The following is a 288,358-nucleotide window of genomic DNA, read 5'->3' as shown; positions in this document are numbered from 1 at the left end:
AGATGGCTGAATTAACAGATGGGAAAGCAGAGCTGACTTCTTGCTATGGTTTCAACATGTTCCCGAAAAGTTCCAGCGATAACGGACTTCCTGGTTTCCAGATCCACGAGCGAAAGACACCCCTGTTATTTATAAATCCAGTTTGTGATATTCGGCTAAGGCCGCAGAAGCCTGGCTAAGACAGCATCCTCTCTTCTCTTCCTCTCCGCTTCCATCTCCCAGTCTTTTGGTTCAGAGACAGGAACACATTCTGTCTTAAAAGCGTTTGCCGAACTGCCACCCCCAAGGAAGGCCCTCTCCCTTGCCTGTCTCTGCATCAACTCCGAGAAGCCTGCCCATGCCAGCAACCTTTTAATCTCTGCTCCCAGGACTTCCTCACTTCCCTGCCATCAGACAGTAACTTTGTGTTAGTTCCTTGTATGGGTACCATACACTCTAACATGTGTGCTTTTTATCTAGTGCTTGCAGAAGAACACAAAGGAAATGCACAGCTCTTAAAACTGTAGCTGGATATGGCGGCGCGTGCCTGTGATCCCAGCACTTGGAAGTTAGAGACAGGGGTAGCAGGCGCTCAAGGCCATACTTGGCTACATAATCAGTTGAATGCCATTCTGGATCACAGGAGACTCCAAAGCAAACCAAGCCACCAACAAAAATACTATAGCTCTGTGAATGTTTAATAACATATGTGAATGCGTCTATATCATCACCATTCAGGTGATAGAAGAGGTCTAAGCAAGGGATGATGGAAAATATCAGCTGCTCCGAGAGACTGAGGCAGGAGGATCACAAGCTCCAAGCCAGCCTTAGCTATAACTATAGGCAGTTTAAGATCAATATATACAACTGGACCAGGCTTCCTTCTTTTGGAAAACCAACTAGCTCCCAAATCACGGCACGGAGACTTATTAGTTGTGAATGCTTGGCCAAGCTTAGGCTCATTTCTGGCTAGCTCTTTTAACTTAAATTAACCTGTTTCTATTTATCTACCTTTTGCCTCGGAGCTTTTTGCTTTTTTCCCTTCTGTATGTTTTACTTTCACTGTTTCTCGTGTGTGTCTGGCTGGCAGCTGCCTGGCTTCTTGCCCTGTGCACGTCTTTCTCTTTCTCCCTCATTCTCTCCCCTCTCCCTCCTAGTCTAGATTTCTCCTCCTGTTTATTCTTTCTGCCCATCAATCCTGCCTATCCTTCTCCTGCCTAGCTATTGGCTGGTTAGTTTTTTTTTTAATTAAACCAATCAGGTACCTTAGGCAGGCAAAGTGAAATAGGAACACATCTTTACATCATTAAATAAATGCAGCATAAACCAATGTGACACACCTCCACAGAGTCAAAGTGATATTCCACAGCATAAACAAATGTAACACGTCTTTGCCTAGTTAAAATAATATTCCACATCAGGCAACCTTTGGCAACTCTGTCTCAAAAGAAAACAAAATAAAAAAAAAGTTGGGGGCTAAGGGGGTAGGATTGGAGATATAATTTGGGACAAAGTGCTTGGCCAGCACAAGCAAAACCCTGTTCAGTTTTCTGTATTGGTAGAATAGGGGAGGTGAGCAGGCCCAGGATCCCTCCTTCCCAAACCTATCTGGTCTCCTAATGTCCATAGATTTAACTCCACCATAACTTTTTATGTTAATAATTTTTAAAAATTGAGACACGAGTCAGTGAGGTGACTCAGCAAGTAAAGGCACTGCCACCAAGCCTGACGACCTGAATTTAATTCCCAAGTCTCATATGGTGGAAGGAGAGAACTGAGTCCCTAAAGTCGCCCTTCTGCTTCCATGTGTAAGCCACAGCTCACACATACACACTCCATAGGCAGATGTTTAAAAATCTTCAGAATTAGCTATAATTTATAGTGAGTGACCACGGTTCTGAATTCTGATGAATTCCTGGATTAAGGCAGCCACAAACTCAGTGAGTATACAAAGTTGTCCCTTACCCATAAACCCCAGTGACCTCTGAAGTGAAGCCCCATTTTCAGTACTGGAAAACCTTCTTTTCCTATTCAGGGTCTATCAGAGCGGGTGGGCCTGAGTTCTTTCACTCTGTGTGACATGTATGACTACCTCCTGTGTGACATACATGAGCTACCTCCTGTGTGACATGTATGAGCTACCTCCTGTGTGACATGTATGAGCTACCTCCTGTGTGACATGTATGACTACCTCCTGTGTGACATGTATGAGCTACCTCCTGTGTGACATGTATGACTACCTCCTGTGTGACATGTATGACTACCTCCATGTGGTTGTATGCAGCAACAGTGTTCGTTCTCACCGGTGCGTGGAACTCATCTCTGAGTCGCCATAATTTATTTATAGGACTTGCTATGAATGTACCACTATATAATTATCCTTTCTATTGTTGGACATGCGTGTGTCCGTCCGGTTGGAGCTTTTTGTGAATAACAGTGCTAGACACTTTAAACATATTTATTTATTTCTATATTCTGTTTGGGTATTTTGCCTGCATATATGCCTGTGCATCCTGGGTGTGTGTGCCTGTAGAGGTCCGAAGAGGACTCGAGATCCCCTGGAATTGGAATTTCATGTGGTTGTAAGCACTTTCCGTAATGTCAATGCTGATAATCAAACCTGGGTCCTCTGATAGAGAAGTCAGTGTTCTTGACTGCCTTTTTAAAACGAACGGTTACCCGGAACTCACTGCCTAGGTCAAGCTTTGAACTGACAATAAACTCCTCAGCCGCCCGCTGGTCAGGACTGCAGAAGGGAGGCGTCACGGGCAGTTCAGAACATTCTTGCTTGTGCTTCGTCGTGCCCCAGTGTGTGCATCACCCAGCTGACCCTGAATACACATTTGTGTGTGATGATATCAAGCCGGTGAATCGACTATCCGTTTACATGATCTGGTGTGAAAAGCCAGTTGACTCAGCATTCTGAGTCCTTCCGGGTGCTCTTCAGCGCCACTTCTGACACAAACTGTCTCTACAAGTGAACTCCTTTCTGAATTTCCTTTTGGTTCTCTGGCCTGTTTGACTTACTCCTCATTTGGCTTCTTCTTTTTCAAAAAATTTCCCCCATCTGCTATATTCTTTTTTAATTTAATTGAAATTTTGAGACAGGGTTTTACTAGCTGGTCCGAAATTTACTGTGTAGATCAGATTGACCTCGAACTCACGGAGATTGGCCTGTTTCTGCTTTACCGTTACTGGCCCGGGCCTAAGAGCATTTCGAATGCATGCAGCCCGGCATCCCAGACACGGTGGGCACCGACGCACATGTGACGCTTGCTGGAGGGTCTTTAGTATACCTAGGAGACTAGGGGAAGGCGGCCTCCTGCTACGCTTGCTACCAGACATCCCCAGCAGCCTGGCCCTCCTGGAGGTGCACCCGTAAGGACAAGCCTCCGGGAGCCGGGCAGAGCTGCACGTCCACTTCAAGCAAGCCCTCGGTCTACGCCGCTGTCTCCGCCCTCTCCCCGCCCCTCCGGAAGGGTGACCCAGCCTCCTACACCCGGTTGTGGCTGCGGCGGGATGGCGGCGGCGACAGCGGCAGCGGCGACACCGACACCAGCTCCGGGAGTCACTGACTCGGGCATGGACGCGCGAATGGACCAGGAGACCGCGCAGTGGCTGCGCTGGGACCGGGTGAGGGCCGATCGCGGGCTCCTGGGTTCCCGGACGCCGCGGCTTGACCCGAGGGGCGCCGGGCCCAGCTTCCTTCCTCCCCTGCTAGGCGGCACCGAGTCTTTTCGGAAAAGGCTGTTGCGGGATGGAGGCAGCTATGTGGCCCGCTTGGCTGCTAAAACCAGATAGAGGAGCGAGCCCGGGCGGGGTGATCATAGCGGGACTAGGGCCGGGGTAGTCCGGGCATGAAAGGGTTTCTGAGGTTCTGTGCCGGGCTGAGCATCCTCATCCGTTCAGAATCCGCTCTGTCTAGCCTTTCCCGGGACCCGGACCCCTCCAGCGTCTAGAACACCCTTCCTGACCGCATGCTTGCTAACGGGTCTCTGGTGGACCAGGATGATCGGGAATTTCCTAGAGGACATTCACTTCCCTGGGAAGGTGACAGGTTACACTTTGTCCCAGCTGCACCTTTCTGCTGTAAACTATCTTATGACTGAAACAGTTAGGCCAGCTCTGGACATCACTTCCTCTGCCCTCTACAAGTTCTTTCCGACCTGTGATTTCGTATTTCCCCCTAATATTCCTCTTTCCTGTGTTCAGTGGACCTTGTTTCTTTTGTTGTTATTCCTGTGTGAACTTAACGAGGTCTTCCTCGTCTCTGAAGTGCAACTTATTTCTCTCCTACACTTTCTCTAAACAGCCCAGTCTTTCCCTTCCTGGCTCTTACTGGGATCGGAAGAAACAAAACCAGCAACCCCTTACAGGTTTGTCCTTTTCATGTCTGTCGGTGTCCAGGGTTGACTTCAGGAGTTGAGACCCGCGCAGGTATACTGAACCAATGCCCAGGGGAAGGGCCTAAGTCGTAGTTAAAAGCTCTGCTTTGAGATTCTCTGTTGTTAAACATGGAGCCCTTCCTTTTACTTTTCCACGGGCCCCTGAAAATTATGTGGCTTGTGCTGTGTGTTCCTGCCACCTCCCGTATCTACCGTACTGTATATAGCAGGTCCCTGATGCATTTGTTGACTGGACAGAGGGTGAGAGTCTCAGAGAGGCCATTCCACACTCACACCTGTGTCAGCCCATCCTATTTCCTGGGTGCCAGTGCCAACTCCTTGAGGGAGTTTTTCTTTTTCTCTTTTCCTGGAACATTAACCTCAGGATGCTTAAAGGAAGGAAACTGTTTCCATATCTGATAACTTAGTAACTTTATTTGTGTGATAACTTAGTAGCTTGATTTGTATAGATTCTCCCAGCGCTGGGGTTAGGGAAGTACTGTTCTGTGTACTGGGCTAGTGTACCACCTGGCTAAAGCCGAGGGGAAAGGACCACTTTGCTCACACATTGAGATGTGGAACAGAGCAGCTCAGGTCATGGTGCCTGGGAAGGAGAGAGGATGCAGGAGGAGGCCCCAGCAAACTATATTGCGATAAGCCCCAGTAACCTCTATCCTCCAACTAGCCCCCAGTTTTTACCTTCTGTCACCTCTCCATAATGCCACCACGTTTTGAACCCGTCAAAGGAGTGACCTTTTGATTCTGTCAGAGCCCATGGTCTAATTACCTTTGGAAGCTACTTCCCAGACACCCCAGAAGCAAGCAGCATTGCTTTCCTCTGCCCTTCTCAATCTCATCAAGTTGAGACTCAGACTTAGTCATCAACCTCTATAAAAGAAAACCAGAAAATGTAGTTACTCCAGAATATGGTGATGGAGGAGGGTTATCTGTCTATTGTGTTATTTTCATTGGTCAATAAAGAGACTGCCTTGGCCCCTTGATAGGACAGAAAATCAGGTAGACAGAGTAAACAGAACAGAATGCTGGGAAGAGGGCTATGAGCCAGACGCCATGGAGCCAGCCACCAGGTCAGACATGCTGAATCTCTTCCGGTAAGCCACTACCTCGTGGTGCTACCACAAGATTATTAGAAATGGGTTAATATCAAGATATGAGAGTTAGTCAGTAACTAACTCTCTAGAGATAATGGGCCAGACAGTATTTAAATGAATACAACTTGTGTGTTATTATTTCTGGGGCTAAGCTAGCTGTGCGGGAGCCGGGCAGGATGAAAAGCAGGCCTGCCCACAGCTCCTTTCTACAATATGGGATCTGTCTAGGATTGGTACCTCCATGGGTAGAACTGAAGGGAATCTGTCCTTTTCTCCATTGGAGATGTTTCAGTGTTCTTTTCCCAGTCAGAGGGTGTGTGTGTGTGTGTGTGTGTGTGTGTGTGTGTGTGTGTGTGTGTGTGTGTGGTGTATGAATGTGTCTGTGTGTATGTGTGCATATTCATGCAGAGGTCAGAGGTCGGCATCAAGTAGATTCCTCAGCCACTCCCCACCGTGGCTTAGCTGACTGAGCAGCCCACTCTGCGCATCCATTGCCTGCAGCATTAGTCTTCCAGGTGAACTCTGCTTGGCTAGGCTTGGTGCACGCTGGGGCTGTGAGCTTGGGCCTTAGAGACAGAGCTGACTTTAGTCCCTCTCCGTTTCTAAAACTGGAGACAGGTGCCTCTCTGGGAAGGACCCATTCATTTTTTTCAGAGACATACCCACCGGCCGAAAGCTGAAACTGCTGACCCACCCACGGTGACAAGGCACCAAGGCACCTGTCACTGTGTCCCCTGCCTTGTGCTTCCCTCCCTTGCCAGTTTCCAGCACTCCCAGGTCTGACCTTATCTCTGCTGCCCTCTCGACTTTTCATTATCTCCCTGATTTGTCCTCTCAGGCTGCTGAGTCTTTTCTAGATACCTAAGGTCAGTTAGGACTTTTGAAATCTACGATAGAAGCCCTGGATATTGGGTGTGGCCAGGAAACCTGTGTTTTCTCATCCACTCAGCCTGTGTTTGTTGAGCTCCTTTTGTGTACCAGCTCTGAGTTTTTCCTTGGGGGCACCTGGCAGTTTAATGGGTAAGATTGTTCTCTGTGATCGGGATCTACTGTTTTTAATCAAAAGGTTGGTTCAGGTTCCTGTTGAATCCGGAACAATTTGGAACCATAGGCTTGACTCCGGGAAGCCAAGGTTTTATTGCAACCAATTTCAAAGTTTAATTATGGGGCCTTATCTTGTCCGGTGTTCATTCTTAGAGTGGCTGACACCTGGAAGTACAGGACTGCTTACTCCGGCAGTCCTTAGCTTTCAATTAAGAAGTTTATGTGGAGTTAGGTAATCACTCTAGCTCTCCAATCTTAACATCTCCTGCAATTCTTGCGCAAAGAAAGCAAGGCAATGTATGGTGAATTTAAATGATTCATATTCCTGTCTATTTGCAATTAATGTAATAGAATAGGCACTAGGCTGATGTTTATCAGGCAGTTTAAGCATGCCACTCAATCTCTGTCGTATAAAATACTACTAAAATTCATCGACTATTATCGGCCTGACTTACAGAGTCATTGAAACTTGACTAAATACAAAGGAAATACTTTGTGTAAAAGCAACAACAACAACAGCAACTATAAAGCCCCACAAAAGTAAGGGTTTAGTTAAATTGACTGACATTGCAAATTGTGCAAGAGAGGTTCTAGCTGGTTCCCCTTTTACAGATGGCGAAACTAAGTACTCATTAGACTCCATAGTCTTCACAAGCACGGGTTTGTAAGTGATGGGTCTGGGATCTCCCTACTAATTTTTTTTTTGTTGTTGTTGTTGGTTTTTTGTTTGTTTGTTTTGTTTTTCAAGACAGAGTTTCTCTGTAGCTTTGGAACCTGTACTTGAACTAGCTCTTGTAGACCAGTCTGGCCTCGAACTCACAGAGCTCTGCCTGCCTCTGCCTCCCTAGTGCTGGGATTAAAGACATGCACCACCACCGCCCGGCTCTAAATGTCTATTCTAAAACAGCACCTTGTTTGTTTTCTCTAAAACTGCTTACCAAAGTAGGAAAGAAAATAATAAATCATACTATCAAAAACATCAGAAAACGCAAAAGCATGTATATATTCAGGTTTTGCCTAGAGGTTAGAATTACGTGTGTATGTGTGTGTGTGTGTGTGTGTGTTGGGGGGGGTGGCCGACTTTGCAGGTTTTCTGTCCTTCTTTTAACCAAGCTGTGCCTAATACACCCATGCCTGTCTTTCAGAATCCCTTGACTTTGGAGTCAGTGAAACAGCTCATCGCTGAGGGTGATAAAGAAGAGCTACAGAAATGCTTTGGTGCCCGGATGGAGTTTGGGACAGCCGGCCTTCGGGCTCCTATGGGAGCAGGGATTTCTCGAATGAATGACTTGACCATCATCCAGACCACACAGGTACCATGATTTTGTCGTTGCTGGTATCTCCTGATGCACCTGATAGATTTAATTTGTTTTAGTTATGGATATGTTTTTGGATCTGACAAAGTTGAGAAAGTTCCCACTATTTAATCTCTGAAATGAGGCTTGTGCAGTCCTTGTTTAAAAATTCATCAGTTTTCTATCCACCTTCTATCCACCCAGTCAGCCTTGCTACACGTTTATTGAACGTCTGCTGATTGTCAGGCAGGGTCAATTGATATGACTAACACAGATTCCCTTGTGGCTTCTTCCTGCCACGTTCTGTCTGTTAACAATGAAGGTTGGCATCACCTGGTGCTGTGTGTGTGTGTGTGTGTGTGTGTGTGTGTGTGTGTGTGTTGCCATAGCCATCACTGGAGAATCCAATCTGTCCAATCTGTCACACTAGCTGTGAGGCCTGGTTGTCATGACTTCCTCTGGATTGCAAGTTAACCTTGAGCCCTCTCTCCGGTATTCAACTCTAATTTCCAGAAATGAGGAAATGTGGCCTAAGGAAGTCCTTAGACCCCTTTGGCCTACCTTTTCTCTAGAAAAGTGGATCTCTTCTGAAACAGGGCTCAGAAGTTGAATCCTTTGAAACCACGATGGATAGACATTTTATACGTGATCCATCTCTACCAATCACCCACTGGAGTGGTCCTTAGAAGCTCTCTACGCGGCAGTGACCGGCTCATCTGTGCCGGAATGTTTCCCATGAAGCATAAGGATGCTTAGGGCTGAGAACACTTCGGGGGTTCATCTTTAACACCTTAGGAGTCACCTCAGCATTGAAGGAGAAAGGCCTTCCAGAATGGCCTGCTCTGGCTGCCACCCCAGCTGTGGGAGGCATTCCCTGACAGGACACTGGCATGCAACGTGATTGGCCACATTCTCACCTTCACTGTGGCATAGACACTTCCTGCTGCTCTTTTGGCTACAGGGCCAAGCCCAGTGATACCTTAAAATCGCCCTGGTTTGGTTAAGGAGCAGGTGCGTGTCAGTGAAGAGCGTGTCAGAGAAACAGGGCAGACTGTAACTGGAGGTTTCTCTCACCTGCCAGTTCCCGAATAACCACTCTGAGACTTAACATTAATTGCAAACTGTTTGGCCTATTAGCCTAGGCTTATTATTAACTAGCTCTTACAACTTAACCCGTTTCTACTATTCTATATTTTACCATGAGTTTCGTGACTTGTTACCTCACATCTTGCTTCTCCAACAGCTTCTGGTGTCTCCCTGACTCTGGCCTTTTTCTCCCTGTATCTTTGTTTGGATTTCCCACCTGGCTCCATTCTGCCTGGCTATTGGCTAAATCAATGTCTTTATTAACCAATGTCTTTATTAACAGAAGGATGTCCTATATCAGCAGAGACTGGAGGAAAACTCCCCTGCTGTTTGTCTCACTGGTAAAGGTTATGATTTCCTTATGAAAATTAATCCATGTCATTTTGATGCTCTGTTTGTGCTTACTTTAGAGTAGTTAATTTAACCTGGACACACTAGTGGCTAAGAACTCACTGCCATTCCAAAACAGCCCATTCTAAATTCGGACTAATCTCATTACAAAGATGGTTTTGGGGGTTGGAGAGATGGCTCACAGTTAAGAGCACATATTGTTCTTGTTAAGACCTGAGTTTGGTTCCTAACACCCATATCAGGTGACTCACAAATGCTTGTAACTCTAGCTCCAGAAGTTCTGACACCCTCTTCCAGCCTCCGTGAGTACCTGTACTCATACGCACGAACCCATACATACATATATATATATACATACATACATACATACATATATATATATATATATATATATATATATATATATACACATGCATAGTTTAAAATCATAAGGAAAAGGGCTGGGGAGACGGATGAGTGGTGAAGAATACTTGCTGCTCTTATAGAAGATTCAAATTTGGTTCTCAGCAACCATATCCAGTGGCTCAGACCCACCTGTAACTGCAGCTCCAGGGGATCATGCACCCTCTTCTGGCTACCACGGGCACCTACACACATGTGGCCTACAAGCATACAGAAACATATACAAATGATTAAGAAATAAAAATAAATCTTAAAAATTGCTATTTTTTAAAAGATGGCTTATTATTTTCAATCCAAATCCATCTTTTTTTAGCATTTATGGGCCATAGTTATATATTTTGAGGGCATACAAGCGTTTGTCTTATTTTTATAGTAACATTTCAATTCTGAAAACCTTCATCCTCACAGAATCATTTCTTCTTTTCCCTCAGCCATTCTCTGATCCTCATCCTCAACAGGACCCAGAGATTTCCAGTGAATTTAAGGATGTGAGGATCTGGACTCAGGCTTTTTAACCCCCAGACAGTCTGAGGTCACAGCACAAGGGCTGACCTGGAGAATCAGGAGTGATGTCACCATCGTAAACTGAAGAGTCAGGCATCTGGATTCTTTCTTGGGAACCCACAAAACCAACATGTACATGTTCTTATTTCTTAGTCATGTTCAGATGTGCTGAGTGCTATGTGTTTGCCAAGAAAAGAAACAAGGCTGTGATATATCCCTCTCCCCAAAATTACAGTTATAATTCTTAATTCATAAGACTTCCATTAATCAGAGTGAAGTAAGCATTAGAACACGTCATTGCTGCCCAGTCACCTAGAGTTCTCTGATGATGTCTGGCGTCAGTTGTTTGGATTCTTTTAGTTTACTATCCCTTGAATCTGAGGCTGCTATGATGCTGTTCCACTCCTGAGATACAGGAGTGAGATGTTCCATCAAGGGCATTATTGATAGCCCCAAACTGGGTGGGTTTGATTGTGTAGCCAGTTGTGCCCTGCAAATGGGCTGATTCCAGGGCCTCCTTTAGATCTTGAATACTCGGTATCAGAAACAAGCAGATCAATAGATTTTCATCAGTTAATTGACAAAATCATATAAAACATATTGGATTTCTCCAACTCAATGGGTTCTCAAAAAAAAAACCCCACATATTTCTGATGGTCTTAGGAACTAAAACACTCCCCAGTAGCAAAGTTACAGTAGCAATGAAAATAAACGTGTGGTTGGGAGTTCCTAGGACCATTCAAAATATGTGTTTTCCCATGGTCTCACCCCACAGGTTGAGAACCACCGCTCTAACTTACGTCACAGAGCGAAGAAGAATGTCTGAAATGCCTGCCAACTCTAGGCTGGCACTGTAGAGGAAGCAAGGAGTAAGCTCTTTGGAGGAAATGATGATTCATGTAATGCCCTAAGCAAAATGCTTATAGTACATCTGTAGCATGCAATGTATGCTACACTGTGTGTGTGTGTGTGTGTGTGTGTGTGTGTGTGTGTGTAGAGACTAGAAGAAAACCTTGCGTGTCATTTCCCAGACAATATCCACCTTTTCTTTTGAGATAATTTCTACCTGGCCTAGAGCTCTCCAAGGAGGCTAGGCTGACTGGCCAGGGAGCCCCGGGATCTAGGAGCTACCTCTGCCTTCCCAGTCAGTACTGGATTTGCAGGCATGTCCCACCATGCCGAACGTCTTCCTTTGTTAAACTTGGCCTCAGGGGATTGGACTCAGATCCTCAGGTTTACAAGGCTATTTCTGCTGCTCTTTAAGTCTGACTCTAGCCTTACTCCTGCTCACCTCTGTGTCTCCATCTAGACAATGGAGATTCCGAGTAAGCTGGTCTGAACCTGGAGGTAGTTGATTCTAACTGCTCAGCACAGGATCTGACTTAGACAGTAAAACAAACAAACAGCTTTTCATCTTACTGTTCAGTCTGCATAATCACTGCTTTGCCCCACATATGAATGATGTGGTCCCTGTGAAAGTGGTAAAAATATAATTTTGGAATAATTTTTTATCATATGTATGAAATATGTGCTTTTAACCCCTGGGCTATTTTCAGGGGTTTTGCAGGTACCTGGAAAAGCAGTTCGGTGACCTGAAGCAGAGGGGCGTGGTGATCAGCTTCGATGCCAGAGCTCACCCAGCCAGTGGAGGCAGCAGCAAAAGGTATTTAGGTTTTTGCAGCGCTTTGGGGATGGAGTCAGAGACATTTTTCAGAAAAGGATTTTTTTTCTTAGTTTCTTTTATATTTTTATTTTTAATCACCATTTTAATAATTTGACTTTTTAAAAAACGTTTTGATTAAATGGATATGTGTGTGCATATTGGTGCAGGTGCTCACAGAGCCCAGGGACATTAGACCCCTGGAGCTGGAGTTACAGGCAGCCACAAGCCTCTGTAAGACAGTAGGGATCACTGGACACGGTGGTCCACGCCTTTAATCCCAGCACTCGGAGGCAAAGGCAGATGGATCTCTGAGTTTAAGGCTAACCTGGTCTACAGAGCTAGTTCAAGGCTAGCTAGGACTGTTACACAGAGAAACCCTGTCTCAAAAAAAAAAACAAAACCAAAACAACAACAACACACACAAAAACCCAGTATAATTCTTAACCACTGAACCCTCTCTCCAATCCTTTGATTTTTCTTTTTAAATAACTTGACATTAATCCCATAATAATTGCTTAACTATTAAAAATGATGGTTTAGGCTGGGCCTTTAACCCCAGCATTCAGGAGGCAGAGGCAGGAGGATTTCTGTGAGTTTAAGGACAGCTTGGTCTGCATAGCAAGTTTTAAGACAGCCAGGGCTACATAGAGAGAGAACCTTGTCTCAAAAATCAAAAATGATGGGGTCAGATCTGCTAGTAGCTTTAAAAATTTTGCTTTTCTATAAATGAAGTTATTTAGGTGGAATATTTACCCAAAGGGGAATATTTACCCAAAGGAAAGAACCTGTCTAAATTGTCTCTAACTTGCTCGCATGTAATTCTTCCCTGCTGTTGATAAGCTTCAAGGCCTCTTCCTTTCTTGAACGGACACCCTTCCGGGCTGAAGCTTTGTGGTGGTCCCAGCCCAAAGGGACTCCTGTTCAGCTGTGGGCAGATGATGGCGAAGGTAGTGGGACAGTAATGGCTGCAGGCTTTTCAGTGTTGATTAGGTATTTAGGATTCGGATCCCCCAAATACCATAGAAAGCATTTAAAGTTGGCCCTCAATATTCACTAAGGCTGGTTCTAAGACAAGCTCAATTCCAAAACCCAAAGGTGCACAAATCACCTACACAACACGACACATGGTTTGGGAAAACCTGTGTACAATTTCTCATGCACTTTTTTTTTTTTATCTTTTCAATTGGGAGACTAGATCTCACTATATAGCTCTTACTGGTACTGAATTTGTGATTCCCTTGTCTCCTTCTCCTAGAACTGCAGGATTACAGTCACATACCATTTCCCACCCCCAGGCTTGGTGTCACAGCACCTGGACCATTCTTTGTTGTGGGGCCTGTCCCATGCATTGTAAGGTGTTTAGTGGCACCTCTGGCCTCTACCCATTAATTTCTATTAACTGTCGATAGCACAGGCCCTCTCCCAAGCATAACAACTGGCCATGCCTCTACATCAGAAACCTTGTGAGGAACGGATGAGCCCGAGTGAGAACCACTGAGCTAGGCTGAGACAGCCAGTGTTGGCAGACTTTAATGCAGGCCTGCGTACGTGCTCAGTGGCCTTGGACATGTGACAAGGTGACCTGTGAGGCCTTCATCCTAAACAGTAGGTGGCATGAGAAGACCCCAGCGGTCCTCAGCTTTGGGGTTCTGTACCAGTGTATACATTAGAAAAAAGCATCTTCCTTCTCTCCCTACCGTGTGCAATCTTAAGGTGTGGTGGCAGGGGCCAAGGCTGCAGCTGTGTTAGTAGGGTGCTTGCCTAGCACGCATGCGCACATGAAGCCCTGGCTTCCAGCCCAGCATGCTTGTTTCGCAGTCCTGACCCCGACTCTCCTGTTTCTGCATTTCTAGGTTTGCCCGACTGGCTGCGACTGCATTTATCAGCCAGGGGGTCCCTGTGCATCTCTTCTCTGATATAACCCCCACCCCATTTGTGGTAAGTAACCCTTTCAGCTTCTTGTCACAGGACCCAGGGTGGGCCTTGGTGCTGCTGGTCTTCGGCTGTTTTGGTGACAGACCATTCCCTGGTGCGTGTTGGGCCAACTCCTCTCTCTCTCTAGGGCAGTTTTACCCACATCCTTGTAATGTGTGTCTGGTGTGCAGCTTTTCGTTCTGAATTGGTTTTCTCAAAGTCTAATAAGGGTTGCGGCTGAAGCTCAGTGGTAGCACAGGCAGGGGCCTGGGTTCGAGCTCCAGCACCAAAGGAAAGATAAGATACCATTTTATTTTGTTAAACTTCTATCTTAGTTCTGATTTCTACTGCTGTGAAGAGACACTATGACCACGGCAACTCAGGGTTAGTTAGCGGTTAGGGTTAGGGAAACAGTTAACTGTGGTGGCTTGCTTACAGTTCAGAGGTTTAGTTTATTGTCATGGCACAAAGCAAGGCAGCGTTCAGGCAGACATGGTGCTGGAGGAAGAGCTGAAAGTTCTTGCATCTTGACTGATGAGCGACAGGAAGTGAACTGAGACACTGGGTGTCTCTTGAGCATATATGAGACCTCAAAACCCGCCTCCACACTTCCTCCAACAAGATCATACCTACTCCAACAAGGCCACACCTCCTAATAGTGCCACTCCCTTCAAGGGCCATTTTCTTTCAAACCACCACAGATTCTATGTATCTTTTGGCAAGTTTGCAAAATGCTTATATATTTTTTTTAACTGATAGGTAGTTTTTCACTGCAATTACCACAATTAGGGAATCTCTTGAGTCTAAATCTGAGTCTAAATTCCTCAAACATTGTATTACTATATCTTTGAACAAGTTGATGTACAGTGGTATATTATTTGTGTTTTAATAAATAAAACTTATCTGAAGATCAGAAGATACTAGTTAGCCATACAGGCCAGGCAGTGATGGCACACATCTTTAAGTAGGACTCAGGAGGCAGAGGTAGACAGATCTCTGTTAGTTCAAGGCAACCCTGGGACACACAAAACTAATCTGTCTAAAAGAGGAACAGAGCTCACACAGAGGTGATCCCAGCACTTGGGATCACATGCCTTTAATTCCAGCACCATGGAGGTGGAAACAGGGGCAATATGGCTGGACGGAGAGAGGCATATAAGAGGGAAGAGACAGGAATTCAGAAAGTATGGTAAATGGGGTGTGGAGTCTTCAGGAGTCATGGAGACAGGACTCTATTTTTGGTCTGAGGTAGAGGTAAGAGCCATTAACTGACTGCTTTGCTTTTCTGATCTTCAGGTTGAACCCCAATATCTGTCTCTGGGTTTTTATTATTTGTGCTACATTGATTTACCAGCTTTAGATATGAATGGTCCATTCCAAATGTTATTCCTGGCTAGACTGGTACTAAGTCCTTCATGAGCAGAAGTGAAGCAAAGGCCATTAGGGACTGTGACAGCCATTGCTTTTCAGCAGACCCAACTGTGAAGAGCTGGACCTCATGCTGAGAGTGTGTTTTTCTAACAACTGACTTAGTGTGGCTCCTTCCATCGGGTAGGAATGAGAGTGTGTTGATGAGCAGGCAGGTCCGCTGGCCCAGTGAACTGAGAACACAGCACCTCCATGGGTGTCTACAACCCAGTAGGCCCATAGTATCCCAGCTCTGTGTAGCTCAGGTTTCATCATTTGATGGAAATATTGCAGCACGTTCCAGAATCCTACTTGTATTCTTTATGATCTAAGTGTCGGTAACTAGCATACTGTAGGAGAACTGAATGACTGTCTCACGAATCCTAGAGTGATTCTAGCGCTTTCTTTGAAACAGGGTCATGCTATGTAGCTCTGGTTAACCCTGAATGTAGGATATGTTGACCTTGAATGTAGTGATTCTTCTGCCTCTGCCTTCCAGGTGCTGGAATTTCACACATAAGTTACCACACCTGGCTAGTTCTGCCCATTTCTCTGTAGCAGGACACACCCCCAAGGAGTATAACTCACCTCATGGAGAAAATGGTAGAAGATAGAGAGGATCGAATGGTTCATATTTCAGGTTTCCTATGTAGAAATCTCGTTGGTGGTAGCCAAGCATAGAATGAGCCAAGAGCCTTCTGCCATTTTGGCACGTTGTCTTGTCAGGGTGGGAACTGAGTTGAAATGTCAGGGCTAGGTGTCAACCCTGGAGTGAGAGATGAAGAATCTGAGGACACACTCCATTGTCTCAGCTTTTTCCTTAGTGAGTAAGAAAAAGGAGGGGAAGGGAGTGGGTGCAGAGACTGTGCCCCAGCTTCCTTCCTGAGCAAAAGCTTTGACTGAATGCAGAGTGGGGGCGTGGCCCATCTTTGTCTTCAAAGAATTTTCTAACTCTCAGAAGGAGAAGACAGAAGGAGGGGACCTAGGAAATAATTCCCCTGTTTTGTGAAGATGAACATTATGAACATTCTGGAACTTTGGGCCAGTTATAGTTATAAGACTTTAGCAGTCTCCTCTTAGCCACAGGCAGAGTAGTTCATGGCAGTGGAAGCCGCAGATAATATAAAAGTTTACGCAGCTTGAGGCCTACAGTTCGTCCCAATGAATGCTTAATTTATGGATTAAGGGTATAAGGGACTAACAGCAGTAACTAATAATAAAATAGAACGGTTGTAGCAGTATCCTGGCATGAGGTTATGTCGGTGTGGGCCCTGCTGAAAGAGTTAAGGCAAATACTCTTCTTCCTGGACCACGAGTGACTGAAATAGAACAGAGCAAAGCCACAGATGGGGGGGGGGGGTACCGCATGTTACTTGATGGCACACAGGATGCTGAATGCTGTGTTATGATATCGGGGTAATAAAAGGGGATGCGTGGGTCCAAACCATGTGTACTAGGCATTTCCCTTCTCTCTCATCTTTGCTGTCTCCTGCCCTGTCCAGCCCTACACAGTGTCACGTCTGAAGCTCTGTGCCGGGATCATGATCACTGCCTCACACAACCCGAAGCAGGACAACGGCTATAAGGTACCCTCCGCTCTCCCTTCACACGGTGCTCTTACAAGGCACCCCCGCCCCTTTTGCTGTTTGGAAGTGGGTACTCTGCACCCTGAACCTGCTAAATGCATTCCTGGCCTCTAGGTCTACTGGGACAATGGAGCCCAGATCATCTCTCCACACGATCGAGGCATTTCTCAAGCTATTGAAGAAAATCTAGAGCCCTGGCCACAGGCTTGGGACGACTCTTTGATTGACAGCAGCCCCCTGCTTCACAACCCCAGCACTTCCATCAGGGATGACTACTTTGAAGACCTTAAAAAATACTGTTTTCACAGGTAACTAGACCACGAGTTCACTTGAGCTAATGTGGTCCAGCCAGATTCTATGTTTGGTTTTTGATTTTGTCCCCCTTTCTTGTATACACAATAGCTACATATGCAAGGGCCAGCAGTAGGGGGTCCCTATTTCTTCAAGGAACTGATAACAATCCTCATGACCTCAAGACAGCTGCATGGAGCCTGTCTTCACCCCTCAGAATTGCTATTCTAGTATGCAAACAGCCTAGGTGACCAGTCAAAGAAGTGGCTCTGAGGTGGCTTTATTTACAAAAGGGTGGCCAGCCCATGAGCTACAGTTTGAAGGGCTGTAACCTTACATGTTTGTACCTGTGTCTGTATATGCTAGTATAGATACAACTCTGTGTGTGTGTGTGTGTGTGTGTGTGTGTGTGTGTGTGTGCAATAAATAATGCATATGCATTTGCAAAGTTGAAGGTGATCAGCGAACTGCCCTCTAAGAACAGTAGAGGAGTTGGCACCCACACCTGCAGCCCGTGGTAATAACATAGGACCCATGTTTGACCCAGCGCTCAGCCTTATCAATTTATCATTTCCCCCCATTATGAAAACCTTTTTCATGTTTATTTGATGTTTATTTGATGTTTGTCCTTTCTAAGGATTTGTTTGTCTGTTGTCGTCTTTATTGATTTAGAAAAAAGGTCTTGTTTATTCATGTATATACTTTTCTCTTGTTACTTTTGAAAGTTTTTTTTTGAAACCTTAACAATCTTGTTAATATTTGGTTGTCTTTTAATTTTTGGTTTCTGAGTTTTATTAATGCTTTAAAAGACTCTATACCCAGGTTTTTATAAGGGAAAAATTCTGCCATTTGAACTTTTGCATTTGCATTTTGTGATATTTAATCTTTCAAGTCATTGGTCCTTTTTGATTCTGTACAGAGGACATAGCTTAGGCCGCTCTGAAAGGTCACAACTGTGCCATCAGCATACGTGAGAGATTCCTTCTTACTGAGGCACCCAGCCCCTCCCCTCGAGAGCCTTGCTTATATCCCTTGTCGTTTTCCAATTTGTCCTACTCCAGGAGTGTGAACAAGGAGAGCAAAGTGAAGTTTGTGCACACCTCTGTCCATGGTGTGGGTCACGAGTTTGTGCAGCTGGCGTTCAAGGCCTTTGACCTTGCTCCTCCTGAAGCTGTCCCCCAGCAGAAAGATCCGGATCCTGAGTTTCCAACTGTCAAATACCCGAATCCTGAGGAGGGTAAAGGTGTCTTGGTAACCTACTTTTATTAAATAATGGGCTCTACCTTTTATATGCTAAGCCAGTGGTTCTCGACCTGTGGGTTGTGTCCCCTTTGGGGTCCAACTACCCTTTCACAGTTCCTACGAACATCAGGAACACAGATATTTGCATTATGATTCATATCAGTAGCAAAATCACAGTTATGAAGTAGCAATAAGAATAATTTTATAGTTGGGGGTTCGATAGCATGAGATACTGTATTCAAGAGTTACCACAGGTAAGGAAGGTTGAGAACCATTGTTCTAAAACATTGTTATCAAAGCCATTATGATTTTGTGAGTTTTTGATGGGCTGAAAAAATGAGCTATATCTCTGGAAATATGTATGTCGGATGGACATTAATTTCTTAAAGGAACTTTCAAACTTGACACCTTATAAGAGGATGTAAGATGTAAAATCTAAAGTATTCTTTAAATTTTAAAGAAATATTTATTTGTATTTTGTGTAAATTGGTGTTTTTCTACTTGTATGTCTATGTGAGGGTGTTGGATCCCTGAGGAGCTGGAGTTACAGACAGTTGTGAGCTGCCGTGTGGATGCTGAGATTTGATCCTGGGACCTCTGGAAGAGCAGCCAGTGCTCTTAATGGCACAGCCATCTTTCCAGCTCAAACTAAATTGAATTTTAATTGATAGTTTCTTTATTGCCAAGAATTCATAATAAGAGAACAGAGATGGGGTTTTAATTTTACTATTTATTGTTAGAGAACATTATTGGCAGTATGGCTCGCAGCCCATTCTGAAAGGTTAGATAAGATGACACAGAGAGAGTTGGTTTGGTCTGCTTTGTGCGACCAGACACACACAGTGCCTAGAAATTCCAGTCCAATCACAAGGCTGGCACAGTTCTGTGCAGTCACAAGGCAGGGATGGGCTGTACATTGGAACTCTCATCATCTGATCTCCAACTTAGGAAGATAAAATAAAATCTAACTAAGCAAAACCAGCTCCAGGAAAGAAAAAAAAAAGCAGAAAATAAAAAGGCAGAAAAGAGGAAAAAAATAGCAACAACAAAATCCTGCAGGCCTAATTTGGGGGCAAGCCCATTTTAGCTCATGAGACCATGCCCATTCTAAAGACTAAGGTGTGTTCTGTATTTCTTAAGTAATTTTTATTTTCTGCACTTATTTTCAGACTTTATCTTTCGCCTTGGCTGACAAAATCAAGGCCAAAATTATCTTAGCCAATGACCCAGATGCCGACAGACTTGCTGTGGCAGAAAAGCAAGACAGGTGAAACTACCTTTGTTTACATGTGTTATGAAAAATACACAGAGGCCGGGCAGTGGTGGCACATTCCTTTAATCCCAGCACTTGGGGGGCAGAGGCAGGTGGATCTCTGTAAGTTTGAGGCCAGCCTGGTCTGCAAGAGCTAGTTCCAGGACAGGCTCCAAAGCTACAGCGAAACCCTGTCTCGAAAAACAAAACAAAACCAGAAAAATACACTGAAAGCCATCTTTAGCAATAGTAATATGTTTCTGGGAAGGCTGAGTTTTCCAGGTAATTTTAGTCGTTTCTACGGCAAAACCTCTGGTGGATTCCTCTAGCAGGACGGTTTGCTGAGCCTACGGGCAGAGATCATGACATAGAGCAAAGCAGCGCACACTGGGAAGTGAAATGACTCTTGTGGCCCCCTCGTGTTGGAGTTGAATTTAGTATGTGAAAGTCTCCATGCCTGATAAGGCAAAAGTCCTTTTTAGGATGCAAGTTTTGCAGTTCATTTTCTGCCAGTGAATCTGATAAGGCACTGGACCCTCAAGGCAGTGTTGAATTTAGGGGGAACAGACAGATGTTGGCATGGTGTTTAAGACCAGTATAACAATGTGGTCTCTGCAGAGGATAATATGAGTGTCTGGTACATTTTCAAACTACAGCCTTTGTCAAAGATGGAAATCCAACCATCCTTGGCTAATACCATGGAAGCCACTCAGATGTTTGTGACGTGGCAGGTCCATTTCAGCCCAGTAACTTAAAGACCGGAACAGGGGCACAGAAAGTATGCCGAGCTTTGTTTGCCTAGCTCCAGGGACTTCTGGGCCTCCCTGGGGGTTGCTAAGACAAAGACCCTGTTTCCTCACAGTGGTGAGTGGAAAGTGTTCTCCGGCAATGAGCTGGGGGCCCTGCTGGGATGGTGGCTCTTTACGTCTTGGAGAGAAAAGAACCCAGATCGAAGCACCCTCAAAGACACATACATGTTGTCCAGCACCGTCTCTTCCAAGATCTTGCGGGCCATTGCCTTGAAGGAGGGCTTTCATTTCGAGGTAAGGTGACTTTGACTTTCATGTTTCCTAAAACAATGTTTTTTCTTTCTTTTCATTTTTTTCTTTTATATTTTGAGACAGGGTTTCATATAGCACAGGCTGGCCTTGAACTTCATATATAACCAAGGATGACCTTGAACCTCTGATCCACCCCCCCCCACTCCCCGCCTTCACCTGCCTATTGCTAGGATTATAGCACGCACTGTGACTCCCAGTGTCTGTGGAACTGGGGCAAGCACTCTGCCAATTGAGTTGCATCCCTAGCACCAAACGTTTCTTTTTTCTTTTGGGTTATCCCTTTAGGAAACACTAACTGGCTTCAAGTGGATGGGAAACAGAGCCAAACAGCTAATAGACCAGGGGAAGACGGTCCTATTTGCATTTGAAGAAGCTATCGGTAAGAAATAATAATGAGGTTCACACAGATTGCTCAGGACAATTGAGATCAAGACACTGGGCTAAATTGTTTTGCTTCTGTTTGTTTGGTTTTTTGAGACAGGAGCTTATGTAACCCAGACTGGCCTTAAACTCTGTAGCCGAGGATAACCTTGAACTCCTGACCTCCTGCCTCCATCTCCGTACATCACCGCTCTCAGTCCAGTGTCAGCTGATCACACTCTGATCCGCTGGGGGCTCAAACCCAGGACCTTCTGTGTGTGAAGCAGACACGATAGCCTTCCTATCTAAATTCTCCAATACCTAAATGAAAAACATGTGTGTGCCAGACTAGACCCTAACATGGACTAGCCAGCAGGCTTGCCCTCAGCGCGGCCCGTTCCGGTGCTGTCAGAGTCCACTCCAGAGTTGTGTGTCTACCGCTTCGTCCGCAGGATACATGTGCTGTCCCTTTGTTCTGGACAAGGATGGTGTCAGTGCAGCTGTCCTAAGCGCAGAGCTGGCAAGCTTTCTAGCCACCAAGAATTTGTCTATGTCTCAGCAGCTCAAGGCCATCTATGTAGAGTAAGTGTCTACGGCAGTGGTTCCCAACCTTCCCAGCACTGTCACCCCCATCGTAAAATCATTTCATTGCTACTTCATCACTGTAATTTTGCTACTGTTTTGAATCATAATGTAAATATCTGACGTGCAGGATATCTCGTAGGCGACCCCCAAAGGAGTCATGACCCACAGGTGAGAACCACTGGTCTAAGGACTGTTGAAGGAATGATGGTTGTATTTCAAGTGCTCAAGTGTTGGTGACATGTTCTGTTTCTTATGAAAATCAAAATCACCTTTTCCGTTTAATGTGTCACCACTAATTAGTAATGGCCGTTTGCAGTTGCGTGAGTTCTAACTCATGAGACCGTTGCACGAATGGCTTGATTGACGAGTGTGACTTTAAGTAGTCAACATCATAAAAAGATTAAACGCATCGATATTGTAGCCAGTACTGGGTGTGCCTGTGTGGCATAGAAGCTGCTCGGGCGGCACAAACAGTAACCCGTGCAGCGCAGCTGTGTTCTATAATAAAGTCGAAACTTACCTAAGCAGACCGGTCTAGAGTAGAGTACTGATTCAGTCTTACTGTGTGTGCCTGCCATTCAGGGAACAATCTCAGCTTTCGTTCCTCAGACCATGACCATCTGATTGATACTGTTCTGCCTTAGCCTAGAGTGTGACAAGCAGGCGTGGCTGGCTGGCCTCAGGTCCCAGGGATCTGTCTCTGCCTGTCTTTGTCTCCCGAGTGCCGGGACTACAAGCATGCACCTCCATGGCCATCTTTTTTTATTTGGATTCTGGGAATTACTCAGGTCCTCATGCTTGGGACTGAGTTAGCACCACGAACTGAGCTATCTCTTCTACCCTGGACCTCTTTGTCATTTTCCTTTTAAGTTTATTCACTTTGGTTTTATGTATGTGGGTGTTTTGACTGCCTGAGTCTATGCACCATGTATGTGCCTGGTGCCCACAGAGGCCAGCCAAAGGTCACCGGGTCCCCTGAGATTGGTGCTGCGAATGGGTAGGAACTGCCGTGAGGGTGCTGAGAGCTGAACCCCGGTCCTCTGGGGGAGCAGCTGATGCTCTTCATCACTGAGCTCTCTCCAGCCCCTTTTCTTTTACTTTTTTTTTTTTAACAGTTTTTTCTTGTGTATATGTATGTGGGTGGGCGCACACATGCTACCAAACACACGTGGAGGTCAGAGGACAACTGAGAGCAACAGTTTCTCTCCTTCTACCACGTGTGTCTGAGGGTCAGCTCAGGTCATCAGGCTTGGCCCCAAGTGCCTTTACCCACTGAACCATTTTGCCATTTTTGAACCTTTTTTAAAATGTTAGATTTTCTTTTGAAGTTGGTTAGGGCTACCTGTTTCACTTATTTTAGAATGTCCTAGCTGGTACATATCTTGCAAACAGTCTACAGAAATTTTTGTGGCTCGTTTTGCTTAAGTTTGTGGGGTTTTTTTTCTCTTACAGATATGGCTATCACATTACCAAAGCTTCATATTTTATTTGCCACGATCAAGGCACTATTCGAAAATTATTCGGAAACCTGAGAAACTACGATGGGAAGAATAATTATCCCCGAACATGTGGCAGGTTTGAAATCTCTGCTATCAGGGACCTTACAACGGGCTACGATGACAGCCAGCCTGACAAAAAAGCTGTGAGTCATGTTGTTTACGTTGATCAATTAATTTATTTTGTGTTTACCATTTTTACAGTTTGAACAGATTCATTTGTTCATGTGGCAGGCTGAAGCTGACTTGGGGCACTCAAGCGTTGTTGTAATAAACTATCTGGGGAAATTAGAGCTGGTGCTGGTAGCTCGAGGGTAGACTGCTCGCTTAGCATGCACAAGGCCCAGGTTAGACCCCTAGCCTTGAACAAAGAATAAATAAAATAAAATAAACTATGTGGGAAAACTAGGAAGCATGGACTAAAATTGCAAGTACCCTCACAAGTCATTTGGTGCTAAATGGCTTTCAAAGTCATTCTTTCACACTCAAGGAAATTGTGACCCAAAGGGGCAGTGATAACTGGGGAAGGTCCAGGTGACTTGAGACTTTGGACTCTGGATCAGCTTTCCCTCTAACTCACTCAGCACGTGCCACTCCAGACAGTGTCTGAGTCACATGGAGGGCGTGTGACTACTAGCTGGTATGATGGCACATACCAGTACATCTTTAAATCCCTACACGTGGCGGGTCAAGGCAGGAACATCAGAGGTCTGAGTCTGAGGCCAGCCTGGGCTAGGTCATGAACGGATGCTGAAGGCCACTCTGGAATTTTTCATTGAGTAGGCCTCAGATAAGGACAAAGAATTTGCACACCTAATGAGATTCAATGCCCTTCGACCAAGGAATGGATAAGGAAAATGTCCCTTCGACCAAGGAATGGATAAGGAAAATGTACACAATGGAGTACTACACAGCAGAAAAAAATAACAACAACTTGAATTTTGCAGGAAAATGGATATGCTAGAAAACATTATGTTGAGTGAGGTAACCCAGATACAGAAAGACAGTTATCACGTGTACTCACTCATAGGTGGTTTTTAAACATAAAACAAAGAAAACCAGCCTACAAACCACAATCCCAGAGAACTTAAACAACAATGAGTATGCTAAGAGGGACTTACATAGGTCTAAAAGACAAGATCTCCTGAGTAAATCGAGAGCATGGGGACCTTGGGAGAGGGTTGAAGGGAAAGGGAGAGGCAGGGAGGGGAGCAGAGAAAAATGTAGAACTCAATAAAAAGAAAAAAGAAAAAAATTAAAGACCTGACCACCCAAAATAAAAAAAAAATAAAAGATTCAAGGTGACTAGATACTGGTCCACTCTGGGAGAACCACTTGTTTTCTGAGAATCTGGCCTTCTCTGACTGCATGTGGCATGAGGAGGAGAGCTGGGATAGCCTGGCGAGCTATCAGGTGTCTTCCCTGGTGTTCACCTTTTTCTGTTTTGTTCTGAAATCTCCCTAGGAACACAGTATATTTATAAGAGATAGATTACGTTAGAAGGATTATGGTGAAGTAGGATAGTGTATTGCCATACTGAGACAACCAACCATCCTCCCTCTCAATTGTTTCTCCTGGTGTTTGCCACAGAACGTTTGTCTCTCTCATGGAGGTAAAGAATCCATGCCTACACTTCCGACATTCGGTAGCCCCTGCCTGTCCTCATGACCTACATCCGAGCCTTGACTGCAGTGGCTAGTCATTACCAAGACCTGTTCGGTATATTCTTCATGGGGCTTCCTACGGCCCATAAGAAGTTGCATTTCCTATAACTGGCCATTGCTTTCTTTGTCTAGATTCCTATGCCACTGTCACTAGTCCCCCCAAAAGTCTCCCCATACCATTTTCCAGGGCGCTCAAGTCTCAGCTACTGTGTGGGCTTCAGTCTGAGTCCATTGGCCGTGCCCCCCAGCCTTCCGTGTCGCCCGTGCCCGCTAACCTCTTGATTGTATACATAGCTGTCATCTCAGAGTGCCGTTTGCCAAGGCTGAGACCCTCACGCCTGACCTTCTGACATCTTCCTAGACCACATCCAATTGCTTCCTTGGGTGGTGGTAGTAATTTTAGGAAGGCTGTTCGGTCTGAACATGTTTGACGTTTTGCTCTCAGACTTCTGCAGGCTCAGAGTTTGAAAGCATTGCTCCGTTATTGCTCAGGGTCCAGGCACTGCTTTCAGCATCTGCTCATCTCTTTAGTGAAGAATGGAGTCAATGTGTGATGCCTTAAAGGACATTAACACCATATTCATCATTTCTTCACAACTGATTCCGTTCCCTCAATGAGAACATGTCATTTGAACTCCATGTTGGAAACTTTGCGTGTTAGTTAGCATTTCTGTCTATTTGAGGTTGGTGGTCACTTATTAGATCTGTCAGACTTTTTGGTACTGCGGCAAAATACCCAGGAGAAGCAATTTCAATGCTGAAAGGTTTGGGGACTCACTGTTTCTATCAGTGGTCATGTGGCTCCCCTGTTCTTAGGTCCGTGGCAGTGTGGAAATCTGACAGAGAGGGGCCCGGTAGAAAGAAGCTGTTCACTTTGCTTGTTACAGACAAGAAGCAGGAAGAGTACAGCAAGGAGTCGGGGCCAAGTTAAACCTTCAAAAGTGGGCTCCCAGAGACCCCCGTCCTCCAAGTGGTCCTTGTAATATAAAAATAAACTGGTGCCATTCCCCAAGGGGCCTGTGGGCCACGAGGGGCAGCAGGTCCCAGGCAGGGAGTTGCACAGAGCCTCAGCAGGTAAGAGACAGAGATAGGCATGCCATGCAGAGTGAGGCTGGATATTTATTTAGTAGGTTATGGAAGTGAAGGGGAAAGAGAAGAGCGAGGGAGAAGGGGGATGAGGAGAGAGAGGCAGAGAAAGAGAGTGAAAGAGAAACAGAGAGAGAGAGGGGTGGGGAGAGGAAAGGAAAAACTACCTCTTGGGAGAGAGGCAGAAAAGAGAGAGCTCTCAGGGAGGAAGATCCACTTGCCTCGGCAGACCAGGAGGGAGTGGGTGGGGCTTGTCTCTTAAAAGGACAGGACAGACCATTACAGTCCCCACCTGCCGCAGTTCCAGGCCTTCTCAGGACACTACTAAAATGCTGCATTATCAATGCATTAAACCATTGATTAGGTCAGAGTCCTTATAATCCAACTTTATCTGGAAATGTCCTGACAGACACACCCAGAGTGTGCTCTACAGCTTCCCTAGCCTCGTCTCAATCTAATCAAGTCCGCCATCACAGTGGGTCCTTTAGTCTGTGGGCATCATTTTTTTAGGTCTCAGTTTTCTTGGTGATATATCAAGGAAGGGCTGTGGTTGGCTGTTTTCTTAAAAGAGTTTCTAAGTAGATGCTGGCTTGCTGGGACTGCTACCCTTCCCTCTTTGTTTCTTCTTGTCCCACTCTACTTCTTTTTTGAGGGATTTTCTCAGCTTTTAGCTTTTAGTGTTCCTGTTAACTGTTACTTTCAGTTCTTATTCTAAGTTTTTTTCCATAATGGCATCCTATTATTGTTTTTGTTTATTGTACCTTTCTAAAGATTCTTTTTAAAAATTAAGTATTTTTCATCCATATAGCCTTTATTTCCTCCAATTTTTTGTTTTTTAAAACATTTTTTTAAAATATGGCTTTTGTTTAGTTTTTTTCTTTTTAGTTTTGGACTTATTTACCCACTGTCTTTCCCTAAGGGTCTCTCGGTATCCTTTACGTACTTAACTGGTTGTAAGTTTTGTGTGTGCATGACAAATGACCTAATGGGCTTTGGGGATCTTAAGTAGCAGGGCAACTATTCTAAGATTGACCTTCACTTTGGAGCTATTGGGCTGGTCCACAGCCTAACCCTATGGTTTTCGAAGGGATATAAATTGACTTGTCAAGGCCCTAGAGGTGTGGCTAGGGGTGGGTCTGGGATGTCTCACTCAGTCTCCCTTCAGACCGTACACTCCATGGTACCTGGTGGGCCTAGTTTCTGAGCTTTTTTTATTCAAATGCCAGCGGACTCATTCCTTGCAGGGAATATCTTTGAGCATCTGGTAGCTTCTCTTCAACCCTGTTTCTATGTCTCATTCCTGCCTCACACCAACCCTTGGCATATGTGGTACCTCTAATACTTCAGCCCAGCTGGACTTCTGCAGAGCACAGTCTCTGTTTCCTGTTTCTGTCTCCACCCTCAGGTCCTGGGACCCCACAGTCATGTGTTTCATCACACCATTTCTAAGTCATTGTCTGCTTCCTGTCTTCCATGGTTGAGTGACCTCCGCATCAAGTGTTGCCATCTTTGTTCCCCTTTGCCTTGTGTTTATACCTGTGAAAACACAAAGCTGTTAACTTTAGTGATGTTCTGACTTTAACAACTGGAAATACATCTGTCAGAGTTTTGTATAAAAAAAATCAAAACAAAAGCAAAAAAACCTCCTTATGAATCTTTTATTTTTGACAAAATTCCCATTTACAGCATTGAGTTATGATCTAATTTTCTATAGTACATTATTAAGTTGAAATAATGTGTTTCAATTTGAACAAAACCTTCATAACTGCTAATAAATTTATGGAAGAAGAAAGCCAGTCTGTGAAGTTACTTAATGTTCACATAGCACTAGAATTGCATTCTCTGACTTCCTAAGGAATGTCCTTATAGCCAATGTATTCATCTGGTATTAGTTTTCTTGCTTGTTTGGGACAGATTCACCGGGTCAGAGCAGCTGGTTACCGTCTAACTGTGTGACATGTACAAATTAATCTCTAGGTTCTTCCTACCAGTAAGAGCAGCCAAATGATCACCTTTACCTTTGCCAATGGAGGTGTGGCGACCATGCGGACCAGCGGGACAGAGCCCAAAATCAAGTACTACGCAGAGCTGTGCGCTCCCCCTGGCAACAGGTATGACATGGACGGCGGTGCCGTGCCTCTTAGTCCTGAGATGTCCTAGTTCTGTTCAAGTGTGCAGCTTAGTCAGAAACTAGCGATACTATGTTACTAAAGACTACCTTAAAAATTGAAAAAAAAAATAGCTGTCGTGGTGGCGCACACTCTCAATCCCAGCACTCAGAAGGCAGAGGTGGTAGACTATTGAGTTTGAGGCTATCCTGATCTACAGAGGAAGTTCCAGGACAGCCAGAGATACACAGAGAAAGTCTGTCTTAAAAATCAAAACTTGAAAAATAAAATCAATTTAAAAATTTTTAGAAAGAGGTGAGAGGTTTCACAGTGATTTTTCTTAAACGTGGCTACCCATTATTTGGGAAGCTTCCAAACCTCATACCCAGGTCTCACCAGTAAGTGCTGACTTTTAATTATAGTGGTGTATGACCTGGGAGTCAAGTTCTTTTTGTTTTGATTTTGTTTTAAGATTCTCTTTTCTTTTTTAAATTATGTATATGGTGGAAGGGGTAGGCTGTGCACTTGAATGCAGGTGCCCTTGGAGGCCAAAGACACTGAATCCCTGGAGCTGGCAGTACTGACAGTTATGAGCCGCCCTGTGGGTACTGGAAACTAAATTCTGATCCTATGCTAGAGCAGTGCACACTTCAAACAAGTTTTTTATTAAAACACGCATACCAAACCAAAAACCTCTTGAGGGGCTGGCGAGCTGGCTCAGTGGTCAAGAGCACTTGCTGCTCTTCCAGAAGATCTGAGTTTGGATTCCAGCACCCATGTCCACATCAAGCAGCTCCCAGCTGCTTTTAACTCTGGCTCCAGAGAATCCGATGTCCCCGTCTGGCCTCCATGGGCACCTACATTCATGTGACAGTAAACACACATACACATAAATTAAAAATGTGTAAATAGATCTTACAAAGAAGCCTAGCTGAGTCTCTACAGCTAAGCAGGCTCATAATTGGTCATTAATGCCAATGAATTTTCCTCGTTTATTCCTGGGATAAAATAAATTAGAATCCTTTCTGTGCGCACTCAGTAAATACCTGAGGATCTGAGCTGGGTCCCTGGGTAGAGAAGAAACCACATCAAAAATCGTGCTTGTTCTCTCTAAGTTGCCAATATTCCATGACTAGTATTCAGGTATCAGTGTTTCTGTGTAGCTAAGTACTAAGTGATTTGCACTACATTGAGGCAGGTTTTCTGTGATCACCTCTGTGATTTCATCCCCATTTCTCATATTTTATTGCATCATTTTTCCAAAAGCCCTTTCTTTTTAATAGCCTGGAAATGTATGTAAAGTTCCAGGATAGTTTTCTCAATAGTAATAATACTGCTTAACATGTAAAGTCCTTTCTCTTTAATAGCCTGGAAACGTATGTAAAGTTCCAGGGTAGTTTTCTCTATAGTAATGATGCTGCTTAACATGTAAAGTCCTTTCTCTTTAATAGCCTGGAAATGTATGTAAAGTTCCAGGGTATTTTTCTCCGTAGTAGTAATGCTGCTTAATATGTAAAGTCCTTTCTCTTTAATAGCCTGGAAATGTATGTAAAGTTTCAGGGTAGTTTTCTCTATAGTAATAATGCTGTTTAACATGTAAAGTGCTGTGCTACTTACACTTCCATGTCGCTTTTCAGAGTAGACTTCATTTCAGACCTTTATAAACTGGGAGCGGGGGGAAACTTTTATAAACTGCCCTTGTGTTACCGTCATTAAAAGGTGACTCCTCGTTATTAAAGGGACATTGGGATCTAGGCTGGGCTAATATCACAGCTTAAGGAAGCACCAGCCTGCTAACATGCAACAGCAAGAAAAATATGACTAAGATAAGCTTAAATATTAACAGACTTCATGCCATGCATTTCATTTATTAATTGAATTATCTAACCTATGACTTGGTTAGAATCAAAAGGACTTTCAAGTCTAGGTCCTGCTACTTAAGAGACCATTTTGTGCAGGACCGTGGTATTGCTCTTTAATCCCAGCACTCGGGAGGCAGAGACGGGTGGATCTCTGTGAGTCTGAGGCCAGCCTGGTCTTCAGAGCGAGTTCTAGGACAGGCTCCAAAGCTACAAAGAGAAACACTGTCTCGAAAAATCAAAAGAGAGAGAGAGATTTGTTGGAGAGGATGTTCTTCCCAGCTTCTTATTTCTAAAAACTTTCAGGCATAGAAACACTAAAATGGAAATTCACTGAACCCTCGTGTTCTTCACCGAGGCCAGAAGTTGGAAAGCAAGCACACATGGGACAAGCAGCAAATGTCCCAGTGCTGGCAGGCCCTATGGTTCTGCTGCAGCTACTCAGCTCTCCTGTTGACATGTAGAAACAGTCAAATATGTATCAGTGAATGATGCCCCATTAAAACTTTATTCACATAAACAGACCATAACACATAGTACAGATCCCGACATATCCTCCACCATTGCCGGTGTTTTGCAGTGTCTCATCTCAATGTGTTTTTTATTCTTCTCAATCCTTTTAAAACAAATTATAGACCTGTTGACACTTGCCTCCTAAATACTTAATTGTATACCACCCAAGAACAAGAGAACCCCAGTGTTATTAGTTCCTGGTTGTTTTCAAACAGTTACACCAGAGAAGCGGAGGTGGGGTGAGCTTGCATGACGGTGGGTAGGCAGGCTGGAGTTTGGGGGCATGGAGTCAAGTTGCAGATATGGATTAAATTCTTCAGGAAAAAATGCTCTCTTGTATCTTTTCCATCCAGATCACCAAGGATAATGGCCTTCGTGTAAAGTAAACTATTTGTAAGTGGCTGTCACATCTCCAAAATGTGACAATCACCTTTTACAGTAAGGCCAAAATTAGTATTTGAATAACTAGGGATTGTTTGTAAGCCAAGCCTGGTCAACATGAATTCAGACTTGCCCAGAAATCCTCAAAATAAGCCATTTTTTTCCCAATTCAGAATTTCATTGAAAAATCAGATTACTTCATTGTCATTTATCCTACATTGATTTTTGGCCTAGTTAGAGAGACACAACTGCCCCGTGAGAAGAGACACTTCTACACCCATCTCTGTAAAGTGACCCTCTGAATGTAAGCGGAGGAAATCAGGGTTCCTAGCCCAAGTTTACACAGCCAGGTGGTATGGTTTTGTTTTTAAAATATTATTCAGTGTCACACTTTAAGTGTCCAAATGGGTCATTTAGGATTAGGATGGGAACTAGGAATTATTACATCACTATAGAGTGGTTGGAGCCCTCCCCCCGCCCCCAGTAAGCACACTCTTCAGGAACATTAACTCGATGAACAAAGGAATCAATATATAGATATGTCATGTTTGGGAACTAAAAGATTGATAAGAAAGTTAGTAATTGGCAGGTTCACTGAGTTTAAGTTTTAGGCTTTGCTTTTAACTAATTATGGCCATATTTGCCTTCCTGAGAGTTATTTTCTTCAAAGCACATTTGTGGAGAACAAAGAGACCAGTGTAACTCACGAGTGTATTAGTTATAATTACTGTATATTTTGGTAATAGGAATATAAATAAGTATAATGATAGCTTTTATTGAGGCCTTTGGGCTGGGTTCTGGGCTAAGTCCTTTATACAGTATACCTCGCTATGTACAATAAGGTAAAGTTTTACAGATGAAGAATGTGGATCTTGCCTGAGGATACATAACTAATAGAGCCAGAATTAATGTCTGCAATGAAATCGTTTGCCTTATTATACTATGGCCAGTTGCAGCATCAAAATGATCTGAACCGATTGCAGTAACTGTCATTCCTTCTGGATGACCTGAGTATGTAAGTGTCGCAGGTGGTCAAGAATGAAGCAAGAGAAAGTGTGTGAAGGGTTCATTTCCACAGTCAGCTGTATGGTAACTCACACGGGACTCTATAAGCCGCTGGAAATCCGTTCCACTGGGAGCTCGGCTTTTGTGTTGTTTCCATCCATGGACCATGGACCTAGTCTATACAAATAAGTCAACTACAGGCTTGAAACCTTGGCTCTCTTAAAGGGATCCGTTTCCCTAGAGTTTTGTTTCCCCTGCAGCTGTAGTATTTTTGTTACTTTGTTTTGTCTCATTTTTTTGTTACTTTGTTTTGTTTTGGTAGTGGTAGTGATAGAGCAATAAAGATTCAACTCCCATTCCCTACCTGTTAGAAATAAGTTTGAACAAAGAAAAAGATCACCACCCCAACTAAAGAGACTGCCAGGGCAAATTTGACCCTGACCATGAGGGTGAATTCAGAAGAGCAAGCCGGGAAGTATGACTGTCTTCTTCCCCTCGGCTGGAGTCCGCTAGTTTTAAAGGAATGGACACAAAGGAGATGAAGGGAAGAGAAAGGACTCTCTGCTTAATTCACTAAGCAGGAAATGCTGTGGGTCTTTGTATAAGCAAGGGTTTTACTGTGTGAGGTGGGGCATTAAAATATTTGCAGAAAGGTTTTATAAGGTGATGGGGGTGAACAGATTTGAATTCCTTGTTAAACACAAGTTTTATAGTATTTGATAGAAAGACGCGCAGTTAATGTTTCTCGCACCGTGAAGAGGCTTCTGTCTACGCCCTTTCTGTGAAGGCAACTTGACTTCTGTGACCCGAGGACAAAACAGTATCAGGAACAGTCTTCCAGGAAGACTGAGGACTTCACAGAGATGTGGTCAAAGTTGACCAGGACTGAAGCATGAGGAAAATCAGGAATGTTTCCTCTGTGTTGTTAGATACAGACAGTATAGATCCCTGGGGATGCTAGGACAAAAATTGTGGTTCTTTAAAATTCTTAGAAGAAGAGCAAAGAGTAATTTTATTTATTGTGAAAACCTTGGATTCAGAAGCCTTCAGGGAAAAGAACACATAATCATATTGCCTCCTGGGATTTTCCCCCGCAAAGTCAACAAATGTGTTCCCACACACAAGTTCATGGAGTTCTGTTCTTTTCTGAATTCCACCCTCTTGAAGTTTAGTTTCAGTCTCCCTAGGTCCACGAAGAGAGCATTTTAAAATACAGTTTGCAGGGGCTAGAGAGACGGTTCCGTGATTAATATGTGAGCCCTAATTATTTCCTTGGCGACCCACACTCCGTGTCACTCCAGCTCGGCAGACAACTGCATTTACATGTACACTTGCGCATATTACAAATTAACCTGTAAAATACACTTACATGTGTTTTAAATGTCTAATTTTGCTTTGAAGCTGTGGCTCATACTTGCAGTCCTTAATCCCAGCACTCAGGAGGCTGAGGGAGGAGGATTGCTGGGATTTCAAACAGAGCCTGGGAGACGCAACAGGATTCTATCTCAAAACCGCATCAAGGCCAAGATGCGAATGCAGGCCTCTAAGCCTTTGGAAGGCAGAAGCAGATGGGTCTCTGTGAGTGTGAGGCCAGCCTGGTATACATGTTTACTTAGTGAGACTGGCTCAAAAAATATCAAATCTGTGCACTTGTTTCGCGTTGGAACTATCCACTAATCTGAATTCTCCCCATCTTCTATTTTTCAGTGATCTGGAGCAGCTGAAAGGGGAACTAGATGAGCTAGTCAGTGCCATTGAGGAGCATTTCTTCCAGCCACAGAAGTATAACCTGCAGCCAAGAGCAGAATAAATCATCCCGGCATTTACCTCCAATTAAGCGATTAAGCTGAACTTTTTCCTTTTTCTTTTCTTTTTTTTTTTTTTTTTTTTTTTTTTTTTTTGAGATAGGACTTCTCTGTGTAACAGCCCTGGCTGTCCTGGAACTCAACTTTGTGTAGTGAGTCTGGCTGGCCTTGAAAACAGAGACCCTCCTGCCTCTGCCTCCAGAGAACTGGAATTAAAGGTGTGGACCACCTTGCCAGGCTGAACTTGATTTTCAAAGCAATATTCATGAGGGCCAAGCCATCTGGATAATTACAAGTATTTACATCTTTCAACAGCACTGCCTTCCTCGGGGTTTTATACTTTTGGCCCAAAAAGTAAATAAGGAAAACATGACCAAACCCAACAGACTAACATCTTTATGAAAATGTTAAGTCTTGGCATTATCTGAATTTTTTAAATAAAGATTTTTTCCAAAATTCAAAAAGTAGATTGTAAATAATATACGTTAATTTGCATACACATGTGTTTTCTGTGTAATTCTTTGTATGTGTAGTTGAAATAGACAGAAAAGCGATGTAGTTCTTAAGTTCCAGGCTGTTGTCTAGGATAGCTGTTTTATAAAAATATTTAGACTTATGTTCCTGTCAGTTGCTTATAAAGTAAAATAACAAACCAAATGACTTTATTAAAGTTTTTTTACCTAAGACTTTTAATTTTTAATAATATTTAATCATATTACACATGCTAAGAAAAAACCAGCTCAACTACTATAGATTTAAATTTCCTGAAGGAAAGAAATGAACCCCACCTAACTGATAGAAATCTTATTTGTGGAGAGTTAGAAAGTTAGAAACACCGTATCAAATTATTCTTGCTCTCCACTAGACTGTTCACCCCACCACAGCACGACTGGGTCTCTACCACCTGAGAACTTCCAGAGACTCTGAAGTGGTTTGCTGCACACAGAGCAGATGGTAGGCAGGGTCACAATTATTCCCCAAAGGTTGCAGCAAACTGTGCTAGGGGAAAAGACAATAAACTATGTTTCTAGTTTAAAAGCCCAGTTGTTTGGTTTTCCTGATTAAAGAGACAACATGAATTTCCACATATACATACAGTAGAGGACTGTCACTCTGCTCTCCGTTGCTGTCATAGGGTTTTTTCAAAGCTGTGTAGAAGCCTGGGGAGGGCTTCTGTCTGCTCAGAGGCATGATACAGGCAGGAAATTCTTAGGAAAGGAGCAAAATCTGAAGACAGCATCTCCCAAACCTGGAGCTCAGCATCAGCAAGAATGTAGACAAGATTTGGGAATGTGAAAAACACTCAGAGGAAATTTCAGGGTGGGCACACAACCCCAACCCCCATTTCCACCACCTCCATAAATAAATGGCTCTCTCCTGGATTTCTTTCTGTTTTTCTTTTTTAAAAATTTATTTTTTTAAATTATCTTTTCTCATTTTACATACCAATCCCAATTCCCACTCTCTCCCCTCCTCCCATTCCCTCCATCTCTCCCCCTAGCCCTCCATCCACTCCTCAGAGAGGGTAAGGCTTCCCATGGGGAGTCAACAATGTCTAACACATTGCTTTGAGAAAGGACCAAGGCCCTTCACACTATATCTAGGCTGAGCAAGGTCTCCCTCCAAAGAGAATGAGTTCCCAAAAGCTAGTACAACCAGGATTTATTCCTACTGTTTGTACTGTCTTTTAATCACCTGGATTTCTAAGAAACAGCATGCCATGGTATTTCTTCCCCCTGTTACTACAGAATATACGGTAACACCACCACATGGAATAGACAGTTGCGCACAGCTTGAAACAAGGTTCCTGAGTTTCCACCTTGGTCTGCTATAAGCTAGCTCAGTGACTTTGGGCAGGTTGCTTAACCTCACAAAACTTTAGTTGTGTGTGTGCGTGTGTGTGTGTGTGTGTGTGTGTGTGTGTGTGTGTGTGTGAGAGAGAGAGAGAGAGAGAGAGAGAGAGAGAGAGAGAGAGAGAGAGAGAGAGAGAGGTCTTTTTAGGGCAGTTTTCATTTCCCAATAAAATTGAGAGTATACAGAGGTGCCTAGACTCCTTGCCCCTGTGCACACCTAGCTCCACACTTAATACCTTCTACTAGAGTGTGCATGTTTTATAACAGATGAACTTACAGTTGTTAGTACCCACACTGTGGAAACAGTGGAATGATGAGTGGTTGTTATACGTGGCATGGAGGGAGGGATGAACAGGCAGAGGTCAGAGGGCTTTTGGACAGTGAAAGTACTTTGCTGGATTCTATTATGATAGGCATATGTCACGCATTTGTCCAAACCACATTCTGTATTACATCAACAGTGAGCCTAATGTAATCTGTGAATATAGGAGATAAGTTGTTTTAAAAAAATTTTTTACACTGATGTATGTGTATAAGAGAAAGAAGTGGAAAGAGAAGAAGAAAGAAGAGGAGGAGGAGGAGGAGGAGGAGGAGGAGGAGGAGGAGAAGAAGAAGAAGAAGAAGAAGAAGAAGAAGAAGAAGAAGAAGAAGAAGAAGAAGAAGAAGAAGAAGAAGAAGAAGAAGAAGAAGAAATTTGTTGTATGATCTCAGAGGTCATTCCTTTGTTGCAGGAGAGACCCCATTTTGAACATGGCTCTAACAAAATTGTCAAGTTCAAATATGCAACATTTATACTTAAAACAAAATTACTCTGGGAAGCTATTTGCACTGATTTCTTTCCCTTTGCTTTTTGTAAACAGATGTTTGTGTCCTGCCTGATCCTACAACCATCCAGTCCCAAAGAAACACACAGAGGCTTATAGTAATTAAAAACTGTTTGACCTATTAGCTCAGGATTATTATTAACTAGATTTTACAACATAAATTAACCCATAATTCTTGTCTATGTTTAGCCACATGGCTTGGCACCTCTCCTCTTTCCTGAATTCTCCTAGTCTGGTCACCCTGCCTATACTTCCTGCCTGGCTACTGACCAATCAGTATTTTATTAAACCAATACAAGTGACAAATCTTTACAGGGTACAAAAGTATTCTCCCACAGCATTTTCCACTTTTTTCTTTTCAAAACAAGATCTCTGAATCTAATCTCCTTTGTTTAGATTTTCTAACCATTATCCATATGAACTTGTAGCCCACACTCCAAACAAAGACAAACATCCGTAATCCATCTTTGGGAATGTGGATGTGGTTTTCTAGGCGACTTCCTGCTCATTGGGGTGCTGGCAATCTTATGGGGACCCAAGGAAATTTTGGGATATGGTCAAGTCCTGACTGGAGTTTTCTGTGAGGCTGAGTCATCTCAGTCAGCAGTCTTGAAGCTGTTCTGGATGTAGAACTCAGAGGAAACTACAACAGAAGTGTTCTGAAATGTTGACTCATCTGGACCATCCATTGCCACTAGAGATTTTTCGGGAGGTCTTCCTTAATCAAACCTTATTTTTCATAACTCAGAATGAATCCGCAGTACCTCATTTCCTTTCCTCAATGAGGCATTCTCATCTTGCTTCCTCTATGTCTGGCTTGCGACTGTGTCTCTGCCTTTTCTCTTCCCCTGAATTTTCTTAGTCTGGTTGCTCTGCCTATACTTCCTGCCTGGCTACTGGCCAATCAGCATTTTATTAAACCAATATGAGTGACAAATCTTTACAGTGTACAGAAGCATTCTCCCACAGCAGCTCTTCCTTTGTTCTATTTTAAAAAGTATTTTACTAAATTTTATTTTATGTATATGAGTGCTTGCCTGCATGTATGTAGGTGCATCATATGTGCACAGTGCCTGTAGATACAAGAAAAGGGTATCATGTCCCCTGAAAATGGAGTTTCAGATGGTTATGAACTACGATGTAGATGCTGGGAACCAAACCTGGATCCTTTGCAAAAGCAGCAAGTGCTTGTGACTGGCAAGCTATCTCTATACCTCTTTGTTCTAGTCTTATGACCAGAATAAGCAGTAATTCAACCATTAAAGGAAAGATTCTAGGCCCAGGGATGTAGCTGTGTGTGTAGCGTGCTTTACTAGCACGGACAAGACCTTAGGTTCAATCCCCAACACCAAACCTCCATGGCAGGTGAATTTGTCTCCAATAGAAGGTCCAAGAATCCAGTAGCTATTGGGTCCACCAGGCTGGATGTCTCTGGTGATATTCAGTATACGTCAGGATCTCATAGAAGTAAACTATAATTCCAGTGAAAAAAATTGCCTCCACAGCAGGATGTGTGCATTTGCCTGTGAGAATGAAGGCAAGCAGGCAAAGGGCAAACCCTGCTTTCATCCTCGTCCTTCATACAGGTTGCCAGGAGAAGGCGTGGTCCAGATTTAGGGTGGGTCTTCTGACCTCGAGTGGTCGGGATTGAAGGTGGGTCTCCCCACCACAAATGATCCAACTAACTCAACGTTCCTAACAAGTGTGCCCAGATGCTTGGGGTTTTAGTGAATTCCCAGATGTAGCCAAGCTGACAACCACATACCCACCACAGCAAGTGAGAATCAACGTTGGGAAAAAACATCATGGCTGCAGACGTCGCCATGGAAGCAATGCATGATGACTGCCCACGTGAATCCATAGATAAAAACAAGCAAGCTAGAGGCATGACAAACCCCAACATGATCCAGGTGTGGTCAAGCGGGGGAGCATAGAATCAGGGAATGTGGGGCTTTCCACCTGCTCTCTTGGTCCTTGATAAAACCCGAGGCACAAAGCTGCCAGCACTCTCTCATGTGAGACCAGTGAAGCCTTTTTAGCATCTGGCCAAATGTCGCTGCAGAATGGAGTTGGGCACCCAACCCAAGAGCCAGCTGTGTAGGTCCTAACTAGCAGTTGAAACCATTTCAACATAGCATTGTGCAATCTCTAAAGGGAAGTTAGGGTTGAAAGTTACAGAGATGAGCAAGCCTGATTGTCCTTCGATGCACTGTCCTGTGCACTGTCCACCTTCCCTAGAAAAAGAACAACCACAAAAGAAATTCCTAGTTGTCACAAATGAGGCATAGAGCCTCTTCGGATATGGATTCCTGGGTTTACTATAACAACAGTCAACTGTGGACACAAGTTGAGGTTAGTCTGTGGGCTCGGGGCTCCAATGGCTTCCTCTCTTTCCCTTTCTGACTCTTCACTGCTCTCTGTCCTCTGAAAGCCTCTGGATGCTCCTGGCTATAGTTGTTCAAGGGTTCCAAACTCCTGATATTGGCGTCAGCATCTTCTTACTTGGACTTTCCACCAGACGTCAATTGAAACAAGCATATCCTGGCCATGAATTTGTTTTCCCCATGCAGCTCCCCACTGCATAATCCCCTCCAGATTATTCTATGCACAGACCCTGACCAGAACCATCAGTGACTTGAGTGTCTCAGCCCCACCTGTCTTTTCTTCCTTTAAGAATGCACATAATGTATTTATACAATGGGGAGTTAAAAACTAAAATAGTAGCATCCGTCCCCTGGCAATAGGCATATCTCAGTTCATGGCCAGTCTTGTAACCTCTACTGTTACCTTGTTCCCTATTTTACCACAGATCATTTCAGAAGCAAATCCCAGATCTGTCATTGTTCCTCCAAATACTTTCATGTGGGTCTGAAGAGACAAGGACTTGTGTGCATACACACACACACACACACACACACACACACACACACACACAATCATTGCCGCACCTGAAAATGCTGATACTTCTTGTGGTGGTTTGAATAGGTATGCCCCATATAGACTCATGTGTTTGAATGTTTGACCACAGGAAGAGGCACTGTTAGGAGATGTGGCCTTGTGGAATAAGTGTGGCCTTGTTGGAGGAACTGTGCCACTGTGGGGGTGGGCTTTGAGGTCTCACACGTTCAATCTATGCCCAGTGGGACACACAGTCTCCTTCTTTTGCCTGAGGATCAAGATGTAGAACTCTCAGCTCCTACTTCAGCACCATGTCTGCCGACATGCCGCCATGTCTTCTGCCAAGACAATAACGAACTAAACCTCTGAACTGTAAGCCAGGCCCAGTGAAATGTTCTTCTTTATAAGAGTTGCCATGCCCGTGGTGTCTCTTCACAGCAATAGGAACCCAAACAAAGACATTTGATATCAGCAGAATGACCCAGTCAGTGTGGGACTTCCCTGTTTGTCTTCCTGCTAAGTCAGGGTGTGGGCACTGTCCACTCACGGCAGTTGACTGCTCAGCCTCCTGAAGCTCATTCAGCAAAGAAATTCTTCATCCTTCTTACTTTGTTTTCTTGTAATTTGTTGTTTCGAACCTACTGTTTAGATTTCATTCGCTGCTTGTTCATGGTGTGCTTAGCTTGTTTCTCGTGTGCTGTGTTTCCTGCACCAGCAGATTTGACGTTCCGGCAAGAATGCTTGTAAATGGATGTTTCCTGTCCTGATCATTCAGTCCCAAATAACCAGCTCAAGGCTGAATATAAATTATAAATGCTCGTCAGATAGCTCAGGCTTGTTACTAACTAACTCTTACATTTAAATTAACCCATATTTCTCTTTATGCTTTGCCATGTGCCTCATGGCTTGTTACCTCATTTTCTACAAGCCCTGCTTCCATGGTGGCTGGCTGGCATTTCTCACTCTGCCTTCTTCTTCCCAGAATCCTCTGTTTCTGACTATCTTTCCTGCCTATACATCCTGACTGGCTACCAGCCCATGAGCTTCCTTATTAGCCAATGAGAGTAATATCTATTCACTGAGTATAGAAGGGCTATTCCACAGCAAACGCTCAACAGGGATGCAGGGCTAGAGGGTAAGAGAGGCTCATACCATTTCTAGTTGTTTTTACAGTTACAAGCTTGGGCCAGCATATTGGCTCAGTGTGTAAAAGTACTTACCACACAAGCCCGGAACCCAAAATTTGGTCTGCCAAAACCCATATAAAGGTAGAAAGAGAGAAATGACTTACAAAGTTGTCCTCTGACCTCTTACACACACACCATGGCTTGTGTGTCCATATAACTCATGCAAACATGCAACAGCAATGATAAATAAACATTTTAAAAAGGTGACTAGGTAAATGCCAACAGAATTCAGCTAAAAGGAAAGAATGACAGGCAGGGCAGATAGCTCAGTGGGTAAAACATTTGCTGTCCAAGTACGAGGACCAAAGTTCAGGTTCCGGCACCCACATAAAAGTTAGGCATGGCCCTGTTTCTGTAATCCCAGTGTTGGTGGGTAGAAATAGGAGGTTCTGGGAGCTCAGGGGTCAGCTAGTTCATCCAATTTGTGATCATTAAGAGACCTAGTCCCCCAAATAAGGTAGAGAGTGACTGAAGAAGAAGACTGATATCAACCTTTGGTTTCTATGGGCACACATGTACATACGTACCTATACACACACATGCATGCATGCATACAGATACCACACACACACTCACACACACGTGAATGAATCAACATGTCCAGGGCTCTATGCCACACAATGAATATAATAGACAGACTTCTATTGCATGTAAGTTGATGGAAGGAAGTTTCCTACAGAAGGAGCCGAAGGAGCCAGTGGACTGTCTCATACAGGCTTAGTAATTTACATCTACCTTGATGGCGTGCATTTAAAATCTCCCCTGGGTTTCAGGTCTTCAAAGAAGATGATTTGACATTCTCCTACAGTTTCTTTCTCTTGTTTTGTTTGTTTGTTTTGTTTTTAAGCTTTATCTACTTTTATTTTATGTGTATGGGGGTTTTTACCTCCACATATATCTGTGAACCACATGTGTGTATTGCCTGTGGAGGCAAGAAGAGGGCAATGGGTTCTCCCTGGAACTGGAGACACAGATGTTGTCAACTGGAAACTACCCCAGTTGCTCTACGCTGTCTCTCCAGGCCAGACATCCTCCTAGGTTCTTAGTGATTCCTTTTAACTGGTTGATTACATAAGTGTTCTAGAACAAAATTGGACGTGTTTGCTGTCTTAAGGATCAGCGAAAGAAATGTATTAACAAGATATGAAAATCCAGCAGAAAAATTTGGCAAAGGCTTGGCTTGAGGGATGGAGCTAGAAGTCAAGAAAGGTGAACCCTTCCTTCAGAGGGTTTCCTCTTTGCTGTGAAACCCACAGCTGTAACCTCAGTTTTTGTTAACTGAGCACCAAGAGATTTAAGTAAAGATGGGTTTGTCTCACTTTTGTACTTAAGAGTGTGTATGTGTGTGTGTGTGTGTGTGTGTGTGTGTGTGTGAATGGGCACACATGTGTTGAGTGTACTGATCTTGTAGATGAATCTGACTTGCCGAACTCACAGACAATATTTACATCTTATTTGGGACAAATCTTGGTTGCCCCAGGAATGAAAACTATAACTATGACACTATCTGAAAGTAAAACACGCAAAGGCATGAGGGCGCTGAACTATTATGCATTGACTCACAAAGGGCAGCACATAGTGAAACTATAGTAAACCTGTTCTGCAGCAGCTTTCCTTATCAAAAGACCCACTCCAGTTGCTGCCCATCTTTTGCTAATATAGTAATATCACAATGAATAATGTATGCAAGTAAACTTTTCCTCTTTATTTTTATCTGTGTCTCATAGGGTGCAAGGTTGATATGATGATTAATCTCCATCTTGTCAACTTGGTGAGCTCTAGAATCATCTGGAAATGTTGGAGCATTGACTCAGTGGTCAGAGCACTGACTGCTCTTGCAGAGGACCTGGATTCAATTCCCAACACCCACATGGCAACTCACACCTGTCTATAACTCCAGTTCAGAGATCCAATGCTCTCTTCTGGCCTCTTCAGCCACTGGCAGGCACATGGTGCACAGACGTACATGCTAGTTAAACACTCATACACATAAATAATAAATAAATAAAGTTTAAACTACCTGGGAGGTGGGCCTGTAGGTATGCTTGTGGAGGATCATCTTTGTTGCATTGAGGTAGAAAGACAGGCCCACTGTAGGTGTTACCATTCCCCTGGCTGGGATCCTGGAACCCCTGTAAAATGGAGAAGAGGAACTGAGTCACAGCGCGCATCCCTCTCCCTCTGCTCCTGACTGTGGGTGAAACATGACCAGCTGCTTCGAGCTCCTGCTGCCTTGACCTCCCCACCAGGATGGACTGTACCCTTAGCTGTGAGCCAGGGTGAATTCATTCTTCCCGAAGTTGCTTTTGTTGGAGGAAGTTATCACAGAAACAGGAAGAGAAACAAAGACAACTGGCGAGAGAGATCTGGTGGAAACACTTGGTAGACTGTCTGGTGTTAAATATCACTGTCGTTAGACAAATGGACAAACCCCATCCATAAGCCGTTTCACAGCATATTCACTTGGTGGGTACAGTATTTCAAAGAGTGGGGTGGGATGAGGTGTTGATGCTTCAGTTCTCAGTATTGTAATCTTTAAAAAAGTTAATGACATTTCTAATTCTAGTAAATGTGTGTTTATAAAGGGATTAATTGCCAAAATATAAGGGACTTATATAACTCAATAAAGAGGGAAAAATCAAAGAAATCAGGTTTTGATTCTGACTATGAGTAGATATATTTTCAAAGACATAAACGTGGAGAGAGAGTGTGTGTGTTCAGACTCATACATCATCAGAGAAATGCAAAACAAAACTACAGATATCTCTGGCATCCGTTAGAATAGTGATTATCAAACAGACAAGAGAGGAACTAGAGAGATGGGGCAGTGGTTAGGGGCACCGACTGTTCCTCCTGAGGACTCAGGTTTGACTGTCAGCCTCTACACAGCATCTCACAACTGTCTGTAACTCTACTTCCAGGTAATCAATCCCTCTTCTGGCCTGCTCAGGTATCAAGCATGAATGTGGTACCCAGACACATATACAGACAAAGCATACATATATTTAAAATAAAAACAATATTAAGCGGCTGTAAAAATAGCACAGCAGTTAGGAAAAGCATATTTCTTCTAAAAGTGTTGACCGGGGTTTTTGTTCTGCCCGGTTCTCACAGTCGTTAAGTACCAAAGAAATCACACAGAGGTCTACGTTAATTATAAACTGATTGGCCAGGTAGATCGGGCTTCTTATTAACTCTTAAAACTTATATTAGCCCATAATTCTTGTCTGTGTTAGCCACATGACTTGGTACCTTTTTCAGCGAGGCTTTCACATCTTCCTTGCTCTGTGTCTGGGTGACAACTGCAGACTGAAATTTCCACCTTCCCAGAATTCTCATTGCCCCATATCTACTTCCTGCCTGGTTGCCCCGCCTATACTTCCTGCCTGACTACTGGCCGATCAGCATTTATTTAAAATACAAGTGACAGGGTACAGACCTTTGTTCCACAGCACAGAAGGACCTAAGTTCCAATCTCAGCACACATGTCAGGTGACTCACAGCTACCTGTAACTACAGCTGCAGGGGATCTGCCACCTCGGGCCTCAGAGGTCACCCACATACATGACAAACACAAACGCATGATTAAAATTAAAATAAACCCAATGATGATGATGATGATGATAAAATACAGAAAGTATTGATGAGGGCGGGGAGAGAAGGGAATCTGACTCGTTGTGGGTGGGAATGTCAGTTAGCACAGCCATGATAGAAAACTGTACTGTGACCCAGCAATGCTGTTTCTAGGTGCATAGCTGAAAGAAGGGAAATCAGTATCTGGAACAGGTATCTGTACCCCAATGTTTGTTTGCTTTAGGTTTTTCAGAACAGGGGTTTTCTGTGTAGTCCTGGCTGTTCTGGAGCTTGCCCTGTAGATCAGGCTAGCCTCGAACTCTGCCACCTGCCTCTGCCTCCCAAATGCTGGGATTAAAGGCGTGTAGCACCACTGCCCATGCTTGCACCCATGTTTATTGCAACACGTTCATGATAGCCAAGGCAGGATGGAGGATGGAATCCAGTTAAAGAGCATTGTCTCATATGCTTAAGGACTTAAGAGCAAAGAAATTAAAGCCAAGATATAGAGGTAGCTGAAGCCCCCAAAGATGGGTGAGTGGACCAAGAAACTGAGATAGACTGGTAAATCCTGTGAAGCTCTATTCAGCTTTAAAATGAAGGAAATCACACCATTTGTGAGAGCACAGATGAGCCTAGAGAGGCCGTCATGCTAAGTGATACCAACCAGATGCTGACAAAAAATATATACTACATGACAACAGCCATGTGGAAAAGTATCAAACTTATATAAAAAGTTAGGAGTAGGGGAATTATGAAGATGGTCAAGGGTATAAACTTTCATGGAGGCTACAGTTAACAACCTTGGTTTTTATATAATTGAACATTACTAAAAAAAACAATAGACCTTGTATTTTGTTTTATTACCTTATTTCAAGAATGATGACCAGGTAACCTGATAGATGTCAAACTAACTTGGCTGTAGTGATCACTTCATAATACTTACATTTGTCAAATCATCCCACTGAAAATTATGCAACTTCTTTGAGTGGTGCAGACATGGTTTAAGACAAGGTCTCTTTGTGTAGCTCTGGCTGTCCTGGAACTCACTGTTTAGACCAGGCCAGCCTCAAATTCAGAAAGCCAGCTGTCTCTGCCTTCCTAGCACAGGATTAAAGGTATGCCATGCACAGCTTTTAAATTTATGACATTTAAATTTATGAAATTGTATTTGCCAATTATCTTAAATATGATGGCTATTCTTGGTTGTCAACTTGACTACATCTGGAATTAACTAAAACCCAAAATGGGGGCATATCTGTGAGCAACTTTTGCTTAATTTGAAGTGGGAAGATCCACTTCTAAACTGGGTCTTTGGGGTAAGAAGACACACCTTTAATCCCAATCTCCTGAGATGGGAAGACCTGCCTCTAATCTGGGCCACACCTTCTGCTGGCAGTCTGCACAAGGATGCGGGAGAAGGAAGCTTTCGCTGTTTTCCTGCCTGCCCTTGTCTTGCTCACAAGTCTATTCCTTCGCTGGCTTTAGAGTCTACTTCTTCAGGATTCCAGCATATTCTAAGAGCAGCTGAGACTTCCAGTCTCATGACTGAACAGCTACTGGATTCTTGAACCTTCTATTCGCAGGCAGCCATTGTTGGATTAGCTGGACCCCAGTCTGCAAGACTTTCTAATAAACCTCCTTTCCATATATAGAGATCCCATAAGTTCTGTTACTCTAGAGAATCCTGACTAATACACTTAATAAAGCTGGAAAAAAATACACACGAATTGTAGGTTGTACTAATCACACCTGTAGAAGCCAGGGTTGCGGGTGATACATTCAGACTGTCTGGATTTTGGTTGTGATTCCACTGCTAATGTGTGATACCAGACACATTTCTAGACCTCTCAAGATGCCAGTGTCCGCCTCTGTAATGGGATGTGGGATAAAATTGTGTTTTCAAAATCATCATTAAGGACATTTTCAAATTGCTTTGACTAGACAGGATACTAATCAATGATTTAAGAGAAATTGGATTTTCTGTGGAAATACAATACCTCTTGTAGAAATCACACGAGGCTTGCTGGCTGACATATGGATATGACCATTATTATTATTCCTGAACACATACAAATTTGCCTGGGAAAATCATATTCTTATAGGTCCTCCAGGAAGCACTCGGAGAAAGTACGTTGTAATTATCATGCAGTCTTGGTGTTGAAAAGGTCTCACATTATAACAAAAATAATTTGGAACTTGTGTCATGGGCAATGACTAATCACCCTAATATAAAAATGATCTCCTATATATAATGATTTAAAAAAATAACACTATGAGGATAAAGAGATGACTCGGTAGTTAAGAGCAGTGATAGCCCTTCCCGGAGTCCTGTGTTTGCTCCTAGCACCCACATAACAGTTTACAACTAGTTCCAGGTCTATGATACCCTCTTCTGGGCTCTATAGACACCAGGCATGCACATGGTGCCCAGACATGCATGCAGGAAATGCATCCATATACAAAAAATAAATAATACATGAAAATTAAATTAACAATGTAGTAGAAAAGGGAGCAAATTATATAGAAATATAGTTCACAAAATAGGCATGCTTTTAATTTGTCTATAAATTAGTTAAGTCACTTAAGAGACAAGAGGGTTATTGTGGTTCAAAGAGGCCATAGTTCGTCATGATGGGGAGGACTTGGCAGCAGGAGGGACACTTGTTTGGTGACAGAAACTTGTGGTTATAGCTTATTCACGTGCTTTCAGATCAGCAAATAGAGAAAACTGGGCCAGATTCAGGGCTGGCCTGTCACCTTTAAAGCCTGCTTCTAGAAACCTTCTTAGGCCATATGTCCAAAGGTTCCACAAACTTCCAAAAACAGTGCTACCAGATTAGACCCAGATATTCAAACACATGAACCTGCAGGGGACACACTACATCAAAGCATAATTATATATGTACATATACATACATATGTATACACACACAGATAGATATCCAGATAGATGCTCAAGAGAAATTTTTTACCTATCTTAGTTTCCTGCACCATTTTAATCACACATGGAAGTTCAATTCTTTTAGTAGTTACTTATTAAGTCTTTTGTCTCTATGAGAGTTTGTGCAGGATTATGTGTGTGCCTGCATTTGCACAAATGTGTGAGCGTGTTTGTAGAGACCAGAGTACAATCTCAGCTGTCAATCTTCGGGTGTCATTCAGCTTGTTTTTTTGGTGTTTTGTGGGGGGCCAGCCTTGACAAGATTGCCTTTCTTCCAGAGTGGAGGCCTGGGAATTTAGAAATATAGTAAAGAATACAAAGACGTGAACAAAAATAATAAAACACAGAAACACATAGGATAGTATCGGGAGGAAATTTCAGTGAGTACTGAAAATTCACCGGTGTTTAATTTTCCAACAAATATACCCCTGACACCCCTGATTTCAAAAGGTAGGAGTAGAACCAAAGGACTGCATTAACATACAAATTGAAGGTCATTGGGTACTTCACGCTCCTGCCCTTGACTCCTGCCCTTGACTCCTGCCCTAGACCAAACACTCCGTAGGGAAACCACTCCCTGGGTGAAATCCTAAGTTATCTGTAAAGGGAACTAGAACCTAGTTGGGTTCTTAGACTTTTGTTTTAGGTAGGAACCAACTACTTCCCAACTAGCCACACCTGTTGACATAACCTTGCGAGAGCAGAGCTCTGATTTACAACTAGGTGAGACTTTTGTTTGAGTTAGAAACACAATAATCTTGAACTAAAAACAAGCCCCAGACTCTCTGACCTTTGGCCTTTTTGGGCTTCCACAGAGTTTGTCAGGTAGGCTAGGTTGACTAGCTGTTGAGCCTCAAGGGTCTGTCTGTTTCTGCCCACACATTTTCTGCTGGAGTTACAGGCATAGATCATTTTTTACATGGGTTTTGGACCATCAAACTCAGGTCTTTATGTTCGCAAGGCAAACACTCTACGGATTGGGTTATCAGTCCAAAAGCTCTTTAAATCTTAACATCTATTCTTGCACAGTCATTGCAAAGTTATTATCTCCTGCCTCCACCTAAATAGCACTTGTCTCGTTTTAATGTTTATCTTCTGCAATATATTCAAATGGCCTACAACTCAAAGGATACAGGAGGCATACAGCAAAATATCTTTACCCTTTTCCACGGCCCATGCATTAGTGGGGCCATCTTTATCAGCTTCAAAGATATGCAGCAGTTAGGTGACGGATTCTCTCATCTGTATTTGGTTTTACACAACCGGTAGGAGTCATTCTCCACTGCGCCTTGTTTTACTATGCAATTGTGAAATCATGTTTCGTGTCCCTGCTTATTAACTGGCTCCTTCCCTGAGATGAACTGATGGAGCAATCCATGTTCATTGCCACAACGCACTGAGCTTGTGCAGTTGGTTCATGGTGAAAAGCTCTGCCTCCTACAGAAACACGGCCCCTTTGTGTCGTAGCTCAAATAAATTCCCTTACCGGCGAGTGCTGAGGTTCTTTCTCACTTGTGCTATTTCAAGCAGCAGCCGCAGACAGTAACATTGCCCTGTATCTTCGCATGTCTCTGTGTGTGCCTGCATGATGACCTACTTCAATTTTAAAGTGCCCCCAAAATCCCAATTTTCGGAAGTGAATGCTGTGTAGCCCGTCAGTCTAGCTGCTGCCCCAGAGTCAACAGCGCACACTTGCTGGAGCGCTTACTTCAGAGGTTTTCATCGTGGTCTGAAAATGTCTTTAACCACCTGCGTTCATTCATCCTACACTGCTGGGAAAGCCTGCTGACTTGATGCTTATTTTTCCTGGTACTTTGACGTCGCTATTTAATTTTATTCAGAGCTGTTTGTTTCTGACCAAAAAACAAACAAGTTGCTAATCCCTTCCTTCCCACTGACTACATTTTTCAAATATATATATATTTATCATATATATACAGGTATATATACACACATTTATACACATATATTTACTTTCTTAAAAGTACCTTGATATGTTATTGAAGGAGCACAGACTCTCAGGACAGCTTTCTTGTATATCCAAGATAGGGAACATTCCTGGCATACCTTCTGCCTCCTCCCACTTGGAACCCTCCCTTGTTTGCTAGAGGCAGCAACTGTTCTGGCAAAGTCGTTTTGTCTATTTCTGAATTCATATAAGCGAGGCTGGGTCATGCGCTCAAGCCTGACGGTTTCTAGCCTGCTCTACCTTTGGCCCTGTGCAGTTTCCCTGCACCCATGGCAGATGTTGGTCTCCATTTCTTCATCTCAGGCGGCTTTCTCACATTTCCTCATCATTGTCTTCATTTTCCTAAGTCTCAATTCTCTCTCTCTCTCTCTCTCTCTCTCTCTCTCTCTCTCTGTGTGTGTGTGTGTGTGTGTGTGTGTGTGTGTGTGTCTGTCTGTCTGTCTGTCTGTCTGTCTGTCTCTTTTTTTTCCTTATTTTCTATTTAACCTTTCTTTGGAGTTTCTAATTTCAATGTTGCTCTAGTTTCATCTCTGCTGTTATGATCACCACTCCGACCAAATATCACTTACGGGACGAAAGGGCTTATTTCAGCTTATAGTTCATGGTCCATCTCTGAGGGAAGTCAGGGCAGGAGTTCAACAGGTTCTATGGAGCAGAAACAATGGAGGAGCCTGGACATGGGGGTACATGTCTTTAATCCCAGCACTCAGGAGGCAGAGGTAGATGAATCTCTATGAGTTCAAGGTCTACTGGTCTACATAGTGAGTTCCAGGTCAGACAGAGCTATGGAGAGGGAGAGAGAGAGAGAGAGAGAGAGAGAGAGAGAGAGAGAGAGAGAGACTCAAAACAAAGCAACAATTTAAAAAAAAGAAAGAAAAAGGGAAAAGAGAAAAGCAAAGAAAAAGAAACCACAAGGGATGGCTCTTGCTGGTTGGCCCTCAGGCGTGGGCTTAACTTGTTCCCTCATGCAGCTCGGACTATCTCCAGAGAACGCTGCCACCTACACTCAGTAGGTAGGGCCACTCTATATCTATTGACAATCAAGACAATCCTTGACAGATGTGCTCTACGGGACAATTTTAAAAATCTTTTCTGACAGTTCCTTCTCTTTTTCTGAATCTTCCCTTTCTTTTCTGCTGTGCAGCATCCTTAGAGTTCCCACTGGTGCTGTGTGCTCCCACCCCACCCCACCCCCGTGCTCTTTTTTTCTATTCCTTCTTACACACTGGTGTCTTCTCATGCACTGTTTCTCTCCTTTGTTTGTGGTGTGAGATGCTTTCCGGTGTGTGTAAGTTTTCTCTCACTGTGGACACATCTCTTGTGCCTTGCATTGCAGAAACACTACTGCCAAGTGGTGCGCTCCTGTCAGGTCCCAAGAATTTCCTTGCTTTGCTGTTACTATCAGTTTGTTCAGTTTCCAAGAAAATTGCTTTGCACATCTACAATTCTAGTTATTAATTGTAATTAATTAACTTAAAACTTTTCTGCTTTGCCTGTATGTATGTAAGTATTCCATAAGTATGCAGTGGCCACGTGAGGTCAGAATGAGGTCAGAATATGGTGTTAGATTTCCTGGAATTATGAATGGTTGTGAACCATCATGTGGGCTCTGGAAAACAGATCTGGGTAAGTGCTCCTAACTGCTGAGCCATCTCTCAAGCCCTCATCTAATTACTAATCATATGATACTATTTACATCTTCAAAATAAAAATGTATGTTCAAGCGCACAGAAACATAAATTACAATTGATAATTAGTAACATAATACTACCCCCATTAATTCTACAAAGTCATCTTAAAATTCAGAAGGAAGAAAAAGAGACAGAGTGGGTAAAACAACGAGAGGCACATGGATAAGGGCCGAACAAGTAAGTGCTTGGAACCTTGGAGCTAGACCTCTGGGCTTTAACCCTCTGCCTGTCTGCCGAGCAGAGGCACTGACAGCTCTCTTCCGCAGATTGTCTTTATCAAGGATATCTGCACAGAAAACAGGAGGTAACATGACCCTCCCGGAACTGAACAGACTGCCTCGATGTCTAAGATAATGAATAACTCCCTCTGCGGTGAAGGATAAGCAGGCTTGCTAGATCTGTTGGGGTCTCCTAAGCTTGAGTCCCCTGCGAAAAGTGCAACATTCCCCTTAACCTCAGTCATTCCAAGGTGCAAAGGAAACTTGAGAACAAGAGTGACCAACCTGAATGTAAAGTATCCGACCTGCTGTGCTGTGACCAATGAAGTCCTTTGTGTCTGACCCCTTGGCCTCTTGCCTTTGCCATGAAACAGTACAGGCTGACTTGTTATCTTACAAGTAGATAGAAATCTGACTCTCACAGCTCTTAACTAAATGAACTGTACCAAGTAATATCAATATTTATTACAAATATAGAGAAAGGATAAGGGATATATTGGTGCACAAACAAACAAATAGAACAACAAAAAGAGGAAATTATAAATAGAAATTATAAATATATAAATAAAGGAAATTTTATATGAAAGTTGTGGCCATTGCAAGTTTGTAAGTAAAGAATCATAAAAATTTCAAACATAGTCCATGCAAAAAATCCACGAAAACAAAAAATAAAACAAACAAAAACAAACCTGAAATTAAATTGCTGACTCAAATTATGGCCCCTATACCCAAAAGGTCTAAATATAAACAATAGTTTTTAATTGAAGGAAGTTTTTGAGACAGAGTTTCATGTAGTCCGTGGTAACCTCAAACTTAAGAAGTAGTCAGTCTGCATGTAGAAGACTCTAAATAGGTCTATACTTATCACCCTGCATAAAACTCCAATCTAAATGGATCAAAGTTCTCAACATAAAACCAGATACACTAAACCTGAGATCATTTGCACAGGAAAAGGCTTTCTGAACAGAACACCAATAGCACAGGCGTCAGGATCAACAATTGATAAATGGGACCTCATGAAATGGAGAAGTGTCTGCACAGTGGGCTAATATCCAAAATAAATAAAGAACTCATAAAGCTAGATATCAAGACAACTAATTGCCCAATTTAAAAATGGAGTACAGATCTAAATAGGATTCTCAAAAGAGGAAACTCAAATGGCTAAGGAACACTTAAAGAAGTGTTCAGCATCCTTCATCATTAGGGAAATGCAAATCAAAACTACTGTGAAATTTCCTCTTACACCCATCAGAATGGCTAAGACCAATAAAATAAATGACAGTTCATGCTGTCAGGGATGTGGAATGCTCATCCATTGTGGTGGAAGTGCAAATTTGTACAGCCACCATAGAATCAGTATGGTGGTTCATCAGGAAGATGGGACCCTATCTACCTCAAGATCCAGCTATACCACTCTTGGGCATATACCCAAAGGACACTTCATCCTACCACAGAGACACTTGTCCAACCACATGTTGATGGGGTTTTCTGTTGTGTCAGCCCACTCCCAAATAACTACACAGAGTCTTATTGTTAATTATAAATGCTTGGCCAATAGCTCAGGTTTATTACTAACTAGCTCTTACAACTTAAGCAGACCCATATTTCATATCTACACTCTACCATTTGGTGGTACCTTTTAAAAATATGGTATATTCATCTCCTGCCTCCCTCTATGTCTGGCTGACATCTCTGCCCTCCTTCTTTCCAGCATTCTCTCATTCTGGCTTTCTCACCTAACCTCTTCCTACCTATCTACTGGCCAGTCAGCTCTTTATTAAACTAATGATTATAACACATATTCATAGTGTACAAAAAGGATTAGTCCATGGCAACCATGTTCATTGCTGCTCAATTCATAGTAGTCAGAAACTGGAAACAACCTAGATGGCCCTCAGAAGATGAATGGATAAAGAAAATGTGGTACCTTTACCCAATGGACTATTACTCAGCCATTAAAAAAATTAAATTTGCAGGTAAATGGATGGAACTAGGAAAAATCACAGAGTGAGGTAATTCAGACTCAGAAAGAAAAATATGGCATATATTGGCTTATATGTGACTATTAGCTGTTAAGTCAATGATAACCACCAAGCTATAATCCATAGAACCACAGAGGTAGATATAGAGTAAGGGACTAGGACGGGACAGCTAGATCTCCCTAAGAAAGGGAAATAGAAGAGATAGATGGTGATGGATGGTGGGCAGTAGGGAACTGAAATGGGGGGGGGCAAGTGGGGAGGGGAAAAGGGGAATGAGGGAGGGAATCTTAATGCAGGATAAGTTTCATACAACATATACACATATGAAGGGAGTCTAAATGAAACTGTCAGATAATGGGGGAGACAGAGCCCTAACTGAACATCTCTTGTTACTAAATGAAGCTTCCAGTCCACTCATTGGGTTACACCTAATTGAGTTGTTGGCCAAAGGGGTCCCATGGGAATCCCTAAACAACCCAGGCTGTTGTCAAGACTGTAGGTTGCTCTCCTTAGCACCTTTATAATCCATTGAAATTAGAGAAGTTGGGCTGGTGCCTACATATAGTCTTTAACCCTACATGGTAGTGTCTTTGGTACAGGAAGTTTCTTTGCATGCTACCAAGAGAGAAACATAAACATCAACCCAGCCGCAGCCCTTTAGTCTACTAAACTAACTGCTTACACTAGTGTAACAGAGGCACAAAGCTTTTGGGAGAAGCCAGCAAACACATGCTTTGATTTAGGACCCACTTTGCAATATGGAAACCATATTTCAGTAAAAGGGGGGGAATAGAAGTAACCAAGCCTTCTGCATGCAAGAATTTATAGTTTCAATAACCGTGGAAATGAGACGGGCCTCTAGCAACATGAGACAGTCTTTGTTAGAGTACTCCATCCAATTAAAGCTGGAATCTAGGTTTTGCTGTAGAAAGTAGTTTTGGGATGACGTAGTATGATGCAGAATTGGAGTTTATTAAAGTTTATTGAAGGGGGTTCGGGAAACAATAAGACCAACCAAGCGTGGTTGGTGTCAGCTTCTCAAGCAGCCTCAGGTTTCCCTGTTTTAACAACAGCCACACGTGGGATTTGGGATGATTTTTAAGCATCATCTTCATGGGGTTGCTGAGAAGTTTAAATGAGAGACCACAGTGCAGTTCACACTGTCCAAACAACAGAATGCTAATGACTTGATGTCTCAAAGTGTGGAAGCAACTGTTCCGGTTGCTCTCTGTTTCATGTTAAAGTGGTCCTTCGTCTTCTTCCCACTGTGGTATTGGGTTATAAAAGTGTATGGGAAATTAAACACGGGGATTTCAGTATTAGCTGGAACTCCCACCCGGTACTATTCTATGTTTTCTGTTTTATTGTTTTCACATATGTCTTCACATTCTTTACTAATATTTCTAAATCCCCATTCCCCTACCCTGGCAAGAGGTGTTGTCGAGACAGGTACCCGACACCTCGGAGGAATCAGTCTGTGAATTTGGGGCTCTCAGGAAGTTCTCACTCCATCTTTACTTCTTCTCTAAGCCGACCCACATTCCCTGAACACAGAACTTCATCCCACAGAGTATATTTAGTAACAGATAAATGAGAAGAGGGCTGAGTATCTCCAGCTCAGCTTAAAGTTAGAGGAAATTACTGAGTCATGAAACAAGCTCCCACCATAAGGCTGTTGCACAATAAGAATTATTATGCAATAGAAAAAGTGGGGGCTATCCATGTCACATCTCTTCACCATGTACTGGTCACGGGAACCCTGCTTCTGTGGATGCTAACAGCGACCCAGGACTACTGGCAATATGGAAGACTTATGAAAGCCAATGTAATAACCAGATTCTCCGTATTTATTAGCAAAACAGACAAAGCATCTCTGTGAAATAACATGTTCAAAACCCAGAAATTTAAAAGTCGGTGACGGGGTAGAGGAAAAGAATAAGACTGAAAGGCAAAAGGAGTCTTGTAGCTGTGTTCAAATTGCAACTTCTCCCCTGTAAGTGTTCTGCCTTAGACAACTCATTTAAATTCTCCAAGCTTAGAATGAGGGTGAGGGGCACCGCATCCATACCTCTGAAGTCTACTGAAAGGATTAAAGAAAATGAGACCTACATTACAAATGAGGCATAGAGCAGACAACATGCAGGGTTCTGGCAAGATGAGTATTTGGCCTGAGTGAAGCAAGAGGTCACATGACAAGGAGGATGTCCTTTGCCTCCTGTGTGTGCATCTACTGCTCATTCATTCATTCACTCATTCATTCCCTCATCTACGTCAGCCACCTCTCAAAATGACCAAAGATGTGTACTTAATGCGTTCAAGACAACAGAAATATATGTGTACATATGTACACACACATACACACACAAATAAAGAGAAACCTATTAGTTGCTATAGAATGAGACAGTATAGTAGAAATCAGACTTCTCTGGATTTTCTGAGCCAATAAAATTTCTCCAACAGCTGGAATTAACAAAATTAACAGTTATCAAGTTGTTTTCCTGTTTTAAATCAAGTAAAGGCAAAGACAAATAAAATAGAAGAAAACCAAGATGGCACTATTGATTGCCACCACAATTTTTATAAAATAAGTACATTGTTAATACCTATAAAGTAGGAAGACCATCAACTCAGAGTACAGTCTAGTTCTGTCTTGTGAACTCTTTGTTGTTTATGTGATTTGTCTTGGGTGGGTAGAAACTACCATGAGCTGGCAGTGGCTTAGAAAGAACCACTTTGGATCGCTGCCTCTGTTTACAGAATGACCCCTGTCCTGGCTAGTTTTGTGTCACCTTGACACACGCTATAGTCATCTGAAAGGAGGAACTTCAATTGAGAAGATGCCTCCCTCCAGAAGATCAGACTGTAGGCAAGTCTGCAGAGTGTTTTCTTAGTCAATCAATGGGTAATTGATGGAGGGCCCAGCCCATTGTGGGTGGTGCTACCCCTGGGCAGATGGTTCTGGATTCTATAAGAAAGCAGGCTGAACAAACCATGATAAGAACAAGCCCCTCCACCCCCATGAACTCTGCATCAGCTCCTGCCTCCAGGATCCTGCCCTGCTTGAGTTCCTGTCCTGACGTCCTTTGACGATGAACAAAGTGATGTGGATGTGTAAGCCGAATAAACCCTTTCCTCCCCAGTTTACTTTTTGGCCACAATCATTTGCTTTTATTTTATTTTTTTTAAATAAAAACTTTGAATTTATTTTATGTGCCTTGGTGTTTTGCCCGTATGCACGTACATCTGTGCTAGGGTGTTGGTTCCCTGGAACTGGAGTTACAGGCAGTTGTGAACCTCCATATGGGTGCTAGGAATTGAACCTGGGTTCTGGGGAAGAGCAGCCAGTGCTCTCAACCACTGAGCCATCTCTCCAGCCAAGCTGTGGTGTTTCATGCCATCAGTAGAAACCCTAACTAAGACAACCTGGACTCATAACAAGCAATGAGCCCGTCTGCCTTGAGCTCACCTAGCGGTGTGAGCATGGAGATGCTCCAGTTGCTTAAAGACTTTCCTTGGAAGGACGCTCTGAGAAGCTTGCCCTGGGTTCTTCTCACTGGGCATTGGGCAAAGTATTCAACGACAACAATAATATCCCAGGATGGACTGGGGAGTTTGTATAAATCATAATCTCCCGACAGAACATTTTCAACAAAAGAAAACTAGATAGAGCTGGGATAAATATTCTTCACTTGAACCAACGTAATAAGGACTTTAGGGAATTCATATTCTTGGTGTGAGAATTTTTTTCCTATCAAAAAAAAAAAAAAAGGTAGAAAAAGTCCCTGTAACGACTCACACTTCCTGAACCTCCCCCTCCCCTGCGCTGATTGACCAATTGTGTCAGATTGTGAGGTCAACCTCCCACCAATGGGAGGAGACACCACTTACGTCAGAGGTAAAAGATGGGGAGCCTTTTTGGCCCCTATGTGTTCAGTAGCCCTGTTTGTGTCTGTCACTTTCTTTTGACAACAGAGCTGCCTTGCCCAACAACTTTTGCTTTGTCTGCGTCTTTCTTTGTGTGATACTAAGATTATTTATTGTTCGTTTCTAACTTAGGAAGCCAACAGGACTGTGGACTGTGTGTTTTATTTATGTGGGTCTGTGAGATCATATTTTTGTCAAACAAACCTTTGGCAAACCTTGCCTCAGTGACTTTTCAGTACCTCTCGAAATCAGATCATGTGTTACTAGTTAAACATTCAGTTCACCTGGGGCAAGGAGTCTGTCAGCCCAGCTGGGACTCTTGTGACTCTAAAAGGGTCGCTGAAACTCACTGAAACCATCTATCATACTTTTCTAAATGATTATCTTTTGATTATTTTGAACTATGTGTATTTGTGGACGTCTCCGTGGGCATGTGGGCGCCTGGATCTGCTGGAGCTGGAGTTACAGGTCTGGGAGCGCACAGTGTGCTGTTAGCTGCTCGGCCATCTCTCCAGCCCCACCATGACTGACTTGATCCTTCTCTCCCGCAGCGCAGAGCTACTGAATGTCCGCTCTGGCTTCTAGTCTCAGCATTGCAAACAGCGGTACCTGAATCAAACCCCTCTGCTCCTGGGGACAGACAGGTGACAAATGAGACAGACACCTAGTCAGCCCAGCACAGGAGTGGGCAAGTGCTGTGGAGAAATGGGAACCAATGAGGGTGGAAAGTGTGTGTGTGTGTGTGTGTGTGTGTGAGTGTGTGTGTGTGTGAGTGTGTGTGTGTGTGAGTGTAAGTGTGTGTGTGTATATGAGTGTGTGTGTGAGTGTGTGTGTCTGTGTGTGTGTATGTGTATGTGAGTGTGTGTGTATGTGTGTGAGTGTGTGTATGTGAGTGTGTGTGTGAGTGTGTGTGTGTATGTGTGTATGTGAGTGTGTGTGTGTGTCTGTGTGTGTATGTGTGTATGTGAGTGTGTGTGTGTGTGTGTGTGTGTGTGTGTGCAGCAATAGTTCTACTTTCAGAAAGTTGATCCAAAAGACCTTCTGGAGAGGGAAAGATGTGAAACCCTGAAAAAATGGAATAAGTGAAGGACGACGAGACATCTGAGGGGCAGGGCACCGGAGGCAGAGGGAAAAGGCAGGAGTCAGTGCAGGAGTGTGGCTATAGCTTTGAGGGACAAGGTCAGTGTTGCAGGCGCAGAGTCAGTGAGGTCTGGAGTAGGTAATGAAATACTGGAGAGGTAGTGGGGCATAGAAAAGAAAGAGAAAACATTAAATAATAATTATAACATTATTATAGTTATAAATATCTTAGCAGAAATTGTTAATAATTATAACGGTATTATTAATCATTATGTGACTCCTACTCTGGGAAGCCTGAGGAGCCGTGAGCAGGTTCGAATGAACCAACTGCTACTTTAACAGATACTTTAACAGCTACAGACAGTGAGGGCAAAAGCAGGGAGCTGCAAGCCAGCTACTGCATTCCAGCTGAGATTTCTCAGCACGGAGCAGGCTGGCACACAGGGTAAGATGAAAGGGGTCCTGCGGTATGGGAAGCTCACTCAGCTTACCCACTTTGGGTGAAATCACCTGATCAGTTCTGAGACTATACAGAGATCCTGCTAGCGCTTCGCTGATCTCAGACTTCGGGATGAAGGGCTATGTGCTCCCTGCCCACATCCACAGCCTGCTCAGATGGGAAGTGGGACCCCTACCTAAAAACTGGCTCTCACAGAGAGCTGCCTGGAGCTTGGGGAGAGCCATGACAGACAGGAGAGGCTGCTGAAAAGGGAAGTGGGGCCAGCGCTCAGAGTTTTATCTGCTTTGTCCATAAAAGGAGATAAGACACTTCACAGAGGCCTGCACCGGGGCCAGAGTGTACATTCTGTCTGTTTTCTCTCCACATAGATTTATGGTGTCCCATCCATAGCAAACACGAGTTCTTCACGCAAACTTCTGTGTACTTGAGCTGCTGAAATTCAAGATCCGCCTGGGATAGCTGCTCATTTTAACTTTGACAATATTATATTTTGTCATTTCTGGGCCTTTCAGAAAGTGACTCCAAGGACCTCATATGGAGACGAGTCAGTGTGTGTAGTTAGCTCTCTCTTGACTTTAATCTGTTTTCCTGTCATGAACCATTGCTCTTGTAGCTAATTAAGATGCTTTGGTGCGACCTGGCTTTTTCTTCAGAAGTGACTCTTAAGCTGGGATTGACAGGGTGGCAAGTCAGGAAGCAGGTGCTGGGAGGGGACACCTCCTCCTGGTCACGGATGTTTTCCCACTGACTACGGACTTGCTCGGGAGCCGGTCCACCTGTCTCCAGAAAGCTACCAGCAGGCAGCGACAACTCGAAGACCCGGTGAGCCACTTTGTCACACCCTAGGATTCTATCCATTGTCATCTTAACTTCTGTCTTTATTGGCACCAGTTTTGAAAAGGGAACTCTGATTGAGAACTCTCCCCCAATAAGCCTATTTTGAAATTAGGTAAAAAATGTATTATGGCAATAATTAGAGTTCAATTTCCTTGGAAAAAATGAACATTCAAATACCTAGATAATAGATGTTTTTAATAGTCAGGTATGGTGCGCACCTGTAACCCCAGCATGCCAGAGGCGGAGGCAAGAGGATTTCAAGTCTGAGGACAGTTTAGATTTCAGAGTGAAACCCTGTCTCAAAAAGAAGAATCTCCTGTTATTTTGTTTTAAACATTACTGTTTGGAGACAGAGTCTCAGGCTTCCCTCAGACTCATAGTCTTCCTGCCTTTACCTTTGAAGTGCTAGATTACAGGCATGCGCAGCCACACTTGGTTTATGTGGGTGTCAAACCAAGATCTTTGTGCAGCCTAGTCAAGTACTCTTCTAAGTGAGTTACATCCTATGCCCCTAGACATTTTAAAGATCTCTTTTCTACATTAGTCAAAGACTTTTAATACTAGATTCACATGTGGCTTTTTTAATATTTTAAAAGCAAAGTGGCCTCTGTTGTCTTTGTCTCTGGGCTTCCTGCTAGAATGATCGTCTTTTCTGGAGCTTGCAGCTGTCTTAGAGCTGGTATTAATATTGCTAGTATTTGGCAATAAATAATTATACTGCAAGAGACTAAATTTGGAGCATAGGAACGACTTTCGAGAGGGAGCCCTGAAAGAATGTTGTACTCAGGATTGTAGGAGGCTCTGGGGCCAGGGAGGCGAGTGCATAGCTTGTCCAAAGACAACCAAACAGCATCCATGGCTGATATGTTCCTAGGTGGAAGCTTTATCCATCAAGTCACCAAGACGGTCAAAAATAGCATCCAGGATCCCCTGTAGGGAAGATCTCCACTCCCCGGAAAGCCCCACATGCCCACCTTGCTCTAGAGTCTTCACTATTTCCTCCAGAGCTGTTATCAACCAAAGTGCTAGGTAGGCAGGCTCTTTCCTGATATCTAGAATAAGTCAGCTAAGGGTTTAAAGAGACAAAACGTTCACAATTCTTTATTATGTGTTGCATTATAGATGGATTCTGTTTGATAAAGTCCTATACAATTTCTCACTATCATTTCGGGACACTAAATGTCCCTGGAAACTAGAGAGGTGATGCAGAAATAAGTACTTGCTACAAGGCTACCACGCCTTCCCCAACCCAGGTCAGGGTTATCGCGGTTGCTTGCCTCTCCGTTAAACACCTCTTTGCTGGAATTTATGCGGAATAAATTTCTGGAGCTTATGGGGAATGAACTATTCCCCCACCTCCCAACATTAAGACTGGGCCTAGGCTCCCCTACTATCCCACTTCTGTACCCAATCCCTGCCTTCCTACACCACCTGGCCTCCACCTGGCTGCTAAGCCTCCAGCACTCTAGGTCCGGAATTTTTGAAGGCGGGAGGTGTAGGGGTGAGGACAAGAAAAGGAAAGGAAATAGTACTGAGGTGGCTCTGGCCTGCTCTGTAAGTATAGCTCAGCAAATCCTCTGTCCCTTCTCCCACAGTGGGGACAGCCAGGCAAGGTGATTAAACAATAGGTCCAAACACCATCTCTCAGACTCTTTGAAAGGTGGCCCTGGTGCTCCTGAAATGGCTGACTGGTCACCCGCCTCGCCAGGTGACCCCCTGGAGGTAGCCATAGTCTGAAGGTCACAGAGAGGAAAGGATAACTGATCAATGGGGTTGATGGAAAAAAAAAAACACGAAACAATAATGATGTGATCCCGAAGACAATTTTAGTTCAACTGGAAAATCTGACCTGTTCTGCAAACAATTTCCATAAACTCGTCAGCATTCTCCTCATTAGACTATTCGTGGCTGTACGTATTCCTTAACTCTCTTCTTAAAAAAGATCTGAAGCTACGCAGACAAACTATGCCGTAATAAAAGAGTAAGCTATCCCACAATGTAGCTACAGAGTGTTCTAGATACAACCCAAGCTGGCAGCTCCCACTTGCTGTGCTCACTTTTCTTCCATCCCTTCTGCTCTTCTAAGTGAAACTGCCTCTTTAACCCGCTTTAAGATGCTCTGGGATGCTTTGGGAGCTTTTCGTGGCTCTCTGGCGTGTACACAAGCGCGCGTGCGTGCGTGTGTGCTCGGCGCGCAGGGAGGGAAAAAGCGCGCAGTCTGGGCTCTGCGTCACTCCCGCACCTGGTCAGAGATGGGCTTAGTGGTGTTTAATCCACGGAGGGCACGCCAACCCGGGTGTTTTCCTGGGTCCCTGATTTTCCTGCCTGGAGTACCAGCGTCCCAGCCTGCTTTGGTGCCCGGTTTCCTCCCTCCTGCCACTCGACCCCAGTGCAGGAAGAAGGGTGATGCGGGCGGAGGGCTGGTGGTTGGGTGGCCTGCGGGTAGGATGCGCGGTGATCCCGGTCAGTTTTGGAGGAGTGCGTGTGGAGGAGCTGGGTTCTAGCCGGAGCCCAGGCTACGTTACCACCTGCTGAGAGCCTCCGGGGCCAAAGTAGCCACGGTCAGAGCCACCTGCTATAAATAGGCCATCAGGAACACGATGTGCAAACGCACATCCCGCCGCGAAGGCCTTTATCACTCGTGGGCCCGCGTCCCCAGCACGCGGGGAATATCCCGGGCCAGGACTTCACGCTGAGGCTGGATGGGGCAGCGATCCGTACACCTTTTCCGAGCTCTCGTGGGGTGGAGCCTGGTGGCCCCTGGGCGGGCTGAGGATGGACCGCTGGGGAGCGAGGGGAGGGAGGCTGTGGAGGACCCGCACTGCAGCAGCTGTTGCTCGCCTGTGACTCGCCAATCTGGGCCGTGTCGCCCCGCCAGAGTCGCACGGAGCGGAGGAGAAGGGAGGGTGTTGCGTCCTGTTCTTGGCTCCCGCGGAACCCACTAAGGAGATCCCCGCTGTTGCCCCCTCGCCCCCGCCCCCGCCTCCCCCGCTCTCGCCCAGCCTGGGAGGAGGAAACGCGAGCAGCGCGCAGACACCTCCTCCTCGGCTGCTGTCGCCGCCGCCGGCCACACCGCGGTGCCTGTTGCTGCAAGCAGCCACGGGACCCGCCGTATCTTCAGCCCGCAAGAGAAGCAGCGCCAGACTGTGGAACGGTCTCTGCGTGGGGCGGCAAGAGCGCAGTCAGCTGAAGACTATGGACGCCCGGCCCGCCCAGGCCATCTTCAGGGTGCTGGAGAGCACCTACGAGCCCCAGCCCAGCTCCGAGCTTTGAGCGCGCCACCTCGCTGGTAGGTTCCACCTTAGGTCCCTAGGGTTTCGCGCAGCCCTCCACCTCCAGCTAGCCCCTGCGCTCCCTCGCCGCGGAGAAGCTGCGGTCCCGCCACCCAAGGGCGTTGCTGCCAGGTCTCTAGGGGTGCGCCGTTGGGGGAGGGGGAAGAGAAAGGATTTCAGTGCCACCTTTTTGTCCCCTGCTTGGAGGGAACCGAAACCTTGATGCTCGCTGTAACCAGAGCGCTCAGGCAGGCTTCTCCCCTGCTCTTCTTCCTCTCATCTCCCGCCTCCCCCTCCCTCCCGCCAAATATCACCAGGGCGAAAGTGCTTGAAAGGCTACCAGCTTGGGAGGAAGGGGTCAGAGTGACCCTAGGATACCTTTTCAAAGTTCAGGGTACTTTGCAACGCTAACTTTGGCAGCTTCTCGGCGCACTCAACATTTCTTTCTATGGGCACATCCTGTCCTGGTCATTTTGAAACCCGGCTTAATTGTTTTCTAGCAGTTTCCGGATTGTTACGTGAATAAGACTCTTTCAAATTTCACAGGTTGCTCTTTTCTTCTTTTCTGAAAGATATGTCGTTTTGTTTGAAATCCACCTAGGTGTGGCGTTCCCAGTTGTGATTTTTTTTTTTAAATTTTAAATGGCTGGTTCTCCGGAAGTTGCTTAAAAAGGAGAAGAAATTGAAAGTGATGATTGTTCCTCTCAGCAGACAGTTGAGTCTTCAGCGCCCCGGTATTGATGGATGGACAGGCGTTCACCTCATCCTTCTCTCTTTCTCCTCTTAGGTGACTGGGAGAGTTCTTTAATTAGTAGAATCGGGCGTTGGAAGGGAGTTTTTGATGACCTAATTTAAATGGGTCACACCCAAGAAACTCGGCTATCTCTACAAGCCTAAACTTCTAAACTTTTTGCGTTGCACCTACACTGATAAAAGAGCCTCCTGTAAGTCTCACAGACGTGAAGTGGGATTGCTGTGAGTTGGAGGATGGCCACACTTGGCCCTTGTTGTTTGTGGGTCCTGCTCAGAATGGGAGGGGTCTGAGGGAGGAGGAAAGGGCAGCTGTACCAAGAGGTAGGAATGCACCTTGCAGCCACTTACCCGGTCACCACCGGGTGTTCTGTCCTGCGCCTGGCTGAGAGCGCTCTGTAGCTCTCTGAAAGATAGTTCTTTTACCTTTCCTTAGCATTCAGAGGATTGTTTCCTTTCACGCAGAATCAGCGTCTTCCTGACTCTCTTGGGGAATTAGGAAGGTACATGAAAGAGTGTGTAAGCTGGTGTTTTCCAACTGTTAGAAATGGGTTGCTGGGCCTCCAGCATGTCTGTTTTTAGGTGTTGGTTCCTACCAAGTTATAGACACTAACTCTCTAAATTTATCTGTAACTCACCGTTGATGTAGCATGAGCTACTGAATGGTAAGACGCGCGCGCCAGTGAGTTAGAGGGTATCCCATAACATGCTGAATGTATTAACTGATGACCAAGAGACAATAAAGGGAGCCATTGTGGCTTGGTGAACGGCTTAAAATCAGTAAGGGGCCATTAACAGGGATGCTTTTTGTGGATTTGTTCAGTCATTTACAAACCAGTAGAAAAAAAGGGGGAGCATTGGTGTAGTTATGAATTCTTAATACCAAAGGAGAGCTTTGCAATGGGACTCCCTGCCACAATCTACCCTGGTCTGTCCCATGGAGAGCTCAAGGGCTCCCTGATCACCTTGGGGACATTTCTGATTGGGTGACATCATGTCAGTGTTTAACTTCTAACTTATAAGACCTCCTTTGTCACAGTTATCTGAGGGCATTTGGAGCTGAGTGACTGGAGGAACCCTGCGTGTTGCCTTTCCCCTGACTATCTATCCTTTGTCAATACCTGGCCCTGCTGCTCCAGAAGACAGCCTGGACCCAGAAGGCGTGGTGCTGGTAGGAGCTATGTTGTGGCCCATGTGGTAGCCGTGGTGTTGGTAGGAGCTATGTTATGGCCCATTGTTTTCTAGGCTGTGCCCCTAGAGAAGGGCTGCCTGGTGCCCCCTTCCCCACCAACTATTTGATAGAATAAGGGGCAACAAGGACCACAGCTGCTTGAGGGGCTACTATTTTAAACATGCTTCTCTTTTTTTTCTCACCAAAGATAGCTCTCTGAAGCACCCCACCCCAGCCTTTCTCTGTAGGTCCCAGGCCCCAAAGTTTTTATAGACGCAGGAAAACGTCTATATGTGTAGTATGAGGCCGCCCTCATACTACACATATGCCCCTGTGAGGACCAGTGTGTGTGGCTGGGCTGGCACCGTTTACTTTGCCTTGCCCTTTCTGTGTCTGCCTTACTGCCCTTCTCAAGTTTAACGACCCCGGTAATCCCAGGACTGGATCTGCCTCCCAATGCCGTTCTGTTCTTGGACATTAAACTTGGAGAAGCAGAAACTGTTCATTAAAATAACTGGCTGGCCCAGCAATGAGGGTGTGCAGGGTTCGCATCCCGGGAGCAAGGAAATGGACTCTGTCTTCAGTCCGAGCTGCTCCCATGCAAGCTGCTTTGCTGTCTTTGCTCACTCCTCCCCCCCCCCTGCTTCCTTTTCAACCCTATTGAAATAGTTTAATGAAAATACTTCAAAGAAAATATTTTAAAAGAAGATTCCTCACAAAAGACATGATGTTCCAGGTCAGCTTTGGCTACATAATGAGTTTGTGACCTTGCTGGGTTACAGGCTACTCTGTCTCCAAACCCCAAAACCAAACAAACAACTCCCACCAAAATATAACAAACTCATTTAACTTTAGCGCATCTTCATTCATTGCCTAACAGGGGCAGCACATATCCAATTTCAACTACTATAAAAGCTGAGGCAGGAGGATAGAGAGTTGGAAGCCAGCCTAATTAACTAAACAATATTCTGTCTTAAAATGAAATGAAGAGAGAATTGGGGATATAATTCGGTGTTGGAATGTTTGCCTCGTGTGGATAGGCCCTGGGTTCAATTCTTAGTACAAAAAGACATAATAAAACAAATATATATAATAAATGAACTATATTTTCAAACTAAGAGAATACTTACGGACTTGTCAGGTAGAGTGCTTAAAACATACCTGTTATCTAATTTAAAAATTACTGCTATTATTATAATTTAATTCCAACATTAAGTTTGAATTTCAAAAGCTATGGAAAATTTAGGCAGAGCAGCCAAGCTACGCCAATGAGAAAGATGTCTGAGGAGTTGTGAGACCTTAAGAGTGAGAAGAACCGGAGTCTGTGCATGAGACAGGTCCAGATTCAAATCTGCCTTCACCATTTATTAGAAAGAGAACCCGTCTGTGAAATGGGAGAATAAAGTAGACCCTTCTCAACTGTGGGAGTCCAGAAGGGCATCTGCAGCAAGTCCAAGAAGAGGAGAACCCAAGAGCCAAAAGATACAGGTTCAAATCCTGGTGCTGTGTTTAGCCATTTGACCATAGGCAAGTGCTCTCCCTGGAGGGGACCATGGTTTCTTCTCTCTCAGTTGTCTATGGTTGCCATGAGATAAGTCAGTTAATAGATACACAGTGCTGTCTGTGTTGACTGTTGTTACTACTCAAAGCAGCCATGTAGGAGGGAAGACTATTCACACACACACACACACACACACACACACACACACACACACACACACTGGCTTGTATTAGCTCTGACTTCTATAAGAAGCCATTCCAAAATGCCTAATTTGGAATTATGTCTCTAATTTGACATGTCAAATTAGAGAGGCACACCCCAGCACTGAGCACCCAAGAGAAAGAGAAAGTTGAGACCACTGGCTTCCGGAACGCCATATCTACAGCTGCAAAGGATCACCCTTACCTGATCACTGCCCTGACTGGAGTAGAAAGAAGTGACAAACCGTGTTTTTAAGCAGTTGTTGTACACGATACAACATGGTGAATAGCATCACCAGACAGATGTGAGAATCAGAGGTCATAGGTAAAGAGGGGAAGAAGGAAGGGGCTGGCTCCTTTGTGATAACACCCTTTTGTGAGAACTAGCATGTTCTTGCAGAAAGAGGCCACCGTATCAGAGGAGTATTGCTCTCTTTATGAAGGTGGCCATGATTCAATCACCTGTTACTTGGCCCTACCTCTTAAAGACCACCACCTTTTAATATAGTCACATTGTGTACCAGGCTTCCGGGACACAATCCTAGGGCACCCACTAAAACCATATGGAGCCCTAGTGCCCTTCTGATCAGGTGAGAGCTGAAACTGCCTAGACTAGCTATTGGAGAATTTTATTCTGCCCTCTGTGTCCTGGAATGGGGTGATATGGAACTAGGAAGAGAGAGGGATCCCCCTAAACAGCTTGTGAACTCGACCCTGGCCTCTATGCTTAGATTCATAGACTCCTCCCCCCACCCCACACACAATTTTATTCTTAAATCAAAGACGGAAGCAGCTTTGTATCCTCACACAATGTGGGGGACATTTGGTATTCTGCATTATGGAAATTGCATTCACCAGACTTCAGAAACAGAAGAACCTCGGAGAGGATTTTATTTTATTCTCCTATAAGAATAAACTTCAGATTTGGAGAAGTTAAGTCACTTGCTTTTACAATTTCACACTTGAAAGTGTTCTTACGGGGAAATTGAGGTTCTTTCCAGCTTGGGGATGGGAGTCCAGGACTTGGACTGTCCCAAATCTGTCACTAAATTTACACAAGCCACTTCTCCAAAACCCAGTCGCCTCATTTCATATATGAGGGAAATTTCTAAATGGCTTGAAAGGACCTGGATCCTTTTAAAGTTTTATGATCCCAAGCTTCTGCTTCCAGGGTTAGCAGGTCTCGTTAACAGGATTACTGGAAGGGTTCTAGAAAAAGGACGCTCTTGTGTTTGGTTGGGTAGCTGCTATGTTTAAAGGCCATTCTAAAGGGTCAGGCTTGTATGTGTGTGATTTTACTAAGAAGAACCTAAGCAGAACCCCCACTGGAATAGCAGGGCATGATTTTCACTGCTTGGGTACAAGACAGAAGGGACCTCTAAATGGGTGGTTCTCCTTGGCGTTTAAAATGCAGAAGGATCTCCGCTGAAGACGATGTGAGTTGGGATAGCTCTGAAACAATGCGGTGGTTTGCTTACATTATGGAATAGTTTGCTTATTTCATGATACCTTTGATCAAAAATGATATGATTATTTACCTAGTCCAAGTTGTCTTCAATCTCATTGCGTTAGTTACTTTCTTGTTGCTTTGATAAAATACCGAACAGAAAGAACCAAAGTGGGAAGAGTTTATTCTGGACTGTGGTTTCCAGAAATACCAGAGTGGACCAGCCTGTGCTCCTGGGATTGAGGGGAGGGGAGGGGCCAGCCTGTGCGGCTGGGATTGAGGGGAGGAGAGGGGCCAGCCTGTGCTACTGGGATTGAGGGGAGGAGAGGGGCCAGCCTGTGCTACTGGGATTGAGGGGAGGGGAGGAGATGGGTCAGCCTGTGCTGCTGGGATTGAGGGAAGGAGATGGTCCAGCCTGTGCTACTGGGATTGGGGGGAGGGGAGGGGCCAGCCTGTGCTGCTGGGATGGAGGGGAGGGGAGGGGCTAGCCTGTGCTGCTGGGATTGGGGGGAGGGGAGGGGCCAGCCTGTGCTGCTGGGATTGAGGGGAGGGGAGGGGCTAGCCTGTGCTGCTGGGATTGAGGAGAGGGGAGGGGCTAGCCTGTGCTGCTGGGATGGGGGGAGAGGAGGGGCCAGCCTGTGCTGCTGGGATTGAGGGGAGGGGAGGGGCTAACCTGTGCTGCTGGGATTGAGGGGAGGAGATGGGCCAGCCTGTGCTGCTGGGCGTGTGGTAAGGCTGCTAACATCTTGGCAGATTCAGAAGCAGAGGGTATGGACTGAAACCAGAAGTGGACCTAGCCTTAGTGCCCTGTCCACAGCAGCCAGCCCACTTCTGCTAGTTAGGCCACACATCTCAAAGGTCACACAACCTCCGAAAACAGGTCCCAGTCACTGCGGACCACATGCTCAGAACAGGAGACCGGGGCCAGTTCATATCTAAACTGTAGCAGTCATGTTAGACTCATCTGAATTACACAGAAATCATTATATCTAATGTTGAGCTTCAGTTTGCTTCTTTTTCTAAATATTAGAAGAACTAACTTCCTTTACAGATACACTCGAATGTCCCACAGCTGCTTGGAAAGTGAAGCCCTTGAAGCATTCAAATACTTTTGCCAATAAAATGGCAGAACTACTTCAATGACTGACTGTTCACCAAATGATTGAAATGACAAGAAAGCAGAGAACCATTTTGTCACGCTTGTTGCCACCTGATTTATAAGTGCGCTACCTAAAATAATTGATAGACCTCAGGTCTGTCCTTTGTGCTCATTCTAGGGTTTCATTAAACATGTCTCGGGATTAGCAGCTGTCAACGGCTAGAACTTAAAGCAGGCTCAGTTACAGGACTGGATGTCAAGCCCGGCTTTTAATGCCACTTTCACCTCTAAAGGGGAAGGGAATGTTATTTACTGGATTACATGAACTTTAAGGCTTTCTGTTACCATGAGTGCCTGTATACTAGTGGTCGTGGCTGTACACTGGACGAAGAAGGAGACCCCAACTTTCATAAAATTTATTCAGGAACAAAGTAATGTATTGCTTGGGGGGCTGGAGACATGGCTCAGGGGTTAAGAGCAGTGACTGCTCTTCCAAAAGTCCTGAGTTCAATTCCAGCAACCACATGGTGGCTCACCACCATCTATAATGAGATCTGGTGCCTTCTTCTGCCATGCAGGCACACATGCAGGTAGAACACCGTATATAATAAATAAGTAAATCTTAAAAAAAAAACAAACGATACTGTGTTGCTTTATTGTTGGTAGGTTTCAATACTTAAAATGAAAAGAAAGGCCAGGCATGGTGATATATGGCAGAGGTACGTGGATCTCTGTGAGTTCAAGGCCAGCGTGATCTACAAAGCGAGTTACAGGAGATTCAGGGCAGCACAGAGAAACCCTGACCCCAAAAGCCAATAAATGCAATATTGGATAGGTAGCCGAATTGGTCATCTCTTGTACTCAGATTGGAACAACCCAGGTGTCATTAGAGAGGCTTCATCCAGTGAGTGACGGAAACAGGAACAGAGACCCATAGCCAAGCACTGACCTGAGCTTGGGGGACCTTGTTGAAGAGAGGGAGGAAAGATTATATGAACCAGGAGTCAAGGTCATCGCAAGGGAACCCACAGAAACAACTAACCTGGGCTCATAGGAGCTCACAGACTCTGAACCAACAGCTGGGGACTCCACTCGGGACCCACCTAGGCCCTCTACGTAAATGTGACAGTTGTGTAACTTGATCTGCTTGTGGGACTCCTAGGGAGGGACTGTCCCTAATGCTTTGGCTGACTTCCAGGAACCTATTCCTCAGAAGGACTTACCTTGCCCAGCCTTAATACAAGGGAAGGAGCTCAGTCCTACCTCCGCTCGATACGCTATGCTTTGTGTTGACACCCGTAGGAGTCTGCAATTTTCTGAACAGAAACAGAGTGGATTGGGGGAAGGGAATGGTAAGACAGGAGGGAGGGGTAACCGGTCAGGATGTAAAATAGATGAATAAACTTAATTAAAAACTAATAAATAAACCAACAGGTAGATAAAGGAAAAAGAAAAAAAAAACCATAGCATTGGGGCTTGAGAGCTATCTCAGTTAAGAGGGCATTTTTCCCTTTAAGGAGACTAGAGTTCAGTTCCCAGCATCCATATGGAGTGGCTCACAACCGCCTGTGACTCCACCTCAAGAGAGATCCAGTGTCTCTGGCCTCCTAGGGCCCCTGCATTCGTGTGCACATACCCCCACACATAAACATAGTTAAAAATAATAAAAGTAAATCTTAAAGTAGCTATAAACTATGTTCAAAGTATAAACTTTACTTTTAGAACACACACACACATACAAAATGGGAAAACAGAATAAAGAACAGACTTCATTTTTGTCTTAGAAAAGGTTTAAAATTCAAATACTGATTTTTCTACCCCGAAACCTGACTGGTGTATGAAGCTCGCAGTCTGTTGAAGAATGTCTGTCCAGACTCTTAAAATACATGTGACAATGAGACTCCAAGTGCAGTAATGGAGAGGGCATGCTGCCGGTGGCTCTGACCTCCCAAGGAAGAAAGAGGCTGTGGTTGCTCCAGCAGTGATATAACTGGGCTCGAGGGATGAACGTGGGACTGGCTGAGAGACGGTTCTTCTCCTTGGGTCTTCAGTGTTTCTACACATATTGTGAGCAGGGCCACTCGATGCCTTTATTCTGAACTACACTTCCCATCATGCCTCTGCTGTAAATATCTATGGTAGCTAGAAGCAGTGACTTCCTCTGGTGCCAGATGGATACATTCTTCACCAGAATACAGGCAGGTTGCTTAAGCCCGGTTTCTTCTACTGTGATGCACGGTGACAGGTGTCCTCCTGCCTGTGGATGATGGGAAATTGGCATCACCGCTGATTCTGGTTATTGCTGTTGGTCCTTGTCCTTTACCTTCCATGCAGGAATCTCGTTTGCTCTATCAGCAGTTTAACCGTGAAGACCAACTTGTCCCCTTCAAGTGAGGAAAACTCTCTGGCGCCTTCCAGTCAGTGACTAGTCTCATGTTCAAAGAGGGGAATGGGATAGTGTGTACCATGGCACCAGGCCACGAGAACCCACATCTTATATGGCGATTGTGACTGCTTCTCTGTCTTAAAAACCAAAAAGTGTTGTAGAGGAGGACATTGGGGGGAGTATAGGGCTGAGGGTTCCAAGGAAATGTTTGTGTGTAGAGCTCATGGCATGTGATGGCTGAGAGATAGCAGAAGGGTTCTCTAGGGGACGGAAAGGTCAGATATATTTATATGGTAGAGTCAGGACCGATGGGATGACGGAGGAATCCCGGTGACTTGGCCAGTGCTGTCATGTGCACCCAGGCTGCTGCCAGATCCACGTGGTAAAAGCATGGTCTTCGGGAAGCCACTGCTGGGAGAGAATGGCACCTTTAAGAAGTAGGCCTTGTGGGAAGTCTCCAAGTTAAGACTGTGCCCTAGAAAAAGATGGTGGGACCCCGGGCCCTTCCTTATCCTCTCTTTTAAGTGGGAATTAAGTGGTGTATCTGTGCTGACCTTCCTGCCACAGCGTCCTTTCTTTCTCTCCTGAAAGCAGCAACACGACCCATCGGAGTCTGAGGGACTGCAGTCGTGAGCCAAAGCGAACTGTTTCTCTTTCTAAGCTGATTGTCTCTGGGGTTTGCTCTGGGAACAGGAAGCAGCGAACAGCATACAGTGCACGGTGATGCTGTTTGCTGGGATGCAGGAGGAGAAGCTCTGGTCAAGAGGGAGCTGAGACTGGGTTCGTTGTAAGACAGCTAAGCTCAGGCCGAGAGCTGATCAGCTGAGACGATACAGAAATCTGAATGAATGGCTCATCTGGAACTCAGAAAGGAGATTGTCTGGGAGAAAAAAAAAACTTGGGAGTTATTAGGATGTATGTGATCAACTCATTTGAGAGGGGAGGGTACTGTTTAAGAAGATGGGCTTCAGGGCCAGGTGCAAGCTCTTCCATGTCACTCTGTGACAAGCTAGTCAGGGACTTTGGTCTCCTGGTTCACAGGAGTCACCTGTAGCTAACATACGTAGAATGCGTCATGTTCACGGTAATATGAGCATGCAACTGTTTGTTGGCACCAAAAGGTAATACTGTCACAAGAAAAAGCAGGTGGAATAAGGGAAGGGAATGGGGGCCAAACAGAAATTGGGGGCCTTCTAATAACCTGAAAACAAGTACCTGGCAGATAAGACAGGAGCCAGAAGAGTCTCAAGAAGGGACGTGCACAAAATCTGGGGACATAGGACAGTAAACCTATGTGGGGACCAGAGTTATGGTCACCAGAGCCCTCAGACATGCTGGCTGGGCATGGCAGCTTGCCTATAACTACAGCCTGGGAAGGCAGCTACGGGGGCTCCTCGGAGCAAGCCGGCTATGGAAACTACACCAGGAAGCTCTGGGCTTGATTGAGAGGCCCTGCCTAAATGACTAAGCTGGAACAGTGCTGGGGGATGACTCCCAGCCTCAACCTCTGCCCTCCTTGTACACTGCCACCCACCTGTGTCCACAGACACACATGCCAACACGTGTGCTCATGCGAAAAGAAAAGGAAGAAGGGGGTGTGGCTTGCCTGAAAAATCATCTAGAGGGAGCCAGGCAGCGGTAGGGCCACTTCGCTGTCTTTGGATCTCACAACCCAGAAGACCCAGGTGGCTTTAATGCAGGCAGTTTCAGTGGCTCTGCAGTGTAGCTGAGGGCTCCCAAGCGTAGATAGATGAGCAACAGGGAGAGAAGACACCGAGAGGAAGGATACATGGAAGAAATTTGTGCGAGAAGAACGGGAAGGAAGACGTGAGGGCTAGGAAGTTTTAAAAGTAGCCTTTCTTCTCTTCCTTCTTTGTCATAAGCCTCCTTCTTAGGATAAGAGATGATTCTCTCATTCTTTAAGATACCCTTGAGGTCCTACTGTGTGTCAGACCCAGTGTCAGAACAAAGAAGACAGGTACAGTCCTGTCCTTCATGGGGCTTCTCTTGGTGTCAGTACTCTAAGGGAGGCATGACGACCGAAGGCTGGACAGGGCTGGGGTGAGCGGGGATGGACAGGGCTGGGGTGAGTGGGGATGGACAGGGCAGGGGTGAGCGGGGATGGACAGGGCTGGGGTGAGCGGGGATGGACAGGGCAGGGGTGAGCGGGGATGGACAGGGCTGGGGTGAGCGGGGATGGATGGGGCTGGGGTGAGCAGGGATGGATGGGATGGGGATGGACAGGGCAGGGGTGAGCGGGGATGGACAGGGCTGGGGTGAGCGGGGATGGACAGGGCTGGGGTGAGCGGGGATGGATGGGGCTGGGGTGAGCAGGGATGGATGGGATGGGGATGGACAGGGCAGGGGTGAGCGGGGATGGACAGGGCAGGGGTGAGCGGGGATGGACAGGGCTGGGGTGAGTGGGGATGGACAGGGCAGGGGTGAGTGGGGATGGACAGGGCTGGGGTGAGTGGGGATGGACAGGGCTGGGGTGAGTGGGGATGGACAGGGCTGGGGTGAGTGGGGATGGACAGGGCTGGGGTGAGCAGGAATGGATGGGACTGGGGTGAGTGGGGATGGACAGGGCAGGGGTGAGCGGGGATGGACAGGGCTGGGGTGAGCAGGAATGGATGGGATGGGGATGGACAGGGCAGGGGTGAGCGGGGATGGACAGGGCTGGGGTGAGCGGGGATGGATGGGGCTGGGGTGAGCAGGGATGGATGGGACTGGGGTGAGCGGGGATGAATGGGGATGCGTGAGGCACTATTGGCAACTGAGCTTCGCACAACAGCCTTTGGCCATCTTCTGGGCCGAGCTTTAAGCTACATCACAGGAATCAGGCAATGGTGGCACACACCTTTAATACCAGCCCTTGGGAGGCAGAGGCATGTAGAGTTCAAGGCCAGCCTGGTCACAAAGCAAGTTCTGGGATACAGGGACTACACAGAGAAACTCTATCTAAAAAAAGTCATTCAATCCATTAATAAAAATACATTAAAGGTAGTTGCTGATGATAAGGAATTTAGTCAAGAGAATTTGGTTTTGGAAAAGATGACTGGCGTCTGTTGGCAGAATGGCATAAGATTGAGGTGAGGACTTACAGTGAATGAATTGTGCTCATCTTTACGCTATGTTTTGACCATGATAAGGCCAAATATGTGTTAAAAGAGTATGAATTTGTGAGTCTGAACCTCTGGACAGGCTCAGGGAATTTTGAGTAGGAGAGGCTGGTTTGTGACTCCCATACCTATATCCTCAGGAATGTCTTGATTTTTTCCCACCTCCTTTTATTCTCCTAATGCTAGAGCTTAAATTTATATGAAAATATCTTAATGAACTCCATCTCTTGGGACTAGAGAGATAGCTCAGCGGTTAATAGCACTGACTGTCTTACAGAGGACCTGGGTTGGTTCCATGCACCCATATAGAGGCTTACAACCATCTGTAACTCCAGTTTCAGGGGATCCAGTGCCCTCTTCTGGCCTCCTTGGGCACCAGGCATTCAACATGGTACACACATATAGATCCAGGCAAAACATTCATACCCAAAACAAACAAAGAAACACAAAACAAAAACCTCTAGCTGTTCTTCAAAAAATAAAATAAAGTAAGATTTGACTATGACCTGGGGCTATAGCTTAGTGGTAGAACAGTAGCCTAGAATGAGTGAGCTCCTGGGTTTTTCTTTAAAAAGTAAATTTGGTGGTCAGCTGTTTAAAAATGGGTCTGGTTCAGTAAACTATAAAAAGAAATGGGCTGATTTTTTTTCCCCTCACAATATTTCTCTTTTGGGGGTGGGGATGACCGCTATTGAAGTTTGTCTTAGAGAGAAATCCCCTGAATAAGTTGTAAGTGCTCTAACAGAGTGTGGAACTGTCAGAACTATCTCATTTTCTTCTGTGCTCATGTGTGTGTGTGTGTGCATATGTATTGTATTATATTATATATTTGATTAAATTAGATGTCTTCATTTTATTTTGTGTGTGAGTATTTTGCTTGCATGTATGTCTGTGCACCATGTGTGTGCTTAGTGCCCACAAAGGTCAGAAGAAGGTATCAGATCCCCTGGAACTGGAGTCACAGATGGTTGTGAATCACCATGTGGATGCTGGGAACTGAGCCCAGGTCATCTGCAAGAGCAACAAGTCCTCTTAACCCCTGAGCCATCTCTCTAACCCTCCCTCCCGACCTTGGTTTTTTTTGTTGTTGTTGTTGTTGTTTTCTGACACTGTGAGACTCATATTCTCCACAAATTCCCAATAGGATCCTTGTGTCCCACAATGAATGTGCCAGTTACACCATTTCTAGGTTTTATGCGTAAAACAATTTCAGGGAATCTCATTTTAGGTAGAGTTTATTTGAACAAATATCCATTTCTTCTTACATTTAAGCATCAGACTGTTAAATTCTGGGATAATAACTCTGCAAGCAGCTGTTGATACGACTTGATTAAATTTTGGTTGTCTCCCCCAGGAATCCCTTCAGAAGCATGTGAAACAGATCACTCCATTGAACTAGGAAAACAGTAGCCCGATCTCCTGGCTCTCCAGCCCTTTCCCAGGATGGACGCGATCACGTTCACAGCGAGGAAGCATCCGTTCCCTAATGAGAACTCGGTGGACTTTGGCCTGCAGCTGGTGGGCTCCTTACCTGTGCATTCTCTCACCACTATGCCCATGCTGCCATGGGTGGTGGCCGAGGTACGACGACTCAGTGGCCAGGGTTCCAAGAAGGAGCCTGGAGTCAAGCAAGTCCGGCTCTGGGTTTCGCCCTCTGGGCTGAAATGTGAACCTGACCTGAGGAAAAGTCAACAATGGGACCCACTGATCTGTTCCAGCATTTTTGAGTGCAAGCCTCAGCATGTCCACAAACTGATTCACAACAGTCACGACCCGAGTTACTTTGCTTGTCTCATTAAGGAGGATGCTGCCAACAGGCAGAGCCTCTGCTATGTGTTTAAAGCAGACGATCAAACTAAAGTAAGTGGAAGTGGGAATCAAAAGATAAGGCACGGGCGGCTGCGGGGTTTGTATGGTGTCGAGGTCGGGATGCTTATTTTGAGTGTTCTGGGGGTAATGAGAAAATGTTGCTATATGTCGTTTAACAGAATTTGGGATTTATGGGGAGTTCATGGTGTTTGTTGAAGGATGTTTGTAATATATATTTAAAATGATCAGCTTCAGGATTTAAAAATTCAGCAGAAAAGCCTGCCTAGAATTATAAACAAGAGCTGAATTGTCAGGGTTCGTGCTGTTTATGGCATTGTTTTTGAAGCTCCGGCACCTCTCGCGTTCCAGTGTGCGCATGAGCCTTGCGGTGATGGCTTAAAGTAGAAATCAAGGCTCAGGGCTTGGTGGTCCCCAAGACTGTGTGTCCCATAAGTGACCAGTGAGGGCCAGGCTAGCCCATTGCAAACAGCATTTTGAGTTGCAAAGTTCTTTAATCCCATTAAGAAAAATATAGTTATTTATCAACCATATGAAATACTCTTAGCCAGTTTCCCAAGGCAGTGATAACATTTTTTTTCATACAAAGATTGTTGATAAGAACAGGAGCCGCAAGTCTAAGTTTTGATACTATCGGTGTTCTTTTGTGTTTTCCCTTTTGCCAGCGTCTAGTCAGATCTGATCACCCTGATATTATGATGTGTCCGAGAGGAATGTATGAGGTGCGGCCAAAACTCTGCTATTTCCCGGCCTGTTTTTGCCGGATTGCTGCCAGCGTTCTTTGTAGTTCTTCGCAGGACTTACTTCAAGTCGCTTGCGCAGCTCATGAATATCAGTGCACTTAAAATGAAAATATAATCCATATACCCACTTTCTCAGTTGGGCCCATGGTGGAAGTGTCATTTCGTACAGTATACAAGAAGCAGTCACGGGCCCTGCAGCTAACCTCACCTGAGGTTCTGCAGTCTCTGGTGCTAGGCATGTGTCTGGAGCTGTAGGCTGCCTGGGTGAGGCTGCCAAAGTTCCCAGGGAAATGACAAGGAGGCTCTCATGCTTTCCTTTCTCTCTTTTCTTTTCTAGTCTGTCTTCCTTTACGTAGTTTCAAGGCGGGGTTCCTCTGTATAGTCCTGGCTGTCCTGGGACTCATTCTATAGATCAGGCTGACCTTGAACTCAGAGATCTGCCTACCTCTGCCTCGAGTGCTGGGATTAAAGGCACGCGCCACCACTGCCCGGCTCCTTCTCTTTTTCTAATGGCAGGTTTCACGGAGCTCAGACTGGTCTCGAGCGCAAGCCCTCTGTGTAGCAGAGGTTGATCTTGAACTGCTAATCTTCCTGCTTCCTCCTTCCACATGCTGAGGTTGCAGGAGTGCTCCCCCACAACCAGCTATGTGTTCATAATTTCAAGTATAAAATGTGAATAGAAATGCCAGCATTCTCCAATGCTCCCTGCTGGGTTCTTTTGCATAATCCCCAGGGTGTAAGAATATCATTTGGAAATTAATGTGTTTTTTTTGTCAATCCATAGCCACAACTTCCATATCAGTAGATTCAGCTAATAGCAGATAGAAAATGTTTGCCAACCCCCTGCATCTAATTCATGCTGAACATGTACAAACACACTTTCTTTTGTCCTTATTCCCTCAACAATAGAGTATAACAATTCATAGAGCACTGACATCATCTCAGGCATTGTGGGCAATCTGGAGGTTGTTTGAAGGATATAGGAGGTGGTGAGGAGGCTATTTGCCAACTCTGGCATCTTGTACAGGAGACTAGAACATCTGGGGGTTCTGGTGTCCGTGGGATCCTGGGACGCCTCTCCTGAAGACACCAAGGGACAGCAGTGGATTCGTGGACACCCACTTTTGTTTGCCCCTTTAACTCACTGACTCAGTGATTGCCACTCTGGCCAGTGTCTCAGAGGTCATTAGCAGAAGCAGAGAGGAAGGTAGATGTGTCAGGAGGGATCAGGTTCAGGGGTGCATGTCAAGAGCATGGCAGAAAGGCAGAAAGGCAGAAAGAAGTCTAACACATGCCACACTTGCCTGTGTAGGGAAGAGGGCTTTTTTTTTTTTAAATAAAGCTAATGTGTAGCGCTAAAAGCCGCCATCCTACTCAACTGCCTCAGAGCCAGGAATCATGTTAGTGTTAACCACGCCTTCGTCTCAGATATATGCTCCACAGAGTCACACTTGAAAGTCCGGAGATCTGGATTCAAATCCTATCTCTGTGACGTAGAAACTAGTGACCTCAGGCAGCTGAGTGTGCATGCTCATCTGTCAAACGGGAATGATTATGATAATTATTTTGTACAGTGGCTGGGAGGTTTAAGTGAGATAGAATGGGACCCCAAACTGAGTATGCTGGTTTAAGGTTATAAGCAGTTGCCTTACAGGCACAAATCCCTGACTTCCATCTTTAGCACTGCCAGGGAAAGAAGGAAAACACCCATAGCATTAACCATTTATGGCCGTGGGAAGTATTCAAGAGAGCTTTAAGAGTGTATTTTATTTATTTGTTTTGTGTGCATTTGATGGGGAAGCTGTCCACGCTGTGGGGTGTGTGTGGAGGTCAGAGAAAGATTTTGAGTCGTCTCTCTTTTTACCTTGTGGTCCTGGGGATTGAAGTCAGGCCATTGGTCTGGGCAGCAGGCATCCCAGCAGGCAGTTCAGCACCTACTGAACCATGTCATTGGCCTCCGTCCTCAAGAAGGGTTTATGGAAGCAGATTAAGTGGTAACATCGTCTTGTCCCAAGGGTGTGGTGTAAAGAGAGTAGGTGTATTGAGAGGCGGATGATGCGCTTGTCATCCTTGAGAAATGTTTTGTTAACTCAACTCCTACAGACTCCATGAATGAACCTAAGGATTCCTGTTATTTGGGTAGATCCCAGAATAAAGAGGAGAGGGTTAAATAGCTGTCTTATGTGATGAGTTTTGCCGAGAACGGTGTCCAGCCCCTCAGTTTTGACCCTTCCCCCAGGGTCTTCCTCAGCCATCTGTGAACAAGCTCTGGCCAGTCATTTGACATCTGACAGAAGCGAGAGATTTACAGCGAAATTCTGTATGCAAGGCTTTCAGTCTTGCTCCAAGTAGAGAATTACTCTGACTCTATATTTTTATATTTTTGGTTGTGAGCCTAGCCTTTAACGGCTGAGCCATCCCTCCAGGCCACTCTGAAGTCTAAAAAAGCCATCTTTGAAATATAAATTAGTTCTTAAGATCTTTTTGGCTTGTGCACAGTTTTTTATCAACATGACTTGTCATTAGCGTCCAAATTGCTGCCATTCCGTTCGTTTCAGTTGAGAGGGTTGTTGGCAACATAGCTACTTAAGTCAGGCATTTCGTTCTTGTCAGAAATAGAATAGGAAACGACAGTGGCCCTGGTTTTAACTGACATATCTATTATGCTCTCGAGACACCTTGGCAAGATGTCTCCTAAGAGGATTATCTGCTGTAGGAGTATGCAAACCTGCACTGGCATTTCTCTCTCGACTGGTCTGGAACATTTGCTCAGTGAAAGAATTCCCAAGATTAAGGCTTCTTCTAAGCAGATGAGGTCAGCCCTGATTGTGCTTGCCCAAGCAAACATGCCTTCACTGCCATGGGCATAGGCATAGAGCTACTGCTGCTCGGGAGGGAATCCTTTGAGTTAATGTGCTGCAGAATATCTGAGGAGACTGGGCAGGTAGAGGAGTCATTTTCCAGGTACACTGTGATATGGCCGTTCCTTTGGTGTTCACTTCACAGAGAAAAGTTTCCATACCAAATGCATTAGGATAGCATCTGAAATGCTTTTGCCTGAGGGCCAGTGTTCTCTTTTAAAAAGTTGTCAAACTTGTCAGGTATGGTGGCGCATTCCTTTAATCCAGCACTTCCGAGGCAGAGGCAGGTGGATCTCTGTGAGTTTGAGGCCACCTGGTCTACAGAGTGAGCTCTTGAGCAGCCAGGGATAACTAGAGAGATCCTATCTCAACAAAACAAAATGGAAGTTATCAAATATCCTAAAGAATATTAGTTTATATGGTTCGTGTCTCTCAACACTCACTCTATTAGAAATTAAAACGGACATATTGTAAAGATACTTATTATAAAATTTATTTAAAAATAAAAGCAATGAACTCCTTACACATCAATATATGGGACATTCTCATGGACTATAACTATATTTTCCATAAAGTGTTTCGTGGGAATAGCTGCCTAGTTTTATTTTTTCTGACCTCTGTCATGTCTGGCTTAGTCGGAGGAGGTAGGTCCCTCATAGCTGCCTCTCCATTCATTCTTCTGTGGTGTGTCATTTTCCCTGAGCATCTGAAGAAAGCCTGGCTTCAGACAGATAGGCAATAAAAACAGAGATGCTGTGGTGACTTTTCTTTCATGTTTCTACCACTCAGCAAATGCTGCCCTCTTAAGGTTTAGCTGCCGTGAGAAATCTGAGTCCACGCAAGGCACTCTGCTCACGTCTTTGTATTAAAACCAAGTTCTTGTTTTACCTGTGCCTTAATGAGTATTTAAGCTTGATTCTGTACCATCATGCATGCACTGATTACTTAGACACTATTATCTCTGAGTAACATAGTGTATACAGGTATGTCTGCATGTGAATCTGTGCGTATGTGTGCAGGTGTCCATGGAGGGCAGAAGAAGGTGTTGGATCTTCTGGGGCTGGAGTGACAGACAGGTGTGAGCCACCTGATGATGTGGGTGTTGGAAACCAAATTCTGGTCCTCTGGGAGAGCAGCAAGTGCCCTTCACCTCTGAGCATCTCTGCAGCCTCTAGATGTATTTATCTCTCTTCATGAGTATCTGTGTGTCTGTATGAGTGAACGCCACAGGTATGCTGATGCCCCAGGAGCCAGAGAGGGCTTCGGATCCCTCGGCTGCAATTACCTCTCCTGGGTGAACTGAACTCAGGTCCTCAGCAAGTGCTCTTCCCCACCGAGTGGTCTCTCCAACACCACAATGGGAGTATTTTTTCTTCTAAGTGCCAGATGTTTTTTAACTTGTTCTTTACTGCATTGGAACACAGTTCTTCAAATACTATTTCTCGCCCCCTTTCTGGTCTTCTGGGTTTTTTGTCCAGTCTGTGCACAGCATGGGTGTTTAATTACAGCCAAGGGGCAGGTGTCACCGCTGTGGGGGTTGTTCCTAGGCTGTCCCGGCCCATCCTTGCCAGGAAACTCTTGCCTTTGCAGCCTCATGCCTCTTCTCAAAGAGTACGTATTCCTTTTCTGTTGCTCAAAGAGATGCTGAATTTGGGGGGGCTGATGTGGGAAAAGTGGAGCAAGGGTTGGGGTGGGGAAAGGACCAATAGAGTGAAGCCAGAGTAACTATGGGGGAGATGCATGTCCAGAAGTGTGCTTGGAGGAGATAACCGGATTAAATGGTGCTGGAGAAGATGTATTTGTATACTCCTTATAGCCTGTGAGGAAAAAAAGTTTTCCTTTCCAGTTCTTTTTAAAATTTCTTATTTATTATTTTCTGCAATTGTAATTACTGTAAATGTATTACTTTCTGTGTACATGATACAGTGTGTACAGACATGTGTAGGGCAATCTTTTGGGGTTGGTTCCCTCCACCTTTATGTGGGTTCTAGGGGCTGCATTCAAGTTTCCAGGCCTTTTTTGCCAGCATCTTTACCGACTGAACTGTCTTGCTGGCCATAAACTACATAAACCATAAACCACACTGCTTGGAGGTGACACAAATCTCAAAGTAAATTGTGTAGGCTCCCTTAACAATAGTTTTAAGTTTCTATAATCGTTCACAGACTTAAAAGCAATAAATGTTTCTTTTTGAGATTTCTAGTATAAACAAAAGCAAAAGACGGTGTATCCTTGCATGCTACTCTGTAATCCCACCGTCTTTCTCAGGAGCCCCAAGGGACTGAGAGCTCCTCCCCATCCTAACTGGGTTACCTTGTTTTAAAAGAGAAGGTTGGCAACGCACCTGACCGATACTTTAATCTCCCTGTGTTATCACTTTTCTCAGTGTTGTTACTTTGGTGCACGGATTAAGCAAAGGTAGAGTCCATCATGGTAAGGAAGACACCATGGTGGGAGTGTGTGGCAACTGGTCCGTCCCATCGGGTCCTCATCAGAGAGCACAGAGAGAGGAACGCTAGTGTTTCCTTCCAGTTTCTCCTTGATATTCAGTCCAGGATCCTAGCCCATGGGTTGGAACTGTCCACCATCAGGGAGGGCCTTTCTTCCTCAGTTAAACTGAAAACTCCGTAGATGCTTTCATAAATAACTGGGGATGTGTGTTTCCTTGGAGATTCTACATGCAGATAAGCCGACAATAGAGCTTAACCACTACCCACCACCCCATATTAAAGCCAGGGTTCTTTGAGCTGCTCCATTTCTTCGTTAAAAACATTTAAAGTTGTTTACTTCTGCTGTTAACTTCATTTGTGTTTTATTGGGGATCAGCTTGGGTTACAGTTTCACCATCTGGGCCAGGTGTGGTGATGCACACCTTTGCCTGTGAGTTTGCGGCCAGCTGGGCCTATGTATGTAGCAAGTTCCAGGTCAGTCGGGCATACACAGTGAGACCCTGTCTCAAAACAAGCCATCAAACTTGCCATCCGTTTGAAATTTTAATGTAGCAATTTATTATCCACACCGTGGTTTTCAGGACTGTCAATAGAGCCCGGCCACCTGCGGGCCTCTTGCATGGCTGTTCTGTTTGCCAGCTCCTTACTGACTTTGGCAGAGTGAAGATAGGGGATGACCACCCTGAGCACTGTACCCCCAAGTGGTCCAGAGACTCTGAAGAACACGGTACAGGCTTCCGGGTATTCTTAGCTTTGCTTCCCACTGTAGTGGAAAGTTGCAACTGTGCCAGAGTTCCATCTCTTTGTCTGCTTTTGCTCTCCAGGATCGGGTTCTGAGGAGGTTTTGGTAGGTGCGCTCTGAAAACGTTTCTTCATCCACACCAGTGCATTCTCCGAAATTTCTTTTGGGTGGCTCGGCAGCTCTGACTAACTGTGCAGTCACAGGGAACAGCGTAGTGTCCACGTCAGCTAAAAATTAGTTGACCGACTGTCAGCCAGACCAAAGGCAGCTGCCAGGTGCAGGGTTGGCAAGAGTTATTCTCATCTATAAAAAGAATGTCCCAGACTTGATGAACTCTGAAGTATTTGTTGGAAGGTCTCTGTTCACGACACTGGACTGATTACATAATTTATTTTTGACTTTGAAAAATGAGTGTGAGGGCTCCCGAAGCAGTTGCTTTAGGAGACACGCTTGGGCATTTTTTCCAATGTCTTTTTTTCTCTTTTCAACATGTACCACTTGATATTGCCTTGTGTTTTTAGCCAAAGGCTTTGGGTTTGATAATTGTTTATGAAAATAAATCTATTCCTAAGATTAGATTTTACAAGGAGGTCGAACCTAATGTTAGCTTGTGTCGTAAAGGGATTTATTTATGGTTTCTATCGTTCCTCTCCAGTACAGCAACCATGTGGCTACCGAGCCATGTGACTCTTCTGGAATGAGATGCCAGTCAGTGGGAGCAGAGTGGATACTGAGGCACAGCTTAAGAAATAGAATGTATGTTATATCAACAAGATTCTGTGTGGGTTATGTGCTGGAAATATGTTTTGCATATACAGGGTTAGATTACGTGGACCAAAATTAAGTGTCCTTGGTTTGTTTTACCATTTTCAAATCTGTTTACCAGATAACTTAAAAACGCAGGTCTAGCTTACACCCTCTTCCCACTGGTTAGCACTGAACTAGTCTGCTGACCTGACAAGTGATTCTGGAAATAGCTCTTTATTCTTCACAGGAGACCACAAGTTCCCTTCTTTGCTGCTTTGCTTTGCTAATGACAGGGTAGGATGCCCAGTGACCTCTGTAAAGGTCACATCTCAAAGCTATGACCTAGTCTTAAATCTAGAAGTGTGTTGGACTACTGAGGCAAGCGGGTCTTCCTTCTGCTTCCAGCCTGAGTCTCTTTCCTTTTCTGTCTCTCTCTCAAAGAGGTAGCTGCTGCCATATCTCCTTTCAGCCCCGCCCCCCGTTTCCTTCTCTCTCTCTCTCTCTCTCTCTCTCTCTCTCTCTCTCTCTCTCTCTCTCTGTCTCTCGTTGTGTGTATATGTGAGTGAGTATCTGTTGAAGTCAGTCCATTCATTCAAGTGTTACTATTTCAGACATACCTGGAGTCAGTGTTCTGAGTACCCACGGCTCAGTGTTCTGAGTACCCACGGCTCAGTGTTCTGAGTACCCACGGCTCAGTGTTCTGAGTACCCACGGCTCAGTGACGCTTACACCAGACATAAGCTGTCACACCCCCTGGGCAGTCAAACAAGTTCCCTGCCTCTGTCATTACACAGATTCTTCTATGACCAGAATTGTGTTCTGGGATGGCCCCTTTTCTGGCCACCCTGACTGAGCTTTTTTCCCTTAGAGCAGTGGTTCTCAACCTGTGGGTCATGACTCCCCCCCCCAAGACCATCAGAAAGCACAGATATTTACATTACAATTCATAACAATAACAAAATTATAGTTATGAAGTAGCAACACAAATAAATTTATGGTTGCAGGGGGGGAGGTCACCCCAAGCATAAGGAGCTGTATTAAAAGGTCACAGTAGTAGGAAGGTTGAGAACAACACCTTAGAGTCTTCTTGGAGTAGTACTCACCATCTTGGTCCCCTGGCATCTGCGCAAGCTCTCTTTAGTTTTCAGTATATATAGCATCGTCTTAGTGTTCTTGGTGATGGTCGAGAAAGGGCTCATGGATGAAGATCAGTCTCTGACAAGGAACTTGACAGCTAAGTCTTTTCAGATGCAACATGGGCCCGGTTTCTTGCTTGTTCTGTTACAGAAGATAAAAGGTGTGTGTGTGTGTGTGTGTGTGTGTGTGTGTGTGTGTGTGTGTGTGTGGTGTGTGATTATAAAAGTATTTTTCTTCAGTGTCAAAATCCCAACACAACTGAGTTAGATGTGGGGGCGGCAGAAAAGGCTCAGAGGTTAGAAGCACTTGCTGTTTTTTCAGAGGATCTGGGTTTGATGTCCAGCACCCACGTAGCAGCTCATGACCACCTGTAACTCTGGTTTTAGGGGATCTAACATCCTCTTCTGGCCTCATTGGGTACAAGGCATGCACATGGTGCAGTTCATACGCGTAGACAATATCACTAATATGCATAAACTTTTCTTTTTAAAAATTAAAAATGAGTTAAAATAAAAGTTTTTCTGTATGTCAGATATGGTGTCACACAGCCTACAATCCCAGTACTGGGGAGGCAGAGGCAGGCAGATCTTTTCAATCTGAGGCCAGTCTTATCTACATAATATATTTGAGGTTGGCCAGGGCTGAAAACGAAACAAACAATTGAAAAAGCTTCCCCTTATTCTCATCTCCCGCAGAAACCAACATTAAAACTTTGGTGTATATTGTTATAGGTATATGCTCCTACTTACAAAATCAGATCTCTCTATAGGAAATAATTTATTTCGTTCTCTCTCTTCCTTATGTGTGTACTTATAAACACACATACAAGCATATATTTCTCTATGGTTACAGAGGTGCATTTAAATTTTTTTAATTTAAAATTTTTATTTTATGTGTATGGATATTTGCCTATATGTATATCTGTGTGCCACTTGGGTGCCTGACGGCAAAGGAGGCCAGAAGAGAGCATTAGATCCCCTGGAATTGGAGTTACAGATGGTTGTGGGCAGCCATGTAGACAGTGGGAATTGAACCTAGGTCCTCTGGAAGAGCAGCTAGTACTCTTAAACACTAAGCCAACTCTCTAGCCTCCGCATCTTTTTATTCTTCCTCATTGTCCCCCAATCACAATTGTACAATAGCCCCTTGTCTGCAATAGAAGAGAAGAGTCTGCAGCAGAATGCCTGCTTAAATGGGGGGTGGGGAGATGACCAGCAGGAACTGAAGATGACTCCTAATTTTCCTTCTTTTTGTAAAATTTATGAATTTCTATTTTACGTGCATTGGTGTTTTGCCTGCATGTACGTCTGTGTGAGGGTGTCAGATCCTGGAGTTACAGACAGTAATGAACTGCCGCATGGGTGCTGGGAATTGAATCCTGGTTCTTTGGAGGAGCAGCCAGTGCTCTTATCTGCTGAGCCATTTTCTTCAGCCCCAACTTCTAAATTTCTTAGCCAAATAAAGAAACAAGATTTTGGAGAAAGCCAGGCTTTATCAGTGGGAAGGCCGAGGTAGCAGTGAAGCCTGTCTTTGCTGGCCATGTAGTAGAAATAGCTTGGGCCTTCTAACGAGAGATTTTGCTGTCTGGACATGAGTTGCAGTCCTGACATATATGTCCAGTGGACTATCTAGCTTCTCCCAGATATCCCCAAACATTCACTGCAGTTGGCTACAGGGAGAAGTTGTCTGAGCACAGTTTGTGGAGGAGCAGAGAATGAAGAGGCCCCAGAGAAGGAGCAGGGAGAAGCAACCTTGACTGGGGCAGGGGACTGAGCTTCCAGGAAACCCTGGAGAGAAACCCTGGCTGCTGGACCTCTCTGTAGTATGGAGAGGGCCTGCTTGTTGGGGTTTATGCCCTGCCCAGTTCCCCATAGCCAGCAAGCCCCAAAGAATATCACAGAGTCTACATTAGGTTATAAACTGATTGGCCCATTAGCTCAGTCTTCTTATTAGCTCTTGTAGCTTATATTAACCCATTGTTTTTATCTATGCTAGCCACATGGTTCGGTACCTTTCACAGCAGGGCAGGTCACACGTTGCTTCTTCGGTGGTCTGGGCTGGACTGGGAGAAATGGGCTTCCTGCTTCCCAGAATATGCCTGTTCTCATCGCCCCACCTCTGTTTCCTGTCTGGTTGACCCACCTATACTTCTTGCCTGGCCAATCAGCGTTTATTTAAAACATGATTGACAGAATACAGAAAATTCTCCTGCACCACCTCCCTCTCCTCAAGAACAGGGATTTTTACCCAACACTGAAAACCTCTCCCGTGGAAAGATTACTTCTGCTGCAGTTGGGGCTTTACAGTGCTTTACCCAGCCCTCACCAGCAGCTCATGCTTATCCCGTTTCTCCATCTCGTGATAGTTTCCTTTGCATCTGCTTTACAGCTGGCTCGAAGCAGATGTAGCGAACTAATACAGACTCATAGGAACATGACCCTTCCCTTTGGAAGGAAGCGAGGTAGAAGACAAGCACCTTAGCAGCCACATGGCTCGGTGCCACCCTGCTCTGTGCAGCCTCCCTGATGTTAACTTTCACGCCAGAGATTATATTTTAATGAGGGTGGCATGCCCTATTGGGATTCAAAACTTTAGAAGAAACGACAACTGGAGACAAATTGTACATACAAGACAATAAATGTCACATCCGAGTGACTTTGGTTCCACAAGCATCATTTATACCAGTTGGATTTCTAAAATCTGTTCTTGCCTTTCTCCTGCTTCCAAGCTGTGATTGCCTCCGACCAGCCATGGCGAATGAGGCATCAGTCACTGGCTTTTACAATGAAGGAAAGAAAAAGCATTGTTTTATGTCAAAATGCTGCAGCTAGCATTTGTGTTTTATAAAGAAGATAAAATTAGGTCAGATAAGAATTCAGAGTTTTCTTTGGCTTTTAGGTTGTAAGTAGTGAAGAAACAATATCATCATGGTATGGTTTTGGCAGTTGCTTCCCAAGGCTCACCTCACCATGTTTGATCAGTTTCCAAACTGAATGTATAAACAAATGTACACTTCATCTATCAGTCATCAAGGATGCTGTTTTTCCCTGTTACAGACAACATATACTATTTTTGAACTTACACAGTGTTTCTGGCATATTAGACATTTTATAAAATGATAGCATAATTCAATGTAAATTGCTGAGGATTGTTCGATAACGTTTGTTGGAGCTAGAGAGAGAAAGGGGAGTCCAAAACAGAGCATCAAGGCAGGAGGGCACAGCAGGGGTTTTAAGAATGGGGAAAAGTGTTAAGAACAGAAATGATGAGCCAGCAAGATGGATGCAAAGGTAAGGTGCTTGTCCATAAGCCTGACAACCAGTTTGATCCCAGAGAGCCACGTGATATAAGGGGAGAGGTGATTCCCTCAAGCTGTCCTCTGACTCTATCCATGCTATCCATGTGCCGTGTGCTCTCCACCCTCCAAATAAATGTAACAATGATTTCTTTTTTCTTTGAGACAGGTGTCTTTGTAGCTTTGGAGCCTGTCCTGGAACTCGCTCTATAGGCCAGGCTGGCCTGGAACGCACAGAGATCCACCTGCCTCTGCTTCCCGAGTTCTGGGATTAAAGGCGTGCGCTACCACCACCTGGCATATAATAATTTTAAGATATCAAAAATGATAGCAGCTGACAAATGCCTTGGGTAATGGTGTACCACGTAATCTCAGGACTCGGGACTGAGGCAGAAGAATTTCAGGAATAAATAGCAAGACCCTAGAAAGAGAAATGGAGGGAGAGGGATGTTAGAGTGATAGAGAGATATAACCACAAAGGTCACCAAACTTGGGTGGTGTGGTTGTCACTGATGACCTTTGTCAGTAAAACAAAAGAGGGACATTGGCCCTAAAAGTACCCCACCCAAGAGGGACATTGACCCTACAAGTACCCCACCCAGCTCTGACATGTTTACATGATTCAGTTCAGTTACTGTTGGTTTATATCTTTCTGTCTGGAGGGTGTTCTTCCTGGAGAAGGAGCCAGATGGTACCCAGGGATGGTGCTTATTCATCATCATCAGGAGAAGATGCTCCATAATCTGTCTGCATTAGCTGCAACTATGTAGAAGGAATGTGTGTGCTTTGAAAGGAAGGTACCATGTGAAGAGGCATGCAGGAAGACTTCTCTGAGGAGGACCAACCATAAACATTGCATAGATAGCGCTGGAGGCAAAGGAGACTCAGGTGACATTGGGCAAACCCCAGGACCAGAGTCTCTCCCTTCATACACCTCCATGGGTACTCTGCTCTCGTTTGCTCTAGTCTGGTTGCTGTGACTCTTCCTTGACACATTAGCATTGCTCCCAATAAGTGTTCAGAGTCTTGTGTGAATGAGACAGGCCCATTCTTCTAGGTGGAGCTTGGCAAGTGAATCCCTTTATCTCTTGCTTCTTTGGCTACTCCCCTTTGTTCATTGAATAACTCGCGATACTCTATTTCTTCTTGAGGCTTGCTCTCCTTTGGGCTTGTGGGCACTATAGATAGTCTAGACATATGATGATACATTCCTTCCTCTGAGTCTTGGTGATGCGGACCTTAGTGTAATACAGATCTGCTGAGTTCTTATCATCCGAGCATGGTCCCTACAGCAACGTACCTTGGAACACCTTGACACATCACCATCAACTCTGTAGTAGAAATGAGAACTTTAATCCTCTGATCCTCTGCAATCGCTATTGCAAGTAGCTTTCTGGATACAGCTATTTGATACATTTGATAATACTGTTAGCAGCTATTTAAGTTAATATAAGATGTTAATAAGGGCAAGAAAAAATCAGCTAAGCTACTTCTTTCAAAGCTGCAAGCCCATGTAAAGGTATCTTGGGTCTTGATTTTATTATTGTTTTTCGTTTGAAGGTGAAGCTTTCTTTTTTTATATATAGCCAAAATCAATCAGTCAGTCTGTCTCTCATCTATATCTATGTATCTACCTACCTACCTACCTACTAATCTCCCAGTATTTGTTCTTGAACTTATGAGGACTGTATTTCCCTCTCCTTTAAGATGTTTTTAAACAGTCTTTTCTATCTATTGCTTTTGTGTTTTAAGATAGTCTCACTGTCCCAGCTGGCCTGAATTTGATATGCAGCCTTGGTGACCTTGAACTTCTGATTTGCCTACCTCTCAAGTGCTGGGATTATGGATGTGTACCACCTGCTCCAGTTTATTTAGGCACTCTACCAGTCAAGCCACATCCCCAGCCTGGCTTATTGCTTTTCAATGCCTGCTTTCTTTGAAGCCTAGATCCACAGTTCCTGCAGGAGGCATCCCAGACTTTTGTTTAACCGTGATGTTTTTGTTAAAGCAAAATATAGCTTGTTCCTTTGTTGTAGACACAGTAAATGAATTTTTCATGTTAAAAACAAATCATTATGCCATTATGCAAATTAAATATAATTTTGTGGAAGTGTGTGGTGCAGCGTGAAGCTGAGCTGCCTGCTTAAATACAGATCTTTACGCTTTCATCTGGCAGGTGTACTTTCACAATATTGTAAGATTAAAATCCAGGTCGTCATTTCCTCTCATTGTGGTGGCTATTAATGCACACAGCCACATACTAGTTTAAGGACCTGGGGGAAGATGCTAGCCTATCTATGACTCAATTTCCCCAATTATAGAATGGAAATATAGCCAGTTTGGTTGCCAAAAAAAAAAAGGCTTAATGAGTTAGTATGTGTATAGTACTTAAATTGGGCTTGTGTTTGTAAGACTTGAAATTTAACATCATTATTTCTGGAAGCCTAGTAGAATCAGGATACACATTTTATGATGTAATATTGCTTTGCTTGTGTGTGTGGGGGGTGTACATGCTTGTGATTGTGCAGGTCAGTTCACCTGTACACATGTATACAGAGATCAGAGCAAGATAATAGGCGTCTTCCAATATCATTCTCCATCTTCCAGTATCATTCTCCGTATTCCGATATCATTCTCCATATTCCGATATCATTCTCCATATTCTGGCATCATTCTCCATCTTCCGGTATCATTCTCCGTATTCCGGTATCATTCACACTCTCCCCTCTGTCTCTTGCTTACTGTACTAAGAACTCAGAGAGGCTGACTGCCTGGGCAACTTCTCTGCTCCCCAGTTCTGGGGTCACAGCCGCTTGCCTTTGTGCCTGTGCTGGGGATCTAGACTCAGACCCTGATGCTTGCAGAGCAAGTGTTCTTACCACTGTGCCACCTCTTCAGCTCCCTGTTTTGTGTATCAGACTGGCCAGAAACCTGCAATCCCCTGCCTCGGTTCACTTAGAGGTGAGGTCGTCAGTCTGCATCACCATGCCCAACTCCTTTTTGTTTGTTTGGTTGGTTTTGTTTTTTTGAGACAAGATATCTCTGTGGAGCCCTGGCTGTCCTGAACTCACTCTGTAGACTGGGCTGGGTTTGAACTCAAGCATCCACCTGCCTCTGCTTCCCCAGTGCTGAGATTAAAGGTGTGCACCACCATGCCTGGCGCCTTGCCAACTCTTACTATATCTTTTTTTTATTGTTGTTTTCAGCAAGGCAATTGTGATGACATTCAACAGTGATTGAAACTGACGTTTTGTTTTGTAAGCTTTCGGTAATGGTTACCCTAGCTGCTTTGCCTCTTGGCCTGACTAGGTTTGCTATTAGAGTCAAAGTCCATGCAGTGAGCAGAATGAGCTGTTTTCCTTTCCCCTGTGATTGCTGAGTCTTTTTCTGCTGGTTTTCCAGTCCCCGTGGCAAGGTCCTGGCTTTGTTTGGAACCTCGTGCAGCCTGTCTGGTCTCACTTTGTCTTGCTCTCTGCGGTGAGACCGCCAGCCCTCGAAGTGTGTATGCTTCTGAAAATTTGGATCATGACTCTATAGCCTGTCTGCACACAATAAACAACCACCCTGTGCCAGTGTTCTTCAGGGCTCCTTCTGCGACAGGAATTGATGACTGACCGCTGTAGTTGGGGATACTATGCGATTCTCAGTCAGAAGCCAAAATGCTACCAAAATGTTCTTAATCACAGAGTCATCTCTCCATCCCCCAGGCTCATACAAACCACTGGTGAAATTCTTTGAAGTGGTTTAGTCCTATATGAAAGGTCTCCAGACTGAGCTTAGGAAATGTGACTTAGGAAACAGCCTGACTCACCGTGGTCCCCTTGATTGGCACATAGCAAGTCATGATGAAACTGTCGGGAGGCTCGATGGAAAACCACATTCAGTCTTGTGTCTCTTTAGACTTTTTGATGGTTTTGTTTTTGCAGTGTGGGGAATCAAACCCAGGGCCCCAAGCCTGTTAGGTGTGAGCATTCTTCTAGTGAGCCCATTCCCAGTCCCTGAGGATTTTATAATGGTTAGTGTCACTAACCAATTTTTATTTTAAATTTTATATTGGCACTTGCCACTAAATGACAAAAAGCAGCTTTTCCTTCCTGTGTGTGAACTCTTAGGTTTCCCATCAGTATGCCAGTTCAGCTTTGGGAGCAGAAGTGGTCGCGGGTGACTTGTAAGCATACAGAAAATGTAGTGTTCTGAGGATTCAGTTTGGTGTGACGGGGATGGGACAAGGGAGGTTTGCACAGTTTTAAGTTGCAGGTGAGCGTGTAGAAACATCTAGTTCTAAGGGTTAGCCTCTTTCTGACTCCCTGGCAGGGGAGGAAGGGCGCTACCAAAGGAGGCTCCTAGCCTCAAACCAGGAGGGTCACACGTACCCTCACTGGTGACCCTGTGAGCCAAATAAACTTCTTTTTCTATGTAAAGAAGCTTGTTTCCAGTATTTTACAGCCTCAGAAAGCTGCCTGGTGCACCCTGTGATCCAGGATTTCCATTTCTAAGTCTATAGCCTGTGGGTTTTATGCTGACTAATGTCAGAAGACAACAACGTAAAGTTTGTAAAAGCTTGGTTTGTAATAGCAAAAGCTGTGAACAGTGTCGGTGTCCATCAGCCTTAGTGTGGACGACTTGTGACCTACAGGGGATACAAACCCCAGCTTCCATGAGCAAACGACAATGAAACAGCAACCTGGGTCACTTCAGAAAAACAAAATGCTGATGAGAGCGAGCCGGGTGGGTTAAAAACAGCCGCGACGCTACTCCATGTTTCTAGACCCGCAAGTGAGCAGAGGCAGAACTAGCATGTTATTTAGGAAGTCACTTCTTTCCCAGGAAAGGGAAGTCTGGTGTTTGAGTGGGCTAGTTCCTCACAGTCTTTATCCTTTGGATCTACTTTGTCTGCATTTGGTGGCATCCTTTGGAGATGTTTAGGAGGTGTGGCTTGTTGGAGAAGGGGTATCACTGGAAATGGCTTTGAGGTTTCAAAGCATGTGCTATTTATTCCAAGTTTGCTCTGTGTTTTGTGCTTGGGGTTCAAGACGTGAACCCTCTGCTTCATCTCCTGCTCCCATGTTTTCATTCGCCACCGTGGACTCGGCCCCTCTTGTCTTAGCTGTGGTGGAGCACCACAGGGAGGGAAGGGGCTCTTTGGCTTACACTTCCACATCACCATTCATCACTGAAGGAAGTTAGGACAGGAACTCAAGCAGGGCAGGAACCTGGAGACAGGAACTGAGGCAGAGGCCATGGAGGGGTGCTGCTTACTGTCTTGCTCTTCATGTGGCTTGCTCAGCCTGCGTTCATGTAGGACCCAGGACTGCCAGCCCAGGGGTGGGACCATCCACCATGGGCTGGGCCCTCCCACTAATTAAGAAAATGTCCTACAGGCTTGCCTACACTTGGATCTTATGGAGGTTATTTTCTCAATTGAGGTTCCCTGCTTTCAGATGACTCTAGTCTGTATCAAGCTGACATAAAACTAGCCAGCACACGGAACCATAAACTCAAATAATCCTTTTCTTCTATATGTTGCCTTGATTATGGCGAATTATTACAGCAGTAAAACAGTAACTGGTACAGAAGGACATGGGACCAGGAAGTGCCCTGGGTCTAAGGTGGTCACCTACCTTCTTGGGAAAGTTTGCTTGTGTGTGTTTTAATATAACTTATTAAGTGGCTTTATGCGATTTTCTGCAAGTGTATTGTCTTTCATGATACAAAATTTTTAAAATATTGAATCTTCTCATCAGCAGGCTCATGGCTCATGGCTAAGCAATGATATATGCGAGTAGAATGTCAATTAATAGTAAAAAGAAGTGAGCTATTGATGCATACATAAAATAGATGCATCCACGCCACTATGCTGAGTAGATCACTCAGTATGAGCGAATCCTGCTTGGTCTTACCTATATAAAACCCTAGAGATTCAAAGTCATTTTGAAGTGACAGAAGGCGGTTATTTCCAGGACACTGAATCAGAGTACAGGTGTGTGTGTGTGGGGGGGGGTTTACAGCAGCACAAGGGAACTTGGGAAGTGCTAGGTCTCTTCATTATGGAGTGGTGTACTGAGTCCATTGGTATATGCCAGGGTCAGAACTTACCACAGTGCGTATCTTAGATATCTGCAGACTATTGTGTCAGCTAAGTCTCAGTAAAGATGTAAAGAGTGTTTAGAGGAGACAAGGACTATCGAGGGGACCAAATGAGTGTCAGCGCTGAAGCTCAGCTCAGCCCTTCGCTTCAAGGGTGATCATGGCCCCAACGAGGTCCTGGCCAGTCAGCAACTTGTCGCACGTCAAGGGATCAGTATTTTTTCTTTCTCATTGAACCTTTTAAAGTTGGCATAAACGCCGTTTCCTTCATAAGCTTTTACTAAGGAAATTTGAAATTGGGCCATTTAGCTGCTCACTGACAGTCTGGAAAGAGTTCACACGCACGAAGAAAAAGGAGTGGCATGCCTGCCTATGTCCGTCTTCCATGTTTCTCTCTCATGAATGGATGCCCACCATTGGGAAACGGTTACTGGTGTTTGGTTAAGTTCTCAGCCCCAGCTGTTTGTTCGACAAAAGACTGATGCTCACTTGATGTACGCAGTCTTCAGGGCAAGCTACTAAAATTTCAGAAACCCACTAAATGCAGTTGGAAGGCACATTTACGTATGACGCAGTGGGGATAGTGACGACCTAACTTGGGGTTGAGACGGTTAGAACTGCGGATGCCCAGTTCTGCGCTGGTGTGAAAGTGAGCCTATCTGGGCAGAGTGCACGTTTGGAAGTTTGATCTTTGTCAGGTTGTGACATGAGATAGGATGCTGTCCCCAAGCCACAGCTCAGCTGGCTACAGGATCATGAGGCTGTGCAGAGTGCCACTCACTATCTCCAATGAATGTATTTCACAGGTTTTCAATTAATGATGAGTTTATAGTATCACGCCCCCACTGTAAGACAAGGAACATCTGTATCTGGCTTATTAGAGTGTGCAGGGGTTCATGAGCTTAGCAAATTCTGCTGCATTGTGTGTTGATTTCACGTGCTTAGCTCTGTTCCTCAGGAAAATTTAAATAAGATCATGTATTAGACCTCTATCTAACTTGAACTAAAGTGAAGTACTAGATGCCAAGTATTCTGATGGACTAAGTAAGACATGAGAAAAATTGAACTTTTGTTTTTTGGACTATTTTGGGTTGGGTTGGGAATCAGGCACTTGATAGTTAATACACATGCTGTCAGTCAGTTACATCTCCATTCCCTGAAACGCCGAAAGCAAAATTATATCATCATCTTCATTATTGGGTGTGTGGGTGTGCACACGTGTGCATGTGTGTACATGTGTGTGCACAGTCAGTCGTACGCTAGGAATCAAACTTAGATCCTTGAACAAGCCAGACCAACACTCCCCAGGCTGAGATGTTCTGAGATTGAATTTCTACACTAATACCGAAGATGGGTCTGCTGGGCAGGCCTCTTGTCCTAACTATGGGAGACTGAGGTAGGAGGAAGGAAAAGTTTAAGGCAAGCCTAGGCTACAGAGAGAGTTCAAAGGCAGCCTGGATAACTCAGTGAGACTCTTGTTTAAAATAAAGAGTAAAAGCGGGGCTGGGGACATAGCTCAGGGGTCCAGTGTGGGCCTAATGTGCACAGTGCCCCTCTGCCATTCATTCCCAATGCTGGAAAAAAGTAAAATAGTACGAGGGCCATCATTATTTTTTGCCCAGTTTATGCCATTCACCTGGTAGTTACTCGTGTATTTTATTTCCAGTTTTCTTTAAAATTCCTAACCATGAGAAACTGTCAAGCACATAACCCCTGACCTTTTCACCCCCTTCATCCTTTTAACTTCAAATTCATTCATGCGGTTTGCAAACCCATCCTTCCTTTGATCAAAAAGTGAAGCAGTTTTTGCTCTTGTTCTCTTGATTACTTTGCTCGGGATCATCACCGAGAAAGTTTCAGATAATGAATTGGATTTAATGCCTTCTATTTCTGAGTCGCTGCTGTACTTTTCCCCATGAACTTTGGTTGGTGGAACTGGAATCATCTGGGAAAATCTTCATCTTACCCGTCATTGTTTTTTCCCCAGTGGCAGCTAAAGTTTGCCTTCAGGAGCAGCTGCCAGAGTAAACAACCCAAGTTGTTAGCGGAGTCTCTGAAATCCAACTCGCCGGCACTGCTGAAGGATGGGTTCTGTGTGAACCCATCTGGGTTCAGTTTGCCCTTTACAAAAATAGCCTCTGCTCTCTGCCACGATTCCTTTCGTGATGCACTTGGTACCCCACTAAACCCCAAGAAAATTTACAACTTATTTCACTTTTAATCTATGTAGGAAGCTAAGGATCATCACCGACAAAGTGGAATTATTTTTGCTTTAATATATACATCAGTTGGGAGCAGATACTGAATTAAACTTTGTTTTCTCTTGGTGCTCGGAAAAACATGATACTGTAAAGATGTCATGTTGAAAAGGCATTTAAATTCCAAAGCACAGATTCCAGCGCCTCTCAGAACCTAGATTATTCTACTTTGGTTACAAAGAGACTACTCAAGGAAGGAGACTGTGAGAGCCAATTTTCCCCAGTTGTGGGGTTTGGAAGTAAAAATGGCCCTGATAAGGTCTCAAATCAAGATACTTCATTTTCCACATAAAAAAAAGCCCAACCAAACAACAACAACAATAAAATTAAATTAAATAAAAAGCAACAACGAAAAACAAAGCTTACTATCTGAGAAGTGAGGTGCTGTGCAGTAATAGTTCAGATTACTGATTCTCCCCTCACAAGCAATTTCCTTCTAGTGTCCCTCCTCTTCCGCCCCCCCATCTGCATGGTCATTGCCATTGTTCCCGCCCCTTTTCTCCTTCTCTTCCGTTTCCTCTCCCTACTCCTCTTTCTCATTTTACCCGCTCCCCGCCCCCTCTGCTTCTTGGACTCTGTCTAGCCCTGGTTGACTTGGAACTTACTAGGTAGCCCAGTCTAGCCTCACCCTGGTAGAGATCCACCTGCCTCTACCTCCCAAGGACTATGAATAAAGGTGTGTGCCCCCATACCTGACCTTCACAGAGCAATTTCTTTTTTAGTCTTTTATTTTTTATTTTATGTACTCCTGTATTTTGTTTGCATATATGCCTGTGTACCACATGCATGCAGTGCCCTCTCAGACCAGAAGAGGGACACCATGTGCGTGCTGGGAACCAACCCCAGGTCCTCTGTAAGAACAAGTTCTTTTAACCACTGAGCCATCTCTCCAGCCCCCAAAACAGTATTTTAAATTTAAATGGCTTCTAGTCTGCGGCCATATCACTCTGAACGCACCAATTTTGTCTGAATGGTTTTCACATACACTGTAATTTTAAAAGCATTTGAGAACTTCTCTTAGACTGCCATATTATCTTAGATATGATACTGTACGGTCAAAGCAGGATATAGCACCTGACTTCTACCGTAAGACCAGGAAAATCTTACATTTTTTGTTACACACAAATATACACACATGTGCTTATATATATGTGTGTGTGCGTGTATGTATATGTATATAGATATATATGTGCTTGTATTATATAAACTCACAAATGCGCATATATACAAATATACACGTACACACTTATATATACAATCTGCATTCTTATATATATTATATAGACATTTGTATACATGTTTTCCTACATAAGCATATGTAACTCTCTTCTACATATGTGCATATGTATGCACACACAACTATATCTCCACATCCTTATATACATACACACATAGTTAGGCACATATACAAAAAACAAGATAGTGAATTGTGTGTCTGTGGTGTGCTCATGTGTATGTGAGGACTCTGGAGCTGGAAAACCTAGATTTTTTTTTTAAAAAAATTACACATATTTGTTTGGGTTAAGGGACTCACATGCCATATTGTGTGTGGATGTGGGGAGAGTCCTGGACATCAAGTTTAGGTCCTCAGACTCGGTGAAAAGAGCCTATACACACCAAACCACTGATCTTACCAGCCCTGGTGTGTGTGTGTGTGTGTGTGTGTGTGTGTGTGTGTGCACGCTCATGCACGCACACATACATGCATGTATACATGTTTATTTCTGACAAGGTCTCTTGTAACTAAGGCTGTCCTTGAACTTGTTATGTAGCAAGGATGACTTTGAACTCCTGATCTTCCTGCTTCTACCTTCTAAGTTCTGGGCTTGCAGACCTTGCTACCATGCCCAACAAAACCTAGATCTTTATTGGTATGGGCTGTTTTCCTCGGCAGTTATAAAGACAGTTAAAATGTGTTTCGGAAAAACCTGCTTCCTTTAGACTGAGTATGACAGACAGAATAGGGCATCTGTGCTGAGTTCTGCATCTGCCCTACCATTGAGCAGGCAGCGAATGTGCAGTGTGTTGGATGGTGAGTACACCGAAGACAACAGAGACATGGTCTTGGCCCCCATGTGGATCACCCAGCGTGGGAGGCTGGCTTATTCCGTGTCTCACTGAGGTGACCTGCCTGTGAGGCCTAGCAGACCTCTGCTTTGAGGACTGGACCTAAACCAAGGGAGGTGTCATCGCCTTTTGAGGGTTTATTTATTCATTTTTTAAACTTTTTGTTTATTTATTTGTGTGTATGTATCTGCAGAGGCCAGAAGAGAGCATCACACACACATGCGCACGCAGCACACACACACACACACACACACACACACACACACGCAGACACAGACACACACAGAGGCATGCGTTCAAGCTGGAGTTCCAGGTAACTGTGAAAAACATGGGTGCTGGGTATTCAATTCTTATCCTCTGCAAGAGCACTTATACACTCTTAACTGCTGAGCCATCTCTCCAGCTCTTTAAAAAAGATTTATTGTTTTCCTTTTAGTTTCGGCATAGGTTTATTAATTTTGAAAAAAAAAGATAGATTTAAAGAGAGCACACATGACCAGCCCTGATCTGTGCTGAGGGGCCAAAAGCATCTCAGGAGCCTGGCAGGTGGGGGACCCAGAGAGCTTACTGAAGGCTCGCAAGGCCCTCTGTAGTGCATGTGTTCTGTGTAAACGAAGACACTGATGCATGCTACTTGGTTGCGGTGGGTGGTGGCCTGCTGGACCCAGTGGGAGGAACGACTGGGCAGCAGTGTCGGCTGTAGGTATCCGTGTATTGTGGCTCTCAGGACTGCGACTGCAAGGCTGGCCTGTAATCAGATGAGGAACCAGACTGCTGGAATCTAGAAACATCAGCTGGCTAAGCAGCTGTCTGTCCAGGAGCAAGGCCAGACATACAGGATGAGTCAGAATGGTTCTGGGCAGCACTGGTGCAGGATGTTCAGAGGCCGGGCCAGGACGAGTAGAGTCTGGGCTGCCAGGACAACCAGTCACAGGATGGGGTCAGGACCGAGAACGAGGTTAGCCAGAACTGTGTCCGAGAACCAGACTGGAAACAAGAGAGAGACAAAGAGACAGAGAAAGAGAGTCAAAGGCCATGGCAGGGCAGGGGCCGAGTGTGTTGAGGAAGGGGTATCCTTCTTTGTCTATTAACTGATGTGTACCAAGGAAAGTGGAAGCTGGGCTTCCTCTCTGTGGACTAGAACCTGAATTGGCCAGCAGAGGGGAGTCTGACCCAGGCTAATTTGCAGAGGTTTCATTTCTGTGGGGAGGAGCTCAGGGTGAGAGGGGCTGTCTTCCCAGGCTCCACCATGCCACCTCTCCTGTTGCCTGCTTTTCCTGCTCATCCCCATCCCGTACCAGACACAGTAGCTCAGCACTCAGCGTGTTTAGGTCACAAATGAACTCCACACCTCTAGTGGCCTGTGCGCTGTGAATCGACTGTAGCCTTTAATCTTTGTTCTGAGGCCTGGCTCCCCAAGCTGTCTCGCTCCTGTATTCTTTTGTGATCTCTGCTATGGTGCAGAAGGAAAAGACTAGAAAACCTTGAGCTACCCCAGAGCCTCTTCCCAGAAAGGAAGGGAAACGTAATGGCGACCCAAGTTTCATTGGCCAAAACAAGTCCAGTGGCTCAACCTGGCACCCATAGGGTATTAAGTTCTAACCTTTCCCCAGAGAGGGACAATGACCATGTGTGACAACAGCACAGCCCTCCGCACAAGTGTTCTTACTCCGGCATGATCTCCCATGACTTCAGTAACTGTCCCCGTGCACTTCCAACCCTTCCGCTAGCTCAGGAGTCGATGCTGAGAGCCAGTTTCACACCCAGCTCACGTTCACACTCCTGGATGCTCCCTTTAGATGAAACACGACCAGACTACAGCCCTCTCTTCCTGTGTATCTTAGTCCCTTTCGCTAATGGCCCATGGCCCACAGGCTGACAATACCAGACACCCGGGAGCCCTCTTCAACCTCATGCTTTCCTCTGTCACATCAGCTGTCAATCAGAAGGTCCCTTGGTTGTACGTAACGTCCCAGGCTTCCTGTCGATGCTCCGTGTGTTGTATTTATCTAGACTATTCTGGCAAGTTCCTAAACAGTCTCGCATTTCCACCCTTTCCTTCCCCATTCCAGCGAGTCAGCTCCAGGCATGACATCATCATTGCAGATATGGTGACATGCCCTTCTGTTTCCATCAACACTTCTGCTCTTACATGGCCCTTTGTCCTTCAGAGAATCAAGCAATGCAGACTCCATATCCTCCTCAGATGGCTACCTTTAACTCTCTTCTCATGTCTGCACTTAAATGTCCCTTCTCTCTCACATAAATTTACAGAGAAAAATCATAGGCTTCAGAAGAATATACCTTCAGGGAAAAGATTTCCATCTTGTTCCCTGAATGATCCCTATTCTTAGAACAGTCCTCAGCATGTAACAGTTAACCCATACTTCCTTGAATGAATGAATGAATGAATGAATGAAATTCTTTGGCTCCAAGAATGAGCACTGACCCAACATCGGTAGAAAAGAATCATTCAGAAGAATATTAGGGTAGTTCACGGAATCATCGTGACATGTGCAATCACCGCTGGGAAGGAGTGTCAGGCGAGAGGAACTTGCTTACATCACAGGAATACCCTGGCAAGGGCACCACCCTGGCCCTGCTATCAGACACTGCTGCCCCTGGCACCTCTGCTGCCGCTGTTTGGCAGTAACTATGGCACTCACTTCTTGTGAGTCAGTTCTCATTAACCCTGTGACTTGACATTACCACCCGGAGAGTCACAGACGCAGACAGGAATATCTGATTGGGTGAGCCGAGGTCAAGTGTCCGTCAGTTTGTTTCTGGAGAGCTGGAAAGATCACACCCATCAAAGGAGGGGGCTCATCAAAGGAGGGGGCATGCTTCTACCTGTTTTAGGGCCTTTACCTAAACCAAGACAGCCTTTTAATATTGATTGACCTCACAGACTTGAAGAGTAGGAAATGCTTAGTAGAAAGAATTCCAATTCAGAAGGCCATAAAATAGAAACTGTTTAAGTCCACAATTTCCTATGTGCTAATCCTACTCTATCCTAAAAAGAACTATTATGATAACAGTTCTACATGTCTTCAAGATGCTTCTCGGATATGGACAAGGATAAACTTCCTAGTCGTAATGCAATGCTTGTCCTTCATATCGAAGCTTGTGCTCTGGTGTTTTTACTTGGGCATAAAATGGCCATTTAGAGTCTCAAGAATTGTTTATGTGTGTTGGTGGTTATTGGTAACTCACAAGAAGTGACAGTCTGCCGCACGAACAGGGAGCTCACTGGCTCTTATCCTGGTGTGTTGTGTGTGTGTTGTATTAAGTAGCCCTGGGTATTGCCTGCCTGAGATTGGTCAAGGATGTGATGTAGTCTATCAGTTTATGTGTAAGCCTTGCAGCTGGAATGGAAATGTATCCTGGCAGTCAGGAGCCAAGGGATACCACAAAGTCACAGTAGGTGTAGCAGTTTACAGTTCTGCTTCAGGGAATGGTTTCCCCAGTGCCAGTGTAACAACTCCGCCCTGCAGGGGTGGGTTTCCCCAGCAAAGTTATTAGCTCTGCACCGGTAGAAGTGTTACAGCTCTGCTCAGGTTCCCCCTGGAGTGTAACAAATCTGCTCCACTAGGGAACAGTTTCCCAGGAAAAGTGTTACAGTTAGGTTCTGCTCCGGCTCTGGTGAAAGTTGTTACGGCTGGGTTCACCCTGGCGAAAATGTTATCCCAGCACAACAAACCTCACTCGAGGGATTTACTAGGAAGGAAGAAGCCAGGAGGGTGGGAGCCTCTAGGGTGAGAAGCGGCAACAGGCTGAACAGGGTACAAAGCTTATATAAAGTTTCTTGGGAGGGGGTGGAGTTTTCCAGAGTGGCTTGGGAGTGGTGGAATTTTGTAGCCTGTTTCTGGGCCAAACTCGGGAATTGGTGGGGTTCTGTGCTCAGGGATTGGAGGAATTCTGCAGCCTAACTCTGCAAGCTCACAGATTGGTGAGATTTCAAGTCCTAGTCCTGGGGTCAAGTCAGGATCAGGGTGTTTTTCCTTGGCCCTGCTCACCCCACATTATGAGTAAACCAAGGTGAGTTCTACTGGAAGGAAGGTATCCCCTCTGCCTTATCCTTAGGAAATTTTAGTGATCAGGAGAACAGCATTCTATACAGAATAAATCATGTGGACAGTTCTGCTCTTAAATTATTCGAAAGTATTTTTCTGAGTATTTTCTTCTTAAGTAAAGTTCTAGAACTAGCCCACCATCTCCTGTCTCCCCAGAGAGTCAGTTTCCAGCGCCATCTGCTCATTTTCTTTGTTGTATTGGTGGGTGGCTCACTCTCGGTGTTGTGGACACTGAGCTCAGCAATATATGAATGATGTACTTAAACAAGGTTGGATAATTGCACTTCTGGTTATCAGGGCACTGACCCATAACAGTAGCTGAGTCAGTTCCAAAAGTAGGACCTCAAATGTGTCTGTTCCCAGTGAGACCTCCCAAGAGCCTAAGAGCATCCATCTTGCTTCCTTTGTACTGTTACTCCTTACTTGGGTTTCTGCCTCTGGAAGGTTCTATACATTAGTTTTTGAAGGGTAGGTACCATGTGCTTTCCTCTACTAAGTAGCCCATCCTTAGAATTTCTACACTAAAGTAGGCGTGTTATGTAGAACATGTAGGAGTCCTGTATGAAGCTATTATGGCTGAAATCAATGTTCTATGCATATTTAAAAGGGCAGCATTTCCATTTTATATACTTGTTAAATGAGACATGATTTTTCTTTTTCCTTCCTTCCTTCTCACCCACCCTCCCTTTCTCCTTCCTTCCTTCTTTTCTTCCTTTCTTTTTTAAAGACATGGCCTTTCTATGAAGCCCCTGCTAGCCTGAAACTCTGTGTAGATCAAGCTGGCCTCAAACTCAGAGATCCCAGTGCTGAGATTATAGGCATGTACCACAACACCTGGATCATGTTAAACCTTTTTGATACAATTTAATGAACAGATATAGCTGGGATTTCTTCTTTTTTCTTTTTTTCTTTCTTTTTTTTTTGCCTCTTTATAGGTTTTGGTTTTGCTGTATTGGGGCTGAACTAGGGCTTCACTGCCTTGCTCAGGCTGGGATCCTGCTGCTCCAGTCTCTAGAGTAGCTGGCTTACACCACCAGACCCCATGCTGGATTAGTAATTTAAAAATAGATCAGTGGAGAGAATTTTAGTTTGGAGTCACAGCCAAAATAAAACTTGGCTATGATTCATTTGAACACATGAATGTTTTGTGTGTTGATAATATATAAAAAGTAGTATTTACATTTTTAAAAAAGTTTTAAATATTTTATATTTACATAGGTAATTAAGATGAGACTCATAATATTTTGCTTATACACTGGCTATTTTAAAGAAGATACTAGTTTCAATGGCAAAACATAAAAATATGTGAAAGCAATGACTTTTGGTGTTTTAATTGAAATTATGTTGCTTTTTTTGTCTCAGTGTCTTCATGGTCATACAAACAATCATTGGAAATGAGAAATACTGGGAAGTTTATAGCATGTGACTATTGAAATAATGCCCTTAACTTGTCTACACAGGAAATGATTTTATCCTGTCTCAGAGAAAGGCTAGACCATGACCAGGGCACTGAGGAGTCAGTAGGCATTTAAGGAAGAGAACTAGAGATGTCTATTTCAGGAGGAGGAAGATGGTGTGGTTGTGGAGGTCAAACAGCTGGGGTAACGGTGGTGTCTGGAGGAGACGTGTGGGAGGAGCGAAGCCGTCCGAGCAGTGCTGACGCTAGTGTGCTCTACCAGTGGACCAGAGGCTGTATCCTTCATGGGGCTTTGCAAAATTTCCAGAGAGCCACAAGACTCAGCTCTTTGCAGCTTACTCATAAGAAATGAAAGTATATCACCCACACAAGTTTTTACATAACCTGAAAAACCACTCGGAACCGAAAAACGACCCAGCTGCTGGTGAAGAAATGGCAAAGAGAATACTGTATGACAGATGAAATAATCACACTGTTGATGAACAGCATATATGTGCTTGTGTGTGTGTGTGTGTATGTAGTGTGTGTATGTAGTCTTGTGTGCATGTATCTGTGTGAAGTGTGTATGTAGTGTTGTGTGTGTAGTCTGTGTGCGTATCTGTGTGTAGTGTGTATATGTAGTCTTTGTGCGTGTATGTGTGTGTAATTTGTGTGTGTGTGTAGTATGTGCGTGTGTGTGTGTGTAGTGTGTGTATGTAGTCTGTGTTGCTTGTAGTCTGTGTGTAGTGTGTGTGCTGAGTTTGAGGAGCGATCTCAGAATCATTCCGCAGAGTGAGTTAGAGAAGATCTTCCTCTACGGTCCATGAAAGGAGTATACATAATTCCACTTACATAAAGCTCTAGAAAATACTGAGACCCTTCAGTGACACGAACAGAGCAACTTTTCTATGGAGAGAGCAAAGAGAGAGGGATAGATAAGAACTTTAAAGAGTAATGGGAATTCCTTGGTGTCACAGATACTTTCACATATCAAAACACATGAAGCATTACACATTTTGTAGGTGAGCCCATTGTAGAAATGCCTAAAGAAACAAAAACAACAGGGCATGTTACATGTTCCGTAAATGTCAGGTCATACACTCACTAATAACTAAGCACTGATTGCTACTATCCCAGTCTTACAGAGGAAGCTAGAGAGGTTAAAAAGCATGCCCAGTATTACACATCAGGGCAGACCTGTGGCAAGCATGCTGCTGACACAGATCTGGCTAACCAGTGAGCTCAACAGGCCACAGCATTGGTAAGCTGAAGTGTGCCAGGACCTCCCGGGGCAGTGTCAGTGGGTACCCGAGAATTCCATGAAGCTTTATGAGAACTATTAATATAAGAATTTGAGCTAGGTGGTGGTGGCACATGCCTTTAATCCCTCCACTCAAGAGGCAGAGGCAGGTGGATTTCTGAGTTCAAGGCCAACTTGGTCTACAGACTGAGCCCCAGGACAGCCAGGGCTACACAGAGAAACCCTGTCTCAAGAAACAAAGAATTTGACTTTCCTTGGATAGTTGTTAATTCCCGGGCAATAAAGTCACTCGGCTAAGAGTACACACAGTAGTTTTTGGTTATTATATATTCCCAGGGTTGTGCAACCATGGACAATGTACTTTCATAACACTTTGGCTTTTCTGAATGCAACCCTGCCACTCAAGCTCTCTTCCTTCCCTGGCGCTAGCTAGCCACTCATCCCCTTCCCGCACGTGTAAGCCAGCCGCTGTCTCCTCTACAGGTGTGTGCTTACCTCTTCTGGACATTGCGTGTGAAGGGAATCATCGCTGTGTGGTCCTCTGTGCCTAGTGTTGTTCTTTCAGTACGTTTTTGAGATTTGTCAGTGTAATGGCATGTAATGTTAATCTGTGATTTTTTTTGTGACCGAGTGACATTACATTATATGCAGTTTGATTCATCTGATCATCCGTTGCTGGTCCCTTAAGTTGTGATCAGTAATGTCATCATCGTTCTCAGCTTTTGTGGGTTTTTAAATTTTTGCTTTGTTTTTTCAGTGCGAGATGAAACCCAGGGCCTTACAAATACATAGGCAAGCCTTCTGCAAGCTACAGCCCAACCTCGCCACCCTCTTTTGAAGAACTGGATCTCTTGCACAGCTCAGGCTGGCCTTGAACTTTCTACGTAACCCGGGCCTGTCCTAGAACCCAGTTTTCCGGCTACTGCCTCTAGAGAGCTAGAACTATAGACACTATAGACATGTGCTACCAAATTCGGTTCTCAATCAGTTTTGCTTAAACAATGACGGCGATTTGTTAGAGGGGCAGCTCTAGCAGGCGCAAATGCCGTGCAAGCAGAAGGCTACTTGCAGGCCATCTGGTTTACTTGGTAATTAAGAAAACCTGTGAGGATTCTTTGGCACTCTTCCCTTGTATAAAGAATTCAGACTGAGCCTATAGGTCTCCCTGATAGTGTTTCCTAATTACTAGTGTTTAGGAAGACTGTTAGCAAAATAGTAGATAATATTTGTTCTTCTGTGCTAGGCAATTGCTATAAAGCCAGCATGTATTTTCTGGTATAATTCCTACCCTCATGTGGGTGTGAAGTGTTATTATCTTTGTTGCAGGTGAGGCTTGGGAGGCCCACAGGCGTTGCAGCCCAGACGACCTGACTGTTGCTTTGGGGGCAGGGTACAAGAACAGCCTCTTATCTCCACAGTGCTCTCTACTTAGCCTGGGATTCCTGGGAGCCACTGGCTTGCACTGCCCGCTGGATAGACAATCCAGCAGCAGTGGTCATCTAGAAGCTTCTGAGCGCATGTATGCACAGGCTAGAAGACAGTCATAGGTGCCCGTCCTTGGGAGTCATCCGCCAGACCATCTCCCTGGTCTTGAACTCATTGGTTAGAGTAGGCTAACTGGCCAGTGAACCCCAAGGGTTCATGTGTCTTCACCTCCTAGTGCTTCTTAACGTGGAGTTTCCAGGACTTTAACTCAGATCCTCATATCTGTGCAAAGGACCCTTTACTGAATGAGCCTCTCCCAAGTACTGAGTCCTAGGTTTTTGTTTGTTTTGTTTCCCCAAGACAAGGTTTCTCTGTGTGGCACAGGCTGTCCTGGAACTCACTTTGTAGACTATACTTTGTAGACTACATTGGCCTCAGACTCACGGAGACTCGCCTGCCTTTGCCTCCCAAGTGCTGAGATTAAAGGCGTGTGCCACCACACCCAAGCCCAAGCCCTAACTTTTAATGGGGTGGTTTGAGGTTCCTCGAGAAACTAGGAGGCTAGGAGGATGTCTAGATTTCCCATGGTCCCTTGTCCACACTGGCAAAGGCTCCTACAACCCACAGCAGAGGGGCACAGTTGCTACAATTACAAAATAGAGATTAACACATCAAGATCAGCCATGTCTAGGTGTTTTAGCTTAAGCTTTACTCTGCGAGTGGCCAATGGATTGGGGTAATTGCAGAATAACATGCATCCATTGTTATTTTTGTTTTATTGTGCAAAATACATATCGCAAGCCAATACTGTTTGCGTTCTCCATACTTAGTGTCTCTGTTTGAAAATCAGTTATCTTTTGTGTCTAAGTACCACAAAGAAACCTTGTCTTCTATGAATATATAGTGAAATATTCATGAATGAAATAATGTATTATCTCCAAACTGGTCTCTGGACAGAGAATTGTGTGTGGATATGGATACAACAAGATTGGTCCTGAGATAACTTTTGTTGAAGTTGAATGATAGAGGTTCACTATAATTCTTCCCTATTTCTTTCAAAAACTTCCCTAAGATGTTTTGGTTAAGACCCCACATCTTCAGAATTTATAAGTAAAACTTTACTGGGGTAAGAACTCCTTTGTAGATGGGAAGAAGGGAACTGTCCCCACATAGGGGCTGGGGACCGATATGTCCTAATTAACATATTGGAAGTACAGGCCTTTTTATTCCTGAGTATGCCCAAGACTCCCTGCTAGATCTAGGCCATGTATTCAGAGGAGGGGGTGTGAACCTGTGGCACTGGGTCACAAGGGAAGGGAAGACATTGTGACACTCAGCAAAGATAGGGGAGTGGACTTTGTGTTCATGCATTAGCAAACCTCAGCAAAGATACTGGAAAGGAAGGAGGGTTTTTCAAAACAAGATTTTGAGAGAGGCATGGATATTGGCTCCTGAAAACCCTTCAGATCTGTAGAATGGTTGTCGTGTTTGTCCAGGAGGGTGAAACACTGAGATTTATGAAGAGGTCCCTGTCTTTGCCCAGAGGAATAAATCGTTATGATATAACTTTTGGAATGTTGACATGCAAGTGAGTTGATAATTCACAGGTATCTCACCACGAGCAGCTCTCCGAGGGCACAAATCTATATGTAAATCCCTGAGAGTCCTCAGGCTATAAATATGCCTTTCCCTAGATCAGAATCTGCTCAAGTCAGTGCAAGGGACCTTTGGAGGAGAATGTGAGGAAGAAGGGTCTACCTGGAGAGCAACACCACCCTTAGCAAGGTCAAGTCACAATTCAGACTCCTAGCCCTGAGGCTGTTTGTCCTTCCTCAGCCATTCTTTGAAGCTTCCCATGATCTTCACAGGCTTGAGAGCTAAGAATGAAAATCTCAGTGTGTGACTATCATTGTCAGTTTTAAGTGTGTCAGTTGACACACTCCAAAATCAGCTGGGAAGAGATGCACATGTATGTATTAACTTAGCCTGGGGACATGCCCAGGAGGGAGTTCCCTTCTTGTGTTGAGGTGGGGAGACTCACCCTGCATGTGGGGGGTGTGGTTTCCTAGTCTGGGCCCTGGACTGAAAGAAAAGGAAGGAGCCTGCTGAGTTTATTCTTTGCTCTCTGTTCATGGGGGCGGGGGCACGGGACGACGGGGGGGGGGGGGGTGGTGAGGGGGGGAGGGGGCCACGGGGACACACAGTGTGACCAGCTCCCAGCTTCTGCTGCTGGGGCTCCCCTGAGTTGGTGGGCTGTAATCTGGGATGGTGAACTGAATTAAACCCATTGGGAAAATTGTTTTTAATCAAGGTATTTTGTCCCAGCAACTGAACGGGAAGCTAAGACAGCTCTTTCGACTTGAGGGACCTTCAATTCTTATGCAAAGTCACGAAAATCTCCTACAGCCTTTTTCTTCGCACAGATGCGGGAGGGTTCTGCGCCACGGTGATCAGAGCAGCTCACTGGACAGTGTGCAGTCATCGCATACCCACTGGTGTACTGATTGACAGAGCTGTAGATGTGCAGGGTCCTGCGGCAGCTGCAGCTGCAAGTTGTCCCTGTGGGTACATCTCTTCTGTGTCTCTTCCCACTCTGCCTGGGGACAGGTTTTGCTTCCAGATACAGTCATCTGATGCCTTTTCTGACAAAACGCTCAACTCTGGAATGTCCCAATGAGATACAGAAAGTCTGATGATTAAGTGAATTACAACCATGTAGGGATGCCTTACAAAAGAGGAGGAGGGTGTTGTTGGGAGAGATCATGAATTATTCTTTTGACATTCCTATCATGCTGCTACATTTTAATTCCAGGCATTTTTTTTTAAAGCTTTCAGAGTGCCACATGCAATTAAAGCGTCGCAAGGAGAGGCACCTGCATGTCATTATTCGTAATAGAATGTTGCTCCTGGGGTTTTCAATTTCTGTATTACTGAAATGGAACACAAACACTCATGTAGAATAATATAGAACATCGGCTGGGGAATTCAGTAATTTTGCAATTAAGTTTGAGCTCTTTCAATAACATTTCACCCATTAAGCATGTCACAGTAATCATTTAGTAATGATTTGGATAATTCTATAGAAAACACTTTTGAGGAAGTTGGGCTACAGCTGATAGGCAGGAAAGGTGACCAAGGTAGATGTGTATAATAGAGATGACACCCAGGAGCATGGGACTCAGGCCAAGCCTGGCAGACCATTTATATGGAGTGAGAAGTTGGTGGGCTTAGTGTGGTTAGCTTGGTATGAGGGATACAGGCAGCGGTAGGGATGAGTTTAGCTCAGAGTAATAAAACACCAATTTATAGTGGCTTAGTCATCATCCCTCATAACGTAGTGGTGGCAATGTCATGTGAGAGAGCCTGTAATTAATGTTTACAGGGTGTTTAACTCTGCCTCAGGTCTGTTGAACCAGAATTATCATTTTAATGAGAGTTGTAAGTGGTTCATAGGCACGTTGAAATGTGGTTTAGGCAATAAAGATGTGTAGCTATCTCACTTCGAAGGGTCTGGAGGTAGCTGGCCTAGTGTGGTGGCATCTCCATCGTCCGTAATCCAGGCGATCCTCTCCATCCCTTCTGTTGCCATGGTGACCTTTTTAGCCTTTAGGTTTGTAGCCTCAGAGTTGTAAGATAACTGCTGTTGCTCCTCCAGCAATCGCGTCCCAAGCAGGAAGAATGGCAGAGGGGCCTTCTTATTAGCCAGACTTGGGTCATAAGTTAACTTTTCACTAGCCTTTGGGAAGCAGAAATGGATGCCTAATGGATACCATTGACTCATTCAGCTTAAAAAGTGACTATTTGCCAGTTCATGAGCACCCCTGGGGCTAACGTGAGAAGAGGAGTCTTTGTCTACTCTGACAAAGTGAGAGTTTTGTCGGAATGGTCACTGGGTAGGTAGCTGTCATATGCAGGCTGATATATACAAAGGAGTCTTCGAAGTCTTGACAAGAATGAGTTGATCTTGCCCTTGGGCGAAGCCATCCACGTTGTGACTTAAGAAGCAGGCGCAGCTCTGTGGAGGCCAGTGAAGAGATCCTGGGAGAGAGTCAGTGATTCAGCGAGAGACAGTGTGATTTGACCTAGGACTTTGGCAGGTAGACCGGAGGCCAGCCTGCGTTTGGAAGCCCTCAGTTAGTGATAACAGTGTGTGGATGAGAAATTCACTGAGACTGTGGGATGACACACTCGGCCACCTGATGCTGGTTGACCTTTAACACCTCTTTATAGGCATCTAACATATGGCACCAACCTCTGTCTTCCACTTAATATGCTGTGGACTGATTTTTTGCCATCCTATCTGGGACTATCTCCCTCTGCCATAATTCCTTATTTCTGTTTATTTAGCAATACTGTAACGTAAAACAAGTTAGAAATCTGCTTGATAACTAGATACATTAAAGGAACTATAACATAAAGGAAAGGAATCATGCCCTCTGCCTTGCTTCTGGAGCATGTGTCTTTCCCCAACTTCCCTTGCAAAGATGATAGAGACCCATTGAGAGATTCATATATATATATATATATATATATATTTAGAGAGAGAGTACCTCTTCCATGTAATTTCATTTAAAGTTATATGTGGTTATGAATATTGTGATGAGATCTCATTGCATCCTGGAATGTGATTTCTTTGTCCAGGGTATCTATGTTATATACACATGAGAGTCTATAGCAATTACACGTAGTGGTTCTCAACCTTCCTCATGCTGCGACCCTCTACTATAGTTTGCCATGTTGTGGTGACCCCCAACCATAGAATTATTTCCTTTCTACCTCATGACTGTAGTTTGGCTACTGTTATGAATCATGTAAATCTCTGACACGCGATCCCGAGGGGGCCGCGACCCACAGGCTGAGAACCACGGCTGTAGATCCGTTCATCATCCGGCTGCCGCCTCAGTTACCAGATGGGTTGTCACAGTCGTGCGGCGCTCGTGCCCTAATAACCCTCATTTCACTCGGTATTAGCCCCTGTGACGGGTGTCAATTTGGCCGGATTCCGAATCACCTAAGAGTGATGCTGGGTTTGTCTGGGATGGCATTTCCAGGGAGGTCTAAGTGAGGAGGATTGTGTGTACCCGCGCCCTTGTCTTCCTCCTCTTTCATGAAGACTCAAGCTGATTGCGTGGTCACGTAACGGCCTGTCCTGTGTGGGCAGAATGCAAAAGCCGCCGCGTCCATTGGCTACTTCTGCCCACACTAGGACATGTGGCAGACCTGCTGCCCTTTCCTTTCTCAGATAAGGAAGCAGGTGAGTGTGTGTGTGTGTGTGTGTGTGTGTCACACGTTACTGTGTGGTGTTCTACCCTTCGGGATCACCAAGGTAGTGAATGATGATTGCAGCCTCGAAGGGTGACTAAATCTACTGGAGACATGACTGCACAGCGAGACGAGGCACCTGAGATTCCATCAGTCCTTTCTGTCTCTAGTCTCTAATTTACGTCGCTCACACTGTTTTCTCATAAAAATGGAGAACAGGTTGTTTAATGGCTTTCTTCTTACGTCATTATTGCCCTTTTAAAGTTGATTCTTACGTTTGATTTACTTATCATGGCAAACTTGCAGGCAGGCCCCTCCCCCTCCTCCTTTCTTCTTCCATTGCCGATGATTAATTGGTTAATTGTGTAACAGATGGTGGCTTTTCATGATGCCCTGTTGATGGCATATTTATTTTTAAATGCCGGATGAAATGATCACTTGTCCCTTGTGGGAACCCCGCTTGGAAGTAGAAGTTCATCACGGTTGTGTTTTGTTTTACATGTTATATTTGCTGACCTCTGCTCCGAGCAGTAGAAACACAGATGGGCAGAGTGGTTGGAGTGTGGCCAGCTTTAATGTCTCCTTTTCCCATCATATGGTGACTAAACTTATTTATGTGTGTGTGTGTGTTTGCACGCTGAACAGTCGTAATGTCAAAGTTTTTAAATTTGAAGTTGCGTGGGAAGAAAAGAATGCTTTGGCAACACACATTCGTCTAGACAGCCCATTCTCTAAACAGGCTGCTTTCACCCCAGACTGATGGATACCGTAGCTTTACAGAAACTTTGATAACCTTTGGCTGTGGATGGCTTTTTGTACCTTTCCTTCTAGGTTCAAGATTCTGAACTCTTCTCCAGCCAAATGGGGCTCTATGTCCCTGAATTCCAAGCTGTTTGCTTTCTGTTACTTCTTTTGTGAAAGTCAGTTATGAATTAGAAAATGCCATTTGGCTGCTCTTTATCCATTAGCTGTTCTGCATTTCACTGGTAGGTTTGGAGCCTTCTGCATGTCTGCTGCGTGGATGTTGCTTCTGCTGTATGGGTGTGGGAAAGGGGCTTGCCCAAATCTCATAGAGAAAGTGATGCCACTGAAATGCCCAGGCAGGTCTGTCTGACTTCAGGTCTGGGCTCCTTGCAAGAGCTCTCAGATCATGTGCTAAGAGTGTGTCCCAAAGAGAGCTCTCCTCTAGCTGGGCAGTGGTGGCACACACATTTAATTCCAGCATTTGAGAGGTCGAGACAGGCAGATCTCTGAGTTCTACAGAGAGAGTTTTAGGACAGCCAGGGCTACACAGAGAAGCTCTGTCTCAAAACCAAACAGAAAGAGAGAGAGAGAGAGAGAGAGAGAGAGAGAGAGAGAGGGAGGGAGGGTGTGTAAGTATATTGGTTCTCAGATCCTGCGCTAAGTGTGTAAGTTTGCTCTGACAACAGTGGGTTGTGCTGTCACTGACATTTTGTTTAAATATAATTTAAACAAATTCATTTTATATTATTGTGGCCATATAATATAAGTTGCTCCATTCTCCTTCCGCCTTCCCGTGCTTGTTCAGCCCTTTCAAAATGAGGCCCACAATTTTTAAGAACATGATTTACTCCGGTAGACAAAACAGGAGACAGGAAATAGCAAAGGAGAAAGGGGGAAAGGCCAGGGCCGGGTCAGGCTCTTCCCACGTCTTCAGTTCTCAGCTCATCATGAGACAAATGAACGCTTTAAGGAGGTCCTAGAAGCTGGGGGACAGAATTAACATTATATTGAGGCTCAGCCAGAATTCTTGGGACAGAGAATAAGAAGAGATGTATCAGCTAGTAATACTTCTAGTTAACTATTAAAATGACTGCTTGGTCAAATAATATTTATAATTTCCTTTTGCTTCTCTTGCTATCATTTAAAGCACTTCATGTCCATGCTTTTGACTCTGTGCTTTAATGGGGACCCAAGTGGTGTTTGGTATCAATCAATCTGGATCACCCGGGAGGCTCGTGGGGATTCTGTATAGTTGCTGAGTTCCAAGACATAGTGGATTTTCTAAATTACAAGCTGGTTGGCATCATGTGCTTATGACTTTGCTGATACTAGTTAAAAGTGGGTGATGGTTATGGCTCTGAATGTGTTATCTCACAAGAAGCCAAGTAGCTGTAGCTAAAGGCAAAACCGGCTACGTGTTCAGGATTCCTTCTCAATGAAAGGATGCTGAGAGAAGATTAACAAGTCTCACTGTTAGGCACCTCTGGGGGTGCAGGGAGAAGCTGTTGTCACTCTCTCCCCCCTGAAGACAAATCATAAAATGTCTGAGAACTCCCATTACTATTGCCTTTGTTCCCACTGTACCGCGAGCCCATAAAGACAGGGACAGTATTTGTTTTGTCACCATGAGGTCTAAGCGTTCACCCCTATCCTGGAGTGGATTATGGGGTGAAATCTTCTATACAAGTAACCTTTGCCTTGGGTCAGCTGGTCAAAGGTGAGTGGGCATCTTCTCTCACCATCTGTGCTCCCCTTTACCAGAACTGGATTTCTTCTCCGAGTGAAGATATCATAGTGAATAAATGCTAGAGCCCCTCTTCTGGAAGATTCTTATCTCTGAACTTGGGCCAGGTACCATAGTCATAACTCATGACAAGACAGGAAGTCTTTCTGGAATAAGATGCCCTGGTCTTAACCTACCTTTTCACATTTAATAGCTATGCAATATTAAACAGACTGTCTAACTGCTTATATCTGGTCTCTTAAAGCTACTGTTAGATGCTTAAATATGTTTAAATGTTTGCATTTTTAGTGCTAAAATGTATAATGTCTGGTACCTAGTAAATGCACGTTATCTGTTAGAGGAGAAACTCAGTAACTATTTTTGGATAAACAGATTAATTAACTCCTCAGCTTTCAGCTCTACCACCTATTAATAAAGAGTTCTAGTTGTCTGATAGCTCCCCTGTTCTAGTAGTCTTTATTATTTGGTTGTGGTGAGATTAGAAATTATGATAGTCTTTGGTTACAGACTATCTGTTTTCTCAGGATTATTATGAGGATACTAAAAATTGGACCAAAAAGGGAATGTTTCTGAAATGAGGAAAGTTCACAGATAGGTGTATCTTGTGGTCAGCACAGAGTTATAGTTTGGGCCTCTCTGAGATCCTTAACATTTCCATGACAGTCTCTAATCATAATCATTTAATTTTGTTTTTGGCACATTTGGATGCCTGACGAAGACTCCAGGCTGCTTATGTGGCCTGCTGTTGGGCTAGGAGCCCTTCTTCCCCGCCCTGCGCTGATCACCCAGGGTTGCTGTTTCCTGTTTGCTTGCACTGTGAGCTTGCCATGTCCTTCAAGGGCAGGTGGTGCCCTTGCACCCCAGGGCCTGATGTGTGGTGATGAGCCGTAGATATTTAGTAGATGACTGAGTTGAAGTCTGTCCCTCGGTGGGTGAGTTCATTGCTGTGCGCACACTGGGCTGGGTTGTGTATGTAAAATTACCACTGGGTAAGCCAGACTGCATAGATAAAGCAGCGCTGTTGAGCCAGACGGGCGAGGAATCCCTTTCTTGGGTTCTGGCTGCTGGCTGTGCTTGTGCCTGACTCACAGCTGGAGGTGGCGAGCGGCAGGGTGATGTGTTCCCCAGGAAGTGATTCTAAATCTTGTCCTGCAGCCACTGATGCTTCAGTTAAGGAATCCAGTTCCCGTTAGGCTTTGGCAGGGGCCGGACCACGTGCAATTGAACTTCCTGGGCACTGGGAGGTCAGTGTCCTCCAGCTGCACCCAGGCCAGCTTTTTGCATGAGTATTACTCCTGCCTTCCCAGCAGCCCGCAGCCCAGCCTAGGCTTTGTCCTGGGTGCAGGTTTGTCTGGCTTGCAGCTGCCAGCATAGCTTCGGTATGTAGCTTGTGGCAGGCTTTTGTTTTTTCTTAGCCCCTGATTTGGCTATTCACGGAGAAGGGGCCTGCTGCCCCAGACCCAAAACCTGAAATCTTGGCGTGCAAATCCCCATGTTCATCGATTTGGGGATCAGCTTGGAGGACTTCTGAGAGGTGGCATATATTGGTGACACTGTCCCAGGCCAGGCATCTCTCTTAACTTTGCGAACTCCAGTTCCTCATCTGCAAAACAGAATAAATGACACTGGGCAGCGGGTTTCTGGGATAATTAGGGACAGTAAGCTAAAGCAAAGAGGGGGTTCCTTTGCTTTGTTTAGGGTTTCTGCTACTGTGATGAAACACCATGGCCAAAGCAAACTGGGGGAGAAAGGGTTTATTTAACTTTCACTTCCACATCACTGTTCATCATTGGAGGAAGTCAGGGCAGGAACTCGCGAGGGCAGGGACATGGAGGTAGGAACTGTGCCATGGAGGGGTGAGGGGCTGCTTACTGGCTTACTCATTGTGGCTTGCTCAGTCTTCTTTCTTGTAGAACCCAGGACCACCAGTCCAGGGATGGCCCCACTCAAATGGGCTGAGCCCTCCCATATCAATCACTAAGAGAATGTCCTACAGGCTTGCCCACGGCCCGATCTTATGTAGGCATTTTCGTAATGGAGGGCCCCTCCTTGGATGACTCTAGCTTGTGTCAGGTTGACGTAAAACTAGCTAGCACAGGCCTGAATCCTGGCTTTGCCTTGTCCTAACTGGTGCTCACTTTCCCGTTCCCTGTTTCATCCACTATGGAGACTTTCAACAGTGCTTGGGGGATTAAAGGTCTCTAGCCAAGGCTCACTGGTTTCCTCAGGGTCTGGCAGGTAATGCACTTTGTGCATTTCTCTCTGTCACCACTATCATTTCTCTTACCTCCAAGGGTTGCCATGACCAATGAGGTGATGGAAAAATCCCCCAGACAGTAAGTGCTTGGCATATTGCTTTCTTCCTCCTGATCCTCGATCTTTGAGAAGGCCACTTCAGAGAGGAGGCAGCCATCCTTTCTTGATCTCTCCTCTGAAAGATGGAACTGAGCCTGGGTTCTGGAAAGTTCCAGGAGCTTTGGTGACCAGCTAACTATGACTCTGAGTTTAGCAAGCAAGGATAGCTGTGAGCTAGGGCCACCAAACCATAACTCATCGTGTTTGTTTGTTTCAGATAGGGTCTGTCTCATAGCTGAAGTCTGGTCTGCAACCCCGTAAGCAACTCTGGCTGGCCTTGAACCTCTCATCTCCATGCCTTGGGCTTGGGATCACCGCAGCACAATGTCAGTTGTGTTCCTGAAGGGAGCTTGGAAGGAACATTGGGGATTTTAAGTCCATAATATCGTCCACAGTAACTTACAGGGAAAACGGATCCAGATGTGACCTGCCTGTGGAATGCGCAGGTAGAAGCTAGCAGTGCATACGATCTGCCTGGCCCCATGTCATTCCTGTTCTGCCTCCTAGAGAGCAGAATTCAAACGTTCACATGAAGATTAATCCAACCACAGCAGAAGCTGCCCGGCCCTCATCTGAAAGCTGAATTTATCTTCTTGTTGCCTATACCTTTTATCACTGTTACCTTTTCCGAATTCCAAGTAAGAAGAGCTACGCCTCAGACCTCCCGCACAAAAGCTCTTGAGAAACTGGATGAGATTCTAACACAGGTGGGAAAGAGAAGCCATTCTCTCCCTAGGTCCTCTTAGCCCTGACACCTGCCAGTGCCAGTTTAGCCGTTTTTGGCTCAGTGCCTTCTCCAGCTGTGCTTGGAGACCAGGGTGCACGTGTGGGTTTTCATACACCCAGGCAGGTGTTCTCCGCTAAGCACTAAATCCCCAGAGAGACTTTCCTGGGCATTGTTTTTCCCCTTTCTCCCTCCTTCCTCTCTCCCTCCCTATCTCTCCTCCTCCTCCCCCCTCCTCTTCTTGCTCTTCCTCCTTCTCCTCCTCCTCCTCCTCCTCCTCCTTCTCCTCTTCCTCTTTCTTCCCCCTCCAGAGACCAGTTATCGAGGAACTGATATTTCAGTGCATCTCAAAGTTGCACCTGAAAAAAAAAGCATGTCTCGATGCTCCGTGAGATACAGGAGTTTGTGGTGGCTCAGTGGGTTTTTACCTTGAAATCTCAGGTTACAAGAAGAAAGCAAAAATACAACTTTAGGGCTGACAAACTGGCTTAGCAGGTAAAGGCACCCCACCAAGTCAGAGAACCCCAGTTCAACCCCTCAGAGGCATATGGTAGAATGAAAGACCCAACTCCATCAAGTTGGCCTCTGACCTACACACACACACACACACACACACACACACACACACACACACACACAGCATCCCCTTATCATGCCCATATACATAATAATGTTATCTTTTTTTTTTTTTAAAGAGTCATGCTTTTGTGTATCTGTGCAGAGGATTGTGGCTCTTTCTCAGGCACAAGTGACAGTCCTGGCGAAGCCCCCATCCTTTGTTAAGTGTTCACTGTGTATTCTGACCTAACATAAGGAAGCATATTCATTTTCAGACTGACAGAAAAGGCTCAGCTGTGTATAAAACCTGGGCATTTAAAGGAATCCAGTTTAGTTAGAAAGTTTTACACACACACACACACACACACACACACACACCCTCCTCAGAGGTAAACTTGACCACCTAAGACAGGAAATTGTGACCTACTGTGGAGGCAGGGAAAGAGTTTGGAGCAGATTCTTATTTGCTAATAATTAGTCAAGACATAGGATTGTATTCTTTTCCATCTTTAAATTGTTTACACATTTGCGGTGTATGTGTTCATGTGTGTGCACGTGTACATGTGTATGCACGTATGTATGGAAGCCAGGGTCAGCCTTGGCTGGCATTCTTGAGTTGGTGTTCTGCAGGGACTGTCCTGGCCTGGAACTCACAAACTAGGCTATGCTGCCTGCCTGTTGACAGAGCCCCAGGGATCCACCCATTTCCCCCCTTCCCCAGCACTCAAGTTACAAACCACTGCACGCCTGGGCTGGTTTTTGGCTGTTGTATTTTTACGTGGGTTCTGGGGATTGAACTCAGGCCCTGATGCTCACAAGGGAGAAAGCACCTTCCCTACCTACTGAGCCATTTCTCCAACCCACTTCTCAGTCTTATTTTTAAACGAGGAACTTATTATTTTTCCATTTAGAAGTTATTATTTTTGTGAAATTAGTGCACCCAGAACTTCTGTGAAACACAGATGGATCTTTTGAATGTTTCCATTATAGATTTTACAAGAGTCTGAGATGAAAGCTGAGCTCCTGTTTTCTTATAGCACAAGGTGTAGATGTCAAAGTCTTTTGACTCTACCTTTTACCATTTCCCTTTATGAGCTCATTACGGCTGGATTTTCCCATGAATCTGAAACATGTACAGTGCTGTGGAAAGAGGATTATTCGCTTTAACTTTATAGACTGAGCTAAAAACAGATGAGGGCCGTTTCTATTTTTGGAATGCTATATAAGCTAAAAAGTGAACCTCACCGTGTACACAGGAAGTACAGCATGGGGAAGAAAACAGATACTTGACATAGCAAAATGTGATCGGAAAGCTGGTTTAGAAATGGAACTGCGTTTTGATTAAGTTGACTCTTTTATATTATAGCGGAAGAGATAAATTTGTTTCATAGGCAAATGTCAGTTTTTCTGAGGCTTTGGGGTGAACTTTATCCTTGAGGAACCTCCTAGAGGTTCAGGTTCAGTCGCTTCTGTCACTCCACAGAGTCTTAACCTTTCTAGGTAGGGTGCAGGGAGCTTTTAAGTTTGCAAGGCTGTGGATGAGTTTAGACAAGGTGGCTGGGGCCGCTGAGAATACTCATTTAAAAGTTGTTTGTTGTTTTCCAGTTAACAAGACTGTGAAATTCAGTGTATAAAATCCGCACATACAACTAGGGGCCTGGGGGTAAAGGGAACACACCTCCGTTGCTGGTGGGAGTACAGACTGGTACAGCCCCTTTGAATGTCGGTGTAGCAATTTCTCAGAAAATTAGGAAACAACCTTCCTCAAGACCCAGCAATACCACTTTTGGGTATGTATCCAAAGGGTGCTCAATCGTGCCACAAGGACATGTGCTCAACTATGTTCATAGCAGCATTGTTTGTTATAGCCAGGAAACAACCCAAATGACCCTTGACCAAAGAATGGATAAGGAAAATGTGGTACATTTACACAATGGAGTACTACACAGTGGAAAAAATAATGACATCGTGAAATTTGCGGGCAAATGGATGGATCTAGGAAACATCATATTGAGTGAGGTAACCCAGACCCAGAAAGACAAATATCATATGGAGTCACTCATAAGTGACTTTTAGACATAAAGAAAAAAAAGTGTACAATTTTTTAGACAACAACGAGGACCTGAAGAGAGACATACATGGATCTAATGTATGCCTAGTAGAAAGAGTAGAAAAAGACAAAATCTCCTGAGTAAATTGGGAGCATGGGGACCCTGGGAGAGAGTAGAAGGGGAGGGGAGAGGAACGGAGGGTAGTGGAGAAAAATATATAGCTCAATAAAAACAATTAAAAAAACCTAGAGGCCTGGATCAATGCATGGAGGTGCTTACTACCAAGCTTGTTGTACTGACTTAGCTCTCCAGACCCCACATGGTTTAAGGAGAGAATCAACTTCCATAATCTGTCCTATGTCCTCTGTACGTATGCCAAGGCAAGTGCACCCACATATGAAATAAAAATAGTAATTAAAACTAGAGGACTTCATTTAAACACTGGCATGGGTACACTGAAGAACGGATTGAACAGCCCCAATCTAGAAAACCCAAACCTTTCAATATGGATACAATGCCACCAATAGAAAAATTCACGCCTGAGTCAGTGATGGTCACAGTCAAAATGTAGGTGTGGAAAACTCCTATGTAACATCACCCTCATGCTGTGCATATAAGGTGCACAGGAAACAAGGTGAATTTTGTGTTTATGCTCGAGTTCATGCAGACATCCCCCAGTCTGAAACACTTCCGAGGAAGGCCACCCAGGCCACCCAGCCTGTAGAATGTCCTGCTGATAACCACCTGTACTTATGGCCTGTCTCCAAATAAGTGTTCGCTGGACCCCCTTCCCTTAACCTTTGGGCTCTCCTGGCACTACCTTATTGAGCACTGGAGGCTTGGAAGCTGCCTCAGTTTTGCCACCAGGAGGCCTTTATTCTGACTTTCAAGTGACTTCAAATGTGAGTGTGAGTGTGTCCTGGAAGTCAGGGATATGGATAAGGGGGAGGGGACAGAGGCTTGGGACAGGGGAAGGCATGTTTCCCTATAAGCAGATGGGATACAAAGCCTCGAGAGGAGCTTCTAAGCCCCTAAAGGTGAGGAGGGGCTAGGGCAGGAGAGTGGCTACTCTTTCAGAGTCCTGGGTTCAATTCCTAGCCACCCACATGACAGCTTACGACCATCTGTAAATCCAGTTCCAGGGGATCCAGTGCCTTCTTATGACATGCATGGGCAGTGCATGCATGTGATACATAGACATTCATGCAGGCCAAAGACCCATATGCATACATAAAGCAAGAGGAGCTAAGAATGTATGTGCATATTGAGGCTGCCCAGTAGAATGACCAGAATTTACCAGAGAATTTTGGAATGTGCATTCCTTAATTTCTAGAGTTAAAGAAAAAAAAATGAAGCACAGTCTTGATGGTAGACATAGCAACTCATAAAAAAAGGAGACAGAAACATGGAGAGACATCTTGGAGACATACCCTTCCTGCAGTTGGTCTTGGCTGTTTGTTCTGGTATATTCGCGTATGTTTGTAACTTGTATCCGAACTCGGGGCCTTTGGATCATTTCATTTTATTTTTTATTTAACATTGAACATATTTGGAGCTGGAGTGATGGCTTGGTGGTTAAGAGTGTCTGCTGTGCAAACATGAGCCTGGAGTTCAGATTCCAGCACTCAGATAAAATCTGGGTGTGTCCTGTGTACACCTGTGAGCCCGGCATTGAAGGGTTCAAAGATGGGAAGGTAGCTGGGACTTGCTGGCTGCAAGCCTAGCCAGAAAACACAAACTCACTGAGAGACTCTGCCGGAAATGATCAAGGTGGAGAGGGATAGAGGAGGGTACCCCATATCTTTCTCTGATTTTATGGGTACACACAGATGCACACGTAAGTGCACATATATACGCCCCTATAACGATCAGCTCTATCCCAGCAATGCTTGCTGCTGTCGCCTCCACCACTACAGCGCGCATGTGTTGAGCGTCACCACAAGTCAGAATTCTCGCTCAGTGCTTCATGTGCATCATCTCATTCATCCCCAAAGCCACCCATCAAGTCCAGGTTCCATCATGATAAAGGCTGGAGGAATTAACTCCCTAGGGTTGGTTGTTCAGTCATCATCGTATCAAGAGTATTTGGGACTGAGACGTGATTCACATAGTATAAAATTTTGCTCCACAAATTTGTGCAACCATTCTTGCTAACTCCAAAACATTTTCATCTGTGTAGAGGGTCTCTCCATCTTCTGCCTGCTCTCCCCCTGCCCTGGTGTTGCTTGACAAGACTTTTCCTGGGGAGACATAAAGCACACATCTATTCACCCCAGAGAGGAAACTCCACCAGCCAAAGTCTAGATACTACTGAAGTCCAATTTGGTGAACTGATGATTTTTATTGGGGTTCCTTACTGGTGAATATGGATGAGGGATTACTTATAGGAGCAGAAATGACTCAAAGACAGCTGCATCCCCACAGCCTACTTTAGCATGGATAACAGCTCACAAAGCTGGGAACCTGGAGCTCACTGCACAGCCAGCGTGCAGCTTAACAGTAGGGAAAGTGTCCTTTCCAGGGGACTCCGTTGGTCTAAGCCTCTTTCAGGCAGCTTGGCTGGTCTCTGCTTGGTCCAGACAGCAGGTCTGGCCTCAGAATCTTCTTTGTGACTTGCCTTGTCTGAGAGTGATGCTCAGCAATATTTATAGTTTATGGGAGAGAGGTGCCTAGTGGATCTTGTCAGTTTCAGGGACTTCCTTGATGTGGGATTTCCCACTGTTTGCTGTGATGATCATTAATGAATAAAGAACTGCTTTGAGCCTATAGCAGAGCAGGGCAGGGTGGGGCAGAGCAGAGCTGGGGGAGAGGACTGAACTGAATGCTGGGAGAAAGAAGGGCGGAGTCAGGGAGAAGCCATGGAGCTGCTGCCAGAGACAGATGCTGGGAACTTCACCTGGTAAGCCACAGCCATGTGGCAATACACAGATTAATGGAGATGGGTTAAATTACTGTGTCAGAGTTAGCCAATAAGAAGCTAGAGCTGATGGACCAAGCAGGGATTTAATTAATATAGTTTCTGTGTGATTATTTCAGGGCTAAGTGGCGAGGAACTAATTAGCTGCCTCCCTCCTACACTTCCTGAAGCTGTTTTGAATTGTCTACCTTCTGGTTTAAGGAGCGTCCCTGTAGGATGGAATGTTTTAATCTGGGAGGAAACTGCTAGAGACCTGGGTCACCACTGATCTACACTCCTGTTCTCGACATTTCATGTAAATGCAGTCACATTTACTACAAATGTAGTCTTTTCTAACTGCTTAATATCAATATTGCCTAAGTCCACCTGTGCTGTGAATAGTATTCCACTGAATGCATCTCGTTTAGAGTCATGTGCAGCCATTAAGTTGATAATACTATTTTTAACTGTTGTTGATAATGCTACAGTAAGAGACATTCATGATTCATGGACAGACTTTGGCATGAGCATCTGGTTTCAATGTCTATGCTGGCATTTTCATTCCCGGGCTTTGTCTTAATCAGTGTTCTATTGGTATGAAGAGAACCACAATGATGGCAACTCTTATAACGAAAAGCATTTAATTGGGGCTCGCTTACAGTTTCAGAGATTTAGGTCTTTATCATACGTGGCAGCATGTAGGCAGACCTGTTACTGGAGAAGTAGCTGAGAGTTCTATTTCCGGGTCCTCAGGCAGAAAGGCGAGAATGAGACCCTTGACCTGGCTCCAGCTTGTGAACTCTCAAAGCCCACCTCTAATGACAAACTTCTTCCAACAATGCCTCCTAATCCTTCTCAAGCTGTGAATTTCCTTCATGACTGAGCGTTCAAATATATGAGTCTATGGAGGCTGTTCTTATTCAAACTACAGTGGTTTTTCTGGACTTGATATTGTTCTTAAATCTTTCTTTTTTAAAAAATTGTTTTGAAGATATATTTTTCGCCTATGTTTCTGCTTGCCTGTGTGCACGTCACATGTGGTGCAGGTGTCTGAGGGTCCAGAGGAGGGCGTCAGATCCCCTGGCACTTGAGTTATATGCAGCTGTAAGCCACTCTCTGTGAATACTGGGAACAAAATCCAGGCCTCTGGAAGAGCAGTCAGTGCTCTTAACCGCAGAACCATCATTCCAGTCCCATGTATTTCTTCTCTAGAAATAAACTTTCATGACTAGAAGGGAAGAACTCAAGCTGCCATTTTATTAAATCAATCTCTCACCTCCCCTTGCCTCCCCATCCCTTCTTCATCCCCTCTCCTCTCCAACTCTTCTCCCCTCCTCTCCGCCTCCCTCTCCCCTCTGTATTCCCACCCTGTACTTCACACACACACACACACACACACATACACACACACACACACACACACACACACACACACCATCTTTCACCCCATGTAAGCTTGTTTTGGGTCCATCTCCTCCAAGCCTGTCCTGTCTGTTCCAGGAAAGTCTACTCCTTCACTCCCAATCCCTTTCTGTATGAGGCCTAGCCTGACATCTTTCAGCACAGAAGGCCATTCTGTCTCTGTAGCCTGCAGTGATTTTTTCTCTTGTGAGAATGCCTGGAAGCTTTGCCATTTTCTTGGCATTTTTGCCCTCTTGTCCTGGCTTGTACTTCCTGACTTTTATGCCCCTTGAGGGCAGGATTGAGGTTTGACTCACTGTCCCTGTTTCCTGCAATGACTCCCTTGCCTTTCACTATAGGTACTTATGAATATTTATATTTGTGAACAGAATAAATCCCTGGTTAGTTGCCAAGTGGTTCTGACTCACTTGAAACTCCACAGAATCTCCTTGTACAATTAGTGTTACAATGGCCCTATTTTTAACCAGGTCTTGTGGTGAGGAAGGAGCTGGTGGCTGAGGTCATGCTTTCTTATGCTCTCTATTCTTCCTGACTTCCTCCTCCTCTGGTTGGAGGCCTACAGTTTGTCTGCCATAGTTCCTCTAACTTTTTCCAGTCCTTGTTTCTTCATCTCTTGAATTAACAAATGGGGTTACATGCAGCTTAAAAGTGTCACAGTAAAGCAACGATACATATAACAAACAGGCAGCCTACAGAATGGGAGAGAAGTTGAAGGCAGATGTTTCTGTCCCACCCAGCTCTCAAATAAACACACTGAGGCCTATATTAATTTTACGTGCTCTGCCAATAGCTCAGGCTTATTACTAGCTAACTCTTACATATAAATTAACCCATATTTCTTACCTATGCTTTGACACATGGGTCATGCTTATTATCATGTTCATTTTCTATACATCTTGATTCCTCTCTGTCTGGCGACTCTGCCCTTCTTCCTCCCAACATTCTCCTAGTCTGGTTCTCCTGTCTAACCTTATTCTGTTCATCATTGGCCAGTCAGCTTCTTTAGTAACCCAGTCACAGTGACAAATCTTCACAGTGTACAAAGGGATTATTCCACAGCAAGAAATCATTGCCATTTATATAGTCCAGGCAGGGGGCTGACAGGGAAAGCTTGTAAAGAGTCCCACAAACCAACCACCAAGGTTAGAACTTGGCAGAAATGCTGAGCAGGAATGTTTAGGCTTGTTTGTGGGGTATTGCCAGACTTGGTAGACACCCTTCTCCCATTCTACAGTCTGCCTCCTTTTCATGTTTCAGGAAGACTGATAAAGCTGTCCTTCTGTGTATCCTTTGGAAGTCCCATAGAAAGACAGCCATCTTGGGTTTTCTGGAGGGATACTGTCGGCTAGAGCCATTTGATGAGTCTGCTGCTCACCACACAACTCTCCTGGGTCAGATACTTTTCTTCTTCGGTGTGACAGAACACCTGACCAAAGCAACTTAGGAAGGAAGGAAGAAAGAAAGAAGGGAGGAAGGAAGGAAGAAGGGATAGGAAGGAAGGAAGGAAAGAAAGAAGGAAGGAAAGAAGGAAGGAAGGAAGGAAGGAAGGAAGGGAGAAGGGAGCTTTATTCCAGCCAGATGGGAAAAGGCTGGCACCGGAAGTGTGGGGCAGCAGGTCACATTGCAGGTACAATCAGGAAGGAGAGGTAAAGGCTGGTGCTTAGCTGGCTTTCTCTAGTTTATTCAGTGTGAAACTCCAGTTCATGGGATGGTGCAAACCTACATTTAAGTCGGGTCCTCCCAGCTCAGTTAACCTAATGGACTTCCTTACAGACATACCCAGAGGTTGATCTCTTAGGTGAATCTAGCTCTTACCAAGCTGGTGGTTACTGACCCATTCCCTCCCCCGCTTATAGAACTGTGTAAGTGGCTCTCAATCTTAGCAGATCACATACTAGAATATGCATGTGATGCATCTCATAAATCGTATCTGAGCCTTAAGTAAACCCAGAAGTCAACATCAATAATAATCCCTCTTCTCCAGCCAGATTCTGTTGCCTGGCAACTGGCTGGATGGAGTGTTCTAATGTTAGGACACACATTCTCCATGATGTATTTCCCATTCATTCATTCATTCCTTGTTCTTCCACTTTTCCCTCGCCTTGCACGTTTGTATAACTTGTCTTCCCTCTGAGGTTTTTGAGAATTTGATCTGGGTCTCAAAGCAAATAAGTTATCTGTTGTTAGCGCCCCCTCTCCGCCATGACAAGTGACTGCCTGCTAGACAGCTAGGGCTGGGGATCACCAGCCTACTTGAGCAGTGAGTTCTCCTTGCATCCAGACTGCTTGGGAGCTGTTACACATCACTGCTGCCTGAGATGCATGCAGACCTCCACAAGGGTGTGGAACACATTCTCCAGGAGACATTTTTGGGGGGGAAGAGACTTTTTTCAGGTAGGAGGAAAGGGGGTATTTTAAGGAAAATCGTATTTGAGTGTAGGGTCCGTTGAATTTTGGGTAGAGTATGTGATGTCAGTACTTTACTTTTAGTGAAATTCCAGACTGTAACAGAGAATTTCTTTATGCATGTGGTTGGTAAGTTGCATGCTGCCAGTAAACTTAAAAAAAAAAAAAAAAGAGGGCTTTTCATGTGTACTTTTCAAAATACTTGGTGTTAATGTTCTGCGAGTCCCTGTCAAATGCACTCCATGGAAAAGCCCCCGCTTTCCCATGAAAGAAGTGTTCTGTCCATTCCTGGCTCAGGTCAAGAGACCTGGCTCAGAGCGAGGCCTCTGAGAGTCTCCTGTGACTACCTTGGAGTCATTGAACTTATGACAAGTTCAGACTAGCATGTGCCTGAGGCTGTACCCTCAGTGCACCTATGCAGACAGAGGACTGAGTCCAGCTTGAAACCCTGAGGCCTTCATGTCTGTTACTTCGCTTGTCTGTACACTTTCTCCTTATAACCCTACAAGTCAGCATTTGGTCATATTTTACTTCCCCCCTCCCATTTTTTTTCAAGAAACTCTAGGGTTTTATTTTACATTCAGAGCTCTTGCCATATTGCCTAGGCTAGCCTCAAACTGGGGGGTCCTCCAACTTCAGCCTTCCGGGTAGCTGGGAATGCAGGCATGTGCCACCGCACCTGGTTTAATATTTAACTCCTTATTGTCCATAAATTCTCTTACTAGACTTATCTTCCATGCCAAAAAAACACCATTTCAGGTGCTTCCGGTTTCTTTAGACCATTCTAGGGTCTCCTCTTCCATTCTCCAGAGTGGTTTCAGGATGCTGGAATTTCTGGAGTGCTCAGTTCGGGGGCTCTTGTGATGGAGTCTAAGGACATCTGCCATTGTCCAGCCTTTCTGCTCTGGCCCTTGTTTACCACTCACTCACATGAAAACGTTCTCCCCCCCACCCCTCCCCCAGGAGCTCCCACCATCCCAAAATCATTTGGGCGCTATTTTCTCAAGGGTCCCTTGGTCCATAATTCATTGACAATATCTCTGAAAACCCAGTGATAATGACTCTCATCTATCAATGTGTAAACCAGACACGGGATGTGTCCAATAGAAGACAAGATGCCTGCTCCCTCTGCCCTCACACCACAACCGACAGACTTCTGTGACCTCAAGGTGTGGGGGGTTTGTTCCACCAGCAGACAAGCAGTTGATCCTGCCACAGTGGACATTGGCTGGGTGTTCTCTTACGGTTCTGAGGCTGTGTACCCAGGCGATAATGTCATAGAACAGATTAGGACCTCAGTCCTTAAGATACTCCACCTCCAATCAGATACCAGCTTACAACCCCAGGCTGCTTATCTGTGCGGCTTTGTTTCGGAGACAGACAAGGTTTTGTCTTCCCCGAACTTCTGACCCACCTTTTATAAGCTAAGGTTCCCACACCTGCCTTCTCAGGTTCAGTTAATTTGATGCAACTCAGGGAAACACCCGGCTCTTAAAGGACACTCTGTAGCAGTGGGCACCCATCCTCCTAATGCTGTGCCCCTTTAATAGGGCTCCTCATGTGGTGGTGACCCCCAACCGTCAAGTTATTTTGTTGCTGCATCATAACTGTAATTTTGCTACTGTTATGAATCACAGTGCGAATACCTAATTTATAGGATATCTGACAGTGGGGTCGAGACCCATGGGTTGAGAAGCACTGCCCTGCAGGCCACAGATAAAATACCGGAGAGAACTCTGGGGGAGACATGTGAAGCTCCTCGCCTTCTCTAGGCATCCCATGCTCCATATGTTGAGCCATCCAAAAGCTATGCCCTATCCTTTGGGTTTTTAGAGATCCCTCTTTTTGTGGTCACGCTTACTAACGGAGTGGCTGGGGAAACCCAACAGACAAGGCTGGTCCGTGTGGCCGTTCTTCACGGCCTCTGCGCTGCATTCCTTCCTGCAGAGATGGGACAGGCCCCATCTGGAATGAGGGAGGCTTTTTTTGATTTGTTTTAGCCCGCTATTGGACAAGAACAGACAGGTCAGAGCTCTTTAAGGCCAGATCCGAGAAAGAATGTGAGGGAAGATTGAGAATTTCTGTGAGCTGCCTCGGAGAAGAGAAATTCATTTTCACGGCTGCCCTCTGGAAAGGGCTCATAAGCCGGTAACTGTGGACAAAGGCCAGAACATAATATCATAATGAAAGTCCTGAAAGAACAGCCGAGTGTCTGTATTCCCAGTGGATTGACAGTCCACGCTGAGGTTGCTGATCCACGAACCACATCATGAGGAGGGAGGTCACACATAGAGAAGGGCTCTCACTTTAATGGAAGCTTTCGTCTTCCTATCTGTTCCAGAATGTTGTCTGATGACAAGAGGAAGATTCGGCTAAAAGGCTGCACAGCCCTTCCCTTCCCTGCCTCTTGGTAATCTTCAGGAGCTGATTAATGAATGGAAGGCACCTGCTGATACCAAAGCTGCTCCCAAGGTGCTTTTGAACGACCCTGATCCTTTCTTGAAACGTTCTTCCTCTTGATTTTGCTCACCCCTTTATGGCTTATCTCCTGTGTGTATTCTTCACCAGGAAAGGGAAAAAGAACACAGCCCTCTCCATTTGGTTTTCATGCCTTTGGGCAATCTCTCCCAAACTGAACCATCTTCTTTCTTTGCATTAATTAAAAACACAGAGCTGGGAGGTGGTGGCGCGTGCCTTTAATCGGAGCACTTGGGAGGCAGAGGTAGGCAGATCTCTGTGAGTTCGAGGCCATCCTAGTCTACAGAGTGAGTTCCATGACTGTTACACACAAAAGAATTAAAAAAGAAAAGAAAAAGAAAGGAAAGAAAGAAAACGCAGAAGGGCCGAGATGTCCCTTCTGAGATTAATTTGACAAAAGGACTGACTCCCCTTTGGGGCATGGCACTTTGCTTGGAATACGTGATAAGGTGCAGAGTGACCACCTCTGCTTTGGAGACCACCATGTCAATGAGCTTTGCAGGTTCAATTCTCCGAAGGGGTCCTGAATCCTAGGAGCAAATCTGAACTGGCTTGGTGGTGGATTCTTCTGTCCCATCCAGGCCTGGGATACATGCAACCTCACCTTACTGCCGGCCGGCCATAAACTCAAGGCAGACCTTGAGCTACCGACACCCAGCCAAGTGCTCCTGAGTTTCTGCCCCACAGGATTTGTTACCATAGCAGCTCAATCTGGGGACAACTTGTTAAGGGCAGTAGGGAACCAACAACTGCCAAGATGCCAGGTATTTGGAGACCATTGAAATGCGTTGAAAATAAGACATAATCAATATTACAAAGTGGAAAGAACAGGACTCACGGGCTGGGTTTACGAGTGGGCGGAGGAACTGTGAGCGCTCCTCTGACACACGTGTTCATCACACACCAATTACTTCAGACCTTTGGACTTGGATTTTCTCACCGTGGAAGTTGGGAGCGTCTGGATAGGAAACTCAGTTCAACCTTTGTAGCAGCCATAATCTGATCACCCTGCCAGCAGCGTCATTTCTGTCTCCTCAGCTGGGTTTTACGAGGCCAAGAGAAGCACCTCTGGTTACGTAAAAGTATCAGGGGCTTGGTAACACTGGCCCTTTTGTCACCAGCCATCCAGGGAGGTTAGGGAGCAACCCCCGGAAAGCTGGGCTGCCGGTTCCTAGGGGAGAGGAGAGAGGTCCGCCCCTTGGAAAGCAGGACAGCCTTGTGCTCGCTTCAATTCTGCGGTTTTTAAATCAGAGGGAGAAAGCGAGAGACTTCAGATTTCTGAAGTTGCCCGAAAAGGCCCGGAGACCTGTAGAGTCCTAGCCTTTCTCAGTCATCAAGGATCAAGCACCGCAGACGTCCACAGGGGGCGACCCTTGCACATCCCAACTTCCCGCGTCAGCAGGTCCGGGTGGGCGGGACGGTGGGCGTGTCCGTCTGGGGGCGTGGTCGGCGGAGCCCCCCTCCATGTCCACCCCCTCCCCCTCGCTCTCCCCCCGCCCCACTTCCCTTTCTGGCTTTGCTGCCCGGCGGGCTCGCCCTCTCGGGCTGTGACGCTTGGGGAGGGGTGGAGCCCGCCGCTCGGCCGCGGTCTCGGGATGGTGCCCGCCCGCACCCCGCCGCGCCCGAGCCCGCCCCCGGCAATCCGCAGGCTCACGGATAGGCGCGTGTGAGCGGGAGCGGCGGACGAGGAGCCGCCGCCCGGCCAGCGATGTCACCATTGTTCAGTTGGGTGGCCAAGGTAGGCGGCGGCGGGCCAGAGCTGCCGGGAGCCGGGGGGTCTCCAACTGCCGAGCCGCGGCGCGGGGGGGCGGGCGCCAGGCCGTTCGAGCCAGCTTGGGAGTACTTTTCATTCATTCCTCCTCGCACCCCGGGGGCCAGCCTCTCAGAAGGCGTCGCGCCCTTTTCCCAGCTGGGGAGACTGAGGCACAGCTAGAGTCCCAGGTGTGGTCCCAGATTGTGGGTCCGCCCCTGCCTTCCTGGATCCTCTCTGCTCCGGGTGGCTGGGGCGGGTCGCCAAGGATGTTGCCTGCCTTTAGCTTTTTTAACCCGTAGCGTTCAAAGGACAAGCTCCGAGGTCTAAGTGTGTGAAATGTAACTTTCTCTGTCTGCACAAAGTTTTATGACTGCAGCTCTCCAACTTTCAGAGCCGAACGTTAGAAATCCAGGCCGGCACACGGCTGCTGAACTAAAAAAGTTGGCCGATTTGCCAGGATCGCCTCCAGCCTTGCTTGGGTTGTGTGTTTTGACTAATGCATTGCTTCCAGCCATGGAAGACGCCCACCTCCTCTCGTGGATACGATACCCCTCTCGTGTGTGTGTGTGTGTGTGTGTGTGTGTGTGTGTGTGTGTGTGTGTGTGAGAGAGAGAGAGAGAGAGAGAGAGAGAGAGAGAGAGAACTTCTTCTCGAGAGAACCCGTTAGCTTGTCTCTGACCCTTTATAAATAGTAATTAGATGGACTTATATCTCCAGTTATGATGTGAGGCGTTCAGAGTGGGTTGTTTTTTCCTCACTAATTATATTTTTTGAATACCTGTTTGGGAGCACGTGTGGCTTCGCCTGTAATTTAAGTTATAAAGTGGAGACAGAAACTAGGTAAGGTTGGTTATGAGGTGACACCAAGGAACAACATCCCAACACTGAGTCCTGACCAGAGTGGCCTCTGGAAGCAGCTGGTGCTTCACTGAGAGGGTTGTAGAAAAGTTTTGAGCCTATACATAATTGAATGTCCACATTTTTGCTTTTAAAGACTCATTTAACTTTTCTAAGTGACGCTAAACTTAAAAAGTAGTATTAATGTAGTTTGTGAAGTGATTCAGAATATATATATATATTCTTCAGGTGCAGAACTGAGTTGCTTTATTATTATTGTTGGTGTTTGTTTATTCTGGTTATTGCTGTTTCTAATATTGTATTCTAAGGGGGAAAATTGAGCTTCACAGAAATGTTTCATTCCAACACCAGCAAGGAGAAGTAAATACAACTGAGAAACAAAAACAAAGAAGCGGTAGCAGGCTTTTTTCATTTTTTGGTTTTTGTTTGTTTGTTCTTTTTTTTTTTTTTTTTTTGGAATAGTAGATCTTTACAATCTACCCCTTGTGTTTAGTCTGGTCTCTCACATCTTGAAATTAATGTTGTATGCCTCCATGCCCAGCTGTATAATTTTACATATATACATATATATATATACACATACATACATACACATATGTATAATGTATATATGTGTGTATATATTTTGTGTAGCTCATGCAATTATAGATTACATCTTGAATTAATTTTCTCACTCAGTGTTTTGTGAATGAAGAATGTCACGTTTTTTGAGAGTATTTCATAAACTGGGGTGTGGTGGTGTATACCTTCCTCCTGGAGGGAGGAAGATAACAAGTTAGGGTCATCCCCAGCTACGTTTCGAGGTAAGGTCAGCCTAGGCTTCAAGAAATCCAGTTTCTAACTAAACTAAATTTGAGTTTCAAACTAAAGCTAAATCAAACTAAAATCCAAAAAGAAAGAAAGAAAAACTACTCGGGATTAAAGACTGTAAGAGTGACATTCACTTTATGGGAACGTGTGTAGACCTGTGCTTGCTTATGGTGAAGACTTTGTTTTAAAATAGGGGATGGTCTAAAGGCGGAAAGAAAGGTATAGATAACACACAATGAGCATAATCCTAACGGGCATTTATATTCGACTTAGAGATGCTTCCGATCACTCAGATGCACAGAGGCCTGGGCCTCACACCACACCTACCCATCATTTATTTTCCATTCTGGCCCTGGCAGCGGAAGCTCTGCACCTGGCAGGGGAGGAAAAGGGGAGTGGGTGTTGTTGATGCGAGGGATACCCGAGCTGGCAGTCTCCTTGTGTGAATGGCACTAACTGTCGAGAGCAACCTAATAATGAAGGAATAAGAACTAGGTGGGAAACCGTTGAAGAGTTGTTTTGTTTTTAAACGAGTCCACACCCTGTTCTGCTTTTAGTTGTGCAGGGAGCTTGGTCAAGGGTGTGCACTGAACAAATGATAGATCTGGGGTTTAAGTACAGTTTCTTCATAAGTCTTCCTGGGGATAGTTGTTCCTTTCCCCTGTAATAAATAAAAAGAAACTTCTCGAGCTTTCTGGTGTTTACTAACTCCTGCAGATGTCCCCAGACCCACAGCGTTGATCTTGTCTTTTGCTTGACTCTTTGCTTCTACTTGTCTGTTAGTGAAAACTGATCCCAGAAAACCTACCAGGTAGCCCTAGAAATCTACTTGGATTTGTACATGCCTGTAAAGATTGTGACTAAGGTTATTGCTAGGGTCACAGGATTCTGAGTGTAGGTGTGTATATCAGTTTACAGATGAAAATGAAGGATGGCATATAAAAATGTAGGCAGACCTGCTGTGTCTGAAATTTGAGGTATTTTCATATGGATTGTGCCGTATGTTATTTTCCAGGGACCGTAGGTTTATTCAGCAAGTGTATGTTGCGTACTCTCTGTGTACCAGATACCACTCATGTTCCAGAGTAGTATTCTCAGCCTGTGGGTCTCGCCTCTTTGGGGGTCTCATATCATATCCTTCATATCAGATATAAAGATTCATAGCAATAGAAAAATTACAGTTATGAAGTAGCAATGGAATCATTGTATGGTTAGGAGTCGTTACAACCTGAAGAATTGTGTTAAAGAGTTGCAGCGTTAGAAAGGTTGAGACCCATTGCACTGGGGGTGTATTTTGCACAATAGGTTTGTTCTTTAAGAATAGCACATTGAAGATTTTCATTTTTGTTTTTTGTTTGAGACAGAATCTCACTATCTAGCCCTCATTGACTTCAAACACGTGATTCCTCTGCTCTGCCGCTTGAAGTGTGTGTGTGTGTGTGTGTGTGTGTGTGTGTGTGTGTGTGTGTGTATACATCAGGGGGCCAGGGCAGTCTTTCCATAAACTCATGGAGATTCTCCTGCCTCTTCCTCCCAAGTGTTGGGACTAAAGACATGCACCACCATACCCAGCTCACCCTGAAGTTTTATAAGGCAAATATTTTTAAATGCCTTAGAAAAGAATAATTTTTAAATAAGTTATTGATTGTCTTTGTCTAAAACATGCATTTATACTCATCTTCACTCATAGGTCACTTAACATATAGATACTTACAGTGCCTCTGCTGTATGCCAGGCTGTTGTGACCAGCTGGGGGTTCAGCCGGAGAGAGGTAGACCAGTTCCCTATTTTATGGTCTTTACATTCTAATAAGGAGAGACAGAGAAGCCAATAGATAAGCAAGGTGATTCCAGCTGGTGATCAGTGCTAGGAAGAGAAGTAGACGGAGAGGGTGTGGGGATTGGGTTGGGTGGGGCCAGCTGCAAGCTTGCCCTGGCGCACAGCAGCAGCCATGAAGGCCCAGTGAGCTGGTGCAGAGAGGCAGACTTCAGAGTGTGGAGGGTATTCTAAGCCAGCTGGATGAGAGCTCTGAGCACAAGGCTGGCTTTGGAATGGTGTTTAAACACACTAGGAGGCCAGTAGGTGGGTCGAAGGAAGTGGTGGTGTTCACGAATGTGTGTTGTGGATGGGAGGAGCTGACTTCTTGGGCTATACTTGGGCTCTGTTAGGAGGTGATGGTGGCAACCTAGGCTTGGGTAGTGAGGACGGAAGGCCGCATCATCGTTCTTCAGCTTTTGCAAGCTGGCCTGCTGGCTCGCCTCAGTCTTCTTTCCTGAAGCAAATTTCTTGCTTGTTATTTGTACAGTTACATGTTGAGTAGAATTGCGTCTTGTTCTTTGGTCAGTCGCTCCTAACCACAGCATTCAGTCAAGTCCTGTTCAGGCTCACAGCTTATTTATTCACCCTGGAGTTTCTCTATGTCTAGAGTAGCCGACCTTCAGTGCCAACATCAGCCGGACTTGCTCTTCCGTTACCAGGACACAGAACAGCCGCTCTCACTGTGCTTTTCTTGGGAGGTGTCCACCTGGCTATGGCAAGTGTTTATTTAGGCAACATTGCAGCCTTGCTTGAAGTCAGTCCTATGTTGGCTTGTCCTTGATGTGTCCTTGAAGCACAGGCATTTTTTTCTTTATATTATTGCTGCATTAGTAGTTGCTTAAGTTTAATAAAGAGCGAAGAGCTCCTTACTAATAGTCACGCCATGGCTCAAGCTTGGAAAATGTGCTGCCTCTGCTAAGTGCAGCTGGAGTAAGCCACACGTCAGTCCAGCTTCGGGGGAGCCTTTAGCGCCGTCTGTAGTGTTGCAGGTTCTCTTGGGCTAATACCTCAAGCGTCGGTGGTCCCCATGAAGAGAAAATGGAAGAATGCCGGAGTGGATGCTGTCTCCAGCAGAACACAGCCAGAGCCGGTCTCATGAGAAACAAGGTTAATCATAGTTTGTTCCTCGGACGAGTTCCCTAACTCATCTTAGTCTGTATGTGTCTGTGCCCTAATGGTCCATTTCTGTCAGAACCCCTCCATTCTCTGTCCGTTTCCTGAGGCATCCCTGATGAATCATTCATTCGTTGCCTGAGTGGAGAGTAACGGGAAGGGCAGGGTAGGGCTGGTTTTGTCAGGCTGCTAGAATTGTAAATAAAAAGCTAGGAATATTGTAGCGATTGCAGTCCCATGTGGGTGGCTACGTTTGGGGGAGACTGTGCAGTAGTGCCGTGAGGCTGGACAAATGAGTGGTCACGTGGACCCTCGTGAAAGTCAGCCTCCCTCAGAAAAGCTGTCATTTGACCCCAAGACAGCGGGGACCCTGTAGAGACCATGACTGGTCTCCCTCAGACTTGAAGCTGTTGCTCCGTTCTGGGAGATGCCTGGTGTTATGGTTATTTAAGTATTTCTGTTCTCCTGCTAGTCTGAAAACGCTGTGGAAACCAGCATGGGGTACCTTACCACAGTGTGTGCAGGTCCCCGGGGAGTGTCAGGTAATGTGGCTGAGGTTTAGTTGGTCAGAGTGGAATCCTTCGTTGCTGCATTTCTAGTGAGCTTCTGGGTGATATGGTTGCTCCCAGGCTGGAGACCACAATGCAAGTAACAAGATTCTCATATATATAGGGACATATGCCGTGGTTCCATTTGGGTTTCTTGTTTTTATTTTTCCTATAAGAGAAACCTGAAGAGAAGATTAGTACCTAGAAATCAGGTACCTAGGGAACAAAAGTCGAAGAAAATCTTTGCACCTCACGCTCCGACACCTTTTTGAGAAGTTGAACTTTTTATGTAGTAACTATTCAGTTTATCAAGTTCAGAGTCTTTGTATGTAACTCACCCTGCATAATGTGGGGTATTACCTCAGACTAGGAATTGAAATGGGGTTTGATTGAGATGATACATTGCCTCCTCTCCTTTCTTGCCAAAACGCCGTGTTTAAATGGTGCTAGGGCCAGATGTTGGGGTGCAGGCCTTTGACGCCACGCTCGGGAGGGAGAAGTTGGAAGATCTCTGAGAGGCTGAGCCTGGTCCACGGGGCAGTCAGGCCTCATAAAAGAGCAAGAAGGAAGTGGTGTTGTTCCATAGGAAAATTGAGTAGAAGATGCAGAGGTTTCCTACCAAGCCTGACTGCACACGCCTCACGGTCTGTCCTGTTACCAGCACCCCACTCTGGGGTGACCCCCTGGTAGGCATGGACAGAATGAACAGTGAGCTGAACCAGCTCCCAGTGTCCTTCAGACTGCTCTGCCTTCTCAACCCTCTCTGTTGTGTCCCTTCATCTCCCCTCTGAACCTGTGACAAACACAAATCTTTTTTTCTTGTCTGTGTGTATTTTTGCCTTTGGAAACTATGCCATATACAGTCTTTCTGGATTGACTCGTTTTACCTAGAAATACACATTTCTGTTTCCTTGGTTTTTATTTTATAAGGATGCATGTTTAGACTGCATGTATGTACACCAGGTGAGTGCCTGCGGATGTCAGATGAGGGCATCAGATCCACCAGAACTGTAGTTATGGACAGTTGTGAGCAGCCATGGGGATGCTGGGAATGGAACCCCTGTCCTCTATAAGAGTCCTTAATCCATGAGCCATCTCTCCAGCCCCACCCCAGGGATAAAGTCTCATTTCTTTTTATTGCTGAGTAGTATTCCATTATTTGGATGCTTTGTAACTGACTCTTTTGCCTCTTGAAGAGGGCCTTAGTTGTGTTTCGGTTTGGCAATTATAGGTGAAGCTGCCGCTATCGTGTTTATAGGCTTCTCTGCGGGCCTATGTTTTCTGGGGGGAGACCATGGGACATTTCTGGATTGTATAGTAGGCGTCCATTTACTTTTGTGAGCAATGGCCACTCTTCCATTTTGCATTCCTACCAGCAATAAGGAATTCTGTGTTCTTGACTGGGTTTGGTGTTCTAATGTTTATAATAGTTTTTGTTTGTTTGTTTGTTTGTTTTGAGACAGTAGAAGAGATGTTTTGTGGCACATGATTGTATTGTCCACAGTTGACGGCAGGACAGTTGTAGAATTCTGTGAGCCGGGCCGAAGAATCAACAGGGACTCTTGGGTTATATCAAATAGGACAGGACCCTCAGGGTTGGTCTTGGTGGTGAGATGGTGACGGAAGTTGTAGATCCTTTAGACAGTTAGAATCAGCCTTCTCAGGTTTCCAGCCTTGTCTCCAGGAGTTCTTGGTTCTGCTCCCAACACTGTCCAGACTGGTTTATTTGGACTCTGCCTCCCCTTTTGCACTTCAGCTGGCACATTTTATGCAGTGTCTGCTTCGACTTCACGGTGCACCTTTCTCCAAGGAAGATGATTCTAAGGCTACAAACTGTGTTTTGATAATCCTAACAGGAAGGCAGTGATGTCTCCTGGTTGTTCAGGGTTGTGTTTTTCTGGTGATGTGATGTGAAGTCCTCCCCTCAGTTCATTTCAGGAGCAGAAATAATATTCTCTTTTGAGTTTTTTTTTTTCTACATTAGATGTATACAATTGTGTCTCTCTTTCTCTATGTTTGTGTATGTGTGCACATGCATGCTGGCGCCCCTAGAGGGCAGAAGAGGGTGTTGTAGCCCTGGAGCTGGACTTAGGCAGTGGTTAGCCATTCAAGTGGTTGCTGGGAACTGAACTCCAGTGTAGTTGATTTTTTTGTTTTTGCTCTTTTGGGACCCACCACTCAGCTCCCAAATAAATACATAGAGAGTTATTCTTACTTATGAATGTCCGACCTTAGCCTAGCTTGTTTCTAGCCAATTTTTCTCACTTTAAATTATCTCATCGCTCTTTAACTCTGTTTTGCCTCTTGGGCTATTTATCTTTCTTTATACTTTATATCTTTTTTTCCTTCTTATTCCATGACTGACTGCAACTGGGTGGCTGTCCCCTGGCATCTTTCTTCCCTCCTCCTTTTCTCTCTCTCCTCGCTCTTTGCCCCTAGATTTCTTCCATTTATTCTCTCTGTCTGGCAGCCCCGCCTATCCTTTCTTCTGCCTTGTCATGGGCCTTTCAGCTCTTTATTAGACCAATCAGGTGTTTTAGACTGGCAAAGTAACACAGCCTCACAGAGTTAAACAAATGCAACATAAAAGAATGCAATACATCTTTGCGTCGTTAAACAAATATTCCACAGCATAAACAAACATAGCACATTTTATTTCACAACACTTCAGTCTCCTGCAAAAACAGCAAATGATGCTAACTGCCGAGCTACCTCTTCAGCCCCTTTGAATTCTCATATAGCACTAGATAGGCAAATCTATAAGACCTATGAAAAAACAAGTCTAACTCTGCTTGCCTTTTTTTTTTTTTAAAAAAAAAAGACGTTACATTTTAATTATGTGTATGTGTGTGTCATGTGGGTATGTGCTCGTTAGTGCAGAGGTATCGCATCCCGTGGAGCTGGAGTTCCAGGTGGTTATGAGCCACCTGACGTGTGCTAGGAATCAAACTCAGATCCTCCGCAAGAGCCGCAAGTGCTCTTAACTGCTGAGCCCTCTCTCCAGCCCTGTGGCTCTCAACCTTTCTGATGCTGCGACCCTGTTCCTCTTGTTGTGGTAACCACCCCCCAACCATAAAATTGTTTTTATTTCTACCTCATAACTAATTTTGCTACTGTTAGGAATCATAATGTAAATATCTGTGTTTTCTGGTAGTCTTAGGTGACCCATGGGGTTGCAACTTACAGGTTGAGAGCCACTACAGGTTGAGAGCCCTGCTTGCCCCTTGCTGTGTTTTTGACAACAGTGTTTTTCCCCCTTTCCTCCCCCATTCTAGTTTTTATTAGTTTTTTTGAGAACTTAATACAATGCACTTTTACCTTAGTCAGCCCTCTCCCCAAACTCCTCCCCGGTCTCCCTCCCTTGCCTACCCGCTCAAATGTGTGTCGTCTTTTCTTTTTCAGTCATCACGGCTAATTTGTGTGGCTGTGCACTCTTCCCTTCTTTCACTCTCCCAGTTCCTTCCGTGTGTTTTCCTCCGCCCACCTGTCCCCTGTCAAATCCCTGGCCTCTTCTTTTTAAGTTGGTGTGTTTGTGTGCATATGCGTGCGTGCACATACATACATAGATACAACCTGCTAAGTTCATTAAGTATTGCATGTGTATGATTTCAGGACTAACTGCTTGGTGTTGGATGATAATTAGGTGGCACCTCCATGGCGGAAGACTATTTCTCCCACCTTCAGCACCCCTTAGTTACCTGTAGGTATTTATCCAGGGGTGGAGCCCTGGGAGGTTTCTGGTTTAGCGTGTCTGTTGGTGCCTTGTTCGGGTGTAGTCATGCTGTAGAGGTAGCATGAGTGAAACTTCACTCTCGTTTCTAAGAGACACAACCCTACAGCAGATTTCCCGGTCCTTTGGCTCTTACAATCTTTCCACCCCCTCTCCCCTGTTCTTGTGGTTCTTAGGCAGCACAGCTGGATAAGACGATTGGTTGCTTCCCTTCCGTGGTTGTTTGCTTAGCACCTTCTGTCTCCAGTCTTCTTTATCTTTGGGGGAAAGTCTATTATTGTCACCAAATTCTTGGGACTTCAGTGGATTCAGTACTGAAGGAGTCTTTTCTTTCATCCCAGCACATCCTGTCAATGGCTGTGGTCAGGTGTGGTCATTTTGCTGGAATTCAGTCCTGTTGTTTGGAGTATGTGGAGTGGAGCTTTGAACACAATTCTGCTTGTTCTTTTATACATAAAAACTGGCTTCCAGAGCAGTTAATTTTGGTCACTAAGCTCACGTAGCTAATTTATGATTGAACATAAACCCACATTTCTGTCTCTGGGTTTTGTACACATTAATATTGTCTTGCTGATTTGCTTGCACTGTCTTCAAACTGTTCATATGAGTCAAACTATGCATGTATTTGAAACAATGTATTTCCCCATACTTTATTTAGTCATGTAAGAGCATGCTTGTGAATTTCAGATCAAGGTGGCCATGGGAAATGGACAGGTGGAGGTAAGGCGTGTGAGCAGTGGTTGGTGCCAGTGGAGCCTTTGACCTAGGAAAAGTGCAATAAACAAACACGAGGCCCCAGTGGCCTGGAAGGACCAGCTGTGTGAACTGGGTGCAGGGAGAAAGGATGCCCTGAACCTTTGCAGGGTGAGAGCTGTTGGGGCTGGGGGTGGCAGAGCCACTCCCTGGCGCTGAGCTGTGGTGACACACTGGTCCAGTTAGTGCTCTCCTTCCCAGAAGACTCACAGGAAGTGAGCTATATGCCTGATGTATTTCCCTTCCTCCAGTGGGGTGATTGATTTTTGTCTGGAAAAGCATTACCTACATTGGGCCTTTAAGAGAAGGAAAAGTTGGGTTATCATTGAAATAACATGGAGAGGAAGAGATAATCACATTCTGGACATTTTATGTGTGCCAGTCATTGTGTTGGGAGTAGTCAAGTTCAATAGGTTTCCCGATTCTTGGAATAATTGTGATACTAGTGCGATTATTGGCTCTTCCTATGGCTTTGTTAATCTGTGTGTGGGCAAGGGATATGAAGAAACCAAAGTTTAGAGAAGTTAGGTAACTTATCAGATCCATTTTAATATTAAAAAATTTTATGTGATGTGTTTTGCCTGTATGTATGTCTGTGTGCTGTCTGTGTGCCGTGTGTGTGCAGTACAAGTGGGGGTCAAAAGAGGAGGTCGTATCCCCTGAAACTGAAGCTGAGTGCAGTCATATGGGTGTTGGGATTGAACCCAGGTCCTCTACAAGAGCAGCCAGTGCTCTTAAAAGTGCTGAACCATTCCTCTGGCCCCATGATAGCTATTTTTATATTTATTTATTTATTTAGGGGTGGGAGGTTGGGTTTGAGACAGGGTTTCTCTGTGTAGTCCTGGCTGTCCTGGAACTCACTCTAGACAAGGCTGGCCTCTAACTCACAGAGACATAGCTACTTTTAAAAGTTATGTTGTTATAGACAGATGAAGTTGTGTTTACTATACTTTCCTGATGCTTTGAAGTATGTCCATCACGGAATGATTAAATCTAGCTGACTGGCACACACCCTATCTTAAATGTTCACTGCTGCTGTGGAGAGACATTTCATGTCATTCTCGCATCTCTCTCCCAAGAATATTGTGCATTACTGTCTGGGCCACGGTGTCGAACAGCGCAAGTCGTGGCTACTAAAATTAAGGGCTGAGTTGTCTGGCTCTAAGTTTGCCATGCTTCATCTGCCATAGCTGTGCTGGCTGGGTAGCATGGGTGTATTCCTGTTATGAAACAGGTTGGCAGAACTTGGAAAAGGATCTTGTCCACTGAGAAACAGAACTTCTTCCCTTAAGAGAAAGGCATAAATGATCAACTAGCCTGCTTTTGAAAGTAGCCATTCAAGGGTGGAACCTGTTGCCAGTAGCAAATACTTTCCATAGCTGTGCATTTCAGGAGTTCTTGGCCTTCTCTGAGAGAAGAAAATAGGAGAGGGAAACCCTGGTAGAAAATCAAAGATGGTCAGGACTGGAAGAATGTTCAGGCCAAGGGGTTCAGGCCTAAGAGGTCAGTTTTGAGGTGATGGAGGCCAAGATTGCAATTTATTGGTGATTTTTGGGTTTGTCTTCTCTTCCCTGCTCCCTTCTCTTCCTCTTTTCCTCCCTTTCCTCTTTTCTTTTCCCTTTTCCTTCCTCGTCCCTTGTCTCCGTGCATCCCAGGCTGGCCTGGAACTCTTGGTCTCCTGCTTAGGCCTTCAACGGCTGGGATTGCAGGTTTGCCCCAGCACATGTGGCTGCCAGGCTTGCTTTAGTTTGAATTTCTAGACTAACTGATGCTAACTACATCTTCTCAGTCTCTTCAGCTTGGGTGTGGTAGACTTCCCTAGGTCCCAGATTCTGATATGTGAGCATATGGTGTTGAATATCCACTTTATTCTTGTTCAATTTGGAATTGTTTTGTGATTGCAACTTGGACCAGAATCATAAATCTTTACCCATGCATCTCCAGGAAGAGGGACACATCTTTGGAGTGGGCTCTGTCTTACTGTTTCTAAATGTCGGTGTGTTTGTCAGTAGAATGGGGATAAATAGCTTTCCTTCAGGCCACTTAGCTTTTAGCTACTCAGTATGAAGCAATTCCTGGGCCAGATTAAGCACTTAAACGTGATTCATCAACGCTGCTTCATTGCACTTGTGGGTAGAGATGACTCCGCGGTCGCCTAGCCCTGTTCTTTCTTATTATTTATCATTATTACCAGCACTATTCTCTTTTTGCTGGTGAGGACTGAGCTTAGGGCCTTGAGGATGCCAGGCAAGTACTCTCCCACTGAGCTACCACCTCAGCTCTTCCTTCCCTCCATGGGTGAAGTGACTAGAGCTAGAATGTTCAGGGACCGAAGAGATGGCTCAGTGGGTAGGAATACTTGCTGCTCTAGTGTGAAGACATGAGCGCAAATCCCCAACACCCATGTAAAAATCTTGGCATACCATGTGCATCCCTGAACCCAAGTATGGTATGGGGTGGAAATAGAAGGATTCTTGGGGGTGTAGTTCTAGATTCAGTGAGGGACCTCGTGTCAAAAGCCTAAGATGGAGAATGAGGTGACAGAACTTGGCACCTGACATCTTCTACCACCCTTCTCTGACTTCTGCATGTCTGCCTGGGTGTGTGCTCTCACATGCACACTTGCAGACACCCACTCACTCCCGCACACTTACCAAGGAGGAATCTAGCGCTCTCTTTATAGTTCTCTCCTGCTGTGGTGCTTGGGTTCTGACCTGTCACGTGGTGTGGCTGTTAAACTCTTGCTCAGTAGGACAGAAAGAATGCGGTGCTTCCTCAAGCAGCAAGCCATTTAGATCAGATAAGAGGAAACCTGGGCAGAGAAATTACACTGGTTTCTGCTGCCCACAGCCTGAATGTCTTTGCCCAAGGTCATAACTCCAGCCTTTTCCCCAAGCGGGACTGCTCTACTGTCCCTGGTTCTTTTCCTCTCTCAGGGTACTGGGAAGAATTTCTTATTGCCAAGATTTTAAACTAGGAAAAGCTGGCCAACCGAAAACGTTAGACACTCCACTTTTGGAAAACTTCAAAAATAGGAAGGAAGTTTGTTTGTTCAGTGAAGTTTACAATTATAGGCCTGTTAAAGGCAGAAAATTAGCCAAGAATGGTATTCTGCGGAAGTTCTTTTTACTGGGCGGACCCTAAGGAAATCAGTCATTAGGTGAAAATAGACTAAGATTTTTTTTGAGACAGTATTTGCTTATAGTCACTTGTGACTGTTTCTATTGTCCATTTTTAATACAATGTACGTTTCCAAACAAAAAGTACTAAAGCTTATAAAGTTTGAGTTCAGAAACAAACCAAAACTCATTTATGAGTAATAAGTTAATGGTTCCTTGTAATTTGAATATTAGCAAATTATGTGTTGACCATGATATTAATATATAGGTACTGTGGTCAAACCCTTCTTATTGTTCCAGAAATAGCCATGTTCCCAAGTTTCCAAGTGAGTGGAAAGATTTGTAAAATATTTTCATTTCTCGAAATCCATGACTAATGCCTAGGAATTTGCATCCCTCCGACGTTTCGGTCTGTTCCATTTGATTTTGGTGTGCGTGAGAGATCATTACATCAGGCAGTCCTCTAGTGTTCATTGGCTGAGGCTGTGCTGTGTGGATTGTTTTCCTTCCAGGAAAAGCTCCACGTGCGAGACTAGGAGAGCACAGAGCTCCACACGGACGGTCTGTGGTCACCTGCTGGTCAGGGGAGCAGTGAGCTCATTCTAGACCTTTGCTAAGAGTCCCGCCTGCTCCAGGTTCATTGTGCACTTGGATACATTGTTGTGCAAATCTGTGATGGTGCACACTGAGACACGACCTCTTAGAGGGAAAGGCAGGTGTGTGCAAAGGAATCAGAATTGCTTGTCTTTTTAAAATGTGGTTTCCAGAGGCTTGGGAGATGGTTTAGTCAGTAGAGGGCTCTCCGAGTGAAGTGTGAGGACCTGAGTTCCAATCCCCAGCCCCTATGCAGATGGACTCTCCTTGCGAGTGAATGAGAGACTGATCCCAGCATTGGGGTGGGATGGGATGGGAAGCATGGGTAAAGACAAGAGAATTCTTAGGCTCAATGACTAGCCTGTCTAGTCAACTCGGGTTATTGAGCTCCAGGTCCAGTTAGACACCCTGTCTCAAAAGTAAGGGGGAGAGCTGGAGTGATGGCTCAGCAGTTCAGAGTACACTCAGCTCTCCCAGGGGACTGGAGTTTATTCCCAGCACCCATTGGTGTCTAATAAATCTTCAGTTCTAGGGGATCTGAAATTGTTTTCTGACCTCTGAGGTCACTGCACACTTGTGGTGCACTGATGTACTTACGGGCCATAAAACAAAAGTAAATAAATCTTTAAAGAGTAGAGACCGATAGAGGAAAACGCCTGCCATTGATCCTTGGTTTCTACATGCCTGTGCACGTCTGTGCATGCACACTTCTACACATACATGAATAAACAGACACGTGCAACACACTCACACACACACACGCTTATACACACCACAGATATACTTTGGATGTATTACGAAGCAGCTGTGGTGGCCTGGGGCACCTGTCTGCTGATGTAGGTGTGTGTTTTCACTGCTCTAATAAGTGGATGCTTTATTTGAATTTAATAGGCAGACAGCAGAGTGGAAGAAAGGGTGACCACCCCGAGCCTTGGATGCAGATCCAGGGTGAGTGCCTGGCTTCACCGTCATGGATCACTGCAGCTAAGCATGTAGTGGGAAACTGGTGAGGTGTGGGTCTCAGACGCCACAACGTGTTTCTAGCCATATGGCCATGTGTTGTTCTTCTAGATTATTGTTATTGTTATTATTAATTTAGAGGCTTAGAGGTTTTAGCCAAATAAGGAAATTTGACCCCAAAGATTACTTCATCCCAAAGCAAAAGCAGATCCTGGGAAGGTCCAGTTCCTTTCACCTGAGCTCTGTGATTTGATGCCAGTTGCTTTAGCCTTTTGTGGCGTCTTTTCCTCAGCTCTGAAATGAGCAGGTTGAATGAGTGATTTGGGGGGTCTTGTGCAGGAGTCAGGGCAGAATTTGCATTAGTGAAGCCGTGGAGGTGGAAATTCGATGGGCGGAGGGAGACTCTGGAGGCCTGTGGTTGATAAAAAGGCTGGTCTCAAGCTGAATGAGATAAGGAAGCTAGAGGTTCTTTACACTCCTTGGTGGAGGACCCTGGGGCATCTGGCTGCCTGTCTTTGGTAGGGGTTCCAGAAGTGAGTCCATGAGCAGAAGCTGGACCTCATGAGAAATGTGGTTCTGCATGATCTTTGGAGAGCAGAGCGAGTGGATTTGGGGATAGGACGGAGGCAGAGCCCTGGGTGGAGTAAGAGCCTTGCTATGATCCGAATGGACTAAGTGCAGTCTTGGCCAGCACTTGAGATTTGGGCTCAGGCTGAGGAATAAATTGTGCACCCTCACGGTGGAAAGCTGATGGAAGGAGAAATGAGTTGAAGCCTCTGGCCAAGTCCAAGCTTGGTCACCTGGAAAGCACTTGGGAACCAGGGAATAAGGAGGGAGACCCACTTCATGGTGAAGAGAATGCAGTTGATGGGGATCTTGGAAGGTCAAGATGCCTGAAAAACACCTTAAAGAGGTGGCTGGACATTTGGGTCAAGTTAGAAAACCATTTGAAGGTAGAGATGTAGACTAAACAGTCCTCTGTGGAGAGCTGGGAAATTGGGGAGAACAGAGGAAGACACCCACTCTCCAAGTCCTCTGGTGCAGCCGAAGGAGCCCAGAAATCCTCAGCTGGCTTAGAAGAGCAGGTGCTAGAGCAGTAGTCGAGGATGGTTGTACAGCGGGTTTGAACCACATCTAAGGGCGGCAGTTAGGTCCCATGCTGCACATGCCCCTAACTCCATAGGGCTTATTCTATTGTATTTTCCTCTTGTCCTTGTAAATCAGGATGGAGTGTCACTTTTGAAAATGACTTTAGGATTTAGAGACTTTAGTTCCCTCTTGGTAGATGGAATTTGATTGTGGTGGGTAGATCGGAGTTCAGCCTGAGCAAATCTTGAGGCTTCTGGCTACGTGGTATTGCTCTCTGGTATGGGCCAGCCAGCCAGCCAGCCAGCCAGCTGTGGGCCGGTTCCCAGCAGCAGCTCTGGGCAGCTGCAGACCTCTTATCTCTTGTCAGCCTGGTTTCTGAGCTGGTTCTCTAGGAATGCTCCTGATAGTGAATGTCGGTCGGCTCCTGTGAAATGAAGTCAGCCTCCCTGCAGGGGTGAGGTGGGGGGGACAGCTGGAGGGAACTGAGCCCCTCATGCCCTGTGCTCAGCAGACCCTTGAAGGTAGAGGCTGCAGCCAGGTTCTCAGTGTCTGCCACCCCCATCCCACTCCTTAAATTAAAAAACAAAATTGACACACAGAAACTGCATGCACACATTTATTGTGTACTATGTGACTCAAATCACAAACAGCGTGTAACTCACTCTTGTTTCTCATTTGCTGGTGTGTAATGCTAAAGCCTTTTCTGGGGGCAGATTTGCTCTCTGGGAGTTGGGGCCTCCCTAGACCCAAGCCCTTGGCCCCATCCCCCATTTTCCGCCCAGAATTTTGCAGCCACTCCCTCCCCATCTTGTGGCTTTGAAAGTCTTCTAAAATCAGAACCTATGCACGCATTCTGATCAGCAAGAGTGTGGGGTCATGACCTCTCCCTTGATGTGAGGTTGACATTTCTCCTAATGCCCTAGGGTTTTGTTCCTTCCATTCTTTGTATATCCAGGTCATTCTGTGGGCTTATCCCAGGCTTACAGCCAACTCAGGTCCTTAAATCTTGTTCACATGAACCTTGGGCAAGCTGAGACTGCAGTGAGTACTTACCAGCTGAAAGGGGTTTTGTCTTCTGTTGCTTTTTGTGTTTGCAGCTTATGTATAATAGTTTACATACATATCACTCTGCTCCTGATGCTGAAGGATTTTCTATTAGCTTTTTTGCCACTAGAAGGCCTTACTCAACTGTAGCAGAAAGTAACTTGGAAAGGACTGATTTAAGTAAAGAGTATACTTTTTTGGTGACGGTGCTCCAAAATGGCCTTGTTTCAAACTCACAGAGATCCACCTGTGTTGGGAGAGGCCATCTGCCTCTCAAGCACTGGATTTAAAGAAGGGTGCATTACCACACAGACCCCAAAGGTGGGCTTTAAATATTTTAAACCCTTCGAAGATTACAATACTAATGTGTATAAAGTACAGGGGAAACACCATATGAGTGTGAAAATAACTAACTGCTGTATTACTATTGCTGCTGCCCGGAGCCTGCACACTTAGCCTCACTCGGGTCTGTTCTTTAGTACGCTTTGTTTAACTATATCTGGTTTTGGCTAGGATGGTGGCTCGGCGGGTAAAGGCTTGCTGTATAATCCTGAAGAGAAATTTGATCCCTGGAGCCCACATAAAGGTGGGAGGGAAGAGCCCTTTACGTAGAGCTGCCTGATCTGTACTTGTGCCCCTTCGCATGTGGACACCCCATATACATCCCATATACACAGTAATAATAAAGTAGTAGTTTTAAAGTGGCATCTCTATGAATGAAAATATGTAGAAGAAATAACAGCCTTTCATACACAATTATATTGCAGTTCTTTTGAAGAATAGGTCAACACCATGCCAGAGATTTGACTTTTCTTTAAGAAGGTGTGCACAGGACTGTATGAAGAATTGTTGGGCACACTTTCCCCAAAACTACAGGGAAAGTTAGAAGTTGAAGCCTTCCTATAGTTTGTTTTCATTTTAACCTACACAGTTTCTCTGTGACACTCTGGAGTATTTTCAGGTAAACCTGTGAACTGAAGTGGAGTAGAGTTATAGTTACCGTTTTACACGTGGAGAAAAACTCAAGCTACTTCCCGCCCATATGTTAAAGTGTATCAGCCGGGTCCATGGAAGTAAATCAAACCTATTGTGATCTCCAGTGCAGCTGGCGGGGTGAGAGAGAGACGCGCAATGTTAGGTGCCCTGAGAGCTGGTAGAGAAGCCTTTTAGAGCCTCCTGCCTTTAGTGATCGTCGCATGAGAACCACACCCCAAACAGCCGACTCTTGAAGTGAAGTTGCAGCGATTCTCGCTGCCAGGGATGACACAAAGTTGACAGCGGAAAATACTCAGAATCCTGTCAGTTTCAGCGTTGGACTAAGTTGTGTACAAAGACTAACCGGACAATAAATTGCACCAGGCACAAATTGTGTATTTGTAACTTCTGGAAGGAGCTGTAGTGTGTTTGCATTGATGAATTTATAGCATACAGAAGCCAGTTTTGTTGCTCTAAGCAATAAGACACTTGAGTTTTGTTCAGAATTTACTTTTTTCAGGAATTACATTTTGTTGTCTTAATGAGAGACTTTGGCTATAGCTTCCCATTTTTCAACTTTCTTTGAAACAGTAGGGGTGTCTTTGGACACACGAACACACGCTTACATGCACGCTCACACTCGTGCACATGCACACCATGGTGCCAGAGGAGATGATGGAGAGTTGTGGCAGTGGAAGGCGAATCCAACATTGTTGAACATAACAGCCTGAGTTTTCCTCTGCACAGGCGCAGAAAAGAATTTCAGGATAAATCAGGACAAAGCTTCATTAAATAAACAGCTTTATTCAGTAAAGCAAGCAATTGAGTTTATTAAGTAAAAAGATGGTGTTGGCTGAGCATGGTGGCGCACACCTTTAATCCCAGCACTTGGGAGGCAGAGGCAGCCAGATCTCTCTGAGTTCAAGGCCAGCCTGGTTTACAAAGGAAATTTGTGGACAACCAGGGTGATTACACAGAGAAACCCTGTCTGGTGGGGGGGTGGGGGGTTGAGGGTGGGGGTGGGGAGACACTAAAAAAAATCTATCAAGAGTCAGGTCTTTGGGTTTTTGGGTAGTTCATTTTATGGGCAAACTTTAATGGAGTGGGGAATTAATTATTCTTAAGTATAATTGGTAGAAAGATGGGGGTTTCAGGAATGGAAGGCTCTTGTGTCTCTCCATACAGTTTTCCCAGTTGTGTCAGATGCATACTGGGAGCAGGCAGATTTGTAAAGCTAAGGACATGGACATGCCATTATAGTAAGGCAAAGGACCCTGGTGATTTCAGCCAGCCATGCTGGTCCCAGCCAGTTTTGAGTTATCTTGCTGAAGGTGAGTCTCTGGTTTCATCAGCTCTAGTCACCTTGCCCCACCCCCTGCCCCAGCCCTCGTGCCTATCCAGCCTGCTCCAGTTCTCTTATCTGAGTCCTTCTTGGCATCTCCTGGACAGAGACATCAATCCAGTGGTCCTTAACCTGGGCTTAGGATAAGGAGTTGGGTACATGAACTTGATGGGGTAAAACATCATATTACATCTCTATTTTCATCAACTTCCAACTAAAATCTAACTTAACCCTCTGCTGTTAATGATTTCAGCAAGACCAATATCTTTACCAGTTCCTGTAATGTTAATATCAATAAAATCACACTGCTGTCCTCTCAATATTGCCTGATGTGTGTATGTAGAGGTCCGTGTCGGGTATCTTCTCTTTCTTTCCTTTTGTGTTTTTGAGACAGAGTCTCTGTCTGAGCCTGGAACTCATCAGTCAGCTAGACTAGCTTGCCCGGAAGTTTCAGGGATGACTCCTGTCTACATACATACTCCCACCCTCACCCAGCCCTGGCTTTGTAGGAGTTCACTGCCATGCCCAGCTTTGTGAGGACACTGAGGATCCAAACTCAGTTCTCACACTTGTGTTGCAAGCAAGGCCTTACCACTTGAGCCATCCCCCCAGCCCTACTGTTAATACCTCTGAAGTGAATGAAGTGTTTGGGGATTTCCCCCACCCCACCCTTCAGTTCTGCAACTTTCCAGGCACCAGCTGGCTGAGCAGAGAGTTCAGTTCTGACCCTAATCACTCCATAGTTGGAGCAGACCACACAGGCAAGGGTTAATCCCACTGTCTTCTACAGGGCCACTTCCGAGCCCCAGGATTCACTTCTAAACATTACAGTCAGGTTCACACCACCCCTTCTGTGCTCAGTGATTTGCTAGATGGCTCCCAAAGCTCAGAAAGTTATTTTCTTATATTTCCTGATTTATCTTTTTCTTTTTTTGTCTTTTCTTTATTTGGGGGGCGGGGGAGTGGTTCGAGACAGGGTTCCTCTGTAGCTTTGGAGCCTGTCCTGGAACTAGCTCTTGTAGACCAAGCTGGCCTTGAACTCACAGAGAGCCACCTGCCATGAACTCCCAAGTGCTGGAAATAAAGGTGTGTGCTACCACCACCCCGGAATATCAAAGATGCAACTCCAGAGGGGCCAAGTAGAAGAAATGAATAGAGCAGAGTTGGGGTAGAGACCATCCTGTCCCACCTGCCTGTGCTCCCGTGCCCTCTAGATATGCCATCTCCATGTGTTCATGTGGAGTCCTGGACCCATTGGTGGTGGTGGTTGTTTTGTTTTTATGTAGGTTCTATCACGGAGCTCTGGACCTCATTTTTGGGGGGATTTTTTAAATGTAGGTTATACTAATGAGGTGTTACTGGTTAATTAACTTGATTACAACCTTTGCCCCTGTCAAGAGGTGTTGATGGAACCAAATTTCCAAACTTCACATCAGTGATTGGCTCCTGAGCTCTTTGGAGACCCGCCCTGAGTCATTCATTAGCATAGAGTAAGGTGTGCTGGAAAGTGTCCTGACTAACAAAAGGCTTGTCTCTTGCCACTCAGCAAATTCCGCAGATTCTATATTTTGAGACGTTTTTTGCCTCGAGCCAAGACCATTCCTCTCTTTATTACCATTTTCAGACTGTACTGCAGATTATATATTCATCAAAATACTGTGCACATTATGATTTTGAGTGATAATAATTACAGCAGAATGTGATTCACCTCTGGATCTTGTTAAATATGGCAATAAGATGCAATATCAAAATTATTTGGATAATTTCTCTTCATTACAATCAAATTCTTTCCTATTCCCTAGTGTGCCATTTTATATGCAGTAAAACTTAATTTTGAGAAGGTCTAGGCTTCTCTGGGCTGTCAGAGAGTCTTTGACTCAGCCCCTGGGGTGCATTGAGAGAACACTAGCAAGGCGCCATTGTTAGGGAAGACTGGGCCCAGCAGTGTTGTTGGCCTGCCTGCAGCTCACAGCCTCCTCCACAGCCTGTGGCCATTGTAACGTATGCTCACCCCAAAACAGAGAGGGTTCAACTGTGCCTTTCCCAAAAAGTACACTAAAGCATTTCCCACCAAACATGTTTAACATGAACATAGCTTTGGTGCTTACAGGGGCCAGTCTGGTGCAAACTTGGCTTGTGATTTGTATGCACATTGCGCCTTCTGCACATGTCTGTGGCGTGTCTTCTGCACATGTCTGTGGCATGCCTTCTGCACATGCCTGTGGCATGCCTTCTGCATACAGGCACTGTGATAGACATGTTCTCCCTTGCCTTATTCTGGTTTCCAGGATCTGTTCAAGACATTTTTCTTTCCTTTTCTTTGCTGCTGCTGCTTTTGGGGGTGGGGGTTGGGGTTAGACAGGGTTTCTCTGAGTAGCCCTAGCTGTCCTGGAACTCACTTTAGGCCAGGCTGACCTCAAACTCAGAGATCCGCCTACCTTTGCCTCCCTAGTACGGAGATTAAAGTTGTGCACCATCACTCTGGCTAATTTTTTTTTTTTTACCACTTAAAAACCTTAGACGTTATTAGCATTGCAGTTTGCATTGCAGTAATTCATACAGCAACTATGCTCTTTCAGGTCCCTTGGCTTACCTGCATCAGTGAGCAAGAGACGGAGATTGTGTTCTCTTGGAGCTGATCCTTATCGCCTAGGTGTTTTATTCTGGGAAGTCTGTATAGCCTACCTAAGCATGTCACAGAGCTGCTTGCCACTTGTAGGCCTGGTGTATTTCCATGATGCTCTTGTGGGGCCTAGGATACTAGAGTCGGTGAAAGGAGAAGGCAGAGTGCTCCTGTTATCCTTGTGGATGCTGGAAAGTTGCGGGTGGAGGAGAGTTTGGGTGGAAAGTGTACTCTAACTTTTGCATTTGGCTGGATTATGCTTGCTCGTTCATAACCTAGAGTAAATTTCTGTCATTGTCAGTCCCAGGCGATTAGATTGGTATTCAGTCAGCTCCTTGCCTCTGGGAACTGCAGTGGAGTCAATCTTTGTCTTGCAGACATCAAGATGAACAACATTCATTGGCAGTCATTAAGTGTAGGTTCTCTCTGCTAAACTCTTCTACTCTTTGCAATGGTCTGTCCTGTCCCTTTAAGAGACAAACCCCACCCACTTCCTCCCCCATCTGCTGAGTCAAGGGGATCTTTCTTTTGCTTCCAGCCTGAGCTCTCTCTTTCTTTCCATCTCTCTCCCTAAGAGGTAGCTTCTCCTCTCCCCCCACCCCCGCCCCATCTCTTTCTCTCTCCGCCTCTCTCTGCTCTTCCTCCTCCCCATCCCCCCTTACCCCTTCATAGAAATATACCCAAACCCTCTCTCTGCATGGCTTTCCTATCCATCTCTGTCTTTTACCTGCTGTGGCTCTTTGTGGGACTGGTCTCTTTGCTTCCCACCTGTCTGGGAACGACAGAGGCCTCAGGTGGTGGGTCCAGCTACCCCTCATGGCCCACTGTGGTCTCCCACCCGCCACTGCCTGCCCGCTGGTGCCCCTTGGGAATCTGCACCGTGGCGTTTTACCATTACATTGATGCCGTAATGGGTGGGGAAGGAGCTGCCCAGCAAAAGGAAAAGCGGAGCCAGCGGGACACCGGCAGAGTATTCACAGGCCGGTGGCTAATAGTTTGAGGGTTTATTTTCCATAGCTGAAACCATGAAAACCCATGAAAACAGCGAATGAACACTGCAAGGCCTATAGTAAAATCTCTTCTCTCTACAGGCGGGGTGTTAATGAAGCCGACTGGCTCCAGTCAGGGCGACTGGGAAGCCAGAGGCTAGAGGCCATCCTGGACAGGTGTCTCACAGCAGGGACCACTTATAAGCAGTCTAAAAGAAGAGAAAAGAGAAAGAAAAATCCGAGGGACCCTGGGCCCCAAAGCGAACGCACTGTTCAGTGTGTGCAGTGCTAGTGCGGGAGGACCAACCCTGGGTTGTCCGATCACGTTTTTAGCTATGGGAAGCAACCAGAGATGGATGTCAGTGAAGGGCTCAACCTTAGCCTTGAAGACAGTGGTTGAAACAGTCCCCCTGTTTCTAGGAACAATGGTCAATTCCTCAGGTTTAGAGAAGTGGTTAAGCTGACTGGAAGGGGAAAACTCCCCACTGAAGCTGTTGGTCTGCGTAGAGGTCAGCCCTCAGGCAGATACCCGGTTCTGAGCCCAGCCAGCCCTCCCTCGGGAGGGAAGGGACATGACCGAGTCATGAGCACCTATGTAATGGTAAAACAGCGCAGTTCCCCAAGGGGTGGCAGTAGGGCACTGAGGGTGGTTTACAGCAGCAGCGGGTGGGAGACCATGGTGGGCCACGAGGGTAGCCAGTTCCACCACCTGAGGCCTCTGTGGGTACCAGGTGGGTGGGAGGCAGCAGGTGAGAGACCTTGGTGGGTCGTTGACAGGGTAGACTGTCCCACGAGGAGCTGCTGCGGGTGAGAGACAGAGATGGATAGGCCTGCCATGAGGAGAAAGTGGCTATTTATTTAGTGGGTTATGGAGGGAAAAGGGAAAGGGAGCAGGGGAGGGAGTGGTCAGGGCTTGTCTCTTAAAGGGATAGGACAGACCATTACACTCATTTAATTTTTGTCTGCAAAATAACCCTACATTTGGGGTTCTGTTAATAGCAGCAGCTGAGATCCTGGGGCTTGGGTGACTTGCCTGGATTGTGCTGGAATCAGCAAATGTCGCAGTATTCTCTTGCACATATCTCCCTGTGGGATCTGTCTGTGCAGGAGACTGGACTGTCAGCTGCTTCAGGATGTAGGCCTCACACTGGACCAGTTTCAACCAATAGCCAAAGTCCATCTCTGTTTATTAAGGGGCTATTCTGTGCCACCTTCTGCTCCCAGGTTGTACTCGTGGTGTAGTGCTCAACAGTGACAGCTGACTTATTCCTGTACACCCCACCCCAACTCCCCGTGCTCACACGCGCATGTGCACCTTGTGTGACCAAGGTGGATCTGAATAGTCTTAGCAGAACGACAGCAAGGCCTGGTCTTGGCCTCGGGTGCTGGTTAGCTCGCTGTGGTAGAACACCCAAGACAGACAGCTTGAGATGGGGAGAGCTCTCTTTGGGCTCAAGGTTTCAGGTGTGCCCCATCAGGGGTGCTTAGCCCTGCTGCTGCTTCCCTGAGGCAGAAGGGTGTGGCAAAGGAAAGCTGCTCCCCTCCTGCTGGGGAAAGTAAAGACAGAGATTAGAGATTCCCTTCAAGGCCACAGCCTGTCCAATGGGCTGTTTCTTAGCCCCCAGGCCCTACCTCCTAAGATTTCTGCCATACTGCAATGAGGCTGCCTGTTGGGAACCCAGCTTTTCATAATGTATGAGTGTTGGGAGGGCATTTATGATCCAAACCATAATATCTTGAAGATTAATGTTATAGTTTCTAAAAGGAATGCGATGGTTCTATATGGGTTGATATGTCAATAATATAGGTTCCCAGTGATAATAGCTGCAGAACATTGTGCGTGTGCGTGCCTGTGTGCGTGCCTGTGTGCCTGTGTGCGTGTGTGTGTGTGTGTGTGTGTAAGAGAGAAAGAGAAGGAAGTGAGATACACGCAATGAACCACAGGAGGAAAAAAAACCTGTAGCAATAGATGTTTCTGGACTTTTCTTATATGAATATGTATTAAATATGTATGTAATATATATCTATGTGAATATGTATTAAATATGAATGTGACTATTAAATATGTATGTGAATATGTATTAAATATGTATCAAAGTGACTGAAGAATACATTCTGTTCCTGTGTTTAAAACGGAAGATGGATTGTTGGGTGGTGTGGCACATGTCTTTCATCCCAGGACTCAGGAGGTAGAAGCAGGCCGATCTCTGAGAGTGTGATGCCAGCCTGGTCTACATAGCTAGGTAAAGGACAGCTAAGGATACACAAGCCCTGTCTCAAGGGGGAAAAAAACCTGCCTCAAAAAAAAGACCTTACTTAAAAGCAAAAGAGGATGGATTATTGAAAAATGGCAATATTTAATGTTTGTTTCTTCCTTGGGTCTTGAGATTGGCCCTTGTAGGCCAGGCAGTCCTGGCCAGAGCCTTAATCTTGGCTTCTTTGAGGCGAAGGAGAAGAGCAGGCAAAGGCAGGCCTGTACATTTTCTCGGTTCGTTCTGTTCTATAGCAACAGGCTGGCCTCTTACTGGCCCCAAATTATGGACCTTTCAGGGTCACAGTGCAGAGACACCTCTGTGGGTAGGGATTTAGACCTGAGGCCCCAGGGACTGCTAAGGGAAAAGGTGCGCAAGGGGCACGTGTTCTACCGGCACAAACACGCTTTTGTTTTATGAGACAGCGAAGGAAGAATGTAAGATAAAAGTGTCCATTGCTAGTGGATGCCTTGGTTCTGATGAGCTCGTTGCTTCTGTTATGGTGGATATGTAGATGAGGTCAGAGGTGCTGGCCCCGGCTGGTTTTAGTTGTTTATGAATGGGGTGCCTTGCTGTTCTGAGAATGGAAGTTACTATTCGATTTAGTTTCTGAAGCTAAAGAGCATGCTCAGCAGTGTTTTCCTGTCCGTGTGTGGCGTGGTTCCCAGCTGGGGTTTGAGAGAAGTGCAGCCTCCTTGGGGACACCTGTGTCTCTTGTTGCCTGTCACCTGGGGCCTGTGCCTGCTGGCAGAGCTCTCCGCTTTTCTTCAGGTCCCCTAAGGAAGGAAGGCCTTACCTTTTATATAAGACGTGAAGTCTTGCCTTTGGAGATCTGGCCAAAAATACAGAAAATCCCTCTGCCGTGTTTTCTGCCAGGTGGGATTCTGCTTCTAGGTAAGCAAAGGATGCATGTGACATCCCTGAAGGAGAGTTCACGAGGCCTCATGATGCCAGCCTCTGCCCTTCCCATCATCAGGACAGATACCTCTGAACTCAGACATGAATCCCAGTCAAGGAGAGGAAGCAGACATTTCCAAGTGGCCCAGATATGAGGCAGTGACTTTGCAGGGGACGCGTGTCTCCTGTCCAGTTTTGTCCACTGGTCCTCTGTGTGGTTATTTTTCCCCCTTGTTTTATTTACATGACAGCCAGCAGGCAGGGTATGGGGAGAACGGGAAAACAATTCAAACCGGAATTCTCTTGGGCTCTGTTTCTGAATATTGTCTTTTAAATGTGGCCTGCAATTTTATTAAATCCTTTCTTGCATAGGAATAAAAATGGAGTTGAATTAGACTCTGTGGGCACTTTGGTGCCTGGTTTCATTTTAGGAAGGGCCAAGTGTGGGAAACCCCGAAGTTAGTCCAATCTGTATTTCAGTTTCCTTAAGAAGACCTGGGCTCCTTTCTCTCTCCTCCGTATGTGCTTAGCGCTTCTCCTGTGGCCGGCCCGTGGTGCCCACCTTCTCAGTCACTGTCCTGTGCTCATTCTGTCTGTGTAGCCTTCAACAGTGTGCTCATCTTTGTGGAGAGTGGTTGGAATCCACCACGCAGTGTGGCTGCTTTTGTTCCATTCATCCTTTGCTGAAGTCTCAGTTTTATCCTATGAGGCCAACCTAGTGCACAGCATGAATGGCTTTGTATATTATATAGGGAGTGGCTGTTGTTTTTTTCTCTCTAAATGATGTATTGAAACCAATAAGGTACAGATAGAGTTTGTGTGAAATTAGAGGCAGAGAAGGTGTGGGGAAGAGGAGCTTGATTTAAAGTAGTTTCTCCCTCATGATCAACAACCAAGCACTAATTCTCGTTATCAGCACAGACGCATCTGTTCCTCCTGGGAAAATAATTAATATGAAATGAACTGTTTTTCTATTCCATTTTTACTGTCATTACTGTTACTGTTGCTTTTGTTTAACTCCTTACCATACAAAAGGTTTCCTCTGAGGGAGGAAGCAGTGAGTATTCCTGCCATCTTTTTGCAGCTTCAGATGGTTTCTCTGTTATATGATATGAATGTTGTTATAGTTTTAAATGAGATGCTAGAGTTTTTAAAACATATACCTGCATTCTTTTTACGCTGAGTTTATTCCCATGCCATAAATTTTTGTTTCTTCAGGGATGGCTTTTTCTTCTGTGCACTATCTTCCTCTTCTAGCTTGGAACAATCTGTTCCTTTTCAGTGGGGATCATCTCAATGTGGCAGGGGGAGCTCACGTGTGGGCTGTGAGCTCTGTAAGTTCGCTGGCCATCTTAGGTGCTGTGTTCACCCGAATGTGCTCAGTGCCTAGAGGACCTGTGTCTGAGCCCTTCAGTTAGCATTACTCTGCATTTTTAGTCATGTGCAGCAAAAACAGTTCTTGGGTCCCCAGCCCCGTGTCCAGCCCCACTGCTTAGCCTGGGTGCACTGACCATCTCCACTCTGCCACCACAGCGGGCACACATGGCTTCTTTAAAGCGACATGCTTAAGGTAACTTGTAGCGTCTCAGGTATGCATGCCCCTGATGGCCTGGGCAGTGTCACAGGTGTCTTTAAAGTACACAGAAAGATTTGAACCTCTTGATCAGCATGACTTGTAGGGTTTGGGGTCAAGAGAGTAGGGAACCGTGTTCACAGGTCACCCCAGGATTACAGGGAGAGGAGGCCAAGACACTGAAAAGAATAATTTAATATTTATATGTTAATAGTTGGTAGACAAACCAGTAAGTGCAAAATGAAAGTGACATTTTCTATTCTAAAGGTTATTTCAGAAATGCCCTCCTAAATCCTTGTGAATAAAATTACAGTTGCAGTGTGTTTATAATCCCTTAAAATCCCTAAATCCTTACAAAGCTGACTTGTGTGCTTGAAGAAGGACTTGACTTACAGAAATATCTCTGATTCTTAGAATTCTATACACCTGAACAAGCCTACTTCATTAATTTTGGGTAATTGATCTTAATTATCTAACATATTTTTTGTTATGGTTTCCATAGTATCAGATGCTCTAACCAAACCCAAGCCCTTGTTAAATTTATTCCAGGAAAACCTTTTTCAGGCTCTCTGCTCTGCTCTGGTGAGTTTGGATTTGCTTTATCGGCTTATCTGCGAACAGGGATGACGTAGTTCTCAGTGCTCTGACTGAAGCAGGCAAGATTCTCAGTAGAAGGCCCAGATCTTATCAGAGGGAGTAAGTTTCTAGTGACCCCAGTGCGTTTGTCCCAAGAAAGTCTTGAGTTCTTTGTTTTGTTTTGTTTGGGGGTAGCAATCACAGCAACCTGACGTGTATATTCCTATAGACCATGCAGGCTGGTTTTCAGTTGTGTTTATTTTGGGGGTTAATGCTGACATCTTTTTGTGTATCCGTGAGCTTCAAGCTCCTGCCTACCTACTTTCACGTGACATCTTTGTGTCACCCTTGCTTGGCCTCTGATCTGCCTCACCGTGGTCTGCCCTTCTCTAGTCTCTTCAGTCCTGAATTAATGCCAGGTCTTCCAGGGCCCCTTTGTTCGCTCCTGCTCCTCCCCACCCCAGCTCCCACTACCCCCAGCTGCCCAGAGCTTCACCTCACCCCTTGTCCTGCATGAGCTGGTGTCCATCTCCCGCCATCTACTGTACATCGCTTTGCATGAACCTTCTTGGTGCTGGATGGCAGGAGGCTTGAGTAAAATTTATGCCTAAATTATGAGGCCCACCAGCAAGGAGCGATAGGCCTTGGTCTTTGAATGAAGTGTGTTCATTTTAGATTCTAATCAAAGAACTGAAGAAATTCATAGTTAGAAAACCCATGCAGCCTGAACTCTGACCTGGGCGTGATGTGCTCCTCAGCTCCTCCGCCTGGCGGAGTCAAGGGGACCTTGAGCCCTCGGTTCTGTAGCCCTTCCTCCGTTACTGTTGAAGTGCTGTGAGTTCCTATGGCTCCTACATTATTTCCCTCTTTGAAACATGATGGAGGACATCATTGCTCACTTGAGTCATTGCGGGTGCAGTGTATAGAGGCGTTGGCTAGCTTCGCAGTCCTCAAAGGACTGAATAGATGGTGTGTTCTGTGCGGAAGTACAGTTAGTAATTGGGGAGCTAGCTCCACGTGACTCCTGTTAAAACAGTCTCACACCCTGCTGAGAAAGGTGGCGCTGCGTACATTGGCGATGCTGGTTCGAAAGAATGCTGTTTTTACCACACAGAACTAGCTTTTCACTAGACAGTCTTTAGTGCTTCTGATCTTGAAGTCCCTCTCCCACAGAGAGAAACCATGGCCCTTTGTTTTTTGCCATGGTCCTGTGAATCATTAACAACGTTCTGACTGCAGCTTAGACGTCCTGCTGTTTCTGTACTGTACTTTTCCCCCAGCAGCAGTGTCTAGGCTGCCACAGGATACCCACGCTTATGTGGCCTATGTGAGTGGGCTATAGCACAAGCATATAAAGGACCGGTGCAGACATGGTTGCCATCTGAAACTCAGCCTCGGGCTGGCAAGATGACTCTGCAGGTATCTGTGCCTGCTGACAGAGCTAATGGCTTGAGTTCTGTCTCAGGGCCACGTGGAGAGAAAGAACCGAGTCAACAGGTTGTCTTCTGACCTCAACACACACACTAAACTCTGTGCATAGCCCCTCTCCCCCTGCACATTAAAAAAAACCCAACTTTTTATTTGTTTTTGGGTCTTTCTGTGTAGCCCTAGCTGTTATGGGACTCCCTATGTAGACAAAGCTGGGCTAAAACTCACAGAAATCCACCTGCCTCGACTTCCCCCATGCTGGGATTAAAAGCCTGGGCCACCACTGACCAGCATACAGTTCATCTTTTAAATATTATTTATATCTTGTGCTTTACAAATAATTTTTAAAAAGATTTGTGTGTGTGTTGCTTACCTGTTTGTATGCCATGTTCATGTAGTACCCTATGAGGCCAGAAGAGGGCATTGGATCCACTGGGCCTGGAGTTAGAGATGCCACCATGTGGGTGCTGGGAACTGAACCCCAGTTTTCTGAAAGAGCAGTAAGTGCTCTGACTGCTGACACAACCCTCCAGCCTAGGAGTCCTCTATTAAAAATACATCTATCTTTAAAGACATCCTTGACTCTTATGCTAAAACAGCTTGACAGGAGATGCCCTAATCTTTCTGGCAGGCTATGTTTAGTGTGCTCAGTATTTAGTGACAGAGAGTCAGTGGGTCTTTGAAAATTATGTCACGGACATAGAATAAAAGCTTTCTTTAAAGACGAACTGAAACCATCTCCCTTTTTGTACACACTGGTTAATCTTTTTAATCTGAATTTGAAAGGGGATTGGATTTTTCTGGTTATGATATTAAATAAACAGGGCCCTGTAGGTGTTTGGCCTTCAACCCAAAGTTTTGTACACAGAAATATGTGCCCTGTCAAAGCAAAAACTGGCCCTTTCAGCTGGAGGATTAGGTCCTTGCTTGCCATGTTTTCACAGACCATGAATGTCAGAGTGAGTGTTGTGGCCGCTGGTCACCTAAGCAGTGCTCAGGTGTTCATTGACAATGGTATGGATTCCATCTTATTTCTGAAACTGCTGTGGAGAGCCTACTCATAAGCAGACAGGATGGAGAGGGAGGGATGCCATAGCACCGGAGACCATTAGCTTCAAGACTTTATATTGGGAAAAAAAAGAAAAAAACTCTTTGTGAGAAGCCCCACTGTGTCCTGTGACAGTCGGCATGGGTTCTTTGCCCTCCTTGGTTCAAACTGTCTAGCTCTGTTGTTTTATAATCAACGTTAGGAGATACAGCATCGAGTCATAACTTGTTGCTGTTGAAGAAAACAATGGTGCTATAGTTTCAATAAATGCAAGATGATTTTAGAACTCTCTGTCCCACCATGTACTGAGGAAGGCTTTTCAGAGGACACTGACTGGAACTCTTCTGAATGAGTTGGTGCGTTTAGGTGAATCACATTTTAGACAAAACTCAGTGGAGATGACCTGAGGACCTTAGGGATTAGAGCACATAACCTGCCTGGGACTGGCTGGAGGGCGCTGTGGTCTGTGAGCCACATACAGCAGGCGTACTCTGGGAGCTGCGATTTGGTTTGCATAGTTGTGACCTTTATATTGGTCCAGTGGGCTCTCTACCACAACCCAGTGCCCCAGATGTCACTAACCCTTCTCCCATTCTCACAGGTGCCTGAGATCATCAGTTCCATCCGGCAGGCAGGAAAGATTGCCCGCCAGGAGGAGCTACGCTGCCCCTCGGAATTCGATGACACCTTCGCCAAAAAGTTCGAGGTGCTCTTCTGCGGCCGGGTCACTGTGGCCCACAAGAAGGCGCCGCCTGCGCTGATCGACGAGTGCATCGAGAAGTTCAACCATGTGAGCTGCGGCCGCAGAGCTGACTGGGACGCTCCCACAGGGCAGCCATCAGCGCCGGGACCCCGGCCAATGCGCAAGTCCTTCTCGCAGCCCGGACTGCGCTCATTGGCCTTCAGGAAGGAGTTCCAGGACGCCAGCCTCCGCAGCAGCACCTTTAGCTCCTTTGACGACGGTATCGAAAACCACCTCATCGGAGGACACAATGTGGTTCAGCCCACAGACATGGAGGAGAACCGAACTATGCTATTCACGGTAAAGTCTTGGGCAGTTTTCTGCATCCTGGAGGTCTGAAAAAAATCAGCTAATGCATCAGTGGTTGTACACACCCTTTCACTGAAGAAAGAATAGTTATGTAAACGAGGTTCAAAACTATGTAAGTTTCACCACAGTTTTAAGCAGAAAGTACTCTGATTAATGTGTAAACACCCATTGTTTATCCGGGTAATATGATTTTTAAATAACCCCAACTAAAATACTAGTTTAGTTGCTTGTTTTTATTTTTGTTTTTTAAACAGAAAATTGTTAAGCTGTTAGCCATATGGAAGAAAAGGAATAGATAAGGGAGCCAGCTATTGGACTTTCATGGAGACTTGGATTTTTCTGGATTTCCCTGGGTATGAATGGACAGAACTCTGCCCTCTTCATGAAGTGAGCTGCTCTGTGGCTTTTTCCTTGGCGAACTTCTGCCTCTGCATCTTTGCTTTAATCATGGTAATGAGCAAAACTGGCTTAGATACAGTGTAGCCTCTCTGTGCTTCCCCCAAGGCACTGAGAAGGCCAAGCAGTAAGGGAACTGACCACATAGGTTAGTGTAGTGAGGCTATAGCTGGCATTAAAGATCCAGAAATGGATCTGGAGAGCTGGCTCGGCCTCTGAGCATTTACCGCTCTTGCAGAGGAACTGAATTAGGTTTCTAGCACCCACATCAAGTGACTTGCATCCTTATAACTCTGGTTTCAGAGATCCTCTCCTGGACTCTGTGAACACCTTCACACACATACACACAATTAAAGCATAATGCATCCTTAAACTATCCAGATGGTGTGTCAGGGTGTCAGGGTAATAGGACTGACCTCTCTCTTCGTAATTGACATAGTACACAGACAAGTGCTGGGCTGGCACTAAGACTTGTATTTTAATCTGTGGTCTTTATGCTTCTTTCCAAACACTGCAGTGTCATTGAGAAAGGCTGCTCGGTGCATTTGTTTGTAAATGGTTACAATATCCTAGAAATAGAGCAGTGAGCAGTCTCTGCCCACGCGGAATTCAGATTCCAGCAATGCGGACAGGCAACGGACACACTAGTAATTATGCAATTACGACTGCAGCGCACACTGTGGAGGAGTAGCGGGTGCTGTGGGAACGCTCGGAATCAGGAGAGGCATCTTTGATGTGCTTCTCACTCAGTAGAGGTTTCCACACGGCCAACAGGCAGGGTTTCCTCCTGGGTTCAGAGAGCAGCAAGTGGGGTGTGAGAGGTGGGAAGGAGCTCTACCTCAGAGACCTGAAGACATCGCTCCACTGCTTTGCCTGGCAGGCCCCTTAGTTGTCCTGGCTTTACTTCCTCACGTCAGGTCTCTACTGATGTAATGTGATGGGAAGCAGTCATGTCAACGAGACCAGGAGCAACCTCACATTCCTGGATCTCACGTAATTACAAGTAAACAAGTAAACAAGTAAACAAATTACAAGTAAACAAGACCTTTGTACCCCTCATGATCCGGCATTTCAGCCTCCATCTTGTTCTCCAAAGGGTAAAGGGCTTGGAAGTGCAGCTGGGCAGATAGAGTGCTCTGACACTGTGGCCACCAACTTGTTGATTCTGAGGAGGGATTAAATCTGTAGAAACCAATACATACAGGAACCGAGAAACTTGAGCATATGGAGGGGACGGTCAGGGAGGCAGACTTCTGTAGTGATATTTTGTTTGTAATCTGACAGACAGAGCTTGCCTGAAGATCAGCATCCAGATCTAAACCCCTGGAGGCCAGCCAGTGGTGGCCTACACCTTTAATGGCAGGACTCAGGAGACAGGCAGAGGGATCTCTGTGAGTTCAAGGTCACCCTGGCCTACCTGAGATTGAGTCTAAAAAAGAAACGGGGCTCACACAAAGGTGATCCCAGCACCTGGGATCTCATTCCTTTAATCCCAGCCTAGGTGGAGGCAGGAGGGATATGACTGGGCGGAGAGAGGAATGGAAGGCGGGAGGGGACGAGAGCTTGATGCAGTCTGAGGTTTGGTGGAGACAGTTGCAGTCTGAGGATTGCCCATTCAGTCTGAGGATGTAGTCAGGATGAAGTCTAAGGGCAGGATCGCCCCTTTGATCTGAGAGGTAAAGAACTTTCTAATGGATGACTGTACTGCTTCTCTGATCTGCAGGCAAGCTTTACTTGTTAAAACACAAACAAATACCGCTACAGACTCCATAGCCAGCCTGGCATTATGACACTCTGCTCCGTAAGGTGTTTTGGAAATTTTAGATAGAAACTGTAGTTTTCTGGAATACTCACTTGTATAGAAAACTAATTTCCCTTTGGAGGATCATTATTATTGTTGCCATTATCATCACTGTCATCAGATTGCTGCTGTGTCACATAGGTGTTTGTCTCCTGTCACCTGACATCCGTGGCATAAGCTGTAACCTTTGGAACGCTTTACAGTGATACAGAGTTTTGTGAGCGCTTGCCTTTATCCTCATCCTCATAGGCCATGATGTGTATAATGAATCAGGTTTCAGGAGAAACACATTTCTTTCTTTTCATTTGTTTGTTTTTTAAGATTGGCCAATCTGAAGTTTACCTCATCAGCCCTGACACCAAAAAGATTGCACTGGAGAAAAATTTTAAGGAGATATCCTTTTGCTCTCAGGTAAATGCAGACAAATTATTGATTAAATTTTAGTTCTTCTAATGCACACAGTAGAGGCACTGTTGTATAAGACAACAGGTTTTAAATCTTGATTCAGTGTCTCTTTATCTCATTGCTTACTGAGGCAAATTATAATCCTAAAATTAACAATTTTGCTTTTTATAACAGTGTGCTAGAGAAAATTATTTACCTTCCTTTCTTCCCTGTTATAGTGGTATTGATATCTTCTTGCTTTTTCCAAGGGCTTTTATGTATGTGCATGTTTTATATATAATTGGTATGTATATATGTGTGCACATGTCTTATGTATAATTGATATATGTCCATGCTTGATATATATATGCACATGGTATATATAATTAATATTTGCATTTTATATATAATTCATATATGTTATATAGAATTATATATGTTTTATATATAATTAATATTTCTGAAATTCTTAATCTTTTGTGTTCTCATCATTACTTCTCCTGTAACTATGATGGATTGTATTTATCTTTGAGGGAGTTTTACCCAGAATGCAGTGTCTATGGGAAACTTTATGTGTTTGTTAGTCTTCCAGCTGTGTTTCATAGAGAGATTTGGGAGGAATCTGTCAACTGTGATGAACCAGTTTTCTCTGGATTGTCCTGGCAAATAAGAGATCGTTTATGTTACTGTTTGGTGACTTTTTTTCTTATATTCTAACTTTTTATTTCTGTAATAAGATGTAAAAATCATAGTTGTTTGTTAATCTAAAATGTAAGCTAATTAAGTGGTCATAAAGATACTGTTTTTGATTTTGATAATAAATAATGTTTTTAACAAGCTGAATAGGGAAGCCTTTTCCAAGAAACGTTGATAAATGGCATCCCCTACATAGCAGCCTCTGTTAGATTCTTAGCTTGCTGATGGAGGACATTGATTGAGATCAGGATATGTCAGCACTTAAGGACTAGAAAATACTTGCCTGAAAGTGACATTAGTGTCAGAATCTTGACTGATCCTAATTATGTTGGTATGTTAAAATGTTAGTGTTAGATATTTAAGGTCTCTCTGTACAGCCCATGCCATCCTGGAACTTTGTAGACTGTGCTGGTCTTTGAGCTCACAGAGATCCGTAGATCCACCCCGGCCTCTGCCTCCCGAGTGCTGGAATCAGAGACAGGCACCATGCTAGGAGACCTTTGCTGCTTTAGATTAGTGTGGTAGTTTATTCTTTCCTAAAGAGAACACGCGTGCCTGTATTACCTTATGGCGATGCTTTCAGAGGCCTTGAGAATTAATAGTCACAGAAGATATTTCATTTGGACTTAGCTTGCTGTTTTAGTTTCCTGTCCTGTTGCTATGGTAAAATACCCCGATAAAAGCAGCTCAGGGAGAAAGGTTTTATTCCGGTCCCAGTTCTGAGGTCTAGTTGGTTACGGTACTCAGCTTGCGTTCTCCTTCTCGTTCAGTCCAGGGTGTGGCCCGTGTGCCATCCGTATCCAGTGTGGATCTACTTAGCTAATTAGTGTCGTCAAAACAATCCCCACTGACATTCCCAGAGGTCCTTCTCCCAGGGGATTCTAGATTGTGTCAGGGTGACAGTGGTAACTACCCGTTGGTGCTGGAGCCATGGCTCGCTGTTTAAGAGCACTTGTTCTTGCTGAGAGCCCATAACCATTCCTAACCCCAGTTCCGGGGAATTGGACATCCATTTCTGACCTCCACTGACACGAGGCATGTACACAGTACACATACATACGTTAAGGTAAAACACTCATGCACATTAAATAAGTCTGAAAATTAGAACTGCCATAGTTGCTTCTGGTGGACTTGGGAGACAGCGACAAGGCCCTCTGTCAGCTTCTGTCCCCGTGGCTTTCTGATCAAGCTTATGCATTAAAGCCTGTTTATGAGAAAGAGCTTGTGGGGTACCTGCAGAGCCCTGGCCTTAGTCTCAGAGACTTCACAGCTGCTTGTCTTGGCGTATAAGTAGTGTTTTGCTCATTCTTCATCCTGCTCAGTGATTTGCTTGTGATTTTTAGTACAAACACATTTGGAATCTCTTTTTAACCTTTATATATGTGAGTTGTGTGTACATACTTGTTCGTGTGTGTTGGTGTGTGAGGTGTTTCTTAATGTGGTGTGCTGTTGATTTTTAAAGTACCTTTTATTCCTTACTGCTCTCCCCACACACCCCAAAGTTCTAGTTTTCTGTCAGCTGTTCTCCGTAGCTGGAAGTCTGTTCTGTGTCCTGTCTGGTCCCGCTGGACCCAGTTATCTCCCCTCTGCAGGTCCCCACAGCCGCTTATGAAGGAATCATTTGGAGGCTTAATATTAATTATAATCGTTTAGTGACTCAAGCTTCTTACTGGCTAGCTCTACATACAAATTAACCCATTCCTAATAATCCTTGTATGACCACGTGCCAATGGCTTACTGGTAATGCTCTGGCATCTTACAACTCTGGTGACTGCTGGCCTCTCCTCAGCTCTGCCTCCTTTCTCCCTGTATCTCTGTCTGCAAACCTTGACTCTCATTGTGCGATAATACAAGTAACATTTTAGTAGGATGCCAATCTTTATGTAAAAATATGTGAGCAGTTATCTCATAGTGCTCTTTAAAGGGGACCGTGTCCCCATGAAGCTGTATTCCCGCCAGCAGTACTTTTGCTCTGTACCACTTACACGCCCCCCTCTTCCTCCTTCTTGTACAGGGCATTAGGCACGTGGACCACTTTGGGTTTATCTGCCGGGAGTGCTCAGGTGGCGGCGGCTTTCACTTTGTCTGTTACGTGTTCCAGTGCACCAATGAAGCCCTGGTAAGAGGATGGCACTGCCCACTGCAAACCTCGTGAGCAATGTCAGCCGTGTACAGAGCCTCCTGACATGGCAATGTTTGGTTTCATTATACACCCATGACCAATACGGCTCTGCTATGCATCTAAAATTCATTTGAATTTTCAGTGTAGAGTTAAATATTTTTGTGAAAGACATGCTTGCTTTTCTTCTCTACTCTAATGCAGCATTTAGAAACTTCATTTCCCACAGTGGGTGGCCCTGTTTTGTAAATCCCTGCACTTAGGCCTGAGCTGTAGGGCAGACAAGTTCGTAACCCACTTGAGCCATGTTGTGGGAGCCAGTACTGAAAAGAAACGGGGAAGAAAAAAGTTAGAAGGAAGGAAGGAAGGAAGGAAGGGAGGAAGGAAGGAAGGAAGGAAGGAAGGAAGGAAGGAAAGAAGGAAGGGAGGGAGGGAAAGGAGAAAGAAAAGAAGAGAGAGAGAGAAAGAATGAATGAATGAATGAATGAATGAATCCTGGTGAACTTTGAGCCAGAGGCACTCGCTTTGTACCTAGTAATAAGATTTACCTTGTACTTCATCCTCAGACTACAGACCGCAGCCCTAGCAGTCTTTCCCACTATGTTCTGGTAGTCTGTGAAAACCTGCCCAGAAAGAAACTTCCAGTACACTTCTGCCGACACTCTGTTCTTGTGCTCAGGTCGATGAGATCATGATGACTCTGAAGCAGGCCTTCACCGTGGCTGCTGTGCAGCAGACTGCCAAGGCGCCAGCCCAGCTGTGCGAGAGCTGTCCCTTGCAGGGCCTGCACAAGCTCTGTGAGAGGATCGAGGGTGAGTCGGAGGCACAAGCGCCTTGGGTGGGAGCATCCGTGCCAGAGGGCTGTGTCATAGGTGAACTCGCCTTGGGCAGTGGGTGTCTTCTGTGTGACAGGAGGTTTTCCTGGGTGTGATGGATACGCAGCTAAGAACTTTCTTACCTTCTCTCTTCGAAGGCACTCATTACTCTTGGAGTAGTAAAGAAGTTAGGGAGTTAATGTCATCAAACATTTATTGAGCTGAGTGAGACTGGTAGGTCATGTGGATTGGCCATCACAGAGATCGCAAGTGAGGCCTAACGAATGTCTCTGTGCTTTCCTGGTAGAGGCCCTGTGATCTCTGCAGGGCAGTTAATGGAGGGGAGCAGAAAACAGGCCACAGCCGAGGAGTCAGCGGGAGGAAATAAAACACAAGGTGACCATATTAGCTAGAACTTCTAGAAGTTTACGTGGAACCTTAGCATTTGCAGGCTTTTATTTGATATTAAGAGGAGCCAGTTACTGTGCTAAGTTGTTTTTAAAAGCTTTTATCTTCATTATGTTTGTGAGAAAACAAGTGAATTACTGTGTAATTTTCTAAATACATTGTTGGAGGTTTAGAGCCATCTAGGGATAAACTCGCATATAGAAAGCCCAGGATCCACCACCCTGGTTGTTAGCACAGTCAGCCACTCTCGAGAGTGGAAGGATCCTTCTTGAGTGAGAAATGCTCTGCTGGCAGCAATAGAATCTGGTGTGGATCAGCAGGGAGGGGTGGAAGATAGGGTGCTGGTGGTGGTGGGGGCTCAGGGTTTTGCTTTCAGTTCTTTTGACTTAAGTGAAATTGCTGTTTTATATGGTGAGTGTCCTACTTAGGGTTTCTGTCGCGGAGATGAAACACCATGACCAAAGCAACTTGGGGAGCAAAGGATTTATTTGGCTTACATTTCTACATCATAATCTATCGCTGAAGGAAGTCAGGACAGGAACTCAAGCAGGGCAAGGACCTGGAGGCAGGAGTTGATCCAGAGTCCATGGAGGGGTGCTGCTTACTGACTTGCTCCCCATGCCTTGTTCAGCTTCCTTTCTTTTCTTTTCTTTTTTCTGGTGTTTCAAGACAGAGTTTCTTTGTAGCTTTGGAGCCTGTCCTGGAACTAGCTCTTTTAGACTAGGCTGGCCTTGAACTCACAGAGATCTGCCTGCCTCTGAAGTGCTGGGATTAAAATCTGTGAGCCATCACTGCCCTGCCAGCTTCCATTCTTATAGAACCCAGGACCACCAGCCCAGGGATGGCACCACCCACATCAATCACTATTAAGAAAATGTCCTATAGGCTGAATATCACTTGATTTTATGTAGGTATTTTCTCAGTTAGGTTTCATCTAGCTGTGTTGAGTTGACATAAAGCTAGCCAGCACAGTGGGTCCCTTTAACTTTCAAGCCCTCCTATACTGTACTATGATGATTGTATTTGCACCATACCCAAATACTAACTTCTCTGCATCCTTGTAGAAACAAATTTTATGATGGTAGCTGTCCTAATAGGAATGAAATGTTTATCTGATTTATTTTTTTAATAAAATAAATTAGTAGTTGACATCATAAAATCTGAAAGGGTTCACTTTGAGCATTACAGAAGCTCTTGAAATGATCATGATTGGTGTATTTTTAAAACTAGTTTCCAAGTTTTCATGCCGTTACTGTTTGCTGATAGCATATGAACTGTATCTGGGAACGAAAGTGTTGCTTTAACAAAAGAGCCCAACTGAGAGACTCACCGGCTCTTTCCCTGGGCTGTCAGGGTGAGGCAAATGATGATGGAGATGCCCCAGGGCCTGTTAAAGAAGCCAGTGGTGACTTTGGCCTTACAGACAGAGGAGATCGTGATCTGCAGAGCTTGCTGCTGCTGAGTTCCATTTGTGAAATCTGCACTGGGCCTGAGTGTTCAAAAGTTACAGCTGCAACTTTTAATCATGATCAAGATTTCGCTGTTATAGTTTGAAGAATAATCATTCAATTCTCTTTTGTACAATAAAACCCAACCAAGGCAGGAAACTGTAGCGAGCATCCGTTATACATTAAACAGTACCATGAGGAGTCTGGGGAATGTGTGTTTTACTCATTGTGTGGGAAGCATTTTTAAAGGACTAGATGGTGAATTAGAAGAGGCCACCTTGGTAGAAGTACTGATGACTTAATGGATGGATTAGGGGTCCAATGATTTTTATGGTTGAGTCCCAGGAAGTGGAATGGATGATTTATTAAAATCCATTGTATGTTACTGTAAAGGTAGTCTTGGGTGGGGCATAGCTCAATGGTAGAGCTCTGACCAAGCAAGTATGAGGTTCCAGGTTCCATCGCCAAGAACACCCACCAAGCATCTTGTCATTCCCAATTGAGTGTCCCTAATTCTAAAATCTAAAAGACTCCAAAATCCAAGGCTGTGGCTCAGTGGTAAGAGTGCTTGCCTTGCTTGCAGAACACCCTGGCTTCAATCCCTAGAACTGCCAAAAAGAAAAAATAAAAGAAGTGTTCTATTAGGAAGTTATGATTTGACCAAGCACTCCACAAACTATAGAAAGAACTGGTAGCATGACCACAAGCTAAAAGAGTTATAAAATGTTTCCTTAAGCAGTTATGTAGACAAGTTATGCTCCAGAATGTGTAGAATAGAATGAATACATTGTATGTGCGATTTCACTAGATACCCAATGCTAATATGCCTGCACAGCCTCCAAGATGCAAAGCTATTCTGGATTACTTACTTGAATTTTATAATCACACAACTGCTATGGTATTGAAAAGAATTTTGCTTATTTCAGAGTTTAGAGGAACATTTTGAGGATTGCTAAAATTAATCATGCTTTCTCTGAAAAATAAAATACTGAGTTGAGGTAGAAGGACCTACTGTATTGAAGCATCAGAAGTCTGGCTAGGGGCCAGTCAGTGGGCCTATCCATCCAGCTATGAAGAAGAAGAGGATGAGACTTAGGATTTCATCTGAGGTTTTCTGTAGCCTAACCATTTTAGTCTAACTTCCTTAAGGGCTTATAGTTTCCCCCGTTTGCTAACAATACAGTATCTCCAGAGTTTGGTGTTTAGACTTGACTACATTAGAGACATTTTTTCATATTTGGGAGGATTTTTAGTTGGTGATTACTGGATGGTTATTAATAAATTCAAAAACCGTTGTGCTTCAGTATTGAAGTCTTGCTATAGAAAGCCATGCGCTTGCCCCTCTAGCTTTGAGTAGCGCTGCAGGTAGCAGGGAGCATCAACGAACTATCCCTTCACAGCTTTTTCTCTACGTCCGCCCGCCCTAAGTTTCCCTCTGCACTGGAGCCACTGTGTGTTGGATCATTTGACACTGTCAGTCAAGAGAGTCGGTGGAAACCATAGGAATCTGATTTCTCAATGCAGACAGACTGAACAAAATATGTGATTTCAGTGTCTCGATTTCTTATCTGTACCTCAGGATTACTAAAAACGAAGTTCCTACCTCAGTGATTGTTTTGAGGCTTCAACATATGACGTAGTGAATGCAGTGGCAGTAGTTTTATGGTGGCCTTTTAGAGTTCATCTTGGTAGAAGACAAAGTAAGGAAGAATGACGTTCTAGAAGTTGAGGTGCCTGCTGTATTTGCATAGGGTCAGCCCGCTGTGCCTAGTACCACCAGTAAGTGGGGCTGGGCTGACCTCCAGCTAAAGGGACATTCACTGGCAGGCTGGCTGCTGACAGGCCTTCTGACCTCTCATGAGTTCCCAGACTCCTGCGGATTGCAGTAAACTCAACTGGAAAGTAGAGGTTTGTTTCCCAAGTCACAGCAAACTCCCTGCTCTGGCCGGTTTTCTCCAGCCCTCAGTCATAGAGGTGCCTGACCACTGCTCCTGCTATTAGACTACACAAAGTATTCCTAGTCCTTAGTTGCTTCTCTGTTCCCCAGGCCTCTAACCACATCCTGCTGAGCAGACGGTACCCGTGCAGCCACACCTGCAGCTTGGGAGGTTCAATGATTATTTTAATCAATTAAATTGGAACAGCCCTCCTCCACCCCAAGCCCACAGCCTACCTCTGGTATGATGTAATTGTAGTTTTTGGCTTTATAAAACCTACCCTGCCTCAGTTCGGGACAAGAGATTTTGATGGCAGAAGCCTGCTCTCAGTTACCAGCTTGAATAAAGGACTTTTAAGTGGCCTTATATTCTTAGTGGCCCATAGATTACTCACATGGATACTTCAGGCTTAGTCTGGCCTCTGAACAGGGCTTCCCTTCAGCATGGGGAGATTGAACTATTGAACTAGTAGAAGAAGCCAGCAACAGATCTTTATTCTGTGGCAGTCAGGTTAACAAATTCGTTCTCAATCTTCACATCTTCTGTGACATGTACACCTGACATCAGGAAACACAAACTAGGTCCTAAACTGGATTCCCGCAGGAGTGGAATGGAATGGTGGAATGTTAGATTCTAATGGCTGCTGGGCGTCTGTGTGGTCATTTGTAAGTGCTCCTCAGAATCCTTTGCACTGCTAACGAGCTGGTCTTCAGACTGCTGAACATGTGAGAGGAGCTCGGTCAGCCTCCAGTTGCTGTGTGAAGGGGCCGCACGTAGAATTCAAGGGAGAATTCTGTTTCAGCTCAGCACCGCTTGCTTTTCATTAGGAAAGTGTTTTCGTGTTCTCATGTAGTCAGAAGAGCTTGGCATTTCTGAAGAAAATGTTTGGATTGTCTGTGGTATTTTACCACCAAATAAGTGATTTGGGGCGAACTGCACCCGCGGCAGAGCACAAATGGGTGGCGAAGCTGGTTTATAAACTCTGTGTCCTTGTCTTCCTGAATGTGAAACAGGGATGGAGCGTACTCTCGTGGAGTTGTTTTGAGAATTCAGTAGAAGGCGCAGGTTTGATGTTTGGTGTCCAGCACTTCACAGTGTCGCCATTGCTGCCTGTGACCGCATCCTGAAGTGGGTGGGTGAGTATGAGAAGGCGGTAGCTCCACGCTGAATTTCCCCTTTGTCCTTTTCTCTCTCCCCACAGGAATGAATTCATCTAAAACCAAGCTAGAACTCCAGAAGCACCTGACCACACTGACCAATCAGGAGCAGGCAACTATTTTTGAGGAAGTTCAGGTAGAGTGCACTATCGTGTCTGTTGGGAAAGCACACCAGAGCCTGCTTCTGGAGCATCCTGTGTCCTGAGTGTGAGGAGTTGTCACCATCATCCCCCACAGGGACACGAGCCAGTGCTGCAGTATTATAAAGTGGGAAGACCCCCAGCCCAGGAGACAGAGGCCCGGATGTGGGTCCACGGGCTCTCCTTTGCTCCTTGGGAACTCTGTGAGCCTCTTCCCACGTGGAATTTCATTCCCACTGTGGGAGTCACAAGACGTTTATATATGGGTTTAAACATAATTGTTCCTCCAACATTGGTTTTTTTTTTCCTTTTTTGAAAATACGTATGTCGTGTTATATGTTTAGAGCCATACAGTAAATTAAAACTCAAAACTCAGAGCAGAACCAAACCACCACATGCAAAGTACACTCATACGCTGTGTGCATCAAACCCGGAGGTCCGCTCTTGCCATGCTTGGAGCTCCTGCCTCCGCCAAACCAGGCCAGCCGAGTGTGTGTCAGCCAGCCCACGGCCTGCTTGCCATGAATCTCTAATAAGCTCAACGCAGCTTTCATGCCTGTCAGAGCTGAGAGCCATTTTTGTGATTTTTCTGGCCCCTTTCAAATGAGGCAAGTCTACTGTGACAGAGAAGTAATGTTGTGAGTGGGTGTGGGTGTGTGTGCGCGCGTGCACGCGCGCACGCATACACACACATACACGTGTTAGTGACCTGACAGAGTCTACAGTTAAGGGGGTGATTAAACCAAAGAAGCAGGTAGCTGTGTGTTGTTCATACCCCCTCATTGGGGAGGACAGGAAAAAGGCTGCTTTTCTTCCTGGTGTCTCAGTAAAGTTCTCTAATTCCCTTGTCCTTGTGTAGGATTGGCATACATTTTTAGAAAGAAAGAATAGGGGAGGTCTTTTTTTTTTTTGCTTTATTGTTGTTTTAATTTCACAAATGACCTTGAAGGCAAATTTTTATTTGCCTCTGTGTTTTTTGAGACTCACTACTTTGCCATCCCATTCTTAACACATTGCAACTGAAGCCAAGGCCATCAGTGCCAACCCACTCAGGGCGTGGTACCAGGTCACTCAGGGAGCATCGTCCTGGCAAGCATGGAAGTTGTGCTTCCCCTCCCTAATGCAGGTTTTCACTTTCATATAGACAGCACCATGTAGCTTTCCCTGAACAGTGTGTTGATGACTCAATATGGGCCATTCCCAGAACCCCCTTCTGCGGTAGTGAGAAGTCTGATGGGTATGATCCCTCCCCTCCATGAACAGAGACACTTGAAAAAAGACGGTGGCAAAGGTTCACTGCAAATGCAGACGTGTCCAGCCTGCTTACAGAGTGCAGAGCTCTAGATGTTCTTGCTCTAGAGGAGGAGCCAGCTGTACTGCTCACTGGCTCGGAGAGCCGGGCTCATCCATTGCACCCCACCAGTGCAGACGTGGAGTTTCTGGTGAGATCTTCTCTGATGGCGCACTGATGGTCTTCCTGCATGACATTCATGGGTTTTCTAAGATATTTTATGGGCTCAGTCATGTGATGGGCGGCTGTCCCTACTAATGTATTTGAAAATTCACGTAGTTCCAAAAGGGCATATAAAAATGTCATATATAAATTCCTTGGGGGTAATTTATTTCTGAAAAACCCTCCCAAAGGCCAATTATATAAGTGTAATTGCCTTTTATAATACTAAGTATTACAATAATAAGTGATATTTATTATTTTGTTATTAAAGCATGTATATTATACTCAGTGTTTCTTTAGGAGAAAGCTTAAATAATAACTAGGCAAATGGGAGCAGCTGACTTTGAGCCCTCAGAGTCCTCGATGGTGGCTAAACACTGGGATATTAGCCTTTCAGCTCCTAAAAGAACACACAGTACCACAGAACTACCTTTTTCTTTACAAGCATGAAGTATGTGGCTTTCGAACATACCCAGCGGCCATCTGTGGCAATCACAACACAGGGTCTCCCTGTCCTCTCAGGCACTTCTGAGTGCCCCACATTGCACTGGCCATCTTCACCAGAAATAGCTGCCTTCAAGCTGGCATTTCAGTAATAAGAAGAAGAATGGCTCAAAGTCTTTAATTAATGTCGAGTGTGGTATCCTAGTGAACATGCCGTAAGTGACGTCCTTGGAGCTCCTTAGACTTTTTCAGATTCTGACACTGCACTTGCTGTCAGGTCAGAAATTTTTCTGTCGCTTTTATGGTACTTTGGAAGACCATTGGAGGATCATGGTTAAGAAACAATTTAGCTTTTGGCAGGAAGTTGGCTGCTTTGGATTGTTTAAATTGATGTTTCTAGAACATCATGTTATAGACAATGTTTATAGAAAAGCATACAAACTGATGGTCTGTGTACCTGTGCAGTCAGCGCCAAGGTTGAGCGTAGAGCCTTTCCTTTGCTGCCAGCCATACCTCATTGTTGCCCTGGGTAACTGCATCCCGGCTCCTCACACCTCTGGTTGTGAACAAGGAGGTTAATTACTGACTGCAAAGTGATGCTGCTCAACTTGATTCACCGTCATTTTTGTGATTGTCACTCTGATTATTGAGTGTGTATAAAACTTGAAAGAAGTAGTGGTCTAACCACAGTAGAGAACGACGAAGCCACATGAGAGTTTAGGGTGATGACACACCCCTAATCTCAGTGCAGAAGGGTAGCCTCTCCGTATTTCAGTTATTTTGAGGAAGTATTCATTTCTTGACGTGGTGTAACACCACAGATAATGCGTTTCTGCTGCACTGCAGGGATTGCCTCGGGATGCTTGATGAGTTCCAGTGGGGTCTCGTGGCTCTGGTGGTCAGTGGGCAGCAACTGCAGTTATTCTACCATGCCTGCTTGTGATTTCATTTTCTGCCTATTTGAAGAGTTCGTCCCCCTCTCTCTTTAGCTGTCGGTCTCTGGTATGGATGTTCATGACCACTCGCAACTGCCATTGTGTGGTTCTAGTTGACAAGTTCCATCTTGTTAGCCTTTAAAACTTGCCATTTAAACTGACCTTTTTCTAAGGAAGCGCCTATCAAAAGCCTGGATCAAGGTTTCCTTTGTCGTTAATGCTTGTGACTCTAAGGATGATACCACTGTTCCTTCGTCAGCTGGGGAACAGTTTGCCAATAATGGCATTAACCCAGAGACTGTACTGCTTGTGTAGGTGATCTCTTTGTCACCCTCTTGACTGTTAGAGGGCAGGTTAGAAGTCTGGAGATAAAGAGGAGGACTGGGCAGTGAAGCTGACGGTATTAGCAAAGCTATGGGCCAGATACTGTTTCTCTGGGATAATTTGGGTAATTGGTTTTGTTTTGTTTTGTTTTTATGTTCACAGAAAGTAATGTATTGAATTAGGTGACTTTTTTAAAGCTATACTGTGACTGGTAATTCATATGCAGAGATTTGGGAGCTGGAGGAGACCATGATCTATTAGGGGAAGCTCAAAGAATTAATTGGTTTCTGCAAGTAACTACAATTTAAAACAAATTAAAAGTCCTAGAGAGAATGTAAGGGAAGAAGACTAAAAGGGGGGAGGGGTGGGAGAAAGGGATGGAGAGAGACAGAGGAGGAGAGGGCAGGGAAAGGAGGACAGCTGGGGAACTTGGCATGCACTTTTTCACGGAAGTACCTGCTTCACGGGGATGCCACAGAGTGCCACATAATGAACACATTCACCACGTGACAGCGTGACCTGGATCCAATTGCTGTGTTCCTTGCTAGGTCTCTAACCTTAAGAGCTTATAAATGTGTAGTCATTATAACTTTGTACTTTTAGTAGATTTTGCTTTATCTGCTTTTAAAAATCGTTTATTTATTAACTGTTTTGACCGCCACTATCTGATGTTAAAAAATTATCTTGGGTAAAAGAACATCGAAGATCAGCTCCTCAATCTGGCTCAGGGGGCTCTGTTATCTGGGGCTCTGTTATCTGTTCTTTTTAAAAAATGACCTCCACTCTTAATATCACTGGTGCCCCCTAGTGAGAGCATTGAGAAAAGCACAGAGTTACTACCTTGATGCTTTTAGTAGCCCTTTTGAAGGGGATGTGTTAGCAGTTTTGTTGACAATTAAAAATAAATAGAATGTTTATGCTTCTGTATTTTTCCTAAAGAAATTGAGGCCAAGAAACGAGCAGCGAGAGAATGAATTAATTATTTCTTTTCTGAGATGTCTGTATGAAGAGAAGCAAAAGGAGCACAAGCACCCTGGGGAGCCAAAGCAGGTAGGCACTTGGTGACGCCCTGTGCTTTCCTAGGGCGACTCTGTACACGGGACCTGGATTTGGGGGTAGGCAGAGCCTCTTTTCCTACATCAGCTTTATCATTACTGTTGCACGCATAGAGAAAATGAAGGAGTGTTAGTTGTGTTAAAGGTGATAAATGTTTCTGTCTGCACCATGGCAGGTTATAGTCACAGGTTGCGTGACTTTTGCTCTTTGAAAAGTGACAGTGAACTGTCCAGCCCCCCTTGGGAGTACACTTAGGGTCTGCAAGGTTTTCGTTGTGCAAATGCTATGTAAATGTGAGCCAGCCTCCTTGGCCTGCCGGATGAGGGTTGGGAGGCCTAGCTCCATGTCATTCAGTCAGAGCTTCCATTATTCCCTTAGCATGATGGGAGTGCTGTCTCCCTGTGTCTGTTTCTGCTCACCCACTTACTTAGTGCTCGTGGGGTACCATGCTGAACTGGGACTTCCCATCTCCACAGACTCTGCCTTCAAGGCCTTTGAGAAGTATGGGATCCAACATGCATCTTGTTAGCTCATTATTAATAGCTTCGGTCCCTGAGCATTTTATATTTGCTGAAGTTTGATGTGGGATTTCCCTCTGTATGCTGTGAATATGATTGATTAATTAATAAAGAAACTGCTTTGAACCTATAGCAAGGTAGAAAGAAGGGCGGAGTGAGAGAAGCCATGTAGCCCCGCCGGAGCCAGACGGAACTTTAGCCAGTAAATCACAGCCACATGACAGTACACAAATTACTAGAAATGGGTTAATTTGAGATGTTAGAGCCAATAAGAAGTTAGAGCTAATGGGCCAAGCAGTGATTTAATTAATACAGTTTCTGTGTGATTATTTTGGGGCTAAGCGGCCAAAAACTAAGTAGAGGCCTCCTAACAACAGAAGTCACTGGGCCAGAAAAATCTAGAGGGGGAAAACAGTGAAAGGCCATCAAGTTCCTTAGTTCTGTAGAAGTGCATTTTCTTGTATGTTTAAACCTGTCAGACACACATTCCCACAGCAGAAGACACGGGAGTGCAGAGTTCTCGTAGCATGCTCTGTGTGTGCTGTTCCTCACGGGCTCCATTGCTGTCTGGAACCTGAACTCCGTGCTGTTTTAATTGGGTACAGGCTTAGCAACTCCCTTCAGTTGGTGTCTTCTTGCCAGTTGACTTTGGCAGTTACATTCTTTTCCTGAGCTGTTAGAGCTCTTGTGGTCTCTGAACGTGCTTTCTCATTGGCCAGCTGAGGCCTGGAGCAGCGGCCTCAGTCTCCTGCCAGCCCTCCTTTCCTAGCCTGTCCCTGTAGCCATCTTGGGGTCCTGAGCCCATGTCCTGAGCCCACCGGCCTCTTTACCAGTGGCATGACTCCACCTAGTCAAGCTTTCCAGTGACTTCTCTAGTTCACTGTAGCTGACTTATTTATTACACACACACACACACACACACACACACACACACCACCCATTTAACACCTTGTGCCACAAAAAAGTTTTCTGACTTTTTTTTCTTTGAGTCAGTCTGATAGGAAATTAATAATTTTGAAATGGCTTATAACTGTTTAATAGAATGAAGCACTTACAGTAGATGGAAGTTTTGACCTAAGTACAAGTTAATTTTATGGATTCAAGGTGATTTGGGCATAGCTCAGTTCCTTGGAGAAATATATCTAATTTTTTTTTCATTTTCCAAACACAAGAGCCGATGTGGAAGAACCCGAGCCTCGCAGCCAGGACCGGCGTTCGCAGAGCATCGTCCTTACGGTCATTCTATTCAGTTTGCAAAAGCTCTGCCTGTTTGTTTTCATTGTAGAGCAGGCTGGTCTTGAACTCACAGCTGTCCTCTTGCCTCCGCCTTCTGGGTGTTAGAGTACTGGCATGTGCAGATATACCTGACTACGCCAGCATTTCTAGTTGGGTAGTAAATACTCATTTTAGAGTTGACGTATGAACGGACCTCAAGAAATTTGCTAGTGAAGTCTATTATTTTAATCGTAATTTTAGGAGATTAACAAAATTTATTGCTACAGAATTAGTTATGGATTCCACCAGACTCATTTTCAAGTATGTTTTTTCTTCCTTTTTCCTCCTGATATTTTATTAAGAAAAAAAATTTCAGCCGGCGGTGTTGGTGCACACCTTTAATCCCAGCACTTGGGAGGCATGGGCAGGTGAATCTCAGTGAGTTCAAGACCAGCCTGGTCTACAAAGCGAAGCTCCAGGATGGCCAGGACTGTTACACAGAGAATCCCTGTCTCGAAAAAACACAAACAAAACAAATCCAAAATAAATAAATAAATAAATAAGAAAGAAAAGAAGAAAAAAATTTTTAGGAGTACAGAAAAGTTGTAAAAATTATACTATAAGCGCTTATACCCCCACCAATATGTAGATTTGTAACATTTAGTAAATTGGTTTGTCACGTGTCTGCCTTTCTATTAATCCAACTTCTATATCTTTCAAAGAATGCTTTTGATAAGGTTTTCATCCCCAAACCCTTGGGTGTGCATCTCATTATGTACAGTTTGGGCTTTTGTGTTTGCTTGGTTGGTTCAAGTCCTTAGGTTCCCGTCTGTCACGTGATAGACCATGTGTTTTACCATAGCAGAATTCACTGTAGAGCCTTCACACTAGAAGTTACCTAAGACCCAGCCTCATCTTCAAAGAAGACACTTCCAGATGTTTATTTGAATATAATATTTTCTAAAGGTAAATTCTAAGTGCTTATTATTACAAATTATATTTGAGTTCTAGTCCAGGGAAGAGAAAGGTATCTTTTTAGAAACAAGAGAACAGAAGCAGTGTTAAGTATCAGAAATTCCTCAGGCCTGCTTTAAAAACACAGGCATGTAGTTCTTCTTTTTCCCATGTAATATCTACTGATTGGTACTACTTTCTCCATTTAATCTTTCAGTCAGTATTTCCTTTACTGCCAGAACCATCTGTTTAGTTTGCTTCTATTTTATAAATATGAGTCTGAAAGCAGTTCTGGATTGTCTTAACATTGTGGGTAACCTGGTGTTGAGTTTAGCAGGCCCTTTTGTGGGTAAGTCTCTACTCTGAGGTCTGCTGGCCTTGAGCCTAGCAGACTCTTTTCCTTGGCACTGATAAGTGGACCAGTTGCCCAGAGTGTATAACATGTAGCAGGTGTGGGTGGTGTTGGTCTCTATTGCTCAGGTATGTGTGCCCTACATACCTGTCCATTAGTCCCAGTTGCTCCTCAACATCTGGCTATGCCAGCTTGGCCAGGCTTGAGCATCTGTAGTTTTCTGTGTGCTTGAACAACTGCTGTGAGAAGTGTATTGTGTTTAGAGTGATTGAGAATTTGCCTGCTTGTCTTTTTCCCACGGAATTGTCTTCTGCCAGGAGGCAGTCAAGTGAGAGTCCATGTAAACAACTCAACATGCAGGTTTTGGGGGATAGTTTTTTGGACACGTACCTCCTTGTTAAGAAGTAACATTACCTGTTGGGTGGCTGTCAGACTCCGCTATGCTTTAGGTTTAGTGGTATGTGTAGCTGAGAGAGGGAAGTTTGGTTTCAGAGGAGAAAGAAAGAGATCATGAGATACCAGTGAGAGAAAAAGGGGAGACAGATGCTAAAAATAGACGAAGGGTTTACTATGGAAAGGTGGATGCAGTGGATTCATTTATTTTTAAGTTAGTCTCTGAGATGCCCCGCGGGTAAGTCACTGCTTTATTTTAAAAGGTTGGCACAGTGGCTTTCGTCTCAGACCCTGTGCTCAGCGCTTCCTCTTCCCTCCTGCTGTAGTCTCTGAGCACAGAGACGTGAGTAGGTGATTGTTGCTCCCAGTGTGCCAGGCTCACAGTGTCCTGTTGTTAGGAAACAGCAGGTTTCTGATCCAGTTGCTTAGCCTGAGCGAGCCAGCTGATGAGGTTCAGAGCACATTTTCTCAATTTCACTTCAGAGAGCAAATTGTGTACTGGACTTGCAGGCGCGTCGCTAAGGAGCACGCGGGACCCCAGGCTCTCAAAGCAGTGGGACCCAGAGGTTGTTCTGAGTACGTAGAAGGGTTGGAGCTTTAATTGACTTTCATTGTTTTCTCTTCCTAGACACCACAGGTGGCTGCTGAGAATATTGGGAGTGAACTGCCTCCCAGCGCTCCCCGGTTCAGGCTAGATATGCTGAAGAACAGAGCAAAGCGGTCCCTAACAGAATCCTTGGAGAGCATTCTGTCCCGGGTAGGTGGCATCCTTTCTTCGCACTTCAGTTAATAATTCTTAAGCAGAGCCTCGGATTTAGCCCGATTTTGTTGTCTCATCAGACTTAGAGCAATAACTGTCTGCATTTTCTTTGTCTGTGTGTTTATTGGGATGGTGTCACCCTGTGTGGCGTAGCCTGAAAGTCACACTCTTCTGTGGTCTGTCCCATGGGATCCTCTGCTCCTGTGAGTGTTGTTGTCTTTACAGATGGTCCCAATAAAGAACACAGATTATGTATGCCAGGATGTAGATCACGTCTTCCCTGGTGTCCCTGGGGACAGCTTTGGAAACTGTCCTATCAGCTCCTTTTGTTAAGTGCTTGGAACTCCCTGTAAGCAGATTCATGAAATAATTGACCCATGGGCCAAATCCTACCATTCTCTTGTTTTTGTAAATAAAGTGAACTTTATTTACACAGTGCCTTTCATTCATTTACCTGTTATCTCTGTTTTGTAGAGGTCCACATTTTGTTACATTTGTAGAGAATTGAATACTTGTCAGAAAGGCCACGTGACTTAGAAATGGTGAGATGCTTATAAAATACTTGTTATCAAGACCTTCGTAGAAAAAATTGCCCACAAGAGCTCTCTAGGATGCACTGAACATCTCCTGGGAGTTCTTAGGAAGGTCCAGATGCACTGAATCTCCTGGGAGTTCCTTAGGAAGGTCCAGATACACTGAGCATCTCCTGGGAGTTTTTTAGGAAGGTCCAGATGCACTGAATCTCCTGGGAGTTCCTTAGGAAGATCCAAGTACACTGAGCATCACCTGGGAGTTCTTAGGAAGGTCCAGATATACTGAGCATTACCTGGGAGTTCCTTAGGAAGATTCAAGTACACTGAGCATCACTTGGGAGTTTTTTAGGAAGGTCCAGATGCACTGAGCATCGCCTGGGAATTCCTTAGGAAGGCATTCTCCTATCCAATGCATGTGAACATCCATACGTTACGTCTAACAAATCAAAAGTTGACATTTTTAGAGCTTGTACTATTTCATTATAGTTCTTCAAAATGGTAGGGCATATTCCCTCTGAAACATTAGTCAGTCAAAGATGACTTTTGTCCAGTGGTATAACTGAGAATTTCACAATGCCCCTTAAGATAATTCAAAACAGTGCAGTTACAAAACCAAGGCTGGAAGGACTTGCCTCTCAGAGTTCCCACAGGGATGCAGGTTGATTGAGTGACATGCAGGTGGCCGGCTATGACCATCTGTGACTCAGGAAAGAGCTTTTTATTGAGTGCTTTTGGGATCATCATAGAGGAATTATTCCTTCCTGATGGTGATCCGCAGCAAATGACTGATTCTCGGGCCTTTATAGATCATCTAGGTTGGTATGATCCTTAAAAACAATAGCAGAAACGTGATGGTCTTAACACGTGAATAAGCTCTGCAGTGTTTGTGAGGGAGTTCATTTTTCTGAGCTTATTTAGTGAGGCCAGGCTGCCCCCAGCTGATGAATCTTTGGGGCTTTATCTCAACTGTCTTTTCTTTATGTAGGGTAATAAAGCCAGAGGCCTGCAGGACCACTCTGCCAGCGTGGACCTGGACAGCTCCACTTCTAGTACTCTAAGTAACACCAGCAAAGTAAGCATATTCTCCTTGAGTGGTACCCCAAGATCCAGCCAGCAAGCCTGCCCGTCCTCTTACCTACACAGATCTGTAGAAAGGACAAAAAACCCCACATCCCTCCAGTCATAAAATGTTTCCATGACTCTCTGCCCAAGTGGAGGGCTAGTCATGTGATTTTTAATCATAACATGAAAGTTTTAAATAAAAAGGCAAATAACTATTCCCAAAGAATCTAAGATCGTAACTTTAGACAAATGAGATCTAATTTATAGCAACAAATGAGTTTCTTATCCAAAGTAGATTTTTGCAATAATGAAAATAAATAAATTTGAGAGAGCTTCAAAGGTGGGAGGGTGGGTTATGAATTCAGGGAACTGAGTCATAAATCCCTGAGCCTGTTCTGTCGCTGACTCTTGACTGTGAGTACACACGATCCTTATGGTTAAGTAAGCAGCCAACCCTTGCCCCTGTGGTCTGCCACCGAGCACAGTTATAACAAGTTGGCTCACAGTCCTCTGTGATGACCCACCTGGTATGTCTCCTTGCTTTCCTGTCCTGTTCTGGAGGCATTTACACATGCCTGAACCTGGTTTGTTTAACCCTGTGACTGCCAAGAGGTAAACTGGAGAGGATTGGTGTTGAGGAAACAGCCCCCACTCCCCTTACCACCCCGCCCCGTCATTGTCAGCATGTCCTGGTGCAAGAGTGAGGGGGTCTGAACTCCAGCTCCTCACCAGAGAATCGCTTTCAATTTCCCTGTGGTATGTCTCGTCTGTTGTCTGTTGTCAGGAACTGTCCATGGGTGACAAGGACGCCTTGCCTGTCTCTGAGAGCTCCTTCAAGCTCCTTGGCTCCTCAGATGACCTATCCAGTGACTCAGAGGGCCACACTGCAGAAGAGTCTGCTCTGCTATCACCCCAGCAGGCATTCAGAAGGAGAGCCAACACCCTGAGTCATTTCCCTGTAGAGAGCTCGGCACCTCCAGAACCTGCTCAGAGCTCTCCAGGGGTCTCTCAGAGAAAGCTCATGAGGTATCACTCCGTGAGCACAGAGACGCCTCATGAACGCAAGTAAGAGTTGCTTAAGGCATCACGTTTATTGTGTATCCTGAGTGTGCTTTTTGTGCTAAAGAGCAACCCAGGTCAGATTTGACCCTTGACATCAAAAGATAAAACTTGAAGTAGTGTTTCTGGGCAGTGGTAGCACATGCCATTAATGTCAGCACTTGGGAGGCAGAGGCAGGTGTATGAGTTTGATTCCAGTCTGGTCTACAGAGCGAATTCCAAGACAGCCAGAGCTGCACAGTCTCAACAAAACAAAACAAGACAAAAACAAATTTGAACTAGTGTCATGTCCTTCCTAGCTCCTCAGGAAGTGTACAGGGTAGGTACAAGCATTGCCAGCCAGCAGATAAACATGAGCAGAAATGATCCTTACATGTATCTCAGTCTTTAATGCTGAGATGTAGACTTTGGAACTTGTTTGCTGGTCTTGGGAAAGGGGGCACATGGGTGTCAGTGGAGGAATTTCCTCGTTTGGATACCTAGATCTGGTCTATGGTGGGATGGGAACACAGTATCCACATAGGCAGAGTGGGAGAGATGGGCTGTGGGTACCCATGATGGTACCCAGAAGCCTGGAAGCTGGTCCTGGCTGTCATGATCTAGGTGTGATCTGTCGAATGACTCTGTACGACAGAATCAGAGTTGATGCGCTCTAAAGCCTGTCACTGTGGGCATCCAGGATCCACTCCTTGCCTTAGGGTTGCTATTGCTGTGACAAAACATGATGACTAAAGACAGGTTGGGGTGGAAAGTTTACTTGGCTTATGCTTTCACATCACAGTCCATCATTGAAGGAAAGTTGGGCAGGAATTTACACAGTAGGAACCTTGAGACAGGAGCTAATGCAGAAGCCATGGAGGGTTGCAGCTTACTGGCTTGCTCCTCATGGCTCAGCCTGCTTTCTTATGGAACCCAGAACCCTCAGCCCAGTGATGGCACCACTCACAGTGGGCTGGGTCCTCCCCCATCAGCCACTAAGAAAACACCCTATGTGCTTGCCTACAGCCCAATCTTATGAAAGCATTTTCTCAATTTAGGCTCCTTGCTCTCTGATGACTCCAGCTTGTGTCAAGTTGACATAAAACTAGCCAGCCCTCCTTTTAAGGATTGGGCTCAAATAAACAGTTAAACTTTTCTGGCCATAGAGAAGCACAGTTAGGGTGGTGGCAGATGCTTTCCCCATACTTTGCTGGGTCTGTTAGTGACTAACCCCAAGCACCAGAGTCTGCAACAGGGCCCCAAATTATCCTTTAAGATAAGTTTAAAAATGGGGCTATACCCGTGTACAGTGACTGCCTCCCTTTGGCTGGTGACAGTAGAATTTGGGGACATATGTGGCCATGTGACATATGCCAGGTACAGCCATTTGAGTCAGTGCCATGGTTGATATTTGTTATGGGTGGAGGGAAATGTGACATGTCACATACAGAGCTGTCAGCTTCACTGTCCTGAGCCGCTCACTGGGAATCATGTGTCCTTTGGAGTTCAGCTGGGTGACTGAGAGCAGGAGGGGGACATCCCCCAGGAGATGTTTGACAGGTCTGAGCCTTCTGAGACATTTGTGGCTTAGCTCTAGCCCAGCAGGTGCCCTGTTTTTCATCACACTGGGAGCAGCATCTTTGGTAGCGGTGGTTCCCACCTGCAAAGCCCGAGTCCCCTGCCCGTCCCCAGGTGGGAAGACCAGTGCTGCCACTGCTCCTCTCTCCCCAGAGCTTTGCCGTGGCCAGTCATGGACCAGCCGTGAAAGGGATCGGGAAATGCCTGCCTTTTGCATGGTGACTTTGCTTTCCCTCTTGTGAACTTTCCTCCTCAGTCGATAGGAGACAGGACTTTGAAATTCAGGGCAAGATGTCCTAAAGGGAAATGTGGGTTCTAAATTTTGGGTTATTTTCTTTTGCTTTACTTCTAGAATTTCTTTCTGTCGGTTCCCAGCAATGGAACAGAGTAGAAAGTGTTATCGGAAGTATAGACCATGTTGGTGTGTGAGAGCAAGGAGGGGTGAAGGGAAGCCCCACCGCCGGTTCCTGTAGATCTCAGCAAGGCCGCATTTTCTCCCCTTCTCTCTTCCTCCCCTTTGCAGTTTGCCCCTGTCCTCTCTAATCCCACTTTCTGTGATTGCTGTTTAGTGTGGACCATCTTCCTGGGGGTGAGGCGAAGTGCTGCTCAGGGCAGCCTTCAGCTCCTCCTCCGCCTCGTCTTAACCCCTCCGCCTCCTCACCAAACTTTTTTAAGTACCTAAAACACAATTCCAGTGGAGAACAAAGTGGGAATGCTGTGCCAAAAAGGTGAGCACACTCGCATGGCCAGTGTTGTCTGTCTGCCCTGGAGCTCACACTGACTCAGCCCAGTCGGCCGCATGGGGCTGTCCTTTCTGGAAGCCCTAGTCACTGCTTTTGGGGGGCGGGGCTTTTTGATTTTGACTTTACAATATTCAGCTGTCATTTGAATACATAATTTTATTCTCAGCTTTTTTTTTTTAAGCTACTGTGGAAAGTGTCAATGGTGAACTGTCTTTGCCCTTAACTCACACTTCACTTTGCCTTGTGGGAACGCACACATGCATGTGCACAGGCTAACAGCTGTGTTTGTGTACAACTGGAATCTGTACCACGTCAGAAACTTTCGGCTTTATTTAAATGTGTTCTTGTCATTTGGAGGATAGGCCGACTTTTTTTTCTAATTCATTAAGATGAAAGTCACGTTCATTTACAGAGCATTTTAACTGTCTTACCTGGTTTACTTAGCATTACAGTGAAAAGGTTTCCTTTCTAGGCCTAGAGTTTTTACTTTGTGTGTTTATATTTCTTCATCTTAAACTCTTTTTTTAACCAAACTCTTAGCGTCTCCTACCGTAATGCCCTGCGGAAAAAGCTCCACTCCTCCTCCTCTGTGCCAAATTTTCTAAAATTTCTGGCTCCTGTAGATGAAAATCACACCTGTGACTTTATGAACACAAACAGGTAGGGCTTGATTTAAACTGTCAGCTCTGGCGTTCCGAGTGCTGAGTTTCTGTGTGACAAATGCGGGTAGTTCACTGACCTTTGGCCATTTGGAGCATGACAGCTAAGTCTGGTGTGTCGCCTTTCCCACGCTGTTTCTCCTCATAAGCGTCATTTTTAAAGCAAGAAGCCAGCTTACTCTCCAGCTTTGCCTAGGATTGGTTTGTTGACGTTGTCCTCCGAAGAGTGAGGAGTCCTTCCGGCTTCTGCCAGGGGTGGTGGCGGCCTCACTGGGGTGCAGACTGAGTGTAAATTGCAAGGGCCTGCCCAGACTGTTTTGTGAATGGAAAGAAAATTAGTGAGATGATGTTTATATATCAACACTTATACTTTGTTTATAGTTTAAAGCTAAAGGTTTTAAAGCAGGCAACATCACCAGGGATTTTATCCTCAGTTCTTTGATGGTTCTAATTGGACTACATCTGATTTTCTGTTTTGGTGTACACACGTGGGAGAGTGAGCATGTGTGTGTTTGCATGCATGCGTGGCGGGTGAAGGGGTAGTGCATGTGTGCTTGTATGTGGAGGGATGTGATTTGTGACAATCATGGAGATTTTGACTGGTGCTGAGAAAAATAAACCTACCTGTTAACTAAGATGGATTGGGGTACTGGTGATAGTGCCCAGTTGGGATTTTTTTCTCTTTTGAAGTATCACCCAAAAAGGCACAATTGGAAGCTACTATCTGTGTCGCATGCTCCTTAGAATGTCTCTTACGAGAGCAGGGGTATGGGGGTGCGATCTTGTTCACAAGATCAGAATACTGACCCACTGTGACTTGGGTTTAGCTTCTGTGGTTCTCAAGTTATCTACTTATGGAAAGATAAAGTTAGCTGATAATAAACCCTGAGCCTCCCGACTACTCCTGAGTCAGTCATCTCGCCATTTTAGGGACATTGAATCCAAAACAAACCACCTGGGTGACACAGATGGGACCCCTGTGAAGACCCGGCGGCATTCATGGAGACAACAGATATTCCTTCGAGTGGCCACTCCACAGAAGACGTGTGATTCCCCGAGCAGATATGAAGGTAAGGCCATCCCTGAGGAGTTCCTCAGCATCACAGAGGACCTCAGATGCCCTGGCTGGAGTGTCAGAGGTAGTCTCAGATGAAATTAGGGAAGGACACAGAAGTCATGTAGGGCCAATAGCACCGTAACATCATGTAGGCATGAGGTAGGTCCTGGAGACCTTATTCAGACTCCAGTCCTCCCCAGAGAGAACTGGGAGCTGTCTGAAATCCTCCCCAGTAACCTAGGATCATGACTTTTGCCACCCTATGCATGTTTCTGTGGGTGGAGAGGTGTTGAGAACAGGGTCTCATTGTGTGACACAGACTGGCCTGTAACTCTGTATAGACCAGGCTAGCCTTGGACTCCGAGAGATCCACCTGCTTTTGCTTCCCAAGAGCCGGGATTCAAGGCAGGTGCTAACACTCCTGGCAGCTATTTCAGTTTGGTATTAAAAAGAAAGTCATTGAAGCACTGGTAGCAAACAGCCCTGGTGGCTCCTTGTACAGACAGACTCGGCTGCTTATATGACTGTCCCGTCTGCCTCTAGACTCCAGCGATCTAACCCTGAGCTGACCAGAGGGTACCTTACTACTGCCTTAAGTAGAACAGCAAGCTAGGGATATCCATACTCAGACCTTCCATTGCTTAGGAAGAGGCTCCCAACACAAACCAGTGGTCATTTAAAAGCATGGTGCTTGCTGCCCAGTAATGGTCCTACTTGTGAGGGCAGGGTGTAGTCTGTAAAGTAGAAATTCCCATTTTCATGTCTGAGCCAAAACCTGAAGAAAAGGCTATTAGTGACTGTGGACAAAATACATCAAAAGAAGGGGAAATACAAAGTGAACAGAGAGGTAGTGATGAAGAGGTTAGCCTGGGCAAACACCGTCTCTAAGCGTATTAGCCCAGCATGCCAGTTCCTGTGTCCAAGCCCCGTGAACTAAGTCTCACATACCTGAATTTTATATTAGAGACCTATCTGAAGAAAGGAAGTTGAACTGTACTTAGAATCTCACTGTCTGATAAAACTAGGGAAATATCTTCAAATATGTCTGTCACCCACCCATTCTGTGGCTAAAACCCAGGCACAAGCCAGGCAGGTATTCTACCATCGAGCTATACCCTGTGTGTCCCCTTCCCACCCGAGTTCAGCAGCGACTGCTTGGGGTTTTGTGGGACTGACAAGTTTAACTTAACAAAGTCCGAGAGGGCTAGTTCTACCTTTGCACCTACAAAGGGACTGGTCCCTACGTCTCTGATGGTAGGTCAGATGGGCAGCTCTCACCACATGGAAGCAGAGCCGCAGATAAATAGGAAAGCATCAGGTTTTACCCAACTGTGGCAAGACAGGTATTTCCACAGCGAAACAAACATAGATCATGAAATGAGATGCTGAAAGCTGCTCGGTAGCTTAAATATAGAGTCCAGGGCTTCATGATGCTCCCATATCGTGGTTTTCCCTCTGAAACCCAGGAGAGCATGCTCTCTTCTTTTGTGCCGTGGGTTCTCTCTCTGGGTGGAGGATTTGCAGCACTGAGCATGTGAAAGGACCATACTTGGTAAAGTATTCACTCCAGCCAGGGTAGTATCACCAGAGTGCCAGTAAATCAGGGCAACACTCTGGTAAGTTGGGTGTGTTCAGAAATGCATCTGAAGGCATGGCTGAAGGCAGGCACACACTGGCTCATCTGATTAGAGGAGAGATGCCTGGCCTTCGAATTAGCCTCTCGTTTTCAGAGCCTCACCGATGGCCCTACCATGGACTAGAGGCTGGTGATGATCTTGTTCCTGGGCAAAATTATGCACACACCTGTCATTTAAGTGGCTTTGTCCAGTCGTGGATCAGAACAGTATCTGACCAGCTTTAATGAGATTGGGGTCCTTGGACAATCCTGTTGAAAGACGGATTGTGATGTGTGGTTCCAGCTACATCCCGAGTGCCTCCATTTCTGAAAGGCTGTCCCACTGATGCTGATGTGGACAGCATATTTTAAGCAGTAAGGGCTTAGAGTAAGCAGCCACAATGTGTATGGTCCGGGTCTTCCAGACCTAGCTAGTCTCTCTGTGTGACTGTTCTGCGCTTCTGCTTGGGACTCAGGAGTTCCCAAGTCCCAGAGCCTCCAATAGTAATGGTTCTCAGTGACTTTCTTGTTTTCTTTGTGGTGTCAGGAATTGAACACAGGGCCTCATGCCCGCTGGGCAAGTGCTGCCCTCCTGAGCTTTTTCCTAGGAGAGTCGTGTGTGTGTGTGTGTGTGTGTGTGTGTGTGTGTGTGTGTGTGTGTGTGTGGTGTGTGTGTGTGTGGAGAGAGAGTGCGCTGCTGGGCCTGGGAAAGCAGCCGCCTGCCCTCGCCCCTGCACAGGTAGCCTTGCCCCATGGATTACTCAAGGACCCAGTGTCTACAGAGCTTTTGTTTTCTTTGCCAAGGGCTCTCACCTAATTGTCAGGCCTGCACAGGATGCTGGAAATTGGCTTTTCCCTAGATCTGCGGTGGCTCATGCGCTCCAGTTTCTTTTCTCAGCATACCATACAAAAGAGAACTCTTTGCCATTAAGGAATAATTTTTAGGCAGTGCTCCACTTGGAACTGGAGAGAATCTTTTTGTTCTGTCTGTGCCAGGGAACAGCTTTCGTCTTGGTCTACTTCTTTTCATCTGAGCATTTCATAGCACAGTGTGCATTTCACCCACAATGGATGCCTTCAGACTTTGACATGTCTTGAAAAAGGGAAGGAAACTCATTCTGGCACAAATAAGAATGATTTATTGACTTGAAATCTATTGTGTGAGTATATAGTCCAATGAAGCCAAAGTTGTCTTGTGAGTACAGCTGGGTCAGCCTGCCCCACTTACAATGCGAAGAACTCTAGGTTAGATAACACATGAACTGAGATGTAAGCAGTTGGCGCCAACTAAAGCATGTAAGTGATCTTTAGTGTGACTTCTGTGTTCCTGTGGAAAAGGTAGGATGCGTTTCGTGACAGATTTGTTTTCAGGAATTTGTGTACCTTGGGGAGATTTTAATGAGTGACAGAAGAGGAATAACATAGCACCATATTCACATCTACACAATCACTACCTCTTGGTTGGGCATTCTTGCCTTTTATTGGGTCCCACAGCCATCTGGGGACTCAGTTGTTGAAACGGGGTCCCCAGGAGCGTAGACTGTCTTTAAACTGTGTAGCACTCTCGATCTTCCCTCCACTTCTGAGTGCTAGGAGTCCACAGGTGTGCCACATGCCTGTTTTTTGGTGGTGGTAGTGGGTGGAATCTTGTCGTTTTTGTTCCTGTTTTATTCTGATGTAGTGCTGGGGGTTGAACTAAGGGCTGCATACATGCAAGGCATGGACTCTACCAGCTGAGCCAGATCCCTAGTCTTCCTGGAAGATTATAGGTACCCAAGCTAGTACTGGAAGATTTTAAGTTCCCAAATCATGCTGGGATTTGTTTTTGGACTCTTCTGATGATTCTGATTGCTGCTGCATTGAGACCAGGCAACCTCAGGGGTGACTGGAGTCATTGTCACCACTTGGTGGCAGTGTTTCTCCCTTGTCTTGATGGCTCTAGGCTCCTATTCTGCCAAAAGAACCTACTTCCTTCCCCAGCATGTTTTGTTTGTGAGTTGTTGAGATAGTGGTATTTCCTGTCCGCTTGCAACTTACTTGAACATGGAGTTGTGACGTCAAGTTTCTCTCTTCTAAAGGACTTTGTTACAAGGGCAAAACAAGGAAGAAGCTGATTGTGTCCAGTTGACAGATGTGATTTTTTTTTTAAATTACTCTATTTTGAGATGGGTTTTGTTCTGTAGGACTTAGATATGGGAGCCAGTGCCTTAGCCTCCCAGATACTGGGTTGCAGGCATATGCTACCCTGACAAGGTGGTTTTTGTTTACTGTCCTTGAACTTCGCTTTTCTTTTTTGAGATGATGTCTTTCAGGCTAGTGATCTGATTGTGTGTGTGTGTGTGTGTGTGTGTGTGTGTGTGTGTGTGTGTGTCTTGGCATGTCTCTTCAGAAGTCAGGGCAGCTGCGGTGACTTTGGCTGGCCGCTCATGTGCCTGTCACCACTGAACTGCTAAGCCAGCACTGTCAGCTTTTCCTGCGGTGCCTCTAGAATTTAAACAGCTAGTCCTTCCACTATTTATGGGGTGGTTTGAAAACATTGTCACCCTGACAACTTCTGCTTGGTTGTAAGACTCATGGAGTAGAGCTGAGGGGCGTGTCCTGCAGCATAGGAGCGGAATGGCCTGTCAGGTGGCTGTCGGATCACAGCACCCAGCTACCCAGCTGGCAGGGAGTTAGTTCCTTCATAGGGTAAAGTGACTGCTCCAAGCCTGCTTGTGTGCCCCCGGGATAAAGTCCAAAATAGAAAGTTTTGATTTGTCATCCTTAATTTTAATGTTTAGAGGAAGGCAGGGTCTCATACTGACCTTGAACTCTGTGTACCTAAGGCCGGCCTTGAACTCCCAGTCCTGTGAGTACTGGAACTACAGATGTGTTTTTCCATATCTAGCTTGTGTTTTACCATTAAACTTTAATCTGTAGGTTCCAGTGACTGTTGAATTATTTAAAATAAGGCAGTGGCAAGAAGTTTAAAATGTTTTCAGGGGAATAAAATTTGTGGACTTGTATGAACATGAACCAGCCTCAAAAGGAAGGCTGTGGTAAGAGTGTGGCCAGCAGGGTGCAAGGAGGCTCCCAGCCTTTCAGGGAGTGGCCCTGTACTTAGAGCTCCCCCATAGTAAATGTCTCCCAACTTCTGTACTGCACCAGCCTGCTGGCCTTGCTCAAACTGGCATCCTCAACTGTGTGCCCTACAATCTCCTTGAGCACTGGGATGACCCTGCAGGGAAGGGGAGAATGAGCTCCGGGAAGGGATTCTTTCTTTGGAAGAAACAACTCAGTTTTACTTAAGAAGTAGTTTTTTTGGGGGAAAACAGTTCATATACTGTACAAATCACTCATTTAAAGCTTACAATTCACTGTTGCTGTTGTTAGAGAGATCTGTTTACAACATTGTGCAGCCATCACCACAATGCAATTTTAAAATTCTTAAGTCACTAGAAAAAAGTTTCTAACCATCCCTTCACATCCCATCCCTTGCTGATAGACAATCACTAATCCTGTTCCTGTAGATTATTGTATTCTGGACACACCCTGTGAATGCGTCTGCAGAATAGGTGGCCCTCTGCTGGCTCCTTTCATTTCTCTGATGTTCCCTAGGTCTTAGGTATTGTCACATCTGTCAGTGCCTCATTCTTTTAATGGAGACCAATGCCCCAACCTGGAGGCATGTTACAGTCTGCGTGACACCTCCCAGTCAATAGACATATGGGTTGTTTCCACTTCTTGGCTGTTAGGAACCGTAATGTTTGGAGCATTGTTGGGAAAAGGAGTTTTGTGGATGACTGTTAAGAAAAGGATATAACGTCCACTTTACTACATGTACTATGGTCCTGTAGTGCCTGTACTATATATACTATGGTACTACGCCTGTAGCTTACCGCCTGCACTATAGGACTGTTCACTAGCTGGGCAAGGGGCTGGAGATTGAAACACAAACACACAGAGACAGAGACACGGGTCATCCTTGAATCCCCCAAGAATGCCTACTTTATTGTGTTCCAGGACAGCTTATATAGTGCCTTCCCTGACCAATGGCCATGCCCTAACTCTCAGCTGCAAGCTATCAAAAACCACTCCTCTGCCATCAGGAACTCCTGAGGGTCTCATGCTAGGAGCAGCTGCAAACACAGGAAAACAAGTTGTTTTGCTCAGAGCAGCTGCAAACATAACAAGTTGTTTACAAGAAATTCAGGGTCTGGGGGTCCACAGCCCCCAACAAAGGGAGTCAGGACTAGGGGTGTAATATGCTGGTAGAGGTTTACCTGGAATCCACAAGACTGGATTTGAGCCCAGCCCTGAAGGGTGAGTTGGTGTGGAACTGCATTCCCAGGAACATACCTGTACCTCTGACCCCAGGGCTGGTTATGCCAAGTGAGATATGATGCAGGAGAATTGTCTGTATTCTGTCAATCATGTTTTAAATAAACACTGATTGGCCAGACAGGAAGTAGAGGCAGGGCAATGAGAACAGGAGAATTCTGGGAAGGAGGAAGCCCATTCCTCCCAGCCCTGCCCAGATCACGGAAGAAGCACGATGTAATCTGCCGTGCTGAGAAAGGTACCGAGTCATGTGGCTAACATAGATAAGAATAATGGGTTACTATAAGCTACAAGAGCAAATAAGTAGCCTGAGCTAATGGGCCAATCAGTTTTATAACTTATGGAGATCTCTGTGTGATTTTCTTTTGGGACTTGCTGGTTGTGGGGTATTGGGTGGGACAGAAACCCCAACAAGCAGGCCCCTTATTGTTACAGAGATAGAGGAAGCAGGGGTCTTGACACCTAAGTCTTCCCTGCAGACTATCTTTGCTTTCACTTCAGCTCTTCCATCCTGGTCCTGACCCTGTGATGTTACCAGTGTGTTCTGACTTTGTCTCTGGCTTAACCTTCCAATGCTCCTCGTGCCTCTTTCATACATGGGAAACCCAGTATGAAACCCTCCCTCAGGGCTCCCACAGCTTGCCTTTGTCCCTGGGTGCCAGCCAGGGGATCATGGGTTGGCGGCATTTGCTAGGTGCCACATTTTCTTCAGCTATCCTCAAGCTTAGCACAACTCAGAATGCTTTGGGGACTTGTGGAAAAAGGCTGCTGGGCATCACCAAAAAGTTACTGGTTCTGGAGATCAAATTCTTTGGAGAGGCACCCTCACGATCCCAGACTTTGAATAGTATGGTAATCCCAGTCACTTACAGAAAAGGGCTCATCATCTTCTGATCTAAATTTGGCCTCCAAAAGTTCGGAGTAACAAGTAAGAGAGACATCAGAATGCACACTAGAACTGTAGCCTGTAGCAGACTGGGTTGCCACACACTGTTTTCTTTGCATGAAACTCTCTGACTCCTGGCAGCAGCTGTCGTGATTCTCCTCCGTGTGTCTTAAGCATCTAGTGTCTCTGCATTTACACACACAGAAGTCCTGGGTGTCGCTACTCATTTAGGAATGGTGGACAGAATGAATAACGGACCTGTGGCGCCCTCTGTGGCTAAGTTCCAGTCAGTTCTAATTAACATTAAATCCCCTCTCTAGTTGCACAGATGACCTGTTCCCAGTTTTAGGAAGAAATTGCCAAGAGTTTTGTCGGGTCTGAGCACTCCAGCTAGTCCTTGTGCAGAGAGAGGCTGTGTCATCGGAAATGAGCGTGCCTCCGGTTGGGAGTTTTGTGGCCTTACCTGATGACGTGCTAATGAAGCACACATTTTAGGCTCCCAGGAACCCCAAAGCTCTGGGAGGTTTAAGATTTCCTAGTCGGATGGTTTCTGTCCTTTACATTTAAAGGAAGGAACGTTTGTCCTCTGGGGATGGTGATGCTATGTGTACCCCTTGTGTGTGGGCTGGCAGCTCCAGGGTTACAGCTCTTGACACATTCAGCAAGTTCTTGCTTTTGTGAAAATCCTGAGACAAAGCCAACAGATGCATTATGCTGTTTCTAAACGGACTTGTCCAAGTAAATTTGTTTTAATGCTTTCATACAAATGAAAATATTTTCAGCCTAAGTCTTAAAAGATTTTAAACATTGTTTACAAAAGCAGAAACACTATAGTTATGGTCTTGCATAATTCTGAATGTAATTGGTAGTGGCAAATGATAAATTTTATCATTGAGAGAACTGAATTTTCCAAAGAATGTCGAGAACTGTGGTTCGTTTCTTATGGGGCACTTTAACTGGAGGGCTTTGGGTAAAGGTTCTATTTTCTGGGATGAACAGCCACGTCTAGTCTCAGCTGGTTTTACTGTTTTCCCTCAGTCCCCATTCTGTGGTTGTATATTGGCCTGAGTTTAGGGGTATAGTGGGGTATATAGAACCATTTGACTTCTTCAGCCCTGTGAGGCCTTAGATTGGAACCCCCTCTGTCTTAGGGTTTCTATTGCTGTGGAGAGACACTGTGACCACAGCAACTCCTATAAAGGAAAGTGTTTAATTGAGGAGGCGGCCTACAGTTTCAGAGGTTTAGTCCATCTTCGTGCTGACTGCATCTTGATCAGAAGGCAATAGGAAGTGAACTGTGACACTGGTGGTTTCTGGAGCATAGGAAGCCTCAAAGCCCGCCCCCACAGTGACACACTTCCTCCAACAAGGCCACACCTACTCCAGCAAAGCCACACCTCCTAATAGTGCCACTTCCTTTGGAGGTTATTTTCTTTCAAACTCTCCATGGGACTTAGATTGGAAGGTGGGGGTGCGGGGTGGTGTTCCTCTTGTCACAAGGTTTTGTTCAGATTGATGTTTGCAAAGAAAGAAAGATTGGAGCTCGCCGTTCTTCATTGAATCAGCACGCACCACTGAGGTAGTCTCTGCAACTCTTTCTTTCCTAACTGCAGTCTCGGCCCCACCTGGTGTCTGTTCCCGTGTCCAGAAGCCACACACACTTAGCCCATATGTTCTTTCAGCACACAACCAGGTCACTGAACCTCCTTATCCTGTGGGGCCCCTCCTCACTTGCTGATGCTCAGTTGTCTTTGTCCTTCTCCTCTCTCATTTGCAGCCATCAGAACTGAGATCGTTTAGAGATTGTGTCTGACAAATGCACACTGGTGTAACCACAGTGGGACTCATTTGTCTCCCGTAACAAGTATGGCCAGCAGGAGCAAAGCTCCTTCCGCTGACCCTGTGACGTTACCAGTGCGCCCTGACCTTGTCTCAGTCTTACCCTTCCGGTGCCTCTCGTGCCTTTTTCATTCATTTTCCCTCCATCTCCAAGCCTCGTGAGCAAAGAAGGCGGCATCGAGGAGAAAAGTTGTGAGCCTAATCGCAAGCCTTCACATCCAGAGAGAATTCTCCCACAAGTGCGGTGACAGGGAAGCTGCAAAGCCTTGATACTTGGCTCAGTGCATTTCTGCCTTGTCTAGTATTTGTGGAGTGAGGGCAGGGCAGGGCTGGAGAATTGTAGTTCTGCCTATGTGGAGGTCTGTTGCTTCCTGTTGTGCTGTGTGTTCAGGCAGCCATATTTTACATGCATGGATCTTTTCTCAGGACCATCAAGCGCCTTGTGGTTATGTTCCCCCTCTGTGGGTAATGTATGCCGTAACACTGGGAGATTTCCCCGCATCCTTCCAGACCACCTCAGTACTGATATTTCTCCTCTTTCCTCGTGTGACCTAGCTGGCCTCTCCATTCCCAGTGCTCTTAACCGACTTCTGGTGTCCCTGTGGGTATCTGGTCATTTGTGGTAACTTCCACACCAGCGACCCTGGCCACATCCAGCCTTTCAAATGTAAGAGTAAACCAACCACACTTGAAAGCAACAAGAAGTTAGCTCCTCATGCTGGCCTTACTTTAGGTGCACAGGGGCCACGTGTGAGCTCACACAGTACTCAGTACTCAGGGGCACAGCTTTAGAATAGCCCCCGCCCCCGAGTGAAGCTGTTAGGCTTCCCTTTGCACTGCCTGCCACTCAGAACCCAGGTGCTTGTTGCAGAGCCCAAGTTTGTTGTATGTTCTCTCCTCACTGACGTGGCAATCTACGGACAGAGTCAAGATTTCCCACACTTCTCCCCCACAGTAGTGTTGCTGACAGTAAATGATGGACATCGAGGACTCCACTCTCAAGGAATCCTGCCAGCAGGTGAAGACGCTAGCAGATAGAGACAACTGAGGCTTGTGGGAGCAGGACCCTTTGAAAGTCACCCAGGCCTTTTGGTGGTAGATTCTTAGCTCTTTCCAATTCTTGACTCTTTAAGTGACCCCTGAGGCCACCAACCAGCTTGTCTTCCCCTCTCACTAGTTTTCAGTTCTGACAGAGAAAGTCATTCTCCACCTCCACCTCTTAGCCGCCTCTTTGTGTGTAGTTGTTCCCACAAGCACTTGGGAAACAATGGATGAACACAACCCTGTTCTCTTCGGTGGTTACTGAGTTGTAAGAATCAGAGGTGACTCTAACTGGCTCACCCACATGGCTTCTGGGAACCAAAACTGGGTCTTCCATAAGAGCAGCAAATGCTCTTAACCACCTGGCCTTTTCTCCAGCCACATGAGACTGTGCGCACTGAGGTCAAGGTGAGAAGATTCTTTGTGCACTTAAATGCTTGTCATCAGTAAATACTCTGAGGCTATAAACTGTGCTAAGTTCTTGAGAGTTTAGATTTTTCTCTTGTTAAACAAAACAATTCTTAACTTTCTTCATTTTATCTATGAGAGGACTGAGGCCCACAGCGCCAGTGCCCACAGCAGCCTTCATTTGCCCTGTGTGTAGGAATTTCTCTGAATGCTGACCCGTTACAGAGTAGCCTGGTTAGAAGCTTGCAGTGCTGCAGTGTTCAGCTAGCTCTCAGTGCTTTCTGCCTGGTGCCCTGTCTCAGCTCCTGTTCTCTGTCCGCAGTCACTGTGTGGAGCTGTGAGGGGCAGTATTGCACAGGGCATGAGAGTCGGGCATCCCACACAAGGCAGAAGTGTCAGGCCTCAGAAAATAACAGAGAACTTGCGACATCCACATAGAGAGCTGGAGCTCTGGAGTGTGGGGATTTCAAGTACGAAAAAGATGCGACCTTTGGGAGTGCAGCCCGCTGCTGGAGGTCTTGAAGGTCTTGGTCACACCAAACCTGTCCTCAGGCACCCTCCTTTTCCCAGCTGCAGCCTTTTAGGGGGGTTCTGTAGGCTCCTTTCCACAACCTCATCCCAGCGCAAACCTTAGTTTTCTTGGTATGTTGTGCGGTAAAACAAAGCAATTCAAAACTCAGAGCCAGTCGTGGGATGGCACTCCCATAATCTCGGCACTCAGGAGGCTGAGGCAGAAGGATCAGAGAGCTCGAGGCCAGACTGGACCACACTGTTTCTTAAAAAAGAAGAAGAAGAAGAAGCCCCATGCCAGTTAATCACTCCCACTGTGATAAGTAATTCTGCTATTGGCTTCTAGCCGTTTGAGAGAGAGTCATTTGTGACCTTGGAAATACTCAATCATTTGGAGAGTCAGGGTATTGTTCTGGTTAAGGATATTGATTAAAATTTTTTCCAAGTGATTTTTGTTGTGTAAAACACATACTTACACTTCGTAGTGGTTAAGATGCTATATTTTGGTTATGGGTTTTCCTTTTTGTAAAACTGAAACCCTTAAAGCTATTAACACACTTCCCTTGTCCCAGCCCCCATTAACCTTTGCTCTACTTTCTGATTCTATGAATGCAGCTACTTTAGTTGTTTCGGGTAAGTGAAATCATGCAGCGTAATTTAACATCGTTTCCTCCAGCTAGCTTATGGCAGGGCTTCCCTTTTCCAGGCCAAATTATGTTCCCTCATGTATGTGGTTTTGCTTCAACTGACTGGACTTTGTTGGTACCCATCTCTTAGCTGTTCTGGCTAACACTGCTGTGAACCTGGGTACAAACACCAGAAGCTGGATGCCAGATCATGTAACCCTTGTATTTTAATGTTTTGGTGAGGAGCTTCCACATCACCTATGGCACTGTGCCTTCCCGCTTGCGCAGTGCCCAAGGGGTCCTGTTTCTTCACATCCCCACCAACCTTTGCCACTTTCTGGTTAATTTGCTAGTAGTCATTCTAATGGGTGTGAGGTGATTACCCATGGTGGCTCCTCTGTGACCTGTCTGCTAACAGTGATTTGGTGACCTCCTTATCCATAATATACACAGTGTAGTGACAGTGTCTGCCTGACGGTAGTAGGGATGTGGGGCTGGTCAATTGAAGCTGTTGTCACATAGACCGCACACAGCCTCATCTTCCTAGGGAGCCTGAGTGCTGGCTTTTCCAGGGAGAAGGGCCGCAGTCCCACTTTTAACAAGCTGAACACAGCAGGAGCTGGGGAAGAACTGAGTCCACTATTTAAGCCTTTTGTTTCATTGCATGGATTTTCCCCATCCCCTCTCCCCAGCAAAGCACAGAAGTATTTCCTGGCTCTCGGGCCATGAGCTTCCTTTCATGGAATCCAACCTTAGATCACACATAACCATTGCATAATCGGCGAATGGGACTAGGGTGTCAGTGACAGATGCTTCTGGGGAAGGGGGGGACAACAGAAGTTGTAGCTGGAGCTTTTGGCCACTCAAGCATGAGTTCTGCTTCAGGCCTGCTGTGCCCCGCAGCGTCCTCTGAGATTCTGATTCTCCCCTAGGTCACGCATTGTTTTCCTACACCACTCATGCTGCCCTCTCCCTGAGATTCTTATAGTGCCACCCACTTCCTCTTCCTGCTTTCTTCCCTTCCCCAGCTCTAAGAAATGCTCACCCAGCACAGGCCGTGCTGTGACCCGGATGTAAACTTCCAGTGCTCTGGAACTCCAGAGATGAGTTCCTGCTGTGTACCCCACGTTACTCTTCATGGTCCCCTGCTTCAGAACCTTGGCTTGGCGCGCACATGCTCAGTGCTTCAGAGCCTGCCTTGCCGTTCTGGCTCTTTAAAGAGCAGTTATGGCCAAGAAGCCACCCCAGTGCAGTGTTAGCAGATGGAGCATGCAGAGACAGTTCCGTGAAGGGCCAGGGAGAACACTTGTCCTGGGGAAACAGGACTGCAGGAAACTGGCCCTTTAAAGATGTATGGTTTCATAAATATGCAAAAACATGCAAATATGAAGATAAATGTTTACACTTCCCCGGGCCAGAGAGGAGAAAATTAAACTTCTCTTGAAAGTTGCCAGTTGTGCTGCCGTGTGAGTTGGTCTGTCTTTTCCACTCAGACTTAAGTGCCGTGTGTGTGTGTGTGTGTGTGTGTGTGTGTGTGTGTGTGTGTGATAGTCTTTTTAAAAGGGGTAACCTCCAGCCCTTGTAATACTCCTTGCCATGTCCCGAATGGAAATTTTAACGAATGTCTAAAAGGTATAAGACGTAGCCCCTGTCCCCGGGATCATTCGTCAGATTTATCATGCTTACAAAACTCCTGTCGAGCACTGAGCCAAAACTGTTTGTGGAAGTAGAACAAAGGGGCAGCTTAGAGTGGCATTAGCCCCTATTGTGGGTCAACGTGTGCCCCTCCCCTGCAACATAGTCCTATGTTGACCCTCTGGCCCCCAATATGATGGCATTGGGTAAAAGAGTAGGTCCAGCTGTAGAAGTCCAGCCTGAGACAGCTGTGCCCGGCACACTCGCTCTCTCTCCCCCCTCTCCCTCTCCGTGGTGGAATTTCCTGACTCTTCTCAGCTCTACTTCTGGCCCCCGTAATATGTGTGCCATGGTTACACCTGTGCCGTGGCTGGGGGAAGCTTGAGGGTGAGTGAGGAAGTGGGTGCCTTCTCTGTGGTTCTCTTTCCCATGCCTCCGTAGCAGCTGAGCAGCAGAGAGAGCCGGTGGTCCAGGAGCATCCTGGTTGACAGAGGCGCAGGCTGGGAAGAGGTGCACAGCAGTGGGGGTGGGGGAGGGGGTGGCTAGAAGCTCCGCTCCAAACAAGCCCCTTCACTGCAGTTAGCTAAACAACATGGGTTGGGAAATCTCGCCCTAGCTTTTTGTAGTATATCTTACTGTTGTACTGAGTGACTCACTGGTCTCTGCCCCTGACTATTTATGTTCAGATCTGGGGTTTTTTGGAGGGAAGTTTATTATTGCTTGATTTGTGTGGGTGGTGGATCTGGGTCAGCAGGGAGGGACCCCTTTCTGAATGCATTTCTTAAGAAAATGGTATTAATTTTAGTTCAAACAATTGCCTTTGACTAAGATAATGTGATTTGGCCAGTGTTTGAAAAGACACATGTATTTTTGTACTTTATTTAATGGTCAGGGTGCTTATGATGGCTAGAGTCATTGTTTAATGTGAAATTTATTTAAAGCTACCCCTGGGGCTAAGCGGTTAGCTGAATGTTCCTGAAGCCCTCGTTAAGGTCCCCAGCACTGCAAAAGTAAATACAAGGCGTGTTGTGTCTCGTGTTACAGTGTCACATAGTATGACGCCACCAGTTAAGGCAAATGGATGAAAATATAGCAGCAGTGAACATGCCGATGCCCAGATACAGGGCTTTCAAACATGTTTGTGAGTAGAATTCCAGTTGTGTAGGCCTAGTGCACTGGGGGTTTATGATTTCTCAGGCCTGGATGGTTGGAGCCAAGGCTGCCTTTCTCACGCCTGTCAGGGTTGCCTCTTGATGTTGCTGGGGCCACACTCTGAGAAGTATTCTGAGGACTGAACTTTTTGCTACATTTTATCCACTGGGACCCACATGCTGTTGGAGGGAGCTTTGAGACAGATCTTTTCTCTGTGCCCATTGTAAGCTCCAGGGAGAGGAAGCTTGATCATTAACTGTAATCCTGGACACCAGCAGTGTAAATCACAGTGCTGAGTGATCTGACGACTTTAAAACCCCTTGTGGCTGAAATCCGAGGGCCTAGTGTGGGTACCAGTCAGCTGGCCCCTGCTTTCTGACACTCTGACACAGAAGTTGTGGCATGCCACTGTTTCACTTCTTCTCTGCGTGTCTGTCAGGGTACAGGTCTTACTTGGCAGGTGGCCTTCGTGTGTTGACCCAGCTTACCAACTTGACCCGGGTCTTGGTGGAACTCTTTGTGGTCTCTGACTCTCTCTGCTGCTTTGCCCATGCAATATTTCACACAGTTCCCTGGCCTTGGCAGCTGCACTTATGTCTCAGGATTCAGCACTTGACGGCCCCCAGTCCCACAGAAGGGTTCAGTTAGGGTTGACTCCTTCGTCATTAGTGGCCCTCTGAACTCTTGTCACCCGCCGTTGACTTGTCTTCAACTACTCCTGACTCTGTTTGGAATGGGACCCATTCGGCTATCACCTTGGGAACCTAAGTTGGTTTTATTTCACCATTGTTCTGAGCTGAAGTGGATGGATGCTTGGTCTCAGGAGGATTAATACTGAGTCTGTGGTGTTTCTTATAAAGTTATATATATATAAAGGTATGTATGTGGTAAATATTCACCTATCTCTGTAGCTCTCAATGAGATAGATGATAGATAGATAGATAGATAGATAGATAGATAGATAGATAGAGTTTATTTAATTTAAAAATTAAGTAATTTTTAGAGAGCTGCAGCCCAGTCTCTTGTTACCAATATTGCATGCTGTACAGGGTTATGCTATATTCTGTCCCTCTGATTTCTTTCTTTTCTACTCAATCTTTGCAGGATGTTCCAGGCTTCACTGGTTTTCTTTTCTGGGATGCTCTTACATTTGTTTGTGTTTGGGGTTCCATGGTGGCTGTAGAATTTGCACTCCTGCAAGCAATAAATGAGTGCTGTAGAAGAATGCTCTTATACACTGTAAACATTTGTCACTCATATTGGTATAATAAAACAGTAGCTAGACAGGAAGTATAGATGGGGCAACTAGACTAGGAGAATTCTGGGAAGAGGAAAGGCAGAGAGGCAGTCACCAGCCAGAAACAGAGGAAGCAAGATGAGAATGCCTCACTGAGAAAAGGTACCAAACCGTGTGGCTAAACATCTATGTTTAAGAATTATGGATTAATTTAAGTTGTAAGAGCTAGTTAATAATAAGCCTAAGCTAATGGGCCAAACAATTTATCATTATATAAGCTTCTGTGTGTTTCTTTGGAACTGAACGGCTGTGGGATCAGGCAGGACAGAAACTTTTATCTACAGATGAGTATTCCCATTATTCCACAAGTGACCACCATGAACTGCCATTTGTTATATTGATTTTAGCCATTCTAATGGGTGTAAAATGAAATTTCAGAGTAATTTCTATCTACATTTCCCTGATGAATAAGGATGTTGAGCATTTCTTTAAATATTTCTCAGCCATTTGAGTTTCCTTTTTGGAGAAGTCTCTTTTTTTTACCCTGTTTTTTAAATTGACATTTCTTTTCTTGGTATTTAGCTTCTTGAGTTCTTTTTGTATTTTGAATATTAGCCCTCTACTGAACATCTTTTCCCACTATAGGATGCCTTTGATTCTGTCCCTCTGGTTTCTTTCTTTTCTGTTTAATCATTCCAGGATGTTCCAGGCTTCACTGGTTCCCTTTTCTGGGATGCTCTTATATTTGTTGTTTGTTTTGGGGGTTCCATGGTGACTGTACAAGTTTGCACTCCCACAAACTTGGATGAGTGCTGTGGGAGAGTGATTTGTACACTGTAAAGATTTGTCACTCGTATTGGTTTAATAAAACACAGATTTGTCCAGATGATGGTGTCCTTTGCCATGCAGAAACTTTTCAGTTTTATGAAATTCTGTTCAGAAAGTCTTTTCTTGTACCAATGAGTTCAAGTCTATTCCCCTCTTTTTCTTCTATCAGTATTTTATGTTTTATCTGGTTTTATGTTAAAGTCTTTTTTGTTAAAGTCTATTTTGAGTTGAGTTTTGTGCATAGTGGTAAGTATGAATTTATTTAAATTCTTCTACTTGCTGACATCCAGTTAGATCAGTGTATATTTTTGGCTTTTAAAAAAAATCAAGTGTTGATAGATGTATGGATTTTGGTCTGGTTCTTTAATTCTATTCCACTGTTCAGACATATCTGTTTTTGTGCCAATATCATGTGTTTATTTGTTTGTTTATTATAGCTATAGTACAATTTGAGGTCAAGAATGGTGATACCTCCCACAGCTTTTATTATTCAGGATTGTTTTAGCTATCCTGGGGTTTTGTGTGTATGTTTTCATGTGAAACTATCAATTTTTCACTTTAAGATATGTGAAGAGTTGTGTTAGACTTTTGATGGAAATTGAATTGAATCTGTAGACTGTCGTTGGTAGGATGGCCATTTTTACTATAGTAATCCTACCAATCCATGAGCATGGGAGATCTTCCCATCTTCTGATATCATCTTCATTTTCTTTCTTTGACATCTCAAAGTTTTTATTATACAAGTCTTTCACTTGCTTGCTTAGAGTTACCTCAAGAAATTTTATATTATTTGAGGCTATTGTGGAAAGTGTTGTTTCCCTGATTCCTTTTTCAGTCTGTTTGTCAATTGTCTGTATTGTAGTGAGCTGCTGTTTTATCCAGCCCCTGTGCTGGAAGTGTGCTACCAGCTGTAGAGTTTCCTGGTAGAAATTTGAAAGTCACTTATGTATAAGATCATATCATCTGCAAGTAAAGGTACTTTGACTTTTTCATTTCCAATGTAATCCCCTTGGTCTCTTTAAGTTACATTATTGCTCTAGCTAAGACTCCCAAATACTATATTGAATAGATGTGGGGAGAGCAGACAACCTTCTCTTGTTCCTGATTTTAAGGAAAATGCTTTTGAGTTTCTCTCCATTTAGGTTGATGTTGGCTATAGGTTTGCTGTAAACTGCCCTTATTAGATTGAGGTATGTCTCTTATATCCCTGATCTCTCCAGGGCTTTTCTCATGAACGGGGTATTAGATTTTTGTCAAAGGCCTTTTCGGTATCTAATGAAATGATCATGTGGTTTTGTCTTTCAGTTTGTTTATATAGAGGATTTCATTTATCAATTTACATATGTTGAATTGTCCCTGCCTCTCTGGGGTGAAGCCTACTTGATCAAGGTGGAAGATCTTTTTGATATATTACAGGATTAGGTTTGCAAATATTTTATTGAGAATATTTGCATCTATGTTCCTAAGGGAAATTAGTCTGTAATTCTCTTTCCTTGTTGGGCCTTTATGTGGTTTGGGTATCAGGGTAACCAACCTCATAAAACAAATTGGGCAGTGCTCCTTTGTCTCTTCTTTGTGCAATAGTTTGAGAAGTGTTGACATTAACTCTTCTTTGAAAATCCGGTAGAATTCTTTGCTAAAACCGTCTGGCCCTGGACTTTATTTGATTGGGATACTTTTGATGGCAACTTGTTTTTCAGTAGGGATTGTAGCCCTGTTTTTTAAATTGGGCTATTTGTTCACTTTATTATCTGATCTTGATCTAACTTTAGTAAGTGGTGCCTATCAAGAAAACTTTCCATTTCTTTTAGATTTTTCAGTTAGGTGGAGTGAAGCCTTTTTCTAAAGTATGTCTTTAGGATTTTCTGGATTTCTTTAGTGTCTGTTGTTAGGCCCCCCCCCCTTTACCCCTAGTTTTGTTGATTTTGACCTTCTTTCTGTGTCTTTTAGTTAATTTGGATAAAAGTTTGTTAATATTACTGATTTTTCTTCTCAAAGAACCAACTCTGTTTCATTGAGTCTTTGTATTGCTTTGTTGTTACTGTTTCATTTTTTATTGATTTTAGCTCTGAGTTTTATTGTTTCTTGCCATATATTCTAAAGGGTTTGCTTTCTTTGTTCTAGATCTTTCAAATATGCTGTTAAGTTACTAGCATGAGCTGTCTCCAGATTTTTAACATAACTTAGTGTTGTAAACTTGCCTCTTAGAACTATCTTCATTGTACCTCGCAAGTTTGAGTACGCTGCATATTCATTTTCACTCAATTCTTGAAAGTTTTTAATTTCTTTCTTAGTTTCTGCCATGACACACTTTTTATTCAGTAGAGAGTTGTTCCTTTTTCATGAGTTTGTAGGTTTTCTGTTGTTGAAATCCAGCTTTAATCCATGGTGGTCACATAGGGTGCCGGGTGTCAATCTTCTTGTAACTGTTGAGACTTGCTTTGTATCAGAGTATTTGTTCAGTTTTGGAGAAAGTTCCATGAGGTCCTGAGAAGTTGTTATATTCTTTTGTGTAATATGTTAGATCCATTTGGTTTGTAATGTCAGTCAACTCCAGTGTTTCTATTTGACATGTCTGTTGGTGAGAGAAGGCTTCCACTGTCAGTGGAATGTGTGATTTAAGCTATAGTATTTCTTTTATGAATTTTTGAGTCCTTGTGCTTGGTGCATAGATGTTAGAATTACAGTGTCCTCTTGGTGGATTTTCCTTTGACGATGTCCTCCCCCATCTCTTCTGATTGGTTTTGGTTTGAAGTCTCTCATGAGACCTTATGAAAATCAGACAAGCTTATCTGTGTCCCCCAGCAAACTGCTTTGATGGCTTACAAGTAGGCAAAGGCAGAGAACATTAGGACAGGATTTATATCTTAAACCTCGAGTCATCATCACCTCAAAACGGTGCTTGCAACTTGCAGCTCCAGTTTCAAGGAAAACTGAAGTCACAGCTGGTCCTTCATAGCCTCTGTAGACAGCTCCGGTCAGAAGCTGCATTGAACTTGAGACAAGCAGCCTAAACCGTTAGGAGTATTCCTTGTTCCTCACCAACTTACAGCCCAGTATTTTTAGTTCAGATGGGCAGGTTATTAGAAGAAATTAAGCATTTTGTGCTTCTGTGTGTGCTCAAGGATCTCATAGTAAGAAACTCAACTTCAAAAAAGGCAGTGGCCATCCAGTACCAACGGCGGCTAGGGAAACGGGAACGCGGGATTGTGTTGGAGCTGTCAGTCAGAACCGATTTTGTTTGGGTGATTTTAGGTCTAAGCTGCCTGTGAAGGGTGTTTCAATTGCAGATCTTAAGACCTGTGTTCCTTAAGTTCAGTGTACCCAGTAGCTCCTTAAATGCTGCTTGTCTTGTGGGATCCAGTTGTTCAGGGACCTCTGTTGCCTGTTAGTGCTAGGCTCACAGTATCATGTGTAACAGAACATAGTTTCTGCACATAAAGGGATTTCCATTCATGAAATGTGAGGAGTTAAACAAAACACAGGTATTTAGAAACAGACGTGGGAACGTTGGAGGTGAAGTTGCTTCTCGTGGTAAGCGGGTGACTCCTGTGGAATCCTGTACAGCTGCTTGCTTAGTCTATTGGTCTTTCTGGGCCTCAGTTTCCTTTTTAGGCAATGTGTATCTTCTACAATTGTCCGGATAAGTGACTACCTGTGTAAATGCCCAGTACAGTGTCCTGCACTTGGGGACCTATTAACAGTGCTGGCTTCTATTGTCCCTCAAAGACATTTAACTCTCTCAGAATATCTAACAGTGTGGCAGTGAGAATGCTTGTGTAAGCCAGGCTGCTGTGTTCCCATGCTGGTTCCCCTGCTGTCTAGCTGGGTGACACTGGGCAAATCTCTCACACACCTATACCTTGTTGTTTGTTGTTATCAGGGTTCTCTAAATATACAACTAGACAGTTTATAAAACTAAATACCAGTGTCTTAGGGTGGTTGTATTAAATAAGTGGCTATAGACACAGAGTAACAACTGTATGGTTGTTACTAAATAATCTCTGAAGTTTATCTAATCTTAAACCCTGAAAAGCAGCTTTAAACCTTTTCCCACCCCCTCCAGTTTTCGCTTTCTATTTAATGTGTCATTTGTTTCATGTTTGACTCATACATAAGGTATTGTGGTGAATATTAAAACATAATTTTTAAATTACATTTATCTGTTTGTTTGTGTGTGTGTGAGGGACAGGACAAACATGCATATGCCAGCACTTGTGTGAAGGTCAGAGGACAACTTCCGGGAGTCAGTTCTTTCCTTCCTTTATGTGGGTCCAGGAGATCAAACCCAGGTTGCCAACCTTAGTGACACATACCTTTACCTCCTTTACCTGCCGAGCCATCTTTACTGGCTCCAGAACATAAACTCTACATTGGGTGGTGTTGTGCCTTAGCTAATTGAGCAGAAATTTCTGAATTGGTAAAGCATTTGAAAACATACTTTTTGTTGTTGAAAAAAACAGACCATTCCAAGACTGGTGGGATGACTCCAGTGACCTGAGTTCAGTCCCAAGGACACACATACAGGTGGAAGGAGAGAACCAATCCACACGGGGCGGGGGGAAGAGAGGGGGGAAGGAGAATTTTAAAAGGAGAGAAATACCATCTTGCAATGTCCTTTTCATGTACAGATTATGCAGAACTGGGAGAGCTCCCTCCGCGGTCCCCTTTAGAACCAGTGTGTGAAGATGGACCGTTTGGCCCTGTACCAGAAGAAAAGAAGAGGACGTCACGCGAGCTTCGAGAGCTGTGGAAAAAGGCTATTCTTCAACAAATACTGCTGCTCAGGATGGAGAAGGAGAACCAGAAGCTGCAAGGTTGGTTTGGAGTTGGAAGCCGACCAGAACTGATGCTATTAGTTGATCCTGTCCCACGGGATTTACTCTTAAAAACAACAATCAGTGTCAGTCTTAAAGCAACAAGTGATGGATGCTTGTCCTGTCTGTTTACCTTTTTAAAGTGACACTGGGCCATTTACTTTCCAGACATTTAAAGGGAATCTTCTTGTGTTACGTATTCCTCCCTGGCATCATAAGCGCCATGTCTATAACTTCTGAAATATAAGCATCATTTAAACTCTGACCCTCAAAAGTGGTTTATGTTGGTTGGTGGGTTGGTTTATGTTGGTTGGTCTGTTTGTTGTGATGGTAGTTCTGTGGTAGTTTTTGGGTTTTTGTTTTTATTTTTTTTCCTTTTTTTAATGCCCAGCCATAGTTTCTCCCAAGATATTGAGAATAAACCGATCCTATGTATATCCTTAAGATGTATAAGTTCATTGTATGTGGCTGTTTAGTGATTTCCTGAAGAAAAAAGTTATCTGAGCTTTACCTGTACAGATACCAGCTTTAGGTGAACTTCTCTGGACTGCCAGTGCCAAAATAAACACACAGAGACTTCTAAATCAGTATGAAAGATTCGCCTTAGCCAGGCTTATTCCCAACTGGCTCTTACAAATTTAAATTGACCTGTTTATATTAATCTGCTCATTACCTGTCTTCCATAGAGTACATCCAACTTGCTCCACATACCACAAGTGAATCCCACCTCTCTTCTTCCCAGAGTTCCTTTCTCTTCCCAGAAGTCCCGCCTGTCCTCCCCTGCCTAGCTACTGGCCGTTTGTCTCTTGATTTAATCAATCAGAAGGTGCTTTGGCAGCAACACATCTTCACAGTGTACAAAAAGATTATCCCGCTATAACCAACGTTATCAAACTATGACAGGAACTTAGAAAGGTTAGGTTTTGTTTCCTGATTCATTTTAAGACTTGAATCAATAGTTGCCCTTTTCAGAATAGCTCATGCATTTACATATGTGTCCCCTGTGGGAAACAAGCGGACTCTGGGGTGGGAAGCACTGCCTGGATTTAAGTGGGAAGTGAACACTCCTGCAGCAGGGGTTCTCTCATAGTTGCTTTGCTTAAGGCAGCTGCAAAATTAGTGTGTCTCATTGAACATTATCCTTGGTCATTGTTTTTGTCCTTTAATAAGAACCTCGAAGTTTGAATAAAGCTGAAAGTAACTAAGACACCAGATCTCATGGATGATCTCTCAGAATGTGTTGTGTCCCATGAGGCCCTGTTGGTTAGGACTCCGCTGCTCTTCTTTGCTGGTGTCACAGTGAGCGGCTGTCCGTCATGATGAGGCCTCTGTGAGTTACAGCAGCACCAGATACCAGGACTACAGCTCCTGCTGCTGAGAAAGGTGCAAAGTGATAGACTCAGCATTGTTAGGTTTGATCAGGAAGCAGTGAACTGAAGGAACAAATCTTGTTGATGGGACTGTAGTCCAACCGTGTTGTGTGATGTTTTACTTTTTTGGCTTTTTGGGGGGCCCACCACCCAGCTCCCAAATAAATCACACACAGAGGCTTATTCTTACTTATGAATGCCAGACCATAGCTTGGCTTATTTCTAACCAGCTTTTATCTTAAATTATCCCCACTACCTTTTGCCTCTGGGTCTTATCTCTATTACTTTGTCTTATTTTCCTTCTTACTCCATGGCTGACTGGGTGACTGGCCCTGGTGTTTTCTTCTCCTTGTTCTCTTGCTCCTCTCCTTCCTTGTTTCTCCTCCTATTTGCTCTCTCTGCCTAGCAGCCCTCCCTATCCTTGTTCCTGCCTTGCTACTGGCCATTCAACGCTTTCTTAGCCCATCAGGTGTTTAGGCAGGCACAGAATCGCAGCTGCGCAGAGTTAAACAAATGCAGCACAGACAAAAGCTGCACACCTGAAAATCCTGCCCGCACAGCAGCTGGAGCGATGCTTAGACATGAGGCCAGCGCTCACTGCTGAGAAAGTCGAAGCTAAGAGTCGGTTGTCCTGTCAGGGTGCTCTAAGCTCTCGGAGTACAGGAAGGGCAGTTTTGAATAGGTCAGTATTAAGATTTTTCCTGCTTTATTCTTACTCCTTTTTCCTTGTGTACTCTTAAAGGTAATTCTAAAAGCAGGTATGTAAAAAACTTTTAAAGAGACAAAGGATATCCAACGGTGGCACTGAGTTCCCCTTGTGTTGGTCATCTGCCACTGGGCATGGGGCCTGCCCTTGAAAGTGGTCTGTATCCGCAGTGAGACTCCCATGGAGAAAACTAATTTTTCATTTGCAAGTGGTTATCAGTTAGAGATGGCTTCGGTGGGGGGGGGGGGGCTTTTGTCCCCGTCTCTCAGCACTGGTGCCCATCTGGCGATGCCCACACAGGCGCTGTGCATGTGGCCACAGTTTCTGTGAGTTCATATGTGCAGTCCTGACGTGTTTAGAAGGCCGTGTTTCTTTGATGACCCCCTTTCTCTCAGACTTTTATGATCTTGCTTCCTCCTCTTTGGTAAGGTTCCCTAAGCCGTGAGGGGAGGAAACTGATGGAGACATCCTGTTTAGAACCGAGTGGTCCGGACTCTCTCACCTTGTCTGATTGTCTGACTGTGGATCTCTGTATTTGTCTCCATCTATTGCAGAAGGAACCTTCTCTGATTAGTCGGGGCATTTATTTGTTTATTTATTTTTATTTTTAATGTTTTTGTTGGTTTTGTTTTATCTTATGGGCCCTTTGTGTATATATTTTAGCTTCATACACACAAACACACACACACAGAGGCAGGGGGGTGCCAACGATAATAATAAATAAAAACATCTTATGGCCATAGCATTACAAAGTGTGGCATCAGGTAAATAACAGCTGTGTATTTGGAGATCTTTGTTGGCATCTGAAAAGGCAGAGATTCTCATTATGTGGGTCCTAACAGTGCTTTTCAGCCAGTCAAAAGGAAAACCGAGGTATACCTGTAGGAGCGTGAGTCGGGCTGCCTCTTGGGAGTATTAGAAGTCATGACTATAATTGGTGAAGTAGAATCAGTATACCTCAAAAGCAAAGTGCGTGCTGCCTTGCCAGGGATGAGTAGGTGGATCAGCATGAGCAGCTGAGTGTATAGTGTTGCCCTAGTCACCTTGCCAGGGCTGTGATACAGTCTGGCTGCCTTTCAGGTTTATTGGCAGTGCTTATTCTGGTGGTCTTGGAGCGTTACTGCTTGAGCTCATTCATCTTACCCATACAGCCCAGGAAATGTTTGTCTTGTGGTCAAAATGTAATCAACTTGCTAAATTTAATATAGGAAGCATTAGTCCATTAGTTTGTGCTATGCCTGTATTACTGAGAAATAATCAACAACAGCAAGCTGATTGCTTAAAATATTAAAATACTAAAAATACTTAGTAATATTGGTCGGAGTGATTGGGGAGGCATAACTTTCTCATTGACATAGAAGCTTGGTCAGACGGGACCCAATCAGAAGGTGCACTGTGTTCACGGAACCATTCATGCACTTCTTAAAAGAAGTTGAAGTTGCAGGTGTGAGTGGCCCCTGAAATTGACCAGGATCCAAGCTGGCTTGCATGCTGTTGTTGAAAGAAAATAGAGGAGCCCACATGACAAGGACTTCCTCTCACTAAGCCTGCGTTCTGCCTTTTGAGTATATGATCCAGTACTAATTACTGCTCCGGAAACCTTCCATCCCAGAGCAAAGTTAACCCCACCATCTCAGTCTGTCTGTCTGTCTGTCTGTCTGTGCTGTCAACACTTGGCAGCTGGGATTGTGGTTTTTCCTAGGGACACAGAAAACTGGTGCTGATGTTGGGACTGATGCGTTGTCCTAGTTGGCTTTCTATTGCTATGATAAAACACTAAAAAAAGAAAGAAAGAAAGAAAGGGAGGGAGGGAGGGAGGGAGGGAGGGAAGGAAGGAAGGAAGGAAGGAAGGAAGGAAGGAAGGAAGGAAGGAAGGAAGGAAGGAAAGAAGAAAAGAAAGAAAGAAAGTAAGTCAACATAGAGAGGAAAGAGTTTATTTGATTTGTAGGCTACCGTCCATCACCAAAAAAACAAGGGCAGGAACTGAAGCCGAAGCCATGGAGAAACGCTTCTTACTGACTGGCTTCCTTCACCTGCCTTGCTCAGCTACCTTTCTTACACAGCTTTCAGTCTCTGGATGGGGCATAGTTAGGTGGTCTGACTAGAGATACATCTTCAGGTTTCTAAGAGGAGGAAAACAGGTGGCCTCAATGTGGCTGTGCTGTTGGCTGCCTGGGCCGACCTCGCAGCAGTCGCTCCGGCTGGCAGCCCTGGGGCCTCTACTCACCTCCCCCACTCATCTCTTCCAGCCTCTGAGAATGATCTGCTGAACAAACGCCTGAAACTTGATTATGAAGAAATCACTCCTTGTCTTAAAGAAGTAACCACCGTGTGGGAAAAGATGCTTAGCACTCCAGGGAGATCCAAAATTAAATTTGACATGGAAAGAATGCACACAGCTGTTGGGCAAGGTGAGTGTGACCTTCTGTGACGGCGAGAAGGGGAGTGAGGGCACTTGTGAGCCTCGTTTTTGTGACAGTCTGGCCTTGTCATCCTTGCTCTGTGTTTCCAGATGTCTGATTGATTGATGTGGGTTCCACCACCATTCATGATCTTTACAGTAATGAAAATGCCCGGAAAACCAGGGACCAGTATGTTGACGGGAAAACCCAAAGCTTAGTTGCCTGTGAGCTGGATAAGTGATACGATAAATTAATTAGGAAACTAAAGAGAAACCGCATGTGGTTTCTTGCTGGTTGGGTTCTATGCTAGGGAAACAACAGAGTGCTCAGCTCATCTAGCAGGGGTCTGGGTTTGGACCACATCCAGGTAAGCACTTTGTAGTGTGATCTTCAGCAAAGATAACCTCTCTCCGTGAGCCCCACCTGGTTTTTAAATTTGTTTTAAAAGATGTATTTCATTTTTAATTATGTGTTTATGTGTGAGTCTGTCTATGTGAGTGCCCATGTATATTTGTGAGTCTGCATGTGAGTGCCCACAGTCGTCAGAGGCAGTGGGTCCCCAGAGTGTATCCGTGTGAGTGCCCACAGTCGTCAGAGGCAGTGGGTCCCCAGAGTGTGTCCATGTCGGTGCCCACAGTCGTCAGAGGCAGTGGGTCCCCAGAGTGTGTCCGTGTGAGTGCCCACAGTCGTCAGAGGCAGTGGGTCCCCAGAGTGTGTCCGTGTGAGTGCCCACAGTCGTCAGAGGCAGTGGGTCCCCAGAGTGTGTCCATGTCGGTGCCCACAAGCGGCAGAGGCAGAGCTACGGGCGGTTACATGATAAGGAAATCAGTCTCAGGCCCCTTGTGAGAACAGTAAATACTCTGAGGTGCTGAGCATCATTCTAGCTCTGAGCCTCAGCGTGTACATGTGTAAAGTGTGGCTGACAATGGTGGTTGTGAAAAATAAATGAACTGAAACCCAAGAGCATGGCACCTGAGTCTGCTGCCCTAGATAGTTTGGGAGGTGGGAAGTGTGGGCGCCTTTTCCTGCCGTCTGCCAGTACAGATTTGCTTTGTCCCTGCAGAGGTGGGCACAAAACTTGAAATGAAGTCTGGAAATGGTTCCAGCAATTTGTCACAAAATTTGTTTTTTGTCTCAAAAAAAAAATGTGTCTGTCCTTTGTCATTGTATTTCTCTCATTTTTTTCGTAACTTACTAGGTTGGCAGACTAAGTAACAGGTTTTGCCATTTTCATGACTGTGTGTCATTTACCTTGTTCCCAGTTGTTTTTCCCAGCTGTTTCTCTCCCCAGCCTCTGCCCCAGCCTCTCTCTCACTTTGTTTTGGTCTGATTCATTGTCACTCTCTGTGTTCCAGTAAACAGTCTAATTTCTCTTGGTGACCGCTGGTGTGAGTGGGAGCCTGCTGAGAGTAATCTGTTGTACTTAATGCTCCTGAGCTCTGCTCCGTCTAGTTCTGAATACCAGGATCTGAATGAGGGCTGCAAGCACAGACACAGTGCAAGGTTTCCTGTGGTTGAGTAGGAGGAAACAGCGTGCATGTGTTCCTCACTGCTAAGAGGCCATTGGACTAAGCAGTTGTCTACCATGGTCGTTTTCTTTTAATAAAGATTTTTTATTTTTATTTCTGTGTGTATGGATGTTTTACCTATATGTATGTCTGTATACCATGTGCATGTTTAGTGTGCAAGAAGATCAGAAGAGGATGTCAGATCCCCTGGAACTGGAGTTATAGACAGTTGTGAGCCACCATATAGGTGCTGGGAATTGAACCCAGGTCCTCTGAAAGAGTGATCAGTGTCTTTGGATTGAGCTGTAAGTCCATCCCTTTTAGACATCCTTAAAAACCTTCTACTGTGCTGGGGAGATAACTCAGTGGATAGAACTCTCTCTGTGGAATTCACATCCCCAGAACCCATGTAAAACTTAGACAGGTGGTAACTAAGTCCAGAGACCAGGATTCCCTAGGAAGGCTGACTAGCTGGACCAGTCAGACCTCCAGGTCCAGTGAGAACCCTGACTCCAAAGCTAAAAGAAGAGCAATTGAGGAAGATCCTTGATGCTAGCTTTTGTGGTATGCATATGCACCTGTGCATTCAAACAAACTCATGCAAATAGATGGAATAAGTAAACAAAGCCGTTTACTGAGCTTTGACAGCAGGTGTCCCGTTGCTAGTTTTGACCTTCTCTTCCTACGAGTTAGGGAGACTTGGGTGATAGTGGCCTCAGGCCCTCAGCTTGCAGGAAGTCTCATCACCATGCCCAGCTGCATCTGGTTGAGCCATGCCTCAGAGCGCTGTTCTCAAGTCCCATGTGTGTGGGATAGAGCTGGAGGCGTGTTCTGCACTGCTTTCCATGGGATCTGGATAGGAGTCTGTACTTCTGCCTCCTGACTGGCAGCAGGGGAAGCCTGGCCCAAGCTGTCACTCTTGCACGATCCTGCAGTGCGGATGGATCTGGCACCCATTGTGGCTGCTGCATTGTGACCTTCATGATGGGTGGTCGCAGGTGGCTATTTTGAAAAGTTAGGAAGCAGAAACGAGTGCACCATCTTTCCCTTCTCACAGTTAGCTAGGTGACATGTTGAAGTGGTACCTCGGCTGCAGTAGCCTGCCCTGGCAGCTGCTCCAAATATTTGAGCATCTCAGAGCCTTGCAAACCTGGGCATTTATTTCCCATTCCATGTGGTGAGGAGATGATGGGCTCCAGGTATCTGGACCCTCTGGGCTGGAGTCGGGCCCGGTTGTGGGGCACGTCATAGGCTGTCATAGATTGCGGTAAGCCAGGGCTGGTCTGGAATTCCTTTGACTTCTATGACTTGGTCATTCCCTGAAGGAATGTAAACAGTCAGAGGCTCCGTCATCCAGTTTCAACACGCAAAGACTTAGCAACTTCAAACAAATGACCAATGCTCATCCGAGCCTCAAACTTTTTAAATAATACTAAACCAAAACCTTGACTTTGACCTTCTAAGTAGAGGTGACTGTGAAACAGAGGACAGTCTTTGTGTAACTGATGAGGCTTTTCCTCCCAGTAGGGACTTAGAAATTTTTCCAAGTTAACATGAGATGGGAGTAGCACGATTAAGGAGTCAACTTGGGAAAAGAATTCTGCGGAATATTAAGTAACTCAAAGTTTTATGGGCCTCAGATGACTTCTTGAAAGGCAGAAAAGTTCAGAATCCTAGAAGCAAATAGCTGTGTCTCTCAGTATGTTAGTGTGAAGTGGCCATAAGCAATCTGCAGAATGGGTCAGATGCAAACTCCACTTACCTTTGACCCAGCAATGCAATTCCCAGAAACTTATTCTAGAAATTAATCAGCCACAGATTGCTACGATAAGAATGCTTATTCTATTTTTTTTTAGTAGCTGAAACCAAAACAAAGCCCAGTCATGTGACCATCCATGCATCTTCTCGGGAAACAGCACAGTGGGCGTTTCCATGTGTGAGAGAAGGGTAGTACTCGGTCTCACAGTTGGTCTCTCACACAGAGACACCCTGGCGATGCTTTGCTGATGTCTAAGTTAGAGGTGGGTGAGTGTGCCTCCTGGGCCATCGGGCACAGTGCCCCGTGCTAACTCTTGTCCTGATAAAATGAGCAGTAGGGGTTCTCCTCCCCACTTTCTGAAGCTTTCTGTTGTGAATGTTAGAAGTATATGTCCACCCTGGTTATGAGTGGGGTTTTGCTTTTCATCTTATACCCTTGCATTGCCAGAGTTTTCCCCTTTATAGCAGTAAGCGTATATTAGTTTCACATTGGTGAAATAGTTATTCACACATGAGCTGAGTGAACAGACTTTTTTAGCCAGAATTCCCTGCTTCTATGACCAGGTTTCCTCTTGAGCTTAGGAGAAAGCAGAACTGAGCATGGGGGAAGATGTTCCAGGACATTCTGAGCAAGAGCCCCGGGTCTGACTGAATGACTTTGCTTTTCTGCCTCAGATTTGGCTAATCCTGTGGTATGCGAGTATCCGGTGCTCACTGGTAGCATGGCCAGTATTCTCTTCCTCCCCAAAATAAAGCCCGATAAGATAAGGGGAATGATTTAGGAACAAGAGAAAGCTGGACATCTAATTGGGAAGAATTTCCAGTCTGCCAGAAAGTATTTGGTGGAAAAGCCCCTCTATATATCATTCATCCTGCTGACTATGATCTTGTTCACTGTTTGCTTTTATTCGGAGTTTGGAGTATTACAGGTTTGCTGTGTGTGTGTGTGTGTGTGTGTGTGTGTGTGTACATCTAAGGCAGACCCGAGCAGGAATGGTAAGCAAAGATGTAAGAAAGCCGCTGTCAGGGGCTGCTAGGTTCCTGTTGCTGGCACAGTGACTAACTACAGACTCGGTGACACAAGTTAGCCAGGGAGCGGGCCCAGGGGGAGACGTGTGCGCAGGCCTGGTGACCTGAGTTCAGTCCCCGGGTTCCTCAGAGTGGAAGGAGAACCAGATCTTGAGAACTGTCTTCTGACTGCCACACAAGCATGGTGGCACACGTGTGCCTACACGTACACACACCCAAAGGTTTTCTTTAAAATAAGTTTGAAGACCTGTACACATTCAAGACACACAAAATTCCATTACTGGGAAGGCGAAGGAAACATGAAACCCCACCCCTAACCAACATGCTCTTTGGAGCTGATAGCTGCCGGCCCAGGAAAATCCATTTTCTCCAACAGTATGCCACATTCCAGGCCAGGTCTATGCTCTGAAGTAGTTGACCAATGCAAAACAGACTCCGTAGGTTTAGAGAGGTTTCTGTGTGTGTGTTTGTTTTAGCTTGGTATTTTTTTTTCTTGTTTGATTTCAGGGGGATGTTTTACTTTCAGAGAGAGAGGAAGAACATAAAGTTAGGGAGGAGCTGGAAGGGAAGAATATGATCAAATATGTTACATGAAACATTTAAAAACTGGGGAGAAAAAATGGAGAGTGACATTAATCAGAATGTATTGTACACATGTACAAAAATTATCAAGTAAATTTAACTTTAAAAGGTAAAACACACACACATTTTTTTTTCTCTCTCACAGTTCTGAAATCCCAAGTCCAGATGTCAGCCCCCGCTGTACCTGGCTTTTCCAGCTTTTGCTGGCTGTAGCATTTTTTAAAAAGATTTATTTATTTATTATGTATACAGTGTTCTGCCTACATGCATGCTGACAGGCCAGAAGAGGGCACCAGATCTCACTGTAGGTGGTTGTGAGCCACCATGTGGTGGCTGGGAATTGAACTCTGGACCTCTGGAGGAGCAGGCAGTGCTCTTAAACACTGAGCCATCTCTCCAGCCCCCGGCTATAGCATTTCTAGACAGAAACTCTCCTCTGCTTCCATGGGAACACTGGCTTCTCTTTTCAGCTCCTTCTCTGGGTGCTGCTGTCAGGGACCCTTGTCTCAAGGTACAGAGTTGCAATTACAGTGATGATGTCATAAGTCCTGGCGTTAGCTACATCTATAGAAACAAAGCCACTAGAGGTTCAAGGTTAGGAAATGGATCCTGCTCAGAGTCATCAAGTTAATGCTAAGATAAACATTTAGAGGATGTGTGGGATGTGGTCACTTAGTTAGGCCTTCCTTGCATTTATCCCAAGCTGATATACAGAGTGGGGAAAAACCAACAACTGTCCAGGTACCTTGACCCACTCAAGATATCTTCCTTCTGGTTGGTTCTCTTTCCTTTTCCTTCATCTTGGCTTGCACAGAGGCTGTGAGATCTTGATTGCTGAGATACACAGAGCCACTCGCTTTCACCTGAGCTCTGTCTCACTTTGATTCACTTCCTTTGCTGAGACCTCGTATCCCTCTTTCATTTCTTAGAGCATTTTAGTTGGCTTTAGGTGGGGTCGGGATTTCTGCCATACTCACAGGTTTGTCCTTTGCAGAGTATGACCTGGTCAGATCATAATGTATCTTTTAGAAGGTGAAAGACAAGAAGGAGGGCTAAGGGGAGGGGAAAATGAGAGGTGGGAGGGATGGAGGAGGAAACGCAACACTTTTTCTGTTGCTTCCTGTGCTGTTAATTCATAATGGAATAAGAATTTCATTCACTGGAGACTAGGGGGATGGCGCAGTCAGTAAAGAGTGGCCTCCCAAGCATGAGGGCCTCAGTTGGTTCCCAGAACCTATGTCAAAGCTGGGAGTGACCACACATGGTTGTAATCCCAGCTAAGGAGGCAGAGATGGGCAGATGCCTGGGGCTCACTGGCCAGTTTAGCCTACTTGGATAATGCAGCCCAGTGAGTGACCATGTCTCTGAATAAAGTGGGTATGTACCTGAGGAACAGCACCGAGAGTGTCTTCTGCCCTCCACGTGCATGTGTACCCATACACACATGTTCCTGCACATGTATAGGCATGTATACTCACAAAGAACACACACTACACACGAGTTTGCAACAACGAGAAAGGACACAGTTCATTTTTTATCAATGATCGAATTCTGTGCATAAAGTCTGGTTTAACATTTTCCACTCTGCTAAAGGTGTGCCACGCCATCACCGGGGTGAGATCTGGAAATTTCTAGCCGAGCAGTTCCTCCTTCGACATCCATTTCCCAGTAAACAGCAACCAAAGGATGTGCCCTACAAAGAACTCTTGAAGAAGCTGACCTCCCAGCAGCACGCCATTCTCATCGACCTCGGTGAGTCTCCCCACCCCTGGAGACAAGAGTTCCACACTTGAGAATCTGGAGAGATGGCCAGGTCGTTTAGTGATCTGCCCTTGGGCTTAGCAGTTACAGTTGAGTGCTGAGACTTCATTTCAAAACCCTACAGTGGTCACAGCCGTCCTCTGAGAGAGCATAAGCATCTCCCTTTTTGCATGGTGGCTGACTTGTTCTGGGGCATGGAGAAGGGTAAGTGGTCATTAAGGATGTAGAGACATAATTCTGCTTTAGTTCAGTAATTCATATTTTCAGCAATGGCTTGCGGCAGACTGAAGAAGCATCCTGGGAAACACACTGGCTTAGTTACAGGAGAAACACACTAGATTGGTTTAGTTTCAGAGAAATGCACTGGCTTGGTTTAGTTTTAGGAGCATCCCTTGGACTGTGGTGTGCAGACAGAACTCATCAGAAAAGCTGTAGAAAGCTGTGTGTTTGCAGGTTCATCTCGGAAAGTGGACAGTGCCTTATTTCTGGAATAGCTTTTAAAACACAAGAAGGAAGCAGTGTGCTGGAAGTCTTTGCAGTTGCCATGGGGAAGACCTCACTGACTTAGAATGGAATTACGTTGAACAAGAGACGCTCTGACTGCTGGTGGCTAAACAGGGGTGGAGGTGGCTGGGTGCCCTCTCCGCCCACTCACAAGGCCTGTCTCTGCTGCGGGGTGCTGGCTCCATGGCTGCAGCTCATTTACTGCTGGTGGAGCATGTGGTCCTGCTATCAGAGTGCCAGTTCTGGGTGTCGAGACCGTCTCTGTGCCACCCCCTCCTCCCCGGTCTCCTGTCTTTGCTCAGGGACTGCAGTGGCCCCATTCTATGGGTACGTCACTTGCTGCAGCCACAATGGAGAAGGTGGGCTGGGTCAGTCAGGAGTCGGTTTCAAGCCATACACTTCATGCTCCCATACAATCTTCAGGCTACTCTGCAGTGCTGGCTTTAAATGTCATCGTTCACATTGCACACAGATAAGTGCACAGAGAGGTCCTATAACCTGTATAAATAAATATTCCAATAAGCAGTGTGACATGAGAACTTTGTTCCCTCCTGACCCCTGGTTCTGCTCGGTAGAACGCAGCCGCCCATGGCTACCTGTGGACTATATTACAGTACACTCTCAACCCCAAGGACAGTACCCCACACATAGTAGGTACTTGTATCTTTCTACCACGTCAGTTGGGAGGCACTCTCACACACCTCCCGCCTCCTCTCTGGGAACCTGACCCTCTGTCCTCAGAAATGAGGAAACTGACATTGAGCAATCAAGTCACATGGTCGTCAGAGCAGAGGTACGGGACCTGTCCCCTAACATTCTGCCATCCCTAAGACTGTCAAGCCCAGCAGGCTTCATGTTGCCAAGGAGATGCTAGGCAAGTAAAGGGTGATGCTGACAGGCATGGCAGGCCTCCAGTCAAAGCCCTTCTGGTACGGTGACCCTGAGGGTGGATGACTGTTTGTACATTGGCGGGTAAGTAACAGAAACAGTGACATCATGTTCCCATCATGTGACGTGAGCTGAAGTTGGGGTAGGAGTGTGATAGGGAGTGCAGATCACCTCTTTCCTGCCTTCCCCCCTCCTCCATAGCTTGGGAGGAGGAGAGAAAATGGAGGCGAGACTTCCCTCCCTGTTCTGCATTTTGTTCCATTGACTTCCTGTCTGCGTGGCCCTCACTCTTCCTGGGCATGGTCAGCCCTCTGCCTCAGACTGTTTGAATGTCACCACTTTTCTGAAGAAAGAGCATGAAGTCCAGCTTGACCACACGCCCCTGCCCCCACCCCCACCCCACCAGCCAGGCCTCGCCCTAGGAAGTAGTGTTTGTCTGAGCCCAAGCTCAGTGGCCTCTCCCCTAGAAAACAGCCTGATTCACATCCTCCCTGCCCCTGCTTGGCCCCACCCTCTCCCTTCTGCTCCCAAGGCCAGTTACACCCAGCCCCCACTGTGTTGGCCCTTCTCTTTCCTCACCTCTGGTCCAGTGCTTGCCTGGTCTCCACTTTGGATGGCCTCCAGGCCTCCTCCCAAGGGTCTAAAGAACCTCTATTTGCAGTAATCCGTGTCCCAAGTTACCTCCACCAGGCTCCTAGTGATCCAGGGATACTGCCAGCATTAGCTCTTGTCCCTGTGTGAACCAGAAATCCTGGTTGCTGGCCCAGACCCAGAATTGGAGTCTGGGTGCCCTTCTGCAGGGATCTGGCTCTGCTGTGAGTTGACATCAAGTAGGCCTGGCCCAGAAGGACTCCAGCTCTGGCTGCTGTCCCTACCAGCGGGACACGCCAGAGCTCACCTCACCCCACCGGCCCTTGTTGAGCCCACACTGTGTACTTTGTATGTACAGTGGCAGTCTCTGGCCCAGGGAAGGTATGTGCTATAAAGTGACACCACAGTCTAGTTCCTTCAAAGTGGCTTTCCTATACTGCCCAGAAGAAAAAGCATCATTGATGGGAAGTATTTTGGCTTTTCATGGGTTGTTTTCCTGTCTCTTGCTTTATTTTATGAAACCGAGCCTTTTGGTTAAACAGCTTTTTGCAAGATTTGTTCCTTCAAGAAGTAAAACTAGTCAACCTTACAGTTTAGCCGTGTTCTCTAGTTTATAAAATGTGATTTCACACGTGGCCTGACTTCACCTCTGCATGGCCTGCTGCGGACTGTGTGATTAGTTTACTGTGGAAGCAAGAGCTGGGGTGGCGCTTTGACAGGCTCTGTGCAGAGTCCTTCGTGTTTGTGCCTCATGGCCTGGCTTCCTGGCTCTGTGTACTGCTTCTTTACATGTCTCCCGGCCTTTCCTTCAGCACAGACCTCAGCCAGCCTGGAGAGAGCTACCAGGCTTAGCAGGTGTCACCCTGGCTCCAGCTCCATCTTCTGGCCTCCTGATGGCAATAGCCTTTCTCCTCAGTTCTGTGACTCTCCATACTGGTGGATAACATGGAATGCCAAGATCCTGCCTTGTGTCTGGGGCTCCTGTTCACTTCTGGCTGTTGATGGGAGCTCCAGACATCTTCCTTGGCACCCGCCCTAGCATGTCAGCGATTATCTGTCTCTACCCAGTGACTCTGCACAGGCTCTCCTGTGATGGGGGGTAAGATGGAGGACAGGGGCCTTGGTAGAAAGACCACAATCCAGTCCAGAGACACAGAAACATCACTGAGTCGAAGCAGGAGTTGGAATTGCCCCTCCCTTCTCTGTACCAACTCCTTGCAGTCTTGTTACCATATATGAAATGACTCCGTGAGGGTCCCATGAGTCTCTCGGTGGGTTCCAGTTCTTCCCTCTTCTTTTCCTGTGTCAGGATCTCACTGTGTGGTCCAAACCCCACGTACCCTGCCTACATCGCATTGCATCAGTTACAGGTGTGCCGCCATTTTTGATCTCAGAAACGTTGTTGACAGCCTTTTTAGAGATGCTTCCCCTGGGAAACCCAGGCGTGGCAGGGTTACCTGTGCCTGCAGGGAGAGGCAGAGAACATTCATCAGAGCCACTCGGGCGCAGGGTCAGGCTAGGTACTGTCATGGGCTTTCTTTCCACTCAGTGTGTTTTAACCAGAGACTTCAAACCTGAGGCAGAATTTTCGCTGCCTTTTTAGAATTCATAAAAGATGAGCAGGTCTGTATTGCTAACTGAGGGGTACAGTTAAACAGGTGAAAAACCTTGATGGCAAAAGACAGAAATATGCCTAGAATTTGTTCTGCTGCCACACTAGCCTGTGTGTATCCAGCCTGAGACTGGACTCTGTTCTGTGGAAATCAGTTAAACATCACCGTTCTGGAGGGTAATAAATTCCTGTTCCAACAGCGCCACGAATTATTCGGAAGAGTGTGTGTGTCTGATCTTATCGGGATCTCAACATGAACTCACTTTGTTTGGTCATTCCAACTATGCCCTAGGTGACTGTGTCAGCTGTCAACCCCACAGGATCTGAAGTCACCTGGGAGACCAGCCTCTGGGCAGGTCTGTGTGGTTATCTTGATTATGACTACACGATGTGGGAAGATCTACTGTCTGAGTTGTGAGGGAGGACGTTCCCTGGACAGGGCATTCTGGACCGTGTGGAGAGCAGAAGACAGCTCAACACTAGCACGGAAGCACTCACTGCCCTTTTCTGACTTCAGATGTAATGTGGCCAGCTGCTTCCAGTGCCTGCCGCCTTGACTTCCTTCAGCTGCGAACTCAGATAAATTCCCTCTGCCTCGAGCTGCAGTGTCAGAGTGTGTTATCGCAATGGCAGCCACCTCGCAGCAAGGAAACAAAGTGTGAACGATAAATGAGTAAAACTGAGGACCATTTCCTTCCTTTCCCACACCCTTCCAGTCAGCCAGTGGTCTTCAGAAACTTCTCAGTAGCCATGTCCTCCCAATGCCTCAAAAGACCTCTGGAGTTTAGTTTTCAGTGTCAAGACTCCCACCATATCCGGGTTTAGGCTGCCCACCTGAAATCCTAGGTGGCGGGTTGGCACGGGTGCTCACGTGCAGAGCCACACTAACTTCAGTGCCTCTGGACACTTAGACACTTAGGACAGAGCGCACACATGCCGTCAGCTGCAATTGCAAAAGGTCTTCTTGGGCACCTAAATATGCCGTGCACTGCAGGAAGCTCACTGGAGTGGCAGGGCACACACAGAGCCCAGATCTGATGTCCTGCTCTGTCGCTTTCCACCGCCTTTGACGCAGGGTCTCTGAACCTGGGCTAAACTGGTGGCCCTCAAGCCCTCCTGACTCCACCCACCCGCAGTGCTGGAAGTACAGGCATGCTTGTGACCACAGCCGCTACTTATGTGGATTCTGGGGGTTTGAGCTCCGTTCTCTCTGTGCATGCAGCAAGTACTGTCACCCACCAAGTCATCCCCAGTCCAGGGGTTTCTCTGTGCCCATCTGACAGTTTCCAACTGGTAATTTTTTGGGGGGGTCTATGAAAGTAGCCTGCATCTCCTTTAGCAGAAGTTGAAGGGACCGCAGTTCTTTACCAAGTCTCATAGTAAATCATAACATGTAGTTTACTAAAGAAGGAAGTCTTACTCGAGTGGGTTTGTGCAAGGACTCCTCAGTTTCTTACTCTTCTCTGGCAGGGTCTTCTAGAGCCAGTGGTATACCTAGAGGTTATTCTGCCAGGCTCATGCAGGAGAGACTTAGCCCTGGACTTTCATGTTATTATTCCCAAAGTGTGCCAAACAGTGCACAGCCACCGCTGGTTTGCCTGAGGTCAGCAGCTTTGAGTGAGCAGTGAGGCATATGGACCACCAATGGCCCTGGGTATACGTCACAAAGGCCCTGGCTGTGTCAGTGACGAGACTTCCGGAAGGCCTGCTGAGGTGTGCGCTGAGGTGTGCCTTCCTGGGGCTGCCACACTAGCCCTGGCTTCACAGGAGTGGCTTGTCCAGGAAACGTTGTTAATCCGGATGGTCCATTCTCTTCGCAGTACCCTGCCTTCCTCTTTTCTGGATTTGCAGCCAGGAAGGCAGAGAAGCTGTGTTCGCCTGGAACAAGGGTTTCCTAACTTGGGAGGTCAGGATCCCTTTCTCTTTCAAATTGAGTAGCCCAACGAGTTTTGGCTTATATGGAAAACGCATTAATATTTACTGCATTAGAAATTAAAACCAACACAGTTAAAAAATACTTAAGTTTTCGTTTTAAAATTACTGAGAGGCTCACTAGACAATGAAAACCGACTATCTTCCGAAAGAAAATCAGTGATGACTTACGACACTGTGTTATAGATTTAAAAAAAACCTTTCATAGCTTACTTAATAGGACCAAAGGATTATCACGTTACCTTCATTTAGTCTGCTGTTGTTATAGTCTTTGAAGAAAAAAGGAAAGACCGACTTTATATGGATCTGAAGTTGAAAACAGAAAGGTGGCCCTCACAAATTCTAAACAGGCTTCACAGACTCCCAGGATCCTCTGGCTGGAAGCAAGAAGCACAGGGCTAAAGGTGAGGTGGCTCGGTTTGCCTCCAAGCCTGACAAACCAGGTTTGGTACCAGAACCCACAAGGTTGGAAGAGAGAACTGACTTCTCCAACTTGTCCTCTGGCTGTCACATATAAGATGTACATAACCTTTGACTTCCCAATAAGTATGTAAATAAACAAGCATCTTTTTAAGTAGGGAAGAGGAGTGTACATGCTGGGCTGGCCTGTCTCAGGGTGTGCTCCAGGCTGCCTGCCAACCAGTGAGGGAACGGAGTGAGAAGGGCGTATGCTGCCTGCTTCTGATAATCCAAGGAAAGCAATACTCTTGGCCCATTCAGTACAGACGCCAAAAGTGACTGTGGAGTTCTTGAAATGTGATGAGCCCAAATTAAGGTGTGCTGTCATTCACAAGAACCCACTGGAATCCAATGCCATGTGAAAAGAGAAAGCAAAATGCCTTGATGTTTTCATATTAGTTACATATTGAGAGGATAATATTGTATATGTTTAATTAAACAAAACAGCTTATTCAAAAATAATTCCACCTGTGCTTAGAAAAGTATTGTGTTTGTATATGATGTATATATGTGACTATGTGTGCCATGGTACATGTGTGGAGATCTGAGGATAGTTTTGTTACATCAGCTCTCTCTTTCCACCCATGCATGGGTTCCTTAGGTCACCAGGCTTACATATTGCCTTTACCCATTGAGCCATCTTGTTGGCCCTACCTGTAATTTTACTATGGCAGCTAGGCAGTATACTCAGAGCTTAACAAAAGTAATTGCCTGTTCTGCTCATGTGCACACCTTCAGTGCTGTCCGCACTGGAACTAGGGCTTGGAGACCCTGGGAATCTCCCTCACAGGTCTCACCCAGCCTCAAGGGCATATCTGGGAGTAGGAAATTAGTGTGTGCGTCCAGACTGATGCAGGGGAGTGTTTGTTTTGTGTGCACTGCTTGCTTCTCCCTAACAGTAGGGTGACTGTGCAGAGTATTTGGGGAATGTGTTGGAGGAAGAGGTATCAGAGACAGGAAGGGAACAGGGATTGAAAAGCAGGACCCTGTGGCTGTCTTCTGAAAACCCTGGTTCAGCCAAGTTTCATCAAGATGAAGTAGTGCTTTCTAGAGAAGCTGAGGACAAGCCTGTGGCTCTGGCCTTCTGCCCTGATGCTGCTGCTCAGTAACTCTGGCTCGCAGTTGCTGTGGCCCGGATGCCTGTATCCACCCTGGTCCCGGGCACCTCTGTAACTTTAATGTGGCGCTTTCTGGTCACTGTTCCTAAGAAATCCTCTTCTCCACCTATCACCAGGATGTCACAAGAGGATTTGACAGGTATCAGCAGTAAAAGACTCCTGAATGAAGCAAAGCATAAAAGGTTTTTATAAAAAAAAAAAACTTACTTTATATTTTCAACTTATTTATGACAGCTTCATTTATTTGTGCACACACTTGTGATGTAGCACACATGTTGATTGGAGGACACCTTGTAGAGTTAGTTATTTATTTGTGCACACACTTGTGATGTAGCACACATGTTGATTGGAGGACACCCTGTAGAGTTAGTTTTCTTCTGCCAAGTGTGGCCCTGGAGATCACAGTCCAGTGTTCAGCTGGACAACAAGCCCCACTGAGCCCTCTCACTGGTTCATGTCTATTTGATTTTGATACCAACTTTGTAGAAATAGTCATTATTTTTCTTTCTTTTTTAAAAGAATGTATCTACTTTTTGTGTGTATGTGTGTCCATACAAGTCAGGGGAGGATATTGGATAGGTCTCCTGGAACTGGAGCCACAAATGGTTGGAAGCACTATGTAGGTGCTAGTGCTGGGAATCGAACCTGGGTCATCTGAAACAGAACCCAGTGCTCATAACCACTAAACCATTCCTCCAGCCCCATGATTTTAAGACCTGTTTTATCCCCTGTTCAGAAGGTCACCCTTTTGTGTAAAGGAAAACACCTACTATCCCTTGGCCTGTCCGAGATCTCAGCCTCTTGTTTAAAAGTGTAGAAGAATCCCGTGGTAAGACCCACTTGTGGGCAGAACTTATGGTCTGGAAAAGCTTGTGGCAAAGATCTGTCCCAGCATGTGAATGACACGGGCTAGGGTTGATGTCTAGAAAGAGCTGTGCTCTTGAGAAGTAGGGTTCTGTTGTCAGGACTAGCGACTTTCTTCTTGTTTGAATCCAAATGTGATTGAAACACAGATATTTACTAGACGAAAGGTAATTATAACATTCTTCCTAAACCACCACTCACTGGACACGGTGGTGCACACCTCTAATCCCAGCGCCTGGGAGGGAGGGGATGGGCTACTCTCTGTGAGTTAAAGTCTCACCTGGTCTACACAGCAAACAAGTTCTAGGCCAGCCAGAGCTGTAAACTGGGACCCAGTCTCAAAAGAAAACAAACTAAATACAACTACAGAGCTATCGAACGTGCCATTCATTGTTGCAGCTGTTATATTAGGACCTACCACCTGCTGACCACATTCACAGGGCAGAGGTGGTGCTGAGGACACAGACGTTAGCACCCTTGGCCTCCAGCTGCTTCTCTAGTCCATGGGCCCCGTGTATGCTTTACCTGACCTGTGTTCTTTTCCCAGGGCGAACATTTCCAACGCACCCGTACTTCTCTGCCCAGCTCGGAGCAGGCCAGCTGTCCCTTTACAACATCCTGAAGGCCTACTCGCTTCTGGACCAGGAAGTAGGATACTGCCAAGGCCTCAGCTTTGTGGCAGGCATTTTGCTTCTTCATATGAGTGAGGAAGAGGCATTCAAGATGCTCAAGTTCCTGATGTTTGACATGGGGCTGCGGAAACAGTATCGGCCAGACATGATTATTTTACAGGTACCCAGCATTCCTGTGATGTAAATAGAGAGATGCTGGAGTTGTGCATCCTTCCTCTTGGGCGGATCTAGGTTCTTCTCCCATGGTGGCTGCTGATAACTCACTCATCTCTGTGCTTCCCATAATGGCTCTCAGGATGATGCTATTAATTGGGTCAGCTTGTAGACAGGAATATGAAGTTGACCCAGGGCATGCAGCTAGACAGTGGGAGAGTTGGAATTTAAATCCAGGCCTGTCTGGCTCTAGAACCTTAACTCCTATCCCGTCCCTTCCTAGCAATGTTACTGGTGCCTCCAAGCCTGTGATCCGCTCCGTCCTCTGCCTGGGATCCTCTCTCCATCCCCACTGCCTGCCGTCCAGGGTTCAGCTACACTATCATATACTGTATCACAGAAGCTCCTCCTGCCTATACTGACCCTGCATCCCCTCACCCTAGACATGCCATTTCATGTTGTCTTGTCCCCTGCCTTCAGGACAACACGTTTCCTGCCATAAATCACCTTAGTTACTTCCTACCGTCTCGTGTCCTGATTTCCTTAGTGAGAGGAAAAGATTGCGTGAGTTGGACACTAGTCTCCACCAGTGCCTGGAATGGAATAGAAACCCTGTCAGTGAATGAACAAGTTTATCCAAAGAAAACCAAGCTGGTCTTGGTGTGTAAGTCCCAGTTTTAGGAGGCCGAGGCAGGAGAATCCAAAGTTGTCGGCTGTCCTGGCCTGTACAAGTGAGCTATATAGTGAGGCCCAGTCTCAAAAACAAACAAAAAGATGTAGCTCAGTAGTTGAGTGTTTTCCTAACGCGTGGTAAAGTTCTGGGTTCTATCCCCAGCTTCCAGGCAGGAAGGAGAGAAACCAACACAGCGGTGAGTCCGACTTGACAGAATTGTACTTGCTGCTTTCCAGAAGCGGAGAAAGCTCTGGGCCCTGATCTGGAGGTGACCCTAAGCACTGCTTAACTGTTGGGGGACCTGCTCATTTATGCATTTCCCAGGAGGATTCTATAGCTTCAGAGCTCTAGAATGTACCGTCAGAACTGAGGGCTTGGTTTGAAAACACCAGTATGTGTTATTGAAAGTCCATTTGACTCTCGCTGGAGGTGTGAACCCCATGTACATGAACCCCACAAAGGCAAGCCACCACCGTGAGATGAGACTAGCTCCCTGAGCGGGCTCCTCCTCCATCCCGCCACCGTCTTTTATGTGTGGCAGCCATCACCAGAGTGGAGCGGCTCAACTTTACAGCACTTTACCTACTCTACAGGCTCTTTTGTGCTTTAGCAGAATTAGCTTTTCATTCAGATGCTTGGAGGGTGCCGGAGAAAACTTATGACCTAGTTGTATTTCAGTTTTCCCAGTTACGGACGTACATATCCACCCCAGTGTCGTGTCAGATTCCGGCCTTCTGTCAGTTATTTTGTCTTTAGGCTCTTGTCTGCTTGAGGTCCTGTGTGAGCCACAGGCTACACGGAATGGGGTAAGCTTCCTGCCAGAGCTGCAGCATTCTCTGAAGAAGTGGCCTTTGACCCCAGAGTGGAACTTTAGCTTGAAGTTTTTGTTCTTCTTTTTGTTCTTCTTAAGCATTTCTTGTTTTAAGTTGCTCAGAATCTGTGTTTCTTTGTTAATAAACCTAAGAAATTGGTTTGCTGGAGTGATTCTGGGAGTCAGAGGGAACTGGCTGTTTAGCGCGGGCTCAAGTAAACAGATTTACTCTCTGGAACCATAATAAAGGTGATGTTGGTTTGCTGCTACCTAGCTGGAACTTCTTGTTTCAAATTCCCCTTGATTGGAGTTTTTTAAGAATGTGCATTTGTAAGGGAATTTGTGAGATGCTTTTCCAGGCAGGCATCTAGGGTCTCTGAGCCAAGGAACACAAGGGGACAATGAAGGAGGTGGAAGCTGACCCAACAGTATCGCTCTGGGGCTCTTCCCCTGACCTTGTGTGAGCCTGTTTCCAGGAGCTCTAGGGTGCATCATTCACTGAAGTCAGTGGATACCTAAGCCAAGTAGAAGACAAGCAGGGCAAAGTCCCCTCCCACCCTGTGAGATAAGTCCATACGTGTGGTAGGTACATAGTTCTCAGCCCCTGTGGATGTGTGTTCCTGCAGATCCAGATGTACCAGCTGTCACGGCTCCTCCATGATTACCACAGAGACCTCTACAACCACCTGGAAGAGCAGGAGATCGGCCCCAGCCTCTACGCGGCTCCCTGGTTTCTCACGGTGTTCGCCTCACAGTTCCCGCTCGGCTTTGTCGCCAGGGTCTTTGGTGAGCTTCCTCGTGTGTCTGCCAGCCAGCATTCTCCTGTCAGTGAGCAGCTTGTGTTGTCAGCCTACGGTCATTGTTGGCTGTGTAACTGTCTAGTCAGGCTTGGTTGCCTAGGAGTCCTTATCTTGTGAGCAGGTCAGACCCTGCTCTGCTCGGTCCCACCCATTAGTCACCTCTTTTACTTTTAAGCACATGTAATCTCATAATTTCAAAGATTTCTTTTCAGAGCCAGAGAGAGAGTTGGGGGGGGGGGGTGAGTGTGCCCACACTCATGCATGTGGCAGCCAGAGGTTGGCAACCTTCCGTTATCCCTCCCCACACTATTTTTGAGACAAGGTGTCTCTTTGAAGCCTCAGAGAATCTCCTCTCTTTCCCTCTCCAGAGCTGGGATTATAGGCTTGCCCCATGATGCCCTGTTTTGTGGGCACTAGAGTTCCAAACCCAGTCCCTCATGCTCGCATAGCTAGTACTTACATCTCTCCAGCCCCTCGGAGAGCGTCGTGAGGGACTGTTCAGAAGCACTGCATTGTGTGTACACTACTGGATATAGGCTTTGAATAGACATCTTAAGATTCTACATTCTAAAAGTACGAAAACTAGCTTTTTGGTTTTTTAATTTATTTGTATTTGTGTGTGTGTGTGTGTGTGTGTGTGTGTGCGCGCGCGCGCGCGACCCTGTGTGAGTCGATGTGTGTATGTGAATTTCCAGGAGGCCAGAAGAGGGTATCCTGTCCTTTGAAAGTGGAGCTACAGGTAATCTGAAGGGCCTGACGTGGGTGCTCAGAGTTGAACTTGGGTCCTCTGGGAGAACAGCAAGCTCTCCCCACCACTGTGCTGTCTCTCCTTCCTTAACGCTGGTCTGGTCGTTGAGGCTAAGTGGGTTTGGTTTCCTTTCCCCTCACCTCCCAGCAGAATGCTGAACTATTTATTATTTTTATTTCCTTCTGTCTGTCCACAAGAACCTTTGGAGACTTTCCCTCTGTGACAAGGATCTGTATTCTTAAAACGACTCCCTTCTGCGTAACTCTTTTGACTTTTATTTTAGTGTTCAGGGTTGGGAGGGAGGGTGGATCACTAAAGTCAGAAGTAGTAAAAGCTTCTTACAGTTGGGCCAGCTGTGAGATTTCATGGCCTTTGGACCATATGTAAAGAGTAAAAGTCTCAAAGCTGGGTGTTTGCTACACTGACAAAAGGGTCCCAGGATGTATCTCTAGCTGTGGGCTTCAGTCTTTCCTGCCAGCACTTTCAGAGTTTTAGTTTCCTATAACTTGGAAATGGGTGGGGGTGCCCCGCCCCACCCACTCTTTCTCTCTCACTCCTTTAGCTGTGTAGGTCATGTGAGGACTGGAACTGAGCAGGGGCAGGGAGAACTCCTTGTTGGTAGTGTGGAAACAGCTGAGAAGTTGAATTCCAGGGTTTGTGGGAGAAACTCTGCCAAGGGGCTGGACTGACCACAGACTCAGCTACAGGGGGTGAGTGAGGCACTCCTGCCCAGGGCCAAACTGGAGCCGCCACCTGCAGAGAAAGAGTTCCGGTCCCTAGGAGCGCCATCTGAGGCTGCTTAAGCTGGTGAAGGACGGGAAAAGCAAGCAGCCTCCTCCCTGGAGATGAGAGCCTTTCTGCTGCAGGATAATTTGGTGCTCTGTGCGACACGTGCTCGTGACTTAAAGTCTAATAATAAAAGCTGAAGCCAGTTCACACAGGATGTTTTTCTCTGAAGGAGTGATGAGTCTTGGAGTTTTATATACAGTGTGCCTAAAGATGCCAATGTCTGCAAAATTCCTGGGGCCCACAGCTCGCTGCTGTACCAGTGAATTCCTGGCTGGCATCTCAGTGGTCCATCTCGGCCGTTGGTCCCACTGAAAAGGCAGCTTGCTCAGGGCCGTTTCCATTTATAGCGGTGGGGACCAAGCTCGTTGAGCTCCTTACGGATCAGCAGTTAAGCTGCATAGTTACTGCCGTTCAGGCTCTTGGGCCTTTCTGGCCTGGGACCTCTTCCATTTTAAGCCTTAAACCTGGATAAATCTTAAAGCAAATGAGCCTTTGTTGATATTCTCTCTTTTATACATGAGGAGATTTCCAGTTTGCAAGGTCAGCGAGATGACTCAGCAGCTAAAAGTTATTGTCACCCAGCCTGATGACCTGGGTTGAGTCCCAGAGCCCACATGGAGGAAGGAGAATCCTGACTCCTGCAAGTTGTCTCTGGCCTTCCCATGAGTAGTGCCATGGCACACGTGTACAAATACATTAAATAAACAAACAAACAAATATGAAGAGATTCCCAGCTTGCACCAGCATAGCTCCCATATTAATGAATAGGTCACCTCCAAAGAAGGACATGCTGCTTGAGAGGACAGCTGCTGCCAGTGTGTATCCTGTGACCTCATGGTGCTCATGCTGAGGGAGATGTAGTCCTCTGTCCTAGACCCCATGGTCTGTATGGTTTTAGTCTGAGTGGAGCATGGACCTTGAAAGAAACACTTGCTCTTGCTCTGAAGAGATGGCTCCGAGATTAAAAGCACACGCTGCTCCTGCAGAGGGCCCGAGTTCAGCTCCCAGCTGTTAGAAATACTTTGTAACACGAGCTCTCTGCCGACACAGAATGATCCCAATCAAACCAAATCAGACCAAATTAAAAGATACCCAGGTTTAAATAACACTACCACCAGGAGAAAGAGGGGAAACCACGTGTTTATTTTTGGGGGAGCAGTTTAAATAGCTTGGGGGAGTAGTCTTGACCTTTCCTGGGGAGGGGTCAAGGTTCAAGGGGCACAGGGGCGGGGCCTCCAGAGATGGAAGCCGGAGACCAGTATTTACACCAGCACCCTCCTCCAGCAGTGCACAGGCCACCTGTAATTCTGGCTCCAGCGGGTCCGACGCCCTCTTCTGGCCTCACAAGCACCTGCACACACAGGCACATCAATATAAAGTAAAATACATCGTTTTTTAAAAAAAGAAAGAAAAGAAATGCCTCTTCACCTTCTGGTCACATCTGCCTTTAGGAAAAACAGGAGCTGGCTTTCCTGCTAGAGGAGGCAGCTGCAGGGTCCGGCTCTGCGTCCTTCTATAGAATGCCCTGCTGAGGAGATAAAAGTGGAGCATAAAACTGAGGGCTTGACACAAGGCACAGAAGCCTTAGGGTGAAAATAGAGTAGGAATTGGGAGCTGTCCTGTGGCCAGGGAACCTTCGCTCTGCAGTGTAACATAGTAGCATCAGTGTAAAATCTGCCTGAACGGTAATTATCACATTCGTGTTAGGAAGACAGAGGCTATGACCACAGGATTGCCACCTCCTAGGAGAACGTTAAGGGGAGGGTGGGGTTGTGGGGTTGCCCTGGACAGCAGTCATGTGGCTGGGAGAGAGATTCCAAATGAGGTCACCAAAGGAAGTTGCACTCACAGATCATGGAGTTGTAAACAGAGGCCCCAGGTGTGGTGGGGCACAGTTCCCGAGCTGTGGGAATGTCTTCAAAGGGAGACATTGTGTTCATCTCAGCAAGTCCTATGCAGTGTGGTGGGGTCAGCTGAACTTAAGGCACCCTCTATTTCCTGCCTGTTTCTGAGTGGCTGGAAAATGCAGCGAAGGAAGGGAAGGGGGAAGTGGGCAGCTGTGCCCCAGCTCAGCTGCGGGCTTGGCAGGACCTCCACCTACCCAGCAGTCACTGCCTGCAGGGACTTTCCAAGGACAGTTACTATTGTTGATTTTTTAATTCCCGAAGGAAGATGTGTGAGGTTGGGAAGATGACCAAAATAGAAATAGTTGGGCTGGCACAGAGGGTCTGGATTGTAGGTAACATTTTTTTTTCAATTACTTACAAATTAGGCTTAAAGTTTTTCAGAGTACATAAAACTTGTATCATTTTGTTTGTTATTTTACAAAACATTTATGTTTAAAATACATCTTGTAAGAGCTGGAGAGATGGCTCAGCAGTAAAGAGAGCTTACTGCTTTCCAGAGGCCTTGAGCTCAGTTCCCAGCACCCACATCAGGCAGCTCACAGTCACTTGTAACTCCAGCTCCTGTGGTTCTGTTGCTCTCTTCTGGCTGGCACATGTGTGCACGCACACACGCATGCACACACACACAAATTAATAAAAATAAGTCCTGTAGCACTATTCTCCATCTTGTCATTTCCTGCCATGGTGAGGTTTGTGTGTGTGTGTGTGTGTGTGTGTGTGTGTGTGTGTGTGTGTGTTCCACAAGCTAGGCATGTCACGGATTCCCCAGTGACACAGCCTTGGTGTGGATATACTTCCTCTAAGCCACTCCAATCTTGAAATTATTGTCTGAGCCTCAACAACCAACCCTGAGGAGGAAGCAGGGCATCCCATTCACTGTTAGGGCCTGCCTGAGCCCTGAGCAGGTGTGGTGTCTTCAGTAGCCGAGGGCTCCCCATGTGGTCAGCAGTCTCAGGCTGCACTTGGTGCCCTCATTTCCCAGCACAGACCGTCCCAGTTGGCACCAACTCCAGTCACGTGGCCGGTGACGTAGTAAACGTTTCCGACATCTTGAGGACTGGCCTGCTGAGTAAGCTTACAGATCCGCACCCTCTCTCCTGTGCCTGACTCAGTTCCTCACCTTTCCAGCAGTGTCCAGCCGTTCCAGTTTATGAACAGGTCTCACGTGCTGTCATTCAGGCTCACGTGGAGGGACATCTCGGGGAATCTTCTCTGGGGTGCTTTCGTTTGCCTTGATGGCATGGTTACACAGGTGCCGTTTCTTCACCCTTTCTACTATGTCGCAGCCAAGGGTGGGGTGAGGAGTATCAGAGAGGAGAAGCTGAGATGAATTGGCCCTGGTTGTATTTATACTTCTGTTTTCGCCTTTTTCTTTTCACTTTATTCCAGTCACTAGGTCAGACGTGCCCGAGCCGAGTCACGCAGTAGCCAGTTCTCCTCTGTTGTAGCCCAGGGCGCTGATGCTCACCTGTACTGGCTCCGGTTCCAGCTCGCTGCCTTATCCACTGCCTCATCCTACTGTATAAATTCAGTATAGGAATTGCTGTGGCTTTGCCAACGGCCATGAGAATTGGAGGGTAGCCTCACCCAACGGAAGACTGGCTCTTGGTGCCATTGTTCTGATGAAGTTCAGTGTGCTTTTGAAACTTTGTACACCTGTTAAAAGCTTTAAACATCTTTTCATTCTAACCTTTTATTTCAAAATATAATTTCCCATCTACAAGAGTCTTTAGGCTTTACTAATTGAAAACCCGTTTTAGTGGCTGGAGAGATGGCTCAGTGGTGAAGAGATCTTATTACACAGTCGTGAGACGCAGAGTAACTAGCTGGGCGTCCCAGACATGCTTGGAACCCAACCCTGAGGGGAACCGGGACAGGAGAATCTCTCAGGCTGGCTGCCGGCCTAGATAGGAAAACATGAGCCTTTGGTTCCTCAAAGGAAAATGTAGGGAGAAGAGGAGGATACTTGATACCCTTTTCTGCCTTCTGTAAATGCACATGGGTGTGTAGATGTGCACACTTCACACACTCATGGACACACATACACAAATAAAAACTGGTCTTTTTTAAAATTTTTTTAAACTGGTCCTTTTTAAACATGTTTTAGCAACTCCTTTAAAAAATTTTCCCCCATGGAGAAAATCATAAGCTTATAAAACTTTTCTTTTTGAAGATCTTTTGAATATGTTTTTTCAGAATAAAAATTTTTATCTGAACCTGTGACTAAACCTAAGCCATATATTTATCCGTTGTTTTTAATTGTTATCATTTGCAGTGGTGTCTTGACAACTCTGTCTGAAATAACAGGCTCTTAAAAAGGAAACAAAATTTATAACTTGGATTCAATTTCCCACCCTTCTGCTTGTTAGTGTGAGGAAGAGAAAAGAGAGTGGTACTTTGTCAGTAGCTGACAGGACTTAACTCTGCATTTCTGTGTCTCCTTAGATATGATCTTTCTTCAGGGATCAGAGGTCATATTTAAAGTGGCTTTAAGTCTTTTGGGAAGCCATAAGCCCTTGATTCTGCAGCATGAGAACCTGGAAACCATAGTGGACTTCATAAAGAACACACTACCCAACCTGGGCTTAGTGCAAATGGAGAAGACCATCAATCAGGTACGGCTGCTCCAGATGCTGCTGAGGTCTGGGGTGTCACTTTCTAAAGAGGAGCTGGTTCTGACCACTTTGTGTTCTGGGTGGCATCTTGCCCAGTGCCTGGCATATGAAAGACACATCACAGATATACATCAAAAGAAGAAATGTCTGACTGTGTGTGTGTGTGGTGTGTGTGTGTGTGTGTTGCGTGTGTGTGTGTGCGCGCGCGCGCGTGTGTGTTGTGTGTGTTAATGGCAGAAGGCACCAGGAAGCCAGGTGTGCTAAGAAGGACAAGTATCAGTAGTTTGTTACATGTAGGAGGCCTCCTTTCTTGTCTTTTGTTCTTCAGAAATGAAATGCAAACTTTTGTAAGGTGCCGGATTTTGTAAAAATGAATGCTTTGATTTTTCCACTCAGTGGTACTAATTGAAATGTTCAGAAAATGACTTTTCTGTAATCAGTACAAGGTTGATTTCATGCTTCTGCTCTATGTCATTCTTTTGCTCTTCCGTGGTTACTGTTGGAAGGTTTTGGCATCTCTAGCTTCCAGATACAATGTATAGAACCATTACTCTGAAATGGTGAATGTTTTAGTTAGATTTAGCTGGGAATTACAATTAAAGCAGAACATGAACGGTTTGGGAACAAAGACTTTTCCCGTAACGATTGCTGCGCTGAGAAGCAAGATACTTAGTGGGAGTGGGGGAGTCACTACTAGAAGTGTCCAGAGGCTGTGTGGCAGAGAGTGTTAATCTGACTTCTCTACAGGATCAGAACCAATAGGCTATGTTATAATTATTGGGGGGGGGTCTATTAAATTGTCTTGCATGATTGGAACCTAGGTAATTTAATTGCCATCTGCATACCTTTGAGCCAGAAAGTCTACTAGCTGTGCAGTCCCCAAAGCCAGAAGCCTCAGGGAAACCAATGATGTGGCCCTAGTCTGCAGCAGGTCTGGAATCCTGGAGAACTGGGGGTTGAAGGCAGAAGGAGCTAGAGTCTGGTGTCTGTGGGTGGCAGCAGCCGTAGCCCCACTTGCCCAGGAGCAGCAGAACTCGGCTTGCTCGCAGGCTGCTCCCTCCCCCTTCCCTGCACACCTCCCCCATGATAGGATCTCACTTTGTAGCCCTGGCTGCCTTTGGATTCACTTATGTAGACCAGGCTGGCCTCTTCACAGAGAGCTGCTTGCTGGGTCTCCTGAGTGCTAGGATTAAAGGCTTCCACCTTTTGCCCCACCCCCAGCCTCCTGGAGTACTGCTCACATTTAGGACAAGTCTTCCTCTCGAGGACTGGTTCTGACACACACCAGTCACCTCCAGAAATACCTGCACGGGCACACCCAGCCACGCTCTACTAATCGCCCAAGATCCCTCAATCCAGGCACATCAACAAGCATAATAAACCGTCACACAGAGTGTACTGGAAGGGGTTTCGTCACTGGGTCACACTGCAGAGTCAGCAGTCAGCTCTCCAAAGCTTAGAACGTGTTCTGTAGATACAAATCTAGATAAGTCATTTAAACACAGATGGTGAGATAAAGCTTTTTTAGAAAAAAGTAAATGCTTATGTAAGGATCTCTGACCCGATAGCTCAGGCCAGTCCAGTGAATTGTAGCTAGATGCAGCCTGACATGCTCATCCCTCTTCTACCTTAGGGGTTAAGTACTGAAAAAAGGTGCAACTCTGGCAAAGGGCGGGGCTTCCTGTTGCACGTGACTTTGCATCTCTGCACACTGCAAGTGCCCTGCCTCTGGTGAGGAGTTGTTGTCCACTCTGCACTTACCTTTGGCTAACTGATTGGCTCTGAGTCTTACCTGCCTGGCCCACTCACTCAGTGTAGACCGCTTTGGCTTGCTGAGTCTGTCCTTTCTGCCAGGTCCTAAGGAATCTATATATCCACATGAGTTCTTGCAGGCATGACCACATTCCCGAGGGCAGAAAGTGGTTAATTAGCTGGCCTACACTCACTCTGCAGCAGAGGGGAGAGCCTGAGGTTTCAGGTGCATCTCACCTCAGTGCTTCAGCAGCCCACACCACATACCTCAAGATTATATTTGCATCTTAACACAGGATGAACTCTTGATGCTCTTTATTTCTGATGTTTGCACTAATTTACTCTCGTCTTAGTTTTTCTTGAATATACTTAGCGACTCCCAGCCTCTGAGGTGAACCCAGAGTCTTAGCTGCCTAGATTGAGTCTTTGTCCTATGAGTACTGACTTCTTATCTCAGCTCCAAGACAGGTCATTGATCTACCTCCTGAGTATATGGCCTCAGAGAGAGAGGGGAATAATGGCTGTTTGTTCGTTTGTTCCTCCCCTTTTCTGTGAAGAGCTGTACTTCCTGGGAACATTGTGTACTCTTGTATACAGGAGGTACCCTTCAATACCGGAAGCTTAGGCTGTCTCTGCACCAGAAGACACCCATCTGTATCTGTGCACCTGAGCTGGTTCAGGCAGCTGCTCTGAACTTGACAGGCAGTACTCCCCAGACTCCTTAGCAGATCTAGGCCATGACATTCCAGTTTCCATTTTCAGTGAGATTAGGCAGGCCCAGCATCCCATATGCAATGGCAGGGCCTAAGTGCGGAGAGACCACGGGGTTCTGAGTATTGAGTGTTGGAGCTGACAGTGTTTGGTTCATCTGGGCCTAGAAGAATGAGATGTTTCTGGGTGGCCAGCATTTTGTGTGGCGGTGTTGTAGATTTTCAGCCAGGCTCAGGCCTCTGTTGCAGTTCCACATCTCTGCCTTTGAGCGGGTAAAGGGGTGAAGTAGCCATGTTACAGTAGAACATTAGCAAGGTGGGCTGTAGTTGGCTGAGCCACATGCCAGAGGCAGACAAGAAAGAGAACGGAGAGTAGTTAGTTCTGGTGCCAGATGTGTCCAGTGTGTGGTGAGGTAATGAGGGCGTGGCTGGGTGAAGTTGGCACTGGGAACCCAGGCTTTCATTCCAGAAACAGACTTGATGGAAAACGGGTCAAGTGCCGGCAGCTGTCTGCCCTCTGAGAACTCAGGCTGTCCCTTCCCCTCCAGAGGTGCCTAAGTCTGAACAGACTAGAGAGCAAGTCTGAGGTGTGCATGATTGCTCAGTGGCCGGAGGAACTCCCAGCTTCAAACCTGGGAGGTCCTCACGGTGGAAATGATGGGTACAGTTATTGACTCTGACAGCGTGTAGCCCCGTGTCTGGACAGGCTGTGGTGGGCGGGCAGGCCCTCTGGAGCTATAACCCCATTTCAGCAGATGCCCTTTGTAGACTACATGAGCAGCTGGGGCCCGGCCAGGCTCCTGGATGAGCCCTGCCTTCGTTGGCTCATGCTGAGAGCAGCATCAGAGGCATCTCCAAGGTTGACTGTCCAGGACAGAAGAGCTGGGGTCTCTGGAGCCACTCACCTTCCTCGGTGTGGCCTTGTGCTCGCCACAGTTGTCAGATGCATCTGCTGACCCAGAAAGAGGGCCCTCTGGGAATGATCAGTACTGAAGGGAGTTGGAGTGACAGTCACGTGACCGTGAGTGAGCCTCTGCCTCTGAGGCCTTGATTCAGGTCACAGCAGCAAATGCAAAGGGCTGCCTGGAGAGGCAGGCCTGCAGCCTGCTTTAGTCTCTGCGCTGCGGTCCCAGGCCAGCACTGTCAGATCATGTAAGGGCTTGTTACAAGTGGAATCTCGGGACCCACCCCGGGCCTGCTGACTCAGGAATCTGCAGATTTACTAGAGACCTTATGGAAGCTGTGCCGTGGTAGTGTTATTTAGAGAAGTTCCCAGTTGTATCCGACCTTGTGGGGCAGAAACCAATCTTCACAAAGTCCCTGTGTTCAGAGGAAGCTACCACAGCAGGGTGGCCCCATGCCCTAGCTTGAGCCACTGCATCGGTGGAAATGAGTAGTTTGCAAAAGGACAGTCGGCAATGCCTCACCCAGAGGGTGGAGTGCCTTGGGGACACGCGCTTTACCACAGCCACATGTGGTGATAATTAAAGTCAGGTTGACTTCTAGTTAGCTTGATTATCAGTTTGAAGTTTACTTTAGACAGTGTGCCTGCCCCTTGTCACAGATTCCCCAGCAGACTGCTCCCCTCCCTGCACTAAGGGCCACTCACCAGCAGATTGAGAAGGGTCTAGGAAAGCCAGAAAGTGTGCTTTGCCAGCCACAACTGAGTGCCTTCATTATACCATGTTCAGAGACTGCAAAGCGAAACACCGAGACTTCAGTAGCAATGAGCCAAGAATATAAGTGTACAAGGAGAGCCATCTAGCGAGACACATATCTGGGGGCCTATTTAGCTTCATGCGTAACTTAAATTTCTGCATAGCATGTAATGCCTTGCCTGCTAGATTAACATACTGACTTTTTAACATCAGTTTGCAGTGCTGAGGGCATGCAGCATCTTGCACATCAGTATATGCTGGTGGCACTGTGGCTTGATTGTTCCTACATGGGAAGTAGTTTGGCAAGAGGCAGTATGTGCCAGTAAAGCCATCAGACCCTTCTGGTGCCGGAATCCCAACTACTGGAATACATCCTTAGGAACTGGGCCAAAACACTAGGAGAGCCCTATGTACAAGGAAATTCTCATAGAGTTGTCATTTGTAATAATAATAATAAAAAAGAGAAGTATCAAGATGTCTAGCATTTACTGAATGGGCTTATAAGTTTGTGCTGTGCTGAATTGGTAAAGAACCATAAAGCCATTTATTTTGGTGGTTATGGGGAACATGGCGCCACACAAGAAAGCCCTTAGAACATAAAATTAAGTGAAAAAAAGTGAGTGGGGAAGGATATTTGATGTTAGTTTTGTTTACGACTAGAAGAAAATGTGCTTCTAATAGTGAAGTGAGAGGAAGCATAGCGGTGAAGGAAGCTACACTGGGCATTCCTCCTTTCCGTGCTCCTGCATTCTAGCTTTCTTGCTTCGGTAACGAAGCTGATAGTGTGTCATTGTGACAAAAATCCTGAACATAAGGGAAGAATAGTTCCTGTTTTGACAAACAAGACAGTGCTCCTTTCAGCTCTAAAATTCTGGAACTTTCCTGAAACCTTGGAGACTGAGAGACAGACAGGGTAGTGGAAGGCACGAAGTCCCCGATATTCAAAGCTCACGTGGAATTGGAGAACACCCAAACATGCCACTTTCAGAGGCCATTTCCTGTGCTGGGAACCTTAGCATCAGAGTCCCTGTCAGCTTGACAAGATCAAGTTAGTTAGAGGACCAACCTCAGGCCTTGCCTGACGGAGTGTCCAGGTTAGCTTAAGAGGTGAAGAAACTTACCCTAAATGTGGGCGGCACCATCTCGGGAGCTGAGCGTCAGCCCCCCTCTCTCTCAGCTTCCTGACCGTGGTTGCACTGTGACCAGCCACCCCATGCTCCTGCCACCCCATGGACTCAGCACTCTTGAACTGAGCCAAAATAAACCTGTCGTGCGTTCTGACTTTTGTTGAGCATTTTGTCACAGCAATAACTCACAGGGCCCTGTGCTGAGCGGCTTCAGCCCATGGGGTTCCTTCGCCCACTCCCTGAGAAGGGGCTGCACTGGGCAGCACCACATCTGTCTTCTGACCTCACTGCAGCCCCGTCACTTCCTCTTCAGGAGAAAGTGCAGACACTACCGCTTGAGTCACTTCTGCATTGAGGGTTGTTTCACACGTGTGGCTCTGTCACCACCATTGCTGTTGTGGGCAGAGACAGCTCAGGCATTGTTTTGTGTTCACTCATGCGTGTGGGTGACAATTGGGGTTGGCTCATTTCACCAACAGTTCTGTTTGTCGTTCTTGCAACTCTGAAGACACAGCTGGATCGTAACTAAACTGGACTTGGAGACTATGCAAGCAGGACATGATTCTTTTGCCACCTTTTAACCTAGAGTCAGTGTATTTATGAAATAAAATTTTCAGAGAAAACATTCAAGAACTAAAATTTTTGAAAGTCTTATTCAGATCTGGTTTTTGTTTTGCTTGTTTACTTGTATGTGTGGGTATTTTGTTAGTGTATGTATGTATGAATGTATATATGTATGCATGCCACCTGAGTGCCTGGTGCCTATGGAGGTCAGAAGAAGGTGCCAGATCCCTTGGAATAAACTTACGGCTGAGAGCCACCATGTGGATGCTGAAAGCCAGGTTCAGATCCTCTAGAAGAGCAGCCAATGCTTTTACCTGCTGAGCTGTCCCCGAGCCCCTGGAAAGTCTTTTAAGACTTTTTTCCCCCCTTTGGCCTTTTAGAAAAAAGGATATTGGAGCCTATACTTGTTTTATCCTTTGAAATCATTTCTAGATGTTTGTTGTTATCTTCTCTTTGTAAAATCATGACCTCCTCAGAGCTGAATTTCCTTATCTTTCATGTGTGTTACAGTCATGCTGCCAAGCATGTAGGGATGATAGATGCACATTGGCATGAGCACACGTGTGTTCAGGTACCTGTGCCTGTGGAAGCTTGTCTTAGTTTCGGAGCCTGATGATTTTTCTGTCTCTAATAGGTGTTTGAGATGGACATCGCCAAACAGCTGCAAGCCTATGAGGTTGAGTACCATGTGCTCCAAGAAGAACTCATTGATTCCTCTCCTCTCAGTGACAACCAAAGAATGGATAAATTGGAGAAAACCAACAGCAGCTTACGCAAACAGAACCTGGACCTCCTGGAACAATTGCAGGTAGAACATATTTGCAAAGCAGCTTCCTGAGCCTCCGTGTGTAGTAGCTCATTAACTCACCAAAGGCAGCAGCAGCCTGGGCTTTCCCAGGACCGGAGGACCTTTCCAGCCCTGTGCTGTTTGTAGTTGCGATCAGAGGTGTCCTAGGAGAATCGACCCTTTTATTGTGGAGCAGACAGACTGTCCTTGCTAAGGTCAGGCAGTCCTGGAGCTTTCTGAGAGGCTTTTTCTACACTTAGCTTTAAAGGAGACCGGCCCAGAGACCAGCTTAGTCCCGGATGCTGAATGCCAGCAATTGTACTTTGATTAATGATGAGATGATCTTGAGCTTTCATTGCCTGGAGTGAGACAAGCTAGGTCCCTGGAGAGAAATTAAAGGAGAGGAGTGACTTAGAAGTCTATCTAACAGAATAAACTATAACATATGATAGTTATTTATAAATAAACCTAGTACAAATGCAAAGGTTTGTTTATTCAGGGCACAGTTCTCCCCTCTAGAACCTTTCCATCTTAAGAGGGTAAGCGTAGGAGAGGACACAGAAGCACTGCCATGTAAGTAGTACATGCAGAAAGGTGAGGGAATGAGCTTTGGGACACAGTTCAGAGGTGGCCCATGCACATGGCCCTCAGGCCTGTCCCTCCCTCATCAGTGTGATGGGAGCAAAACAAAGCCCTCACTGCAGAGCGCGGCCCCGTCAGTCAAATGGCACTGGTGTTCTTCTTGCTAGTAGTATAAATAAAAGAATGTCTCAGTGTTCAGAGATTGTTGGGGATGTTTGTTTTTAAAACAGGTTGTTCGTGGGGTCCCTAGGCTCCCCAGAATATGTTCTCCATCCTTACCCAGTTCTGATCTTTCTTCATAGGATGCTTCCACCTTGCAGACTTGAGTTTGTCCATGATGTAAAAGAGGTGGGCATTTGAGAGTCTGTAGCTCATTCCCTGCCTCAAATACCTTCCTCCCAACAGGCTCTCCCACAGGAGACGAGTGGATCCTTACTGTAGCACCCAGAAACAAAATGCTCCCCTCACCCATCCTAACCACCAGGCACCTCGGAAGCCACACTGCTTAATTTGCCCTTACTGGAAATATGTTTACACTCTTCCCCGGAAGTCTCAGTTGTCACCTGAAGGGAAGCCATAGGGGACAAAGAGCCTGCTCTGTCCCACGAGGGCACACTGTGCATGTGGTCATTTGCAGAGATTGGAAGGCAGTGGTGGGCCCCCAACACACACATGGACCACTGAGCTCACTTTTGCATTTTGAAACTTTCCACTTACAACAAGCCGAAATATATTCTGGGTTCATTTCTTAGGCTGATGCCAGTGTTCATCTTTGGATTTTTGGAAGCAATTATATACACTGCTTCTGTGTGAGGAGAGGACCTCGTGACACGCTGCTGAGAAACCTTCATACTGAAGAAAAGGCCGCAGGTGTCTCCTGGATTCCCTCTGAGCCAAGTGGCTCCAGGACCATCTTATACAGGGCTGCAGGTTTTGTTAGCCTGCTGTAGTTACTGAGCCTGTGCCGGGCAGAAGCTGAGTCGGACACGGCTCTTAGAAACACAGGCAAGGGTAGTTGTATAGTTACTGGGCCCTGAGCTGGTTTACAGGTAGTTTTCCCATGATCCTCTCTGGAAGTTATGTCTCCCGTATGTATCTCATGCTTTTTGTATGAGAAGGTTTTCAATATGATCTTAAAGTACATTTCTCCCCACCTTGAGTATCAAAATTTACCTGGTCTTTAACTTGGTTCTGTTCATATCACTGATGGACAGACCAAAGTTCTATCTGTATTTTAAACATTTGATGTGACTGACACGGAAAGACAAGCAATATACAGTGTTGACTGTTTGTTCTCATGCGGAGGAAAAACACTGGAGGAGAAAAACTAAGAAAGATGGCCTAACAGGGTGGGCATGGGTGAGGGGGGCATGAGAGGGGAAGATGGGAGCAGAGAGGAAGGGGAATAGGTCTGAAGGTAGACATAACCAAAACACAGTATTTGCTTGTATGGAAATGCCACAATGAAACCCGTTAACATGGATACTTAATGTACATTAATAATTATGGCTCTTAAAATTTAGGTTGCAAAGACAGCAGTGGAAGGGACCACATGGGGAAATTATACTGTCCTTCAGTACTGTGAGCAAGGGCTACCTTTTTTTGCAGCCTTAAGCCATGTCGAACAAACTCTCAAATGAGTGACATTGGCCCCGCCCACATGCCTCAGGATGCGTACAGGCATATAAGGGTCTGTACAGAAGGGGGTAGTAGAGAGATTAAAACTGGTAACAGCACACTGTTCACAGTTATATTGGATTGTGCTTTAATTCAAAATATAGAACTTGTATGCGTTGTTTTCAAGTATGTTGAGCTGTGTTCATGATGTTTTAAGTAGAAAAACAAATTACTAAACAGACTGTGTGATGTGCTTTTCTTTAAAAGTATGATTTATGTGTGTTCTGTGGAAAAAATATGAAAGACCGTGCACTAAATATCAGTAGCAACTGTTGCTGCGAGGGAAACATCAGACACCCTGCACTAGTTTTTCAGTGTTCCGCTATTTTTTCTCTTCCAGTACCTTGAGTAAATAAACATCTAAAGGCTAAGTTTAGTGTTCTATGAAGTATATGCATTCTGTTATCACTTTAAGTCCAAAGGCATTTTTACTTTTGTAAGTAGCACAAGCTATTTGAGTACATGTAAATGTATATAAAGGAATAGTAGATTATTGCCAGAAATTATTCCTGACATTTAATAGATTCTCAAACTGTAAATGCCAAATTTAGGTTACTGTATGTGTGTCATCTAAATTAGCAGACTAGAAATAATTTTTTTTTCAAAATTTGAAATGCTATTACAGGTTTACTTATAGAGTACTTGAGAAATTTCTAAAATTTTTTTGCCTATTAAACTGTAATGTTCACAGGTTAGCACAGAGTTTATGTATTTAAAATAAACACACAGAGTAAAATATGTTGACTCAAAAACAAAGAGTTGTCCAGAAACAAGAGATGAGAGTCTTGATCCTGCCATGCGCTAGCAGTATGCAAGATGACTTTGTGTGCTGGGCGGTGGCATGGGCGCATTTCCTAGTAATCTGCCAGCTACAGGTGGTCCCCAGCTGAAGGATCTGTGGGGACCAGATATTGACATCAGACACGCTTTGTTTAGTCTGCTGAGACCTGCCATCTGTGCCATTGTTAATGCATCCTGCAAATTGGTTCACTACTAAGTCTCAAGGGAAATGACTGTGCAAACTAGGAAGTACTCCATGAGCTACATGGCCATCAGGACAGAGATGGGCTGGGCCCAGCCTGGACAGTTGGGAATGTTCTGGAGTGGGAGGTACCACTTAAGGATATGCACCAGGCTTGCCCATTCCCTCTCTGAGCCCGAAGAGCTGTGCCTTCCAACCTTTTCCTCCTTTGAATTTCAGGATTCTGGTGTTACAGCGGGAGCTAGACTTGGAGTCACAGGTTTTCTGTCTAACACAAGGTTGTCTTGTTCAAAAAACAGTTTCCCACGTTTTGAAAACGAAGTAGGGAATTAGATGTACTCTTTCCCCTAGCTAAAATAAATGGGACACACAAAAAGGCTGGACTGATAAGGTGAGCCACCCCTTCCTGTCCATAGTGCCGTCGATACAGCTGGGCACCAAGGAGCAGGCCAAGAAGGCCAGAATATAAAGTACAAGGTTGGAGCTGCTTCAGTCCTCTCAGAGGGCCCCTCAGGTCACTAGAGCCTGCCACTCCTGGGATGCCTGCCCTAGTAGACGGGAGATGGGAGCTAGGGGTGACAACGCACTTCCCTGACCTGGTATGTGCTGGGTGTTAAGGATGTGACCTAAGACAAAGCTTTGTCTCCAAGAGAGACCAAGAACTTGTTCTTTACAAGGCTGGTGGTGGCCAGTAAGCAACAGTAGAGAGAAACCTCAGTAGAATACTGCTGTTTCTGACTTTTCGTGTCTCAAGGAAAATGCCTCGTTTCCTGGGAAACCAGAAAACCAGTTTGTACATGGCTGAGACAGGCCATGCTGTGTCTTACCCCTGGCCTACCACAGCATCCTATGTGTACTGTGATAGAGGGTGGGGGTCCTGTTCCCTCTGTTCTCAGAGGAGTCAAACCAGGGGAAAAGACACAAGAGAATGTCACAGTGTCTGTAAGAGCCCAGCCTTCCTGCAGCAGAAGCAGGGATAGTTCTTGAATGATCAGAACCGGTCATCAGTTGGCTTGTTGCTGCCCAGATTCTGCTCCAGAGGCCCCCAAAGGCTGAGTGGTGGCCTTCATAGCCACCTCCTCTTGTGTAATCACAGGCGGGTACAATTCTCATTTCTCCTTTCATTTTCCAGGTGGCAAACGCTAAAATCCAAAGCCTTGAAGCTACGGTGGAGAAGCTTCTAGCCAGCGAGAGCAAGCTGAAGCAGGCTGCGCTCACCCTGGAGCTGGAACGCTCAGCCCTGCTGCAGATGGTGGAGGACCTGCGAGGGCAGGGTGCCCAGCCCAGCACTCAGGAGCCGGACTGTACCCAGCCCGAACCGACAGGTGACTGACAGCTCCCCAGAGAGACTGCACACCACTAACACTGTCCAGGCCTTAATGGAGAGAGACAGAAGCTGGAGGCAGAGAAGAGAAGACTCCTCAGGGAGGAAGCTGGCTCGCCAGCCCGCAGATGCTTTGCGCTCAGACTTGGAGTTGGGAGGGCTGACGTCCCAGAGTTTTTGTTGTTTTTGGTTTAAATTCACCCCCTTTCCAGTCCTGGTTGTTGTAGCTTTAGATGGCATGGCCGTGAGTAAATGTACCTTTACGTTCCCTCCTCCTCCAGAGGCACATTGTTTGGAGAGAGCAAAGCAAGAAGGGCTTGAAGTAATTCCTCAGGCAAAAGTGTGATCCTTGTCAGTCTGCAAGGAGAGGGTCCTGTGACCATGCCCTTGGTGTCACCATGAGGTGCAGTGGGGCCTTTGTCTACTCTTGTTATGGAGACCAGAGGTGGCTGTGGGGAAGGACTGAAGGGTTTATTGAAATTGGACGTGTTGCTCGTCACCGACTCCACAGTCGCTCCCATGGGTACTGAAGAAGCTCGTCTTTTACCCAGTGTTTTAATGTTTTTGCTCACCCTTTCAAGTCCTGGTAGATAAATGTTTCATAAAGAAATCACAGTTTTTAGACTCCCTGTTCTTGCTAGTGTGTGAACTGTCGCTATGGGGTCTGAGATATTTATTTGTGACTATAGCCACACTATAGGGTCACTTATTTATTTTTGTCTGTGGGATGATGTACCACAGCCAGCCATGTCTTCCTTTGAGTCTTGACCCCCTGGAGCTCTGATTCCGCCTAGAAGGAATAGAGCACATCAAGATTTCAAGGGGCTCCTAAGACTCTGAAACATTGCAGAAGAACCCCGGCTGAAATTGCATACAGATGGATGGCAGCTGACAATTTTCCCGAGGTAGGATGTGTGTTTTGAGAAGCACTCAAAATACAGTAAGCCCTCCCTTGGGATGGTGAGGACCCTGTGCCTTCAGGCAGAGTGCTGCTCACAGCCACCCTGCTTCCAGCTGGTCCTGTGGAGAGCATCACCCATGTGCACAGCAAGCTTGGAGAAGAACCACGGGCACGGAAGCCTCCTGAGTAGCGGAATTGGTCCTGCCTTGGGCTCTACCACTCGCCCCCCCCCCCGCCCCGTTCCACAGAAGTCTTCTGCAGCTCTCTTGGTAGGAAAGGAGCCTTTTAAGCCTGGGGTGAAAGGAGGGACCACCATCCTTGGTGTCATTTGGTATCTCCTTGCTATTTCAAAGGGACACCCAATGGCAGCTGGTACTGAAGACTCCCTCCAGCTCTTGGGTCAGGGGAAAGTTGTTCTCTCCACAAAGCAACATCAACAGTCCCATTGCCTCTCCTCCAGGAGGCTCCACCAGGGGTAGTTAGAGGAGGAAACTGTGGGGGCTTCTTTCCACATTGTATTTTATTATTTGAATGTTTTAAAATGTTGAGTTTTGGACATATTATTACCGTTCAAACATTGACTCTACAATAAGAAACAAGAAAGCAATAAAACCAGTAATTTACACCTGTGTCTTCATGGCGTCTGTTTTCAAGCTCCGAGTTTGGGCTTGGCTTGGAGTGAACGTGGCTTCAGTGTGCATGTCACCTCACCGCTAGCAGTCAGTTTTGAGACATTAGCTCTCCCTCCAGGATCAGTGCCCAAGTATCCATGATGTTGGGACACCTTTCCACAGGGCTATGCATGCAACACCAAGGCAACTGGCTTTTCCTATTGTGTGAACACCATCTGTCATTGCAAGACTCTATTGGGCCAGAATACCATTCTTATAAACTCCTAAGTGAACCTATTGGTATAGCTTGGACGTAGTCACAGCTGGAGACCTAGCAAGGAGAGAAATATGCAGAGGCAACTCATGTCACTATGAGCAATCTCAGGCAAAGTATTAAATCAAGGTCCATGTTCAATTTTTCTCCCCCTGCACAACACTGTACCTGCATGTGCACTTGGAAGTTGTCCCTCTTTGATACCACTTATTTCTTGGACACTTGTGTCAAATCCTCAAGCACTGCTGTGTAAAATGTGATGGGGGCCCTGGCTTTGGTTGTGTGAGGAAACATATTAGAAAATAAGAGATATTAGTGAAGTCAACTGAAGTTGTTTGAAAGCTAAGGATGAAGTGTAGTTTTTATTTTGCAATTTGGGTTTGAACCCAAGGCTTTATGCATCCTAGGTAGGTGCTTTCTCACTGAGCTTCTCCTCCCATCCCTACCCAGTGTTCTTAAGAAGAATAATGAGCATTTCATTGTTTTACTCAAGTTCTGCTTGATTTTCCCCCTTTCGCTGCAAGGAAATGTTTCTCTGTTTAAGACTAAGAGTAGCCTCTATATGTGAGTATAAAAATAAAGACACTTAGGAGGTAGTTTGAAAGGATGTTAGTCCTGCTAAGCAGCAGCCTTAGGTTGCACTCCTGGACCTAAAATCTCTTCAGTAACGGGTTTTAGACAAGGTGTACAGTTCTAGGTGAGGATTTCCTCTTGTACAATGGGCCTCAAATCCAAACGGAGTGGTTGGTTATCCCATAGCAGTCCTGCCACTATTGCTGTAATAAGCACATCTTGCCAGGTTGATATAGCTCATAGGATCCACAGCTAGGAAAGACCATTGATGCCCTTACCCTCCTCTCCTGGCAGCCACCTTCATAGCACCTTCTTGCACTGAGAGCTAGCCAACAGGGAGGATGTTTCCAGTTCAAGTCCAGTTTGATGTCTCTTTATCTTGCACCTAAGGTGTGTAGTGTGTTTAGTAATAGGGTCTTACCAGTTGGTTCTGCTGGGTAATGGCAAAAGCCTGTATTGTTTGGGATCCACTGGGTGTTTCCCAACCAGAAACTACAGCAGAAAGATTGTTTTAAAAAAAAAAAGTAGGGAAAAGGTTTGTGAAATGTTGGCTACAACTACTGATTTGGAATTGACACAAGTTGGGTCTTTTTAATAGTTACAGAGGAGAAAGGAACTCAGTTATTGCTGTCCCATTAACAGCTAATGGACTCTGGGAAAGGGGAGGCATAATAGCCAATTTTATACCTACAGTTGAGCCCGCCAGGCTCTGATGGTTAGTTCCAATTCAGGATCACACAATCAGACATAGTTAAACTCTGTGGGACATTAAATAAACTTCAAAAAAAAAAACCTAGTTAATATGATAAAGTGATTCCTAAGGAAGGGGAACTAGGAGGCAAATAAGAGATGGGTGGAAAAGTAACCTGAGCATATTATGCAAATATATAAAGTTGTGAAAGAACAAGATCAATAAGAAAAAGAAGTGGAGGGGCCAGGAGGGAATAGAATAGAACATTTGGGTGTGATAGGTATAAAACACCTTGTATATACACATGAAAACATATAAGATTGCATTTTAAATATTTTCTTTAAATAAAAAACCCTAACCAATTATAAAAGTTTTCCAAGTTTATCTGAGTTACACCCTCCCATGATTTTTGCCAAAATATGACTTAAACAATGGAGCCCCTCCCAAAGTCCTTCACAAGTCCTCCCTTAGTACTTTCTCGGTAAATGTTTGTTGGGTTCAGCCTCCTTGGAGACCTCTGCTCTGGACAGTCAAGCTGGGGAAGTGGAAGGTCAGAGTCCTTGGTTTTTCGGTTTGCAGTTTTTGTTTTTACCATCTAGATACAGGTTCACCTGAGTAACATGTCTGGGTTGCAACTCTTTTTTTATATGTCACAAGAAATTCATAGTTCTGGGCCTGAAACGTGCTTTGCTGTGCCTGTGAGAGAAGTGGGAGAAGGGGAGGAGAAAACCAAGCTGTGAGTGCCCTGTGCCCCACTTGTACCCCTAGTCTCAGCACCTTACTACTACAATGGCCATTCTCAGATTCTGGACAACCAGACATGGCCATGGGTAATCAACCTTATTGGTGTGGGAGAATTGTCTGTATTCTGTCAATCATATTTTAATAAAATGCTGATTGGCCAGGCAGGCAGTATAGGCGGGAAAGCCAGACAGGAAGTAGGGGTGGAGCAAAGAGACTGGGAGTATTATGGAAGTAGAAACTCTCTCGCCACTCCTGCGCAGAACACCGAAGAGGCAACATGTAAGCTGTCACACTGAGAAAGGTACTGAGCCCATGTGGCTAACATAGATCAGAATAATGGGTTAATATAAGTTATAAGAGTTAACAAGAAGCCTGACCTAATGGACCAATCAGTTTATAACCTTATGGAGTCCTGTGTGTAATTTCTCTTTGGGATTTGCCGGCTGTTGGGGTACTGGGCAGGACAGAAACCCCAACAAGCCAGCCCCCTCATGTTACATATGGCGCCCAGACGTGGATAACTGAATCCACAGAAAGCCTGAGAAAGCTTGGGAAAGAATAGAGTAAAGCATGTTTTGTTGGTAGCAGCAATTTCTTGGGTCTACTTTGCTTGCTAGAGGCAAGCAAGCACTCTCATCTGAGAGAGGCTTCCTGACTCAGCTTTAGCTGCAAAACCTTGCAGCTCTTTAAAGAGGTCCTGCCGTGAAGCACTTAAACCGTGTTGATGAAAAGCGGAACACATGCTTTTCGGTTTTCAGTCGTAGCAGGAAAAAAGCTGCGCTGTTTTACAATGCCGGCTTTCTGGGCTGTCCTGACAGGGTAATCTCTGACTCTTTCAGGCAGGCAGTCTGACTGAGTGTGGTCTGTGAGCAGAATGCTGCAGCTTGCTTGCTGGCAAGGACCTTGAAACGCCATAGAGTTGTGGCAATGAACATAGCTCTGGCTGGTACCTCAGCCTTGAGTCTGAAAAGCTAAGGAATGAGCTGGATCTAGCCGTCAAAGCCACAGCTCTCCATATTGCTTAGTAAATTAAAGACTCATATGGTCAGAAAAAGAAAAATATACAGTAAAGAGAGATTCAAAGAGGAAGAAAACCTCTAAATGGTTTACAGTGTGTATATGCAGGCTAAAAGTTAAAGTTCTTAAAGTTAAAAGGAAAGAAAGAGAGTAGTTGGGTGTGGTGGTACACACCTTTAATCCCAATGCCCTGGGAGGTAGAGGCATATTGACCTCTGTGACTTCAAGGGACAGAGGTAGAGATTGACCTCTGTGACTTCAAGGTGTGGTAGTGCACACCTTTAATCCCAGCACTGGGGAGGCAGAGACAGAGGATCTCTGTGAGTTCAAGGACAGCCTGGTCTACAGTGTTATTCCAGGACAAAGATATATACAGAGAACCTGTCTCAAAAAGCCAAAAGATAAAAGAAAAAAGAAAATAGAGGTTGAAATAAAGCTGCATAAAAATGGAAAATACACAGAGAATCTTGATACTGTATGCCATTATGCTCTCTTTGAATTGTTTGAATGCTGAGGAAGGAGCAACAGCTGCTAAAGGACTGTTGTTTATAAATGCTGCTGAACTAACCCAAGATAGGTATTTTGAAAATACCTTGGCTTCAAAATTGAAGTCAAAAGGTATGTTACTTTGGAGAAGAGATTTTGCCTTTGTTTCCACAGAAAATGAGAAGCTGTGGATTCATTCTGAGTTAAGAAAAATCAGGTTCCATCAAGGGAGGCCACCTGAGAAATCTCCAACAGGAACAGATGGCCCAGATGTCTGAGTTCTACATCCAGAACTGATCCAAGACTGCTGCCTGAGATGATCGAGACTCACAGGATACTCCAGTCATGACTTGATTATAACTCTAAATTTTCTTTAGGTCCCCTTAAGACTATCAGCGCCCCCAACCAGCAGGAAGTAGCCTGAAATACTACGCCCACATTCCCAACAAAGGGACTATGGGTATTTTCCTATATTTAAAAAAAAAAAAAAGAGGGAAATGGTATGGGAGAATTGTCTGTATTCTGTCAATCATATTTTAATAAAATGCTGATTGGCCAGGCAGGCAGTATAGGCGGGAAAGCCAGACAGGAAGTAGGGGTGGAGCAAAGAGACTGGGAGTATTATGGAAGTAGAAACTCTCTCGCCACTCCTGCGCAGAACACCGAAGAGGCAACATGTAAGCTGTCACACTGAGAAAGGTACTGAGCCCATGTGGCTAACATAGATCAGAATAATGGGTTAATATAAGTTATAAGAGTTAACAAGAAGCCTGACCTAATGGACCAATCAGTTTATAACCTTATGGAGTCCTGTGTGTAATTTCTCTTTGGGATTTGCCGGCTGTTGGGGTACTGGGCAGGACAGAAACCCCAACAAGCCAGCCCCCTCATGTTACACCTTATTGTAATGGAAAAATTAAAAATGCTGCAGGATCCCCAGCGGCAGTAGGCAGCAGAAATGCTGGAGGTCCCCAAGCGGTGGTAGCAGGCCATGCTGCAGCAGGCAGCGGGCCCTGAGAGCAGCCAGTCCCAGGCAGGGAGACACGTGGCAGGCGGGCAAGAGACAGAGACATGCATAGGCACGTCATGTAGAGTGAGGTTAGATATTTATTCAGGGGTTTATGGAGGGGGAAGGGAGAAGGAGAGAGGAGCAGAGAGAGGAGAGACAGACAGAAGTGGGGTAAGGGGAGAAGTGGGGAGAGAGGCAGAAGCTGCCTCTCCAAGAGGAAGGCAGAAAAGAGAGTGAGCTCAGGCTGGAAGCTGAAGATCATCCTGCCTCAGCCTATGGGGGAGGGAGTGGGCATGGCTTGTCTCTTAAAGAGGCAGAACAATCATTACACTTATTATGTTGTTTTTAATATGCTTGCTATGTTACCTATGCTAGCCTCAAACTCATGATCCTGCCTCAGCCTCATGAAAGGTGAGATGACAGCCATATGTAGCCATACCCAGCTCATTTTTCTCACTCTTCTGACAGTAATTTCTTGCGTTTGTTTTTCTCTTATCCCAAGTTTGAATCTATGTTGACCAATATTGAGTGTTTCCTTCCTGCTTTGGAAACTTCTTTCTAAATCCTGTGATCCTAAATAGTGTCTCTAATTTCTTTTGAGTGTGTGGAAAAGCTGGCTCTCGTTTACTGTTAAGTTGAGCCTGGGGTTCTCAGCACCCTTGATGTGATACCGTGATGGCTGTAGAGGTCAGTTCATTTGGAGGCTCAGTAGCTATCTGTCAATGTTCTGCCTATCTCAGTGCTTTTTGTTCTTTCTGACAAGGAGATTATGATCTGTTTTCCTTCCTTAGGAATACACAACTGTTGACTTGAGTCCTACATTATGTACTCAGTTCATGTCAGTGGGTTGGTTGTTAGGCGGGGCAAAATCTGCTTTTTCGTCCAGGATCTTCCTTCTATAATGAACACACAAACACATACACATATTCAAAGAATAGATTTGGACCGCTCTACATTCTTTTATATGAATACAGGTACAAAGTATGACTGCTTGCCTGCTCACTCAACGATGGTTAGGATGCCCTTACCATGTAGCAAACCTGATCTTGGGTCTACAAGGTGGGTATCTGCCGTCACTCCGGTTTGCATCAAGTGTTGTAGGTAATCAGCACCAATCACCCATGGGGTGGGGGCAGCTTACATAGAGTGATCAGAGAAGGCTCAATGGTGCTGGTGTACAGATGATGTTGGAAGAAGAAAAGGAACCAGCCAATAGAGAGAGTGTGTTCTGGGCAGCTGATTATTAGTGGGTGGAGTCCAAGTGATGCATGATTATGTTGTAGCTTGAGTCACATTAACCAAGTCCTTTCAAAAACCCTAAATCTACTACTATGAAACCTGATGCCCCTGCCCTATAATTCCTTTGCTCAATCCTAGTGTCCAGCTTGACTGTATTGAGTGGCAGAGCCTTGGGAAATGATGAAGTCCTGAGGGTTCTACTCACGGATGAGATCAGTGTCCCATTTCTGTTGCTGTGATAAAACACTAACCCAAAGCAACTTGGGGATGAAAGGGCTTATTTTAGCTGACAGACATCCAAGCCCATCATGAAGAGAAGTCAGGACTGGAGCTTGAGGCAGGAACTGAAGCCCAGACCGTAGAGGAATGCTGCTAACTGACTTTCCCCATACTTGCCCAGTTTGTTTTCTTAAACAGCCCAGGACTCGTGTCGGGGACCAGCCTTGAGAAAAATACTACTTGCCAGGGTAGGGGCGTGGGGATCAGAAATATAAGGAAAGAGTATGAAGACGTGAGAATAATAAAACAGAAAACATGAATAGTACTGGGAGGGAGTCCCAGTGAATACTGAAATCACCTGTTTTCACCTAATTTTCAATTGCTTAAAATACTCCGACCACAGAGGTAGGAGTAAGATAAAAAGATATTTTAAAAAACTGCATTAACACGACACAAGAAAATGAACAGACCAGTTGAGGGTCATGGGCTACTTTCATGAACAAAACAAGTCACACTCACACCCTAGACCAAAGCATTCTGTAGGCAAACCACTCCCTAGGTGGAATCCAAAGTTATCTCCTTAAGGGAACTGGAACCTTAGTTGGATTCTTAGACTTTTGTTTGAGGTAGAAACATAACTATTTCTCTGTTCCTGAAATATAAGTTCTGGATATTAGCCACACCTGTTGACAATAACCTTGAGAACAGAATTCTCTGGTCTAAATCTAGGTGGGACTTTTGTTTGAGCTAGAAACATAATAACCTTGAAGGAATCGAGGTAAGTTCCAACTCTCTGACCTTTGGTCAAGGTGGAAATAGGCTCACATTTTTGGCCCTCTAGAGACTCGCAGTCCAGGAATGGCACCTCCCACAGTGGGCTGGACCCTCCCACTTCAATCAGTGTATTTGCCTACAGTGTATTTCTTATGGTAACATTTTCTCTACTGAGGTCTTCTCAGAAGACCCTAGCTTGTGCCAAGTTGACAAACAAAAACTAGCCATGACAGTGCCCTTATAAAAGGCTCTAGAGAGCTGCCTTGCCATGTAAAGATGTGTCCAGAGGTGCCATTGCCTAGGAGGTACAAGCCCAACCTGTTGTGCCTTCTGGAGGCTCTACCTCCAGAACTGTGCACAGTAAGTCCCAAATGTTTACTAAATTACCCAGTCTAAGCCTCCAGCAGGCTTAGAAGCCCTTTTAACAGATGCCAAGAGAATACCAGTATTTTTTAAGGTAAACTTTAGTAACTGTATATGTTTAGTTACTATTTTCTTGCTGTGACAAAACACCATGACCAAGGCAACTGATAGAAGAGTTTATTTGGTGTGTGCAGTAGTTTCAGAAGGTTAGAGTGTAATGGTAAAAATAAAACAGCACGATTCCCCGAGGGGCAACAGCAGATCCCAGGCAGGGAGTTGAGTGGCTGATTAGAGACCTTGGCAGGTCAGCTCATTCCACAAAGAGCCATGGCAGGTGAGAGACAGAGACAGAGCCATGCAGAGTGAGGTTGGATATTTATTTAGTGGGTTATGGAGGGGAAAAGGAAAGAGGAGAAAGGGGAAGAACAGAGAGAGAGGTAGAGAGAGAAAGAGAAACAGAAGGGGGAAGAGAAGATATAAGAAGAGAAGCTACTTCTTTGGGAGAGAGACAGGAAAAGAGTTTACAAGCTGAAAGCAAAAGGATAGGGATAAGTGGGTGGGGCTTGTCTCTTAAAGGGACAGGACAGATCATTACATAGAGTCCATGACCACCATGGTAAGGAGTGGCAGGCAGGTAGGCATGGTGCTGGAATAGTAGCTGAGAACACATATCTTGAGACAACCACAAAGCAAAGAAGAAAGAGACATTGGGGCTGGTGGAAGTCTTTTGTAACATCAAATCCCACCCCAGTGACAAACCTCCAACAAAGCCACACCTCCTAATTCTTCCCAAACAATTCCACCAATTAAGGACTTCAATTCAAATATATGAACCTATGGGGCCCATTCTCATTCAAAACACAACAATATTGGCCCATAAATAGAAACTATAAGTTATTTTTCTTGTTCTGTTTAAATGGACACAGAAAATCTTCGATTCTCAACTTAGCATTAGACTACAAGGAAAAATGAGTAAGTAAAATAGATATTGCTGATCGTTCCTGGTGGCAGGTCACACTATTGCTTGCCTTACCATGGCCTGGCCTTCGGGTCTTATATACAGGCTGTAGACAGAGCCCTGTCCACTTCATGATGTGACTAGTAGTATAACTAGGGGAATCTAAGCCTCGGGAAGACACACCTTATAAGACAGGAAATCTCAGGCATGATTTCATGGCATGAGGGGACAGACTATCCAAGTTTCATTACAGGGCACTAAGAAGATAATGAGCAAAAGTTACCCAGTTGCGTTTCATACTATTTCAAAATGAGTTGACAGTGGCAGAAAGTAGTACTGGAAAGGAGAACACAGAAGTTTTTGAAGATCACAGAACTATCTAAAGTTCCCAGTTTGTTCAATGAAGTAGGAAGTGTGTGGTGGTTAACTTTGTCAACTAGACAGGCCCTAGGATCACCTGGGAAGAGAATTTCAGTGGGGGATTTGGTTGGCTTCTGGGCTGACTGTGGGGAACTATCTTAATTAGGCTAGCTGATGTGAAAAGACCCAGCCCCATGTGGGCAGCACCATTCCCTAGAAAGGGGTCCTGGACTATGTAAGAACATTGATATTGAGCTGAGCACAGTAAGCACGCACACCCTCATTCTCTTGTTCCTGGCACTACATACGATGTGACCAGCTGTCCCAAGCTCTGCCATTATGACTTTCTTGAAGTGATGAAAAACAACCTTGAATCTGGAACTAAAATAGAACCTTGTTCTCTGAGTTGCTTTTTTGTCAGGATATTTCTCATAGCGACAAATAAAACTAGAACAATAGCAAGCTGTGTAATCAAGGCTCATTGACCTTGGGGGCACTCTCGTCTGTGGACTGTGGTGTTCTTAGCAGATGTTTCTTTAATCCTTGGCACCCTCTGAAGAAGCCCCTGGAACGTCTCAGGTAAACTTGTGTTTAATCAAATGCCAATTGCACAACTAATCATAGGATCTTATTGTAACTTGACATAAATATTCAGAGCTAAATTGGCCGCCTTCCCACCAGTCAAGTGTGCAGGCATTTGGTTCTAACCCATGACTCATTCTGACTCTATCCACTTTTTACTTAAATCCATTGAATTTGTGATTTGATTTGATTAATTTTTTTAGTAATGGTTTCTCACTATATAGCCTGGGCAGGCCTGATACTCCCTAGGTAGCCCAGGCTGGCCTTGATTAGTTTATCCTTTCTCAATATATACATTCTCAAGATATCAGGAGCAAAATGGAACCCAGTGCCAGTAACAGAAGGAACATGCTATAGTTACAAGCAGAGGCCTGGAGTCAGCTGAAACCAACCCGGGTGTGTAAAATGGAAGGAAGTGATTTGTATGTTTCTTTTGCAAGGGTTTGTGGAAAGCACAAAGTTCTGGGGCTGAGGGCACATTAGCAAGCAGTAAATGTTAGTTATCGTTGTGTTCTGATACCATAAACCAACTGCATCTAGTCTTTGACCTTGAAATCCCCCCACCCCGGGTATAAACATTTGAAATTGAGATTTTTAAGAATCATTGTTTATGAGTCCCTACGATCAGTTTATGCTAGGCCAGTGTAACTGTGTTGCAGAGAGTGCTTAGGCCAAACATTTGATGTGTTGTAGGACACCATTCTTAGATAGGTCCTCACATAGTCTTGCCTGGCCTTAAAGCAATAGTTAGCCAAGGTCAGGCCATTTGCTTATCTGCCCAGCACACACTTGGCGCCCAGACGTGGATAACTGAATCCACAGAAAGCCTGACAAAGCTTGGAAAAGAATAGAGTAAAGCATGGCTTCTTGGTGGCAGCAATTTCTCAGGTCTACTTTGCTTGCTAGAGGCAAGCAAGCGCTCTCATCTGAGAGAGGCTTCCTGACTCAGCTTTAGCTGCAAAACCTTGCAGCTCTTTAAAGAGGTCCTGCCACAAAACACTTAAATGTTGTTGATGACAAGCTGAACGCATTCTTTTCAGTTTTCAGCTGTAGCAGGAGAAAAGCTGTGCTGTTTTAAAATGCCGGCTATCTGGGCTGTCCTGCCAGAGGAAACTCTGACTCTTTCAGGCAGGCAGTCCGACTGAGTGTGGTCTGTGAGCAGAATGCTGCAGCTTGCTTGCTGGCAAGGACCTTGAAATGCCATAGAGTTGTGGCAGTGAACACAGCTCTGGCTGGTACCTCAGCCTTGAGGCTGAAAAGCTAAGGAATGAGCTGGATCTAGCCGTCAAAGCCACAGCTCTCCATATTGCTTAGTAAATTAAAGACTCATATGGTCAGAAAAAAAAATATACAGTAAAGAGAGATTCAAAGCGTAAGAAAACCTCTAAATGGTTTACAGTGAGTATATGCAGGCTAAAAGTTAAAGTTCTTAAAGTTAAAAGGAAAGAAAGAGAGTAGTTGGGTGTGGTGGTACACACCTTTAATCCCAATGCCTGGGAGGCAGAGGCATATTGACCTCTGTGACTTCAAGGAACAGAGGTAGAGATTGACCTCTGTGACTTCAAGGTGTGGTAGCACACGCCTTTAATCCCAATGCCTGGGAGACAGAGACAGACAGATCTCTGTGACTTCAAGGTGTGGTAGCATACACCTTAACCCAGCACTGGGGAGGCAGAGACAGAGGAATCTCTGTGAGTTCAAGGACAGCCTGGTCTACAGAGTTATTCCAGGACAAAGATATATACAGAGAACCTGTCTCAAAAAGCCAAAAGTTAAAAATAAAAATAAAAGAAATAGAGGTTGAAATAAAGCTGCATAAAGATGGAAAATGCACAGAGAATCTTCATACTGTATGCTATTATGCTCTCTTTAAATTGTTTGATAGCTAAGGAAGGAGCAACAACTGCTAAAAGACTTTTGTTTATAAATGATACTAAACTAACCCAAGATAGGTATTTTGAAAATACCTTGGCTTCAAAACTGAAGTCAAAAGGTATGCTACTTTGGAGAAGAGATTTTGCTTTTGTTTCCACAGAAAACGAGAGGCTCTGGATTTATTCAGAGTTAAGAAAAATCACCTTTGACCAAGGGAGGCCACCTGAAAAATCTCTGATAGGAACAGATGGCCCAGATGTCTGAGTTCTACATCCAGAACAGATTCAAGACTACTGCCTGAGATGATCGAGACTCACAGGATACTCCAGTCATGACTTGATTATAACTCTAAATTTTCTTTAGGTCCCCTTAAGACTATCAGCGCCCCCAACCAGCAGGAAGTAGCCTGAAATACTACACCCACATTCCCAACAAATGGATTATGGGTATTTTCCTTTGTTTAAAAAAAAAAAGAGAGAGGGAAATGGTGCGGGAGAATTATCTGTATTCTGTCAATCATATTTTAATAAAACGCTGATTGGCCAGGCAGGCAGTATAGGCGGGTCAACCAGACAGGAAGTAGAGGCGGGGCAAAGAGAATAGAATAAGGTTATGGAGGAGGAAGGTCCCTCCGGCACTCCTGCGCAGATCACTGAAGAAACAACATGTAAGCTGCCCCCGCTGGAAAAGGTACTGAGCCATTATGGCTAACATAGATGAGAATAATGGGTTAATATAAGTTATAAGAGCTAACAAGAAGCCTGACCTAATGAGCCAATCAGTTTATAACCTTATGGAGTCCTGTGTGTAATTTCTCTTTGGGATTTGCCGGCTGTTGGGGTACCGGGCGGGACAGAAATCCCAACAAGCTGGCCCCTCATGTTACAGTAGGACACCATTCTTAGATAGGTCCTCACGTAGTCTTGCCTGGCCTTAAAGCAATAGTTAGCCAAGGTCAGGCCATTTGCTTATCTGCCCAGCACACACTCAAACTTCTGACCCTTCTGCCTTTAACTTCTCAGCACTAGGATAACACGGATGCTACTAGGCCTAGTTTATACAGTATTGGGGATGGTGCCCAGGACTTTGTGCATGCTAGGCACACACTATAAACTGAGCTACATCCCCCAGTCCCAGAAGAAACTGTAAACCCCAGTGCCACGTGGAACTCTTGCCCATAACCCAGACTCTCTGTGACAGGGCTCAGTGACTTTAAAGTTTAGCTAAGATTGGAAGCAAGTGCTTTAGTTGATAATGGATTGAGATGAGTGTGGGAGCTCAGGGTAGATTCACGTGAGCTGGTATTTAATTTATTTAAGGATTATTCATAGGTCCTTAACCAGCTGGGTGCACATCTACATCAGTGACTTGGATGCAGGACTCAGGATTGTGCCTCTCAGATGCCTCAGACCACATGCAGTGGACAACAGGACTTTGAGACTGGTGTTGACAGTGATTTGATTTGAGCAGCATGTACCTGACACATTAGGTTCTAAGTCTGAAGGTAGGCAGTAGTGCTGAATGTAGACTTGGACCAAAGCTATTGTTGTCTGCTTGAAAGTAGCTAGAAATAAACCCTTACTCTACTTCAGCTATTAACTCAGGACTCTGGGGGTGAGGTTGGATCTTTAACAAATCCTTAAGAGATTCCTTCCATATACTAAAGATTTAAGAACCATAGTGTGGAGGGGAGAAGGCCCCTGAACAAGAACAGAACAGGAGGCATCTGGGTTGGCGATGGTGATGACCACTAAGTGATGTAGGAGGTTCTTTTGTCTATGCATTGCTTTCATTGGTTGAATAAAGAAACTGCCTTGGCCTTTTGATTGGGCAGCACTTAGGTGGGTGAAGTAGACAGAACAGAATGCTGGGAAGAAGGGCAGTGTGGCAGATGCCATGAAGTTCCTGCCTGAGACTGACGCTGGTTAGATTCTTGCCGGTAAGTCAGTCAGGTAGCAATATACAGATTAATGGAAATGGGTTAAATTAAGATGTGAGAATTAGGCAATAAGAGGCTACAGATAATGGGCCAGGCAGTGATTTAAATGAATACAGTTTCTGTGTGATTATTTCGGGAGTAAGCTAGCCGGACAGGAAAGATCAAATCTCTAGAAACTGTGTAAAGTTGAATGCGTAGTGTGTCTGAAATCCCAGTGCCCCTAATTGAAGATGGGAGACAAAGACAGGAGAATCAGGTAACCTGGTGTACACAGAGGAAAGACAACAAAAAAACCTTGTCTCAAACAAGGTGGAAGGCAAGAATCGACCCCTTTGAGTGTCGAGTGTCCTCTGACCTCCACACATGTATCGTGGCACTCTCGTGAACACATGCACACTCACAAACACACACACACACACACACACACGGTTGCTTTCATTTATCATTTTATTAATGTACATGTGCCAATGTCTGCTTGTTTGTGTGTGCACTATACGTGGGCAGGGGTCTAAGGAAGCCGGAAGAGAGCGTTAGAGCACCTGAACCTGGAGTCACTGAACCCAGATCCTCTGCAAAAAAAAGTGCTGGGAAATTTCCCTTTGTCAGGCCGTGCCGTGTGCTTATCTCCGGGCTCCACATTCACACGGCAGATCTGTTCACTGTAAATCTGAGCAATTCCAGAGAAAGGCCATTGGCAAGCAGCGAGTGTAGACAGAGTGTCAAGATACAGTGACAATGGAAACGTACCGGTTGTCTTGTGCCAGGCATTGTCCTGAGCCAGAAGGATAATCACACGGAAAGATGTGAGCATGGTGATTGGAGCGTTAGTGCTGAGGGTAGTGTCGTTTCACTTCCGTGTTTGCCTGAGAATTGTGCCTGAGAGTCTGGGATAAACAGTAAAGGTACTTTAAAATGAATGATTGCCAGGAGTTAAATGTTAGCCCTCTCCCACACCCATTTCTCCCCTTGTCCCCACAAAAGAGCATTTTTGAGAGATACTAGAAAACTCTGCTTCCGTGTGTGGAGGGAACAGGAGAAGGCAAGGCAGTTGGAAGAGACATGCCTTAGGGCTTTCACTTCTGCTAAGAGACACCACGACCAGGAGAACTTTTCTAAAGAGAACATTTCATTACAGGGACTCGCTTATAATTCCAAAGGTTCAGTTCATTGGCATCATGATGGGGAGCTTGGCAGCGTGCAGGCAGCCCTGGTGCTGGAGCTGACAGTTACATCTTGACTCAGAGGCAACAGGAAGTCATCTCAGTCACACTGAGGCAAGTTTGAGCAACAGAGACCTCAAAGCCTGCCCCCACAGTGACACCTTCCTCCAACATGGTCGCATCTCTTAACAGTGTCACTCCCTTTGGGGGCCATTTTCTTTTAAACCACCACAAGCCACAAGGAAGTCAGGAGAGACGCTGCAGGTAACAGAAGTCTCCCTGGTCCAGTGCGTTCATATGACATGCATGCACCTTGAGACACTGGTGGGAATTAGGATGCTAGGCTGTAGATAGAGCACAGATACCTTCCCATCGTCTAATGACTGGGTGATGTTCACACACAGGCAAGAGCGAGGTAAGGAGAGAGGCAAAGCCAGTGTGTGGGACTTTGACTAGTAGTGAATTTCTTTGTCTGAAAGAGCTATCATATCTGAGGTCAGATTTCACAACTAAGTGTTGAAAGCCAGTTCGAATCCTGTGAAGACCTTGGGACAGACTTTGCTACAGCCATAGGCAGTCAGAGCTTCCTCTGATGACTGTCTGGCCTAGCAAGATTCTGTGAAGCAGCAGTGACTACCTCAGGGCTGCCCAGAACAGTGCCAGCCCATCATTTCCCAGCTCTTGTTCCTCTGAAGTCAGAATGCCATTAGCGGGAGTTGTGTGTGCCGGAAAGGGCCTACAGTCGAGAAACCTAGTTTCTACCCTTTCAGTATATGGTCTTTCTAAAACAACTTCCCAGTGATAGGTATGTTACATGTGTGAACAGGCATGTACAAGATGAAAGTAAAGGCCACTCCAGCTCCCTCCCCCCTCATCCTGTCACCCAAGATAATCCCTGTAGTCTAGCCTCTGGCACCCAGCAGGGGAGGCCTGTTCTCTTTCTGCCCTCCTACCCCTGTCCCCCACTGCTCTCTGGCAGCAGCTTCTGTGCTTACTTATCCGTTTGTCCCTGCCAGGAGAGAGCAAGATCAGTGAGATCCTGGAGCACCCAGGTGGGAAGAGCAACCATACCTCCACCATCACTCAACAACTGAGAGCTATTATACTATCGCTTGTACGGATTTACTCTTAAAATTTTAAATCCTAAACCTGGACAAACAAACAAACAAAAAACCCTTGGTAACCTGGAATATCCTTTGGGGGATTCTTGTGCCCGGGGTATTCATAAATGGCTTCTGTCCTTCTGCAGTGACCTCATCTCTGGTCGCTCAGGCTGTTTCCCAGGCCTGGGTGGGAACCAGAGGGAACAAAGGATGCTGGTAGTAATCTTCCTCACCAGGGACTCCAGGTCGGTCTCGAAGGGTCTGTGAGACGGTGGCACTCCCTGGACATTCTAACCCCACCCCAAAAGTCCTGTTCTTATCTAAACCGCCTTGAGTCAGAAGAACTGTGATGGAGATCACCAGGGTGCCACGTCAGCTGTAGCTGAACTAAGAAAATAAACATTTTATAACTACGATAACGCAAGTGGCTCCAGATGCAAGAGGCACTCGGTCCGCTGGGTGCTTCTTATAAATAACCAGCAATCACACACTGCAGAAATAGCTAGAATTTCTGTGACTTCATCGGGAGCCAAATGGAAACGCCCTTGCCAAGTGAACGCTAAAGTCATTCCACAGTCAAAAGGCGGTCAGGCATCACGTGGGAGCCAAAAGCATTTTACTTCAACCCTAGCTGGGCCTTCAGCAGAACCCAACTGATTCGAACCCTTGCGTTGAATCCTGTATGCCGAATGAATTCATTGAAGGGATCTGACAGAAAGCACTTACAGAAACAAGGCACTCCGACCCATGGCAGGCCCGAGATCTAGTTTGACATGGTGGCTGTATATGGCTTGGCTGTGGCCACTGCCATCTGGAATACCAGTGCCCTGCCACTCAGTGGGTCATGAATGATTAAAGGCAGGCCAAGCCACCGGTCCATGCGACAAACATTTTCAGTATCACTGGTTAAAATAAAATAAAATAAAATAAAAGGGTTGTGACCAAGGGGGATATAGAAGAACCCCATTTCCTCAGCATGTAAATTTTCAGATCTTATAGTGATAAGGGAGAAGCAAATTCTTTTTCAAGGGATGGAAATGAAGCAATTTCCCTGCAGGAACAAGGTACCCCTTGGCCATCCCTCTTGAGAACTGAAGCAAGGGAGGTTTAGTTGTGTTCACAGCTCTGTTCCCAGTACCGACAGCTCCCTGAGGGCAGGGATGCACTTAGGCCTGGTCCACAGAGGCCAGCTTAGCCAAAAGAGGACATTTCAGGTCAGGCTCTCCTCCTAAATTAATTCCCCAGATGATCCGACCTGGCAAGCCCACTGTGTGTTTCTCCCCCCACCCCCCAGTATTGCCTGAGTTAGGGTCAGAACCTGGGTCCTGGCAGCGCTCACCAGCCAGGCTCAGGCACCATCCTCAGCAGACCAATTAAAGAGACAAGCATAGGATGGTGGGAAGTGCTAACACTTCCTAGTGACTGCACTAGGAAGAAGAACGATGTCAGCTCTCAGGGACCTTCTCCCTGAGCCCCACTTTAAGGTCACTTCATGAGGTTTAAGTTTAAGCAGAGGGTAAGAAGTATGTAAGTGAGTCGGACATAGAGAACTGTGTGGTCTCTTCCTGGGAGAGACAAGTGTGTCTTGTCACCCCCTACCCCATCCTTCCCCCACTCCCATGGCTGACACCAGGCTACACAGCCTTGCCTTCTCACAGCAGGAGATTCAGGGAAATTCCATTTCCTTGGGGACTATTGTTTCAATAATCTGATAGCCAAAGGGAGGGGCACAAATATCCCTCTTTAGAATATGTTCCCTACTGCCAGGATGGTTACACCCAGATTCCAGATCTTCTCTGGTGACTGTGCTCTGTGGGTCAGTGTGAGAGGAGTGAGTGCCTGGGAAAGACAGGTCAACTCTAGGCCGGCCTGGCAGGGTGGGGAACCAGTAATGAGAACGTGGCTTCCCTCCCTGGCTTCGGGATAGGTAGGCACCAACCACAAAATTACTGCTCAGCCCTTCCCAGGTTTTGCTAGAAGGTCCCAGCATCCATCCGCCCGGGGCACAGTGGGTTGTGGGCAGATGCCACCCCAGACACCTCCTAGTCAGGAAGTGCTGCACCGTTGACTGAGAGGACCAGATCAAAGGGGGCTCAGCTCACTAAAAGAAGCTACTGTTCATGTGACATGGGAAACTATCTACTGCGAAGGTCCGCTGAGGCCCCAAATGCTGCAGACACCCCAAAAGCCCAAGAAGCCTTCCTAGTTTTCTGAAGCTGCCTGACAAGGCTTCCCAGATGGTGGCCCCAGCATTTCTCCTCCCTTTGGTTTCCAGCTCCACTTCATCCTTTCTCTGGGAGAAAGCCCCTTGAGAAACTTCACGTTAGCTGTGGGAGCTAGAAAGGAAGCAACAGCAACCAAAACCTCACCTCTCCTAGAAGGGGCTCCGAGGACAGCAGCCGTCACCCCCTAGATCTGCCACTCTGTGGAGGAGGGAAGATGCTTTTGGTTTTATTCACAATTCCCATCATGCATCCCCACCCCAGACCCAAGGGGACAACCAGACGCCCTGGGAGTAGCAGCAGGAGCTTTGAGCCTGAGTTACACCTAATTTAGCGCCACCCGCAGGTGGCAGTACTTCCCTCCAGGCCCTTCAGACAGCCCTGTGGGTAGTGGAACACTGCTCCTGCCTTCTTCCTAACAGAACGGGGAGCCTCAGTGACCCAGCTGAAGACTCCCACACAAGGCAATGCAAGCCACGCAAATGCTCTGGAATGGTAGCGGGGCATTCCGGAGCCCTGGCCCAGGCAGCCTCAGAGTGCTGGACGGGGGAACAAGAGCAGACAGATGGTGTAAAGTGACTCTCAGAGTTTAGATGCCTCGGATAAAAAGAGAGCATACATTAATAATGTTTATAGAAATTGCATTCCAAAACGGTATTATTCTTGAGAGAGTAGATTAAATAGAGCATTGCCCTTAATTTCACCTTTAAATTTTTGACTTTTATTGATGTGGCGACTAAAAAACTTGAAGGAGCATGTGTGTGTCACCGTGCGGTCTTGCTCTAGGAGCAGTGAAAATGAAGACCCATCACTGCAGTCTGAAAGTGTATTCGCTGTCCGTCACTCTGACAAAACACCCGAAACTATGTGAAAAGAAGACTGATTTGGGCTCACGGTTTCCTGAATCTCACTGTGAGGCCACTTCGCCTGCTCACTTTCAGGCCTGTGCCTGAGGCCGCACATCATGGAGGAAGTATACGGTGTGTGTGTGGAGGGGGGGGCTGCGTGCCTCCTAGCGCCCAGGAAGCAGAAGAGGACCTCACATTTTGTTGTATAAAGCCCCTCCCCCAAAACTCATTCTGCCAAGTCTGCGCCACTGGAGTATGATGAGTCTGTTTCTTAAGGCCTCCACCTCAGTACCCTGGGGCCTTCAGTCAACACGTGAGCCCTTGGGAGACATAAAAGATGCACCATAGAGGGTTAGGAAAAGTGGACAGTACAGGTCAGGGCTGAGCTAGGAATGTGTGTCTCATAATGGGGCTGGAATTTGGGGGAGCCAGGGCCAAACAAGCTGCCTAGGGCAGCCTGGGAAGATGGATGTGAGTGGGGTTTTAACAGATGCCTATTTTGGACAACTTGTCAGCTCAAATCAGCCTTTGTTCATTTGGCAGGAAGTAGGAGGTCAAGATGCAATCTCTCTCCAAGATGCTTCAGCCCAGAAGGGTTATGGGGACTTGCCCTCTCAGAGACTGGCGTTCCGTGACCAACATAGAGGCACATTTAAGTGCAGACACCATAGTAACAGCTGTGGACTCCAGGCTGCAAAACCATCCTGAGCACTTGGAGATTGTTTAACGCTCTCAGAAATCCCATCTGGCTGGCTTGATTACGGCCTGTGTTTCATAAATAAGGACACAAACTCTCCGAGGTTTGACTGACAAGCACAGCTCACAGACAAGAAATCAGGATTTACTCCCAGCTCCCCAGTAGACCATCAACTACTACCTTACTTGGAGTTCTGTCTCACTGAGGGGCAGCCCAGTCACTCCACTTGGCAAATCCACATCTGGCTGCTGTGCCTGCTAACTGGGTTCAAGCTGCCAGGGAGCAAACACTGCTGGAATTAGCTGGTTCCCTGGGGCTCCTGCAGGTACAGGTTTTATCACCCCATTCTCAACCTGTGTGGTGCCCCGCCCCCCAGAAGGCTGACTTTGCGGAAGGCTCAACAGAGGGCTAGGTTCCTCTACAGTCCTCTGCCTTACCCGTCCAGTCCCAGGGGGCCCCTCAGGATCTGTGTCAGCTTCAGGGGAAGCTGGTTTTGGGTCTGTGCTTTTTGTCACGATCTCTGTTCCCCTTGGCAGGTTCCATCTGGCTTTTAGATATTATAAATAGCCGCAGTTGGGTGTGACTTGGGTGGAGACCTGGAGCCTGCCGCTCCACCCTGAAGGGGGAAAAAGGCTTATTTAATTCGTTTCTGCACTTGGCAACCCTCTAGCTATTTAGAAGGCCAATTAGGCAGCAGCTGTCGGTTGGGATTTTTCTTCCCCCTATCCTAAGATGGCCTGTTTGATTTTTTTTTTTTCCATGACTGTTGATTTAAGCTTTTACAGGAGGGTTGGGTGGGGTGGGTGGGGTGAGTCCGGCCCACAGCAACTTTGAACACAAGCTGTCTATGCTTGGCTGACTCTTGGCAAGCTCCTGAACCTGTGATGGTAGCCATGGTGGGGCGGCAACTGAGAACCAGCACTTCTCTGCTGCTTCCAGGATGCAGGAGTTTGGGATTTAAAAAAAAAAAAAAATGAAAAGAAAGAAAGGAGGGAGGGAAGGAGAGAGGGAGAGAGAGAGAGAGAGAGAAAAGGGGGGAGGGAGAGAGAAAGGGAGGGAAGAAGGGAAGGAGGGAGGGAGGGAGAAAGAGAGAGAGAGAGAACCATGCTTCCCCGAGAGAGGGGAGCCCCAGTTGTTGGTGTCTGAGAAAGTCTCAACCTGAAGCCTCTGCCAGTGTCTTGGAAAGTTCTGGAATGCTTAGCTACCATAGACTTTGGGGCACTGACGACTCCTTGATGCCGATCTCCTGTGTGCTGTACTGGTATCCTGTGGAACTCCCTGCTGTGTCATAACCCTGCTGGGGCTGAGAGTGCCTGCCAAGTCCTGGGGAGGGTGGGCTAGCAGCTGCCCCTGACATAAAGGGGGAATCAATGATGATCACTTTCACTGTTAGGGCAAGACACAAAGCCAGAGAGCAGATAGGCATTTGCAGACTTGCAGGAGGAGCAGAATCAATTGCAGGCCGCCCGATCACCAGTTCTTGTTGATACTGGAAATAATGGTTTTTAAATGAAAGCACTACACGATACAATTCTATATAGTTGCATAATTTTAAAATCTTTGCAAGGTAAGCAATTGCAGCAATAGGTTAATGCAAAGTATGCAGATCTCTCTCCAGCAGACAAAAGAAAGGAGGATCTTTGTACTGCAGAAGCCACAGCATCTTTAAAGCTTTGCGGTAAGACCGCCGGCCCTTTGTCCGGTCATATATAGCTTTATGTTTGCACACACCTCTGCCTTGGGTGGTACCAGGGCAGGCCTCGTTGAGGCTCTGCTGCTGAAAGCAGCAAAGAAATCATCTACACTCTCTACCCTCAGATACCATGAATATGCTTGGAGCTTAGAATTGAAACTAGGGGTGTGGGGGCACAGGGTGCCCCACAGAGAGTGCTGCTGGTATCTGTTTGACATCTGGTGAGAGTCTTTGTGGTTAGTCAGGACATAGCGGAGGCCATCACGTAGTGGGAAGGACTGAATGTGTGTTCAGGTCTATCCTGTGCTATAAAGCCATAGGTCATGGGCTAAGGGCCCAGCCACTTGATTTATTTAACCTTAATTTTCAAATGCCCCGCCTCCAAAGACAGTCAGATTAGTTTTCTGCTCCTTTAGTATCACACAATGGGGCTACGTTTCAGCGTGAAGTTTAAGAACACTCCAAGCACAGCTCCTGCTCTCCTGTCTGCTGACCACACCAGAGGCATCCTACTCACCGCAATTCGGCATCTGTACAGTCCTGGCACAGGCGAGAGCAGGGGCTGCCGGTTGTCTCCCAGGTGTGCATGCCAGTGCTCTGGAGAGTGATTGCAGACAAAGGGCAGCCAACCCACCGAGGGATCTGCATGGACTTTCAGTAGAAGGCCAGGAAAAGGCTTCACGAACTTCTGTGGCCTTCAGACATGAGGGTCGGTGTTTGCAACTGTGAGTTGTTTGCATTCGGAGTGACATTGACCTTGATCGTGCAGGGCTCTAAAGGGCGAAAAGATTTTAGGAAAGAAAACTTTTTAAAAACACAGTCATGCAGCTGAAGCTTAACAGAGGAGTCTAAAAATTACGTTGACTCATAGGTCAGTGCACGAGATTAGAATAGAGTCCAGTTGGCAGACAAGGGATATTTAGGAAACCCCATTGTGTGTAAGTGAGACAGCCAGAATGCAGGTCAAGTCAACCTTATATGGAACTGGAGTCTCAGAAAATCATGAGATAGAGGTGGCGAACACAAGGCATCTCTATCTATCATTCATCCATTATCTATCTATCTATCTATCTATCTATCTATCTATCTATCTATCATCTATCTATCTATCATCTATCTATCCATCCATCCATCATCTATCTATCTTGTATCTATCCATCTATCATCTATCTATCTATCTATCTATCTATCTATCTATCTATCTATCATCTATCTCTCTACCTACCTACTTACCTACCTACCTACCTATCTACTTGTTATCTATTGCCTATTTACACCGTGGAAGCAGTAAGGGCAGATCCAAATTTTGTGGGTTTCTCTGATGGTTGGTAGTCTTCACTCTCAACATGGTTGTATTCAGGGTCAATCAAGAGACACATGCCAGTCACTTCATGACTGTGTTTCCTGGAGGGTTTAACTGAGGAAAGAAATGTCCCGAATGTGGGAGGCTCTTTAGGGTCCCAGACTGAATAACAGACAAAACGAGGAGAAGGGAGCTGAGCGCTGGCTTCCATCTCTCTGTCTCCTGACCATGGGTGTGAGCTGGCTGGCTCCTGCCATGTACCAATGAGTTAAAACAAGCCCTTTCCTTTCTTGTTTCCTTTGTTAGGTATTTGATTACATCAATGAGAAAAGTAACTAGTCATCTCTCATTGTCTCTTTAAGAGTTATCTACTACAGGTAGAATTCTGCAGCTCCCCTCAATGACTTGGGCAGGTCTTTAACTTCTGTGTTGGGTTGAGGCAATTTTTTTTTTTAAAAAAAATCCTTTGAATTGGGAAAAAATAGCCTCCATTCAAATCTTGGCTTTTTAAGTCCAAAGTAATAGTTAAAACACTAGAACTGGTTTAACCTTAAATCTTCTCTTCTCTCTTGGCATTGACTTTCTCCTTCTGGAAGCCTGCCCTGGGAAGGGGTCATGTTTCTCCTTCTTGCCTCTCTCTGTTCACCTCCTCTTCTTGCTAAGCGCCATTCCCCTGTATGTCTGGAATGGAGCCCAGAAAGGGGAGAGGTGAGGGAACAAGAGTCTTCTCACGTGGCAGGGTGGCCCAAGACATTTGGGCTGCACAGTTGGCCTCCCTGGAGAGACCTGGCAGCCCATGAAAGCTGACCCTGTCAGAGAACTCCAGCTGGGCTTTTTTCTCTTGTTGTCCCCTGACTTAGGCTAAAGCGGCTCAGAGTCTCAAAGCGGCCTTGTGCGACTCCTTCCCCAGCTGAAGGGATTCTGACGGCTGAAGAACTGGCCCCTTTCTACAGAGGTCTTCCATTTAGGCCTCCATGCCCCAAGGCCATGGTACCCTCACCTGTGCCTTTTCCCATGTGGCCTCATATCTAGTGTGGGGACATGTCTTTTGTCACTAAAGAAGTGGCCATCATTAACATCGAGAGGTCACAATGTCCATCACTGCCCTATGTCCTCCACAACTGTCTAGTGACACTAATGCTTACCACCACCTTGCATGGTAGGTGAATCTGGCAATCCATATCCAGGGCTTTGACCCTAAACTTCTGCCTTTAGTGTGTTCATCCAAAACACCTCGTGGACATTTCCCTTCCCAATGGTTCTGTGGCAGAAGCAGGAACCAGAAGAGTGAGGCTTTATTGACCATGAACTTACCATGATGCTTTGAGAAGTCGAGCAGTAGCTCTCTCGGGGTCTCAGTTTTCCCAACTATAAAAATGGGATGCACTTGTTATCACCAAAGTCCTTTCCTGAACTAATATCCCATGGACTAATACAGCTCTAGCATAAAAAATGGCTTGGAAGGATGTGGAGACGGGAGACAGAAAGAACTAGATAGGATCTTGGGCACAGCCCAGCTCAGACAGACGGGTATAAAACCATGAACTCTCTAGCATCTTCAGACATTGCAAAAAGTTAAGTAGACACCAAAATGCCTTGAAACTGAGGTCTGTGCTAATTGCTTCTTTCTCAACTCTACTGAGAAGGTTCAGTAGAGAGACTTCAGCACATTGTCTCGAGACCCTTAAAACATTTGTTCTTCTGACTCATGAACTCCACACCAGAAATAGATTCAAAGAACTAATCAGAAGCATACAGGAAGATCTAGGAGCAGGGATGTGAATCACAGTCATCCTCACAACAGCAGAAACTAGAAGCGCCTCCCTTCATCCTGTTTCTGCTCACATGATACTGCCCTTAGAAAGGGTTTCCAACTGCACAGCTTTAAGAGGACCAGTGTCAGGGCTGGGGAGATGGCTCAGTCAGCAAAGTGCTTGCTGCATAAGCAAGAAGACTTGAGTTTGGTCCCCTAGAATCCATATTTCAAAACAAAATGAACCAGGCATAGTGGTGTTCACATTTAATCCCAGCACTTGGGAGGCAGAGGCAAGTAGATCTCTGTGAGTTTGAGGCCAGCCTGGTCTACCTAGAGAGCTCTAGAACAGCCAGAACTACATAGAGAGAACATATCAAAAAAAATAATAAAGAAAAACAAACAACAAAACGAGCTGGAGAGATGGCTCAGTAATTAAGAACATCGGTTATTCTTCCAGAAGCTCTGGGTTCGATTCCCACACAATGTCAGGGTCCAGTGTGCTTTTCAGGCCTCTGCAGGCACTGCACACATGTGGTGCACAGACATATATGCAAACAAAATGCCCGTACGCATATACATTTTAAAAATATTTTTTAAAACAAAGCGTGGCAGGTGCCTGTAATCCCAATGTCGGAGAGGCAGACCCAGGAGAATCTCTAGAGTTCATTAGCCAGTTGTCTATCCAAACTGGTGAATTCCAGATCCAATGAGAAACCCTGCCCCCAAACAAACAAACAAATAAACAAAGCAAGCAAGCAAACGGAGACAGATTGAAGAAGACAGGTGGTATCAACTTCTGAACTCTACCTGCAGGTGCACATATCCAAGCATGCATGCGCACATGCTTGCGCACACACACAAACGTGTACATGCACATGAATACACATATCCCTGTCTTTTGGCCTTGTCCGTATTTTGTATCAATACTTTCACTATTTGATGTATATGTATATTAAGTTTTTTTTTTCTAACCCAACTAAGATGTGTGCTCTATGAAAATTGGTTTTCTGTGCCTTGAAGCACATTTAAATCCAAGGGTGTTTTTAAAGAAAAAAAAAATGGTGTGCTGTTGGTGACACTTGGGAGGCAGAGGCAGGTGGAGCTCTGAGTTCAAGGTCAGTCTGGTCTACAGAGCTAGTTCTAGGACAGACAGGGACACACAGAGAAATCCTGTCTCAGAAAAACCAAACAAAACAAAACAAAAATTGAAAAGACAATGAGACATTAAAATGAATATTAGCTGAGAATATGGAAAAAAGGTCCTCACACAATTTCTCAGCTGTCTCGCCATGCGTCTGATTCCAGAGTTAGCATCATGATCTGTTTTGTTCACAGCTAGCTCACAAGATCAGACAACAGCCCCTGGAACACAGAAGCTACCTAGGAAATAACTCCAGAATGAGAGTGTCTAATATGAGAAAACTAATACTAACCCAACAAAGTGAAGCAGCAAGAGGCTTAGTTGTACCAACATTGTGACCAATGGGAAGCAATGGATTTGAACCTATGTCTCTTCTCTCTTTCTTTCTTACTGGATGACTTCCCACATAGACTTTATTCCCAGCTTCTCTTGCAGCTAAGTATGACAAGTCAAGCTAAGGCCAGGCATTCATAAGTAATAAGAGTCTGTGTGTATCTATTTGGGAGCTGGGTGGTGGGCCCCCCAAAGAGTCAAAAAATTGAAGAGTTCAAAAACAACCAGTGACATCCCTGGACCACCAGTTCAGGTATGGCATCACCCACAATGGGTTGGGACCCCTCCCATTGATGGCTAATTAAGAATATGCCCTAGAGGCTTACTTACCGTCTGATCCATTTTTTCAGGATTGGAGGTTGGTTTTTGATTTTTTGATATAGGGTGTCTCTGTGTAACAGTCCTGGTTGTCCTGGAACTCACTTTGTAGACCAAGCTGACCTTGAACTCACAGTAATCCATCTGCCTCTGGCTCCTGAGTGATGGAATTAAAGGCACGTGCCACCACTGCCTGGCTACAGCCTGATCTTATGGAGGCATTTTCTCAGTTGAGGGAATCTCTCAGGTGACTATAACTGTGGGGCCCACAGAAGTGAATTTGCTCCACCTTGACTGAAGGTCAGCGATCTTAAGCCTGCTCTTGCTCTTTCAAAGTTACTGACAAGAAGTCTGTCTTAAGGAGTGGCTACAAACAAGATATCCTGACCTAGGGTGTGGTTACTTGGTGTTTTGGATATTAAGATGGCCCATAGACATGGATCCACTCCACCTTGACCAAAGGCCAGAGGATTCAAGCCTATTCTTGCTCCTTCAAGGATTTGACAGGAGGTTTGACCCAGGGAGTGGCTGCTTTTTGAATGCTTGGTCTTAGGTGTGGTCATTCATTATGCATCCTGCCTAAACAACAGAATACTTAACTAAAGGATATAGTTGATTGATATTTCAAGTATTGAAACAAGTAAATTTTTTTGTCCTTTTTGTCATGTTAAAGCAGTCTTTTGCCTTCTTCCCCCTTTTTGGATTGGGATGTATAAGCACATGGAAAATAAATGTAGGCATTTTTAGTATTCACTGAATAACTCTCCCAGTTCTATCCTATGTCTCTGTATTTCTTTCATATCTCTGTTCCTGTAATGATCTGTTCTGTTTCTTTAAGAGACAAGCCACACCCATCCCCCATCCCCATCCCCGCTGAGGCAGGCAGATCTTCCTGCCTGCCTGTAGCCTAAGTCTCTCCCTTTTTCTGTCTTCTCTTGAAGAGGCAGCTTCTGTCTCTCCCTTCTCTCTCTCTCTCTCTCTCTCTCTCTCTCTCTCTCTCTCTCTCCCTCTTTGCTCTTCTCCCCTTCTCCCTCCCCCCTCCATAACCCACCAAATAGATGTCCAACCTCACTCTGCATGGTGTGCCTATCCATGTTTCTGTCTCTCGCCTGCCTCCATGTGTCTCCCTGCTCGAGATCAGCCACCTTCGGAGACCTGCAGTGTGGTCTCATGGTGTGCCCATCTGTCTGTCTCTCCTTGTGACCTGTTGCAGCCACTCAGAGCTGCAACGTCCCTGCCTGGGACTGGCTGCTCTCGAGACCCGTTGCCTGCCACCACTCAGGGATCTGCAGCGTTTCTGCCACTACAGCTGCAGGGGACCTGCAGAATTTTTTACTTTTATCATTACAGTTCATATTACCTAATTTTTCTAATCCATGTGACCCTACCCTGGAATGTTGGAATGTGTGAACTCAGTCGAGGCTGGACCCCGACATATAGCTTGTGTCCAGTTGACATAAAACTAGCCAGCACAACGGTTGACACAATATCAGTTCTGATCAGAGAAAAGAGGAAGTCAGAAACTGTTCAGTTTAAGAAACACAGACACTGAAACCCCAGGAAAGAACTAACACCCTAAGATAGGTCTCTGCCAACAGAGGGTGTCTTTTCTCTTTTTGTGTTCTCAACAAAATCATGAGATTCAGCACTCTGACTGCTGTGGCTGAGCAGATGTCCTCTCTGTCACAGATCCATTAACTCCATGCCTCCTCTGCCGAGTGGGTGGTGCAAAAATCAACTCTACCAGGGAGAAGCCGACAGTGACAGAAAGGCAGGGAGGGTTCTCTGAGCCATCAGGAGCTGGGATGTGACCTGGAACGCAGAGGAAAGAGCATCTGGGGAAGCATGCCTGTACCCTCCTTTCTCAGCTCACGTCTCTAGCGAGGGAGAGGAACGCAGAGGAAAGAGCATCTGGGGAAGCATGCCTGTACCCTCCTTTCTCAGCTCACATCTCTAGTGAGGGAGAGGAACGCAGAGGAAAGAGCATCTGGGGAAGCATGCCTGTACCCTCCTTTCTCAGCTCACGTCTCTAGTGAGGGAGAGGAACGCAGAGGAAAGAGCATCTGGGGAAGCATGCCTGTACCCTCCTTTCTCAGCTCACATCTCTAGTGAGGGAGAGGAACGCAGAGGAAAGAGCATCTGGGGAAGCATGCCTGTACCCTCCTTTCTCAGCTCACGTCTCTAGTGAGGGAGAGGAACGCAGAGGAAAGAGCATCTGGGGAAGCATGCCTGTACCCTCCTTTCTCAGCTCACGTCTCTAGCGAGGGAGAGGAACACAGAGGAAAGAGCATCTGGGGAAGCATGCCTGTACCCTCCTTTCTCAGCTCACGTCTCTAGCGAGGGAGAGGAACACAGAGGAAAGAGCATCTGGGGAAGCATGCCTGTACCCTCCTTTCTCAGCTCACGTCTCTAGCGAGGGAGAGGAACACAGAGGAAAGAGCATCTGGGGAAGCATGCCTGTACCCTCCTTTCTCAGCTCACGTCTCTAGCGAGGGAGAGGAACACAGAGGAAAGAGCATCTGGGGAAGCATGCCTGTACCCTCCTTTCTCAGCTCACGTCTCTAGCGAGGGAGAGGAACACAGAGGAAAGAGCATCTGGGGAAGCATGCCTGTACCCTCCTTTCTCAGCTCACGTCTCTAGCGAGGGAGAGGAACACAGAGGAAAGAGCATCTGGGGAAGCATGCCTGTACCCTCCTTTCTCAGCTCACGTCTCTAGCGAGGGAGAGGAACACAGAGGAAAGAGCATCTGGGGAAGCATGCCTGTACCCTCCTTTCTCAGCTCACGTCTCTAGTGAGGGAGAAGATCTGCACAGCCACAAACCATTGCAATTCAGAGAGCTGAACTGAGCCGAAAACATATTTTGCGTTGGGATAGTTCTTAGTCCTTTTGGGCTGCCATAACAAAATGCCGTAGGCTGGGTAAGCTTATAAACAACAGAAACTTAGGGGTTTTGATGTCTGCCAAGGGTTTCTTCCTAGTGCATAGTCAGCCTCTTATTGCACCCTTATGTGTCACAAGTAACAAGGGTCTCCCTGGGGGCCTGAAGGCACTTCTCTTGAACGTGGAGCTCAGGCCATGACTTAGGGTCCTTATGAAGATTCTACCTGCTAAGATCACCACTTGGATGGGTAGGATTTTCATGGATGAATTTGGGCATCATGGTTGCAAGTCTTCAGACCACAGCGGGAGCATTCACAATATCAAGGCCCCGGATATCCCTCACCCAGGGGAGGCTGTCCGGTACATCTGGGAAAGTTTTAGGGTTTTAGGGACATGGGAAACTTTGCTCTCACTTTCCTTCATTTCTCCTCTTTCCACATGCCTGTCAGTTCTTCAACTCAGGATGGCCATCTGGAACCTTCCCTCCAAAATAACATCTCCGCAAATAACAAAACAAAATAAAACAAACAACAAAATCAGTCTCTTCCCGCCTCCTCCTTGTTATGATGGCAGCATGGTGAAAAGGTCGTGAGGATCTCAATCACCCGGCTTCATACCCTTCCCAGTAAAGGTTAACCGAGAGGGGAATGCAAGCAACACATCGTCTTATGAGAAATGAAGAACGGCCAGATGGAACCCACAGAGGGCGGCTGCGATTTCAATTTCCTTGTTGTAATGAAAACTGCATTTCCATTAGCTGCGGCAGTAGGAATTATTTACCAACAGAATCACCTGCTCCGCGCTGCGCCCTGGCTCTTACAGAGAGGGCTGGTTCTGCAGAGCTGCCCGCTGAAGCATCTCCTTACCACCCTCCATGCAGACCTGGGGCTGCTGCAAAGGGCAAAGGCTATGTGCTGGGGACGTGGAAAGGGAGGCTCCGACATAGAACCCTGCGCAGACTTTAAAACTCCCATGCTGTTACCACTCTTTGCCTGGTTAGAATTGTTTTATTTTTTCTGTGTGTACTTCACAGGCAACTAGTCATAGCCAGGAAGTAGCCACTAGGTACCTGGAAAGCTTAGTGCCTGATATCATTGTCGGACCTCACCCCAAATGTTTGAGAGTGCCCTACAGGCTCACCCCTTCCTTCTTCCCTAACAATAGGATCCCATTGTTTCAACTTGGCAGGTGACTTCTTGCAACAAGACCACCTTCCCCAGCATCCTTTGCAGCAAGGGACAACTGCATGGTCAATAGAAGTCAAGGAAGAATGTTTCATCCTGTTTCCAGGTGGTGTTCATTTGGCCAGCTGAATTGCTGGACAGAAGCAACCTTCTTAGACCCTGAGTGAAAACCGCTTGCTGGTTAAGTGCGAAGCAGGAGTTTCAGGGTGTGATGCTTGGGAGGAGGGTTGTAAGACCTTTGCAGCCATGGCTGAGCTTTCCGACCAGACATGCCGCTAGAAGACGGTGGAATGAGTCATTGGAGAGCATGGGTTATGGGGCCACAACTCTGGGCTAAAAGTTTTGACTCTCCTAGGTTTATCAACTTTGGGACCTTGTATAAATTGTATCAGGGCTCTGTGTCTGATTCTTTACTGTAGAATTACTAGAAATAAAACCTTAATAGATGTTGTGACAAATTATATATATATACATATATACACATAGTCATATATATATATATATGTACATATATATATATATATATATGTATATATATATAATTTCAACACAAAGCCAGGAGTGGCAGCTCCTGCCTGTCATCCTAGCACTAGGGAACCTGACCCAGGAGAATCATGAGGTCCAGCCTAACCTGGGCTGCATAGTATGAGCCTGTCAAAACCAAACCAAACCAAATAATGAAACTTTCCATATTGAGCCTGGCACATGGTCGGGCATGACGAGTGCCAGGCAGCCCTCTGCGGGTATCATAGTGGGGTGGTGAGCCTCAGAGAAGCTATGTTGGCTCACTGAGGCCACAGAGAGCCAGACCCGGAAGGTTTGTGATTTTCCATGACAATGACCACTGTCATCAGCCAAATGTCACTATGGAAAAAAAGGAAAAGTTAGCTTAGTCTTTGCCGGATGCACAGCCCCACACAAACACCTTCTCCACCCACTTTTTAACTAGCTCAGTTCATTCTTCACATTTATTTGTGTGTGTGTGTGTGCGTGTGCGTGTGTGTGTGATGTCATAGTGCTTGTGTGGAGGTCAAAAGACGACTCACAGAGTTAGTTTTCCTGCTCCACCATGTGGACCCTGGGGAATGGACTCAGGCCATGGAGTTTGCCAGCGAGTGCTCTTGCCCTCAGCCATCTCCCTGCCCCCTCCCCCGACATCATTCTTTGAGTTCAAAGCTAATATCTCTTACAACAGATCTTTGAGGTGGGAGTGTTTATTTGAATCACTGGGCTCTGGAATTGCATGTAGCAACGTTTCCAGTAAGCTGTTGTTTACTGACCGTGATCTTTGGATGACCATGCTATCCTCTGTGACACGGTGACACTCCCATCTCCTTCACCCCACAGTGGGTAGCTTTTTCATTTTTAGATAATTCAAACCTGAAGCCCTCTCCATCTTTAGAATCTCAAGTCCGTGTTGATGGAATCTTTTTTTAAACTCAGCTTCCCCAAGATTGATCCTAGGTTTTGGATATAATTCTTTCACATCCCCTGTGGGCTCGGAGCAAGTGGAGAGAGGCTGGTGGTTATGTCCAAGATAGCTGCATTGATGTGGCTGCGCCCGCCATGAAGGTCAAGGGTGAGTCTGGTTACCCGCATGTCCCCATTTTCAGTTCAGAAGGGCCTCAAGGAAGAGAATGAAGGTGGAAGGGGCTGAGAGCTGCCAGGCTGCCAGGCTGCCAGCCGTCCTGGGTGAAATAAGACCTTGACTTGATGTCTGCACAACCCAATGTCCTCACAGAGTCCAGGGATGACGGCATTTGTCACCCTAGTCCCACCATTTTGTCAGCATCCCATCTTCCTTTTAGGAGATTTGCTCCTGTGGATTGTCATCTGACTGGGGGTGGGGTGGGAATATTTGCTTCTTGGAAAGAACAGAGGTCAGAGTCTCCTCCTGAGCACTTCAAACAACAGCCGATAATGTGAGGTGGCAGGAGGTCATTTGCCACAGGCAGCCCAGTGAGTTTGAGGACCACACACAAGCTCCAGCCTCGGCAGCACCACCCCCAGTGGTGACCCCACCCACTCTTCAGCCCCTGATTTGCTTTAGCTTCCCACAGATTCCAATGCTCCCCTCCTGACACACACACTTTGAGCAGCCTCCATCCCTCTGATTCTGGAGGGAGCAGGCTAGTTGAATTGTAAAAGCAATTTCACGGGTGTTCTTTGTGTTCACCCACAGACCTGATGACGGCTTGGTAAACTTACAAACAGCAGACGCTGTCGAGAGGGGGTGAACAGTTGAGCCCATGGTTTTCAATTTGCAGTGTGGAAACTGAAGTAAAGACTTGGGGAAGGAAATAGTGACCATTTTTAAAATGAGTATGGGGGCTGGAGAAATGGATCAGTGGTTAAGAGCCCTGGCAGCTTCTCCAGAGGATCTGGGTTCAATTCCCAGCACCCACACCGTGGCTCACAGTCATCTGTAATGGGATCTGATGCCCTCTTCTTCTGTCATACAGGCATACATGCAAACAGTGCACTCATATACTGAAACTACGTAAGTAAATAAATCTTGTTTTAAAAGTTTTAAAAAATAAAATAAAGTGATTGCAGCTCTGAAGACTGAGCCTGGGGCAGCACATGCTGGGTGCCAACACCTGCTTTTGCTGTCTCTCACCCATCAGGAATGTGCCTTGGCAGGCGCTCGCCTGCCTTCACAGCGTGGTTGCTGCTTTGCTGACTCTTCACATATTGGGACGACTGGGGGCGTTTTCTCAAGCTTGAAGCGGTGCGTGTGGTGATGGCTGTTTCCAGATAGAAAACCGTGGAATCCTGGAAGGAGCCGAAGAAATGATTGGCTTGTGCTTTGATCTGGCTGAATTGAGAAAGCAGATCCCGGGCCTTGGACACGTCCATCAAAGGGTCTGGTTCTCATTTCTACACTGCAATTATTCTCTTCGAGAAAAATGGATCCATTATTAAATGGTATCAGAAAATGTTTGTTTCTTGTTTTTATTTGGAAGGGGCTATCTTTCAAAAGGAACGATTTTTGAGAAGCAGATTCCAAGAACCACATTTGATAGTATAATTCCCAGTGCCGAAATCCTCCTGATTCTTCCCTGTCTCTTTTTGAACCTTCTGGATGGTTGTTGTTGGTGGTGGTGGTGGTGGTGGCGGCAGTGGTGACTGCAGCCATGGTGGTGGTTGGTGGTGGTAGAGGCGGTGGTCGTGGCTATAGTGATGGTGGTGGTGGTGGCTGCAGCCACGGTGGTGGAGGTGGTGGTGGTGGAGGTGGCAGAGAGTAGAGTGGTGAACAAAGGAGAAAGGTAGAGAGATAAAACCAAAACCACCACCTTTCCTGCAGTAGAGCAAGCACTAGAGACCTTGAGTCTTTGTGGGTGAGGATTTCTTAAGGCTGAACCCACGTGCTGTCCATTCCTATTCATAGAACCATGGCAAGGTCAGACCGCCTCCCCTCCCCGCAGGTGTGGAGTGAAGACCTGGACCTATGCTTAACATCTGCTTCCTTAAAGGAAAAGGAGCCTGGAAGAGGACAAGGCTGTGCATGCTCAATTTCTCCCCACTAAGTTACCCATGGGGTAATTCTCCTCACACTTGGAAGGGAGGCTATTATTATAATGGGGATCACACCAGGGCGAGAGCATCACACCAGGGCGAGAGCATCACACCAGAGGGAGAGCATCACACCAGAGAGAGAGCATCACACCAGAGAGAGAGCATCACACCAGAGGGAGAGCATCACACCAAAGGGAGAGCATCATACCAGAGGGAGGGCATCACACCAGAGGGAGGGCATCACACCAGAGGGAGGGCATCACTCCAGAGGTAGAGCATCACACCAGAGGGAAGGCATCACACCAGAGGGAGGGCATCACTCCAGAGGGAGGGCATCATCCAGAGGGAGGGCATCACTCCAGAGGTAGAGCATCACACCAGAGGGAGGGCATCACACCAGAGGGAGGGCATCACACCAGAGGGAGGGCATCACACCAGAGGGAGGGCATCACTCCAGAGGTAGAGCATCACACCAGAGGGAAGGCATCACACCAGAGGGAGGGCATCACTCCAGAGGTAGATCATCACACCAGAGGGCAAGCATTACACCAGAGGGAGGACGTCACACCAGGGGGAGAAAATTACACCAGAGGTGAGCATCACTCAGAATGGGGAGTGTCTTTCACAAACATGACAGTATTGAAGTGGGCATTTTCCACTCCTCAGCTTTGCTTCCCACCCCTTCAGCCTCTGCCCTGCCCCTTAAAAGCGTTCTAAACCGAGCCAGAGAGGAGTTACACAGTAAGCAGACTGTGTCCCTGGAGACTGGGTCCTGACTGGGCCTAAGAGAATCAGCTCTCCACATCTTACTTTCCTGCCTGCGGACTATGGTGCAGGCAAGATGGCTTCTCCTTGCAGACACCAGTCCTGTGATATGGGATCCAGCGTCTCTCCTAGCACCCTTCCTCTCTCGGTGGTATTTTTCCACAGGCCCTCAGACTTACAGAAGTCTTTACCACATGAAAACAATATCCTCTCTTGTCCCTCAGGCTTTCTAGCACTTTCCCCATCTCTGTACTTCCTTTTCTATAGGAAAAAAACTACTCCAGAAACTTGCCTACAGATATAAGCAACTGGGACCCTGCTCTCTGGTGGCAGTGAGGTGAAGTTGGGTGGGCAATTTACTTGGTGAAGTGCTAGATACAATGCTGTGGGCCCTTATTCATTTGTGATAGCTACATGAGTTATTTTCTCAGGAGCAGAAGTAGAAATGGGGTCTGGGAAAGGCAAGAAGGAGGAGAGAGAAGGGGAAGCCAGAACACAAGTGGGAACACATTGTTAAGTTGGGGGCACAGCAAAATGTCCGGTAGTGGGAACTGAAACAATTTTAGAAAAACAGAAAACAAAAAGAGAGGATCTCAAAGGTCTAAGAAACCCTGTTTAAGGAGAAGGAAGGGCTCATCACCCCAACAGGAACATCACATACTACGTGCCATTATATACATGTATCAAGTTATCACTCTGTACCCAGCAAAAAAGAAATTACACCTATTATCTGAGGGCCTGGTTCTCCCCAGACCTGTCCCATCTACTCAGCCCTCCGATGTCCCCACGTGGCTCCTCTGATATGTCCAGTAATCTTCATTCACAGGAAGTTCCAATGGACATTTGTGTTCTGACTTTCCGGCATTGATCGACACAATGAGTGTGCTTGCTTTTAAGAAACTCATTTCCTGTATCCTCCTGACAGGGCACTTTCTTGCTTATCTCTCTGACTTGGGAAGCTCATTTTGTCCTGGCAGCCGTTACCGTCCTTCCCACCCCCTTGTTTGTGCAGTAATCTCCCAGCCATGAATGATGGAATGGTGTGTTCACTTCCTTACTCAGTCAACTTTTACTGAGCATCTATTATGTAATAGGTAACAACGTCCCAGGCACTGAGAATTTACCAAGAAACACTCGAATAAATGCTGGGATGGAACTTGAATGCTAGTGGGGAAGGCAAGGTGGATAGGAAACCTCTGAGGCGGGGATCAGCGTTAACAAGAAAGCAGTTCGGCTGAGAGAAGATGGAGGGCGCTAATGGTCAGGGAGGGCAGAGCGCTAACAGGACTAAGGAACTGGTTTATGGCTTCTGGGCTATGTTGACCTCCCAGAGTGAGTTTGGAAGTGCTCATCTTGTTACGTCGTTTGGGAGAGTTGGACCAGAGTGGGTGTTTACTCTGGAAATGTTCTGGAGAATTTACAAAGGCGGCCACCTGGCCCTGAGATTTCTTCACAGAGAGGTTTCTCTTATTGGCTCAGTTTCTTGATGTAGATCTCTCACGGCTTTCTCTTCCTCCCCATGGTAGTCCGGTGATTTACATTTCTAGAGATCTACTCTATCCATACAACTACCTTTGGCAGTACCTATGGCATACAACTACCCTCCTCTGTCTCCTGAGAGTCTGTCGCTGTAAGCTTGGCAGGGACGTTCCACTTTCAGCTGTTTCTGCTTTCTCTGACTCTTTACCAGGCCTAAGGGGTTGCCAGTTTTTGAAGCGGACCCAGTGACAGACCCCGCTGTGAGGACAGCACCTCACAGCGGCTAGCATGGTGGAGAGCGATCTGTGCTCCACCTGGCTGCTAAGCGAACCAGCTGTCATTAGCTCCTTTTCTAGATGAGGGAACAAGGGGGATGGGTGAGCCTACCATGACTGGGGACAGAGCCAGCAGCCTGACTCCAAGACCCTGCCTTCATCTCTGCACTTTGGCCCTTCAATCTGTGAGCTCAGTGAATGAAGTTAGGAACCCAACGAACGAGAAGACAAAGACCAAATCTCTCCTGCGCCCCAGTGTGTTGTTTTTCCCCTGGAGAAGTATGCGAGAAACGTGTTATTTCCAGCTCGGCATAGCAAATGGTGCAATGATTTTACAGCCTAATTTTACTCCCCAGCTGGTTCCAAGATATTAATAACTAAGTCTGGGCTAACCCTCTTACACTTCAGGTTTCGTTAAAACTCCACAGCCATCTTCCAGTACATACCATTTTGTACAATGTATTTCTCCCTGGCAAGTTTTTCTTTTCTTTTTTTTTTTTTTTATGAAGACACGAGTGTGTTTAGACAGCGTGCTACCTGGGGTTTTTGCTCTCCTTGTTTTGGGATCACCAAAATGTTGCTTAAGAAGAGCAATTCAATTCTTCCTCAAGCTCTCCTCAATAGTTCATCGGTTCCTTTCCTTAAACACTGAGTGGTCTTTTGCCAAGAAAAGAAACCCAGAAGCACCGAAGCTGAACTGACTTAGAAGCAAAAGCCAGTGCTTCTAGAGAGGCCTTGGGAAAATGTCTTCCTACCCAGAGCTACAGCATGGGCTGATTCAGAGATGCAGGGGTATGTGGTATATTTAATCCCTCCCCAGAAAGACATCACAATCACTTCTTTACACAAGGGAGTGGGGTGGGGGTGGGGGAAGAGAAGGGGGAAGCGGGACAAGAAACTTCTCCGTCAGCTGTAGCTTTAAAAAGAAGATGGAAGTGTGAGGTGAAAGGAAGGCTTCATGCCCAGGCGCATGAGAGAGGAAATGAGATGAATGAGGCACAAAGTGCTGACGTAGGGGAGCCTCCTTGGCCTCGGAGTGACCCCCAAATCTCACCAGTTCCTTCAACAGGCACACGAAGAGTGAGTTTTGTAAGGTGATGTTGGAACTGGATGAAGTCAGGAATAAAATGTGGTCCCAACTATGGCTTCTCAGCAGAAAGTTTCCCTTTCTCCTTCCTTCCCTCCTTCTCTCTTTCCCTCCTTCCCTCTTTCCCTCCCTCCCTCCCTCCCTCCCTCCCTCATCCTTTCCATCCTAGAAACATCAGGTGATCCAGGCAGGAAGGTTAGAAGCAGCCAGCAAGGAAATGCCATGGGTCACTAATGGTGAAACTAGGCTTCAGGTCAAAATGAAGTTGATTGATTGGCAGTAGCTACCGGGAAGGCTGTGGTGAGAAGGAGTCTGGTGTCCAGTGTGGCTTTTACAGTGGTGCACAGACTTAGTCAGCTACGGACACAACTGGGGTCCTCAAAAACGTCAAGCTATGCCATGCATCTGTTCTAGGACCAGAAAAACTGGAGAACACGAAGGCACGTAGAGGGCATCGGGCTGAGACGTGCAGGCGTAGTTAGGAGGCAGTGGGAGGACCTTAGGAAGGAGGACTGGGCTTGGTGAATGGTACCCTGACTTGCTGGTGTGACTCCCCCAGAGCCGATTGTGGCCTTCTTTTTAGGTGCCATTATTAATGAGCTCAGGCACTGAAAGTTTTCCTAGGTCATTTTCTGCAACACTAGGGGTCCTTGAGTGATGAGAATAGCTTTATAAGTCAGACCCTGCCTCCCGAAGTCCAACTCCGGGACCGAGATGCTGAAGCCTTTAGCCTCCCAGTGACAGCACCAACCTGGAGGCTCATAGTAAGCATTGACTATAAGATAAAGGGCCTAGCTAGACAACATTAGGAAGTGGCTGATATATATATGTGTGTGTGTGTGTGTGTGTGTGTGTGTGTGTGTGTGTGTGTGTGTGTTATTGACTTTAGATTTTGAGGCTGTCATCAATCCATACATGCCGACTTCACCAGTAGGAAAGAGAGTGGAAAGAGACCTGGAGCCACGGGTAAGAACAGCACAGGGGAGAAAGTCATTGGTCAGGGCTGGGTGGCCCATTTGTAACTGCAGTTCCTGCAAGTGCCTAAGCATCCAAGGGAGAGTAGTCTTGTGAGTTCTCCTTGGCTAGCTCTGAATTCGGGCTGCTCGCCTCATTTCCTTCTCTGTGGAGTTTTGTGCTCTTCAGAGAGACCTCTAATCCAGAGGAGTGGAGAGCAGACGGTCAAATTGCTACTCAGGGAACTGCAGATTGACACTGAGTCTTCTGCAGGTTCCTTTCTGAAACTAGGACTCCTGTGCCTGCCACATCTGCATACCACATCTGCATGTCACATCTGCATGTCACATCTGCAGCTTCTTCGCCTCTGCGGAGCTTCTACCTGGAGTCCCAACACTAGGAAAGCTAAGGCAGGAGGATCCCTTGAGCCCAGAAACTGAAACATTGTGAGATGTCCTCCCCTGTATCAAATAAGAAGACGAATAAACCAACAAGCCAACAAAGAAATGAAATAAGGTGCAGTTTTAAAATAACCTGTGCATATTCTCCTGCATGCTTTAAGTCACCTCTAACCTTGAATGCATATT

General features: G+C 45.6%; 2 protein-coding genes and 2 long non-coding RNA genes across 12 annotated transcripts; 2 read left to right on the top strand and 2 right to left on the bottom strand.

Annotated features, from left to right (window-relative positions):
- The first annotated feature begins 3,454 nt into the window (after nt 1-3,454).
- Pgm2 (phosphoglucomutase 2) lies at nt 3,455-33,935 on the top strand. 2 transcript variants are annotated; one of them, XM_087909026.1, is made up of 14 exons: nt 3,455-3,612; nt 7,666-7,833; nt 11,715-11,821; nt 13,675-13,759; nt 16,645-16,728; nt 16,843-17,036; nt 18,081-18,270; nt 19,431-19,528; nt 20,376-20,556; nt 20,860-20,953; nt 21,387-21,516; nt 22,972-23,161; nt 27,743-27,876; nt 33,339-33,935. In XM_087909026.1, the coding sequence occupies exons 1-14, from the start codon at nt 3,499-3,501 to the stop codon at nt 33,439-33,441; spliced, it is 1,872 nt and encodes a 623-aa protein (XP_087765152.1). In that variant the 5' UTR covers nt 3,455-3,498; the 3' UTR covers nt 33,442-33,935. The 2 variants fall into 2 exon arrangements, with proteins under 2 accessions (XP_087765152.1, XP_087765153.1); XM_087909027.1 differs by lacking the exon at nt 3,455-3,612 and adding an exon at nt 5,415-5,476.
- A 27,972-nt stretch (nt 33,936-61,907) lies between these two features.
- Nucleotides 61,908-249,963, top strand: Tbc1d1 (TBC1 domain family member 1). 8 transcript variants are annotated; one of them, XM_048415351.3, is made up of 23 exons: nt 61,908-62,165; nt 75,176-75,681; nt 144,818-144,874; nt 161,324-161,764; nt 164,292-164,381; nt 167,065-167,169; nt 167,849-167,981; nt 172,979-173,070; nt 177,170-177,280; nt 181,347-181,475; nt 182,997-183,083; nt 183,858-184,138; nt 186,259-186,417; nt 186,973-187,092; nt 188,022-188,161; nt 208,877-209,062; nt 213,388-213,549; nt 220,011-220,169; nt 228,694-228,938; nt 231,042-231,201; nt 237,105-237,274; nt 243,720-243,893; nt 245,207-246,867. In XM_048415351.3, the coding sequence occupies exons 2-23, from the start codon at nt 75,265-75,267 to the stop codon at nt 245,402-245,404; spliced, it is 3,816 nt and encodes a 1,271-aa protein (XP_048271308.3). In that variant the 5' UTR covers nt 61,908-62,165; nt 75,176-75,264; the 3' UTR covers nt 245,405-246,867. The 8 variants fall into 8 exon arrangements, with proteins under 8 accessions (XP_048271308.3, XP_048271307.3, XP_048271309.3 ...); XM_048415350.3 differs by lacking the exon at nt 245,207-246,867 and adding an exon at nt 248,246-249,963 and having other exon boundaries at nt 61,910-62,165; XM_048415352.3 differs by lacking the exons at nt 144,818-144,874; nt 245,207-246,867 and adding an exon at nt 248,246-249,963 and having other exon boundaries at nt 61,911-62,165.
- On the bottom strand, nt 219,919-222,401 carry LOC146893845 (uncharacterized). Its single transcript, XR_015002714.2, has 2 exons — nt 222,150-222,401; nt 219,919-221,180 (listed from the first exon to the last, which is right to left on the bottom strand). It is a non-coding gene; the product is annotated as an uncharacterized LOC146893845 (long non-coding RNA).
- LOC125387644 (uncharacterized) lies at nt 233,873-243,119 on the bottom strand. The gene is made up of 3 exons (XR_007227931.3): nt 242,516-243,119; nt 234,181-234,280; nt 233,873-234,103 (listed from the first exon to the last, which is right to left on the bottom strand). It is a non-coding gene; the product is annotated as an uncharacterized LOC125387644 (long non-coding RNA).
- Nucleotides 249,964-288,358: the final 38,395 nt, after the last annotated feature.

Source organism: Myodes glareolus, chromosome 8 (assembly GCF_982192425.1).
Source record: "Myodes glareolus chromosome 8, mMyoGla1.1, whole genome shotgun sequence".
In the NCBI taxonomy this organism is placed as follows: domain Eukaryota; kingdom Metazoa; phylum Chordata; class Mammalia; order Rodentia; family Cricetidae; genus Myodes; species Myodes glareolus.
Note: the sequence above shows the minus strand (reverse complement) of the source record. Positions and strands in the feature narration are given on the sequence as shown.

Excerpts from the sequence above, each read along its gene's own strand:
- Pgm2 (XM_087909026.1), top strand. The coding sequence starts at position 3,499 with ATGGCGGCGGCGACAGCGGCAGCGGCGACACCGACACCAGCTCCGGGA. Across the intron at positions 13,760-16,644 it reads TAACCCCCACCCCATTTGTG|CCCTACACAGTGTCACGTCT; the intron begins GTAAGTAACCCT and ends TGCCCTGTCCAG. Across the intron at positions 21,517-22,971 it reads CTCAAGGCCATCTATGTAGA|ATATGGCTATCACATTACCA; the intron begins GTAAGTGTCTAC and ends TTTCTCTTACAG.
- Tbc1d1 (XM_048415350.3), top strand. The coding sequence starts at position 75,265 with ATGGACGCGATCACGTTCACAGCGAGGAAGCATCCGTTCCCTAATGAG. Across the intron at positions 164,382-167,064 it reads AGATATCCTTTTGCTCTCAG|GGCATTAGGCACGTGGACCA; the intron begins GTAAATGCAGAC and ends CTTCTTGTACAG. Across the intron at positions 213,550-220,010 it reads GCACACAGCTGTTGGGCAAG|GTGTGCCACGCCATCACCGG; the intron begins GTGAGTGTGACC and ends ACTCTGCTAAAG.